The sequence below is a fragment of the Ovis aries genome, chromosome 10 (genome assembly GCF_016772045.2).
Source record: "Ovis aries strain OAR_USU_Benz2616 breed Rambouillet chromosome 10, ARS-UI_Ramb_v3.0, whole genome shotgun sequence".
Taxonomy (NCBI): domain Eukaryota; kingdom Metazoa; phylum Chordata; class Mammalia; order Artiodactyla; family Bovidae; genus Ovis; species Ovis aries.
In genome coordinates this window covers 62680672-62969029 of record NC_056063.1, presented here as the reverse complement: position 1 = coordinate 62969029, position 288358 = coordinate 62680672, and the positions used below count along the sequence as shown (strand labels likewise).

General features: G+C 37.1%; 1 protein-coding gene and 1 long non-coding RNA gene across 4 annotated transcripts; one reads left to right on the top strand and one right to left on the bottom strand.

The window, feature by feature from the left end:
• Window positions 1–75755: 75755 nt before the first annotated feature.
• SLITRK5 (SLIT and NTRK like family member 5) lies at window positions 75756–91057 on the bottom strand. Of its 2 annotated transcripts, none has more exons than XM_015098234.3 (2): window positions 90215–91057; window positions 75756–86962 (listed from the first exon to the last, which is right to left on the bottom strand). In XM_015098234.3, exon 2 carries the CDS (start codon window positions 86952–86954, stop codon window positions 84057–84059), a length of 2898 nt encoding a protein of 965 aa, XP_014953720.2. In that variant the 5' UTR covers window positions 86955–86962; window positions 90215–91057; the 3' UTR covers window positions 75756–84056. The 2 variants fall into 2 exon arrangements, with proteins under 2 accessions (XP_014953720.2, XP_042110912.1); XM_042254978.2 differs by lacking the exon at window positions 90215–91057 and adding an exon at window positions 89564–89606.
• Window positions 91058–91270: 213 nt separating this feature from the next.
• LOC132657265 (uncharacterized) lies at window positions 91271–273246 on the top strand. 2 transcript variants are annotated; one of them, XR_009595149.1, is made up of 3 exons: window positions 91271–91633; window positions 224845–224999; window positions 265207–273246. It is a non-coding gene; the product is annotated as an uncharacterized LOC132657265 (long non-coding RNA). The 2 variants fall into 2 exon arrangements; XR_009595150.1 differs by lacking the exon at window positions 224845–224999.
• The last annotated feature ends 15112 nt before the right edge of the window (window positions 273247–288358 follow it).

Sequence of the window (288358 nt, the reverse complement as noted above, 5' to 3'; positions counted from 1 at the left end):
AAGGAAGGAAGATATATTCAATAGCACTTTTATTTATTTATTTTATTATTTTTTTACATTTATTTATTAAGCAAATGTTTGATTTGTCAGTTTTTAGGAAAGATGGTATGTTCCCAAAAATCTCAGCCTATAATGAAAATGACTTGATGTGCCGTTGAATATTTATAAAAAGCAAGAGCAAACATTTTTAAATGCTCAGCACAGTTCAGTTACTCAGTCCTGTCCGACTCTTTGCAACCTCATAGACTGCAGTATGCCAGGCTTCCCTGTCCATCATCAACTCCTGAAGTTTGCTCAAACTCATACATCGAGTCAGCAATGCCATCCAATTATCTCATCCTCTGTCGAACTCTTTTCCTCCTGCCTTAAATCTTTCCCAGCATCAGGATCTTTTCAAATGAGTAAGTTCTTCACATCAGGTGGCCAAAGTACTGGAATTTCAGCATCAGCATCAGTCCTTCCAATGAATATTCAGGACTGTTTTCCTTAAGGATTGACTGCTTTGATCTCCTTGCTGTTCAAGGGACTCTCAAGAGTCTTCTCCAACACCACAGTTCAAAAGCATCAGTTCTTCAGCACTCAGCTTTCTTTATAGTCCAACTCTCATATCCATACATGACTACTGGAAAAACCATAGCTCTGACTAGATGAACCTTTGCTGCCAAAGTAATGTCTCTGCTTTTTAATATGCTGTCTAGGTTGGTCATAGCTTTCCTCCAAGGAGCAAGTGTCTTTTAATTTCCTGGCTGTGGTCACCACCTGCAGTGATTTTGGAGCTCCAAAAATAAAACCTCTCACTGTTTCCATTGTTTCCACATCTATTTGCCATGAAATGATTCAAGCGGATGCCATGATCTTAGGTTTCTAAATATTGAGTTTTAAGCCAACATTTTCACTCTCTTCTTTCACTTTCATTAAGAGTCTCTTTAGTTCATTTTTGCCTTCTGCCATAAGGGTGGTGTCATCTGCATATCTGAGGTTATTGATATTTCTCCCAGCAATCTTGATTCCAGCTTATGCTTCCTCCAGCCTAGCGTTTCTCATGATGTACTCTGCATATGAGTTAAATAAACAGAGTGACAATATACAGCCTTGACATACTCCTTTCCCAATTTGGAACCAGTCTGTTGTTCCATGTCCAATTCTTGACCTGCATATAGATTTCAGAAGAGGCAGGTCAGGTGGTCTGGTATTACCATCTCTTGAAGAATTTTCCAGTTTGTTGTGATCTACACAGTCAAAGGGTTTGGCATAGTCAATAAAGCAGAAGTAGATGTTTTTCGGGAACTCTCTTGTTCTTTCGATGATCCAGTGAATGTTGGCAAGTTGATCTCTTGTTCTTCTGCCTTTTCTAAATCCAGCTTGCACATCTGGAAGTTCACAGTTCACATACTATTGAAGCCTGGCTTGGAGAATTTTGAGCATTACTTTGCTAGCATGTGAGATGAGTGCAGTTGTGCAGTAGTTTGAACACTCTTTTGCATTGCCTTTCTTTGGGATTGGAATGAAAACTGACCTTTTCCAGTCCTGTGGCCACTGCTGAGTTTTCCAAATTTGTTGGCATATTGAGTGCAGCACTTTAACTGCATCATATTTTAATATTTGAAATAACTCAACTGGAATTCCATCACCTCCACTACTTTGTTTTTAATGATGCTTCCTAAGTCCCACTTAACTTCACATTCCAGAATGTCTGGCTCTAGGTGAGTGATCACACTATCGTAGTTATCTGTGTCTTGAAGATCTTTTTGGTATAATTCTTCTGGGTATTCTTGCCACCTCTTCTTAATATCTTCTGCTTCTGTTAGGGCCATACCATTTCTGTCCTTTACTGTGTCCATCTTTGCTCACAAAAGAAATATTCTTTCCTTTGCAAAGGAAAGAAATACTCCCTTGTTATCTCTAATTTTCTTGAAGAGATCTCTAGTCTTCCATTCTATTGTTTTCCTCTATTTCTTAGCATTAATCACTGAGGAAGTCTTTCTTATCTCTCCTTGCTATTCTTTGGAACTCTACTAGAAAGCCTCATATTCATATGTATATTGAATCAATATATACTTCTGTGAGTCAAGGTTCCAAGCCTAATGTGCAAAGCTGGTCAAGGCTCAAATGTGTGTTCCATTTGTCTAACAGTCATTTACTCATCCAGAAAAATTAAGTGCCTGATTAATAATGTTGTTTTGGAAGGATAAACCTTGAAATGTTCAAAATTATGTTGTAAACCACATATTACATTAATTATAATATTAAATTGACTCAAGTCTACTAGAATAATACCGGGTAAAAATGTTAGTGATTGGTGGATAGATTCTACTCACCGAATCTTGCTGCAGTGCAAGAGATACAGGAGACTCAGGTTTGATCCCTGGGTCAGGAATATCCCTTGGTTGAGGAAATGACCTCCCACTCCAACATTCTTGTCTGGAAAATTCTGTGGACAGAAGAACCTGGTGGACTACAGTCCATAGGGTCATGAAGGATGGGACATGACTGAGTGAGCACATAGCAGACAGCTAATTATACAATTATATTCTCCTCAGTATTTCAGAATAAGTCCAACTGCTTCTGTTATTGTGGCAATATTAGTACAAAGCTGATCAAAAATGGATGAAACATTTATATTGTGCTTTATGATTTACAGTTTATTTTCAAAACCAGTCATATTCTTGTTAGCTATGATTACCATTCCCATTTTTTAGATATGTAAACTGAGGCTCAGAGAGAGAAATGCCTGCTGAAAGTCACAAGATTTTTAAGGAAGAAAGCTAAGATCTCACCTCTGGAATGAAAATCAAATTTACCAAGCTAATTTGTATGTCTGGAGATGGTATAAAATGGATGATTGCTAAAGACGATATTCTTAGCTGATTTGTATTAGAAAGATGGAAAGAACACTTTTTTAAAAATTTTGTTTTACAATAATGGTGATATATTTATATACTGAAAACAAACAATAGTCAAGGCAATTTATGTTTGTCATCACTATTAGGCACTGCATGAATTTTTATAAGGTAGCTGTTATACCCTTATATTGCAGATGAGATAACTGAAGCCTAGAGAGTTTAAGCAATTTGTGCATATTTATGTTATGCCCACTTTTCAGCTCTGAGATCACAAAATGGTCAGGTATAAAGTCTGTGCTTATATTTGGACATATATATTAAAGTCAAGATGAAGCTTATATAGTGTACTGAAAAGCCTGGGGAAATGTTTTAGTCCTTGTACTTTGTCCTAATTTTTGTTGAATTTAGTGATAATAAAGACTATTATCTGAAATGTCTAAAAAATACAAGAACCAAGTTAGAGGGGAAAAGTGAATGCAAGAATCTTGAAACATAAAAAGAAAATAAAGGAAGGAAAATGAAAGAGGAACGTTTATAGAAAGTGTTGAAAATTGTTGTCGTTCAGTCGCTCAGTCATGTCTGACTCTTTGTGACCCCAAGACTTCTGGTTTCCCTGTCATTCACCATCTCCTGGAGCTTGCTCAAACTCATGTCTATTGAGTCAGTGATGCCATCCAACCATCCGGACCTCTGTCTTCCCCTTCTCCTCCTGCCTTCAATCTTTCTCAGTATCTGAGTCCTTTCTAATGAGTGATCTCTTCTCATCAGATGGCCAAAGTTTTGGAGCTTCAGTTTCAGCATCAGTCCTTCCAATGAATCTTCAGGACTGATTTCCTTTAGGATGGACTGGTTTGATCTGCTTGCAGTCCAAGGAACTCAAGAGTCTTCTCCAAGACCACAGTTCAAAAGCATCAATTCTTCAGCATTCAGCTTTCTTCACAGCCCAACTCTCACATCCATACATGACCACTGGAAAACCCATAGCCTTGACTAGACGGACCTTTGTTGGCAAAGTAATGTCTGCTTTCGAATATGCTATCTAGGTTGGTCATAACTTTCCTTCCAAGGAGTAAGTGTCTTTTAATTTCATGGCTGCAGTCACCATCTACAGTGATTTTGGAGCCCCCAAAATAAAGTCTGACACTGTTTCCACTGTTTCCACATCTATTTCCCATGAAGAGATGGGACCAGATGCCACGATCTTCGTTTTCTGAATGTTGAGCTTTAAGCCGACTTATTCACTCTCCTCTTTCACTTTCATCAAGAGGCTTTTTAGTTCCCCTTCACTTTCTGCCATAAGGGTGATGTCATCTGCCTATCTGAGGTTATTGATATTTCTCCCAGCGATCTTGATTCCAACTTGTGCTTCTTCCAGCCCAGCGTTTCTCATGATGTGCTCTGCATATAAGTTAAAGAATCACATGCTGCTGCTGCTGCTAAGTCACTTCAGTTGTGTCCAACTCTCTGAGACCCCATAGACGGCGGCCCACCAGGCTCACCTGCCCTGGGATTCTCCAGGCAAGAACACTGGAGTGGGTTGCCACCTCCTTCTCCAATGTATGAAAGTGAAAATTGAAAGTGAAGTCGCTCAGTCATGTCTGACTCTTAGTGACCCCATGGACTGCAGCCTTCCAGGCTTCTCCGCCCATGAAGAGAGGCTTAATCTATATCTAGAATTATCACTTATTTTATACTTCACATTTTGTAATCTGCGGTATGTGAGTTTGCGTATTGAATGGGGTGCGGAAAAGCAAAATATCCCAAGTATAATACTTTGAGAGTGATAATGACTCTTGGAAATAATCCTGAGGGGTCAAAGCTAATTGGAAAGTAAGTTGTGCAATAAACACACACAAACATAGTAACTCCCAACATCTCTAGCCCCTTTCCCCAGCTTTCATGCACAAAACATAACAAATCAAAATGCTTTTGATGTTTTTTTATTGTTGGTTAGTTGCTAAGTCATGTCCCACACTTTGCAACCCCATGGCCTTCCAGGCTCCTCTGTCCATGGGATTCTCCAGGTAAGAAGACTGGAGTGGGTTGCCATTTCCTTCTCCAGGAGATCTTACCCACCCAGGGATGGAGCCCACACCTCCTATATTGTAGGTGAATTCCTTACTACTGAGCCATCAGGGAAGCCCCTGTTGCATATTAAATCATCAGTTCAAATTCTTGGTATACAAGTAGATACAACAGAGAATATTAAAAAAAAAAAAGAGAGAGCAACTTTTTTTCATAATAGTGTTAGTCCCTCAGTCATGTCTAATTCTGTGATCCTACAGATTGTAACCCGCCAGGCTCCTCTGCTCATGGGATTCTCCAGGCAAGAATACTGGAGTGGATTGCCATTCCATTCTCCAGAGGATCTTCCTGACCCAGAGATCAAATCTGGGTCTCTTGTGTTGCAGGCAGATTCTTTACCATTTGAGCTACAGTGCTAATTTACTGTCTTCTTGTCAATTAGAGATTCCAAATTCAAAGATCATGACATTATTTTTCATTTATTTCCACAAACGATGGAATGAAATCCAAACTTTATAATGTCATAGGTTGACTAGTGTCCGCACACAACTCATGTGTTGAAGTTAAACTCACCATGTTTCAGAAAATAACCTTACTTGGAATTAGTGAAAGTGTTAGTCTCAGTTGTGTCCAGCTCTTTGCGACCCCATGGAAGAGGCTCCTCTGTCCAAGGGATTCTCCAGGCAAGGTTACTGGGGTGGGTTGCCATTTCCTTCTCCAGGGGATCTTCCTGATCCAGAGATCAAACCTGGATCTCCTCCAGGTGGATTCCTTACCATTTCAGCCATCAGGGAAGCTGGGCCATTGCAAATGTAGTGGGCTAAGTTAACATGTGGTTGTTAGGTTGGCCCGAGTCCAATATAACTAATATCCTTATAAAAATGGGAAAATCTGTCCATAGGCACTTTGGAAGGCACATTTGCATATGAAGACAGCCTCTACAAGTCAAGGAGAGAGACCTTAAACAGATCCTTACCCACAGCCCTCAGCAGGAACCCACCTTGTCAACACCTTGACTTTAGACTTAGGAAATTGAAAATATACATTTCTATTGTTTAAGCACTCATTTTGAGACACTTCCTTAGGGCAAACTAATACGTGTGACACTATGTATATAGGAACTGAAAATCGAAAAAACCCTAATGTCAGTCTAGTTTCATGAGAAGTACACTGAACTAATCCTTAGGAAACTGATCCTAGTTAGAATTAGTCATCACTAATTTGCTATAGACATTTTGAAGTCAAATACCTTGAAATAACTAAACTTTAGTGAAAATATCAAATTCTTTACTCCATGTTTCAGAAAGGATGTTATCATAGGTATAAACATTTAAAAAGTGTGTGCTCAGTCATGTCCAACTCTTTGTGAACCCATGGACTGTAATCTGCCAGGTTCTTCTCTCCATGAAATTTTCCAGGCAAGAGTACTGGAGTGGGTTTCCATTTCCTACTCCAATCACAGATGTATAGTGTTATATAATATTATAAATGAAATTTATCTTATTAAATAGTATAAAAACTTTCCCATAAAGATAATCATTGAAATGGAAAAGGATGCCATTGGAAAACATATTTCAATGAGAAATAGATTTTAAAATTTCTTCCCTCCCTTTGCCTAACCAAATAATCTGATATCAATTTAGAACGTAATGCAGTTTAGCTCTTAGACTTTAGAATGCAAAATATAGTAATTTAAAGGACAATTTTAATTAAAATCAGTTTTTCATAATTTTTTATTAGTGCTCAGTTGTTAAAGATGCTGATTTAGAAAAGCACCTCATTATTCAAAATATTAGGTGGTACAATTGAAATACAGCTTTCAAATGCTTTATTTATGTGAAAGATTTTACCTTCTTATGCAATTTGTTTGCTTAGATATTTTCTCCTTAACTAAACTTAAGCCCCTGAAGAGATAAATGCCCAGGACTGTTCACATTGAATGTGAACTTGAATATGTCTGTTCACATTCAAGAGCCAATGACTGATAAAGGAGAAACAGGAAGGCCTGAAGAATTGGAGAGAGAGGAAAAGGAAGAAAACTGTGGAGGAAAAGCCATATAATTTTTAATGAACTATTTATTCATATATGATTAATTTTCCCCTGTATTATTAAGGATTATAATTCAGTCATCAGTGATTTTCATGGTGACCTACTATATAATTCAAAATACAGTGGGATGCATTTCTTTCTGGAAATGTGGAAGATGTTATAATAACAGTCAGTTGACTTCTGGAAAGCTACATCCACTCTGTGAAACCATATACCATTTATGAAAGGGAGAGAAAAAAAGGAAGAGATGAGAGTGAAAGACAGGTGTAAAATATCTTTAGAGCCTATGCAAAGAATATTTTATTATTCTGATTCAATTCAAGGTAAACCTCTGTGTTATTGTATGACTCCTCTTAGTGGAATTCATCCACTTTTGTGCTCATGGCTTAGAACATGAGACACCATGGAACAAGTTTTATAATGTACTCCTTCAAGAAAAATACAACCACTAATATCTATTCACTATCAGCTGAGATGAAATTTCTAATTAAACAGTTTATAATCATCATGTTTCAAAAATATTGATGCATAATTAAAAATTATTTATTGAAATTTCTAAGTATATTTTCAAAAATCACATTTCTGAATCAATGTTAAAATTTTGGTGTTAATTACTTAATACATCTTTATTCTGCATCTCAAATATAATTCACCGATAAGAAAATACAAGACTTTTATGCTTAAAATGGACTTCCCAGGTAACTCAATGGTAAAGAATCTACCTACCAATGCAGGAGACACAGGAGATGGAGGTTTGATCCCTGGGTCAGAATCATCCCTGGAGTAGGAAATGGTAACCCATTCCAGGAATCTTGCATGGAAAATTCAAGGGACAGAGGAACCTGAAGGCTGAAGACCACTGGGTCCGCAAACAGTTGGACACAACTGAGTATGCATGCGTGCTTAGCATACTGATAGTGAAGGAAGTTTTACTTTTTACTGTCTGTTTAAAATATTGCTTTTGACAAGGCCCAAAATAATGGGTAGGATTACGGTACAGAAGTACTCTGTGCTTCTCTGAAACAGTAGTAGTTATTTTTCAATCCTGATTTAATACTGATATTGTTAATTACTAACCACAGGATACTGGCCACAAAGTTTAATGCATTTCTCTATTTTGAACAAATAATAGTACTTATTCCACAGAGTTGTTTAAGTAGTAAATGAGACAATATTTGTAACATTCTTAGCATAATGTTGCAGGTGCCAAAAAAGAATTAACGATTATAATTCCTTAGAGCTATGTCCATAGGAGCCTACCACCGAAGAAAAAAATGCATATGTTATGCTTCTCCCTATTTTTCTTCTTAAAGATAGAATTATTAAGTTCCACTTTGATCAGATGTTTGAAGTACAAGAAAGGCAAAAACAAATCAGGAGGGTCTTCTCATGGTGGAGAAGTTAGCAGGGAACAATTTCTTTTTACCCTGCTTGACCACGTGGTAACAAACTGACCCTCATTTTTCTAATTAATCCTTGATGCTTATAGAAGAAGCATAGATAAATAAACTCAATATTTAGCTTTTAAGATGTCCTGTCACAGAAATTTGAGTCAGTTGGTAGAAACTTTTAATGCCAAGATAAGAAAATCAAGTTTGTCACTTTTTTTTTTCCCACTGGGTCAAAGAAACAGGTTTTCTACACCTGGTCAGGCACAGTAAGAAGACTAATCCTGTTCAGTGATGCTGAGATGCAGAGCTAGGCAGAAACTGCAAGAACCGCAATGGTGTCCGTAAGTATTAAATATCATCCAAGCTAATTTTGATATTTCTAAGTCCACAAGTATTATCCAAGATCATCTGGATAACTTTCAGTGCTTTCCCCCAGCACAGCTACTGACTGGCAAATACAACTGATGAGCCTCAGAAGTTCTTAGCCTTCGATACAGGATGAAGATCCACACAAGCATCACCAAACCCTTCCCACCAACTCAGCGTAGCCTACCCAGCTTGAGAACTTTCTCTGGTGTCCTTGCAGTCATCTTTACCAGAAGAACAGGGCACCCCTTTCCTTAGAGGGAATGTTGCTCCAGCGAAGGATCTCAGAGTGTAATGATTCAAGGCAACTCCTTGTGTTTGTAAAAGCCCCAGGGCTCCATACATAATTTATTCAAAGCCTTCACAAAGCTGAGACATCAAAATAAGCAAGGCTTGCTAATCTACAAGATTTGTTCCAGGTTACTGTCAGCAAGGCTACTTTTTCAACTGGTCGCCTTTCCTATAAAAAAAAAAAAAGTCTTGTACAGATATTCTGTTCCATAATTAATTGTACAAAGAGATGTGCTGTGATTGAAGTAGGGATGGGTTACTATGGGAGCACCTACAAGGGTGACAATCTGAATGACTATAGTAGGCTGCAGAGGCGGGGGAAGAAAGAGAACAGGAAAAAGGAAAGCTCGCTTCTAAAGCTGGGTTGAGTGATCAATCTTGAAGTAACTGTGATCAGTGGGACAGCAGCTTTCAACCACGAGAATCTGAAAATCATTTATCTTGGCAAGGGCAAAAGGTCAGTGGCTTTAAATGTAGATTTGGATTCAAATTTGGTCTTTACCATATTATATATAAAATTTAGGTCATTTCTTGTCTCCTCTGAACTTTTGTTTCTTTATCTAAAATTTGGCATAATCACAAGTTTCCATTACGAAGATTATATTTATCTTTACTGAAAAACAATGGAGGTCCTGACACAGGCTTCCCTAAGGGGTCTCACAAGTATGCTGGGAAATTGTAAGACCACACAGAGAGATAGGATAAGGGGTGGCTATCACATTGACCCTTGGCTTTCCAGCTTTGATTGCTTCTTCTATCAGTTACAGAACTGACCTCTGACAACTTAGTCTCTCATCTATAAAATGGGAATGTTGGTTGTTTCTGGGTTATGTGGCTGGCTGTGGATTGAATGAGTTATTACCTATGAACATTCAGAAAGGACTTGGGGTGTTTAAACATTCATTTTTAGGATATGTACCTCTGTAATTACTCCTTTTCAGAAACAAAGAGGTTCTGCATTTCAGCTACTTCTGCCTCCTCTTTATCTCGTTAGTTATAGAACTAATCACAATGCTCTTTTCTGTATATCGCTCACTACCTGTTTGCTTTATCTTTTTCATTGGCACTGAAGCAGGCTGGAGTCTTTCTAACCTTAAATGATTAAAAAAACTTTTCTCCTTCAAAATAAATTTCCTACCCATCTAACATCCTGTTTTACCTTTAGAGCCTAGCTTCTTTAAGGAATTTCTTTATCCTTCTCTCATTCTTTACTGCATTCCATCCTGTCTACTGATTTCTCTACTCAGAGAGCTCTTTCTTTCGTGATCACTGATCTTCAAGTCAGTAAGTCCAGATAATATTTTCTAGTTTTCACTTTGCCCAGTATTTCAGAAGCATTTCACACTACTTCTAAATCAACATTAAACTTCAACTTCTAAATAGAATAAGTGCTGCTGCTGCTGCTGCTGTGTCGCTTCAGTTGTGTCCGACTCTTTGCGACCCCATAGCAAGAACACTGGAGTGGGTTACCATTTGCTTCTCCAATGCATGAAGGTGAAAAGTGAAAGTGAAGTCGCTCAGTCATGTCCGACTCTTAGTGACCCCATGGACTGCAGCCTACCACTCGCCTCCGCCCTTGGGATTTTCCAGGCAAGGGTACTGGAGTGGGGTGCCACTGCCTTCTCAGAAAATAAGTGCTACTTTATTATAAAATAATGTTAGTAATATAATAATAAGTGAGGAGGGCATGGCAACCCACTTAATAGTCTTGCCTGCAGAATCCTGTGGACAGAGGAGCCTGGTGGGCTGTAGTCTGTTGGGTCACAAAGAGTCAGACATGACTGTGAGGACTTAGCATGCATGCATACAATAATAATAAATAACAGAATATTGCCTCGGTTCATTTGATATCCCACTCTTCTGACATTATTCTTTCTAGCTCTCCCTTCTCAGTCACTCGGATGGTCTATTTTCTTCTACCCCATCTTTAATTGTTGAATTTCTCGATGCTTTGTCCTAGGTCATATATCCTTTCTCACTCAGTGGCTTTCAGTTAAGTATTCAAACCATATCCATGGCTTCAGTAGTTAGGTACATACTAAATATGTTAACGTCTGCGTTTCTACATCTCAGCTCTTTCTCTTGAATTCTAGCTCCAAATATATACTTGCCTTTCTTATGTCTCCATACTCAATAGTGAACTTACAGAGCCTTTCTCTACTGGCTCCCATCTCTATGAACCATAACAACATCCATCCAGTTGCACAAGTTGGAAACCTGAGAATTCTTCAAGATATTCTCCTCTCTCATCCCTCATCTCAGAAAATCCTGATGCTCTATTGATTTTGCCTCCTAAATGGCTCTCAGACTTTGTACCTCTCAGCGTCTTCTCTGCCAGGTTCCTAATCCAAGCTATTATTATCTGTTCCCTGAATTAAGGCAGCATCCTTCTAAGTGGTCCTATTTCCTTTTTGTCCTGCAAATCCTTTCTCCACAGTATAGGAAAATCAATCACTTACTAATGCAAATACATCTTGTTTGTAACTTTTCAGTGACTTTCCCACTTTCAATATGTACAAACACCATTCACTCTCTAGCTTTATCTTCTAACAGTTTTCTGTGTTTTGTTTTTTTTTTTTCCCTCTCTGAACATCCTTCATTTCTACTAGGGAGCAATACTGCTCCCTGATTCAGACCATCACACACATTGTTCCCTCTGCCCAAACCATTCTTTCTCTTTTCTGTTAGCCAACCACTCATTCTTTTGATCTCAATGAAAAAATAAAACTTTTTTTTTTCCCCAGGGAAATACTAAAGATCATTATCTAGGCTAAGTCAAAGCCTTCATTTATAGCACATTTGCACTTGTCCTTCACAACACTTAACATATTAGTTTCAATAGCTGGTTCTCCCACTAGACTGTACATTTTGATGACAGCAAAATGAGGTCTGTTTTACTGATCATTAAACTCCTAGATTTCTAAAGGGCTGTGAATCCCAAATTCTAGCAACATTTTTGAAAGTAATTTTTTTCTTCTAGTTTTAGAAGCTATCAGTCTGGACTCAACACTATGTATAATTTCACATTAAAGAAAAAAATTCAACAACAAAGACAGAAATGAATTAAACTGCTTAACTTTTAATTCTTGTTCTATACAATCCATGGAATTCTCCAGGCCAAAATACTGGCGTGGGTAGCCTTTCCCTTCTCCAAAGGATCTTCCCAACCTAGGTATCAGGTTGGGATCCCCAGGATTGACCTGGATTGACTTCCTCAATCCAGGTCTCCTGAATTGCAGGCAGATTCTTTACCAGCTGAGCCACAAGGGCAGCCCAAGAATACTGGAATGGGTAGCCTATCCATTTTCCAGCAGATCTTCCCAACCCAGGAATTGAACCAGGGTCCCCTGCATTGCAGGCAAATTATTTACCAACTGAGCTATTAGGGAAGCCCAATTCTTATTATAAAATACCTAAAATACTTTTAGAAATTCAAATCACCCTCATTGATTTTAATTCACCCTGAATTTAAGAAAGTTCAGTTGACTGAGTATTCTTAGGACTTGAGTTTTTATTATTCTATGACATTAAGGGTCATTATACCTGTAGTAAACCAGAGACTAGTATATGTGAGAAAGTTTTAGAAAAATATACTAATATATTTAAGGAAAAGATCTAATTATTTTTTATGTTAATAAACTTTCCTAGTGGGAGAAGGAAATAGCAACCCACTCCAATGTTCTTGCCTGGAGAATCCCCTGGACGGGGGAGGCTGGTGGCCTGCCATCTGTGGGATCGCAGAGTTGGACACGACTGAAGTGACTTAGCAGCAGCAGCAGCAGTATTAAAATCAAAACCCCTTAGTGAGTATTCCTCTCAAGCCCTCCAGTGGTGAAATCTCTAATTAGATTTTAATTTTATTTCTTTGGAAAACAAAGGTCCAGATCTCTCAAATAGTTTTGGGACAGCTACAGATAGAAAGAGGAAGTGAGATCCCAGTAAGTTCCAGAATCTTCTAGGTTCAGTTTTGGGTCTCTAGCACCATCCTGTCTGTGGGTGCACGTAAAGAGATGACTGGTTAAGGATACCAAATTGGTATGGACAAGTAAAAATAAGATCTGGAATCACCTTGTTAAAGTAATAATCTTACAGTGACCACTTATAACAAATCAAAACTAAATAAACCCCAATAGGCCAAAAAGAAGAGAGCAGAAAAATATAGGTTGGTGTAGGAATGTGAGATAGACAGGAAAGAAGGAGAGAAGAAAAGAATGAAGGGAGGGAGGAAGGCACCAACTATATGTTCTATAAAATCACTAGCTCATATTATATTTTTATTACTCTCTCAGAAAAAAAGTGAAAGTGTTAGTTACTCAGTCTTGTCCAACTCTTTGTGACCCCATGGATTATAGCCCACCAGGTTCTTCTGTCCATGGAATTCTCCAGGCAAGAATACTGGACTGGTTGCCTTTTCCTTCTCCAGGGAATCTTCGCAACCCAGGAATTGAAACCAGGTCCCCTGTGTTGCAGGCAAACTATTTTACTGACTGAGCTACCAGGGAAGGCCTAGGCTGTGTCCTATTTTATTTGGCCTTTTATAAAATATGTTTCCTTTATTTCCTGAATATACATTAATTCTTTGATTGAGCCAACTTTTATTGTATTTATTTTCTATATATCTTGAGTAAATAGTATATCATGCATAATGTAAAAACTGATAAAATAACCATTATCTCAGTAGATTCAACAAAGCTATAAGGGATGCTTCAGTACAGAAGGGGGTTTCAGGACTACAGAAATGGACTTCTTTTGTGATGTTGAGCCTGTGTAGATATTGTTTGTAGCCACATAAAACTCGGGGCAAAAAAACAGTCTTTGGCACTTAGGTTTGAGACAAACATGTAAATTCTCTAAGCTTATTTTCTAATTTATGTTCCTTCATCCAGGAAAGTTAGATCAGGTTCCACATCATGCCACACCCACTTAGACATTAGATTCATGCTCTTATGTGTATTAGAGATTTTGACTCTTTATGAGTTTTTTTCCGGGCTTCCCAGGTGGTACTAGTGGCAAAGAACCTGCCTGCCAATGCAGGAGGCACAAGAGACATAGGCTCAATCCCTGGGTGGGGGAAGATCTCCTGGAGGAGGGGCATGGCAACCCACTCCAGTATTCTTGCCTGGGAAATGCTATGGACAGAGGAACCTGGCAGGCCACACTCCATAGGGTCGCACAGAGTCAGACGCCACTGAAGTGACTTACCACGCATGCACGCACATGAGTTTATCCAAGCACAACTAAGATAAGTTAATTTTGGCATGGGGTAAAAGTTTATTTATTATATATGAGATAACTTCATTGTTAACAAGATGAAACGTGGACTTCCCTAAAAGGATTTGTACTTTAATTAAAAAAAAAAAAAAGTTCAGTTTTCCTTCCTGGGGGTTGGAGGGGAAAGAAATTGAAACTATCTTGCAATGACTTGCAAATATGTAAAAAACAAGGGTGTGTGTGTATGGGGGGAGGATTTCCAAAAACTCACAAAGTAAATAGCATGATTTCTTCTAGATCTCATGTCAGCATAAAAGCCAAGTGGTATAACTGAATATGTTTCTTCCCTTTTAAAGTAATTTTATTTTATAATTTCCCAGCTGATTTCAGGTTACTACAATATGTAAGGCATATATACAAATGAAAATATAGTCATAATTCCTTCAAGTTTTCTACTTTAAAGGTGGATTAGACATTTTAATACATAATTTTAGAGAAAAGTGTTTTATAGGAAAGTCTACATGCTAGAATCCCTGCAGTGACCTTAATAGATTGATATTTGGTGAGGAAAGCCTCTGTTCATTCTGGAGAAATTACTGCTATTATAATGCAAATAAAATTATGATCCCATTTATTGGTGCATGCATGCTGCTGCTGCTGCTGCTAAGCTGCCTCAGTCGTGTCTCACTCGGTGCGACCCCATAGACGGCAGCCCACCAGGCTCCCCCGTCCCTGGGATTCACAAAGCAAGAACACTGGAGTGGGTTGCCATTTCCTCCTCTAGGGTATCTTCCCCACCCAGGGATCAAATTCATATCTCCTGTGTTGGCAGGTGGGTTTTTTACCGCTGAGCCACCTGGGAAGCCCTACACTGGTCTTCGCAGGTCTCATATCTTTTGTATTTTGTAGTGATTTTGAAGTTATATGTTTTACCTACCCTTATACTCAACCCATCTTGGGCCTGAAATTGTTGATCAATTCATCAAATCAGAATAGCATTTTGTTCCTAGATTCATAGCAATGTTTACAATCATCAGGGGAAAATTTCCTTTACTTTCAAAGTCCATGGACAGAGCTGGTGGGCTACAGTCCATGGGGTCACAAGAGTCGGACAGGATTTAGCGACTAAACCACCACCACCATAAACTTCTTGGGCTTCCCTTGTGGTTCAGCTGGTAAAGAATCCACCTGCAATGCGGGAGACCTGGGTTCAATCCCTGGGTTGGGAAGATCCCCTGGAGAAGGGAATAGCTGCCCACTCCAGTACTTTGGCCTGGAGAATTCCATGGTCTGTATAGTCTATGGGGTTGCAAAGAGTCGGACATGACTGAGTGATTTTCACTTTCACTTTCAAAGTCTTATAGGACATTTAACTCAGCCTCCTGACACAATTTCCAAGGCCTACTGAATCTGAGGGATCCATGATTTTCTCCCTGAAATTATAACGGCATTAACTCCTGAAATCCTTATGTTCTCATAGAATTTACAACCCCCTTCTGCATATTTTATCATCTATCTATCTATACATTCATTTAGCTTTCTATCTCCTATCAGAACTGGCTAAGTCTTCCTATACTAGATGAAATAAATTGTATTTATAATAGGATGCAAATATTCTCATGTGATCTTAGCCTCCTGATCAGACCACAGCCTCTCAAACAGTTTTATATAGATATGTCCACTAGGCAACAGTTATTACAGATTGGTCTTTCTAAAAATATATCCAGCTTATGCCCATTAATGGACTTAGTAAGAAGACTAGCTCTAAATTCTTGCTGTCACTATCACCACCACCAAATCAAAGTCTAGGTTTGTGGTACTCCCCTGTGACAAGCAAGGCATCTTTCACCAGGTCATTTTCACTTGGCAAGGCCCTCTGTAGACCTATACCCCATGTGCCTTTTCTCCTCAGCACTTAATTACGATCATCATACTACTGGCAGTTATTATTGCATGAAGGTTAAAAGTTTCATCAGATGTTAATGAGGCCAAGCAAAAGTGCAGCTATTGTCTCTTTCATTAATTTCCTTATTAACTGCTCCTTTTCTCTCCATGGCTGATTGTTACTGAAAGGACACGAATTTAGTATATTACACATCTCAAGTCCAGGTTTATTTTCCCACTGAGGAAGAGGTGCTTCATCAAGTCAGACCAGCAATTATTTTCCTTAAAAGCCTTTAACATATGGCTAGTTATTTTCTAGTCTCCCTGTGATTTCTGGCTAAAAAAGTATTAACCAGAGATCATGAAAACTCTCAATTAACAAATGGCTCTCTATTCTTGAAAGTGTTTGTATAAGGGGACAAGCTTTCTGATGGAACTCTTCGTGTTCTCTGCCTAACTTCAGTGTGACTTAACATTGTACTGAGATTTTTCCTTCAATGGTATGGAGTGGAACCTATTTTTAATTCAAGAGAATAAAGTACATTGGCTAGGATCCACATTTGTGGGTATTTTCAAGTTATTAAATTAAAGTCTTGCTAACTGTTTAGGCTCATTGTACTCATTCATAAGCCTCTCGGCATTGTTAGATTTTAATTTTGCAATACTACATCAATACAGAGTTTAAAAAGAAGATATTTTTACCTTATTTCCTTTAAATTGCAATTAACCTACTTGTATTTACCACTGATTTGAAGATTTCTTGTATTAGTTAGCTTTGCTCTGGTTTAAAAAGAAAAAAGTCCACCTCTCTGGTGTCTCTTGCATTGGCACGTGGATTTTTTAACACAGCACCACCTGAGAAGCTTATTTTTTCATAAATGGGTCTTCCTAACATCCTTCTCCTGTCAGCATCAACAAGGTAGTAAGAGTTATATCATAGTGATTTCACTGACAAAAATACATGCTATTTACATAAATCATGTGCATTGATACCCACTGAGAGGAATAATTTAATACAAAATGCAAACTCTATTGTTACAGGGACCACACATTCAATTTGCCCAGGTCAGTGCTGGTTTATGTTTATTGTTTTACGAGTGTACCAGTTTGGAAAACAAAGTATGTGGTTACCCTACTTATTGTGGATATAATATCTAATACAAAGCTGGACTTATCCTTGACTTCTCTTTTGTACATGTCTTCTTAATACTTCCCTTTAAAGGTAAATTCACACACTGTCCAAGTATTGAATGTGCCAGTTTTATTTCCCCTTACCTTCACACACAAACTGTATCATTCTGCAATATACTGAAGAGAACCTGGGAAATGTTTCTGTTGACTTAAATTTTCCACATCGGCACAAACATATTATGTAGTTGCTTCACCCATTTGGAAGAGGTTCCTCAACTGTTTCCATTATCGATTTATATTTCAACTTCCAGAAATTGCTGTAACCATCTGGATGAGTCAGTTCACTCTTTTGAATCTTCCCCGAACTTAATATCAAGCTTACAGGTTACAATTAAATGAATGTCTCCTTCCAGTCCCATATGTAAAGAACTAGACTATGCCAAAGCCTTTGACTGTGTGGCTCACAATAAACTGTGGAAAATTCTTCAAGAGATGGGAATACTGGACCACCTGACCTGCCTCTTGAGAAATCTGTATGCAGGTCAGGAAGCAACAGTTAGAACTGGACATGGAACAACAGACTGGTTCGAAGTAGGAAAAGGAGTACATCAAGGCTGTATATTGTCACCCTGCTTATTTAACTTATATGCAGAGTACATCATGAGAAATGCTGGTCTGGAAGAAACACAAGCTGGAATCAAGATTGCTGGGAGAAATATCAATAACCTCAGATATGCAGATGACACTACCCTTATGGCAGAAAGTGAAGAGGAACTAAAAAGCCTCTTGATGAAAGGGAAAGAGGAGAGTGAAAAAGTTGGCTTAAAGCTGAACATTCAGAAAACGAAGATCATGGCATCCAGTCCCATTACTTCATGGGAAATAGATGGGGAAAGAGTGGAAACAGTGTCAGACTTTATTTTATTGGGCTCCAAAATCACTGCAGATGGTGACTGCAGCCATGAAATTAAAAGATGCTTACTCCTTGGAAGAAAAGTTATGACCAACCTAGATAGCATATTCAAAAGCAGAGACATTACTTTGCCGACTAAGGTCCGTCTTGTCAAGGCTATGGTTTGTCCTGTGGTCACGTATGGATGTGAGAGTTGGACTGTGAAGAAGGCTGAGCGCTGAAGAATTGATGCTTTTGAACTGTGGTGTTGGAGAAGACTCTTGAGAGTCCCTGGGACTGCAAGGAGATCCAACCAGTCCATTTTGAAGGAGATCAACCCTGGGATTTCTTTGGAAGGAATGATGCTAAAGCTGAAGCTCCAGTACTTTGGCCACCTCATGGGAAGAGTTGACTCATTGGAAAAGACTTTGATGCTGGGAGGGATTGGGGGCAGGAGGAGAAGGGGACGACTGAGGATGAGATGGCTGGATGGCATCACCGACTCAATGGACGTGAGTCTGAGTGAACTCCTGCAGATGGTGATGGACAGGGAGGCCTGGTGTACTGCGATTCATGGGGTCGCAAAGAGTAGGACACGACTGAGCGACTGAACTGAACTGGGACCATCTTTTGTTGCTGTTTTTCCCTTGGGGTATCTCTCAGTTTCCTTGGTGCTGGTTTAGTTGCTAAGTCATGTCCGAATCTTTTGTGATCCCATGGACCGTAGCCTGCCAGACTCCTCTGTCCATGGGATTCTCCAGGCAAGAATACTGGAGTGGGTGGTCATTTCCTCCTTCAGGGGATTTTCCTGACCCAAGGATGGAACCTGGATCTCTTGCATTGTGGATGGAATCTTTACCCTTGATCCACCAGGATTTTTCCTTATATAAAAATTCACTGATTAATAAGGTTCATAGCAACAACCATAATCTGGGTTTCTAAGATCTACTGTTATAATTGGCACTTACTTAAAAAGCAAGGCTCAGCCTAGTTGTGTTCACTTGGCAAAGGAGACAGGATACCTCAGAGAGGTTTCCGGAAAGCCAGATGAATTCTTAGAGGCTATTCCAACCATGGTTCTTGTTTTGAGTCAGGAGTCCATCCAACAGCAAGGAAAAGAGTAACCAAAGTTGAATGGGCAATATAGGTCCAGCTTCCTAGACCCCAAACCCGAAGCCAAAACCCCAGTACCTTCTAAGACTTATGTGCAAGAGCCTAAATAAAATTTCCAAACCTTATAGATGTATTTACTGCCTCAGAATATTGTGTGACCATTGCACAGGCCTCATCTGATTTATATGAAAGTAATGGATGCTTTTGAACTGTGGTGTTGGAGAAGACTCTTGAGAGTCCCTTGGACTGCAAGGAGATCCAACCAGCCCACTCTGAAGGAGATCAGCCCTGGGATTTCTTCGGAAGGAATGATGCTAAAGCTGAAACTCCAGTACTTTGGCCACCTCATGCGAAGAGTTGACTCATTGGCAAAGACTCTGATGCTGGGAGGGATCTGGGGCAGGGGGAGAAGGGCACAACAGAGGATGAGATGGCTGGATGGTATCACTGACTCGATGGATGCGAGTCTGAGTGAACTCCGGGAGCTGGTGATGGACAGGGAGGCCTGGCGTGCTGCGATTCATGGGGTTGCAAAAAGTCGGACACGACTGAGCAACTGAACTGAACTGAACTGAATGGAGCAAAGTAAACTCTGCTGCTTAGTCACTCATTTGTGTCTGACTCTTTGTGACACCATAAACTGTAGCCTGCCAGGCTCCTCTGTCCATGGGGATTCTTCAGGCAAGAATACTGCAGTGGGCTGCCATGCCCTCCTCCAGGGGACCTGCCCAACCCAGGGACTGAACCCAGGTTTCCAGCATTTCAGGTGGATTCTTTACCATCTGAGCCACTAGGGAAGTAGGCTCTATCTGCTTTTTATGAGAAAAAAAAAAATACCCAACTTAAAACAACTGATTAAAGTCTGGTTCCATTTGAATGACCACAGTTCTCCCAACTTGCCCCCCCCAACTCCCACCATTCCCCTGGCTCTGTTCTGTAGTTCCATGACCTTGGTAACATTCTTGATGGTCAAGGGATGTCATGGATTGATTCAGTTGCATCAGTATGCAAGATTTAATAAACAGTTAACTATCCATGACATATTATTCAAAAAGAAAGCATTACCTTGAGTATGTTCACAGCTTTGATGCACGCCAAATATTACCCAGTATAGCATACTACCAAACTAATGAGCTGTCAGAGTGTATGTAGTCACTGGATCTGTAGCAGTTTTGCTTTAATTTTAGCTATTTTAATTCCTTTTATACTAATATTAAAACTTTAATGATACAAAGCACAAGAGAATATGAGACCTATAGTTTTATTTATAGTCCCATTTGTTTAAGGAATTTATTTTAAAAGAAACAACAAAAAATTAGAGTCAAACTAGTTCATAATTGAAACAATATGAAATCCAAACTACAGAATTTTAATGAAGTAAAACAGAGAGATGTTATTCTGTTTACCTAAATCAAAAGGGCAAAGATAAACATTTTGCTTGCAATGGAAAAAGGATACTTTGATTCAAAAGCAATTTGTTTTGTCAGTTTCAAAGCAATAATTGGATTATCCTCTTGGGAATGTTCTTCACTCTTATTAGCTAATTCCTATTTTTCTTTCTGGTCTCACTTGGGAAGTTGCCCATTCAGAGATTCCCTCTTCAGATTAGGTCATGCTAGTAGGAGGATTTGTAGAATAGGTAAAAAGAACTTGGATTTTATCAATTCTCCTAGTTGGTAATATCATTTTTAGAATACTTCACCCTTTTATCCTTTTATTCCTGAAAGGTGATTTAGATATTTCTTCACCAGACTGATTGAAATCATCATCAATCTACTTGAGAAATTTATCTCAATGAATAATATACCTATTATTTTTTTAGTTCTTTCTTCTCAGTAACTTGACTTAAAAAATTTAAAAAAAAAAACAGCCTTCAGTTTGCTAAATTTACTTTTAATATATTTCTTCTCAAATAATGCATACAACATTAATAAAACTAAGATCATGGCATCCAGTCCTATCACTTCATAGCAAATAGAAGGGGAAAAAGTGGGAGTAGTTGCAGATTTTATTTTCTTCAGTTCCAAAATCACTGTGGATGGTGGAGACTGCAGCAAAGAAATTAAAAGAGGCTTGCTCTTTGGAAGGAAACCTATGACAAACCTAGACAACATGTTAAAAAGCAAAGACATCATTTGTCTGAAAAATGTCTGTGTGGTCAAAACTATAGTTTTTCCAGTAGTCATGTATGAATGTGAGAGCTAGACCATAAAGAAGGCTGATAGCCAAAGTACTGATGCTTTTGAACTATGGTGTTGGGAAAGACTCTTGAGAGTCCCTTAGACTGCAAAGCGATCAAACCAGTCAATCCTAAAGGAAATCAGTCCTGAATATTCAATGGAAGGACTGATGCTGAAGCTGAAACTCCAGTACTTTGGCCACCTGATATGAAGAGCCAACTCTTTGGAAAAGACCCTCATGCTGGGAAAGATTGAAGGCAAAAGAAGAAGAGGGTGGCAGAGGATGAAATGGTTAGATAGTATCACCAACTCAATGGATGTGAATCTGAGCTAAATCTAAGAGATAGTGGAGGACAGGGAAGCCTGGTGGGCTATAGTCCATGGGGTTGCACAGAGTCTGACATGACTTAGCGACTGAACAACAACAAATACTTAATTGATAGAAATCCAATGAACAGATTTTTGTATGTAAGGTATTAATGGAGTCATTAGTCAGTTCAGTCACTCAGTTGTGTCCAACTCTTCATAACCCCATGGACCACAACACTCCAGGCCTCCCTGTCCATCACCAACTCCTGGAGCTTACTCAAACTCATCTCCATTGAGTCAGTGATGCCTTCCAACCATCTCATTCTCTATCATCCCCTTCTCCCCTTTCCTTTAATCTTTCCCAGCATCAGGGTCTTTTCAAATGAGTCAGCTCTCCAAATCAGGTGGCCAAAGTATTGGAATTTCACCTTCAACATCAGTCCTTCCAATGAACACCCAGGACTGATCTTCTTTAGGATGGACTGGTTGGATCTCCTTGCAGTCCAGGGGATTCTCAAGAGTCTTCTCCAACACCACAGTTCAAAAGCATCAATTCTCCTGCACTCAGCTTTCTTTAAGTCCAACTGTCACATCCGTACATGATTACTGGGAAAACCATAACCTTGACTAGATGGACCTTTGTTGGCAAAGTAATGTCTCTGCTCTTTAATATGCTGTCCAGTTTGGTTCCAAAGAGGAAAAGGAGAACGTCAAGGCTGTATACTGTCACCCTGCTTATTTAACTTATATGCAGAGTACATCATGAGAAACACAGGGCTGGAAGAAGCACAAGCTGGAATCAAGATTGCCAAGAGAAATATCAATAACCTCAGATATGCAGATGACACCACCGTATGGCAGAAAGTGAAGAGGAGCTAAAAAGCCTCTTAATGAAAGTGAAAGAGAGTGAAAAGATTGGCTTAAAGCTCAACATTCAGAAAACTAAGATCATGGCATCTGCTCCCATCACTTCATGATAAATAGATGAGGAAACAGTTGAAACAGTGTCAGGCTTTACTTTTCTGGGCTCCAAAATCACTGCAGATGGTGACTGCAGCCATGAAATTAAAAGACGCTTACTCCTTGGAAGAAAAGTTATGACCAACCTAGATAACATATTGAAAAGCATAGATATTACTTTGCCAACAAAGGTCCGTTTTGTCAAGGCTATGGTTTTTCCTGTGGTCATGTATGGATGTGAGAGTTGGACTGTGAAGAAAGCTGAGCACCAAAGAATTGATGCTTTTGAACTGTGGTGTTGGAGAAGACTCTTGAGAGTCCCTTGGACTGCAAGGAGATCCAACCAGTCCATTTTGAAGGAGATCAACCCTGGGATTTCTTTGGAAGGAATATGCTGAAACTCCAGTACTTTGGCCACCTCATGCGAAGAGTTGACTCATTGGAAAAGACTCTGATGCTGGGAGGGATTGGGGGCAGGAGGAAAAGGGGATGACAGAGGATGAGATGGCTGGATGGTATCACTGACTCGATGGATGTGAGTCTGAGTGAACTCCGGGAGTTGGTGATGGACAGGGAGGCCTGGCGTGCTGCAATTCATGGGGTTGCAAAGGGTCGAACCTGACTGAGCGAATGAACTGAACTGAACTGAACTGAGGTTGGTCATAACTTTCCTTCCAAGGAGTAAGCATATTTTTAATTTCATGGCTGCCGTCACCATCTGTGGTGATTTTGGAGCCCCCAAAATAAAGTCAGCCACTGTTTCCACTGTTTCCCCATCCATTTGCCATGAAGTGATGGACAAGATGTCATGATCTTAGTTTTCTGAATGTTGAGTTTTAAGCCAACTTTTTCACTCTCCTCTTTCACTTTCATCAAGAAGCTCTTGAATTCTTCACTTTCTGTCATAAGGGTAGTGTCATCTGCATATCTGAGGTTATTGATATTTCTCCCAGCAATCTTGAATCCAGCTTGTGCTTCATCCAGCCCAGCATTTCTCATGATGTACTCTGCATATAAGTTAAATAAGCAGGGTGAATACATACAGCCTTGAAATACTCCTTTCTCGATTTGAAACCAGTCTGTTGTTCCATGCCCAGTTCTAACTGTTGCTTCCTGACCTGCATACAGATTTCTCAAGAGGCAGGTCAGGTGGTCTGGTATTCCCATTTCTTGAATAATTTTCCACAGTTTATTGTGATCCACACAGTCAAAGGCATTGGCATATTCAATAAAGCAGAAATACATGTTTTTCTGGAACTCTTTTGATGATCAGGGGATGCTGGCAATTTGATCTCTGGTTCCTCTGCCTTTTCTAAAACCAGCTTGAGCATCTGGAAGTTCATGGTTCACATTTTATTGAAGGCTGGCTTGGAGAATCTTGAGTATTGCTTCACTAGTGTGTGAAATGGCTGCAATTGTGCGGTAGTTTGAGCATTCTTTGGCATTGCCTTTCTTTGGGATTGGAATGAAAACTGACTTTTTCCAGTCCTGTGGCCACTGCTGAGTTTTCAAATTTGCTGGCATATTGAGTCATAAAGTAATCCAAAAGCAGAGCATCCAACATGCAAATTGATTGGTGCCCTTATAACAGAAGGAAAGAATAGTCTGGCACAGGCCTTGTGAGGACATAGCAGAAGGCAGATAAGAAGAGAGGCTTCTTGAGAAACTAAATGTGCTAGCACTTTGCTCTGGGACATCTAGCTTCCAGAACTGTGCAGAAATAAATTTCTGTTGTTCAAGTCACCCAGTTTATGCTATATGATTATGGAAGCTCTAGCAAATTAATACACTCAGTATTCACTTGTTGCTAGTTGCTAAGTCACACCCAACTCTTTTGCTACCCCATAGACTATAGTCTGCCTAGGTCCTCTGTCCTTGGAATTTCCCAAGCAAATATGCTAGAGAAGGTTTCCATTTCCTTTCCAGGGTATCTTCTTGACCCAAGTCTCTTCCATTGGTAGGTGGATTCTTTACCACTGAGCCACTAGGGAAGTCCAGATATTCACTAAAAGCTACCTAGTATCTGAAGATATTGACATTTTTAATATTTAAGTTAATCTTTGTGCTGCTGCTGCTAAATTGCTTCAGTCGTGTCAGACTCTGTGGGACCCCTTAGACAGCAGCCCACCGGGTTCCACCGTTCTTGGGATTCTCCAGGCAAGAACACTGGAGTGGACTGCCATTTCCTTCTCCAGTGCACCAGGACTTTCCTGGTGGCTCAGATGGTAAAGCGTCTGCCTACAATGCCGGAGACCCAGGTTCAGTCCTTGGGTTGGGAAGATCCTCTGGAGAAGGAAACGGCAACCCACTCCAGTACTCTTGCCTGGAAAATCCCATGGACAGAGGAGCCTGGTAGGCTACAGTCCATGGGGTCACAAAGAGTCAGACACGACTAAGCAACTTCACTTCTCCAATACATGAAAGTGAAAAGTGAAAGTGAAGTCGTTCAGTCCTATCCGACTCTTAGCGACCCCATGGGCTGCAGCCTACCGGGCTCCTCCATCTGTGGGATTTTCCAGGCAAGAGTACTGGAGTGGGTTGCCATTGCCTTCTCCGAAATCTTTGTGCTAGCTGCTTCTAATGAAATCAATACAGTTTAATCCAGTATATATCTGAACCATTAGTCCACAACTCAAAGCAGCATTTCATTTACAACTTTATCAGTCACTATAGTCGAGTCTGTTAAAGTTTAAAGAATTACAGGAAGGATTTAATACTTAGGAAATGTATATATTGTGTTTATTCTCCCTCTGCTCAAGTGTTGCCTTTGGATTTCCATATCATCAGGGATTTAATACAATTTGATTCAGTAACCCAATTTCACCAGCAGAAAATTTGGTGTTCTTCAAATTTTATAGCTTCTGATCTTTCTCTCTCTCTCTTTTAAATTCCCACATGACTCCTTAATTCTTTTAGATCTACCTAGGGAATTTAATCACTTCCCCAACCCATTCAGCACCCACAACACTGAAGCCTACAGCATAATTCTAGCCAAATTCAGTCACCAGGTATGTCATTATATTTGTAGTGTTATTGAATATTTTTTCAGGATCATAATACGGTGAGTGTTTAGGAGACCTCAGACAAAATGGAGGTTGAGAATGTGATGATTTACATTATATTGCTCACGCTAAGGGCCCCTCCACTAGTGGTAAAGGAACTGCCTGCAATGCAGGAAACATAAGAAACTTCCTTCTCTGGGTCAGGAAGATCACTGGGAGGATGGCAGGGCAACCCACTCCAGTATCCTTGTTTGGAGAATCTCATGGACAGAGGAGCCTGGTTGGCCACAGTCCACAGCAATGCAGAGTTGGACACAACTGAAGCGATTTGGCACACTGACCCTAGGGAATACTACTTACTCTTCTGGAATCTCTTACTTGACCTCTCAACATTGTTCAAGCTCCAGGAAGATGGTTCTTTCTGATCAGCATAACCCTTATTTTCCTTTTTATTTCTTCAGTGTTTTAAGCTATTATCTCTTGGAGGATTTTCCCAGTAAGCCAGTTTGTCATTCTCACTCTTAACTCTTAATTTACCACCAATTTTAATGTGCTTGTACAGGTAATATTTTAAAAACAGAATCTTGATTTATATGTTTTATTAATTTTATCTTCTCTTTGTTAACTGGAATTATGTTGTAAGCATTTCCTAAGATCATTAATTATATTCTAAAATATTTTCACTGATTTAAATATATTATTTGAATGCTCCATAGTTTATTAACTATTGTCCTGCAATTGAACATATTACTGGATCCCATTTTTTTATGCAATTAAAAATAACACTGATATGAGCAACTTTGAACATAAATCTTTTAGTGAATTTTTGACTATTTTCTTATAATTGATATCTAAAAGAGGACTGCTAGTTCAAAGTTATAAAATATATTATTGCTTTTTTAATAATTATAAAAGTCAATCACTTCCATATATATTGTAATGCATTATTTTAACTATAGCTATCACTATAGTCCAGTAGAAAAATAATATTATACAATGTGCAATGACTAGCAACTTATATTTTATAAATTCTATCTTAGAAAAATTGCCTATATGTGTATATACAGGCAAACATCTACAAATAGAATGTACATATATCATATATTTATATATAAATGTATATCTGTAGATATCAATACTTTTTAATTTATGTGAGTAATATGCATTTCATTTTTAAAGCAGCTGTATGTACTTCAATTTATGGAGATAAAAATTAATCAATTTTGTATTGATGAAAATTTAATATATTTCATTATATTATTACAAATCTTGCTGCAGTTAATACACTTCTACATATAACCCTTTGTAGATTGCTCTTTATAGCATTTCCTAGAACTTAATTTGCTGGCCAGAGCATATTCACATTTTAAAATTTAATGAATTTGAACAAATAGCTTTCCAAAATTGCTCAATTTCTTTCTATTCAGCAGTCTAGTTGAATAGATATTCAAGTTTTCTTTTTCTACAAGTCATATCATATATTTTATTAATATTGATACAACAGATGAATTGATGGATAAGAACTTGGTAGAAGATTATGTGTATATCTTAGAATATTCTACTAAAGGAATGCAATATTTCTTAAGTTTAGACACCATTTAATTTCATCTTAAATAAAAACACATATTTAATAGTTAGGGTATAGTTATATTATAAAATTTAGGATCACATCAGCCATCTTCATGTCATAGATCAATTTATGTAGCCTAGAAATTGCCTGTCTTTTGAAAATTGTAAGAACTTGCCTTAAAAAAAATTGTCTAGGGACTTCTCTGGTTTTCTGGTGGTGAAGACTTTGCACTTCCAATGGAAGGGGCACTGGTTCAATCCCTGATAAGGGAACTAATATCTCACATGCCACATGGCATGGCCAAGAAAAAAATTTCCAGCCTTAGAGCCTTTGCAGATATTTTTATTTTAATTTTTGTATTTCTTCCCTAGACCATTCTTATTTGCTTGCTTTCTTAGGATATCAATAGCTGAAAAACTCATATTACTTTTCCGGTTTATATAAACAAAGCTCATGAATTTCTACTTCCCTATAGTTTTTGGCATTACTCAGTTATCTAGTCTGGTAGTTTGCTTATTATTTCAGCATGATAGAAGTTAGCATCCTTTTCATTAATATACTGTAATTAAGAATTTCAATGTATGAGAAATATTTAACAGATGCCAACTCTCTGAAAGTGTGTAAATAGACTCAGATTCAGGTGGATTTAAGATAACAATACTAGACCTGAGAGAAATCCTTCATTCTATTGTCTGATACATATTGTTGGATTAAAATTTGGATGGTCAATGCAAGCAATGTCTCCTACTTATTTATTGTGTTCCAATAGAAAAATGCTGAACTACTGACCTTTATATTTTGAGAAAATTCACCCTCTGCCAAGTAAAGTGTGTATATTGAAATCATTACCATTTTCTGTATCAGTGTCCCTTTTCTTTGAGAATGAGGATGTGAATTGTGTGGGCAGAGAGAATGTGTATATTTTGCAGATGAAGGTGCCTCTAAATAGTTTAGAAAGGGGTAGGAAAAAAGTGTTCACACTTTAATAAACCTCAGTGAAGTTGTACTTACAATTAGTGTCACACTGTGAGTTCTAAGACAAAAGGTAACATGGAGACATATTGGTTACTTTATCTAAAGTATCATTATTTTGCAACCATGTGTATGGGGCTTTCCTGATAGCTTAGTGGGGAAAGTGGGGAAAGAATCTGTCTGCAATGCAGGAGACACAGAAGATGTGGGTTTGATCCATCAGTTCGGAAGATCCCCTGGAGAAGGAAATGGCAACCAACTACAGTATTCTTGCCTGAAAAATCCATGGACAGAGGAGCCTGCTGGGCTACAGTCTAAAGGATGGCAAAAAAAGTCAGCAAGTAAACATGTCTATCACAGTATGCATATATTTTTTCACTGGAGTATCAATAACGGGATTTTCAATTACATTATTTTAATGTAGTTTGATATGTCAGTAATAATGATAATGTTTCAGCATCATTACTGTGCTGAGACACACCATTAATATTTGGTGATTATTTTCCATTGAATACTTATTTCTTCTATTTATTTATAAATAGTAATGTTTCTACTTCCAACAATTATATTTTTTTCATGGAAACATACAGTGACAGTTAAAAAATTCATTAAATAAAACTGTTTGTCACAATAAAAGTTTCCTGGAAACATCATACCCATTATATCCATTATAAGGTGTCATAGTAGAGGCTCAGTGTGGGTCTCTGTTGCTGGCAATTCCCTTTTTCAGCAACACCAGTAGATAATCCTTGGTTTGATGGGGTCCATGCTATTTGTCCCTTACCTCTCCCCTGTGCTGCTGCTGCTGCTAAGTCGCTTCAGTCATGTCCGACTCTGTGCGACCACGTAGATGGCAGCCCAGCAGGCTCCTCCATGCCTGGGACTCTCCAGGCAAGAATACTGGAGTGGGTTGCCATTTCCTTCTCCAATGCATGAAAGTGAAAAGTGAAAGTGAAGCCGCTCAGTCCTGTCCAACTCCTAACGGCACCATGGACCGCAGCCTACCAGGCTCCTCCATCCGTGGAACTTTCCAGGCAAGAGTACTAGAGTGGGTTGCCATTGCCTTCTCTGCTGTAATACTAATCATTATAATTCCAGTGCGTAAGCACTGGATGGGTGGCCTAAGACAGAGACCCACTGAAATCTACCCACCTGTTGTCTACTTGCTCATGTTCCCAGTCCTTAGGTCCATCTACATAGTTCTTTACCAGGTCTCCTTGTCATCAATATTTCAATATCATTTTTCCCAGTCCCCTGATGAGTAAACTAAGCCAATCTCTGTTGCCATAGGTACGTATATTCTTACTCAGATCTTTTCAAAATAGCCTGCGCCCACTGGGAGAATTTCTTTCACTATTCTCTTCTGTCTTTAAGAAAGTATCCCTTTTGAGAAGAATGTTAGTGCCAAAGCAGCCCATTTTTAGCTTCTAGCCTCACAACATGCTGACCTATCCAGGAAACAAGTTCAAATTCTTTCACCTTTCATCAGCTCCTCAAAGGGTATAGATATCAGCTGCGAGAAGTTTGGTGCAACATTGGTAAGGGTTTTGGGCAGCTGACTTGTGCTGCTCGTACTCCCTGAGTCCTCTGCAGCCCACTTCCACTGTATGCTGAACTGCTCCTGAGCTTACCCATCATTGTGAGGACATGACAGCATCTACTTCATAGCAGAACATTTGGTGACAACATGTGATCATTTGCCATCCCATAGTCAGAGGCCCTTTTCTACTAGGGTCCAGGAGCATGCCAAGAACTGATTTTAAAATGTTGGCTAGGGACGTCCTTGGTGGTCCAGTGCTTAGGATTCTGCACTTCCACTGAATGGGGCGGGGGTTTGAGCCCTGGAAGAACTAAGATCCTACATGCTTCATGCTGGAGCCAAACACACACACACACACACACACACACACACACACACACACACATGAAAAAACTTAATTAAAAAACATGTTGCATAGTTTTCTGCCACAGTTGTAATTGCCTTTCTCCAGAGTCCTAGTGTCTGTCTGCACTTTGACTATTGTACTAAGACCTGTCAGTCTTAGCAAATACCTAGCAAATCTGTATGGCCTTTTTCTACCAGAGAAATATCAAGTACCCTGAGATCTGTAGAGTTATAAGACTAAAATGGCAGGATTTTTTATAACACACTCTAGAATACATGCAAACCTTTTTCTTGTCCTGTCTTATTCAAATCTAGCGCACTTACACACCAATAAATGGGTTGTGGCAGTATTCCACAGCATAGAATACACTGAAATCAAAACCTAAAGATGCCTTCCAAGCTTTATGTTTTTTCTTAGTTGTAGGAGGCACAGGCTGCAATGACTTAACCTATACCTTGGAGTAGAATGTCCTAGTATGCCCCAGATAACTGGACCATAAGGACTTTACCAATACAGCAAGCTCATAAACCTTGGCAGGTTCACCGTGCATCCTCTAGAGTACAGCATGTTACCAAGTCTTTCACAACGCTTGCCATTTCTGGCTCATCAATCACAATTAACATGCTGTCATCAATAGAGTGGACCAATATGATGTTGATAGTGGGGTAAATTTCCAAAACAGAAAATGTAGGAAGAAATGACTAGAACATATGGTTCATAAGGTACATTTTGAGTTTCAGATGCCAGTAAGAATCAGAACTGAAGATGTCAAGACATTCTTCCAAGACTTATGGCAAGGAATCAATTTCTATCAGAATAGTTGTAAACATAGTTCAGTAAAGGTATCAAAGAAAATAAGAGTTGTGTAATAGAAAGTGCCCAAATTTGAGGAATAAAAAGAAAAAAAAACCCTTTACTTTCTGAAAGCTTTTTTTTTTTTAAAAAATCTCTCATTTTCTTTTAAACTTGGCAGAGTCCTCCCTTGCACCATTAAATATAAATCAAAGAACTGAACTCTTAGATAATGTTGCAGTTTGACTAACTTTTAGAAAGAAAAGCATATGAAAGTTGTCTAGAAGATTCATTTATTAGCTAAACTCACCAAGACACTATCATAAAAAATCTGTCATGAGCGAAAAAGTATTTAGAACAATGGCTTTAACCTTTACAGAACAGGTCATTTTATTTTATTTTGAGAAACAAAAAGAAGTATAAGTACTAGACAAAAAGAAAAGTAATTTTTCTAAATGAGATGTAATTTCCAAAACATCTTTTGAGATGATAGGAATAGCAATCTTTAATTATGATTGGGATTTGCACAGAAATACTGATACACTAATTTAATTGAAAGCAGATGTTCTACTTTTACTGCTTTTCTAAAATGAGGGAAGATGACAATAGCAACTTAGTAACACAAATAATAGGAAATATAATATCTTACTAATCATTTTATTCAGATGCAGACCTTGCCAAGGAAAGATCTTCTTTTGTTTAAACTAGGCTTAATTACTAAAATAGTTTGCTAATTCTGCTTTTCTTGAAGTCCTTCCAGTAGGTTAAATTCTTGCAAAATGATGCTACTCATTTTCCATGTTTTCTTCCTTCCCCATCAACAAAGATGTTTTTATACTTTGTTCAAAATATCCCAGATGGATCTATGACAAATATATTAGGTACATATCTCACTCATTAGGTTATCATTAATTCCAGAATTATTAAATAATTGAGCATCAGTTTTCTAGTTTCAAGTTTATATCTTGTTTTTCTTTATTTCTTCTCAGGTTAAATTAACTTCCAGTTAGAGTTCATAAGAATTCATTTGAGTGGCTTTTCTAAACAGCTCTATCATTTACTTCTAAAAGAAACACAGTGCTTAAAGTCCATCTGAATATGTAAAAATATCTGTTTAATGTAATCAGAATCTGTTTATTTTTGTTCTCTTTGGTTTTCTCTTCTTATCCTTGGGATTTATCTTCCTATCTCTTCACTTTTCATTTGCAACAAATGATGAAACAATACATTAATGAAAGCAACTCAAATAAAAACTTTTTTATATAATAACTCAATTGAAGCAATGAGATGTCTTGACTCTATCTCCGTATTTAAAGACATACAAAAACAAAAAAGCTAGTAAGCTGGGTACATTTTCATCCATCATAAAAAAAAAAAACAAAAACAGGCACATAAAACCTTTAGTGTATTTGTCAAGTAATGTAAAAAGCTATAAAAATTTATGTTTTAAGTTTATAAAAGATTAAATTAGAAAAATTTGAATAAATAAGTTAGAGTTCTAATTACAGATAACATCATGTCAGGAATTTTAATAGCTTGATAATAAAAGAGTTGAGGGCATATTGATATTTAATTGTTAAAGCACATTCAGAGATTTATGAGAGATTTTTACTCACACAGAACTTGGGGTATAATAAACAATCGATGCTTTTGATGATGGTCATAGGTAGGGTTGACTAATTTATCATCAACCAGCAAAGCTTTGAAAATTGAACAGGTTTTAAAAATATAATACAACTGTAAACTATTTATGTCAAGTAAATTTATATTTATTAACTTATATGGGATTTTATAAAACTATTACCTAAACTATCTTTTCTTTATATATGTCTAAATTTTGTCTTACTAATGAGCAACCTAACAGGCTATGTTTCCAAAGGTAACGTTTGGTGATATTTCTATGAAAAGGATCACATAAGGAGACAATTGTCCTAGTCTTATAGATAGTTATATCCATAAGATTACCATATTATGCTTATATCAATAATATTAGCATATATCTATATAGTTATATATAGTTATTAATATATAGCTGTATAACTATATATATATATAGTTATATATCCTGGATGAGGGCATGGCAACCCACTCCAGTATTCTTGCCTGTAGAATTCTGTAGACAGAGGAAACTGATGATAGGCTATAGTCCATAGGGTCAGAGTCAGACATGACTGAAAACAACTTAGCATGCATGCATGCATAGTTATATATAGTTATATCTGTAAGATTATATAACTATACTTATAACTAAGTGTTAAACTGAAGCACTGGAAAATACCACTGACGAAGCTAATATTTTCAAAGTGGAGTTCTACCAAGCCCATTTTGACTTACTTTAATGCAACTGTTACTACTACAACAATTAAAAATGGAAACATAAAGGATAATTTCCAAATTATATGGTCCAAACTATTCCAGCATATGTAAAATGGAGATCTCTCTGGCCAAACTTGGATTTGTATGCTCCTAGAAAAGTTATGACCAACCTAGATAGTATATTCAAAAGCAGAGACATTACTTTGCCGACTAAGGTCTGTCTAGTCAAGGCTATGGTTTTTCCTGTGGTCATGTATGGATGTGAGAGTTGGACTGTGAAGAAGGTTGAATGCTGAAGAATTGATGTTTTTGAACTGTGGTGTTGGAGAAGACTCTTGAGAGTCCCTTGGACTGTAAGGAGATCCAACCAGTCCATTCTGAAGGAGATCAACCCTGGGATTTCTTTGGAAGGAATGATGCTAAAGCTGAAACTCCAGTGCTTTGGCCATCTCATGCGAAGAGTTGACTCATTGGAAAAGACTATGATGCTGGGAGGGATTGAGGGCAGGAGGAGAAGGGGACGACCGAGGATGAGATGGCTGGATGGCATCACCAACTCGATGGACATGAGTCTGAGTAAACTCCGGGAGTTGGTGATGGACAGGGAGGCCTGGCGTGCTGCAATTCATGGGGTCGCAAAGAGTCGGACACGACTGAGCGACTGAACTGAGAAGTCAGATAAATAATGAGATATTTACATTACATCAGGATACATAGAGAATAAATTTTATGTTCTCTAACACGAAAAGTTTTATTACAAATCAATGAAGTAATATTGTATCTGAAGTATGATTAATCAAGATAAGTAGGCCAAAAGTACATTAAGAAATAATTTTGAAAGCTTTAGCAGGCACTGTGGTGTTTTTTCTTTTTTCTTTAGATGAACACCTAAGTCACTTTTCCTTTATGATTCATTTAAAGAACTTTTAAAAATATATCCCTATACAAAATTTGACTTCCTTGGTGGCTCAGACGGTAAAGCGTCTGTCTACAATGTGAGAGACCTGGGTTTGATCCCTGGATTGGGAAAATTCCCTGGAGAAGGAAATGGCAACCCACTCCAGCACTCTTGCCTTGAAAACCCATGGACGGAGGAGCTTGGTGCAGGCTACTATCCATGGGGTCGCAAAGAGTCAGGCATGACTGAGCAACTTCACTTTCTTTACACAAAATTTGAGAAATGGAAAATAGATTAAAAATGTATATTGCTAGAACATCTCAACCTTTATTTCATGCTCATGGGAAAAATTGAATTTCAATAAAATAATTTTATAAATGGTAAAATATGATTAATATTCAAAACAGAAGATATTATACTGAAATCACATTACCTCATTTGGATTATTTCAATAAACTTAATAATCTTCTTTAATTATATGTGATTACACTTTAACAGCCACTTCTCTGTTTTTCCCTCCCATTCGTACTCTCAAAGCCAATGTCACTTTTGATAATAAGCTATCAAGGACAGCTAATAACCATAATTATCAATCGCAAGAAACTCATCCTAGCTATATAGCCAGCATATGGTAAACTCATCTTTATTTTCAACATAAGAGTGACAGCATGTGTGTTTCTGCAGTTGTGTGCATGTATTTCCAAGGTGGTAAAGAATCTGCCAGCCAAGGTAGGAGACATAGGTTTGATCCCTGGGTTGGGAGAATCCCCTGGAGAAGATAATGGCAACCCACTCCAGTATTCTTGCCTGGGAAACTCCATAGACAGAACAAGCTGGAGGGTCTTCAGTGTGTATGTCACAAAAGAGTCAGACACAACTTGGAAACTAAACAAGTATTGATTTAATTAGTGTAAATTTTTATGTTAGCTTATTTCCCACATCAATTAATTATTATCAAATACCTAGAGTTTCAAAAATTAAACTCTAAGTGTAATATTCCTCCTGATACACAATTTGAAAAAAAAATTTCCTTGGTACCATTTGATTTAAAAACACCAATTCAATGAAGATTTATCCATATATTCAAAAATTCTTATAAGGATAACCTGCACTAAATACTTCTATTGTTGTTTGGAACTAAATACATTTTGTTCTAAAAGGAAGATATGTTGTGGTAGAAAAACTATGAAACACAGAATTAAGAATCAAAATTAGTACAAGTCTACTAGTCATAAAAAATACTGATAATATTCAGTGTGAGTCATTTTTATGGATAAAAATTATCATAATTTATTATGTCTTTATGTAAAAACATGTAAAGTAAGTTAATAAAGTATTCTATGTAAGGAGAATGAATCTGCAATATCACTTTTAAATTCTCATCATTCTGAAATCCTGTGATTTGTTTAAGAGATTGCTTCAAATTTGTTATAGATATTTGTAACTTTTTGTTACAATAAGTAATATTAAGATAAGAAAGCTTTAGATTTAAGCCTTTGTCCACATTTTATTTATATTTTTACAATATGTTCTTAAAATTGTACATACAAAAGTAGAAACTTCTTTTATTTTTTGCCTATACTGATATTCATGTCACTGTGCCTGTATAAGAACCTGGGCCTTTACCTGAACTGTTCTCAGCATGGTGTGTGTGTGTATGTGTGTGTGTGTGTATACACATATTGTAGTATAATAGAAAAAGAAACGTCTCCACTCTATTTTATTTTTTTCAACACTTAAATTGGAAAATTTGAAATAGTTTTATATATTCTTCCTTCAGTTCAGTTCAGATCAGTTGCTCAGTCGTGTCCAACTCTTTGCAACTCCATGAATCACAGCACTCCAGGCCTCCCTGTCCATCACCAACTCCCGGAGTTCACTCAAACTCACGTCCATCAAGTCAGTGATGCCATCCAGCCATCTCATCCTCTGTCATCCCCTTCTCCTCCTGCCCCCAATCCCTCCCAGCATCAAGGTCTTTTCCAATGAGTCAACTCTTCGCATGGGGTGGCCAAAGTATTGGAGTTTCAGCTTCAGCATCAGTCCCTCCAATGAACACCCAGGACTGATCTCCTTTAGGATGGACTGATTGGATCTCCTTGCAGTCCAAAGGACTCTCAAGAGTCTTCTCCAACACCACAGTTCAAAAGCATCAATTATTCGGCGTTCAGCTTTCTTCACAGTCCAACTCTCACATCCATACACGACTACTGGAAAACCATAGCCTTGACAAAACGGACCTTTGTTGGCAAAATAATGTCTCTGCTTTTCAATATGCTATCTAGGTTGGTCATAACTTTCCTTCCAAGGAGTAAACGTCTTTTGATTTCATGGCTGCAATCACGATCTGCAGTGATTTTGGAGCCCCCAAAAATAAAGTCTGACACTGTTTCCACTGTTTCCCCAACTATTTGCCATGAAGTGATGGGACCAGATGCCATGATCGTCATTTTCTGAATGTTGAGCTTTAAGCCAACTTTTTCACTCTCCTCTTTCACTTTCCTCAAGAGGCTTTTGAGTTCCTCTTCACTTTCTGCCATAAGGGTGGTGTCATCTTCATATCTGAGGTGATTGATATTTCTCCTGGCATTCTTGATTCCAGCTTGTGCTTCTTCCAGCCCAGCGTTTCTCATGATGTACTCCGCATGGAAGTTAAATAAGCAGGGTGACAATATACAGCCTTGATGTACTCCTTTTCCTATTTGGAACCAGTCTGTTGTTCCACGGCCAGTTCTAACTGGAATAGCCTATTCATATAATTTACATACTTTGTTATTAAGATGTTCATTTTTTTGCTAATATGCCAAAATTCTTCATGTATCACAGAAGCACATATTATATAATTTATATGATTAGTGCATGTTGTAATCAAGTATTTTTCCAGCTTTCTCTAAATTTAATTTGCCATTTCTCAGATATGGAATATTTTTAATTTATATGTAGTTTATTTTTTTCATGTTCTTTGGTTTTGGACTCATGCTCAAAAAAATTAGAAAAATATGTATATTTCTGTTATTTTACAATTTTACATTTAAAGTTTAGGCCATTCACCAATTGAAACTTATTTTGCTATATTTATTTCATCCGTTTTACTCAAGTTTAGAGCCATTTCTGAAATTTTTGAGTCTATAAGCTCTGCTAACTTCTGTAAATATAATTGTATTCATTTTTCTATATATCATTTTGTGTATCTTATACTTTAGAAAGTTCACTGTACATTAAGGCTTCCCATATGATGCTAGTGGTAAAGAACCTGTCTATCAATGCAGGAGACCCAAGAGACGCAGTTTTGATCCCTGGATCAGGAAGATCCCCTGAATAGGAAATGGCAACCTGCTCAGGTATTCTTGCCTGGAGAATCCCATCGACAAAGAAGCCTGGACAGCTACAATCCATGGTGTTGCAAAGAGCCAGACAGAACTGACCACACACAATTGCAATATTTCTTCAAAAAAGTTTAAGCCTAGCAGTCCAGTGGTTAAGAATCTGTGTTTCCACTGCAGGGGCCAGAGCCTCCATCCCTGGCTGGGGAACTAGGACACTTGTGTGGTGAGGTAAAAAATAAATAAAATAAAATGGACAAATAGCATCATCTTAAAAAACAAAGCTTTAAGCCACTGATGAGTGTATAGATCCTTCTTCATATTTTTACATAATATCCAATTTACTTGAACTTTACATAATACATGATACAAAAAAAATAGGGAAAGAAAAGGTGAAATTATATCACAGGCACTTCTATGAGATAAACTTAGTCAATGGCTACAAATAGGGAGATACTCATTTCTGTAGAGAAATTTTGTACTCTGGCACCAGGACTTGAGGTTGTCTGAATATATAAATCTATGAGGTATCAGTGTTCATCTCCTGTAGTTAGTCATAATGCTAACCTGGTAATGACTAAATACACTGGAATATTAGCTTTTCAGACCATTATGTAAAGATCCACTTTTGTAGCATGAAGCACCTGTTAAAATAAATGCAAGATTCTGATTTTTAAAAACCAAATTATCATAAAACTTGATTTTAAATAATTTTAAGTATGTATTTATGTTAGAGTCAATATGAAGCTAAATGTATTGTTCTAATTATTGTTAATATAACATTAAATTAATTTATCCTTTAACCTGATTTTCTGTGGAAACATTAAAAAAAAAAATCCCTCAGGCTCATTTCATTTCTGGATGTCTTTTCTCTGTAACTTTACAACATCTGTCAGTGGAGGTTCCCCAGGGAAGACAAGCTGCTTCCCAATACTGAGTCATTCACCTACACAACCGTAGGGTGCAGGTAGGCACCATCCTCCAAATTTGGATTAAGGTTCATTGGCTTTTATAGACTATTCTCCTGCCCCTCCTTCCTCCAAACAAGAGTTTATCAGTCAAATTTGTACTGGCTTGCCTTTGATGATGGCTTGGCCACCTAGCACCTTTCTCCTAGAATCCATGTCCCTCCACCAGGAGCCTGAAGGTCCCTTGTTCTGTTTCAGTCATTCCACGTGCAGAGCTATTTGGAACCAAGATATATAGTTAGAAACAAACATACATAATCAGCACTTAGAACTATCCTCATTCTCAAGGACTCTTGTCTTGATGAATGATGCTCCTGTAGCTGTCAGGTCAAGAGCTTGAGCCTGAGAGATAAACAACTGACCCAGTGTTGGATGGATTTCCCCTGGACCTCACAAAATTATAGGAGGAAGAAGGAAGCAATCCTGTGCTAGCTTTCCTGCATTCAGGGGCACTCATTTGAAATTTCTTTTTATCAGTACAGAAAAGTCTCTTTCCACCATCATCTCTCTTCTGGGATTAAAACCCATCTCAATGTCATGGTTCTCCTTGACCTCTCTTAAGATAAACTTGAAATACTTTATTATATAACCCTCATATTACCACTAAGCAGCTTGCTGAATTCACTTTCACATCTCCTAGGTCTGTTTCCTTTCCCTCCTGCTCTCATCTTTTTCTCAAAATTTGGAGGCAATATGCTGTAATTACTGAGAGTCCTAGATTTTCCAGAGTACTGAAAGAGAGAGGCCTACACATCAGGGAACACACACAACAATGCAACTTAGTTGGTGCATGCATGCCTGCCAAGTCCCTTCAGTCCTGTCTGACTCTGCTATCTTATGGACTGTGGCCTGCCAGGCTCCTTTGTTCATGGGATTCTCCAGGCAAGAATACTGAAGTGGGTTGCCATGCCCTCCTCCAGGGGATCTTCCCAACCCAGGGATCGAACATTCCTCTTTTAGGTCTTCTGTGTTGGCAGGCAGGTTCTTTACCACTAGCTCTGTTTAATTGCTCTTTTCTGTCTGTAAAGATTAAGCCTTGACCCATCATTGTAAAAAATTATTTAGAGAAGCATCTAAAGCAGACTATTAGCCACTTTCTTCTACAGTGCTAACGCTGATTCTCCACAATGATTCTCACAGTTACTGATGTGAGTACTGTAATGTAAACTGAGGGGTCTGGCTCCTGCTTAAAAGCCTATGTGATTTTTCAGGCCCAAGCACAGATAATTACAAAGGCTTTTCCTGTCAGGCTTCACAGAGAAAGGCTGCTGCTCCCACACCAGGCTTGGTGCATGGCTGATGACACTGAGGACAGTTGCCATCAAGGACTTGGGCACTTTGCCAGTCATGCTGGTGGTGTATTTGCCTTTCAGGCCCTTGTGCCTTCATTCCTGGGTCTCTGTCTGAGACCTTGGGCAAAAGCTCTCTTCAAACACCTCCAACTGAGGCCTCCTTATGGGAGGAGGAGGGGCATACTTGAAGCCAGTTTTCCCCACTCTGACTCAGTTCTTTTCCACTCCTCTTGAGAAACCTGTATGCAGGTCAGGAAGTAACAGTTAGAACTGGACATGGAACCACAGACTGGTTCCAAATAGGAAAAAGAGTATGTCAAGGCTGTATACTGTCACCTTGCTTATTTACTGTCACCTTGCTTATTTAACTTATATGCAGAGTACATCATGAGAAATGCTGGTCTGGAAGAAGCACAAGCTGGAATCAAGATTGCAAAGAGAAATATCAATAAACTCAGATATGCAGATGACACCACCCTTATGGCAGAAAGCTAGGAAGAACTAAAGAGCCTCTTGATGAAAGTAAAAGAGAAGAGTGAAAAAGTTGGCTTAAAGCTCAACATTCAGAAAACGAAGATCATGGCATCTGGTCCCATCACTTCATGGCAAATAGTTGGGGAAACAGTGGAAACAGTGTCAGACTTATTTTTGGGGGCTCCAGTATCACTGCAGATGGTGACTGCAGCCATGAAATTAAAAGACGCTTACTCCTTGGAAGAAAAGTTATGACCAATCTAGACAGCATATTCAAAAGCAGAGACATTACTTTGCCAACAAAGGTTCATCTAGTCAAGGCTATGGTTTTTCCTGTAGTCACGTATGGATGTGAGAGTTGGACTGTGAAGAAAGCTGAGCACCGAAGAACTGATGCTTTTGAACTGTGGTGTTGGAGAAGACTCTTGAGAGTCCCTTGGACTGCCAGGAGATCCAACCAGTCCATTCTAAAGGAGATCAGCCCTGGGTGTTCTTTGGAAGGAATGATGCTAAAGCTGAAACTCCAGTAATTTGGCCACCTCATGAGAAGAGTTGACTCATTGGAAAAGACTTTGATGCTGGGAGGGATTGCGGGCAGGAGGAGAAGGGGACGACGGAGAATGAGATGGCTGGATGGCATCACCGACTCGATGGACATGAGTTTGAGTGAACTCCGGGAGTTGGTGATGGACAGGGAGGCCTGGCATGCTGCAATTCATGGGGTCGCAAAGAGTCGGACATGACTGAGCGACTGAACTGAACTGAACTGAGCCTTTCCTCCTGACCTCCCCACTTCCCTTGCCCCAGGGTCCAGAAACCTGCTGGAGCCTTTTGTTTGGGGCTCCCTCAACAGTGGAATGATCCACTGACCCTCAGCCTACATACAATTCCATGGAGTAAAATGTAACTAGGGAAATTAGCAGTCCCTTTGTTTTTAGATTCTCGTTTATACCTTGGCAGTAGTGATTAAAGATTATCTTTCATTTTGACTTGTTGCTTTAATTGGCTATTCCAACACCTGGTAGCACTCTTCTTTCTCACAGATGAGCTGAGCTCCTGATGTGAACATCCATCTTTTTAGGATGAATTAGCAACACTTTAAAATAGGGGAGCAAGAGAAACAATTGACCTTGATGCCAAAGACATTTAGCTCACAAGGACTCAGCATTATGTATCACTAATCCCCATAATTTTCAATATACACCTTAGCCATCTGTCCTATACCAATGGTTATATTATGAAGTGGGAGTGTTCTTATATGACTGAAACCTATCATTTTGCCTTTTCCTTTCCTTTCTTATTTGTATCCTATTTCTTCTTTCCTTGACAAGAAGAAATAAATCATAGCCAATTCCTTTGACAATTGACCTTATGGCAAAAACCATTTAGCTTATATAGAATCAGGTAATGTATGTCATGGAAGCTGAGAGAAGAGTCATGCTATTGCAGAATTAATATAAAAATATTTCTCCAGTAGATTGTGAGCAATTCAAAGGGCAAACCACACTTGTCTAATTACAGACCATGGCTAGTATTGATAGTTTAGTTAAATGCTTCAGAATGTTCTTGACATAAATAGGAATACCATACAGTTTTTTAAAGCATATTTATTTCTATGTCTTATCAAATACTGATTTCTTTCATATAGGAATACAATAAACCATAAAATTAGAATTATGGTATAATGGCAATATTTATGGAAATTATTCACCAGATAAATTTTAATCACATGAAAATTATTTTTGTAATCTCATATTGGAGAAGGCAATGGCACCCCACTCCAGTACTCTTTTGCCTGGAAAATCCCATGGACGGAGGAGCCTGGCAGGCTTTTCAGTCCATGGGGTCACTAAGAGTCCAACACGACTGAGCTACTTCACTTTCACTTTTCACTTTCATTCATTGAAGGAAATGGCAACCCACTCCGGTGTTCTTGCCTGGAGAAACCCAGGGATGGAGGAGCCTGGTGGGCTGCCATCTCATAGAGTCGGACACGACTGAAGCAACTCAGCAGCAGAAGTCTCATATTACCTGTAAAATTAATGACATTAATGTAGATTTATATCATTTTAATAATGTAATCCAATAAAAATGATAAAATCATGAGAAAGTGATTTCCTAGTTTTGAAATAATTTTTGCTTTACTATGTGTGTGTATATATATTTACATTTGTATTTTGATCATGACAACCATTCTAAGAATATTATTTGCAAATAATTTTTATAATAATTCATAAATTGTCACTTGTGGTGATGGCAGCAAAGTTAAATATGAAGTGGTTACAGAGAAAAACAATCAATTCTAAATTCTGGTTGGTCTGCTCTTGTGATTTTGTTTGAAATCTTTTACTTAACTACTCTGTTAATGACTTACAAAAGATATATTTTTTTAAATTAAACATAGTTTATGATAAAATTTTTAAGTCAAGAAAGACAAAAGATATTATAAACTGAAAAAACAATTATTAGAAGAGACAAATGGGAAAAGAATATTTGAAGAAGAAAAGTATATTAGTATATATAATTTTCTTCTAATTAGAGCAGATATATATTACTTATATTTTGGTATTTTAAATTATACTCGTTTTCAGGAAGTATAAGCCATAACAAATGAATATATTACATCCATATATATAAAATTAAGATCTTTGTTCTTCTATAAAATCATAGAAGAAATTTCTCTGCCCTGAATTTTCCTCTTTCTCTCTTTCCTTTTCTCATACGAATTACAGATAGAGTATTATTTTTCAAGAGAATCTTACTTCTTTCTGTTAGTTTCAAAGTTTCAATTTTAGAAGAAAAGAAGAAGAGTTTTGAATTATTAAGACCTGAGTCAATTTCAGGGAGTAAGTAAAGTCTTCATAGAAAGAATAGATTCCATACAGAGAACACAAAAATGAAAATAGGTGGTAAAGGAGAAAATTAGGGAAAAGCAGCTGAGTGCAGAAGAGAACACGGTTAGGTTGATGCTAACCCACCAGGTTATTCTAGGAGAAATTGATATTATTCTAGAAGGTAATCAAGAAGACAAAGTCATCTGTTCATCTAATCAGACAAGTGACAGGTGTGGGAAGAGACAGACAAGTCATGACAGAATATATAAATACTTCATGTAAATTCTAGAGATGCAAAAACCTGGTTAAGAAGGAAAAAAGCACACTGAAGCTATTAAAAATTAAAAAAAAAAACAAAGAAGTTTTAAAGAAAAAAATCACAAATATTGTCTAATAGAGCAGGTAGTAAATTATAAGACGTTTATTTCAGAGTGCTGCAAATCAAACATTCTAGATGAAATCTAAAGGTTTGGAAACCATCAGTATGGTGGTTCTCTAAGAGATGAAGGACAATTTAATGTTTTCTTTTATAATTTACTGATGGTTTAGAGGCACAAATACTGTCTAGCAAGATTTTGAGTTATTTGGATACATGGGACCAAGATATAGTCACATTTCTGTCTTTATGACTGTCTTACACAATGTGAAAACATACTAAGTGATGTACAGGTTATTAAAATCCCTTTAGAGTATAAAGCAATTAAACTGAACATTTAATTTTAAAATCATGAATATTTAACTCACTAAAAATATCTGACTTTTTTTTTTTTTTTACATTTTTAGGCAACTTTAGTGTCTTGAATAAAGTATGCTTATTTAAACAAGTTCAGCTTTTAAGAGTTTTGAAAATATACCAAACTTTCCTTGATATAGATATTTGACATAGGAATTATGCAAATTCTCAAAATTTATATTTCTAACATTTAAAAAATATTAGCAAGGAGTACAGGTTGATATGAAGAAAATGATGATACATGAATAGTGATCCTCTGTACTTGTGTACCCCATGAACTTTATCCTTGATTCGTGGTCAGATAACATTTTCAGTATGCTAAGTATATACATTTTATGATTAATTCAAGTAGAATCAGATTAGGTTAGCTTTGGAAGAAACTATCTCTTAATTATAGTAAATGTTTATACTAAGAATTATTATAGATTAAAGCATGATGTTAATATAATTAGTCTTGAGTTTTATCTCTAGTATAGTTAACTTGCCACTGCTCAATAGCCATAGACAGAATAATTAAACTCAGTTAATATAACCTTCCAACTTATGCCCTTGACCACAAAAAGAATGTTAACCGATGACACAGGAAAGAACAGTATAAATTTATACACAGTTGGGGATTTTGGACAAAACCCTTATTGACAGTTCATTGATTATATTGCCTTCATCAATGTAAGATTGCATTTTAAGCTGCAGAAAGGCACATTTTAACATAAGCATTTGCATAGGCAGGATGATAAAAATATAAAATAAAATTTGATATCACTATAATGAAATGTATAACAGCATTTGGGGCAGGCAGATGTGAGTTTCAGCATTGACTTTGCCAATCAATTTATTTGTGAACTTGAAAAATTATTTACTGTCTCCAAGATGTTTAATGGTAAATGAGAATAATAATAGCTCCTTTTGTTATTGGAGTGTTGCTTATTTAATACTCACAATTGTACAGTGAGTTTAAATGCTTAGTATAGTTTCTGGCACTTGGAAAACACTCAGTAATTATTAACCAAATTAGCATTTATGTTCAAAAATGATTCAAATGTTTTAAAATTTACTTGTGTGCACTTTGATAAAGACACAATGTCATTCAACATAAAAACAAGAAATACAGATATCAACACAATAATTATTATAAGTTGCATTGATAGATTAATAGATTCACTAGACTCACACTCATTTAAAGATCCCCACTAGATTGGAATCCTTTTTGCCTTTTCATACTGTTCTTGGGGTTCTCAAGGCAAGAATACTGAACTGGCTTGCAATTGCCTTCTCCAGTAGACCACATTTTGTCAGAATTCTCCACCATGACCCGTCTGTCTTGGGTGGTCCTACATGGCATGGCTCATAGTTTCATTGAGTTAGACAAGGCTGTGGTCCCTATGATCAGTTTAGTTAGTTTTCTGTGATTGTGGTTTTCATTCTATCTGCCCTCTGATGGAGAAGGAGGGTGGGATGATTTGGGAGAATGACATTCTAACATGTATACTATCATGTGAATTGAATCGCCAGTCTATGTCTGACGCAGGATGCAGCATGCTTGGGGCTGGTGCATGGGGATGACCCAGAAAGTTGTTGTGGGGAGGGAGGTGGGAGGGGGTTCATGTTTGGGAATGCATGTAAGAATTAAAGATTTTAAAATTTAAAAATAAAAAATAAAATTTAAAAAAAAAAGCAGAAAAAAAAAAAAAAAAGAGGCTTATGGAAGTTTCCTGAAAGGAGAGACACTGTGGGGAAAAGATCACCTTCTGGTGGGTCAATAAATCTTTAATCCAATTTTCTGTTGATGGGCGGGGCTGTGTTCCCTTCCTCTTGTTTGGCCTGAGGTCAAACTGTCAGCCTGTGCCTCCACCAGAGACTATCATAGGCAAATCTGACTCTGACTTTCCTGTAGAAGTTCTGTAATCAAGTCCCTCTAGTCTGTTTGCACCTTGGAAGAAAGTAATCAACCTAGACAGCACGTTAAAAAGCAGAGACATTGCTTTGCCAGCAAGTGTCCGTCTAGTCAAAGCTACGGTTTTTTCCAGTGGTCATGTACGGATGTGAGAGCTGAACTATAAACAAAGCTGAATGCCTAAGAATTGATGTTTCTGAACTGTGGTGCTGGAGAAGACTCTTGAGAATCCCTTGGACTGCAAAGAGATCAAACCAGTCCATCCTAGAGGAAATCAGTCCTGAATATTCATTGGAAGGACTGATGCTGAAGTTGAAACTCCAATACTCTGGCCACCTGACACAAAAAACTGACTCACCAAAAAAGCCCCTGATGCTGGGAAAGATTGAAGGCAGGAGGAAAAGGGGACGACAGAGGATGAGATGGTTGGATGGCATCACCGACTCAATGGACATGAGTTTGAGTAGGCTCCAGGAGTTGGTGATGGACAGGGAAGCCTGGTGTGCTGCAGTCAATGGGGTTGTAAAGAGTGGGACATGACTGAGTGACTGAACTGAACTGAGATTGAAATCCTAGGACTAGAAACTATGTGTTTAGTTGTATATTAATTCTTAAATGAAGAAAAGTATTTAATATATTATAGGTTAAATATACATACTTGTTGCATGAATATGTTTTAATCATTCTTAGATTTCTAACTTTTGGAAAATATAGACAATTGTATCTTATTTATAAATGTATGCTCAGTCACGTCCATTTGTGGCCCCATGGACTGTAGCCCACCAGGCTCCTCAGCCCATGGAATTTTTCAGGCAAGAATACTGGAGTGGGGTGCCATTTCCTATTCCAGGGGAGCTTCCCAAATCAGGGATCAAACCTGAATCTCTTGCATTTCCTGAATTGGCAGGTGGATTCTTTACCACTAGTGCCACCTCAGAAGCCCATACTTATACATTTCAAATATTTAAGTCACTAGTTTTCCTCCTAGAAGAGTAAACAAATTCTTCCTTCTGATGTTTCTCATTGTTTTTAGAAATTGTCTAAATACATTTTGTCATGTATAAATATACTTTAAAAATAAAAGTTCAAAAATGCACTACTGCTAAATGCGATTTCGGGAAGACCCCCTGGAGAAGGAAATGGCAACCCACTCCAGTATTCTTGCCTGGAGAATCCCATGGACAGAGGAGCCTGGTGGGCTACAGTCCACGGGGTGGCAAAGAGTAGGATACAACTGAGCGACTTCACTCACTCACTCAACTTATGACAATTCTGCAGTCCATGGGGTTGGTTGCAAAGAGTTGGATGCAACCTGGTGACTGAACTGAAGTTCTAAATTGTTGCTATTGTAATCCATAATAATATTAGCCAATTTCTGACAATTGTTTGGAGAAGGTGTTGAATGGATGAGAAAATTACTAGCAAAACTTTTACCTAATAAGAATCACCCTTCTTGGTTTTGGAGATCATATTTTTAATACAATCCCACAGGAAAATTAAAGATAATTGAAAGGCTTGTCAGAAAGCTCCTTTGGCACCACCTTTTCTAATTTTCTTCCCTTTTCTTTCTTTTTTTTTTTTTTTTTCACTCTTTCAGTTTGAGTTAATTGCCTAAATTTTTAAGAGAATTGATGAAGTATTTTGTCATGTAATCTTTTCAAGAAACAGCTCTTTGTATTAATCTTTTGAATTTATCATACATATAGATCTCAAAGTCAGTTATGATGCAATGTAGAAATATAACTACAAATCACAGAAAATTAAATTAAAAGTTAACAGGGTATTAATTATAAGTAGAAAAATACATATTTGTCATAATAAACACTTGGGCCTCTACTTTTCTGGCCTAATCTGGACATGTATATGCAATAATCACTATTTGCAGATTTGATAACTTTGGTTTAGTTTTAGTGGATCTCTTTGGTACATTTAACCAGTCTACACTTTTTTAAAAAATAATTATTTCATTTTATTTTTGGTTGCACTGTGTCTTCATTGCTTTGCGTGGGCTTTCTCTAGTCGCAGAGAGCAGAGGCTACTCTTTGTTGCAGTGCACAAGTTCCTCGTTGTGGTGGCTTTTCTTATTATGGAGTACAGGCTCTTGATGCCAAAGGCTCAGTTGTTGCTGCGTGCAGACTCCAGGGTGCACAGACTTCAGTAGTCGTAGCACAGGGCTCATTAGTTGTGGCTTGTGGGTTTAATTGCTCCAAGCATACAGAATTTTCCTAAACCAGGGATTGAACCTGTTTTCCCTGCATTGTTAGGCAGATTCTTATCCACCTTAACACCAGGGAAGGCCCAGTCTACTCTTGATTTAAAAAAGTTCTTGAGTCCTTTCCACTTATCAATGGGTTTTATATGTCAGACACTGCTTGATGTTTCTCAAGTTGGTTTTATTAATAACTCAGTTACAGCAAAGAGTTTTAAGTTTATAATATTTCTGACGATTTATGTATTGCCTGATAGCAGAGTAATCCTCTCCGTTTATTTATTTTTTTTACCAATTGCTTTGATGTTTCACTATTCAGCATTTTTCTTCAAATCTGAAAATCCCAGTGTACATCTTTTCTTATAGATACTGTGTAAGTGGTCTCCTCACCACCTCTATGTAAATCTGGCTACTCCATCTTCCTAGCAAGTTATATTTCCATCTTTATTGCAAGCTTTCCACTTAGAAAACAATATAAATGGCTTCCCTGGTGGCCCAGAGGGTAAAGCGTCTGCCTGCAATGCAGGAGACTTAGGTTCAATCCCCAGGTGAGGGAGATCCTCTGGAGAAGGAAATAGCAACCCACTCTAGTAAGGAGGAGCCTGCTAGGCTACAGTCCATGGGATCATGAAGAGTTGCACGTGACTGAGCAACTTCACTTCTCAAAATTTGTACTCCTTTATAAAATGATTTATTCTTAGTGAAATAGCTTTTAGAAACATTGCAAAAAAAGAATTTTGAATTATATTATCATAGACACCAAATGTATACATGAAAATTTATTTTTCCAAAAAATTCTATTATATTAAAAATAATTTATTCTTATAAACCCATGTTGAATTTCTAATAATTTTAATGTTTCTACTCAATTATTTTATATATTGCTTAAGTTTTCCCAGAAAATTTTAAATATTTATTTTGTAGTTACCAGGATTCTTTTTTGATCTTTTCTAATGAATATATATAGTTAAATATCTCAATTAAATCTTCAGTGCACTGGATAACCATATCAATGAGTAGTTTCATATAAGTTACTTACTTCCAAACTTTGGGATTGGTACTTACAGAAGCATAATTAGTCTTTGACAATAGTGTCGATTAAATATAAAACATGTCAAGCTATTTCATACATTTTCATTTAGTTCTCAACCTTTTGTCTACTACAAATTATAACAAAATAATTCGACCTCAAGTTAACTTCTTAAGATTATCCAATATTTAGTATAAAAAAATGACTGGAAACTATTCCCAATAAGTTTTCATTTCCTATAGATGCCATAAACAAGATATTTATTCTCTTATCAAAATAAGTTCTGCATATCAAAAATCTGAAAGGAGTATTGATGGTGAAAATCAAACTGATGGTAGGGCCAATGTTAGGAGGGAGGCAGACGTTGGAGTGCTCTGGTGTACCAAGAAATGTGGTCAATCTCTGGAAAGTGGAAGAGGCAAGAAATGGATTCTCCTGGAATCTCCATTAGGAATTCACCTGCAAGGTCCTAGTTCCAGGGATGTAGAGGTCTTTGGTGTGGTTGGAGGGAACCTCACTCAATTTATCATAGTCAATATTACTTAAACTATAGAGTATGTGAGATATCACTGTCATAAAATATAGTTGCCTAGGATTCTATAAAAATATCTTCCAATTATAATTAATATTGTACTTCTTTATTTGTAGAGTGTGCATTATGTCACAAGATAATCTAAGATACAATAGGGTTTCCCAGAACAAAAATGAGAGTTTATGATATTTACTATAGTTTCAGAGTTATTTCTGATCTATTTAAATCTAAATATTTCTTATTTATGCATAGTTCACTAATTTCACATTAATTAGAAAAGTCAGTTTATTAATTAGGTGTTATATACTATAGTAGAATCATTATAGGGTTTACAGCCAAAAAATTTAGTTTGCATTATAACCTTGATTATCTGGTTGTTTAACTTTCCTATGTCTCAGTTTCCTCTTTTGCAAAATAAGGGTAATAGATAATTTTACAGGTATTTTTATAAGGATAAAATGAAATCATTTTGCAAAGCGTTTGGTTTGGGCATATCAGAAATGCTCAATGCCTGTTAGGTCACTTACCTGTAGGATATGAAAGACTGTATAATGAATTTGCTTAATTTTGCTTATATTATTATGATACTCTTATTCCACTCTGTCATCTGCAAGTAAAACTAGATTAAAGTATCTTTGTCATATAATGTATCTCAGTTTTCAGTAGCTTCATTCAACATTATGCATTGATACATAGAAAATGCTCTAAAATATATATATATTATAAAAATAAATAACTGCATTATTTGCATTGTTAAATTTCAGAATGTCATATGGGAAGAATGAAATGGAATTTATGTTAAACAGCCATGCATAGAAATTGACAAGTGAGTACAGATATATACATGAAATTTTAATCACATGTGACCCAGGTCTTCCAAAACCATTTACCCATAGAGGTAAGACAGCTCATAAGAGATTCAGTCCTTTCACTACTCATGATGGTGACATCTATTTCTTCCATGAAAACCTTAAAATTTGAACTGTTTTAACAATGTATTTCTAGACAAACTAAAAATAAGGATCACTGAAGGGAATTTTAAAGAAATGAATTAAAACAATCTGATCAATGGAGTACTCAATGATAACATACTTATACAATTATCTGGTTTTTCAGTATGGAAATAAGAGTCCAAAAGAGTATCATTGATGTCTCCAAGATTTAAAAAGAAAGAAAGAGAGAAAAAGAAATATTAAGGTCATAGAAAGCACACAATTCTTACAAAATTCCCAAACTACTAATAATTACTATTAATTGAAGATGTAGCTCAGAAGATAGCTACACAAAGTTCCTTTTGTGTTCTTCTATCATTTTCCTACCATCAGTAGACTAGTTTTCCCATATTATCAGCCAAAAAGAAAAAAAAAAGTTTTGCTTATATCTATCATAGAACTATTAGACAAACTTTCTAGGCACTCAAATTGCCATTTTCCCTGTAGCCTGCCAGGATCCTCTGTCCATGGGATTCTCCAGGCAAGAATACTGGAGGGGTTTGCCATTTCCTTCTCTAGGGGATCTTCCTGACCCAGGGATAGAACCCACATATCTTATGTCTCCTGCATTGGCAGGTGGGTTCTTTACCATTAAAGCCACCTGGGAAGGCTGTTTTCCCCAATTTCTAATAAACTGCTTAATGCATTGTATGAACCAAATAATGTTCTTTGAAGACAGGGGTATAGGCATGAATGCATAAGCAATCCTTAAAACATGACATCTCGATTTTACCACTAAAATAAATACTTGCTATTAAGTGAATGTTGTAGCTTGAAATCACTAAAAAAAATAAATAAATAAATAACTTGCAGATATGCTCATGCTATTGTGAATATTATTATTATTAACATGTTGATAATATCAATGTCATAATTCTGTTTTTAGACTAATGATACACTAGCATGATTTTTTGGAAATATTTCAAGTATAAAGGAGGTAGTCTAAGGAAGAATGGCATTTTTTGAAGTTTTCATAGGATTTGATAAATGAAGGAAATTGGATTCTTGACTTAAAATCAATAATATTATTTGATTTCATTATTCCAATCAAATTTACAGTGAAGGCAATGGTATGATTATTCTATTTTTCAGTGCTTACTTCATTTTGGAATCAGATTTCAAGTATAATGATAAGTTGTACGTTCTATACAGTCCTTGACCCAAATAGAAAAGAATATACTTTTTATCAGCTAACAAAGATATAGAAGGAGATGATATTCTTAGAGATAATCATGTAAAGTTTCATAGTCACAAATTAAAACTAATGTGAGCATACTATAAAAAATCTGAAATTAGGTAGATAATTATTTCAGTCCTCAGTATAAACAAAGTCACATAAAATATCTTCTATTTCAATAAATGAGAAAAAATGTAATCTGAACTGAGGCATTGTGCTTAGTTTATGAGAAAAATACTTGGTATAGGGTATTTATCCAACATAATTATAGCTTGAGATAAGTACAGGATTATATCACATGAAAAACATACTTTCTCACTCATAGTATTTTTTTCTTTTATGATTTCAATCTTACTATGTGCATTATCATAGGGAATAGGCTCACACACTGGCTCAAACCCAAATGGGTGGTGAGTACCCAAGTGACAGTATGTCCTTTGTTCCAGGTTCTCTCAAGGCTGAGTCAGGATTTTTTTTTTCCTATAATCATAATTACATTCTCTTACAGATAATACATCTATGGCTGCTGCTGACCAACTGCTGCTGAGAGTGAGTTTTGTTTCCTAATAAGGAGGTTGTCATACCTCTTTTAAAATGATATTCTTGCTTGGCATTTAGCCCAGAAAGGAATACTTTATTTTCCTAGATATTCCTGACATGATGTCCAAAGTCAGATGACCCTTTTCAAAGCTTCCTTGACCCCAAATATATATCCATTTTCTTGCCTTTATCCAGATTCCTCACTCACAGACACCGAGCTGGCTCTTAAATGCTCTTTAGTCTGAACCTCTGCCCTTCCTAAGAAATACCAGCCTTGCCAATTTTCCTCTATTATCTTCCTTTCTAACCCGTTTCACCCCAGCTCATCTCAAAAATGACATACTCCTCAAGATTCCACTTTAATCAGCCACATATTTAATATTAAGCCTAACATGCTTAGGTATAGGGGGTACAAAGATAAGCAAAACATAGTCTTTTCCCAAGGGAAGCTCATGGTGCAGCAGTGCAAAAGTGACAGACAAACATTATTAATACATAATAACTTATGAGACCATGGTAAAAAATAGGTATCTGGCTTAATGGTGCACGTGAAATGGACCCTGTTTTACTTACAGAACTTAGACAGTGGTGAGTTATAAGGAAGGACTTTCCGCCTAAAGTATGAACTGGAAGACAACAGAGGTGATATTCTGGAGAAAGGGGCAGTATTACCAAATACAGAGAGATAATAGACAAATATCACATATTAATGGTATGTGAGTGTATACGGCTGAATGAGACAAGGTTTTAGAAGTGAATATCTTATTTATTATCTTAAATACGTTAGCCTTCTTCCTATAAGAAGAGTCCATCAGAGAATTTTTAATCATGGGAATAGCGTGAGTAGATTTAAAATTTTTAAAAATTACTCTGATAAAAATGTGGATGAAAGAATGGAAGTAGACAATATATACTATACTATATTTAGTGTCTGTAATACATGCATTATACTATATTGGGCTTCTCAGTTAACATTAGTGGTAAAGAACCCAGCTATCAATTTTGGAGACATCAGAGACATGGGTTTGATCCCTGGGTTGGGAAGATCCCTTAGAGGAGGGCATGACAACCCACTCCAGTATTCTTGCTGAGAGAATTCCATGGACAGAGGAGCCTGGTGGGCTACAGTCCATAGGGTCCCAAAGAGTCAGACATGACTGAAGCAACTTAGCACACACACATCATACTATGTTATATATGTTTATATCAAAATGTTAAAAAACAACTGAAGTTGGACCTTATCCTATGCCATATACAAAAAAATAACTTAAAATAGATAACAGATTTAAAAGTAAGAGCTAAAACTATAAAACTCTTAGAAGAGAACCTAGGAGGAAATCTTCATGACATTCAATGTAGTGATTATTTCTTGGCTATGGCACTGCAAGCACAGGAAACAAAGAAAAAAAAAAAAGTAAATTGAACTATATCGAAGTTTAAAACTTTGGTGCCTCACAGGACAGTATCAACAGGGTTAAAAGAAAACTCATGGAATGTGAGAAAATATTTGCAAAGCATATGTCTAGTAAGAGAGTAGTATTTAGAATACATAAAGAACTTATACAACTCAACAATAAAAAAAATAAAAATTGGCAAAGAATGTTAGTAGTCATTTCTTCAAATAAAATATAAATATAACCAATGAGTGTATCAAAACATATTCAACAGCAGTTATCACAAGTCAAAATTACAATGACATACCATTTCATACCCATTAATACTGCTGCTACAAAATAATAATAATAATAATAACATGGACACCAAGAGAGAAAGAAAAGAAAAAAACATTTCTACTACTACCAAAAGCAAAAAAAAAAAAACAGGAAAAAAAATGTTGCTGAAAATGTAGAGAAATTAGAACTCTTGTGCATCGTTGGTGGGAATGTAAAATAGTATAGTGAAAGTGAAGTTGCTCAGTCGTGTCTGACACTTTGCAACCCCATGGACTGTAGCCCACCAGGCTCCTCCTTCCATGGGATTCTCCAGGCAAGAGTACTGGAGTGGGTTGCCATTTCCTTCTCAGGGGATCTTCCTGACCCAGGGGTTGAACTGTCGCTTCATGCCTTGGCAGCCTAAGGTTTTACTGCTGAGCTACCAGGGAAGCCCATAGTGGAATGTTATTTATACTTAAATAAGGGGGAAATCCTGAAACATGTTCCAGCCTGGATAAACTTTGAAGACTTTATGCTAAGTGAAGCAAACCACTCACAAAAGGTCAAAATAGCATTTGATTCCCCTTTGATGAGGTACTTAAGAGTAGTCAGAGATAGAAAGTAGAATGGCGGTTTTCAGAGGCTGTGAGAAAGGGGAACTAGAGAGTTAAAGCTTAACTATAATATAGTTTAGCTTAACTATAGTTACAGTTCAACTATAGTTTAATGCATAGAGTTTACGTATGGGAAGATAAAAGATATTCTAGAGGTGGATGGTGGTGATGGTTTCATAACAATGTGACTATACTTAATTTCACCAAAATATATACTTAAAAGAGGTTAAATGGTAAATTTTATGTTATATATCCCTTTAGTCGTGTCCAACTCTTTCAACCCTATGGACTGTAGCCCTCGGGGCTGCTAAGTCCATGGGATTCTCCAGGCAAGAATACTGGAGAGGATTACCATACCCTCCTCCAGGGGCTCTTCCCAACCCGGGGATTGAATGGGGTCTCCTGTGTCTCCTGCATTGCAGGTGGATTTTTTACCCGCTGAAACATCTGGGAAGCCCCCAGGTTATGTATATTTCACCACAAATTTTAAAAAAAAAAATGATGGCTTAAATTTGAACAGTATTATCCAGATAAAACGCATGTGAGAAAAGAGAAGGCTAAATGCAATGATCAGTATCCTAAAGTACTGACTACTCTAAGTACTTTACCTGACTCCTTGTACAGTTCCAGCAGTAGTGGTCTAGCATACTAGACCTGGTATGGACGGTTCTCTTTCACATGGCTGGAGCTTCAAATCCCATGAGCCAGAATGACAGAGATGGGGTAAGGGGGTGCGGGTCTCCAAAGCAGCTCATGTTTTTAATAAGTTCCCTAGATGACTCAAAACTTTAGAACTAGAGACAAAAGAAAGATTAGGAAAATAAATAGAAACATCTGGGGAACACCAGTATTAAGAGGAGAAAGATACATGATCTTTAATAGAAGAAATGATCACAGATGCAATATAGATCATAGAGAGTGGGAAACTAACCTCACATGATCATAAAATATGGGAGCAATTAACTGAGTCAAACACAGCAAGTAAGCCCACTATTAAACACCATCTTTTCTGTGTTAAAAAATATATATGAAACAAACCAAAAAGCTGGTTCTTTGAAAGGATAAATAAAATTGACAAACCATTAGCCAGACTCATCAAGAAACAAAAGGGGAAAAATCAAATCAATAAAATTAGAAATGAAAATGGAGAGATCACAACAGACAACACAGAAATACAAAGGATCATAAGAGACTACTATCAGTAATTATATGCCAATAAAATGGACGTGGAAGAAATGGACAAATTCTTAGATAAGTACAACTTTCCAAAACTGAACCAGGAAGAAATAGAAAATCTTAACAGACCCATCACAAGCATGGAAATTGAAACTGTAATAAGAAATCTTCCAGCAAACAAAAGCCCAGGTCCAGATGGCTTCACAGCTGAATTCTACCAAAACTTTAGAGAAGAGCTAACACCTAACCTACTCAAACTCTTCCAGAAAATTGCAGAGGAAGGTAAACTTCCAAACTCATTCTATGAGGCCACCATCACCCTAATAACAAAACCTGACAAAGATGCCACAAGAAAAGAAAACTACAGGCTTATTTCACTGATGAACATAGATGCAAAAATCCTTAACAAAATTCTAGCAATCAGAATCCAGCAACACACTAAAAAGATCATACACCATGACCAAGTGGGCTTTATCCCAGGGATGCAAGGATTCTTCAATATCTGCAAATCAATCAATGTAATTCACCACATTAACAAATTGAAAAATAAAAGCCATATGATTATCTCAATAGATGCAGAGAAAGCCTTTGACAAAATTCAACATTCATTTATGATAAAAACTCAACATAAAAAAAGCTACATATGACAAACCCACAGCAAACATTATCCTCATTGGTAAAAATTGAAAGCATTTTCCCTAAAGTCAGGAACAAGACAAGGGTGCCCACTTTCACCGCTACTATTCAACATAGTTCTGGAAGTTTTGGCCACAGAAATTAGAGCAGAAAAAGAAATAAAAGGAATCCAAATTGGAAAAGAAGAAGTAAAACTCTCACTGTTTGCAGATGACATGATCCTCTACATAGAAAACCCTAAAGACTCCACCAGAAAATTATTAGAGCTAATCAATGAATATAGTAAAGTTGCAGGATATAAAATCAACACACAGAAATCTCTTGCATTCCTATACACTAATAATGAGAAAGTAGAAAAAGAAATTAAGGAAACAAGTCCATTCACCACTGCAAGAAAAAGAATAAAATACTTGGGAATATATCTACTTAAAGAAACTAAAGACCTATATATAGAAAACTATAAAACACTGATGAAAGAAATCAAAGAGGACACTAATAGATGGAGAAATATATCATGTTCATGGATCAGAAGAATCAATATAGTGAAAATGAGTATACGTCCCAAAGCAATCTACAGATTCAATGCAATTCCTACCAAGCTACCAGCGGTATTTTTCACAGAGCTAGAACAAATAATTTCACAATTTGTGTGGAAATACAAAAAACCTTGAATAGCCAAAGCAATCTTGAGAAAGAAGAATGGAACTGGAGGAATCAACCTGCCTGACTTCAGGATCTACTACAAAGCCACAGTCATCAAGACTGTATGGCACTGGCACAAAGACAGAAATATAGATCAATTGAACAAAATAGAAAGCCCAGAGATAAACCCACACACCTATGGACACCTTATCTTCAACAAAGGAGGCAAGAATATACAATGGATTAAAGACAATCTCTTTAACAAGTGGTACTGGGAAAACTGGTCAACCACTTGTAAAAGAATGAAACTAGAACACTTTGTAACACCATTCACAAAAATAAACTCAAAATGGGTTAAAGATCTAAATGTAAGACCAGAAACTATAAAACTCCTACAGGAGAACATAGGCAAAACACTCTCCAACATAAATCACAGCAGGATCCTCTATGATCCACCCCCAAGAATACTGGAAATAAAAGCAAAAATAAACAAATGGGATCTAATTAAAATTAAAAGCTTCTGCACAACAAAGCAAACTATAAGCAAGGTGAAAAGACAGCCTTCTGAATGGGAGAAAATAATAGCAAATGAAGCAACTGACAAACAACTAATCTCAAAAATATACAAGCAACTTATGCAGCTCAATTCCAGAAAAATAAACGACCCAATCAAAAAATGGGCCAAAGAACTAAATAGACATTTCTCCAAAGAAGACATATGGATGGCTAACAAACACATGAAAAGATGCTCAACATCACTCATTATCAGAGAAATGCAAATCAAGACCACAATGAGGTACCATTTCACACCAGTCAGAATGGCTGTGATCCAAAAGTCTACAAGCAATAAATGCTGGAGAGGGTGTGGAAAAAAGGGAACCCTCTTACATTGTTGGTAGGAATGCAAACTAGTACAGCTACTATGGAGAACAGTGTGGAGATTCCTTAAAAACTGCAAATAGAACTGCCTTATGACCCAGCAATCCCACCGCTGGGTATACACACCAAAGAAACCATAATTGAAAGAGACGGGTACCCCAATGTTTATCGCAGCACTGTTTATAATAGCCAGGACATGGAAGCCACCTAGATGTCCATCAGCAGATGAATGGATAAGAAAGCTGTGGTACATATACACAATGGAGTATTACTCAGCCATTAAAAAGAATACATTTGAATCAGTTCTAATGAGGTGGATGAAACTGGAGCCGATTATACAAAGTGAAGTAAGCCAGAAAGAAAAACACCAATACAGTATACTAACGCATATATATGGAATTTAGAAAGATGGTAATGATAACCTTGTATGCGAGACAGCAAAAGAGACACAGATGTAAAGAACAGAATTTTGGACTCTGTGGGAGAGGGAGAGGGTGGGATGATTTGGGAGAATGGCATTGAAACATGTATACTATCATGTAAGAAACGAATCGCTAGTCTAGGTTAGATAGAGGATACAGGATGCTTGGGGCTGGTGCACTGGGATGACCCAGAGAGATGATATGGGGAGGGTGGTGGGAGGGGGGTTCAGGATTGGGAACTCATGTACACCTGTGGTGGATTCATGTCAATGTATGGCAAAACCAATACAGTACTGTAAAGTAAAAACAAAATAAAAGAAAAAAAATATGACACAGCAAAATGTAGTTGCAGAATCATATATGCAATCAACATGGGTTGCTAATAGCTAGGAAGTGAATGGCAGATTATGGTTTAGAAATAAAGTTTAGTTAGAAGAGAGAGAAGAGACACAATAGCTAGAGGAATCATTGTGCAGTGTAGTGTGACTTGCTCAGTCGTGTCTGACTCTTTGCAACCTGATGGACTATAGCCCACCAGGCTCCTCTGTCCATGGAATTCTCCAGGCAAGAATACTGGAGTGGGTTGCCATGCCCTCCTCCAGGGGATCTTCCCAACCCAGGGATCAAACCCCCCTCTCTTGCATGGTAGGCAAATTCTTTACCATCTGAGACACCAAAGATAAAAAATTCATGTAAATGGGATGTGAGCACATTTATAGACTGAAAGCACAAATCCAGTAGAAAGTATAAAAAGACACCCAGAAGCAAAAGAAGAGAGATGATGAAACATTTGGATGACAGCTGAGGAACAAGGCAGGCTTGATGACCCTGAGTTGGAGGTGTCTGGTTAAACAAACATCTCTCCTGGCTTTCCAAGTCTTGCTCAGTCTATGTACCAAATCACAGATTTCTTCAGTTAAAAGTAAAAACCTTTCACCTCCTAAATATTTTCTTTCCCAAGAAACTATGATAACACATACACTCTGCTTCAAATTTTAGCTAGATGTTTTAAAAATTCAGTAATGAAATATTTCTAATCATCCCGTAGTTTGCTGTCTTTCCTGCCTCTGTTTGAGGCCCAGGAGCCTGGGAAAATTTATATTCCATTTTTAATTTTGCTTCCTCGCTCAGAATGAGTGCCTAGGGGCACATCCATACATGCACTTAGAAAGGAAATTTGCATATGTGGATCTACTCCAAGTGAAGAGTTAAAATGGGGCCAGCTGGCCAGAGCACAGCTATTATACCAATACCTCCTACAAGAAATCATAAGGTCTTTGCTGAGATAGCCTCATTTTCGGGTGCTGAATCCTGATCGTACTCTCATTTTATTTGTACCACATGAGTTGCACAAGAGATTAAGGAATGCTTCAGGGGTAATCGAAATGGGAAAGAATACCCTGCAAGAAAAATCTCACCTCCAGCACCAGGAACAAACTATGCTGCTGCATGTCTATTTCCTTTTCAGGAAAAGGGACAGTTGAAGTAAGAACTCATCTACTTTGACTATAAAATATGCTCTAGGAAGTTAGTTTTTGAAAATTTATTCTGAAACTATTTTGAAAATATAATAAAGTCTATTATATTACTAAAAAGCATGGATTATCTTACCTAAACTATTCTGTGGAATGAAATCATTAAATTCCTAAGTCCCAAAAGAATACTGGAAGAATCTTACTAACTCAAGTTTGTGTGTTAACACGTTTGATACCCTTAGAGAAATTCAGAAACAATCTCTCCCATGTGAAAAATGAGAATCCTGCTCTTGTTAACACAACTGGTAGACTGGAAGATTCAAGTAATTAAGTTTATCACTGTGAATAGGAAAACAAAACATACAGTTTTTATAAGGAAATATACATGCATACACAAAACCAAGAGTGGTTTATCAAAGTGGCCCTTATATTAAACATGTTTAGTGTGTATTTTCCATTCCTTGGAAAATACTTATTTTCATTCTGCTTTTCTCCATTTTAGGAAAGCACATGTAAGATCAGTTATGTGTCTTTACCAGTGGTTAAAACTACAAGCATATCCAAGCTGTATTTTTAAAACCCACTGTTCCAATAAGCAAGCCACAATAATGAAATAGTTCAGTTCATAGTTAGGTAAATGCTACAAAAATACCACATAAAAATATTTACCACTGTTCATTATCTATCTTTGGTAGAGTTAGACACACCCAGAATGATTCAACCACAGTTTTAAAAACTAATCAGCTAATAGAGTAATGAGAGGAATATGATTGACATCAAAATTTGTAATCATAAAAATGTTTAAAAAATATCTCACCCCCTTATGTCAAAATTGTTTTCCATGTTCACTTATAATTTACTAGTGTTTCTCCCTTACTCTTTATATCTATCAATTAAAAAATATTTCCTGATTGCCTACTCTTTCTTGTCCTATTTTCATTTGAGTGCTAGAGATAAGAGAGACAAAAAAACACTCATGTTCTTTGAGTGTGTTGCTTAAAGCTGACAGTGCTTTCTATGCACTATCGTTGTTAAATGTTTCTCCATTTCCTTTTCCACTGTCTCTTTTTTCTCTTTCATACTTGGGTTACTGAAATGCCTACCCAAGCAGTGTTCCTTTCTCCAGTGTGTCTCCTTTTAGAGCCAATCTGCCTTCTTCTCCAACAGTTATTTTTCTAAAAGAAAATTTTACTTTTGTCAGAACCCTGCTCAAAAACTTTGAATTGTTCAGGATTGTATGGAAATTCAATATTGCTTTCAGGCTTGTCATTTTTGAAAAAAAAAAAATGATTTTCCAGAATATTCTGTAGTAAGATTAAACTGAACTAACACTGAGATTAAACAGAACTGCTTCCTGTTCTTGGGTCTGTCCTGGGGATTTACGGCCTCCATGTCATGGCTGCTCCTGCACATCAAGTTTTCACATTGTCTCCTCTAAAAACCTGAACTCATTTTGGAAGTACTGGAAGATACTACATCTTTCATGATGCTTTCCCTGAACCCCAGTGTAATGTATTTTTGCCCCATTTGTATTCTCACAGACTCCATTTCCATTTTTATAAGCGATTTCACAGTTATATTTTTGTGTATCTATTTTCTACATATCTTAAGCTTTCAGTATTTATAGGATAAGAACAGTAATTTGGAGGCAGAGGGGTTCACCCTTTAGCCTGATATCACAATTTACTTTCAGTGTTCTTAATGACTGCTGGGTATTAACATAAAACCTGAAGATTTCAAGTACAAATCTACATTTGGAACCCATATGATTCTGGGTTAAAAAACAAAAACCTAGATATGTCTTCTGGTTTCCCGTTCCTATAAAGGGACATATTATATTAATCCATGAAAAATAAGTAAGCTATATCATATTGCATTCATTATATGTTGACTTAAACCTATGCAGCATATTTTATTACTGCTGTACTATAATCTTTTTTCTCATTGCTGACTTTCCAAAAATGAGTTTCAATGAAAGCGTTAAGGCTTTATTACTATAGGTAAATTTCCTATTAAAAGAATCTTATTTTTCAGGGACCAGCAATCCTGCAATTTAGATGTAGAAATTAACTTTATGACACATTTTCTTTTATCTCATAAAAAGAAATTGTCCAAATCCAAAGGAAATAAGGCTTTGAGTATAGATGAATGTTAATAAATATAAAAATTCAAGTTACTGCAATATCACTTTATGTTACTCTACTGATTTTCACTGCCAACAAGTGCATTAATGTGTAGTATTTTCAGGGAGAGTTAAAAGAGTGAACATTTTTTTGGCAGAAGGTAGTAAAGTGTTCTAATTATATCTATAAGAATATTGTAGTCTGCATTTGCTATAAACATACACAAGTTTAGATACAAACTATCATAAAAGATAAATCATTTAGCACAGTTCCTGGTACCTCGTGATTCTCAAAAAACATGTTAAGGATTTGGTCAAAATTGCAGTATTGAATATCTTACATATGAAATTTATCACTCTCTAGATTACCAAACAAACACATGGAAGACAATTCTCAAATTCTTTCAAATGTGTTAAATGCATTTTGAACTGCTCATCTTCTGTTATAAAATAAATTCTCATGATTACTTGAATTTTTACCATTATAAATTCAGTTATAGATTTGCATTTAATTAACAGAAACTTATAAAACTGAAATCTGAAGTTTGAACTTTTTTTCAGGTTTAGAAGAAATGGACAATTTTCTAATATCCCAATTCATTGAATTGAATAGTATAATCATACTTGACCAACCAAATACTTTTTGGTAAGTTTTGTTTTAAAAAATGTACCTGCTATATGTAAGTAGCTTGAGTCAGACACATATCTGAAATTACAAACAAACATTCCAAAGAACCAGAATAACTTTAGTCTGAATAGTTTAGCTACAGTAGTAAATGTTAGTAAATTAGTTTTTATTAAATCTGATACATCAATTATAGTCTTACCTGGTTGCAAACTGTTTGTAGAACTGGAAATAACTAATTATTTGCATCCACTTAATGGAAAAAGGAAAAAGAAAGAGAGGAATGAGCACTTTTACTGTAGTGTCTTCCAAAAACTAATTTCTTTCACATAGAACATTAGTTGATTCCCAGATAGTACTTAAATTAGCAATGAGGTTTGGGTCACAATTTCTGTGATTATTTCTGTTTCTAGTAATCACATTTGAGTACCCAGACATGTCACATTCCAAAGCAATTGAATTCCTTGTGTGCAAAATAAAGAAAATTAAAATGTGCACAAGAACCATGATTCCTATGCAATGTATTGAAATAAATAAATACAAACTATTTTCTTTAATGGCTTCAGTAGTAGAATCAATCAAGGTAGTGAAATTTTTAGCAAAGATGAATTCATGTATCGGATGGCAAGAAAATTCAGAAACATAGATATTTAGTATGGTTTCAATACAGTGTGCTGATATAAATATGATGAACAAAAATCATTAAAAATAAACTGACCAATCTTCAATATTTGATTAATATTTTAAAAGTAATCTTTTGACCAAATTTCCAAATTAACATGATAATAAAAAGTTACAAATTTATATCCTGGTATATTGAAATCATCCCATCTCTATATGTTTCTCTGTCCAGATAGCTAGTATATTAAAAGTGATAACTAGTTCTATTGATATTTCAGCATTTTTTAATAATCAATACCTCTAGAAAGTCTCCTTGAGGGTCCATGAATGAGTACCTAATAAGATAAGACCTATTCATTAATTTTCTTATTAAAAAAAAGAATATGAAATCTGGTCATTATATTAAAGGTCAATCAAAACTGATCAATTTCTAACAAGGACTCTGGTCAGTTGTCAAGAAGTCACAAATGTAATGTCCCTGGATACTTTACCAGGCTTAGTTTCCAGCTGAATTTGAAGACCTGCATACATTTAACAATAAGAGAAAATGTTAAACATTAAACATAACATACCTTAGAGATGCATTATTTTGCTGCTTCTTCTGAAAGTGGTCAGAATGACAGTCACCTCGTCACACATATGTTATATTGCTTTACAGGGTTTACTGCTATTTGGTGGCTGTGTTCTCATTTTCAGAAGGCATTTCACTATCTGCCACTTTTTCTCATTGCCTTGTGGTCCTTATACAGTGATTTTTCACAAATGCAGCTATTCTTTCTTGTCAGCAAAATCTGTCTGCCGCTGTCATTTCACAGTCATAAATATTCTGCTTTAAATCAGGCTGAAAAACGTCCATACAGAAATTCTCTGACTCATTCACATGATCAAAATAATATAATTTCATGGTGTAATTAAATAATTAGTTAGAAAACCATTCACAAGCCAGCTCAGTTATCAAGGCAAGTTGCTTTATTCATGACTTGGCTGTCTTTAGATAGTAAGGAGTCCAAGTGAAGTTAATGTTCCCTAACTGGAACTGTCCAAGGCCATCATGGTTTCTTCAGAACTGATGAGGTAGAGGCTTGTTTTAATGAATGCTTAATAATCTAGCCTTCATTTTAAAATGAAATCAGTATTTTAAAAAACCATTTTCAGAGACACAGTATTCTTTAGATTTAAATGTATTAGTCTGAACAGAAAATAAAATTCACACATATTTCTTGTAGTGTGCTTTTTTAAGATATCTATTACAAGTGTCCTAATCACTCTATTGGACTCTACATATAACTGCATAAAGTGCTGTGGCCAAGCTCTTTTACAATGACAGAGTATCTTCAAGGATGTGCATTCTTATATATATCACTTACTTTACCTGGTCACCAATGATTTTTTTCAAAAACCTTAGCATTTCAAATACTAAAAGTATTATCAATTTTAATTCTACATATTCTTATACATTTTTGTCGGTAATAAATAAACTTTTATTAAATTAAAATTTATAAATTGATTAAGACATACACAAAGATGAATTTACAAATGGGTTATTTTAAAATATTATCATCTACAGTCCCCTTTTGACTTTTTCTGATATAAATCAAACTGTAAAATCATACTTTTATAATTCTCAACAAAATGATCTAATCAATAATACTTGTGGAGTATTTATTACACAGTGTGGATATTACAGAGAACCATATGTGACAATATTAAAAATAATTCAACAATCTAAGTTACCAGGCACTTATTTCCAATCAAAGGACCGATTATTACCCTTTGACTTCTCCAAATGTAAAGGCACCAGGATCTTCACCAGTTCTGAAAAGGAATTATGCCTTTCAAGGCCTTCAGAAGGACTGCAGGTAGGTAAGACTCAGTGATACTGAAGCGAGGAGATGAATGCCCTGGAGGTCACCACTCGGCTCAGAGACAAGAGTTAGACCACAGCTCCAAGTAGCAGAGAATAAAATGAGACTCCTGAAGACAACACATCATAGGCCAACTTAGAGTTACCCCAACCTTTTCTTTGTGCTAATGCTTTCCCATGCCACTACTCATAATTCTTCTAACTGGGATTTCTTTCCTTCCTATCCACCAAATTACAGAGTAGAGCAACAAGTACCCAAAACAAATGCACAGTCTCTTTATCCGTCTATCTTCTTAGCCATCTATTGTTACTGTTAAGAAAGCAGAAGTAGGGTTAAACATTTATCTTTTTCCTTCACCTGGCTCTTTTTGTATGTAATCACAGATGGGGAGTAGTGAAAACAAACAACACACACACAAACTCACACATACTAATGCATGGACTACAAACAGACAGAAACAGACAAATGAAAACCTTCTATGTGTCAGAAGGAAAGATCAAGGAAATATCACAGAAATAGGGCCAGAGCTTTGCACTTACAGTGGGAGCACTTGTTGGGAAGTGTGAGTGAAGAAATGGAGCCAGCCTTGGAAAGCTCTGGGCAGCAACTGTCCTGGGGCTGCTGAAAACAGTGGTAAGAAGAGCTCCCTTCTCTGACTCTTTCTTTTTACTCTCCTTTTATTTTTTTTCTTTTAAGTCCATTTACCATCAGTGGCTCCAGCTTGCACCAACCCAGGGAGTTTGTGATTGGGTAAGAGGTGAAAGAAGAATCCTAGACAGCATTCTCCAGAATGGAGAGTGAGGAAGGCAGGAAATTTCAAATGCAGGAGCAGGAAAATGATTGGGGCAAGAAACATTGAACGCTGATGACTTTTCTTAGGTGGCTGTTCTAAAGGAAGATCCTTGTGTGTGTGTGTGTGTGTGTGTGTGTGTGTGTGTGTGTGTGTGCACGTGCACATGCACACACTCCGTTGTGTCCAACTCTTTGCGACCCCATTGTAGCCCACCAGGCTCCTCTGTCCATGGAATTTTCCAAGCAAGAAATACTGGAGTGGGTTGTCATTTCCTTCTCCAGGGGACCTTCTGGACACAGAGATCAAACCCAGATCTCCTGCACTGTAGGAGTCTTCTGCACTGCAGGTGCATTCTTTACCAGCTGACCACCAGGAAGCCCACCTTCACTGATACATGATACCTTCAGGGAAATAATAGAAAAGGTATCATATCAGTGGGCTTCCTGGTGGCTTAGTTGGTAAAGAATGCGAAGAATTGATGGTTTAGAACTGTGGTGTGGGAGAAGACTTTTGAGAGCCCCTTGGACTGCAAGGAGATGAAACCAGTCCATCCTAAAGGAAATCAGTCCTGAATATTCATTGGAAGGACTGATAATGAAGCTGAAACTCCAATACTTTGGTCACCTGAGGCAAATAACTGACTAATAGGAAAACCCCCTGATGCTGGGAAAGATTGAAGGCAGAAGGGGACTATAGAGGATGAAATGGTTGGATGGCATCACCAGCTCAATGGACATGAGTCTGTGTAAACTCGAGGAGTTGGTGATAGACAGGGAAGCCTGGTGTGCTGCAGTCCATGGGGTCACAAAGAGTCAGACACGACTGAGCAACTGAACTGAACTGAATTATTTTGTTAAGCTTAAAGAGTACTCAAAGCAACAAAATTAAATGAAGAATAAACGTTTTCCATTTTCACAGTTTAGTTTTACACACACACACGCACAAATAAGAAAAGTACAATTTTTTAAAACAAAATCACTCCAAAAAATGACTTTTCCATTTTTTAACTTAGCAAGGATTTTCAGAATGTTATGTAAATCTTATGATAAAAATGAACTCTACATTAAGCAACATATCAAGGAAAAGGAAAACTAAAATAGTACATAGCAAGCAGGGCAATGGAAGGCAAAACAAGGAAAAAAGACCTATATTTTATACACTGAATCATTATCCACAATAGTATAATAGGCATAAAGTAAAACAAATGATCTGGAATTCTACAATGAGGAATATTTTTTGATACTTCAGTAATTCAAATGTGTTTTAGATTAGTAGAGAAAATGAGAAATATGCAAATAAATAACCATTTCAAGAAAGATTGCCAATAATAATCCCTGCTGTGACACACTACATGTATATTATATCAAACGAAGCAAAGCAAGCAGAAAAGGGAGACTAATACACAGTAAGAGTTAGCATTTCACTTTGCTCTTTTGTTTCATCTGAATCCATGACATCCAGTTTGACATTTAGTGTAAAAAGGATAAAAATGAAAAGGTTTTAAAATATCTCTGTTTAAGGCATATGTGCACTGATTATATTTACTCACTCAAAATTTTCTTAAATTTTTTTCTGGACCAAAACTATCTTTTGAAATATTGCTATTTTTAACAATGAAATTTGAAGATGAGTGGCTACTGCTAACATCTAGTTTACCATACCTGGAATCAGATTACAAACATGTATGCAATTAACAAGACCTATAAGTTAGGCTAACTACACATTACTAACTAAGCTCCACTCTGTCCCAAGAACTGACCAGTGGATAGTGTAGCCCACAAGCCCTCTTGGTGTCACTTCCTGCTGGCGATTGATGGCACACAGGGATTGCTAAGATTGTGCTATCCCTTCCTTCAAATCTTCAACAGGCTTTTGTTTATGAAGTTTATAATATAAATGTTCATGACGGCTTGCAAAATATAAAAAAAGGAACAAAAACTCATGAAACAAGCAACCCCTCCTATAAACCTCGCCTGACACAAGCATGCATATGCATTTCATAACCTTAAAAAATGTTAAAAAAAACCAACATCATTTGTTCTTAAGTTCTCCTATGTTTGCAGATACAAAAGATAAGCTTATGACACCATTTTAAAATTGCTTAGGTCAAGATGCTAATGATCTTGAGATGATGAAAATATAGGGAGTATTTTATTTTATAGTGAAGTACTTTTATTTTATGGTATTTTATTTTATAATTATTTAATCATACTAATTAGGTTACCTCATAGGAAAGATATTTAATGCCCTGGGGTTGGGTTTTCTTTTTAAGAAATCCAAATTGTAAGACTAAAAGAATTTTTGTAGTCTGGACTACACTGAAAAAGGATAAGCACAAGAATCATATTACTATTGTTTTTACTTAAGAAGCTATTTAGAATTAGAACAAAACTTTTAAAGGAAAGAAGTACTTGTTTATTTGAACATAGATTTGATGAAATTGCATTATTTGTGGAAGAAGAAAAAAAGATCTCATTGTAGTAGTAAATAAATTATACCTGAATAGCATAATCTTAACCTATAATTGCCCCCAATCTTGTAGTTTATTAAGTAAATATACCTAATCACTGTATTAGCCAGTTAACGCAAAGAAAAAAAAAAACTAGTACATTTTCTTTGATAATTTTTAAAACTAACATCAGAATAAATTCAGTTGGATCAATGGAAAAACTAGGCTTCTCTGGTGGCTCAGTAGTAAAGAATTCACCTGCCAAGCAGAAGATGTGGGTTCAGTTCCTGGGTCTGGAAGATCCCTTGGAGAAAGAAACTGCAATCTACTTCAGTTTTCCTGCCTGGGAAATCCCATGGACAAAGGAGCCTGGTAGGCTACAGGCCATGGGGAACCAAAAGAGTTGGACATGATTTAGTGATTAAACAACATGGAAAAACTAGTAACTATTGTAAATGAAGATTAAAGCAGTATATTAAAAAACAGAGACATTACTTTGCTGAACAAGGTCCGTATAGGCATAGTTATGGTTTTTCCAGTAGTTATGTATGGCTGTGAGAGCTGGACCATAAAGCAAGCTGAGCACCAAAGAAGTGATGCTTTTGAGCTGTGGTTTGGAGAAGACTCTTGAGAGTCCCCTGGACTGCAAGGAGATCAAACCTGTTAATCGTAAAGGAAGTCAGTCTTGAATATTCACTGGAAGGACTGATGCTGAATCTTTAATATTTTGGCCAGCTGATGTGAAGAGCTGACTCATTAAAAAAGACCTTGATTTAAAGATTGAAGGCAGAAGTAGGAGGGGATGAGAGAGGATGAGGTGGTTGAATGGCATCACTGACTCGACAGACATGAGTTTGAGCAAGCTTTGAGAGTTGGTGATGGACAGGGAAGCCTGGCGTGCTGCTGTCCATGGGGTTGCAAAGAGTGGGACATGGCTGAGCGACTGAACTGAACTGATTGTAAATGTACTACATCTTTTCCATTTATATCCTATATGAAAACTGTGGCAAATGCAGTTTATAACAAAGTTTTCTTAAATGGCATTGACATGTAATACTAAGAAATAGATTTGATTATTAAAATTTTTTTCTTGATTAAATTTTATCTGTAACACACACTCAACCTTTCTGTTTTTTTTGTTTTGTTTTGTTTTGTTTTTACCCAATATGGAAAATATAAATCACAAAAGGCAGTTGAGTTATTCTTTTAGGTGGCTACACCTATATGATTGGCAGGCTTGGCCCCCATAGGATGATTGGACTAATAGCTCCTGTCTTTGGTGCTGAGATTCATTTCTTGTCCGACACCTCCTACTATAATTGTCACAGAGCCTTGGTTTCTGTAGACAGAGGTATGTTCAAGAGCCTTGAAATCCTCTTTGAATTAAGGCATGTTCATTATATCACTCTCGTGAAACATAATGCCATGAACAAACTAACACTTCAGAAAAGATAAATTGGAGGCAACATGATCGTAATTTTCTTAGTGAACTGCAGGTTAAAAGGAAAGCTGAAAACAGAACGAGTCTGAAAGAGTGGTATAATTTATCTACTTCACAGTTCTCCCAGGTTAAGTTTAAGCAGATTGAGCGAATTCCTAAAGTTATGAATAATTAGAACAATGAAAAATTTTTCAAAACTCTAAGTAATATAAATCAACTCTTCAAAGAATAATTAATGATACTACATTTCACTGAATTGAACATTGTAAACATGCAAAAAAATAAATAATCACTTTAAAATACCTTTGATTTTCCTATATAGACAGATACCATATCCTTGCCCTCTATCCTTGCCCTCTATTTGATATAGTTACCAACTCTAGCTGGCTCATTGTAGTACAAAAAATTTTGACAACAAAATGTTCTTTTATACACTGTGCATGAAATAAATAGGGCAATCATGACACAGGGATAAATAATTTAAAGATCCATGAAGCACATTCAATTTAAATAATAAAAACCATAATAAGATATCATGAAACATAATCTAATAATAATGTAAAAGCACAAATATGTCTTGTGTGAATAAGTATATAGTAACTTTTGCATCAAGATTCTATACCCATTGGGAAATTAAAACATTAAAGAGGAAAATATGAGACCCCAAATCCCAAATTCTAGTTAATAGAGGTGCTCAGTCATTTAGTCAGGTCAGACTCTTTGCTAAAACTGTGGTACTGCCCAATTATAAGACTACCTGTACATATATATATATATAAATTTAGAGTTCATGACTACATAAGTCTTTGGTATATGAAATGATTTTATTTTATGAAGATTTTATTCTTGGCACCCATGTATTCAGTGCATGAGTTCCAGATGATAGACCTATGTAGGATTTCAAGTATAGAAGGATTCTAAGGGGAAAACAGCAGCAGCAATGACAGTATGATTCTTTTAAAGAAAATTACATTCAATAGAATTTAATCTAGAATCTTTAATATTTTTATATGAATCTAATAGAAATATTGCAACAGATTATGGTGTAATGGAATTAAGCTTACAAGTATTTATCCAAAATTCTTCTGATTATCATATTTATGTATGTATTTATTTACTACCTGATAGATATAAATTCAGGACTTTTAAAACCTAAGATTTATTTTCTAAAAATTTTCTTCATTTTATTATAATGGCATTTTTATTTTATTTTGCTTCATTGCCAGAGAGGGCAATGGCACCCCACTCCAGTACTCTTGCTTGAAAAATCCCATGGACGGAAGAGCCTGGTAGGCTACAGTCCATGGGGTCGACGAAGAGTTGGACTCGGCTGAGCGACTTCACTTTCACTTCTCACTTTCATGCATTGGAGAAGGAAATGGCAACCCACTCCAGCATTCTTGCCTGGAGAATCCCAGGGATGGGGGAGCCTGGTGGGCTGCTGTCTATGGGGTTGCACAGAGTTGGACATGACTGAAGCGACTTAGCAGCAGCAGCAGCAGCAGCAGCAGTACCATTCCAGCTGCATAAGCAATTTTTTGTTTCACATAATCATTTTCAAATAGAAAGGAATCATTACTAGTAGTAAGTAAAATAAGTTGGGGCAAAATTATTAATAAATCAAACACTGTTCCATTGTGATATTTACAGGTTTGTCATAACTGTGGTGCAGCGTATGCATAAATAATCGTCTCATATCTTATTTGCAATTTTGAAATAATGTTTTTAAAGAGGTTATCTTTAGCATGTATGTCAGACATTGTAATTAATTAAAATAAATGAATACAAAGTATGTGAAAAGACATACTACTAATTGAAGCACCATGCAAAATACCTGGAGATCAGACTTAGGTTACTGCTTAATTTGCCACATAAACATATTTGTTCCAATTATTTTTGAAAATGCTTTTCTTCATTCTTTGGCACTGAAAATACTTTGCTTTTAGTATTATTCACTGCACATTTATATACTAAGTTTTAATGTAATTTTATTTTTAAAATATTTGCAAATAGAAATTTACCATATAAAATTTGAATAAAAATCTACATTGTTTAACTTTAATACACATATTCAACTTCTGCAAGTAAGTATGATTTGCATTTTTAAGGTTATTTACAAAAATGTACATGTGATATATCATGATATCAGTTCAGTATGAAGACCTTAAATTTTCTTACTTAGTTGTCTAGATGTTACTTTTTATCCAGTTCAACAAACGAAAATGTAATTCAAACTATTAGACAGCATTTATATCATGCCTATAAATACCAATATTCAATAGGTAAACAGAAATCTGCACCTCAGTATTGTTTGTAGAATCAGTTCATATTTACAAAAAGATTCAAATTATTGAATATCTTTCATTTTTCTGTTCTAAAGTATTTAATGTGTTCTAGCATATGATAGGAGAAGGCGATGGCACCCCACTCCATTACTCTTGCCTGGAAAACCCCATGGAAGGAGGAGCCTGGTAGGCTGTAGTCCACGGGGTCGCTAAGAGTCAGACACCACTGAGCGACTTCACTTTCACTTTAATTTTCATGCATTGGAGAAGGAAATGGCAACCCACTCCAGTGGTCTAGCCTGGAGAATCTCAGGGACAGCAGGGCCTGGTGGGCTGCAGTCTATGGGGTCGCACCGAGTTGGACACGACTGAAGCGACTTTGCAGCAGCGGTAGCATATGATAAAATGGCTTTAATATCCAAGGCATATAATAGGTTTTAATGAAACTCATTTCAAAAACAACTGACCTTAATTAATTTAGCAAAATCATTTGAAACAAATAACAAACAAATGAAGTGAAGTGTAAGTTGCTCAGTCATGTCTATTTGCCACCCCATGGACTATACAGTCCATGGAATTCTCTAGGCCAGAATACTGAAGTGGGTAGCCTTTTCCTTTTCCAGGGGATCTTTCCAACCCAGGGATCGAACCAGGTCTCCCTCATTGCAGACGTATTCTTTACTAGCTGAGCCACCAGGGAAGCCCAACAAACAAACAGCGATATAAAATTTAATTATGAATTAGGTCAGCCTATTACTTTTATTTTAAATAACAATTATAATTTTATTTTAAAATCATAAATAGTATCTAAAATTAAACAATTGTAATGAATATTGACAACAGGAAATTGATTTGAGTGTAAGAAACAAAAAAAAGAAAATAGCAGGAGGAAAAGATCTCCCCCATCCCCTGCCAAAATCTAACTTTGATTATATTAGATATTTATAAAAAGTGCTTTCTCATGTGTTATTCCTCATTATTCCATATTAGGTTGGTATTCTTAAAATGAAGTGCATTTTTCCTATTTATCATCAGATTGTCATTGAAATGTTTTGATAGTTGGTATGTCTTTTGAATCAAATATTTACTTACTATAGTTGTTGGCTATGAAAATGCATCTTTTACAAACAAAAGCATAATATCAACATATATTGATGTATTAATATTATACATTTAATACCTAATTGGTTCTTAATTTAGAAAGAAAATTGTTTGTTAAAGAAAACTTTGCTTAGTATTTAAAATCCACCAAGTTATGTAATTGTATTCCAATATTCTTTAATGAGTAAAAGTAGTGACTGAACACAATTTTGAAATATATGAATACTACATTTAATGATGAAGAATTATACATGTGGCTATAAAGTCAAACAGCTTCACATTCTCAAGGCATGATTGCTCCAAAATGTTCTAAGAGACCACGAGAAGTAGATACTTCATCATCCAAACGTTCGTCAAGGTTAAAATGCAGTTTATTTGGAGAGAAATAATTTATGTTTTGGAATCAAAAGAGCTTAAAGACTTATGAAATTGTGCTGTTTGGGGTCCAGAAGGGCAATTCTAAAGCCATTTCATTTCAAACCTTTTGCTGTCTCTAACTTTAACAAAATATGTAAAGTATATATTAATAATGATCTATTTTATTATACTTCAAATATGAAAATAAGTCAATTTTTAAGATTACACATTTCCTGAATTATAATTGATGTATAAAAGAGCTTAGGAAAATGTCTATATATGTTGCAAAAATACTGTATCCTACCGTCGTGGTGCCTTATGACTAAATGCAATGGTATTTAAAATATTAAAAATCTCCCACTGAAATATACATGCAGTCAGCTCCAGAGAAAAGCATGTCCCTGTGTCAGAAACAGCCCTGAGGAATGTATTATTCCTTCTGGATTACTTTTTCCCTGGAGGAAACATTCTCATTAAAAGGATGAACTGATTTTCTCACACCCAGGGGAAAGCACATAGTGCCCAGAAAAGGTTTCTAAATAGATAAACACCTCATCAGGCTTAAAACACCAGAAGCATATCTGTGACATGCCTGAAAATTTCATCAGTATCTCCATTAAGGCAGACTCTGAACAGTAATGTAAGAGCAAAACAGCAATCACTACTTTCCTTAATTATTTAATAAAAATTAATCAAGTATACCAGCAAAGCAAAACTGATAATTAAAAATTGGTATTTTTATGTCTTAGTGCTCAAGTTTCATTTTACTGTTTCTGTAACCATCTGAAACTTTTTTAGGAAAGTGAACAAAAAGTGGAGCCATTTGGAAAATTATTTCCCTTGTTTATTATAAATATATTTAAAATTCACTAGTAACATCCCCAGTGGCTCAGTGGTAAAGAATCTGCCTGTAGTGCAAGAAATGCGGATTCAATCTCTGGGTCAAGAAGATCCCCTGGAGAAGGAAATGGCAATTTACTCCAGTATTCTTGCCTGAGAAATCCCATGGACTGAGGAGCCTATAGGACTGTAGTCTACGGGGTCACAAAAGAGTCAGACACAATTTAGCAACTAAGCAACAACGAAGTAACATTCCAAGTGGTTCTCTATTATAAATTTGCATGCCAAGTTACTAAATGATCACATAATATCCTAATTGGTATTTAGCCATTCCTGAAGTTTATGGCTAGGCACATGGTACTGTGACAGGCAACTGTAGAATCTTAATAGTTTTCACATAATTCACTTTAGTCTGTAGACATCTATAAATATGTGAATTCATTTGAGGAGTGCCTACCAATTCCATGGTATTTTCCTAGGATCTGGTAATAGATATAGTCACTATCATAAATATCTCTTTTTCGTACTCTCCCTTTTTTTAGATGAATTTCAGCAAGTTAATTAGGGGGAAAAATAATGGATTAATTATGGATTAATAAATTATTTGTTGCACTGAATATAATATTTGTATAGAATATAAATATTGCAAGACGACATTAGTACGATCTTTTTATTAGATACGAATGTCAGCTTTCTATATTTCCAATATCTTTCAGAATATTATTTTAATGTGCTTGAGTTTCCATTCTCTTCTTATTAGAGAAGGCAATGGTTTATAATTATGTTTATTGTTGATTTGTCATTGTTACCATTTTAATTCTAGCCATTAGAGCTGTTTATGACAATCTATAAAGATTGCTTTAAGCATCTGAAGAGGAACACACATTGTCACTGAAACTAGTAAATAGTTACTGTAATGATATTTGAAAATATTGAGAAAGTAATTTTATTAATGAATTAACAAATAAATGTATACCAGAACAGATAAAAGGAATTCAATACTATGTATACTACTAATCATTATATAGGAGAGTAGCTGCTGTATGTAAATGCTATATTAAAATGATGAATGATATGTCATATATTTATTCTACCTTTTGTAGTTAACTCTGCAAAAAACTTAAGTGAAGGAGCCTTAAATATTATATATGTTACAGATAGTTGATATAGCTTTGACATTTATTGTGGAATCTTATCTAATAAAAAAGTATTCCCAAGAATGTTTGAATTAAAAAAATAATGGAACTATCTCACGCATTGAATATATGTTAAATGGAAACAAAACAAGCAAACATAATAAAATTATAAACAACATTCAATTTTTTGAGAGATAAATACTGATCATATATTTTTGAAATACACTGAAAGTTCAATAGTCTATGAGTAAGGATATGTAATAAAGTCAATAAGACTACATTAAGTTCTTTACTTTTCAGAGAAGTTGTACCTTTAAATTTACTGTAAAGTATCTACAAGTGACTTGATTTTGTAAACTGTTATGGAGAAATTGAAAAACACTTTCCAAACTAATATATATACATACCTACATATAAAGAGAGAGAGAAAACAGTTTACATACATGCAGCAGAAAAAGAAGAAATCTAAATTTTTTGAGCTCTTCATAAACCAAGTGCATTGTATTACTTTTCACAAATTGAAAATGAGCAGACTCAAAGAAAGTTACAAAAGGACATACTATCTTTAATAGGAAATGGAACATAAATTTAGAATTTTAATATCATCCTCTGCTTCCTTGCCAATGATTACCATTTGGTATAAAATAGCAGCAAATAATATGCACCTATCATTTTGTTATTTCAGGCACAGTTCGTTAGCTTTCAATAAAGGAAAATGTTAAGTTTACATGATCAATAAACCAAATCAAAAGTAAAAATAAAAATCCAACTGACAGTGTATTTGTATAGTAAATCTAATTCACATTTTGTTAGAAAAATAATTTTAAAAGATGAAATCCAAATTTTCTTTACAAAATATGTCAGTTTAGTCTTAAAAAGTGAACATAAATCTTGAAAGAAAACAAACATTTGGAGAGCTTGGGAATCTTGTTATATTATCGTTTACTTCCTCTAGATATATACACCAATTCACAGAAAATTTATCAGTAGCACAGTCATGTAATACCAAAAATATCTTTCCTCTACTCATTATTTTGCCCTAGTACATTGAAAACATAGCCTTGGAAATTCTTTCTCCCTCTTTTTTTGGTCCTAAATCTGTTGGATCAGATTTTCCAAGTTGTATTTTCCTTCCTGGAAGTGATTCTCATAATATTTGATGTTGACATATTTTTACTGAATTGACCTTTTACAGTGTTTTCAAGTACATGAGCAGTTAGTTATTTGGAAAAATCTTTTGTTTTGAGCTGCAATTACAATATTCCCTCTGTAAGAATATACTTTTAAAGTTACTACTGCTCTCCTTCAAAAGTCCAGGGATAGTTTACAAAAATAGCTTTTGGAGACTCCAAGTCACTGTAAATCTTTAACACATTTACATTTTTAATAGAGCATTCATGTACAGTAAACTGGCTCCATCTGGTTGTAAATTTATTCACTCTTATTTTTCCTTTATTTAATCTAGATTTCTTTATAAGCCTACAAAGAATCTGCTACTTCATATATTATATATAAAGAATTAACAGCTTAGAGCTCCTAGAGAACAAAGCCTAAAAATCTTTGATACATAAATTTTAACACTGAAGAAACAAAGTTAATTTAAACATGGCTGAAAGTTGAAATGCTCTTGCATCTCAGCAGATACTACTAAATTATATGAAGTTGCTAAGCAAAGGTAATATAGAGGGTGCTTTCTTGCCTAAATGCATTCAAATTCAAATTTATTTTTTCTAAATGGAAATAAAGTTGCTTTGATCAAATAAAACTGATTTTTCAGGCTTTGACCTGTATGCTTTAGTGTTACTAAGTACACAATAGTGGCATCTTGGTTACATTCAAAGATGTTTTCACTTTTATATATAGATGCTGTATATTTAAGATTATTAATGAGCAACAGTTCCATAATGACAATTTAAATCCACAATTTCACACTCACTTTTTATGTTTACACAACACTTAGATTGCTTATTTGGAATGATTTTTGATAATCATTAATTGGACTTCAAAATTCATGTTAAGTTAGCAAATAGAAATATATCAACTTCTTTTCAATTTTTCTTTTGGGGAAGAATGAAATGATTTGAGTTGCAAGAATTAAACATAATAATAGAGACTTTTCAGTACCTTTGAAAATGGGCACAGAGTTTTTAAATAAAGGTGTAGGTCAAAGCCATACGGGACAATAAGATCACATCCTATACAAAAGAAAAGAAAAAAACTTTCAATGAGATAAACTCTTAAATAAAGACAGGGTTCATTGTAGAAAGTCAAAATTTTTCAAAGCATGTGAAATAAGAAATTTAATAAAATATATACTTTTACATAAACACACAATAATGGTTTATTGTATGTACAATTTTGTTAGCTTAGGAGAAGATATCCCAATACTCAGTATTTATCTTTTACATTTTTTTTTCTGTTAACATTTCTAATGAGATACTAAATTTTCATCTAAGACTTAGGGCTTTTAAATCTTAACTGGGTAAAAAAATATCATTGTTCTGATTAAATAAGTTTAAATGGCAGTATGGTGAATGATTTTAAATATTCTCTGTACATGAGTAATTTCTGAATCAAAATGTTCAAATCAAAATCAAAATCAAAATTTGGAGCCACTTATGTAAATATACTATTCACTAGCTGTAAAAATGTGAGGATAATTGTAAAATTCAGGACACAGTTTGGATGAAACCAAATTTAATTTATAATTTAACAAGTGTTAGTTCGTAAATATGTGGCTCAGACAGTAGAGTCTGCCTCCTATGCAGTAGACCTGGGTTCAATCCCTTGGTTGGGAAGATCCCCTGGAGAAGAGAATGGCAACCCACTTCAGTAGTCTTTTGGAGAATTCCATGGACAGAGGTGCCTGGCAGGCTACAGTCCATGGGGTTGCAAACAGTCTGATACCACTGTGCAACACACACTTCTACTTTCATTTTCACTTTCAAATGTTAATCAAAAAGCAAAGACATACATTATCAGCATTTACATATCTTTAGGGAACTTTTGAGAAGGCAGAGTTCAGTAACAAAGAAAAACAAGCAGTATAAACTTTATTCTGGGGATTGGAGATTTAAAGTCAGTATTAAAACTCAGGATTTAGATAAATTTGATAGCTGTAACTTTCCCATTATTAGGATTTTCAGAAGTGAAATATTCCTTTTGATTTTGGACTTAAACATAGCAAAAATATTATAATGGTAAAAGACACGATTTTATACGGATAATTTAAATAGATTATCATACAGGCAAATATATTTGTTAGCCAGGTATTCTTTACATATCAATTTTTACACTTGCTATTTGAAATTTTAGTCTACAACAGCTTGATGAACCTCTCGTGGATAAAACATGCTGGTAAAGTCTCTGTAATAGTACCTGACAAATAATTTTTTTAATCAATTAACATGGGATCAAGAAAAATAAAGGTGAAAGCATTCATGACTGAAAAAAATTAACATGGGGTTACTGCCACCCTTCATGTTTTATTTAAATGGATATGCATTTAATTACAAATTGAAAATATGGTTATTTTACTTTCAATATTAAATTGTTTTTAATGAACTATACAATCAGATTCTTAAAAATATGTTAGCTGGAAACATTAGAAATTATTACTGGTGGTAGATATCAATTTGTAAGAAAATCTAAAATATGCATATTCCAGAATGCTAAAATGTAACCAAAATCTACCACTAGCACATATATGATTCAGTACTAAAATATCAAAAATTTGAATTGAATTTACACCATGATATATTGGAAATATGTCTTAGAATGTAATGATCTTCAAATAAGTTTGCTGAAGTTCAGCCTCGATGCTGTGAGCTTTCCATTTGAAAAAAGCCATGATTCCATTACTATATATGTTAACCTAAAAAAATTCACTCATGAAAACATTGTTTCATATTTTCCACTTTTAGAAACATATGTAATTTTGAAGAATGAATGTTTATTTATTTAATGGCAGAAATATACAATTTCCTTCATGTTCACTGATAAGATACCGAATTTAAAAAAACTCATTGGAAGACTTCCATTCAAAATATCTTTATGGATATTACTTTTCTTCTATAAATGGCTTTCTTAGTATCTAATAAAAATGAACCTAATATGCTTAGTATTATGCAATATATCATTATATTTTTATTTTGACAGTAGATAGTGAAAAAGTCAAATTATTTCATATTTGCATTACATCAGTTCTCTCTGAAGTATTTATGTTTCCATCTCCAAAAGTTCTTTTTATAAGAAATAATCTAAATCACTCAAACTTAAGTTTAAATGTTGCTCTTAAAAAAAAATACTCATTTTGTGATACTGGCATAACGCTAGAAATGTTTGACCCCTGCCACAGAGGAAGAAAAGAGTATATTATTATCACACTCAAATTATATTGCATATATTTTTTCCCCATCAAACATGCCTAAAGTGTAAAACACAAAAGTATAATTTGAAATAATTAAAATATTGAAATAAAAATTGGGTATGGAATGCTTTCTTTGATAATACATTTTTTGTCTGCTATATACATGCTACATATACGAACAGAAATACAGATATAGATAGTCATTAAATTGAATTAAAGTCTAACGGTCAGTTGTCAAATGCAATATTAACTGACATAAAGTTCTTTGGATTTAGATGTTAGATGATTATTTTTAAGAACATGACTAATGTTCAACTATTTTAATTTTATTCTCATATATTTGTATTTGTAAAATAGTAGAGAACTTCAATGGGTATGAAGAGCATTATGCATAAACAGCTGATTTAATATCAGTTAAAATTATTACTTTCACATTTTATTTCCTTTGAAAATTAATACATTAAATGCTCCTACATTCCAGAGTTTAAATTGCCGCCTTTGTTGTTTTTAGTTCTTCTTTCTCAGTGTAAAATTTATTCTTAAAATGAGTTATAAGAAATATTTTGCCACTTTTGCAAATATCTTAATTTGGGGCCATCTGAAAGTGCAACAGAAGTATTTTTCCAAATGAATTGGAAGCATATTTGTGTTCTGCTTTACTTTCATTAATTTGGAATTATGTGAATTTGGGAACAGCCTATTAACTTCTTGAAATTAAGTAGCCAGTTTTTGTCATTTCAAACAAAGACTGAATTATTCTTACTGTTCCCTTGCCCTATTGAAAAATGAGGAAAGGATAAGGAGAGAGAAGGATGGAGGGAAGGGTGAGACATAAGGAAAAAAAAATGTAAGAGAGCCCAGAAAAAAATATATATATATACATATATGTAATTTGAATACTTTGCTGAGTCATGAGAATAGGATTAATGATACAGGGCAAGAAACTGACATCTTAGATTAAGTTCTTAAATTCTAAACTTTTTCTTAAATTCTGACCTTTTTCACATTTTGTGTGGGTTCTTCATTACATACTAGCTTGCTTCTCCTATCAAGGTTGAGGGAACAGTGGTGAGGGGCAGAGATGGATATCCAGGACATTTATCAAAAATTTCCACTCCACATACATAGAGGTGATAATGTTGCCTAAACAAAAGACATGTTCTGAGTATGATGCTAAAATTGTTATGAATTGATTCATAACTGCAATCATTAGTTTAGCTGCAAAGCATTTTGAATATTAGCATACAAATTATCTACACTTACATGAAATATATTTCTCTGAGATAATTTAAGTATCTACACTATAATCATATATATATAGATAAAAGTAAGATTTTGTAATTTCTACCGGGAGATATATTTGTATGAGATTATGCAACATGTCAAATTGAACAAGCACAAAGAGTGAGCTTAGTTTGCATTCAAATTTTAATTGATGTCTGAAACATTACATATGTTCTCCAAAATTCTATAGAAAGAATTTCCTGGGCTCCTTAATCCAATCATATACCACCGATATACCCAATTTAATTATTTACTCAGTATACCTGAAAACCCAAAATTCAGATATTCAAAACCACACAAATTATGTTCTGTTGTATATGTCAATGTTTTGGCAGGAAATCATGTGGAAGGAGAAAATAATTCATTTTTAAATTCTATACAGTTTCATGATTTTCTATGTTAAAATTTCAAGTTTATTAGGGCAAGGATAAGTTTCCTTTTGTCCTCTTCATACACATGGGAAGAGTATAATTTAAAAATTAGAAATAACTTCTTTCTATAAATTATATAATTTTTTTTTGAGATTAAAAAAATGCTGGATACCTTACGAAGAGTAGAGGTAGAAATGAACCACCTACAGCGACAAGATTGTATGAAATAGTGCTGGTTTGAAAACAATAATATTCTTTGTAAATCTTTGAGAAATACATCCACAAACTTTCTGGAAGCTACTTCTATTGTCCAGACCTACATTTTTTTACTTCATGTAACTGTTGCCTCTTAGTTTTTGTACATCAATTAAGAAATAAAACTTAGTTACATGGAGGATTCTACTTTGCCTTAATATTTTATAATTTGTACAACACTGCCATATCTACATACGATAATATTGTGAAAGCAATTTTAAAGAAAAATATCTCCCTCTGTGAAGACAAAGTTAATAGCAACCCCAATTGTGAAGGCAAATACTAATATATTTATCTTCTAATCCTGGATCTAACATGGAGGAGGTAGATGGAGAGTAAGAGATACATTGTTTCCGTGGTAATAGCATGACATTGTTTATTACTTCCCCTCTGAAAAAAAAATTTTGGAAGGGAAAACTTGCACAGAACTGGGATAGTTTACTTCTCTTGGTCAAAGTAGTATTACTATTTATTTTTTTAACTCCTTAGGGAAACTGTTACCACCTGTTCAATCTGAATTCAAGTAGTTACTGTCAATTTACTCATGGGTGAATGCTGCCTCTTTGTGGCAGAATGCCACAGAAAATGTTCCTTAAACAAAGTTCATGAACAGCCCTTGACATTGTACACATTGCAGATGAGATTATGCTGACATGTACCAAACACCAATGAAGCATGTGGCTCTTTAAGGTTCAGATTAATCCAAATATTCCCTACCCTTGAATATAATCTAATTCACTTGCAAACCTTACTCAGACATGAACAGTTTATACTCACCAACATTTTGACATTTAGGATATAGATCAACTGGAGATAAAAGTACCCATCACAGTTGTTGCAGGTAGCTTTACACAGGGTAAACTATGCAAAATTGTAGACCAAATAAATAATACTGGTATGACAAAATACAAAATCAATATGCAGTACATTACTTACCATGCTCCGCATGTTAGATGGATACTTCAGTAAGGAAAAGGAATAAAGTTGAAATTTCATGAATGAGCACATTAAATTACACATTTAGATAACCATACTTCCCTGAACCAACAAAGGTGCAGTTATATAAATTTGATCATTAGGGGACAGGGGAACATTTTAGGAATAGAAGTTTGCTACTGTCTTAAATTAATAATGGCGATTCATTAAATCACACAGCTATTTCTTTGCACTTAAGTAATCATTACTTCAGTCCCTCATATTTGACATAGTTATCAAGTGTTTATTCAGAAACTATTTAAAAAATTACATGTGCTGGGATACATGAGACTGTAACAACAGTAGCCCCATCTTACAGAGATCCTGTTTGTGGTTATCATCATTGCTTGCTGCCCAGAGGGATAAAGACATTGTATAGAGATTTGTACAGTCCATCATTTGGTCTTCTGAGGTGCCAGCACACGTGGATCTGTACAAATGCAACTGGGTTTGGTTAAACAATCAAAAATCGGCTACAATAGTAGTCAAATCAATACATCAATTTGGTTGACTAATAAAAATACTTTTAAATCTTCTCTACTAAAACCAGAAACTTGCACATGATTCTCACTGGAATGGCCCAATTAATTGCCCTAAATATTTTTCTTTTATACATTGGATACGATTTTTTTTTTTATTACAGATCCAATTGGGTGGGTTCCATTGACTTTTAAGATGTAAGTTCATATTTTTAATAAGGTTTTAAATGCCTTCCTGATATCACTTCAGTTTGAGAAATATAGCTCCTGATCTAGTGCGACACCTCTGTGAAAATCATAGGCTAAATAGTGAAGGAAAGAGAAATGCTAAATGTGCATATAAAAATAGGTGCTACAATAAAATATTCGTATATTTCATCAATAAGTTATTTTGACTAATCAATTATGGATCATATAGCTCTGTAATTTTAATGATTTGTCCACATCTATGGTGATCTTTTCAAGATCACAATACTTTTGATCTTTTAATTCAAATGTCCAGAATGCATACAAACACATCCTTTAAAACGAAAGGAAAGGAATGAGGAGGAGGGAGGCAGGGAGGCAGAGAAAAGAGAGGAAGCAGAGAAGAAAGAGAGAGAGAATGGGGACGGGAAAAAGAGAGAGAAAGAAAAAACAAACTTTCTATTAAAGTTGGGGGGTGTGCTAATCTCTCCACAAAAGCCATCTAGACCCACCCGTGGCTCAAAGGGGGAGAAGGGGAAGGGGCAAAGAGTAAAAGAGGAAGAGGAGAATCTATGCGCTGTCACCTTCCACCATTCTCAACACTTCCAACCACTACGAAAATGACTATGACCTTTAAGAAGTCACCCGCGAAGCAAACTGCCCTCCATAAAGCCCTTCTCCTCGCCTCCCCCACACGCAAGAAGAGAAAGTGATGTGCCCAGTGTACACAAACGTTTCCCCGCGTGTGATATTAAAAGGAAATTGCACACCCTTTCAGTATCTTCCGCCGTAGCTGAGAATCTCGTGCCAAGGCACTTCACCCTAAACGTTGAAACAACGCAATGAATCTAATGCGGTTCACGGTGTGTGTGTCTGCTCGCTTGTTTGTTTGAAATGCAAGAGCTCCAAGGGAGTTTCTTTGCCTTTTAGAACTGGCTAAAGGTGGTCTGTTTTTCCAGCACTTCGAGGTAGTCCGGCTCAACGTTTAGTTTAGCTTTTAGCTCCAGATACTCGTTCCGGTTGGGTTCTACAAAGACAGCACTGGGGGGGCTGTAGAGCACCGGTTCCCTCAGCCTGCTGTCCCCCGCCCCCGGGTGCAAATACTGATGGGGGCGTCTCAGGTCATAGTTGGGGGAGAAGGTGTAAGCAGCGGGGCTGCACGGGAATTTGGGGTATTCCGGGAGGCTGTTGCCAGCGGGGGTGGTGGCGCAGTGTTTGTCCGGTTCTAAAATGCCCCTGTAAAAGCGATCGGCGTCCTGCACCGGCGAGAGCAGGTCCTCCCGGGGCTCGATGGTGCTGACGCTATAGGCGGGGCTCCGTAAGTGGTGGCTTTCCCGCCTCTCGTCCTCCCCCGCCGGCTGCAGCTGCACCGGGGGCGGGGGCTGCGGCTGCGGCGGCGGCGGCGGCTGCTGCAGGTGGTGGTTGCTGCTGCTGTAGGTGACCTTGAGCTCGTGCAGGTCTTTGTAATCCTCCACGGAGTTGCCCTCCCGCGAGCGGTAGATGGGGTTTTTGCACATGTGGCCCAAGGGGTGGGGGATGTACTCGTACACGTGGCCCGCGGGCGTCTTCACCTTGGGCAGCGCCGGCGCGCGGTGCTGCGCGTGCGCGTGCGGGTGGACCCCCGCGCCGCCGCCGCCGCCGCCGCCGCCGCCGCCTCCGCCGCCGCCGCCGTACACGCTGTACTGCATGTTGAAGGAGCTCACGTCGGAGTTGTGGGTGCTGGCGTGGTCGCTCTGGTGCTTCTTCCGGCGCTTCACGACGAGCACGAAGAGCCCCGCAGCCACGAAGACGGACATGATGAAAACCAGCAGCAGGCTGAGGATCAGCACCGACAAGGGCACCGACGACGCGGCGCCGCCGCCCGCGCCCAAGCCCGCGGGCGCCCCGGTGCCGTTCAGACGCACGGCAGGGGTCACCGCGCTGGTCCTCGCGGGGACCTGGATGGACGAGGGCGCGGGCGTGGACACCACCACGTCCGAGTAGTCAGGGCACAGCAGCTCCGACTTAATGGAGCGCATATCCGTCTCGGCGAACTTCTTGGGCGACTTGCAGATGACCTCGTCCACCAGGACGCCCGCTTTGAGCTGCTCCACCCACAGCTTCATGCCCACCACATCGCAGGTACAATCCCAAGGGTTGTCGTGCAGGTCGATTTGGATGAGTGACGTCAGCTGGTCCAGGACTCCGCTCACCGGCAAGGAGGTGAAGTGGTTACTCCTGAGATTGAGCCTCAGGAGAGTCAGGCCTGAGAAGACGCCTGAGGGCAAGGTCTGCAGGAGGTTGTTGTTCAGGAATAGCAGCTGGAGGTTTGGGACTGGGTCGAAAGTCCCAGGTTGAATCTCGCGGATGAGGTTGTATTGGAGGAAGAGATACTGCAGACTCTGCAGGCCGTAGAACAGCTCCGGGCTCAGCCGCTCGATCCTGTTGCCATTTAGGTAGAGGCGCCTCAGGTTGGTGAGGTCCCCGAAGGCGCGGTCCTGGATCGTGGAGATGCGGTTGTTGCCCAAGTGGAGGAGGTCCAACCCCGTGGCCTCCAGGAAGTCACTCCTGCGCACCAGGGCGATGTAGTTCTCCGTCAGATACATTTTCTTGGGGTTGTAGGGCTTGGGCTGCAGCTCTGCGATGCTCTCGATCTTGCGCTCCTGGCAGTTGACGTTGAGGCCCAGATCGGAGATTTGCAGGTTGCAAGTGCACGCGGTGGGACACTCCAAAGGCACCGGAGATTTGGTCTGGTAGGCGATGCTGGGTCCATAGTTGCCATAGCCCAGGTCCTTGGAGGGCTGCCGAGAGGTGGGGCGCACCCTGGGCTTATTGGGTTGGCGAGTCCCCTTAGGGGGCTTCAAGGGGGGTTTGTAAACAGCAGAGGAAGAAGTGGCCACGGAATTCACCGAAGCCGGGGTGGTATGTAAGTACCCCGTGGTGCTCAGAGGCGTCTGCGGCCTCATCTCGTAGTCCGAAATAAGTTTCCTTGGGCAGAGTTCCTGCTTGGACACTTCGTCCAAGTCCCGGCCGTGTAAGCGGAAGGGGGTCTCACAAACCACATCCCCCACCAGGGCGGAGTAGGAGATGCTGTCTAACCAATCCTTCAGGGAGATCAGCTCACAGGAGCAATTCCAGGGGTTTTCCTCCAGTTGTAACTCCACGACTTTATCCATATGCTGCAAGAGCCCCACGTAGGGCAGAAGTTTCAGCCGGTTGCCCCGCAGGTCCAAGTGCGTTAACGGCACAAAACGGAAAAGGTTGTTGGGTAAACTGGACAAGAGATTGTCATTGAGGATAAGCACCTGCAACAGATGCAGTTTCCCAAAAGCGTTGGGTTCAATGACACTGATGTAATTGTAATCGACCTGTAGGTACTCCAGGCTCTCCAAGCCAAGGAAGGTATCATCACGCAGAAGTTCCAGTTTATTATTGTTCAGATGCAATCTCCTTAAACCCCGCAGCCCGTGGAAAGCCCCGGTCTCAATGTCCTGGATTACATTGCTCCCCAGATGCAAAATCGAAGCCCCAGTGTAATTGACAAACTCATTGGGATAGAGACGACTCAAAAGGTTTCCAGACAACAAGAGGTGGTAGATTGGGAAACGGGGAGGGCTGATTTCTGAAAGGCTGATGATCCCCCGATTTTCACAGCTCACAGTTAAAATGCCGTCCTTTTCCTCACAAGGACATGCATTGTCACAGATTTCCCCATAATAATCGATGGTTTCTGCACATGAAAGGACGAGAGATGTTAGAGCAAACGCTAGAGTCTGCAGCATCCAGCTCTGCATTTTTCTGTGAAGATCCTGTTCCAAAGTTACTGGGGGGCAGCACGTGTGCATTTTATCTCCTGCAAGGGAGAGAGGGGAAAAAAAAAAAAAAGGAAACAACAGAATATGACAAAAACTTAAGGGATCAATCAGAAAGTCTCTTTCCTTCCTAATACTGTTTTTCTGACATCCAGAAGAAGGGGAGAGTAATGACACCCCACACCCCGAGGTACATGGACATTCTCTAGACTTTATTAAAATCTGATATTCACTTTGATTTAAAAGTTGATTTCATTTTCTAATGACAACAGGAACATGCTGCTCCTTACAAGACAAGGGCAGGTTAGACAAAGTACCGTTTTAGTGTTCTTGCCTGCCCCCCCCCCCTTTCAAAACCAATCCATAAATATACATAAAATGGCTGTCAGTTCAGATTCACGATTTAAATTTTAGAGAAAAGAAGTACCATTTTTATCAGGTTGCCCCCTCACCTATACCCAGTCCCTCTGCTTTTCTTTCAAAACCTCTTCAGTTAACAGTTCACCGTGAAGGTCTCCCATTTTCACAGTTTTGCCCAGGAGCCACAATACTTGGGCTATTTTAAAACCACCGCTGGAAATGCCAGGGTGGGAACCTAAAGAATACTTTTCACAGAGGCAAAAAGCATGCGAGATAAGGCATCAAAAGGACCCAGAAGAAGCTCTTAAGACCAATTGTCTTCAGGAGCTTTGAGCATGAAGAAAAAGGAGAGCGCTTTCGCTTTGATGGTGGACTTCACTATCACGCTATTAAGCACATCAGCGTCCTAATTGCATGCACGGTGCCACTTAGCAGCGCCTCCCCGAGAGCGCCCTGCGTCCACTTCTCATTGATCATGTCAGCGACGCTACTAAACCGCATTTTTAAGCCACTGAAATAGTTCTTCACGATGGATTACAAAGAACTCTGCGAAGGCATCCGCAATCCCGGAACAAGCTCCGGGTACCTGGAGTTTAAAGAAGGCGTTCCCACCGCTTACCCGGAATCAGCTAAAAGTAAACCCAGGACCAGCGCCAAAGCCTCCCTCACCTCGGTCTCCGCGTCTCTGCCACGGTATGCAAAACCAACCCTACCAAATTAGCAAGATTGGGACTGAGCTACCACCTCACCAACATCCCCACCACTGGAGTTGCTTATTGTATTTAATTATTAAGGCTTTACTCCCCTTCACCCCCCACCTTCTTCCCTCAGAAAGGGGACGTGGGCTGATGAAGAGGCAAAATAGAAGGGAGAAAAGAAGGGAGGACAGCAAGTGATACAAGTCAGTGCTTTAATTAATATCCGAATTTCATCTCCCCAAAGAATCAATCTGACCCTCCTCTCCCTTTTCTTTCTGGCTTTCTTTTTGTCCCTTTAAAGGCTTCCTTCGACTTCCTACTTCGAGTCGACAGCAGCGCTCAGAAGGAAAGGACATAAATGGAGCGAGTGTGTGCGAGTGTGTGTTGCGTTGGTTGGGGGAAGGAGGGGGAGAGGGAACATTCGGTAGAAATGCTGGGCTCGTGGAACCAATGCCTTTTTTTCTCTGTCCAGCCTTGCTTGGCGCTGCCTCACCACCCCTGAAGTCTGATGTCGAATCGCAACCCCTAACTAAAGCCAAGACGGTTCTGAAGCACGGGTTCAAGCCTGAAGACCATGATCTGGATCCCCGAGTCGACTCCAGCCCGCGTTATGAAGAGCCCCTGCATTCGCACGCACGTGTGCAAGTGTGCCTGCGAATCATTCACGTGTGGTCACCCAGACGTGTCGAGACGAATGGGAACCCACAGTGTCTAAACCTTGCAAGTATCCTCGACCTCCCAACGCAGCGACAAAACACTTCCTGGCTTAACAGCGGCACAGACACCCTCTATGAAAGCAAAACGTTTACCTTGAAATCGCCGTTCACCGCTGGATCAAATCGGCACAGCCATTCAGCGGGGGCTGGGTCCCCTCCCCCTCCTGCCCGGCGCTTGCTCGCCCCCATTCACCTCCCACCCGCTCTGACAGCCCATCGCCAAACGTGTCCAGCCAATATTAAACTTGAGCGTTTACAACTTTAATTCAGTTCTGGCTCACCAGGGTCGAAGAGCTTCCCTCTCACCCCACTCCCGATTCCCTCCTCCCTGCTATCAAAGGAGCCCGAAAATTTGAGCAAATAAAGTTGAATGAGCCGGGCAAGGCTGACATTTCTGACTGGGAAACGCACCTCCGATGTAAATTCGCGGGGAGGCTGCACATTCAGAGTCTCAGATTTTTTCTTTTCTTTTTTTTTTTTTTTCTTTTTTGGAGAGCGGGGGCGGGGAAGCTGTATCTGTTTCCCCCCTCCTGCCCACAAAGAATTAAACCCTGGATCGTCGTCCTAAGCATCTCAGCATGAAGCAGCGTGGGGCTGGGTGGGCTGAAGTCCGGCACCCAGGCCGGACCCGCGGCTCCGGGGCGTAGGTGCTCCCACCACGGCCGCCAGGCAGGAGCCCCCGGAGTTCCAGAACGCGAGGCTCCCCCTCCCCCACCCCGCCCCAAAGCGAAGGCCGGGAAAGAGGAGGAAGGAGGGGCGGGAGGAGAGGGGAAGACAGCCACCCGGCCGCCACACAAACAGACACACACACAGAGACACACACACACACACGCTGGAGCCTCTTCGGCAAAGTAAACGGGCGACTTACCCCGTCTCACATCTCCAAGGCCCACTCATCATAGCCACCCTTGCAAAAAAAAAAAAAAAAAAAACCCAAAACCTCTTTGGAGTATGCACTAGGGCTCTGGAGTCCAGGCGGCGCGAGCACCGCGATCCCGGCGGCTGCGAGGAAAGAGGCGCCCGGACGCCGCCAGCCCCGGGCCGCCGCCGCCGTGGCGACCGAGGGTTCCGGGGCTCCCCGAAAGGCTCTCCCCGGAGCTCTCCGTGGTAGTTGGAGCGGGCAGCGCGGTGTGGGGGGAGAGTCGGGGCGGGTGGTGGTGGGGGGAAACGATCGGGAGCGGCGGGCTGGGAAGGGAGGGGGAGGGGGCGGCGGAGGACCGGCGGTCTAGGCGCCGCGCTGTAGGGGCCGGGAGCCGGGCGGGGCGGGGAGAGAGCTACTGGGCGGCGGGGGGTGGGGGCGGGGGGGAGGAGGCTCGGAGCCCGAGGAGGGGGACGCCGAGCGGGCTTGCCTGCCTGGCCCCGGGCGGCCCAGCCAACGTGACGGTCAGCCTCGCCGAGCGCTCGCATCCGCTCACACTCAGGCTCACTAGCACACTCGCTCCCCGCGCCACAGCGCGATCCTGGGGTCCCCGGCATCGTCCGCTGCACCGGTCCCCCCGCCCCCCAGGCGGGTACTTACTGTTGCCATCTGCCTAGGGGCCAACTTTCTCCGAGCCAACAGCGGCCGCCGCCCCCTCCAGCCGCCTCCGGCCCCTGGCACCCGCCGGCCTGGGTTCGCGCGGGCCGGCCCTCCCCTCCCCCCTGGGCTGTCCTCGCCGTCTTCACCACATTCCCCCCTGGTCAGTGGCGCACGCCCGGGGACGAGCCAGAGGGAGCGGGGCGCAGGGGTGTGCATGCATCGCCCGCCTTCTTCTTGCAGCGCACACTGTACATGGTAGAGAGGGGGCGAGCGAAGGTGGCACCGGCCCCTCGGCTGCTCCCGCGGCGGCTGCGGCTCCCGCGCCGTCCTCCGCCCCACCTGCGCCGCGGCGACCACCGCACTGGGATCCCGCCGCCGGTGTCCCCGCGCCGAGCCCGCCGCCGCCGCGGCCCCTGATCAGTGGGTGGAAGGCTCCCGCATCCTCTTGGCCATTTCGTCGCTCCGGGTGTTTGCAGGGGCTTTTCCTCTATTCCTTCTCTGGATGCGGCGCACGATCTTCATTATTTGGGATTCTCTATCTCCGACATCCTTGAGGGACCGGGAGGGCAGGAACAGCGTTGTTCAAAGCCTGTGGCGTGTCCCAGCCGCCCGGCGGCTCTTAAACAACAACAACAAAAAAACCCCCAAAACTCAGAGAAAAGTCGCGTCTTCCCTCCCGGGCGGCGAGGAGGTGGCCACGCGGTAAGCTTCGCGGGGGTCTCTGAGGCAGCTGCTCCGGCGTGGGCGCAGGGCCCCGTCCGGTGCACTTGTTTATTGTCGCGCGGCTGGTGCGAGCCAAGCTGCAGCAGACATGATGGGCCCGGGGCGAAGCGGGCGCTCTGCGGCCGATAGATGGCAGCCGAGGGCGAAGGCGTCCCCGGGCTCCGGCGGCGCAACCCGAGCCTCCCCACTACCCGCCCCCCCCCCGCCCGCCCCCCACCGCCCCGACTGCCACCTTCGTGGGAGACAGAGGAGTCTTGGACCATGTGCGTAACACGAGCGTGGGACTGAGGCAACCTTCCGATTGAAAAAGGGAGGAGTGGAAATAACCCCGACAGTTTCAGGCTGCTCGGTGGTCAGGAACAGATGATTTCAACTCTGGGCTGATGGTCTGCCTTCCACTTCGCGTTTATTAGACTCACACAGCCCGTGCTGCTGTCTCTTGTCCTGTAAAGGACCCTGGAAGAGGGAGTGGTCCACCTTAGCTGCAAACAAGGGCGCTTTTTTATTTTTTGTTTTAAGAATTACGTTTGATAAGTATGCCTAGGCGATACAAGGGATGTGAACGACTTTCAGAGAGATTGTGAATATTATTTGGTGTATACTAAAAAGCTGGAAATCCCTACATAAATGCAGTAAGGATAGAAAGCAAGTTTCTTGAAGAGTCACCTGCTAAACTCTACTAGCGTCTTCTCTACAGTAAGTATTCCTGGTTCTTTTCATGAAACCAAACAGCTCCCTCCCCAAAAGGGAGTCTTTACCTTCATAAGGCACATTTCCACAGTTGCTAATATTAGAGCTGTAGTCCATCCCAGGCATAGAAGAAGAGTTGATCGTTCTAAGTGGCTTCAGTGTAGGCTGTTAAACATGTGTCTGTTCTTCTGATAACTGGGTAGTTTTATCACTTAAATATATTTTACCCACTTAATTTTGGAATTAATTATGTAGTATCTTTTATAGTTGTCTTAAACATAACTGATATCGTGTCCTTTTTGGTAATATTTGGGGTAAAATTGTGGTTATAATACCCTGATTACATATACAATTAATATTAATTCTGAAAAATATGTATACACACGTTGCCAGTATCATATCTTTCTACATCCTCTCTGTAGAATTAGAAAGAGTTTTCTAGAGGTGGTGAGTATGATAGTCTTCTGAGGTTTTGCAATATTTCTTGAAATTTCTTCTGAGTCTATTTTGCAATTTCTTTTTCTTTTTTTGACTAAAACCATTCAAACTTGGTTTGGAAAGATTTTGTTAGTTTTGCTTAAATTGGGGGTAGGTACCAGGGAGGGAAAAAAGAAGAAATCTATAGTATAAGATAATTAAAAGTAAAGTATTATAGTAATAGAACTTCCTAGTAAATTTAAAACCATTTGGCCTAGGAATGATAGTCACTTGCTACAGGTACATTATATAAACAAGCAACTTAAACTTCACCCAAAACAGGCTTGTTGCTGTGTTGTTTATTTAGTCATTATCTTCTAACATGATATAAACATTGTAGAAATTGTTTTAAAGTATAAAATTGCTTTTATATTTGCAAAGTGAAAGTATTTGTCATAATTTTCAAATTACATGTTAATTACAGATAGAAACTTGAAATATAAATGTTAAGTTCTATCACAGAGACATATTTTTCAATGTTGATAATCTCTATAGAAGTTCTCAGTGGGTATGAAGTGGCTTATGTAATTATTAGACTTCTCAAAGTAACTGAAGCATAGTTATTTTAGTTCATTCTTCTGTTCCTTTCCTAAATCTTCACAATTGCATTTAATATCAAAGTTTAGTTTAATTTTTGGTTTTGTGTTATTTTTACTTTATTTTCCTAGTTAAAATACAGCCTGTTAAGCAGCATTAACATGTTTGCAATTGACTTAGGTTATAATTTTGTTAGAAACACTGATACTAAAAGTATTCTAATTTACCTCTTGTGGTTGGATAAGTTAATGACAACTTTCTGTCATTAACTCAGTATTGAAGATGGCCTGAGACGCCATCATGAATTTACCACTAGGTGTCTCTGTAAGCTTCCCTGCAGGGGAAAGTGAATTTTGAGAAAATACTGTGACATGAAGAGACAAGAACAGAAGAATGGAGAAAGAAAACATCATAAAAACAAGAAAAGTCCCCGTTTTTTAGTGTGTAGACTTTTGTTTGCTTTGACTGTTGACTACTGCCTAGAAAAGATATAAATGAATCATGTAGATGATCTAATTTGAGCAAGCTTTTTATCTAGAGGAACAAACATGTTTTAGTCTGTATTCAACAATATATAGTCATGTGATATGTATACATGCTACAACTCAACACTCAAATGTAATCATATGATTACATAACACTTAGGAACTAGAAAATTAAGTGACTGATCAAATACATCTCTCCAGATTTTAGGTCATTGATACTAAATTGGACATTTTTTGATTGAGATGGATGTGAAAAGCTGAGAATCTTTGTCCAGCTGTTTATGAATATATTTATGCATATTATAATTAGCTCATGCTCTCATGTCATTATGAATACATTTCCTATGTGGTAATAGATTTGTCAATAATGGGCCTAATTTAATACCTGCATATTAAAATTTAAGTTCAAACTACAATTAGCATATTTGGCACTTAAAATTGACCATATAATTTTGTGAATTCATATTTATTATTACCTGGAATTATTGTTTTAGTGTCTTATGAACCCTGGAAAAGTTCTTGTATTGAAAGCATTTCTTAAGATATCTCATCAAATACTTTTATGTATCATTCTGTGGTTTATTTAGAATAGTAAAGAGCTTAGTGAAGAATTATAGTCCATCATGCAGGAGTCTAACAGAGATTATAAAAAAAGGAAATTCTTTGGTGATAACTATGAGATTTTACAACTATAAATCAAAATCATTGAAATCAAAACCAGTAGAGCTTGTATTTTCTGTTGTTGTTGTTAGCCCGACTAGTGAATTAGGATTTTAGAAATCTAATGCTAGATTCCAGACTCCTCCCAAATTAACTTGGATAAATTACTTTTGTGACAATAATAGCTAAGAAGACTATAAACTACCCTATCTAATAAATGAAAAATGTTTCAGATTTAAATTATGTTTTTAATGTCTTTGAAATTAAAATTATATATCCCACGTACCCCTGAAAGGAGAAACGTTTTTCTTGGAGGTGAAAACATGAGTCATCATTTATGATTGTTTCTCTGTGCAGTTGCTAAACTAAATAATGATATAGCATATTGTTTTGATCAATTTCCTACATTTCAAGTTATAATAATTAAATGTATCATGTAGTGATATTTATCAAATCTGAAATGGCCGGCTAAACTGACTTAATTTTCCAAGATTATTTATTCACCTACAGACTTAATTAGTTATTTGCAATCTTAGAAATATGCTCTCAGAGGCATCGAAGAAAAGATGTATAAAATAGACTGTTTTCTTCCTGTTTCATATAGTTCCTTGTTCAGCTCAGTTCAGTTGCTCAGTTGTGTCCGACTCTGCGGCCCCATGAACCGCAGCATGCCAGGCCTCCCTTTCCATCACCAGCCCCCGGAGTCAACCCAAACCCATGTTCATCGAGTTGGTGATACCATCCAACCATCTCATCCTCTGTTGTCCCCTTCTCCTCCTGCCCTCAATCTTTCCCAGCATCAAGGTCTTTTCAAATGAGTCATATTTTTTTTGTTGTTATTGCCAGTTTTAGGTATTAAAACATCCTCTTTGGAGGACCACTTGAAAATAACTACCCAAAGTTAAAATGGATATCTGTTTTGAACAATCATATTTTCAGAAAGTAACCTAAGAGGTGTTACCAAAATAAAGTATAGGACGTGATATGTAAGAAGATATTCATTTTAACAGACTCATGCATTTGTATATGGTTTAGAACAGCCTACATGTCTGACTAAACAAGAAGTGATACATATCAACCTATAATTTGGGAGACCTTTCTTCTTGTAATAACAGTGTATATAGGAATCTAGATCTGTCGTTATTAATAGTGTATGTAGCATCACCTATGAACCCTATTGAAACAGAGAGAGAAACAAAGAGAGAAAGATAGTAAGAAAGGGAGAAAAGAAAAATTTTTAGGAAAGATACACAATTTCTGCAGCAGTGACTGCCTCTTGGAGAACTGGGAAATCTTGAGTAGAATGGAGATTTATTTTTCACCACACACACACACACACACACACACACACACACACACACACACACAGAGTGAGTGAGTGCTCAGTGGTATCTGATTCTTTTGCAACCCTATAGACTGTAGTCTGCCATATTCCTCTGTCCATGGGATTTCCCAGGCAAGAATACTGGAGTGGGTTGCCATTTTCTTCTCCAAGGGATCTTCCCAACACAGGGGTTGAACTTGTGTCTCCTGCATTGGCAGGAGGGTTCTTTACCACTGAGTTACCATTGAAGCCACCAGGAAGAATGTATATATATACATATCTATATATATATTTACATGCACATTATATATAAACATTTCAATTTACATGCACATTCCCTATAAAAACACTATGTACTTGAGAAATAAGGATAATATTTGGTAGAATGATAGGAAAGGTGATGAAGAAGATGATTTTACCAGATTACAATCTGTCTTAAAGTTCTCAAAACTATTTTTTTATGATGCACTGTTACCTATGGTGGTACCGAATATCTTTCTAAAAATATGAGTATAAACTAGTTAGTTAAAATTATTTCTCTCCATAGCCCTTAAATGTCACTCAATTCTAGCTGCCAATATTAATTAATAGAAGCTAGCATCCCTTTATCTTCACTATACAGAGCCATACTGTGTACTGGCAATATTAGCTTTATTTGATATGATGAGTGAAGGGAATGATCAAAATGATTCTCTAGAGAGAATAAGTGATTTTACTTGAAATGGTCAGCAGCAGATCTTCACTGCTATCTGCAGGAAGACGAGTGAGTGTGTAATTGTGACATATTCTAAATATACAAACTAATATCAGGCCCTGTTAGAACAAAGTCTGCTGCCATCTGGCTTAGACTTGCTTCCATTGAAATATCCACATTCCTGTGGACAAGAGGCAGTTTCATTATAGAGCCAGATAAGCCTTTAACTGTATCTTCCTCCTGGAGCTATGATTTGTCTCTTGGAATTCATCAGTTCTTGGTTCTCAAATATCTCTAGTCATTTCTAGGAAACAAATCCAAACAAGCATTTTGTTATGCCTATATTTTCTTTTTTTTAATTTTTATTTTTACTTTATTTTACTTTACAATACTGTGTTGGTTTCGCCATACATTGACATGAATCCACCACGGGTGTACATGCGATCCCAAACATGAACCCCCTTCCCACCTCCCGCCCCACAACGTCCCTCTGGGTCATCCCCATGCACCAGCCCCAAGCATGCTGTAAGAATCGAATCACCCATCTATGTCCGATGCCTATATTTTCTGTATCCTTTCTGGTTTTGCAGAGAAAAACAACCATTCTAAAACACAGTGTCCTCACAATATTTAAAAAATGACTGCTGCTTGCATAAGAATGTCTACATTGACCATAGTTTATTCAACTTTTATCAACTGGAATCCTTCATTCAACAGGAGACTCCCATAATCTTTTTATCCCTTCAAAATAAATTTACTTTTCCCCCAACTCCAGTCCTTTGCTTTCTGCTGCCCTTTTAAGCAACTGGCATTTCACTTTTATCTATTGTTCTTGAAAATTCACTGTAAATAGCTTTCTTCATCAAAACAGTCTTCCCTGCCTCCTCTAACCAATGTTAAAGATTTAATTATCTAAACATTACCTTACATTATCCAGCACAGTGTTCTAGTCACTGCATAAAGTTTTCTTTCAGTCTGGACTAGACTATCATGTTTTATTGAGAACAGAAGTTTATTGTGTTTATTACCCCGTTAGCAGTGAGAAAAATGAGTTCCCAATAATTATTTGTAGTTGTGTCTGACTCTGCGACCCTATGAACTGCAGCCCACCAGGTCCCTGTAGCCGTGGGATTCTTCAGGCAAGAATACTGGATTGGGTTGCCATTTCCTCTCCCAGACCCAGGGACTGAACCTGGGTCTCCTGAGTCTCCTGCATTGGCAGGCACTTTCTTTACCACTGAGCCACCTGGGAAGCCCCTGTGTTTATACAAGAAAGAGTTATCCACTTATGAGTTTATTCATTCAACAAATTTTTTTAGTACCCATATTGTGTTAAGCCCTATTATGTTTGATATAAAATAATAAGTTGATTCCTATCAGGATGGTTGGGTGATTTCAGAGATATTTTGACTGTCTGATAAACCACCTACGTTCTGTAGTCAAAATAAATGGCATAAAGTATAAAAATACTGTTGCATAAATTGTGCACTTGAATAATATTTCTTGTAGCTTACATTTGTCAAGCCTCTACAAGCGTTCTCCAATAGAACTTTCTGTGAAGGGACTAATCTATACCTGTTTTGTCTAACATGATAGCCATTGACTACAAATGATTACTGATTAATTGAAATAAATGCAGCTGGTGTTACAGGAAATAAAGTTTTGATTTTTTAAATTTTAATTAAATAACCACATGTGACGAGTGGCTACCATATTGGTCGTGCAGTTTGAGAGTATAAATCCCTGAAAGACTGATATAGTGTTTCTTGTGCAATATCTGGGATACCTTGGAAATTCAATCAGTATGAACAGCTGCACTCATAACTAATGATGGTGATTATGACACTCTCAATAAACAAGGACAGTTATGATTCATATTTGGCAAGAGGCCTGATTTCCATTCTGTTGAGGGTCTCTATTCAATCCTACTAAATTGCATTGAGTTGAGGGTTTCTGCCATTCTTTTAAAGGTTCCAAGGCATTTTAGAGGCGTTTAAAAATTCCTTTTTACATCCTCATTACACCCCCATCAAGAAGGAAAGGTAGATTATATCAATAGAATTTTATTAGAAGATAAGTGCCTTTTTATGCATGATGAAGTACCCTCTAAAGTGTTTTTATCCAGATCACACAATGGAATGTTAGTAGAACTGGAAAAGAAAGTCCTAAAAGGGTAATTTGCTTTAGGAGTTTTCTAGAATAGGCTCTTTGTGTAGAGAAGCCTGTCAGTCACTTGGGAAAAAAAAAAAAAAAGTGCACTTGAACACTCTCTCGCATTCCATCTATTTGAATGTAAAAGCTCTATTTTGAAGCTGAGTGGTGTTTTGCACAATTAAAGTAAACAGAGTTTGGACAGCAAATTGTAATTAATGAATTTATTGAATGCAAAAAGGGTTTCCCTGGTAGCTCAGCCATAAAGAATCAACCTGCATTGTAGGAGACACAGGAAACACAGTTCGATCCCTGGGTCTGAAAGATCCTCTGGAGAAGGAAATAGCTCCAGTATTCTTGCCTGGGAAATCCCATGAACAGAGGAGCCTGGCAGGCTACAGCCTTAAGGATCGCAAAAGAGTCAAACATGACTGTGTAACTAAACCACTACCACCATTGAATGCAAATATGGCCTCTAATATCCATGAAGATCTGAGTAAATCTCAGTTCATATGAAATCAGATTTATATATTTGAAACAAAAATGTAACAGCTTCATAATCAGTTCCAATTATAACATATTATTAGAAATTTTGAGATTGTTTTGTTTTTAATCAATCTAAAATGTTGGTAATAAAATTAACCTATACTTCCACTATGGGACAAATCAATGCAGCTTCATAAAGGGGCATTAATGGCTTCAGAGCTCAAGTCCCAAGTAGGTAGGAAGCCACGTGGTCCAGAGCAGTGGACTGGCTCTCAGAAGTCTCAGCCGCATTCTTGACGCTGGCTTTGCATCCATTGTGCACGTGCATTTATGAAGACACCTCCTGGGTAGGTCATGTATTTATATATAAGGAATTTACTGTGCTTTCTCTTCAGTGGACCTTAAGACTACCACACTGGTTCATCAAAGGATAAGTATTAAAATGTATTCTCCTTGGAAGAAAAATAACATAATCATTGCTCTTAGATGATAGATTTAAAATTTTTCGCATTATCCTAAAACATAAAGTAAACTTCATGTAAATAAATATTGGCAATCCAGTGCTCATTTGTGAATGGTATACTTTCTGTGAAAGACAGATCAGAGGCAGTTCAGTGTTTTTTGAATCTAACATGATGCATTTTTTATCCCATGATCAAAGACATTCCATCAATCTCATGAAGCTTTTATAGTAACACTAGATTCATAGTTATTGTCATATGACATATCTTAATGTTTGCTGTAATTTTAATTGATTGTTACATATCCCAATGAACAAAAAACTAATTTGGATTTGAATCACCAGTATAAGATGCAGAGTTCTTTGTACAATCAATCTACATCCTTAATTGCTATATTATATGAGTAGTGACTGCTATGCAGGTTGACTTTGATCAATGACTACACTGCCACTTACTCATATGAAGATAGTCATGAATTTATTTCTAGGTACTTTTAAATTTAAAAGTATTTCATTATAGTATTGAGAGGGTAGCCCATTTATAGTATACTTTTTCCTAAAGTAAAGAAGTTTCTAATGGTAGTGTTCCCTTATTTTTGAGTTTTTCTACCAATTGTTGTTTTATATTTAGTAAAACCATAGTTAGAGCAAGCTTTGTATGCCTTCTAAAAAAATCAGTAATTAAATACTAAAATGATTCCTAGTATATGGAGAGTGTGTATGTGTGTGTGTGTGTGTGTGTGTGTGTGTGTGTGTGTGTGTGTGCTCAGTCATGTCTGATTGTTTATGACCCTGTGGCTATAGCCTGACAGGCTCCTTTGTCCATGGGATTTTCCAAGCAAGAATACTGCAGTGGTTGGCCATTCACTTTTCCAGGGGATCTTCCCGACCCAGGGATCAAACCTGAATCTCCCGCACTCTGGATTCTTTACTGCCACCGGAGAATCCCATATAGAGAAAAGGAGCCTGGATTGATTTCTCAGAAAAAAATAAGAATCTATTTGACTTGTTTTTCAATTTGTTATGTGGTTTATCAATCACAGCTAACATAAGCATCAACAGATAATTTATACATCATTTATAATCTAAAATCAGGCAAATAAAATGTATGTATATATATATACAACATACCTATACTCATTCACTGTTTGGTATCTATTTCACATAGATTTGTCTCATTCGTCTATGTGATTATTACAGAAACTTCATGAAGTATTGTCTTTCTTTACAGATAAGAAAACTGAGTTTCAAGGTAGTTGGTGATGCTCTGTAATTCATACAGACAGTACATAGCAGATTCACACTGTGATAGAATTGCAAGGACTCTCAGTATTCATTTTTTCAACTTCACTGTGTCAATTCAAATGCATTCTTTTGAACTTTTACCTCAGTTTAAAGGAAAAGTGAAAACAGCTTATCAATACTTAGGAATTAGGTTCAGTAAAGACACCTTCTAAGTGATTCATCATTTCTATAATATCAAATAGATTCTAAATCAAAATAGAAATATATTCCAAATTATTAATATATAATACTACTCTTTAAGATACCATCATAATAAAATATATCTTAAACTGGTCATGAAATACATTTATAAATACGCCATCCTTATATTAGTCTACCTTAAGAATATCAAAGACATTATTAACTACCAGAAGATATTGTACAGTAACCCACAATTAGTTTTGAATATTTATATTATGTGCTGTGTTGTGCTCAGTTACTCAGTCATGTTTGACCCTTGCAACTGCCTGGACTGTAGCTCCCCAGGTTCTGCTGTCTGTGGAATTCTCCAGGCAAGAATACTGTTGTGGTGCCATTTCCGGTTCCAGGATTCTTCCCAACTAAGGAAGCAAACCCACATCTCCTTCATTGGCAGGTGGATTCTTTAACACTGAATCACCTGGGAAGCCCATTTGTAGTGTTAAATAAAATTGTTTTGTAAAGAAGTCTCTAATATTTTTCCCTTATTTTTGAGTTTTTGACTAATGATTATTTTACATTTAGTAAAGCAGGAGTTAGAGCAAGCATTATAAAATCAATCATTATAAAACCACCGAAAAATCATTAATAACATACTAAAATGATACCTTTGAGGAGTATTCATATGAATACTTTCATGCATAAGTTTAGAGAGAGAACTCCATAATCTTTTGTGATATCAATTTATTATAAAAATAATTGAAACTTGGCATGACATATTTTCTAAATTTTTTCAAAATAATACATACAGTGAGATACCTATGATTTAACTAATTTTGTTAGTAATTGAAAAATCATTTTAGTTAATGAAAATATTAATCACAAATAGCTAACATTTACTTACAAAGAACTACAAATAAATATTTTATCATTCTTGAACACCTGACTTTAACCATATCAACCCTCTTGGTCAAACAGTCTTATTTCATTTTGAATACAACATGCAAAACTTCATAAAACTCAAAATATTTGGGTACTTGTGTATGTTAGTCTTTCCTCAATGTCAATAAAATTATAATGGGATGGATTGCCATAATTATGAATCTCCAAATATGGAACATTCATAAATATTAGAATCATCATTGGCTATCACACTTCATCTATTTATGACCATGCTGAAATATGTAAGTGTGTAAAAACAAAGTATCTGTCAACTTTAGCGGTTCATGACGTTCCTGACCACCTTCTCCTAATATGCGCTAAGAGAGCAGGCAGCAGTGCTCGAGAATGCATCTTGGAGTTCTTCCAGGAACTGAGTCAAAGAGCAATGTCTGCATTCACAAAGAAGCATTCACAGCTGTCAGAAGTTAAATGTCCATGAGACTCACGATACAGCTGCAGTCCTTCCAGTACACTGACAGTATCTGTGGAAACTAGAATTTGATAACTAATTTTCTTCCATGGGAAAAAAATAACCACAGCAGAATGATGACTCTTTGCCTGACCAGTAATAGATAATTATGCATTCACAACACATGAAGCATCCTTGTCCTACATTACTTACCCTGCTCTGCTTTTACAGCTAATTTTCACTACCACAGAAAGTACGCTTATTGCGGTAAACTGTCAATGAACTTCTTGTAGGCAAACACCTGCAGATACCTGCTAGCAGTGACTGCATGAGATTTAGGATGGTAAAAATTGTAGCATGAATTGTAGCAGAACCTGCAAAGCAATATTAGGTAGAAATGAATGTGTGAGAGCAGGTATGAGGGAAGAAAGGCACACATAAACAGGTATTTTGGGTTCCCATTTATACTTGATCAAGTGCATAGAATGCATTTTTTTTGGGTCAAATGCTTAATATAGTTGAGTAGAATAATATAAAAACGAGCTATATTTGCAAATAAGGTTTTCAGTCTGAAATAATCTATCCCAATTCATTATCAGGTGTTTTTGGGGCAAATGATTAATTATTATGTGCTCAGTCATGTCTGACTCTTTGCCACCCCATGGGCTATAGTCCACCAGGCTCCTCTGTCCATGGAATTTCCCAGGCAAGAATACTGGAGTGGGTGCCATTTCTTTCTCCAAGGACAAATGATTACTCTGCTGGAGATATTCAGCCTTATATTCCCTATATCCATATGGAGATAACAGTCACTGAGACTTTGATTTCTTAAAAAAATATACTTTTTGAAAATGTCTTAAAATTTTAAGTGAGACTATAAATCTCTGTTTCTGTAATAGTTTAGGTGAGGTCCAAATGGAAGTAAATGGATTAGCTTACCTTCAGGTAACTATACAACTGTATGGTTGAATAAAAACAACCCATTTGAAAATGTATCCATTTTTAATTGTTGAGTCACTTAGTTGATCAATAGTTTCTAAACATTATAATATTATAAATATCTGGTTCCTAAAACCAAATGAATTATTAAAGATTTTCTATCCCATCTAAAATTAAAAACAATTATAAGCCTTTAAAAATATTGGTTTTTGGAGTTGTGGGTATGAGAAATAATGAAGAAAACTGGAAAACTAGTTATAGTTAATCTTTAAATTGTCAAGGCACTTAGAGAATGTGGAGTACTGCAACCTAATTTAAAAGACTCAGACAATGTAAATGTTTTAACCAACTTTTGACCAATTTTCTCCTGATTTTCTAACCTCTTAGCGTGCTTAAGACTAAAACAAAGATGTATAGCTGAGTTAACTTAATAACTTATCCTGAAAAATACAAAATAAGACACTAACAGCCACAGATTCCAAGCTACTTTGGCAGCATTCCATGTCATTTGAATAAGACCTTCATATATTGGGTGGATTATAAAAAAGTCAGCTTGGTTTATTGAAAAATTTCATTATACAAGTGATCAATAGGTAACACGTAAATTGTTGTTTTGCCATGTGTTCATTGACAGAAAAAAGAAAATCAAGCCAATAGTTTACCTTTATGGGAATAAATAAAATTGGCCTGTGATTAAAATGTCTTGCAATTATGGTCATGTACACTAATTTATGCATGTTAGATCATGCTTAATATACTGTCATTCTTGTTAAGGGTTTCATATCTGTTGGTATCTGTTATCAGCTAACGCACTGTAAATACATTATATTTTGGATTCTTATTTTTCTGTATGTGAATTTGATAACTTTTTTTGCATTTTTTACCTTTATTTTTTTATTGAAGGATAATTGCTTACAGAACTTCATTTAGGTGTTAGAAAACTTCGTTTTCTGTCAAACCTCAACATTTTAAATGGAATTAAAATACAGAATGTTTCTCCACATGGCTTTTGAAATACATACTCTATATAGGAGATTGAGCAAATATCTGAAGCATATAGATTTTTCCTCAAAACATTGTTAGGAAAAAACAGGCTTAAACTAAGTCACCTTTATTGTATTTTTAATCCCATACTGATTTATTAAAACGTATGCATTTAATGTCTTCAAACACAAAACATTTTTATTACATTATTGCTTTCTACTGTGTGTGATGGACTTTTTCAAAGATAGTGAAGGGATTAAAAACAGATATTTGGGTAAACATTTCCTAGGATTCCAGTCCCATCTCTACATTTTAGTGATTTCTTGAAATATTGGTTAATTTATTTAAATCAGTGCTTCTGTTTCATCATCTATAGGATGTGTATAATGATGTAACCTGCATTAATTGTGAGGATTATATGAGGTAACTCATTAACACCTTAGCATACTTCCCAGCACATTTTAAGCACTATGTTAAGTGTTAACTATTAGAATCCACCGGGAACGCAGGAGATGCAGGTTCCATCCCTGGGTTGGGAAGAAACCCTGGAGGAGGAAATGTCAACCCACCCCAGTATTCTTGCCTGGGAAACCCCATGGACAGATGAGCCTGGTGGGCTACAGTCCATGGGGCCACACAAGAGTTGGACATGACTTAACTAAACAACAACCATTATTTTTGTTTAATAGTTTCCCAGATGGTGCTAGTGGTAAAGAACCCACTTGCCAATGCACAAGATGTTAAGAGAGAGATGCAGGTTTGATCTCTGGGTTGGGAATATCCCCTGGAAGAGGGCATGACAACCCACTCCAGTATTCTTGCCTGAGAAGTCCCATGGACAGAGGAGCCTGGCCGGCAACAGTCCACAGTGTCAAAAAGAATCAGACATGACTGAAGTGACAACACAAATTGTTATATTAGTCAAACCAACATAATTTGAATCTACATTGTAGAGCATAGAATTTGAGGAGGCTACATAGGATTGCGGCAGAGATTATTTTCCCCCCAGAACAGACATTTTTCAAGACTTGCCTTCATTATCAGCTGACCCTGATTAATTATGGATTTATAGTACAAGGGCCTGCCCTAAATGAAGTGGTTGCTGGCTTGCAAATTTCACCGGCTATTTTGGCGACTGGAATAAGAAAATGGAAGTGCTTGCCAGATAGCACTTCCTAGTAATGAATTTTATAAAATTCCTGCATGAACATTGTTCCAAAAGATCTGGAGGACAAAATAGAGGAGAAACCACAGTTTTGTATCTTAGATGTACAACATCATAAATAATGAAATACTGTAATGAAATTGTATGGGAAACTGTCAGGTGTGAATGTGAAATATTTTGATATGCTAAAGGCAAAAAGCAATTCTTACAACTATCTTTAGAATGAATATATAATTTGGATATATTTAAAATAAGTCTGGAGTTAATATTTAGATATTAAACTGAAGGTTAATTTTTATAGACATACAGTCAACTTATATTATGAGATAGTAAACTCTGGTATAAATTATTTAGTTTATCATGAAGCTAGAACATTATATATGCACAGCACTGATTCAAATTATTGCTTTGCTGTATCTTCTATTAATTTTTGTCATGTGTATGTAGTTAGAAATGTTATTGTTTCATTGCTACTTTAAAAATACATGTACATATATACATACAAATATATACTCCAAATATATATACACACATATATATTTGCTTATATATTGTGAATGATTTCTGCCATCCCTGGACTTTTACTACTTTAAGCATCCTTTCATGCTAAGTTTGAATTCCATTATTAAAATTTTTTTTCTAAATGCCCTTATTAAAGAAATACTTTGTTAAAGTGCAATTTAATTCAAAGCCCAAGATTATGACCTTGAAAGTCATATAGAAGGAAAAAAACCTACTGCTTCTTGAAGAAAATATTTTGAGTATGGATATTTTAAGTCCACGAAGATTAATTTTAGTGCATTTGACTTACAGATACTTCTTTTCACATGACAGAAAGTGGTATATTAACTTTGGTATCGTATTTGAAGATGGATGGTCCTAGTTTATTACACATGAGCACACATACAAATACACATACATACACACGTGCATATGAACAGAGAGGAAGTGAAAATAATAAATATACACATTATGTATTTTCAAATATCAGAGCATAATAAAATGCACTCACCATGAATGTCATCCTGAAAACCGATTTTTTTGGTTACCAAGTTCAGAAGACACTTACCATATATATGCAAATGAATCCTGTATGTGTTCTCACTAATCTATAATTTCCCTGATGATAGGTAGCAACTAGCTTGTACTACTATTTATATCTCCCAGGAACAAGGCTACTTGTTGACTAATGTTCGCATGAAGAATATAATCTACTACATATGCCCATTATTTCACATGACATTTATTATTATATCCAAATGTTAGTTAATAGACTTTTTTTTGTTTTGTTTTGCTGGAAGAAAATCCAGTGATTAGGATTTTACTGCATTTGGAAGTTTAGATGTTTATAAAATATTTTATTAAACATGTCACTTTGATTATATACACCAAGGCTGTCTATTCTGATAGCATGCTAAGACATGGTCCCTAAGCTTGCTTTTTCTAATGTTTGTTATTTTCCAAAATCTGAATGGATGGATTTGTGTAATTGTCTGCTGTTGAAAATTTTACTCCTTACACCCCCAGTCATATTCTAGCAAAATGCAGAATAACCCAGGGTTCAGACCGTGAGCATATTGATAAGGAGGAGCCTGGGCCCACAGTAGCTGGACTCAATCATCCAGAGAGTTCCTGCTGGAGAAACCTTTCAGAAATACAGTATACGGCCATGTGAATCCTGGGTGTTTGAGGCAGGTTGTAGCTGACCATCAAAGCTGTTCTGTGCTAGCTTAAGAGACCGGAAACCTTTTGGCAGTTGTTAGAGCAATTATTTCTAGAAGCCTTCCTAGTCTGCTAAGAGCAATAGGTGATTCTAAAGTGTTCTGCCCTCCGGGGTTCCTGAGTTCCCAGTGTGAAGTGTTAGGAAGGTCTGATAAATGTTTTCACGAAACGAAACACTCTGAAATGGGTTTTGGTTTGTTGACTTGTTTGTTTGTTTGAAAACTCTTCTCATTGTGTGATACAAAATAAGAGCTGGATGTCTGCCAACACATGCAGACTATATAAAGAAATTTATTCTTTAAATGGAAGCATAGTCAGTAGGCTGATGTATTATTAATATTTTAAAGCAATCTATTGCACTCATATTAGCAACAGAGAATGAAATTTAACAGCAAAAAAAATGGTTATACATGAAGTAAATTTAGGTAAGTTCACTGGTTAAATGAAAGAAATGCTCAAAATTAGTTGCTTTAGGGATGATGGATCTTTAATCATTCTAACCTGATTTTCCTGAAGTACTGGATGCATCCTGCCTAATTTAGAAGAGATTGTACTGTAGAAATTTTTACTTTTTGTCTCATCTGACTTTAATATGAACCTTTTCCTTAAAACCTCCTGTCCCTGCATGCTCAGTCGCTAAGTCCTGTCTGACTCTTTGCTACCCCATGGATTGTAGCCCACCAAGCTCCTCTGTCCATGGGATTTCCCAAGCAAGGATACTGGAGTGGATTGACATTTCTTTCTCCAGGGGATCATCCTGAGCCAGGAATCAAACCCACATCTCATGCATTGGTACACAGGTTCTTTACCACTGAGCCACCAGGGAAACCCTAAAAACCTCACAGTTAACCCTTAATCATTTCTTATATTTGCTTTTTAGGGTAAATTATACAAAAACGTTTTTTAGCATCTGATGACACTTATAGATCTTTTACTTCCCAAATATAAATACTTCACTATTGCATGTATAATTACTTAACTTCTCAGTAAAAATATTAAATGGTTAGAGTACTTCCTTTAAATTGTTTAAACAATCCTTTAAACAATCTTTTAAATTGTTATATGAATAGTATAAGTAGGTTTTATTTATAATTGTTCATAGGACAAATCTCCCCAAAGAATGGTTCATGTGCTATTTTTTGTAATTCCTGTCTTATTCCACTTTTTTTCTGTAGTTACCTAAACTTTATGGAAGTTTAAAATTTTAATATCTCTGCATTTGATTACTACTTGCATCTGAGTCAGATATCTTTAGATATCTATATTAGGTGACTTGATTAGACGGATACCATTAACATGTGTTTTATTTGTGAAATGAGAAAAAACCTTAATTCTCAGTTTAAATTATGAGCTTTCAGTCTAGTATGTTCTTTATCAGTTGCATCCGTAACATTGCTTATGTGTATTTATATGTTCAAAAATTAAATTATAAATTTAATTATTTAATTAAATAATATAGTTACATATTGAAACATCATTTTCCATTTCCTTAACAAGTGTAAGGTCCTTTGTCAGTTTTCAGAAACAAATAACTCACAAAGGATCAAACTTTCAGTTCACAGTCTACTGGAGAAACACAAAAACAAATATTTAAAGTGTAGTGAATTATATTGAGAGTTCAACTAATATGAAACGCAAGTATGCAGAATGCTGTGGGTTAAAAGTAAATTTTGATTAGACTTCTCCTTCCAATAATTTATTAATCAGTAGAAGAACAGACTAGTGTATGTTAGGCTTGATTCTACTAAAACTTTAGTACAGAATAAATTCCAGGGTTGTTATTTTCAGGAACGCAACACCTTTGCTTTGAACAGGTTTGGATGCATCTAGAATATGATACGGAGTGTTGACCAGGGGATGTGTCAATTGCTGATTATAGATATACTTATAAATAAATCATTCTGGAAGAAGTTTAGCTTGCATTTTAAATTAATTTGTAATTTATTTCATTAGGAAGCATGAACTTTGTTGTGGTTGTTCAGTTGCTCAACCATGTCCGACTCTGCAGCACGCCAGGCTTCCCTGTCCTTCACTATCTCCTGGAGCTTGCTCAAATTTATGTTCATTGAGTCTGTGATGCCATCTAACCATCTTGCCCTCGGTCATCCCCTTCTCCTGCCTTCAATCTTTCGCAGCATCATGGCCTTTTCTAATAATTTGGCTCTTCCCATCAGGTGGCCGAAGTGTTGGAGCTTCAGCTTCAGCATCAGTCCTTCCAATGAATATTCAGGACTGATTTCCTTTAGAATGGACTGGTTTGATCTCCTTGCAGTCTAAGGGAATCTCAAGAGTCTTCTCCAACACCACAGTTCAAAAGCATCAATTCTTCAGCACTCAGCCTTCTTTATGGTCCAACTCTCATATCCATTAGAAAAGGAAATAGCAACCCACTCCAGTATTCTTGCTTGGAGAATTCCATGGATGGAAGAGCCTGGCAGGCTTCAGTCCATGGGCTGCATTAAGTCAGACACGACTGAGGGACTAAATGGCTCATATCCATATGTGACTATTGGAAAAACCATAGCTCTAACTAGATGGACATTTGTTGGCAAAGTGATGTCTTTCCTTTTTAATACAATGTCTAGGTTTGTCATAGCTTTTCTTCCAAGGAGCAAGTATTCTTTGTTTCATGGCCGCAGTCACCATCTGAAGTGACTGTGGAGCCCAAGAAAATAAAGTCTGTTATTGTTTCCACTGTTTCCGCATCTATTCGCCATGAAGTGATAGTCAAGGCTGATTTTTCCAGTAGTCACGTATGGATGTGAGAGTTGGACTGTGAAGAAGGCTGAGCGCCGAAGAATTGATGCTTTTGAACTGTGGTGTTGGAGAAGACTCTTGAGAGTCCCTTGGACTGCAAGGAGATCCAACCAGTCCATTCTGAAGGAGATCAGTCCTGGGATTTCTTTGGAAGGAATGATGCTAAAGCTGAAACTGTAGTACTTTGGCCACCTCATGCGAAGAGTTGACTCATTGGAAAAGACTCTGATGCTGGGAGGGATCGGGGGCAGGAGGAGAAGGGGACGACAGAGGATGAGATGGCTGGATGGCATCACTGACTCGATGGCCGTGAATCTGAGTGAACTCCGGGAGTTGCTGATGGATAGGGAGGCCTGGTGTGCTGCGATTCATGGGGTCACAAAGTAACACATGTTACTGTCCATCGTACATGGACATTTAAGTCAAATCCATGCTTGTCAACATGCATATCCCGTCCACTAGATCACGAGCTTAATGACCATGCCCCGTGAAACCAGCAACACGACTGAGCGACTGAACTGAACTAATGGGACCAGATGCCATGATCTTAGTATTTTGGACTTTGAGTTTTAAGCCAGCTTTTTCACTCTCCTCTTTCACCTTCATCAAGAGGTTCTTTAGTTCCTCTTCGCTTTCTGTCATCTACATATCTGAGGTTATTGATGTTTTTCCAGGAAATCTTGATTCCAGCTTATGCTTTGTCCAGTCCAACATTTCATATGATTTACTTTGCATATAAGTTAAATAAGCAGACTGCCAATATACAGCCTTGACCTACTAGTTTCCCAATTTTGAACCAGTCTGTTGTTCCATGTCTGTTTCTATCTGAGGCTTCTTGACCTGCATACAGGTTTTGCAGAAGGCAGGTAAGGTGGTCTGTTATTCCCATCTCTTTAAGAATTTTCCACAGTTTGTTGAGGGTACACTAAGGTCTTCTTCATAAGTAATTCAGGGAAAGTAGCAGGGAAGTTCATCAGGTGTTAATGATGAACCTAATTATGAATGTGAATCTAATGATCCACAGATAAGTAGCTGAAAAGTAAATCAGTGTAAATAGGAACAAGAGGTGTGGGGAGAGGTGAAATGGTGATGGGGATTAAGAAGTAAAAATTACAAGTTATAGAATAAACAAGTCACAGGGATGTGATTTACAGCACAAGGAATATAGTCAATATTTTAGAGTAACTTTGATTTGTGTGTACTCTATAAAAATATCAAACTACCATGTTGAACACCTGAAACTGAAATAATATTGTAAGTCAACTATGCCTCGCTTTTAAAAATGTAAGAGATGTACAGAAAAGAATTTATAGAAATCCACAGTGAAAGAGCAGATGTCTCTTCTTCTCTTCCTCTGTCCCACCATCCCTTCCTCCTCCCTCTCCCTCTTCTGTCTCCATCTTCATCTCCATCTCTATATTTTTCTCTGTATTTCACCAAATCCACAATATATTGATCTTGGCTCTTGCTTCCTCTTAATAAGAGACATCAGTGAAAGTTTTTACATAACTTTCTAACAATTGTTAGGCTTCCCTGGTGGCTCAGATGGTAAAGAATCCATCTACAATGCAGGAGACATAAGAGACACGGGTTTGATCCCTGGGTGGGGGAGGGACCCTTGGAGAAGGGAATGGCAACCCATCCCAGTATTCTTGTCTAGAGAATTCCATGGCCAGAGGAGCCTGGAGGGCTATTGTCCATGAGGTCCCAAAGAATGACATGACTGAGCAACTAACATTAAGAATTATCTGGTTGATGATGATTATAAGGCATCATTGGCTATAAAATGCACCATTTTTTTCCATGAAGTAAAACTGTGGGAAAAACAGTTGTCTTAGCATTAATGAAAAGCTTAAATGGCATAATAGGAATTACTATCCAAGCTCTAAAGTAAATGCTTTCATGTCTGTTTACATACTTTCTGCTTTGTCTGTACCTTTCCTCCATATTTTTATCTAGTTAACTCTTTTGCTCAAATACCTTTCAAAGAATCAGTGTTTCTAAGAAGACTTTCCCCAACCCTTTCATAAAATTTACGTGTTTTTCTTTTGCTTTAGAGAAAATGTGCATATCTCTGTGATTGCACTTATCACACCATGAAAGTGAAAGTGAAACTAAAGTGGCTCAGTTGTGTCCGACTCTTTGCGACCCCGTGGACTGTAGCCCACCACGCTCCACTTGTCCATGGGATTTTCCAGGCAAGAGTACTGGAGTGGATTGCCATTTCCTTCTCCATCACACCATGACATGGTGATTTATTTGTCTTAGGGACTTTTTCTAAAGTAAACTTTGAACTTTAAAATATAATGAAAATTATGTCTCTAAGATCAAGTATCATATATAAGCAGCTTATGATAAAGGATCAATAAATGTTTGTTGGATGAAAATTCAAGAAAGCAGTTGACAAGCCATGAATGTTAAACATTTTTATTGCCATTTCAAAAAGGAGAAAACTGGAGATTCAAGGAGACTGAATGATTTGCCCAATCATGGTGCCAGGACTCAAACATTTAGTCCCAAAGCTCTCTCCATTGTTCAAGCTCAATGTAGTATTTTCCATTTGCTAGTTAGGTGACATCAAGTGATCACACACTAGATATTGGCTTAGGAAGAAATCATGATGGAGAAGAAATCATTTTGAGAATTAATTTTTTGGCAAATTAAGTTGTGTGTGAATGTTGAACAATTATGTCCACAGTAGCCATGGCAATGAACTTGGGTGTTGTTTGGTACTAAATGGATTTTCAGAGGTTACACTATGTGGATTCTGTCGTGTGAGGTTTATTTTAGAATACATTTTGGGCCAAAAAATCAGGCATTGGCATAAATTCATAGGTATATTTTGGACTTCTTTTATGTAATAAACATTAATAATCTTGGAACAATTCTAAATATCTTTTATGACTTGGTATATCTTCCAAACTTTAGCTTGGGACTTATTTAAAGTGTCTTTAGAGTAAAAACTTATGTAAAATTGTACAGATTTATAAGCAACAGTCCTCTCAGTTTCTCTCCGTGTTTTTAGTTAAAATTCTTAGCTCAGAGTTTATGTCAATAACATGAAAATCTTATGATTAATATTGTATTCTTGAGCAAGCAGCAAAACCTCTTTGAAAACGCTTAGGGTTTTCCAACTGCATAAAAAACACATGTAAATTACTAGAGAAAAAAGTGAATGACTTTGCTTTCATGTAAGTTTCATATAAATTATAAACATCTTCCGTCATAATAACAGGTGCAATTCATGGGAATGTTGCAACATGAGGCCAGCTTGTCTTTTAAAAATTAATATACCTGGGTCAATAATATATTTGGCAGCTTGAATATAATCAATTCTTACCAATATTATTTTAAAAAATAATGTTAACATAAAATCATAGAATAGCATTTTTCATTCATATTTCATTCATCTATATTCAGAAAAATATAGATTATTATAATTTATAATTTTGCAGTTTCTGTATCTAATATACTATTTTTAAAAAATTGAAATAGCAATCTTTCTGCAAAATTTGAAAATACATTATTGTCACAGAAAATGTATCATTACCAAAATAAGTAATTGATATCAATGGCATATTTTTAATCAATATTGTTATATATAGACACATTTTTTCAGTTTATTTCCAAGAAATACCAAATGAAATGTGTAAATAAAACAATACATTTTATCAGAAAAAAATATTTTAGGTGGATTTTTTTATAAAGTGAAGCTTCACTAATTGTTACTGTTGTTGTTTTGGTGTGAAGTCATGCCTGACTTTTGCAACCCCATGGACTGCAGCATGCCAGGTTCCCTTGTTCTCCATGTCTCCCAGAGTCTGCTTAAATCCATGTCCATTGAGTTAGTGATGCTAACTATCTCATCCCCTATCACTCCCTTCTCCTTTTGCTTTCAATTTTTCCCAGCATTAGGGTCTTTTCTAATGAATCAGCTTTTTGCATCAGGTGGCCGAAGTATTGGAAATTCAGCTCCAGCATCAGTTTTTCCAAAGAATAGTCAGGGTTTGTTTCCTTTAGGATTGGCAGGTTTGATCTCCTTTCAGTCCAAGGTACTCTCAAGAATCTTCTCTAGCACTACAATTTAAAAGCATCAATTCTTCAGCACTCAGCTATCTTTTATGGTCCAACTTTCACATCTGGACATGACTCCTGGAAAAACCAAAGGTCTGACTATATGAACCTTTGTTGACAAAGTGATGACTTTTCTTTTTAATAGGCTGTCTATGTTTATCATGACATTGTACAGGAGACAGGGATCAAGACCATCCCCATGGAAAAGAAATGCAAAAAAGCAAAATGGCTGTCTGGGGAGGCCTTACAAATAGCTGTGAAAAGAAGAGAGGTGAAAAGCAAAGGAGAAAAGGGAAGATAAAAGCATCTGAATGCAGAGTTCCAAAGAATAGCAAGAAGAGATAAGACTGCCTTCTTCAGCGATCAAAGCAAAGAAACAGAGGAAAACAACAGAATGGGAAAGACTAGAGATCTCTTCAAGAAAATTAGAGATACCAAGGGAACATTTCATGCAAAGATGGGCTTGATAAAGGACAGAAATGGTCTGGACCTAACAGAAGCAGAAGATATTAAGAAGAGATGGCAAGAATACATGGAAGAACTGTACAAAAAAGATCTTCACGACCAAGATGATCATGATGATGTGATCACTGTCTAGAGCCAGACATCTTGGAAAGTGAAGTCAAGTGGGCCTTAGAAAGCATCACTACGAACAAAGCTAGTGGAGGTGATGGAATTCCAGTTGAGCTGTTTCAAATCCTGAAAGCTGATGCTGTGAAAGTGCTGCACTCAATATGCCAGCAAATTCGGAAAACTCAGCAGTAGCCACAGGACAGGAAAAGGTCAGTTTTCATTCCAATTCCAAAGAAAGGCAATGCCAAAGAATGCTCAAACTACCGCACAATTGCACTCATCTCACATGCTAGTAAAGTAATGTTCAAAATTCTCCAAGCCAAGATTCAGCAACATGTGAACCGTGAACTCCCTGATGTTCAAGCTTGTTTTAGAAAAGGCAGAGGAACTAGAGATCAAATTGCCAACATCCCCTAGATCATGGAAAAAGCAAGAGAGTTCTAAAAAAAAAAACATCTGTTTCTGGTTTATTGACTATGCCAAAGCCTTTGACCGTGTGGATCACAATAAACTGTGGAAAATTCTTCAAGAAATGGGAATACCAGACCACCTGACCTGCCTCTTGAGAAATCTGTATGCAGGTCAGGAAGCAACAGTTAGAACTGGACATGGAACAACAGACTGGTTCCAAATAGGAAAAGGAGTACATCAAGGCTGTATATTGTCACCCTGCTTATTTAACTTATATGCAGAGTACATCATGAGAAATGCTGGGTTGGAAGAAACACAAGCTGGAATCAAGATTGCTGAGAGAAATATCAATAACCTCAGATATGCAGATGACACCACCCTTATGGCAGAAAGTGAAGAGGAACTAAAAAGCCTCTTGATGAAAGTGATAGTGGAGAGTAAAAAAGTTGGCTTAAAGCTCAACATTCAGAAAATGAAGATCATGGCATCTGGTCCCATCACTTCATGGGAAATAGATGGGAAACAGTGGAAACAATGTCAGACTTTATTTTTGGGGGCTCCAAAATCACTGCAGATGGTGACTACAGCCATGAAATTAAAAGTCGCTTACTCATTGAAAGGAAAGTTATAACCAATCTAGATAGTATATTCAAAAGCAGAGACGTTACTTTGCTGACTAAGGTCCCTCTAGTCAAGGCTATGGTTTTGCCAGCGGTCATGTATGGATGTGAGAGTTGGACTGTGAAGAAGGATGAGCGCTGAAGAATTGATGCTTTTGAACTGTGGTGTTGGAGAAGACTCTTGAGAGTCCCTTGGACTGCAAGGAGATCCAACCAGTCCATTCTGAAGGAGATCAGCCCTGGGATTTCTTTGGAGGGAATGTTGCTAAAGCTGAAGCTCCAGTACTTTGGCCACCTCATGAGAAGAGTTGACTCACTGGAAAAGACCTTGATGCTGGGAGGGATTGGGGGCAGGAGGAGAAGGGGACGACAGAGGATGAGATGGCTGGATGGCATCACGGACTCGATGGACATGAGTCTGAGTGAACTCCGGGAGTTGGTGATGGACAGGGAGGCCTTGTGTGCTGTGATTCATAGGGTCACAAAGAGTCAGACACGACTGAGCGACTGAACTGAACTGAACTGAACTATGTTTATCATATATTTTCTTCCAAGGAGCAAGCATCTTTCATTTTCATGCCTGCAAGTCACTGTCCACAGTGATTTTGGAGCCCAGGAAAATAAAATCTGTCACAGCTTCCACTTTTTCCCCTTCTATTTGCCATGAAGTGATAAGACCAGATGCCATGGTCTTAATTTTTTGAATGCTGAATTTCAAGCCAGCTTTTTCACTTTCCTCTTTCACTTTTATCAAGAGGAGCCTCTTTAGTTCCTCTTCACATTCTATTAGAGTGGTATCATCTGTATATCTGTGGTTGTTGATATTTCTCCCAGCAATCTTGATTTCAGTTTGTGATTCATCCAGCAAGGTATTTCACATGATATACTTTGCACTTAAGTTAAATAAGCAGGGTGATAATATACAGCCTTGTACTCCTTTCCCAATTTTGAACCAGTCTGTTGTTCCATGTCAAGTTTTAACTGTTGCTTCTTGACTTGCATACAGGTTTCTCAGAAGAAAGATGAAGTGTTCTGGTAGTCCCATCTCTTTAAGAACTTTCCACAGTTTTTTTTGTGATCCACACAGTCAAAGGCTTTCCCATAGTCAATGAAGCAGAAGTAGATATTTTTCTGGAACTGTCTTGCTTTTTTACTATCCAACGGATGTTGGCAATTTGATCCCTGGTTCCGGCTCAGACAGTAAAGCGTCTGCCTACAATGTGGGAGACCCGGGTTCAATCCCTTGGTCAGGAAGATCTCCTAGAGAAGGAAATGGCAACCCAATCCAGTATTCTTGCCTGGAAAATCCCATGGATGGAGGAAGCTGGTAGGCTACAGTCCATGGGCTTGCAAAGAGTCAGACACCACTGAGCAACTTCACTTTTCTTTCTTTCTTTCCTCTGCCTTTTCTAAATCTGGCTTATCCATCTGGAAGTTCTCAATTCAAGTACTGCTGAAGCCTAGCTTGAAGGATTTTGAGCATAATCTTGCTAGTATGTGAAATGAGCACAAGTGTATAGTAGTTTGAAAAGTCTTTGGCATTGCTCTTTGGAGTTGGAATGAAAACTGACCTTTTCCAATCCCGTGGCCACCTCTGACTTTTCCAAATTTGCTGGCATATTGAGTGTAGCACTTTCACAGCATGATTTTTAAGGATTTTAAATAGCTCAGTTGGAATTCCATCACTTCTACTAGCTTTGGTCATAGTAATGTTTCCTAAGACCCACTTTACTTCACACTCAGGATGTCTGGCTCTGGGTGAGTGACCAAAGCATCATGGATATCTTGATCATTAAGATCTCTTTTGTATAGTTCTTCTGTATATTCTTGCCACATTTTATTAACCTCTTCTGCTCCTGTTAGTTCCTTACTGTTTCTGTCCTTAATTTTGCCCATCCTCGCATGAAATATTCCTTTGATATCTCCAGTTTCCTTGAAGAGATTTCCAATCTGTCCCATTCTATTGTTTTTCTCTGTTTCTTTGCATTGTTCATTGAAGAAGAGTTTCTTCTGTCTTTTTGCTATTCTCTGGAACTCTGCATTCAGTTGGGTAAATCTTTTCCTTGTTACTTTCCCTTTCACTTCTCTTCATTTCTCAGCTATTTGTAAGGCCCCCTCAGGCAATCCTTTTGCCTTCTTGCATTTTTTTTTTTCTTGGGGATGGTTTTGGTCACCTTTGCCTGTACAGAGTTATGAACTTCCGTCCACAGTTCTTAAGGCAGTCTGTTTACCATATCTAATTTCTTGAATCTATTTGTCACTTCCACTTTATAATAATAAGGGATTTGATTTGGGTCATACCTGAATGGCTTAGTGGTTTTCCCTACTCTCTTCAATTTAAGTCTGAATTTTGCAATAAGGAGCTGACGATCTGAGCCACAGTCAGTTCCAGGTTATGTTTTTGCTGACTGTATAGAGCTTCTCCATCTTCACTGCAAAAAATATAATCAATCTCATTTTGGTATTGACCATTTGGTGATGTCCATGTGTACAGACATCTCCTATCTTGTTGGAAGAGGGTGTCTGCAATTACCAGTGCATTCTCTTGATAAAACTATGTTAGCCTTTACAGCCCTGCTTCAATTCATACTCCAAGGCCAAACTTGCCTGCTACACCAGCCACCTCTTGACTTCCTACTTTTGCATTCCAATCCCTGTAGATGAAAAAGACATTTTTTTAGTGTTCTAGAAGGTGTTGTAGATCTTCATAGAACCGTTCAATTCAACTTTTTCAGCATCAGTGATTGCGGCATAGATTTCAATTACTGTGATGTTGAATGGTTTGCCCTGGAAATGAACTGAGATCATTCTGTCATTTTTGATATTGCACCCATGTACTGCATTTCAGAATCTTTTTTTTGACTGTGAGGGCTACTCTATTTCTTCTAAGTTATTCTTGCTCACAGTAGTGTATATAGCAGTCACCTAAATTAAATTCTCCCATTCCCCTGTCTTTTAGTTCACTGTCTCCTAAGATGTTGATGCTCATTCTTGCCATCTCCTGCTTGACAACATCCCATTTACATTTATTCATGGGCCTAATATTCCAGGTTCCTATTCAACATTGTTCTTTACAATATCAAACTTTACTTTCACCATCAGACACATCCACAGCTGAGCATCATTTCTGCTTTGGTCCAGCCTCTATCTTGTTTCTGGAGCTATTTCTTAATTCTACCCCAGTAGCATATTGGACACCTTCAAACCTGTGGGCTCATCTTCTGGTGACATATCTTTTGCCTTTTCATATTGTTCATGGCGTTCTCAGTGCAGGAATACTGAAGTGGTTTGCCATTGCTTCCTCCAGTGAACCACGCTTTGTCAGAACTCTCCACTATGATCGGTGTGTCTTGGGTGCCCCTGCCCACCATGACTCATAGCTTCATTGAGTTACATCAGCCCCCTATGCCATGATAAGTCTGTGACCCATGAAGAGGCTTTACTACTAATTATTTGTAAATAAAGTTTTTATTCTCCCCTGAAGAATATTTCTGAAAACTGTGCCAGAATTAAGTAGTAAAATGAAACCCAATTTGCATTTTTATACTAGCAAATATGTAGGCCTCCTAGGGAGCTGGGTATTTTATTGAATGAATGTGAGTGAAAGGATGTAGCCTTTTCTTGTTTTGGTGAAATACACATCTGTGATTATAATTTATATCTTGTAGTGATGGTAGCAAAAATTCTCTGGTTATATTCTAACCACAGTAAAGGATCCTTTGCCCTTTTCAGAGGAGGAATAAATTAAGAATAAACAGATTAATAAGGCGAGAAATGAATAGGACATGTAAAAAGACATGTTCAGTATATAATCAGTGAAATCTGAGGCACTCAGAATGATGACTAGTTTTATGAACACTTTGTGCCAAAGTACCTTGTCTTTCAAGCTCTCAAGTTCAGTATATATAAATCAGATCCATCATTTTTTAAACAAGATTGAAATTATGTTTAGGGTAAGAATTCTATATATTATTTTTATCAACAGTATTTACTTTTAATTATGTAAGCACATTTAAAAATTTATTATTGTAAAAAATTAACATATACCCATAACTCATGGCTTATCATGAGTTTTGTAACTTTCATAATACATTTGACCCATAGCACTTCTGTGCTCTCATTTTATTCTGAGATAAAAATCACACAATATTTTATTTTCCCCACAAATGTTTCAACTGCATCTCTAACATAAAGATGCATTTTTAAAAAGCATAACAACAAAATCATTTCACACTTAAAAATTAATGATAATTTCTTAATTTCCAGTAATCAGAGTTCAAATTTTCTGATTTTTTCACAAATTTTTAATTTTCTTTTTCAAATTAATATTTTATTACTGTTTATATGTAACAATTTGTTGATACTCTTTTAAAATCTATATTTTCCTTATCCTAGCACCAGATCAATCTCTTTCTCTCTTTTCTTCTTTCTCTCTATGTTTTTTCCTTGCTAAAACCTGCTGGAGAATTTATATCATTCTCCTTATCTGGATTGTACTTGCATGCCTTCTGTGGTGTCATTTTAATTGGTTCCCTGTTTCCCGCACTTTCATAGACTGATAATTTCACTGAAAGGCTGATATGAGAGTCTTAAAAATCCACTAATATAATGAAGAAAAAGAAGGAGAAGTACTGGTGCAGATTTAAGTATTTTTCAGATGAAAATGAGATGCATAGTTCAATTAACATAGATTATAGATGATGGCCAACATCTGCTGGATCATGGGAAAAGCAAGAGAGTTCCAGAAAAACATCTATTTCTGCTTTATTGACTATGCCAAAGCCTTTGACTGTGTGGATCACAATAAACTGTGGAAAATTCTGAAAGAGATGGAAATACCAGACCACCTAATCTGCTTCTTGAGAAATCTGTATGCAGGTCAGGAAGCAACAGTTAGAACTGGACATGGAACAACAGACTGGTTCCAAATAGGAAAAGGAGTACATCAAGGCTGTATATTGTCACCCTGCTTATTTAACTTATATGCAGAGTACATCATGAGAAATGCTGGGTTGGAAGAAGCACAAGCTGGAATCAAGATTGCTGAGAGAAATGTCAATAACCTCAGATATGCAGATGACACCACCCTTATGGCAGAAAGTGAAGAGGAACTAAAAGCCTCTTGATGAAAGTGAAAGAGGAGAGTGAAAAAGTTGGTTTAAAGCTCAACATTCAGAAAATGAAGATCATGGCATCCGGTCCCATCAGTTTATGGGAAATGATGTGGAAACAGTGTCAGACTTTATTTTTCTGGGCTCCAAAATCACTGCAGATGGTGATTGCAGCCATGAAATTAAAAGACACTCCTTGGAAGAAAAGTTATGACCAACTTAGATAGCATATTAAAAAGCAGAGACATTACTTTGCCGACTAAGGTCCATCTAGTCAAGGCTATGGTTTTTCCTGTGGTCAAGTATGGATGTGAGAGTTGGACTGTGAAGAAGGCTGAGCGCCAAAGAATTGATGCTTTTGAACTGTGGTGTTGGAGAAGACTCTTGAGAGTCCCTTGGACTGCAAGGAGATCCAACCAGTCCATCCTGAAGGAGATCAACCCTGAGATTTCTTTGGAAGGAATGATGCTAAAGCTGAAACTCCAGTACTTTGGCCACCTCATGTGATGAGTTGACTCATTGGAAAAGACTTTGACGCTGGGAGGGATTGGGGGCAGGAGGAAAGGGGACGACCGAGGATGAGATGGCTGGATGGCATCACAGACTCGATGGACATGAGTCTGAGTGAACTCCGGGAGTTGGTGATGGACGGGGAGGCCTTGTGTGCTGCGATTCATGGGGTCGCAAAGAGTAGAACACAACTGAGTGACTGAACTGAACTGAAGTGATAGATGATGAAAATGAGATCCAAATATTCGTCAAAAGTCATAAAACTTGTAGGTGGCACAATCTCTGATAGAATTCTAGAATAAAGCAGAGAGAAGTAGCAATTTCAGGACACAGGAAGTGCCCTGCACCTCACAAGGAGCAAGAATATATATTAGTAAGTAAGTAGCAGTTCCACCTGGAGAAGGCAATGGCACCACGCTCCAGTACTCTTGCCTGGAAAATCCTATGGATGGAGGAGCCTGGTAGGCTGCAGTCCATAGGGCCACTAAGAGTCAGACACGACTGAGCAACTTCACTTTCACTTTTCACTTTCATGCATTGAAGAAGGAAATGGCAACCCCACTCCAGTGTTCTTGCCTGGGGAATCCCAGGGACGGGGGAGCCTGGTGGGCTGCCGTCTCTGGGGTGACACAGAGTCGGACTCGACTGAAGAAAGTTAGCAGCAGCAGTTCCAATCTTAAGATATAAGCCTTTCTTACTATAAACCGATCACGTAACATGAGCCAAGTTGTTGATTTTCGGAACCCAAGCCAGATATCAGAATGATTATGACTGTTTTTTTCCCCCCATAGGAAAAACAAAGAGATATAAATATTTAGTCAAATAGCATTTAGTTGGCTGTCAGGGGATACAGTGAGGTCATCTGGCCTACCAGGTGCCTGGGTGGAATTTAGTCATTGTCATTCAGATGCCCAGCTTCAGGGGTGTCCCAAACTAGCAGAAGCCGGAGGACTGCAGTGGGTTTTTTAAGCAGCCAGAGAGTCCGCAATGGTTCGGTTTTGAGGTGTACAATGGGGAAGGCTGCTAGCCACCGTACCAGCTGCAGGTTTTATTTCTGTCACTCTGCTCTTACTAAATGTATTTATACCAGGAAAACACCTGTGCTAAATGGCAAAAACTGTCACTTAAGGCTGATAGAATTTCTCCTTTGAGAAACTGAATGAACTTTCCTAGCTGGAAACTGGATGAACTTTCTTAGTTGAATAGTCATTCAGAAAGTTGGCCATTTCAAGACATATTCATTGCATGAAGCTGCCCCATGGAAACTCACTTTCCTCTTTTATTACTGAGGAAGGCATGCAAACTGAAAACACGGTGTGGCCTGTGGTTACGACACCTCTGCTTTCTCAACAAAAGAAGAATATGCCAGTGTCACTGATCGCAAAATAAATAAGCCAGGGAGCCTTGCTGTAAAGGTGAACCCTGGAATTTAAAAGGTCAAAAAGCCCATTGCCTCCAGATGTTTAGCCCAGCATCTTTAGGTAGTAAGACCAATAAATTCAATAATTTATGTTAAGTTCTTGCTTCCAGAAAACCAGTTAAAATATAAATATTTGCCTAGAGCTCCTTGCCACCACATATCACAATAATAGAACAGGGCCATTCAGATTTATTAGATATTATAGATTTATCTCTGAAAAGCCAGGAAGACCAACATGACTGAAAAACTAGATGCCCTTACAACATGAGTTCTTCTTGTTTACAGGACAGTCAGGTAATTAGATGGCACAGGACACCTCTGTGTTGGATGGATTAGATAGGGTTGCCAAAAGTTTTAAAGGCAAGATAAGGGGTAATTTTCATCAACCTTTTTTACTTTCTGTAACATTTTAATTTAAATCCCAGCTTTACCTTTCTAGGATCCCTTGAGTTAATCAGAGCTGACTTCATGGACAGCTTGCTCTGGTTAATTACCACAGTATTTTTTAACTGAATGCCCTAAGGGATTGGTGCAGTCAACTACCACTTCAAGCCTCAGAACACTAGAAATCTTGACAGGACTCTGAAGACAAGTTTATTAATATCTCATGTATTTATTATTTTTCAAAACGGCACAAAGTCTATAGATACATGGGTAATGATGCTAGAGTGTTAAGCAATATGATGACCTGCAGATTTCTTCAAGACTGTAAATTGTTTTCATGCTAATTCTAATACTTTGAACAACTATTAACATATGCATTTTATAAGATAACACTTAAGGGAATATTTTTCACAGTCCTTAGAATTTCAACATAAAATGTCGTACTTTATTTTTAACAGGTCCCTGGGGCACTTAATTGGGAAACGTAATTCTTAGAACATGCAAGATGCATCCTTGTCTTGGGCTCCAGGACACACAAACTCGGTTTCAAGTCAGCCACTGACGATCGGTGTGATTTTGGAGACAGGGCTTGATTCCTGTGAGAAGTTTTTTAGCCCCTGCCTAAGCAAGCAGTTTTCTATCCTGCTTGTGTATACAGGTCTGCCTCCCCCGTCGCCACCTGCCACTTGTCAGACTCTAGGCCGTAGCACTTCAGTCTCACAGCAGGATTTGCTGTTGTCTGATGTTTTGCTTTTAGGCCTTTGTACCTTTTATCAAGAGAAGCTTCTTTTTTTTTCTTTTTTCAATTAATTTTTATTGAAGAATGGTTGACTTACAATGTTGTGTGAGATTCTGCTGTGTCTGTGTGCTGTGTGCTAAGTCGCTTAGGTCGTGTCTGACTCTTTGCAACCCCATGGAGTGTAGCCCTATAGTCTTTGTCCATCGGATTCTCCAGGCAAGAATACTGGAGTGGGTTGACTTTTCCTGCTGTACGGTAAAGTGAATCAGTTATATGTATATCCACTTTTTAAAAAGATTCTTTTCCATTTAGATCATTACAGAACATGGAGTCTCTACTTAATGCTTCCCTAAGCTATGTAGAAAGTGAAAGTGAAGTCACTCAGTCGTGTTGACTCTTTGGGACCCCATGGACTGTAGCCTATCAGGCTTCTCTGTCCATGGAATTCGCCAGGCAAGAATACTGGAGTGGGTTACCATTTCCTTCTCCAGGGATCTTCCTGACCCAGGGATCGAACTTGGTCTCCCGCATTGGAGGCAGATGCTTTAACCTCTGAGCCACCAGGGAAGCCCATAGGAGGTCCTTATTAGTTATCCAGTGGACACTGGTGGCTCAGATGGTAAAGCGTCTGCCTCCAAGGCCGGAGACCTGGGTTCAATCCCTGTGTTGGGAAGATCTCCTGGAGAAGGAAATGGCAACCCACTCCAGTATTCTTGCCTGGAAAATCCCATGGATGGAGGAGCCTGGTAGGCTACAGTCCATGGGATCGCAAAGAGTCGGACACAACTGAGTGACTTCACTTTCTTTGTTTCTTTATTAGTTATCTCTTTTATATATACAAGGGAAGGTTTGAAGCAAGATACTGGGACCCTCATTCCCTTCTCCTATTCACTGTTTCCCTTATTAAATGTCGGTACATCTTTTTGAGCAGTGCAGATGTTACTTCCTTCCTGAAACTTTTCCTGACTCCCCTCTCAGTTATAGGTGGGTGATCATGTATGCACCCCCATCACCAGGGTGTGCATAAATCCTCTATATTCAAATTTTGTCTTAGTTTATATCTCTCTTCTTAGCTGTATTATAAAGAATGATGTCTTTCACTCTCAAGCATCCCAGTTTGCATAGCAAATTATGTAGGTGTACTACATAGCGTCTCTGTTTATTCCCATCCTTCCATTTGTATCTTTCAATTGTTATTGCCAATTTATGTATTTTCTCCAGAAGAATGTAAGAATTGTAGCATCAGGTGAACTGTGTCTTGTTTATCTCAGTATCACCAGAACTCTTAGTAAGTGTCTAGCTATTAAGTCTAAGTACCTAAGTATTCAGGGGCTTCCTGGGTGAGGCTGCTGCTGCTGCTGCTAAGTCGCTTTAGTTGTGTCCAACTCTGTGGGACCCCATAGATGGGCAGCCCACAAAGCTCCCCCGTCCCTGGGATTCTCCAGGAAAGAACACTGGAGTGGGTTGCCATTTCCTTCTCTGGGTGGGGCTAGTGGTTAAGAAATCATCTGCTAATGCAGGAAATGCAGGAGATGCAGGTTCAATTCCTGGGTTGGGAAGATTCCCTGGAGGAGCCCATGACAATCCACTCCAGTTTGCTTGCTTGGAGAGTCTCATGGACAGAGGAGCCTGGCAGGCTACAGTCCATAGGGTTGCAAAGAGTCAGACACAACTAAACTACTTAGCACGCATGCAAGTATGTATGCAGTCATATTAAAGATCACCCTTTGGAGACAGAAAAATCTCAAAGTTTTTGTTAATGGGAATTGAACAATTTTTTTAAACTCCTTAGTTATGCTGGAAACCAAGGTCATAAGTGTCATTGATTAATTACACCTCATCAATACAAATAATTTACATAGAATATTATATAATTAATTATTTGCATTTTATATGCAAACTATCATCTAATAAACTATTATGAACATTACAAAATATATTTGTAAGATAAATTCAAAAACATCAAAGTAAATATACACAGTGGTTCTGTTTTTTCCTATACCTCAATGATTCATAGTATGCTCTTCTTACAGTGTGACCATTGGACAAATGACCAAAGGAAATAGATACAAAAATCCTCTTTTTGGTAGAAAACTATTCTGAATAAAGGATTTGTCACAATGATTATGCTTATTATTCATAGAAGTTTTCATTTTTCTCCAACTACAATATAAAAAAAGGAGAATAAGAACACTAGACATATCAGCATTTTTTCCATAAATAAACTGAAAATAATGAATCTAGAAATAGTTCTGTCCATATTATAGAAATTTCATCTACATAGTCCAGTGACTTTCTATGTTAGCTCTTGAAATTTTTTTGTTTCTAAGCCCCAAGAAATTATATTATTTGGAAATAAAAGTGTCAATGTGAAATAGAATTACAACTATGTCTGTGTAAGTAACAATTCCTTCCATTTACATGGTGACTAAGAGGTAACTAAAACTCTGACATATATTGTCTCATCTATTTTTTCACAATGAAGACAGAGGAGATGTTATTATTTCTCTTTTGTTTTGTGATGAAATTGATTTTTGTGACATTGAGAGAGGCTCCTCATTCAATATCCAGTAGTCTTCATATATTAATATACTATTATATGATATTAATATAATTATATTTTATTAATCTATTAACATAGTTCTGGTGAAAAATAAAAGCTTATTTAAGATAAAAGCTTCTTGTTCTTCACAATTAAATTGTAGTAATATAGTAACTATTAGCTACAATCTTTTATCTCAATTCTTTTATACCAAGGGCATTTGTAATGTGACTGAGAACTCTTACTCTAGCTATAGTGTTGAAAAGATATAAGGAAGCCCCTTAATTAAGACCTTCAGAGACTACAGTTACAGAAATAATAGAAAACATTTTTTTTTCTCTTTTGACCATCTTCTCCATCTTTTTAGATCCAGATCACCATAGACAATGAATAGCACTTCCAAGCTAAGAATGTCTTACTGGGTTGGGAGAGGGAGACATGGAGTAACTTGTATTTCTCTTCTCTTGCAAAGTTTCCTAAAGTTTATTTCAGTCTATTTTCTCATGAGGAAATTTTAAAAGTTTATTTTTATATATGCTTAATAAAGTCTTACTTTATTGGTACTTTTTTTTGCACGGGAGTAGGAACATTTGTCTGTATTCTAAGAAACTGTATCTGATTTGGCTGAGTCAGAGATGAATATCAAAAATTGAAGGGATTCATACCAATTTTACAGTTTAGTTAATTAAGCTTAAATAAATGTGATTCTAGTCATTCTTAGTCGATTTGTTTTTAGCAATCAGAGATTTCAAGAGATCAAAATAAAGTCTAATTTAAGTATAAGCTAATGAACTATTATGTTGTGATTTTCAGACCATAGACTCATAGAAGAACTGTATTAAATGTTGACTGTGTTCTAAGGAAAAAAAAATAACTGTATCACAGTTAAACTTGAATTCTGAAATAACCAAAACCTCACTGAAAGATAACTTGTAAATTAATGTTGATGTGCATGCTCAGTTACTTCTGACTCTGCGATCCAACCCTATGAACTGTCGTCCGCCAATCTTCCCGGTCCATAGCATTCTCTAGCCAAGAATACTGGAGAGGGTTGCCATGCCTTCCTCCAGGGGATCTTCCTGACCCAGGGATCGAACCTGCATCTGCTGCACTGCAGATGGATTCTTCACCCGTTGAGCCTCCTCAATTTTCTAGTTCTCTAGTCATGTTTTAGCCAAATGTTCAATAAGAGAGGTTTTGTCTGAACCACCTTATCTAAGAAATTCACTATATTCTCCTCAAATCAAGCCCCAACATTTCCCAACTTTTGTAGGCTTCATAACTTAAATTATCCTATTTCCATATTTATCAAATATATTAATAGTATTGTATTTTTTCCCATATTAGAATACAAACCAAACTACATTATGGACACAATTTCTATCCAGGCTTTTATCCCAGTATCCCTATAGCAATCCGGTTCTCAGCCAAATTGAAACATTGCTTGATTCTTAAATAGATACATGTTCTCTTTCACCTCTCCCATGCTGTCCTCTCCACCTGTTTCATCATTCACTATAATTATTTAATTTCCAATGCTCTTATCAGCTTTGTGGCCTTCTTTACTCATTTTTGATTATTCAGCTGCATGTAACTTCTTTGTCTTTTGAATAATCACTGCATTTGAATTTCTTTTGGAATGTATTCCCTGCACATTATATTAGGACTTTTGTATACCTGCCAAGTAATTATGAACTTATAAGGTACTTGATATCAAATATTATGCTTCCTTTGTATTTTCTGAAATTTACATTGATCGTAATTGCTCAAAAATGTTTCTCAAGTTAAGTGGCACCTTCACTTGACTACTAACAAGTTCAAAGTGGTAATTTCTCTTTTTTTCTTCTCTTTTTGTAAATATGCTACTGCTGCTGCTGCTAAGTTGCTTCAGTCGTGTCCAACTCTGTGACCCCATAGACGGCAGCCCACCAGGCTCCCCCGTCCCTGGGATTCTCCAGGCAAAAACACTGGAGTGGGGTTGCCATTTCCTTCTCCAATGCATGAAAGTGAAAAGTGAATATAGATATAGATAAATAGATGGATAGAGTTCAGTTCAGTTCAGTTCAGTCACTCAGTTATGTCCAACTCTTTGCGACCCCATGGACTGCAGCCCTCCAGGCCCCCCTGTTCATCACCAACTCCCGTATACTCAAACTCATGTCCATCCAGGCGGTGATGCCATCTAACCATATCATCCTCTGTCATCCCCTTCTTCTCTTGCCTTCAATCTTTCCCAGCATCAGGGTCTTTTCAAATCAGTCAGTTCTTCGCATCAGGTGGCCAAATTATAGTAGTTTCAACTTAAGCATCAGTCCTTCCAATGAATATTCAATACTGATTTCCTTTAGGATGGACTGGTTGGATCTCCTTGCAGTCCAAGGGATAGAGAGATAGATAAAATTTCCCTTCCTGAAAGAGATGACAGTAAAAACTTTGGAGTTCGCTATAAGAACTTTGAGAAGAAAAAGACACAATCAAAGAGTTTATATATCTTTTTTTCCTTCCTAACCAGAAAAAAATTGAATGCACACATATAGCCTTATAATAACATATCTATAATTATTATTAAATTAATATCCAGTATCCAGATATATTCCCAGTATATATATATATATATTAAAAATATATATATATTAATATCCAGATGTATTCCCAGTATCTAATCTTAATAAAATATAGAGAAATGTCATTTTTGGAAAGCTTTCAGTTTTTCTGTATGGTAATTTATACCACCGAATGTTCATTTTTACTTGGTTTAATTGTCTATGTTAATATACATCAGGAAAATTGACTAGAAAAAGTTCTAGTGGATCATATTTTGGAGACTTAAAATTATGAAGTGATCAACATTAAAATGATTCAGCTAGTAAGAGTCTATTATTTGAAAATTTATCAAACACTAGCAACTTTGATTTCTATTAATATATTTCCTATTGATTTTGTGGTTTTTTGGACCAAAGTATTCATTATAGTATTGACGTGCAATAAGAGTGAGTTTTTTTAAGAAGAAAAAAATCTTTAAGATATTCTTCTATAGTTTCGTGAAAATCCAAAGGTATTCAAAACTGAAAACTCTTATCATGGGTTGGCACTGAACTCAACAGGAAGAGAACTGTGAATAAGAAACACTTGACTTCCTTATTCATGTAAAAGATAAATAAAAACTCAGTGTTAACAATCATCATTATTGTCATGAATTTACCATCATCACCAACTTTTAACAATTTGTAAAGCTTTGTTAACAATTTTAATATATTCAGAAGAACCCAAATTCCTTAAAAACCGTTTTGAAGATGTTTTTCTTGTTAGCGTCTTCATTTTATAAATAAACATTTTAGTCACAACATTTCCTTCGATGATAAGTACAAACATCATAAAACACAAATTTAAATTTTTAGTTTCTGAAAAAATTCTTAGACCAAACTGTGTTGAACAGAAAACTTGGAAGAAATGGGCCTGACTGGTTACTTCTAAAAAATAGCTTTTACATATAATGGGAAATGTCACTTTGTTGTTGTTGTTTAGTCACTAAGCTGTGTCCAACACTTGGCAACCCTTTGGACTGTAGCCTGTTAGGCTTCTCTGTCCATGGAATTTCCCAGGCAAGAATACTGGAATAGGTTGTCATTTCCTCCCCCAGGGGATCTTCCTGACTAAAGGATCGAACCTGCGTCTCTTGCATTGCAAGTGGTTTCTTTACTTCCTGAGCCAAATTTCATTTTACTTATATGTTAATATTAGTTTCCCAAATAATTCAGAATATATGATATAATTTAATGACCATATACAACCACTTAAGAAATATATTGTTCTCTAAACATACATATCCTAATTCTTTAGAGTACACTGAAGCAAAAAAACAAGTTACATTTTGTACAAGTCCACTAAGATATTTTGCAGATCTTTTATATAGAATCTTATGAAAAGAATCGGAATTGACAGCAACCATAAAGAAAATAAATCTCCATATAATAGGCATTCATAATATTTAAATATTTTAAATATTTAATATTTAAATACTGAATCCAAGAAATTTGAAAAAAATGCATTGTCCTTTCATAGCTTCATTGTTTTTCTATCCACCTTCTACTTCCTTCTACTACAGAGGCTTCTCTTGTGGCTCAGTTGGTAAAGAATCCTCCTGCAATGTGAGAGACCTGGGTTCGATCTCTGGGTTGGGAAGATCCCTTGGAGAAGGGAAAGGCTACCCACTCCAGTATTCTGGCCTGGAGAATTCCATGGACTATATAGTCCACGGGATTGTAAAGAGTCAGACGCAACTGAGCGACTTTCATTTCTACTACAGAAGCAGAAGTCTGAACAACAATTAATTTGCTACTTTTCTACTTCACCATATAGTCTTCATTGAATAAGTGAAAAATGCTTTCCAGCTTTGAACTGCCAGATGAATCCAGTATGACATTTCACTAGAGAAATGTTAAATAAAATTTCAGGAATTATATATTACTTATCAATGTGAATTTCCTCTAAGTAATTATAATATGAAAACGTTTCATTATTATACTTAGATTATATTTAGAGTTATAAAATATTTCCAATATTTGAAATATTTGCTTGTATAGAAATGATAGAGATAGTAACATAAACAGATTGACATACGGTTTGTATATCAACATGTATACTTTTCCTTAGTCCTTTATTACCTGCTCAGAACCTTCCTCAGATTATTGTCTCTTCATTTAGTTCTTTCTATGTGCTCTTACTCCTTGGAAGGAAAGTTATGACCAACTAACTTAGACAGCATATTGAAAAGCAGAGACATTACTTTGTCAACAAAGGTCTGTCTAGTCAAGGCTATGGTTTTTCCAGTGGTCATGTATGGATGTGAAAGTTGGACTATAAAGAAAGCTGAGTGCCGAAGAATTGATGCTTTTGAACTGTGGTGTTGGAGAAGACTCTTAAGTTCCTTGGACTGCAAGGAGATCCAACCAGTCTATCCTAAAGGAGATCAGTCCTGTGTGTTCACTTGAAGGACTGATGTTGAGGCTGAAACTCCAATACTTTGGCTACCTGATACTAAGAGCTGACTCATTTGAAAAGATCCTGGAAGGTCGGAGGGAAAGATGGCGGAGGAATAGGACGGGAAGATCACATTCTCCCTCACAAATTCCTCAAAAGAACATTTCAACGCCGAGCAAACTCCACAAAACAACTTCTGTAGGCTGGCAGAGGACATCAGGCAACCAGAAAAGCAGACCATTGTCTTCAAAACAGATTTTTAATCTTTGTTGTCAATTTTGTACATTTAAAAACCCAAACTTCACTACCCAAGTTTACCTGAGAGCGAGATTACTGGCTTGTCCACTCTCTCCTCCTCTGGCCTCTCCTTTTTCTCCACCAGGTGGCCTCTGTATCTTTTCTCCCCATCTCTTCTCTATCCAACTCTGTGAATCTCTGTGTGATCCAGACGGTAGAGAACACCTAAGGAACTGGTTACTGGCAGGATTTGTCTCTCCTACTCATTCCTCTCTCTTATCCTCCTGGTCACCTCTGTCTACTTCCTCCCTCTCCTCTTCCCCGTATAACTCTGTAAATACCTCTGAGCAGTCCAGACTATAGAGCGCACATAAGGAAGTGACTACTGGCTAGCTTGCTCTCTCCTCTTGATCTCACCGCATCTCATTCCAGTTACCTCTAACTACCTCCATCTTCTCTTCTCCTTGTAACTCAGTGAACCTCTGAGTATCCCTCAAGGTGGAGAAACTTTTCATCTTTAACCTAGATGTTTTATCATCGGTGCTGTATAGATGGAGAAGTCTAGAGGCTACTGTAAAAATAAAACTGAAAACCAGAAGCAGGAAGCTTAAACCCAAAGCCTGAAAACATTAGAGAACTCTTGAATTCAGGAACATTAAGCAATAGGAGCTCATCAAATGCCTTCATACCTACACTGAAACCAAGCTCCACCCAAGGGCCAACAAGTTCCAAAACAAGACATACCACGCAAATTCTCCAGCAACACGGGAACACTCCCTGAGACTCAATATACAGACAGCTCAAAATTATCCCAAAACCTTTGATGTCTCATAACCCATTACGGGTCACTCCACTGCACTCAGAGAAGAAACCCAGCTCCACCCACCAAAACTCCAACACAAGCCTCCCTAACCAGGAAACCTTGACAAGCCACTGATAGAACCCCACCCAAAGTGAGGCTCCATAATAAAGAGAACTCCACAAATTATCAGAATATAAAAAGGCCACCGCAAACGCAGCAATATAACCAAGATGAAGAGACAGAGGAATACTCAGCAGGTAAAGGAACAGGAGAGTTGCCCACCAAACCAAACAAAAGAGGAAGAAGTAGGGAATCTACCAGAAGGAATTCCGAATATTGATAGTGAAAATGATCCAAAATCTTGAAATCAAAATGGAAAGACAGATAAATAGCCTAGAGACAAGGATTGAGAAGATGCAAGAAAGGTTTAACAAGGACCTAGAAGAAATAAAAAGAGTCAAAATATAATGAATAACACAATAAATGAGATCAGAAACACTCTGGAGGCAACAAATAGTAGAATAACGGAGGCAGAAGATAGGATTAGTGAAATAGAAGATAGAATGGTAGAAATAAATGAATCAGAGAGGAAACAAGAAAAACGAATTAAAAGAAACGAGGACAATCTCAGAGACCTCCAGGACAATATGAAACGCTCCAATATTCGAATTATAGGAGTCCCAGAAGAAGAAGACAGAAAGAAAGATCATGAGAAAATCCTTGAGGAGATAATAGTTGAAAACTTCCTAAAATGGGGAAGGAAATAATCACCCAAGTCCAAGAAACACAGAGAGTCCCAAATAGGATAAACCCAAGGCGAAACACCCCAAGACACATATTAATCAAATTAACAAAGATCAAACACAAAGAACAAATATTAAAAGCAGCAAGGAAAACAACAAATAACACACAAGGGGATTCCCATAAGGATAACAGCTGATCTGTCAATAGAAACTCTTCAGGCCAGGAGGGAATGGCAAGACATACTTAAAGTGATGAAAGACAATAACCTACAGCCCAGATTACTGTACCCAGCAAGGATCTCATTCAAATACGAAGGAGAAATCAAAAGCTTTACAGACAAGCAAAAGCTGAGAGAATTCAGCACCACCAAACCAGCTCTCCAACAAATTCTAAAGGACATCCTCTAGACAGGAAACACGAAAGGGTGTATAAACCCGAACCCAAAACAATAAAGTAAATGGCAACGGGATCATACTTATCAATAATTACCTTAAACGTAAATGGGTTGAACACCCCAACCAAAAGACAAAGACTGGCCGAATGGATACAAAACAAGACCCTCTATATGCTGCTTACAAGAGACCCACCTCAAAACAAGGGACACATACAGACTGAAAGTGAAGGGCTGGAAAAAGATATACCACGCGAATAGAGACCAAAAGAAAGCAGGAGTGGCAATACTCATATCCGATAAAATAGACTTTAAAACAAAGGCTGTGAAAAGAGACAAAGAAGGCCACTACATAATGATCAAAGGAACAATCCAAGAAGAAGATATAACAATTATAAATATATATGCACCCAATATAGGAGCACCACAATATGTAAGACAAATGCTAACAAGTATGAAAGGGGAAATCAACAATAACACAATAATAGTGGGAGACTTTAATACCCCACTCACACCTATGGACAGATCAACTAAACAGAAAATTAACAAAGAAACGCAAACTTTAAATGATACATTAGATCAGTTAGACCTAATTGATATCTATAGGACATTTCACCCCAAAACAACGAATTACACCTTTTTTCAAGTGCTCATGGAACCTTCTCCAGGATAGATCACATCCTGGGCCATAAATCTAAACTTAATAAATTCAAAAAATCGAAATCATTCCAAGCATCTTTTCTGACCATAATGCATTAAGATTAGATCTCAATTACAGGAGAAAAACTATTAAAAATTCCAACATATGGAGGTTGAACAACACACTTCTGAATAACCAACAAATCACAGAAGAAATCAAAAAGAAATCAAAATATGCATAGAAACTAATGAAATGAAAACACAACAACCCAAAACCTGTGGGACACTATAAAAGCAGTGCTAAGAGGAAAGTTCATAGCAATACAGGCATACCTCAAGAAGCAAGAAAAAGTCAAATAAACAACCTAACTCTACAACTAAAGCAACTAGAAAAGGAAGAGTTGGAGAACCCCAGAGTTAGTAGAAGGAAAGAAATCTTAAAAATTAGGGCAGAAATAAATGCAAAAGAAACAAAAGAGACCATAGCAAAAATCAACAAAGCCAAAAGCTGGTTCTTTGAAAGGATAAATAAAATTGACAAACCATTAGCCAGACTCATCAAGAAGCAAGAGAAAAATCAAATCAATAAAATTAGAAATGAAAATGGAGAGATCACAACAGACAACACAGAAATACAAAGGATCATAAGAGACTACTATCAGCAGCTGTATGCCAATAAAATGGACAACGTGGAAGAAATGGACAAATTCTTAGAAAGTACAATTTTCCAAAACTGAACCAGGAAGAAATAGAAAATCTTAACAGACCCATCACAAGCACGGAAATTGATACTGTAATCAGAAATCTTCCAGCAAATAAAAGCCCAGGTCCAGATGGCTTCACAGCTGAATTCTACCAAAATTTCGAGAAGAGCTAACACCTATCCTACTCAAACTCTTCCAGAAAATTGCAGAGGAAGGTAAACTTCCAAACTCATTCTATGAGGCCACCATCACCCTAATACCAAAACCTGACAAAGATGTCACAAAAAAGAAAACTACAGGCCAATATCTCTGATGAACATAGATGCACAAATCCTCAACAAAATTCTAGCAATCAGAATCCAACAACACATTAAAAGATCATACACCATGACCAAGTGGGCTTTATCCCAGGGATGCAAGGATTCTTCAATATCCGCAAATCAATCAATGTAATTCACCACATTAACACATTGAAAATAAAAACCATATGATTATCTCAATAGATGCAGAAGGCCTTTGACAAAATTCAACATCCATTTATGATAAAAACTCTCCAGAAAGCAGGAATAGAAGGAACATACCTCAACATAATAAAAGCTATCTATGACAAACCCACAGCAAACATTATCCTCAATGGTGAAAAATTGAAAGCATTTCCCTAAAGTCAGGAACAAGACAAGGTTGTCCACTTTCACCGCTACTATTCAACATAGTTCTGGAAGTTTTGGCCACAGCAATCAGAGCAGAAAAGAAATAAAAGGAATCCAAATTGGAAAGAAGAAGTAAAACTCTCACTGTTTGCAGATGACATGATCCTCTACATGGAAAACCCTAAAGACTCCACCAGAAAATTACTAGAGCTAATCAATGAATATAGTAAAGTTGCAGGATATAAAATCAACACACAGAAATCCCTTGCATTCCTATACACGAATAATGAGAAAGTAGAAAAGAAATTAGAAACAATTCCATTCACCATTGCAACGAAAAGAATAAAATACTTAGGAATATATCTACCTAAAGAAACTAAAGACCTATATAGAAAACTATAAAACACTGATGAAAGAAATCAAAGAGGACACTAATAGATGGAGAAATATACCATGTTCATGGATTGGAAGAATCAATATAGTGAAAATGAGTATACTACCCAAAGCAATTTACAAATTCAATGCAATCCCTATCAAGCTACCAGCCACATTTTTCACAGAACTAGAACAAATAATTTCAAGATTTGTATGGAAATACAAAAACCTCGAATAGCCAAAGCAATCTTGAGAAAGAAGAATGGAACTGGAGGAATCAACTTGCCTGACTTCAGGCTCTACTACAAAGCCACAGTCATCAAGACAGTATGGTACTGGCACAAAGACAGACATACAGATCAATGGAACAAAATAGAAAGCCCAGAGATAAATCCACACATATGGACACCTTATCTTTGACAAAGGAGGCAAGAATATACAATGGAGTAAAGACAATCTCTTTAACAAGTGGTGCTGGGAAAACTGGTCAACCACTTGTAAAAGAATGAAACTAGATCACTTTCTAACACCGCACACAAAATAAACTCAAAATGGATTAAAGATCTAAATGTAAGATCAGAAACTATAAAACTCCTAGAGGAGAACATAGGCAAAACACTCTCAGACATAAATCACAGCAGGATCCTCTATGATCCACCTCCCAGAATGCTGGAAATAAAGCAAAAATAAACAAATGGGATCTAATTAAAATTAAAAGCTTCTGCACAACCAAGGAAAATATAAGCAAGGTGAAAAGACAGCCTTCTGAATGGGAGAAAATCATAGCAAATGAAGCAACTGACAAACAACTAATCTCAAAATATACAAACAACTTCTGCAGCTCAACTCCAGAAAAATAAACGACCCTATCAAAAATGGGCCAAAGAACTAAATAGACATTTCTCCAAAGAAGACATAAGGATGGCTAACAAACACATGAAAAGATGCTCAACATCACTCATTATTAGAGAAATGCAAATCAAAACCACAATGAGGTACCACTTCACACCAGTCAGAATGGCTGCGACCCAAAAATCTGCAAGCAATAAATGCTGGAGAGGGTGTGGAGAAAAAGGGAACCCTCCTACACTGTTGGTGGGAATGCAAACTAGTACAGCCACTATGGAGAACAGTGGGAGATTCCTTAAAAAATTGCAAATAGAACTACCTTATGACCCAGCAATCCCACTTCTGGGCATACACACCGAGGAAACCAGAATTGAAAGAGACACATGTACCCCAATGTTCATCGCAGCACTGTTTATAATAGCCAGGACATGGAAACAACCTAGATGTCCATCAGCAGATGAATGGATAAGAAAGCTGTGGTACATATACACAATGGAGTATTACTCAGCTGTTAAAAGAATTCATTTGAATCAGTTCTGATGAGATGGATGAATCTGGAGCCGATTATACAGAGTGAAGTAAGCCAGAAAAACACCAATACAGTATATTAACACATATATATGGAATTTAGGAAGATGGCAATGACGACCCTGTATGCAAGACAGGGAAAGAGACACAGATGTGTATAACGGACTTTTGGACTCAGAGGGAGAGGGAGAGGGTGGGATGATTTGGGAGAATGACATTCTAACATGTATACTATCATGTGAATTGAATTGCCAGTCTATGTCTGACGCAGGATGCAGCATGCTTGGGGCTGGTGCATGGGGATGACCCAGAAGGATGTTATGGGGAGGGAGGTGGGAGGGGGTTCATGTTTGGGAATGCATGTAAGAATTAAAGTTTTTAAAATTTAAAAAAAAAAAAAAAAAAAAGAAAAGATCCTGATGCTGGGAAAGATTGAAGGCGAGAGGAGAAGGGGACGACAGAGGATGAAATGGTTGGATGGTATCACCAACTCAATGGACATGGGTTTAGGTGGACTCTGGGAGTTGGTAATGGGCAGGGAGGCCTGGTGTGCTGCAATTCATGGGGTCGCAAAGAGTCAGACTTGACTGAGTGACTGAACTGAACTGATGTGCCTGAAAAATGTGGCATGAACAGTGTAAAGAATAGAGCCTCCAAAACTTGGAAAGTTAAAATCAGATTCTGATATTTATGATCTCTTTAGCCCTGAACCATTACCTTTAGTGTGAAAAAGCCTTATCTATTTTTCCTTATCTTTAAAACTTATCATGTAAAAGTTGCTATTAACATAATGAAATCCCTGGATAGATTTTTACTTTATTAAGGAAGGAAGGAGGAGGAAAAAGAAGGAAGAGAGATAGGAAGGAAGAAGCCAAGAAAAAAACCAGGAACATAAGAAAATGTGCAAAACAAAGTTGGAAATAATTATCTCTCTTCAGATGTCTATATTAACAAAAAAGTAGGCATTTTTATTTTATAACTGAGATAACAAATATTCTCTACCAATGTTTCAAAATAAGTGAATCTCTTTGAGCTTGCCTCAATTAATAAAAAAATTCAGTTCACTTTTAAGTACATTTTTAATACCTCCATTGACTGATTTTCATACCTATTAGATTTGTTACTTTTCTGATTTTTAATGGCATTGAAACATGTATACTATCATGTAAGAAACAAATCGCTAGTCTAGGTTCGATACAGGATATAGGATGCTTGGGGCTGGTGCACTGGGATGACCCAGAGAGATGATATGGGGAAGGTGGTGGGAGGGGGGTTCAGGGTTGGAAACTCATGTACACTTGTGGTGGATTCATGTCAATGTATGGCAAAACCAATACAGTATTGTAAAATAAAAAAATAAAATTTAAATTAAAAATAAATAAATAAACTGAGCTCTCTTCCTCAATTCACTGTCATAGTAATTATTAAATGATTTTAATAAATATTATTATTTATTTCAAACTTATATCATTATAAGATTTTCAGCAAGAGGGTAACTTCAGCATCTGATATGCTCTTGATTTGTTTAAAAATATATTCAGTCAAGAGGCTCTGTCATTACACCATTTATCCTTTAAAGGTATCCATTTTAAATTTATGTGAGCCCTTCATTTTAATTTTTGTTTTATTCTAGATATTGTCAAAAAAACAATAAAAATTTAATGAAAATGTAAACCAGAATTTTTCCTTTCAATTTCTACATTGTTTGCAAAAAATAAGTTTATATTTATATACCCTTTTCATTTAAAAAATTTTTAATAAGGATATTTCAGATTTTATTAGTATTAGATGCTGGTCTAGATTAAATAAGGAACTCACATTCTAATAGAGAGATAAAGTGATTAAAAATAATAATTCAATGTAAAGTAGAGATGCATTGCAAAATTTTATTTAGCCTGGATGGCATGATCAGGTTTGATTATTAAGTGTATTACTTGTTGTAGCAATGTCTGAAATAGATCAGATTTAAAGGGCAATAAAGATAACTATTTCAGAGTGTATTATAGCAATTTCTATCAACATTGTCATTGGCCTGAACTAAAACAGATCAGGAATGCTTTGGATTGAATTGATTAGGGAGCTGTTAAGAAGATAAAGTCAATAGAATTTGGTAGAATATTTGAATATGAAGGTCATAAATGTGGAAGATACGCTGAAGAAAAAATAAATGGAATTGAGCAGGGGGCATGCTCAGTACCCTGCTTTTGATTCTAACACCCTGCTTTTGCTCCAGGCTCTTCAGAAGTGGCAGTTGGGTTTTGGTCTCTTTGTATCTTTTGTCCAGGATTTGCCCTAATTGCACATACTCACAGTTATTTTTAGTCTCATATTTTCTCTTTGTATTTTGTTGCTAGAGGAGAGGTTTATCCAGGTGCAAACACTGCAGCACTGTAGCAAAGGGTCCCAGGTCCCAGCCTGTCTCATCGCCCACTGAGAGACTCTACACCTATATTCTTAAGGGGTAAGGGGCTGAGGGACTCTTCTGAAACTTATTCCTGCTGGGCAAGGACCACAGACCCTAGTCTACCCTAGAACTGTAGAAACACCTCACTGACTGTTCCAAGGACCTATAGGGACCAAGGTCAACCTCCATTGGAATGGTTGGATTCCTTGAGCCAGGGGCGGAGCAAACCACCTAAGCCCCTCCTCCAGCTCCACCCTGCAAGTGAGCAAAGGAACTGTTACTTATTCTTGCTCCCCCTGCTGCAACAGGAGCCCCAATAAAAGGCTTGCCTGAGAAAAAGAAAAAAGGAAAATATATGGAGCTATGTCAACGTACGAAAGTAGATCTATTAAAAAATCTAGGAATTTCTGATCCAGTCACATTTAAATTTGTGTTTTGTCTAATATATAGTACTTCACCATGGTTCAGTTGGCTTATTTATATTCTAGCAACCTGATGGACAGATAATATTAATTTTATTAATACAATTAAAGTGCTTAAAAATTCTGGCACTGCATGTGCCAATGAATGTTAGCTGAAATAAACAACAAAAAACTGTGATGCCTTTATTTACACATCATCGGAAATGAAACTTTAACTAAGTTGTTCTAGAACCAGATGGTTTTAAAGAATGTGTGTAGCAGCCTGTAAGGAGGAGATTAAGAAATTATCATAAATTTAGGTGTCTTGCAAGAAGGCCAAATCCTGGACTCAACTGATGGGCAAGATTTACACAGTAATGAATGTCTATAATTTGTTCACAATCATTCAGTGAGTATAGTACATTTGATTCAAAGCCTATCTTACCATACGTTGTAGAAAATTTTGATTATTTATTATTTTAACCATCAAAATCTCATGAACCAGGAGGTTTATCAAATCTAAATATTCTTGGCCTTTATTCTATTACATTGACCTTTATCCCCTGGAGAAATAAATGACAATCCACTTCAGTATTCTTGATTGGAAAATTTCATGGACAGAGGAGCCTAGCAGGCTGTGGTTTATGAGGTCACAAAGAGTTGGACATGACTTATTGACTGAGCACAACAACACACATATGTAAATCCCACATTGTCTTGATTATGTAGCTTTAAAACTACTTGGTTTTCATTTTCTAAAAGATACAACAACAACAAAAAAGGAAGGACGTTATATGTACTCCACCAAATTGGTTATATGTAAAAATTATACGCATAGAAGAACCTAATTCATCATTTCCTTAAATGACACAAATTTGTTGTTGACTTTTGCAATGTATAGAATTATGTGGCTATAATGGATAATTTTGGAATATCCCTATCTTACTAAGTCTGATAACATATTAATGTCACCAGGTGACAGAAAAAGTTGACAAGTGAGAAACAAAATATGAATTATGTTTGCCATTCAACCAGTCTTCCTTTCACACATATTTTTAGCACTTAATACACGTGGCACATTGCTTTGGTGAATCTGAAGAGAACAGGAAGAAAATGCCTTTGACTCATGAAGGTTAAAATTTAGTAGTAGAGATAGATATTAAACACATGAATTAATGTAGTTAATTTAATAAGTGCTATAAAGAAATAAAATTAGACACTGTAAAAGGGAGGAAATGTGAGGGAAACAAATTTAACTAAAATGAGGTTTTTTGAAGTGGCATTTAAGCTGAGCAATGAGAAGAATCACACAAATCAGGGTAAGAGTATTCCAAAAAAAGGAGACAAATACCATGAGTTGGAAGAATAGTGGACTGATTTGAAGACCTAAAGAAAACTCTTAACACCTGAAAAACAGTGAGAGATGGTAAATTTGGAAACAAGTGCTGTCAGATATGGTCAGAGATCCAGTAAAGAAGGATTTATTAGGCTCTGGTAGGTAATCTGGACTTGTAGGGTTTTTTTTTTACCCCGATTCATTGTGAAAGTTTTAAGGGTTAAATGTGAGGAAATTATTATTAGTGGTCTGTTCTTTAACAGACCACTTCAAATGTGTTGGCATAAAACCACATGTGTTCTTTGGATCACCAATCTACAATCTGGTGAAAGGAAGGCTGGTCTTAATTCTACATGATATCACTGGGGTCCTCCTGGGACCTGGAGGATTCACTTTAAAAATGGGTCTCTTCTGTGGCTGTGTGTTAATGCTGGCAGCTGACTTGGAAGCTCAGCCGGTGCTGACGGCCAGGGGCCTCTATTTCTCTCCATGAGAATTTCTCCAGACATGCCTCTTCATCTGGTGCTTGGGCTTCTTCATGGTCTGATAGCTGAGTATAAGTGAAGGACTCAAGAGACAGGAAGTGGAAACGATCAGTTTCTTTAGCCTCTTTCTGGAAATCGGCACAGTATCAATTCCATACACTCTTGGTTATGTGTGCAGAGCCCAGATTTTGGGAAGAGACATAACTTTCAATGTTTGGAGTAACATAGAATTTCTCAGTAGCATAGAATTTGGGGGGCACATTCTCCCTTTTGGCAACTGATTATTTCCATTCTTCCTATGTGCAGTACATACCTTATCCAAGAACCCCCAGACGTTTTATCCTGTTACTGCATCAGGAACAAGATCAAGGACTAAGATTCAGCATCTAAATCATGTATAGGCTCTTAAATGCTGTTCCTTGGTTAACTGCCTCCTCAAATACAGTTCTTGACACAAATCCCTAGGAAATAAAGAGGCACCTTCTCTGCCTCCTACACACTTTAACATGTAAGGCTGGATAACTGTGGGATAACTACAGAAGTTATTGAAGAGGGTGAAGTGAGTAGGAGACTCAGAGGAGTCACTTGTCTATAATAATCTTTCAACACAGCTGGGAAAACAAACAAACAAAACACATTTGTTCACTGACTGGATCACAATGGTACTTTCCAGGAATGAGTCTTTGTGGTTTGTGGCTTCTCTCTTTGGGATCTTGAGTCTGCTTTCTGAAACATCCTTCAAACGTATTTCATGTTTGCAGCTGAGCAGTTCTCTCAAGCCTACCTCCTGCCTATCAAAGTTCAAAAGTCCAAAGACTTGCCTTTATGTTGTACTCTTTCTGTTCCTTTCAGTTCAGCTTGGTGGTACTTCTACCAGGACAACTCTGTAGGCTTTCTATGAATTTTATTTGTGTTTACTTTATTATGTAGAAGCCACAACCACAAATGGCACTGAGATAAGCTTTGCTTGAGTTCCTCAAGAGGCTACTATGAAGGGTTTTCTCAGGGAATTGCAGTCAGATGTGACTGGAGCTGAAACAGCAGGTGGACTGCTGAGGACTGGCCATGTCTCTTCTTGTATATTCAGTGCCTCCTCAGTGTTATCTTTCCATGTGGGCTGGTTTGAGTTTGCTGTAGTATGGTGGCTGGGTTATAAGAATAAATATTCTGAAAGAACTATGTAGAATTTTATGACCTAGCCTTGGAACTCATAGTGTTGTTTCTGTCTAGATGTAAGGTTTCTAGGATTCAAGAGAAAAGAGTATAGACCCTGCCTTTTGATAGGATTGTCAAAGTCTCACCATAAGAAAAGCAAGTGGACTAAGGCATAGTACATTCCTTGTGGGGGGCGGGGAATAATCTATTTTTGTGAAAATACAGGCTGTCACACTTAGAAGTCACACTTAACTGCTATCATGAAGAAACCAAAAAGGTAACAATTTTTTAAATGTTAGAGTTTTTCATTTCTTTGTAACTATCTGGAAATAAGAGGGTCTGGTCTGGTACTGTGTGCATACTCAGTCACTAAGTCATGTCTGACTTTCTGTGACCCAGTGAACTGTAGCCCGCCAGGTTCCTCTGTCCATGGAATTTTGTAGGCCAGAATACTGGAATGGGTTGCCATTTCCTCCTCCAGGGGATCTTCTTGACCCAGGGATCAAACCTGAGTTCTCTTGCATCTCCTGCATTGGCAGGCAGATTTTTTACCACTGTCCTACCTGGGAAGCAGTCTGGTGCTAGTACCCTGGAATTCTCAAAAGGTGGCTTCCATTTCTGGTTTCTTTAGAAGACACTACCTCCATGCCAGGGGAGTGTAAGTCCCTTTCCTTATGAGTGCACAAATTTGAAGTAGCACATGTCCCTACAGCTCCCCTCCTGCTGGACAACATTTAGTCATATGTCACACTAAGGTACAAGAAAAGATGGAATGCCTCATCCTTCCCTGGGCAGCCAGGTGTCTAATTTGAACTTAGGGATTCTACTATAAACAAAGGTAAGAAAGGATGTTGTTAGATAATTTGTCATTTTTTCCCGCAAACAGTATAGTCCAATTCTTGTTTCCAGTTGTTTAAGTCTAGTACTTCTGGAAGAGTCGACTAGACAGCAATGGTTTGTGTACAAGAAGATGCCCAGTGTCAGGAGGCAATTGCAAAAGCCCAGGATACATTTGCTGGTGGTTTGGGCAAGATGATAACTCTCGAGCCCAGGCTTAAATTTTCTAATTAAGTAACTAGATTTTCTTGTAGGATGAAATTGAAATTGAGATTTTATTTTCTTTCATATTAATATTCTGATGATTCTTTGGCATTTGAGTGAAAATTGCCAATTGAGAGTTGGTTACATTGATCAGCACTCATAGGAAAAATCCTGAACAAGATTTTTTAATTTGGGATCATTAGTATGTTAATGATTTTAGTTGAAATATCAAAAACTACTAACTTGCCTTGGGAAACTCAGGGTATCAGAAAATCACTGAAAAGGAAAATGATGTAGAAAAGTGAGGAACAGCAAAGTGGCTTAGAGTTTAAATATAGGAAGCCATCTGGGAGGCAGAAACTCCAAAAGGATGAAGAGGAAAAGCAGACAGATAGTAGGTAAAGCCTTTTTCCTTTTCTCTTACTAGAGTATTGAGTGTTCATTCGGGTGACTAATGCAAAGGTATTATTTAGTTGAAGTACTAGAAGGTTTTTGATTAAACTTATTCTCTGTTTTATGCTTCCGCTTCCCTTTTTCCCTTCCCACTCTAGTTTTCTATATAAATATCTTTCTGTCAAATATTGTTACATGTAAATATATTTTCTGTTAAAATAGAGAGGATTACACCAAATAGGGTAAATTTTTTTCCCACAGAATCTGTTTTATAAAATTTACTACAATTTAAAATTTTTCTAATTTGCATATCTAATTTGCAAAATGTCTGTCCTACTTAGAATGTAAGTTTTGTGCTTTAAACAAAATTGAAACTCTTCAGAAATTTGAATCATGACCCTTAACTGTGATTTTTTAGGGTTTCATCTAAGTGAACTTCTCTCTCAGACCACACTGCTGGCTGCAATAATAATAATAATACACCCAGGAAGGGGCTCTGCCCAGGAAGGTTGAGAACCTGTGCTTCAGTCTGAGGCTCTAAGCCTTAGGGTTGCATTGACTTTTTTCCTTTGGTTTTAGGTGAATTTTTCTGCAGAATAGCTTCCTTTGTTGTCTCTTCACCATTAAGAGTCATAGCATTTGAAGAACCATGATGAGAGAAAAGGACTTTGGAAAAAGGGCCAAAAACCCATTAGTCTAGCTTTTAGTGTTATTCTTAAGTTTGCCAGTCATTTAATGGTAATAAAATTGACCCACAGAAAGCCAATTTCAACTTCACTCAAAAGGAGTTCTGAAAGTTTTATAAGGACTAACTCAGCTCCTGGAGCCACTAGGTCTTGGCCCAAAGCCATTGCTAGGAATACAATTCATGTATTACCTGCCTGTGTCTTCTGGCCATCTCCTTTTTTATTCTATTCCTCTAGAAACTAGGTGGTCGAGGATTCAGACATTCTGTGTAGAAACTGAATATAGTTTCAGTTGTGAAATCATGTTCAAATGTGGAAATTTCAGCAAACCTAAAGAATTAGAATGATTAACCAAAACATCTAGATATCTTGTGTGTGTGGAGGTGTTATTTGCTCAGTCATGTCCAACTCCTTCTGACCCTTTGGACTGTAGCCTACCAGGCTCCTCAGTCCATGGAATTTTCTAGGCAAGAATGCTGGAATACTAGAATTTTAGATACATACATGAGGTCACAAAATTATTAAGTAGAAGAATGGAAATTAAGATTCCCACTCTGTTGGGATACAGTAAAACGTGGTCTCTAAATTATATTAATATTAATTTCCCTATGTGGCAAGTAATGGTAGCATCCGTAACAGAGAGCCTGGTTTTTGACTCCAAGTGTTTCACAGTTTTACTGGATTTGAGAGAGAGGAGAAAATCCTGAGGAATCAGATCTGTGAGAGATATTTGTCTGTGACTGATAGGATTTAGATAGGAGCAGGAGAGTCACTCTGTCATAAGTACAATAACCACATGCCCTGAAATCATCTAAGACTCATTTCTTTTGCGCTCATGTTTTAATAATGTTGTAAAAAGTATGAATTTTAATAATTAATAAACAACATGAACTCAACTTGTTTCATAGTCTGGCTTGACATAGACTGATGAAACTGTTTCAGTCCTTTTTTTTTTCCTTCCCCCTCTGAGGAAATTATAATAATTACTTACAATAAATGTCTTGAGATTTCATTTCAGGACATGCCACAATCCATTTCTCACAAAATTAAAGAGATACACACGCAGATGATAATGAAATAAGACCGGATGCTGGGAGACAATTTTTTAAAGCCATTTATTTCATTTTCAGATTTCATTGAGATTTACGTGCTTTTCTCTCCTGAAGTGAACTCTCTGTCTCTCTTCACAAATCAAGTATGTAAAGAATGAGATTTCCTGAAACTTGCCTAAAGTATAATAAAATTGACCAAAAGAAAGCCAAAAATTCACTTTTGCAAAATATGAATAATGTTACAAGGAGAATAACATTCATCCTGGCTCTCCTTATTACAAATGATCCTGAGAGAACTTATTACTCAAGTGAATGACTAGTCTAGTGGGATGTGGTCTTCTAGGCTAAGATGTAAAATATCCAAAGAACATTTATTACTGCTTGACTATACCTGAACCTTTTTCAAAGGCTAGGTCTGCAAATCAGAGGTATTGTGTTGGAAAAAATTCTTTCCATTATGGAGGATGATATATTAAAAAGATGAACCGATTTGGATTACCATTTATATTTTATCTGATCCATTTCATATGCACTGAGAATATAGGGGTAGAATCTAGCTAAATATACACCAACAATAGCATTAAACTGAGAATGATATTCATTTGGTTATGCTGTTTTGGTTTTCTCTTAAAAATGCTGTTTAATGATGACTCTTCCCAGAAAGCTTTTTGACAGTACTACAAATCTTTTCAGATACAATTCCAAAATAAATAGGCTTAGATTATTATTTATTCACTGTTCGTAGCTCTCAAAGAAAAGAGCAAATCTGCATGAGTCACATATTTAAAATATTTACCCTAAATGTAGGAGCTGTTCCTAACTTAGCTCAATCATTGTTTCCACTTTTCATTTCAGTTTATCCATATATTTATAGACATCACATTGCATATGTGAAAATATATGTATAATGTTAGCATTTGACATATTGTGAATGCCAGTGAGGAAGACATTTATTAAATAAAGTGAAAGTGAAAGTTGCTCAGTTGTGCCCAGCTCTTTGCTACCCCATGGACCATTGTGTTAAAGGCCAGATTACTGAAGTGGTTAGCCTTTCCCTTCTCCAGGGGATCTTCCCAACTCAGGGATCAAACCCAGGTCTCCTGCTTTGCAGGTGAATTCTTTACCAGCTGAGCCATAAGGGAAGCCCAAGAGTACTGGAGTAGGTAGCCTATCCCTTCTTCAGCAGATCTTCCCAACTCAGGAATCGAACCAGAGTCTCCTGCATTGCCGATGGATCCTTTACCAACTGAGCTATCAGGGAAGCCTTATTAAATATATAAAGATATATTTAAATAAGATATGTCATGTTGCATCTATCCAAGTAGTTGTAAAAATTACAGCTTCACTCAATAAAACATGATTGAAATATTGAGAGAGAAATTGTATCTATTTTGTAGGTTATAATTAGCTGTTTGGTTGAGTGCACTTTCATTTAAAAAATAGGCATTTATAATACTTTAAAGCCAAAAGATTCGATAGCAGTAAACTTAATTAATCCCCTTAATTAAGATATACAAAAACTGAAGCCAAGTTTGACTTACAGTATGTATAGCATTTTTTTAAAAACTCATTTAAAGAAAAATAGGTTGCTTTGTAATCAGGTTTTTTAGAATAGTTGCATTGACTAAATATATTATTAATCACAATTTGTTCATCTGCACCTTTTCCATTTTTGTTACAGAAAGATAAAATCATGAAACAAATGAAAAAGGATTAGGAGATTAATACAACTTGATTATGTTTCAAAGTTGCTGTAAAATAAATATTAAAAATCTACAAATATATATGCAGTTATAAAATTATATTTTGAACTAAAAAATCCAGGAAATTTAACCTGAATTTGAGTTGCATCCACAAAGTAAATCTTTTCCTACATTTTCTTTTCACATGAATTACCCAAAGTTAATTTTCATTATGTTTTTCTATTTAAACATAGATTTTAGGTGAACAACTCCTATTTCTTGAAAATGTTTTTTATTTTCTTCCCAATTCACTATAGAGACCAGTAACTATTTTTAACCCATAATTCACAGAGAAATTTCATAATATTAATCTGTGCATAACAACTCTGAATGTATAAGAATCTGATGGATGTCCATATAGAGGCTGTGTTTAAGACAGGAAAAGACAATTTTGAAAAAAAGACAGGTACATATACAATAAAAGGGCCTTTAAAACAATGATATATGTTTCTACCTATCAGATTAGCCTTTAAAAAAAAACACCCATTATTTGAAAGGTGCATATGAACTTTCCAAGCATTGTTGGTAGAAAGATCTATATCTTGATAGAAAGAATTAACATAGAAAGATGAATTTAATTTATTTTCTCTATACACGTAGCAACTTGAGTCTCAGTTTTTCAGTCTGTTAAGTTAGTATAATAATATCTACTCAAATGCATGGAGTAAGAAAATCAACTATGTAATGTTCTCTGCATCATGCTACATTTCAGACATTACCTGAATTGTTACCATTCTGATTATGGTAGTTTACAATCAAGTCTATTCTCTAGAAATGAGTTTGGTAATCTTAATTGCAAGCCTTCAAACTGTTCAGATCTTTGGTCCACTAATTCTATTTGCAGGAATTTATCCTAAGGAAAATCAAAATTTCTCTCACTTTCTTTTGTATGCATACTTATACCATCTATTTTATAAAAATATAGTAAATGTAAAAAGTATCTACCAATAAAATAGTATAACATGTATCATGGGGTTTTGTTAATGCTAAATTTTTATATTGTTAATATATATCTCTAGGCTAAAATATTTTGATATAAATTTTAGGGAAAAAGTAAAAGAAAGTGAATGTCACTCAGCCATGTCCAGCTATTTGCAACCCCATGGACTACACAGTCAATGGAATTCTCCAGGCCAGAATACTGGAGTGGGTAGCCATTCCCCTCTCCAGGGGATCTTTCTAACACAGGGATCAAGTTGGATGCTAAAGTGGCTCAGTGGCAAACAATCTGCCTGCCAATGCAGGAGATAAGTGTTCGATCCTGGGTTGGGAAGATCTCTTGGAGTAGGAAATGGCAACCGACTCCAGTATTCTTGCTTGGAAAACTTCATAGACAGAGGAGCTAGGCAGGCTGAAGTTTATGGGGTCACAGAGTCTGACACAACCCTACCTAGACACTGAGAACACATGGACGCAACCCATAGGAACATGTTGAGTTTGGCTCCTGGGCTAGCCAATCTTCCTACAGTACTTTTGAATGAGGAAGTGCTTGAAGAGCTCTTGATCTCATATTTTAGGTTAGAGATTGCAGTTCTCCCTCCCTTACTCTCAAATTTCACATTTGTCAAGAAAATATTTAAATCTCTTTCTGTTCTGGTATGGGCTTCTGAGCTGGGTGTATAGCTCCTTTATTTTTCTTTATCTAAATATTTTCTCTCTCTTTTACTTTTTAGAAGCATAACCATATTTACATATTCAGAAAAGTATAAAGACAAGTATAAGGAGCAATCAAATATCCAAAGTCTGATTTCAATAAGTGTTGCTAATTTCTAAATTTGCATCACTACTGATATTTCTTTCTTTGCATTTCAAATAAATTATAGATACCTTGACACTTCCTTCCTAAATACCCCAAACATGCCTCTTCTGCTTCCCAAATTGCATTTTACCATAATTTCATATCATATCAACAAGATCGAGACAAATTACTTAATGTTACTCAATTCTAATCCTATATTTGTGAATATTTTATGTATTCCATAAGTATCTTTTGTAGCTAATCTATTCATCCCTGGATCAATCAAAGACTACACATTATTGCATTTCCTGGTTTTGACTCTTAATCTAGAAGAGACTCTACTTTTTTTTAAACTTTATGACATGGAAAGTCTAACACTGGGAATGATATATGATCAAATTTATAACTTAGAATTCATATCCTTTTCTTTTCTGAAGTGTATTATGATTTTACATTGAAGTGTCCTTAATTCAGTCAATAAATATATATTGAATGTGCTGTGTGCTTAGTCCTCAGTCATGTCTGACTCTTTGTGACCTCATGGATTGTAGCCCACCAGACTCCTCTGTTCATGGGGATTCTTCAGGCAAGATTACTGGAGTGGTTTGCCATACCCTCCTCCAGAGTATCTTCGCAACCCAGGGATTGAACCCAGGTCTTCTGCATTGCAGGCAGATTCTTTACCATCTGAGCTACCAGGAAAGTCTACATATTGAATATGTTTTAGTCATTGGGAACATCATGGTTATGACAGTGAAAATAATAGCAGATCCTTCACTCTTCTTCCTTTAAATATTTTTTTTTCTTCCTTTTAGAATGTTGTTTACTCATTTAAGCGTAGAACTTTTAAGGACTATAAATTTATAAATTATGTTGATTTTTTTCTTCCTTATCCTAAGAAATAGTATGTCAATAAATGCTGAAAAAACACAATAGATATATTTCTAAAAAAAAATGTATCCCAAACACCTCGAGTTCTGTTACCCCAAAATACCTTGAGTGAGGTTTAGACATCAAAGTCTAAGGCCATCAACCAAGGATGGGTTAAAGCTCCTTAGCTACTTAATGGGCAAAGAGTGGGAATGTTTGTGTCTACTTGTCACCTGTAAACAAGGAAGGCATCTACAAGTCTTACTATGTCGTATGAAGAAGGGTGAACCATTTCCTGGAAAACAAAAATGTGGGTGTACTTTTTAGCTTTCATTGTTTTTCAGAAGCTCAGGATTTGGTAAAATTCAACATTGTCAGGGACAGACATGGTGATAAAATAACTTACACAAGCAAAGGCTGTATTTAGAAGAAGAAGTGATATCTGTATAAAGTTATTCTTTTGCCCTGAAAATATCATACCTTCAAGGGGAAGCAACAGCAGAGTCCAGAAGCTACAGTTCTGCTCAGAAGCTACAATGTAAATAGAGTATGCAATACCTCAGGGACTAATTTCTTGAACATATTTGGGAACTCATGGAAAAGTATCCTGAATAAAATCACACCAACCATACCCCACCCCAGAGAAAACTCCTCAAACAAACAAAAACAGGCCGGAGACTTGGCAAACTTTATGCAGAGCTTCTGGAACAAAAGCCAGGTGTTTTTTTTTTTTTTTAATTATTATTACAAATGTGACTTTATTTTGCAAAATAGTTTGGCAAATGACCTGTGGAATTCTGTGACCTATGAAGTATCAATTCAGTTCAGTTCAGTCGCTCAGTTGTGTCCGACTCTTTGTGACCCCATGAATCGCAGCACGCCAGGCCTCCCTGTCCATCACCAGCTCCTGGAGTTCACTCATACTCACGTCCATCGAGTCAGTGATGCCATCCAGCCATCTTATCCTCTGTCGTGCCCTTCTCCCCCTGCCCACAGTCCCTCCCAGCATCAGAGTCTTTTCCAATGAGTCAACTCTTCGCATGAGGTGGCCAAAGTACTGGAGTTTCAGCTTTAGCATCATTCCTTCCAAATACCCTAGGTTACAGTTATTTTTACCATTTATAGTTAACAGTTATTACAGTGCCTTTGCTAAAGTAATACATAGAAATACCCCATCCTTTTACCTAAACACATTGAAATTTGATCAGAGAAAAAGAGACTAAAATATTCCATCTTGGCATGACTTGAGGTATAGTGGTAAGCTTGAGATAATACAATCAATAGATGGTGTGCCATATGTGTGTGCAAAGTCGCACAGTTGTGTCTGACTCTTTGCTATCATATGGACTGTAGCCTGCTAGGCTCCTCGGTATATGGGGTTGTCCAGGAAAGAATACTGGTGTGGGTTGCCATTCTCTACTCCAGAGAATCTTCCCGACCCAGGGATCAAGCAGATTCTTTACAACTGGAGAAGGCATCAATAGAAGGTAGAATTCTATTAATTTAAAGTAAGATTTTCTATATTATCTGACATTTTTACAATAAACATGATTTACTCTTGATATTAGGGATCAAAGCCATTATATAAAAAGGAGTATTTGAGATGTGTAAAACAATGTATTTTCCTTATATATTTGAGGAAATGATTAGGCAAAAACATGGTGTGCACTATTTCTCTTTTTTGGATTAGAACTCAGTAATAGATTATAATCTTCAGGTTAGTGCTAGGGATTTGTTATCATTAAGGAAAAATGAGAGAATTAAGTTTCTGAATAAATTAGTGAAAGTGAAAGTCTTAGTCTCCCAATCAAGTCCAATTCTTTCCAACTCCAAGGACTGTAGCCTGCCAGGCTCCTCTGTCCATGGAATTTTCCAGGCAAGAATACTGGAGTGGATTGCCATTCCTTTCTCCAGGGGATCTTTCTGACCCAGTGAATGCACCCAGGCCTCCTGCATTGCAGGCAGTTCCTTTATTTTCTGAGTCAGGAGGGAGCCCCTCTGAGTAAATGAGGAGTAATCAAGAACTAGTAAGATAAAATTTATTTAAAGTCCCATCTATAACCAGAGGCCCTTTTAGAATTTCCACAGAAGTTCAAAACCGCCTACTTCCATAATTAAATCTACTTTTCATTCAGCATGTACAATCAACATTAATTTTAAAATACTCAATCAAATATTACTCTTGAGTTTTTGTGTAATTTCGCTCAGTCGTGCCCGACTCTTTGCAACCCCATGGATAGTAGCCTGCACCAAGCTCTTCCGTCCATGAGATTTTCAAGGCAAGAGTACTGGAGTGGGTTGCCATTTCTTTCTCCAAGGAATCTTCCTAACCCAGGGATTGAACCCAGGTCTCTCACATTGTAGACAGACGCTTTACCATCTGAGCCACCAGGGAAGTCCTATTATTTCAATTATTGTAAATGAATTTATATAATGTATATTCAATACTGAAAATAGTGACTTTTCTGAAGTAATTGCTATCATCTTTATTACAAATGCAGAGTTTTCAGCTGAAATTATGGAGTAAATTAAATTGTTCTGCAAAGGTTTGGGTCCAAAAATACAATTTTACCATTCTCTTCTGGAAAAAAATGTGGATTCAGATTTCTGTTAATGAACTTATAAATGTTCCCATAAATTTAATCAAATGAAAATGGTTGCTAACAACTAAAATGGTTCTTAATACCATTTGTATGACATTCATGTTTGTATGAAAAATGGTATTTTCTCCCTATGTTTACTACAAAGTATTTCTCAGACTCACTACTACAGACAGGGTTCTGTGGACATATATATAAATATATACATATACATTTTTTTAGGTTCCCCAAGTTCTCTACTAGAATTTTTATCTTGATTTTATGTTTTTATTTCATTTAAATTTTATATTATTTTTATTTAATTTTTCTTTAATTTAATTATAACCTTATATAAGCATATTCTGTATCATTTATATGACCAAGTACAGGTCAATTATCTCATGTCATGATTGCCTTTTGAGTTTATGATTTCATTGGCTCCGAGTAGTACTTTAATGATGACAAGTTAACTAACAAAATGAAATAGAAAAGTCATTTATACTATATGTCACATGTGAAGTCTGAATTACATCCAGAAGACACTATAGAAATAAAGGTTTGGTAACACCTTACTGTGAGAAAAAAGAGAAAATGAATCATTGCATGACTCAGGGTTGAATCAGCTTTGGAAACTAAAGAGAAATTTTTACCATAGAAATCATAACATATTCAAACTGATGTTGGAAATCTACTGTTAGCAATATAGCATGATTCATGACTTTAAATTTATGTAGTTAACATGAGTTTGAGCAAACTCTGGAAGATAGTGAAGGATAGGCAAGCCTGGTGTGCTGCAGTCCATGGTATAGCAAAGAGTTGGACATGACTTAGCAACTGAACAACAATAATTTTAAATTTATAGGTTTTATATGTATGCTTATACTTAATGTACAAACTCCCTTTTGTTTTATGGTTAAAAATTCCAAGAAAAATATGAAGTTTATCCCAAGATTTATGTTTTCAAGTTCTTAACACCATAAAGTAATTTAGATTGATACACACAACACTGAGAATATTTTAATGTAAAAAGGGATCTGTATTTTGTTCAAGTTAGAGAAACTGTTCATTGAATCATGTATCATTTTTCATATTTGCAGAATAAAAGAGGAAAAGAGAAAATTCACTAAATTAGAAAAATTCTTTTTTAAGTATAGGTTTGAATTAGTTGTTCACACTATTTTCTTCATATAGCACATCTTTATAAACTATTGTTAGCCCAACATTTGCCACTCAGGGTATTTATTGTAACTTGGCCAGAAAAACAAAAACAAAACCACATATACTCATATATACATTAAGGAAAGAAAAGAAAAATGTTCATTTTTAGTCAAACATGTTAGTGCCCAAAAAAGGTAAGTAATAAGCTGTCGAACAGGAATTATGTATCACTCCTGGAAAAATATTTTAATTAAGACATAGGCAGAGAAAAATAAGTTTACAAGTATTTTAATTTGTTGCCATGACAACAAGGTACACTGTTTCACTTTCCTCCTTATTAGTCTTTTAATATGTGATCTTTATTCATCATGCAATGATTATTGAAGCAAACATTTTGCCCCATGCTGGAGGTACAAAATGGAACAAATCATGGCTTATCCTTTTGGATTTTGCAGTTTGGGTGATGAGGAGGATCTTACAATAAGTATTAGGACTTGAATCGATTATTTCAAATGTTCTGATGATTGGTTAAATGTTAAATTTCTGTTCATTATTTCAGTCAACTTTATGGTATTTCAGAAAGGTATACATATAAAGATATCTTCTCTTGACTATCCCATATTCATTTTAAGATCTAGTCAAGAGACAAAAAATACCACTAAACAATAAGCAACCAGGTTTTCTGAACTGAGAATCAACCATATATCTCTTTAAGATCAAAGATGTTTGACCAAAAATAATGCCTCTAAGACTATAATAAAAAATAGATGATAAACTGTAAGTTCCCAACCACCCTCATTCTCCCTGGCTCTGGGCAAAAGGGAGGAAAAAGCTGTGAAGGAAAATGTATTGTCTTCAACGACTCCTATGTATTCCCATCTAATTTTTGATAATAAACTGCCATGTACAGGATTCCCAAACCCCACAGCCCCCTTTTCTCTTGGTAAACTTCCCTGTTTTAAAAGAGTATCTTATTTGAGCTTATTCTTCTAGAACAGAAGCTAGTTCCCTGAAAAACTATTTTTACAGTCAAAGCTACTTGAACTTTCTCCTGTTTCTACAATTTCCTAGATACTTGATTGAAAGCCATCTTACTTAGGAGATGATTCTATGTGATTTTCCTTCCCGAGGTATAAATGGTCAAACCATCTTAAATGTTGGAATTTTAGGTTGGGCATTGAGTGGATAATACTCCCAAATAAGTTATCACCCTTGTATAACCTCATTATAAGGATTGTCTTCTATGTTTTATTACCTTTTTTTTTTTTGCCAAGAATATACATTGTAATGAAACGTTTGTAAGCCTAACATCTTGTTACTAATATTAGTCCTCAATAGAATTTCACAAATCGAGTGTATTGTGATATATTTATAACTATGCCTCACTCTTTAATTGCTCTAGTTAGAATCTCAAAACAAATTTTAAGTGCAGTTTATTGCATCTTTATTCCTTTATTCAGTAATTAAAAAAATAATAACTCTTTCCTGCTTTACCTTAGTTTAGGATGGCTGTTTCCCCTTCATTTGACTTCTTTTAATTTACATCTATATAGTTAGTACATGTTTATAAACTGAAATTTATCAAATAAGGAGTATAAGATTTAATAAATAGATGCAATAGCAAAACATTTTCTTCAATATTTCAGATAAATTTTGCTTCATTAAAATCCATTATTCTGTTGAATTGTGCATCCAAAAATTGTAATATTTAAAAGATTATTACTATGGTAAGTGAAATTCCTTTTTATCCTCTGAGTTTAGAGTTTCAGAATAGGAGAAAAACTATAATGTTCAAAGTTATTTCCCAAATTGACAGAATGTGTTATTCTAATCAATAAAAATACCAATTTATATGTCTTCCTCTAAATGTAAGAGCTACTTTGAACTACAATCACTCTGTGAAAGTATATACACGAATAAAATATGTAAGCGATATAAAAAGCCACCTTTCATGTTGCCTAGTTCCCAAATAGGTCTAAACATCAATAGAAATAAAAAAGAACACTATTGAAAATTTTAAGGCTATAAAGTCAGTTCTTTTTGGTAAAGTATTAACTCTAAAGAATCAGATTAACATGTTGACTAAAATGAACAAGATTAGGAATTCAAGGTATTTTCCTCATAATATATTGAGCTATGATAGTCCCTATCAGTTTAAAGTTTCCAAGTTACATGGCAAGCCCTAGAAACTTCACAGATATAAATTACAGAAGTTATCCTTTACATTGACTTATACTTCAGACATCTTTCCAGGTAGCGTTATACAGTGAACAATACTTAAATGTGCAGACAAATAAAAACTAGCAGCCCCCATTTACTGAGCACCCACCTTTTGCTTGACAATGTGTTAAAGATAAATCATATAGTATTTCTTCCACTCTCACAAGCAACCCATATAAATTCTGTCGGCCCCATTGAAATTGCTTATAAGCAAGTTAAGCTTAAACGATGCTAAAGTGGTGAAGGTCGCACAATTAGGGGCTGACAGGGATTCAAACCCAGGCTTGGAAACTAGTCTTTCCACCATTGGAAATTCCTTACAAAACAAACAAAAACCAAAAACAATTGGGCCATTCAGTGCCTACCTTTCAGTGGTCATAGCCTTTTGATCTGGTCTCACACACTCTATATTCACAATTTTCAAACGAGGAATAATACTTTTTTGATTCACAAGATTAATGTGGATATACTTCTGAAAAGACTTTCATGTGCTGTCATTCTTCAAAAGTATTTTGTGTTCATTATTTATAATTTGTGTTGAAATTAAGCCTGTATATTAGCAGTTTTCAAAATTTAGTATGAAGCACCTTAAAAGACCTAAAAAGGGTCTCAGAGGCCTTCCTTTTTTGCCAATTTGTGCTGTGCTCAGTTTTGTCCAACTCTGTGACTCTATGGACTGTAACCTGCCAGGCTCCTCTGCTCCATAGAATTTTTCAGGCAAGAATACTGGAGTAGGTTTCCATTTCCTCCTCCAGGGTATCATCCTGACCCCGGGATCGAACCCATGTCTCCTGTGGCTCCTGCATTGCAGGAAGATTCTTTAACCCTGAGCTGTTGGGAAAACCCTTTTTGGATGTTCATATACTTCAAACAAAACAACATATCGCAAGAGACTGAATAAGAAGCAGTGGAAATGCAACTGTCTTCTCTTAAGCCCAATATTAAAGAGATTCACCAATATGTGAAACAATACAATTCTTCTCACTAAACTAAATTTTTCTTTGGAGAGTATTTTCATTGAAAGATGCTATTTTGTTTACATTCATATGCATTATTTTTAACTTGTTAGTAAATATTTTCAATTCTCAGTTTTAATTTCTAACATGACTATATCAATAAATATAACCCACAATATGAAAAGTCTTTGAGATATTCAATAAAGTTAAGAGAGTATAAGTTTCTGATAAAGAAGTTTGAAGCTCACTACTAATCATATCTATGACGCTTTTAAAATTTTCAAATTATTTATATAACTATTAAATATTTAAGGTATAAACATATTAAAAATGAAAATAATGCTGTTTCTTCTATCTTTCATTGTATATAATGTTATAATTTGCACATCATTGGCACTTATAATAATTTGTAGATTTTTGATTGGTAAAGGATGGTTAATTTATCTTTATCATTATACAGATAGTTAAACCCAGAGCAGAAATTTAAACCCAAATTTACAGTGTTATTAGCAGTCACAGTGAGAAAATCAATCTGTCTTCAAAATTGAAGGATTTCATAATTTAGCATTAGAAAATTATTTCCCTTTGTTAGAATATGCCAACTTCCTTCTGGTTAGTGTCTCTCTCTCTCTCTCTCTCTCTTTTTTTTTTTTTGCAGTCCAAAACCAGAGCATAAAATTATGTTTCCCTAAACAAGAACAATTTTCTTCATTTTAAAGTTGAAATTTCTTTTCCTAACCTGAGTTTTTAAATATGCACACTTAGGAGTCTACAAAAAAAAATGATACAAATGAACAAATGAACTTACTTACAAAACAGAAAGAGACTCAGGGACTTAGAGAACAAACTTATGGTTGCCAGGGGGAAGACGGGGGGAAAGGGATAGTTAGGGAGTTTGGATCAACATGCATACATTGCTTTTCTCAAAATGGATAACCAACAAGGATCTACTGTTTAGCACACAGTACTCTGCTCAATGTTATGTGCAGCCTGGATGGGAGGGGAGTTTGAGGCAGAATGAATACATGTATATGTATGGCTGAGTCCCTTTGCTGTCACCTGAAGCTGTCACATTGTTAATTGGCTATACCCCAATACAGACACACAGTTACAAAAAAAAAAAAAAAACATAACAAAAAAACACCCTATAATAGTCATGGTCCTTACATCAAAAAATAAATAAATATACACACTTACATACTAGTGGAAAGAAACCAATTAAGTGTGTTGTATATATAAAGGTAAATGAAATAAAATTTAATCATAGAAAATATATTTAGGTTTTTCAATGACTAGAAAGCCAACTTTGTCTTTCTCTTAGGGTACTGGATTCCTGCCTTTCTCTGTGTGTCTGTATTTCCAGCTCATTTCTGCAAGGGGGTCCCCAATATCAACATGTGGCAAATCAGAGCATCCCCCAGATGGCACTCTCAGGGACACATAGTGAAAGTTGCTCAGTCATGTCCAACTTTTTGCGACCCTATGGACTATACAGTCCATGGAATTCTCTAGGACAGAACACTGGAGTGGGTAACCTTTCCGTTCTCCAGGGCATCTTCCCAACTCAGAGATCAAACCCAGGTCTCCTCATTGCAGGCAGATTCTTTACCAGCTGAGCCAGGGAATGAGGGACACATAGGATGCATACAAGCTTTCTAGGGAAATCATGCATCTCTAGGGGACTCACCATTGCTTTATCTCCATTCCAGACTCCCTGGAGAAACCAGTTGTCTTATCCACTCTTGATACTACTATCTGAGTTTGTGGTGGTAGAATATTTGGATTGAGAATAGGGATATTGTTTCACAGGGAATGTAAGATCAACTTTGTATCCTTTATGAAGGAAAGGAAAGGGGCTAATATATGGGAAAGGTCCTAGCTTTAGGACTCCAAATAATAAAATCCTTCAAAAGATGTTAGATCTTTGGATAAAGTGATGGAAAAATCCCTCCTGATTTATTAAAAATCCATTTCAAAATTATATAAAATTTTGCTTCAATAGTTTTAATATTAGTTGTCATGAGTGTTCTGAGAGTTTTGATCAAAAGTAAAAATGTTATTAGAGCTGCAGTAGCAAGTCATATATAATGCCTAAATGGCAGTTTTAGTTGGCTGCCCTCAAAAATAACATTGCTATTTCGCATAGATAAGTTTATTTGTTTCAGAATGAGATAAATAGACCTAGGTTTGCAGCATTTTAAAGTATAACTGCATACTTACATACTGAAACTTTTCAAGATGTGTTTTCTTATGAATTTAAAATGCTCTATTTAAAATGAAAAATGTATTAAAATGCTGACTTTTATATAATGTATAATGTGGCAAAAATTATTTAATTTTAAAGTAAGCTCTTAGTACCATTATAATATGCTTTAATAGAAAAGACATTATCCAGAAAATATAGGGACTTGCAGTCAGCCCTTGGTCAACAACAAAGCCTGATTTGTTTTCCCATAAGTCTCATGTCCCGAAGTTACATAATAAACAACTAAAAAGGAATTTAGAGGAAGACACTAAAACAAATGATTCTACTGGTACAGATCGTCACTGCAGTCTTCCCCAAGAGTTCCTAATTCTGCATGCGTGCTAAGTCGCTTCAGTCGTGTCTGACTCTTTGCGATCCCATGGACTGTAGTCCGTCAAGCTACTCTGTCCATGGGATTCTCCAGGCAAGAATACTGGAATGGATTGCTGTTTCCTCCTCCAAGGGCTCTTCCAGAGATCGAACCCACATCTCTTGCCTCTCCTGCATTGGCAGGCAGGTTCTTCATTGCTTCCCTGGTGGCTGAGACCGTAAAGAATTCACCTGCAATGCAGGAGACCTGGATTCGATCCCTGTATCAGGAAGATCCTCTGGAGGAGGGCATGGCAACCCACTCCAGTATTCTTGCCCAGAGGATGTACTTAGCACTGGGTTAGATAATTCTAAGGAATTTAAACATCTGAGTTATTTTTTAACAATTCCAATTTCATTACCTAAAACAGTTTTAGTGTTTCTGAAATAAGGAAAAATATACATTTTCAAAATCAATCACTAAAGAGCAGAAGAAAAAAACTATGTCTGAGGGAGACTGAGAATCAAGCTGTGATAGGAAAGGGAGGGAGGTTAGTGGGTGGTGCTGATTAAACTTTACTTGGGGGAGAGCCTAGGAAAGATTTTTTTCCAAGTATGTGATGTTTCATCTAAGATCTGAAAATATGATCAGTTTTACTTACCAAAGTAGGATGAGCAAGGTGAAGACTGCTTTGTAAAACCACTTATGGTGACCCAGGATGAATAAAAGATTTTTCTCTCATTTCCTTTGAAATTTTCATGCATGGTCCTGGGTTCCCTGTATTTTCTAATTTTGGATATCAATCCTTATATAAATTAAAATGAAGCTTCACCTCTGTGAAAAAAAAAAAAAGACCTGAAAATTATAATGACTGAAATAAGTGAAATCTATTTCTGTCTAATACAGCAATCCTGCTGGTGAAGGCTATTAGGTAGCTTTGCTCCACAGTTTTAACCAGCATGTCGAGTGAGAGTCTAGGATTTGTAGATAAGAGTTTTTAATATCACTGGGCTTTTAAATTCAAGAGCACTACTTCATTTGGTGACCAATTGGATGCAAATTGACACCCAAGTGAGCAACCTGAGGGCCCCTAACCCACTCCTAAAACTGTCTCTATGGAACCGGTACACCTGTCTTAGGCAACGAAGCATCCGCTCTCATTTCTAATAAAAAACTATTCTTAGCAAACTTTCAGAAAACAGAAATTGTATCTTCTAGCTACATTCATGTGCAGGAACAAGCAAGCTTAACCACAAGAAACCAGTATAAACAAACATAGCTGTCAATTTTATAAATGTCTTTTGGAGCATGTATTATGAGGTGGATGAACCTAGAGCCTGTTATACAGAATGAAGTAAGTCAGAAAGAGAAAAACAAATTTCATATATTAACACACATATATATAGAATCTAGAAAAATGATACTGATAAACCTATTTGCAGGGCAGGAGACATAGACATAGAGAATAGACTTCAGACACAATGGGGGAAGGAGATGGTGAGATGAATTGAGAGTGTGGCATTGACATATATATATATACCGTCATGTGTGAAATAAGTAGCCAGTGGAAAGCTGCTGTATGGGCACAGGGAACTCAATCTATCATCTGTGACAACGTAGAGGGGTGGAGGGTGGGGGAGGTTCAGGAGGGAGGGGACATATGTGTATTTGTGGCTGATTCACCTTGTCGTATGGCAGAAGTCAACACAATATTGTAAAGCAATCATCCTTCAATTAAAAATTTAAAAAACATACATGCCACACACACATAAGACTTATGTTGCTAGGTCTTAGAGTACATATACACTTAACTTCAGTAGACGATATTCTTTTTCAAAGTGTCGTATATTTTATCATGATTTCAATTTATATTTTCATATTTCCTAAGTATTCATTTTTTCTTATATTTATTAAGATTTTGGATACCAGTATTATGACATGTGTATTCAGCCATCTTGGCTCAGTTTCTATAATTTTTCTATTTCTCATTGCATTATAGGAGTTCTTTATATTTTCATGATTGGAACCCTTTGGCAAATATGTGGAATGCAATATTTCTCCTGTTTATTTAGGTTTTCTTTAATATCTCTAAATGTTTTTTATAATTTTCCATATAGAGGGTTTCACACATAGTGTTATATTTTGATAGCTATTTATTTTATTAAACAACCTACTTGAAAATGTTCTTTTAAAGTCTTCTAAATATTGAATTTTTGATAAACACCCAATTAAATTTTAAGAAGGAAAATGATGTAATTCAGATTTTGCTTTTTTTTTTTTTTAAGGAAAACCATGGCTACATTGTAAAGAACAGGTGGACAGTAATGGAGGAGAATCACAGTAGAAGCCCTTTACAACAACCTAAGGGGCATGTAGTCTGGGCTCAACCTAGGGAGATGGGGATGAATATGTGATGCATATGAAAGAAATATAAGATTGAATGTATATGAATTGGCATTATTTGGTTGTAAAGAGTGATTGGGTAGGATGAAAGGAGGAAAGTCACTTGCTCAGCCAAAAAAAAAAATCTTACCTCTTTTTGGAAGAATGGGATGAAATGTTAGCTTGAGTAGGAGTCAAGGAAGTGTAGGAATTCAAATGTTCTAGTAGCCTCTTTCCACATTCTTTTCTTACATGTTCACTAGATAGTAGATTAAACACAATATTTTTTAAAAAGCGTACTTTGTGCCCCATTTCCATCCTTCATGAAAAATACTGGGCTTCCCCAACGGCTCAGCAGTAAAGAATCCGTCTGCAATTCAGAAGACACAGGAGATGGGGATTCGATCCCATGGCCTGGAAGATCCCTGGAGGAAGAAATGGCTACCCACTCCAGTTATTTTTCCCTGGAGAATTCCATGGACAGAGGAGCCTGGTGGGCTACAGCCGATGCAACGGCAGAGAGTTAGACACGACTGAACAACTGATCATGCACGTACCATTGCTACACAAGAAGGAGAAGCACTCAGTGAGGGTTTCAGTGATAAAATAGGAGCTGAAGAATTCGTGGCGTCTTCTGTTAAAGGCTTCCCTGGTGGCTTAGAGGTTAAAGCGTCTGCCTGCAATGCGGGAGACCTGGGTTTGATCCCTGGGTCAGGAAGATTCCCCTGGAGAAGGAAATGGCAGCCCACTCCCTTATTCAAAAGTTGATGTCATATCTGAACAGCGCTGGAGATTCTAGATGGCAACCTTGTAAGAGCTTCTCTGGAGTTTAGATTCTTACCAAGAGACCTGGCGCAGGGAGATCCCAGGCAAGGTGACAGGTGATGCCTTGCTCTCCAAAAGGGCATTAGCTTCTACAACTGAGTTGGAAGTGAGTTAGGAAAGGGGTTCACCATGAAGAACTTTCAAAGAAGAGGAGAAATCAACCAGCAGTGCTTTTAATGACACCTGTGTGGATGGGCCAGCCAGATACTGAAAAGAGTCCTGAAATTGAAATAAATCATTTGCACTAGTAATTATTCTTTCTTCTACCATGTAATTTCCCCCCGTAGATTTCTGTCTTAATCCCTTCTTTTTCCAAGCTAATATATTTCAGTCAACCAGGGATTTCTTTGTTTTATTTCTGAGTGTGGCTGTTATGTTCAAGGAACTTACATGGTTCCAAAGGCTTGGGGATAAGGGATGGGGTGAAGTAGCACAGCCCATTGTCACCTAGAGCACAAGAATTGCTTTTACATCAGCCTTGATCTCTGGACACTGATAGTTTGGCTTTTGAAACTTTAAAGGCAAAGTCTTATAGATACATTTAATATCTCCCTGTCATCTCCAGACCTGAGACTGAAAGAAATCATTTCACATTTCAAAAGCACTATTCTCTGATGTGTGTTTTAACAACTAGTGAGAGCAAGTAATCATCCCTCATTGCACTTATTTTTCAAAATAATTTTGACATTTCCACCTGCTTCTTCCAGTTGATCTTTAGAATAATATTATACAAATCCATTGCGACTGTTCTCTTAGCTGGGTCTTGTGAGCTACAAGGAATTTTTTTTTTCCTAAGCCACACAATAATATGATGTGAATCTGGCTAAAGGAGACTTTTAGGGTACAGCAAAATGTTTTGCAAATTTTTGCCATTTCTTACTCTTACTAGATTTGGAGAAGTTTCTGGCTTTTCCCAAACTGCAGAGTTGGGCTGACTTTCTGTGTGTGCTGGCGAACTGTCTGTAAAGGCTTGTTTTCATTGACCAGGGAAGTGAGTACGAGGAGCTGATGGGTGAGGGGGTGCCGAAGGCCAGAAGGGGGAGGCTTGCAGCAACCTGTCCTGAGCTGAGTCTGTGCTAATTACAGGATAGAGTTCAATCAACGGTTAGTACGATCCATGATCTTTGATGAAGTATGAATTCTGACTGCTCCCAGCCTCTTCCAATCTTTCAGCCATGCTCATCCGTTATTATTTTGTGTTGTCCTCATGAGCAGTGCCCACCACAGCTAAAGAAGTCAGACATTCCCTCTGCTATCACTTTCCTCCCCAGGAGGAAAGGTGGCCTGAGTAGGTCTTTTTAAGCATGGAGGTCTTCTGCCATGTAGAAGTGTGAAATAGTAAAGTGAAATCTGACTCAGATTTGATGCTCCAGTGGTGTGCTCCATCTTCTCCACCGGACTCCCTGATTCCCACAAAGGTATTCTTGCTCATGGATGACTGACAAAATTAATGTTCTATGTATGTGGGAGGGAAGAGATGATGGTAGCAAACTGTTCTTCCATCCTGCTGATATCTGGCCATGAATCTATTTTTGATTTGAAATTACTCAACTGCACATAAAATTATTAATATTTCAAATTAGAATTTGACATTCACGATTGTGCTTTTAGTATGGATTTTAATATTTATCATCCCAAATATTCTGTCCAGTGTATTTTTTCCTCCACTTTGTATCTTAGGGCAGGTGTTGTCTGAACACAGCCAGCAACTAAATCCACTTGAGTCAGTCTAGACACTTTCCCTTGCTTTTGTAGTCCATGCCAGTTTTCTCTCCTACATAGTTGTGAAGTTCAGTCTCTTTTTTCCTATCCTGCGCTTGTTGTCTGATATAGGTTCTCATGTCTTTCCCAGCCTGCAGATTCAACACTCTGACTGATTCTTTCTCTTTCCTCATGTCTCCACGACATCAAACTTATCTGATTGACTGTGTCCAGGCTGTTTCAATTGAACAGAATGCTTAATCGTTAAGACGTACTTTTTAAAACTTGTTGAGAACACTGTCTTCCTCCTTTTACCATGTTTCATGAAGTGATTACAGGTATGTTTAGATGATTGTGACCTCCCCTCTCAGGGTCATAGCAAGGGGCCTGTGACTCCTGCAGGGCCCCAAGCCAGAAGCAGCTGCCTGCTTACCTTAGTTCATCCTACAGGCATGCTCATTTTCTATAGATCACTGAATACATCAATGTGGAGATCACTAAGCCAGAAAACTGAAAGTCCTTTCAATGACATACAGGACCTTCCATGCACAGCTGCACTATATTAGCTCTTGTACAAATTTTAAAAGAGCATATCACAATAGCTGATTTTAAAAAGTTACCCCACACAGCCAGTAGTCCGACCTGATAGTACCTTTCCTGTGCTGTACTTAGTCAGTCAGTCATGGCTGACTCTTTGCGACTCCATGGACTGCAGCCCGCCAGGTGCCTCTGTCCATGGAATTCTCCAGGCAAGAATACTGGAGTGGGTAGCCATGCCCTCCTCCAGGGGATCTTCCTGATCCAGGGATCGAACACAGGTGTCCAATATTGCAGATGGATTTTTTACCATCTGAGTCACCTGGGAAGACCAAGAATACTGGAGTGGGTAGCCTGTCCCTTCTTTGTGCTTTAAAAAAATCATTCCTATGAGGCAGATGCAACCATGAGTCAGAATGCAGGAAATGGGCCAGTTTCACAAACTGAATAACCAAGACTTATTTTTTGAGACATTTATCATGTTGATTCACAAACGATGACTTTACGTTTCATGTCATTACCAATTTGGAAAACCCTCCCTACTCTCTTTCCTTTAATACTGTTTGCTTACCCATATGCTTTCAACTAAAGTGTTGCCTTGAACCTGTATCTTTGCTTCCATCGAATTTATTATCTTAGCCATTATTGAACCATTTTCTGTATGTAGTGTTTGCTTTCTCCAGTGGGCTAAAACTCTATAAAGTTTGATTACTTCTCAGCCCAGAAATTGACTCCAAGGTATTTGTTAAGCAAAAATAGATACACTCAAAGACTTGCATGCAATGTTCCCAATTTTCTCTTTTTATTTTTCTTTAATGAGGTATATTTGATGTACAATGTTATACAGATTTCAGGTGTACGACTTAGTGATTCACAATTTTTAAATGCTATACTCTATTTATAGAATATTGGGTATATTTCCTGTGCTGTACAATATATCCTTGTAGCTTATTTACTTTATACATAGCGAATTGTACCTCTTAATCCCTACTCCTATCTTGCTATTTTTCCCTTCCCTCTCTCTTAATTTGTTCTTTATATCTGTGCTTCTATTCCTTTTTTATATTCAGTCATTTGTTGCATATTAGATTCCACACATAAAATGATATCATGCAGTGTTTGTCTTCTGTCTTATTTCACTTAGCATAATGCCCTCCAAGTTCATTTATGTTGTTGCAAATGGGAAAAATTCATTCTTTTTATGACCGAGTAGTATTCCATTCTGTATGTATAACACTTCATCTTTATCTGTTCATCTGTTGACGGACACTTAGGTTGCTGGTAGATCCTGGCTATTGTAAATAGTGTCACTATAAAGACTGGCATGCTTGCATCTTTTTGAATTAGTGCTTTCATTTTTTTTCCTGATATATATCTGGGAGTGAAATTGCTGGCTCATGTAGTATTTCTAGTTTTAGTTTTTTGAGAAAACTCTATACTGTTTTCAACAGTAGCTGAACCAATTTAAATTTCCACCAACAGTGTGTCAAGATTTCCTTTTCTCCACTTGTCCTTCTTATTGATATTACTCATATACGTCAGGGGCTTCCCTGAGAGCTCAGTTGGTAAAGAATCGGCCTGCAATGCAGGAGACCCTGGTTTGATTTCTGGGTTGCGAAGATCTGCTGGAGAAGGGATAGGCTACCCACTCCAGTATTTTAGCCTGGAGAATTCCATGGATGGTATAGTCCATGAGGTCGAAAAGAGTAGGACACGACTGAGTGACTTTCACTTTCATTTTCACATATAAATCAGAGAGTGACTATTATGACTAGTATCTAGTCATCAGCCTGTTGAATGGATAAACATAATGTGTTGTAACCATACAATGGAATATTATTTGACTGCAAGAGAACTTACCTTGGATACATGTTATCATGAGATGAACATTACACATAATGAAAGAAGCCAAACATAAGAAATTACACACTGTATTATTCTACTTATTCTAAAAATCTAGAAAGGGCAAATCTTTAGTGATAGAAAGTAGATTGGTGATTGTTGGATTGAAAGAGAGGGAGGTCAACAGTAAATATGCATAAAGGATTGCTGGACTGCCAAAAATCTTCTGAATCTAATTTAAGGAGATGTTTACATAAGTTGATAAATTTGCTGAAATATCATTGAATTATACACTTGAAATCCATTATTACACAATATGTAAAATATCCCTCAATAAAGTTATTTTTAGAAATGTAGGTTACTTCTTTATTCATTTTTATAAATATAGTTTTAACTACCAACCCGAGGTCTGGCCCACAAAATTTTTTTCACGCCTTTAGTTCTATCAAGTATTTGGCTTTCCCCCCAAGTTTTTCTAGTTATTACTTTTTCACTTACACTTAGAATATGAAATCTTATCTCCAGTTGTACATTTTGATTGGTATCCATAGAGTCAACTTTGATTCTAGTATAGTGGTATAAAATATTTTAGTTATTCATTACACACTTTGCATTTTCTCATATTATTTTATGCTGAAAGCAAGTTATCTGAGATTGTTCTTGAAACAAAAAGTTCTATCATAAAATCGAAGTTTGCAAAACGGTGTGACATTGCTCTCTTTAATCATCATAATAAAGACTAGCAATTGTATAGTTTTAGGAATCTTGAGATTAGAATCTTAAGTTTGTGTTGGTTGGCTATTGCTATGATAATGCTACACTTTTTTAAAAGCCCAAATTAGTGGTTTTCAAAATAAATGTACTTTTCACTCACAGAACTGAGGGTCAGCTAGACATAGGTATAGTTGCTTCAGGTATCATTCTTTCTGGAACTTGGGTGAAGGAGAAAAATTTATTCCAAGCAGACTCCTTTCATGGTGAATGACAGGAGACAAAAGGCTTTGTTAACCACACAAGCACTCATGAAACGTCTGCTTGGATGTGGGATATACTGTGTCCACAAATTGGAACTCAAAATTAATGGTGTGTTGAAATACATGATTTATATTGAAGTCATAGCTAAGGAAGTAATGGAAGAAAGACCCATGACCTTGGTAAGCAGAATTTTCTTAATTTATAGATGGAATTCACTCTCCCTATTTTTTTACAATAAATTTAGAATCTCAGTGTCATGAATCATGTTTTCAGAAACAATGGTAATATGCAATTATAATTTCAACTGTGATTACATGTTAAAATCATATATGATGATTTTAGAAAATATAGATGTCTAAGCTTAACAACCTCAGATATGTAGATGATACCACTCTAATGGGTCATCTGAATTAAATTCACCCATTCTTATCCATCTTAGTTCACTAATTCCTAAAGTGTTGATGTTCACTCTTGCCATCTCCTGGTTGACCATGTCCAGGAGGAGCTAAAGAGCCTCAGGATGAGGGTGATAGTGGACAGTGGCTTGAAAAAATAAAGCTGGCTTGAAACTCAACATTTAAAAAAAATTAAGATCATAGCATCCAGTCCTATCACTTCATTGCAAAGAAAGGGGGAAAAGTGGAAGCAGTGACAGGTTTTATTTTCTTGGGCTCCAAAATCACTGCAGACAGTGACTGTAGCCATAAACTTAAAAGATGCTTGCTCCTTGAAGGGAAATCTGTGACAAACCTAGACAGCATATTAAAAGGCAGAGACATCACTTTGCCAACAAAGGTCCATATAATGAAAGCTATGGTTTTTCTAGTAGCCATGTATGGATGTAAGAGTTGGACCACAAAGACAGCTGAGCACTTAAGAATTGATCCTTTTGAATTGTGGTGCTGGAGAAGACTCTTGAGAATCTCTTGGACTGCAAGGAGATCAAATCAGTCAATCCTAAAGGAGATGAATCCTGAACATTCATCGGAAGAGCTGATGCTGAAGCTGAAGCTCCAATATTATAGCCACCTGATGCAAAGAGCCGCCACATTGGAAAAGACCCTGATGATGGGAAAGAATGAAAAAATGAGGAGAATGTGTGGCGGAAGATGAGATGGTTAGATAGCATCACCAACTCAACCACTTGAATTTGAGCAAACTCCAAGAGACAGTGAAGGACAGAGGAGCCTGGCATGCATTCCATGGGGTGGCAAGGAGTTGGACATGACTGAGTGACTGAACAACAACAAAAGCTTAATATAGATGGGTTGAAACCGATATAGGGGTAGGGGATGAGATCTAGGTATTGGTATTTAGAAATTTACTTCATTTGATCCATGCATGTATAAGAAAGGTTGAGCGCTCTTGCTGTAGAGAAATGGACTATGGCAGAAAATTTTTCCTATTCTTTACCTGAACATTTCTAACTACTTCAGTATTTATTTTTATGTCCTTAACCTTAAGTCCACTTTACTTCAGGCATATCTGAGTTTTAGCCTCTTAGTTACGGGGAGTAGTTATTCTTGATCTTTAGAGATGGGCTTTATTTTAGTCTGTGGCCTTATCAGGATTCTGAATTTTAGATTCCTTGAGGTGAGTCTGTAGGGAAGAAAGGATTATAAATCTCTTTGTATGATTTTTAGTGCCCTATTTTTCTCTGATATATTCTTATATGGAACAGAGAATTTATTTTGGGTCACAGATACATTATGATGAACTATTATGTCTCCCAGGAGGTACAGAAAGCACAATACTATCTCAGTGTTCTGTATCTGTATAGTTTTTAAAATGCATAGCCAAGGAATTACAACATTGTTTCAGATATGACACAGGATATTAAATCTTCTTGGCCTCAAACATTTTAGTTGCCCCTATAGGAGACTCCTTTTTCACCACAAAATAAGCATCTGTTATTTGGTTTGAGTTATATTCATTACTTTTAAAGTTAGCTTTCAAATATTTTGAATATAAAACACCGTTTAATAACCTATATTTAATGAGTTAGTAACATTCCATTTATATTATCATTTTATTCCCATGTATGACTTGAAATTTTTGACTTCTAATATGTAACATGGCAATTCAAGGTGTGGGATAAAGTACAAATAAGAAATCTAAATCATATCAAAGCATATTAGCAATAAAAAAGCAAGAATCAATGCAGAAGAAAACGGTAGTACATAAAGCAGGATAAAGGAATCAATAACAGTGGATTATAGTATACAATTGTGGATGACTACAGGAGAATCCACTTGAGTTATACAGTGATACTGAATAGATCCAACAAATAACTACTGCACATGTGATTAGGATAAAGGATAAAGGAAATTACAAACAATAATGGCAAAATTTAAAAGAAGAGTATTTTCTTGGGCTCCAAAATCACTGCAGACAGTAACTGTAGCCATGAACTTAAAAGACGCAGACAAAGAAAAGAATATCAAAATGATAACACTTTCTGAAGCATTTCAGAAAATATTTTTTTTTGGAAAATTTCAGGCCACCAAAAATGAAACGAAACTGTGTGGGTTCTAAACCACATAAATTAGATTTACTAATTAGGTATTAATTATTTTATATGAACTTAATATTGTTGTTGCTGTTGTTCAGTCTCTTAGTTGTGTCTGACTCTTTGAACCCCATGGACTGCAGCATGCCAGGCTTCATTGTCTTTCACCATCTTCCAGAGCTTGCTCAAATTCATGTCCATTGAATCAGTGAAGCCATCTAGCCACCCTCATCCTCTGTTGTCCCCTTCTCCTCCTGCCTTCAATCTTTGCCAGCATCAAGGTCTTTCTAATGAGTCAGCTCTTCGCATCAGGTGGCCAAAGTCAGCTTCAGCATCAGTCCTTCCAATGAATATTCAGGGTTGAATACCTTTAGGGTTAACTGATTTGATCTCCTTGATTAAACTTTCAAGAGTGTTCTCCAACACCACTGTTCAAAAGCATCAATTCTTTGGTGCTCAGCCTTCTTTCTGGTCCAACTCTCAAATCCATACATGACTACTGGAAAAACCATAGCTTTGATTATATGGACCTTAATATAAATTGTTCCAGTTATTTATTTCTGCATTTAAAAACTCACCACAAAATTAGAGGATTAAAACAACAGTAATTATTTCACTCTTCTCTATAGTCCTGGTGGGAGCTGACTTGTTTGCAGTTGGATGCTTTTTATTTAGTTTTGCTTGTGGTGCCAGTCAGATGGTTACTCAGTCTGGAATGATCCCAAAGGCTTCCTTTCGTACGTGTGTCCACATGAGCTGGGCTTCCTTACACCAGGGTGGCTGAGTTTCCAAAATAAGCTTCCCAAAGAGGATCAGGGTGTACGCCCTATATGGACCTAGCTTCAGAAGTCATATGATATTCCTTTCCACTGTAGTACAGAAATTCACAAGAGGACATGTAGAGCCCATGTCTCAAATGGAAAGAGTGTCATTTAAAAGATGACCATTATAAAAGCAAATTGGATGAAAAATTTGGTTGCCGCCATCTTGGACATACCATCTACCTCATGGATCATAAATTTCCTTATGATTTAAACTTTGTTGCATGTAATAAAATATCTACCCAGGCTTATGTAATGAAAACATCAGCATTTACCTCAAAGAGTTTTAATATAGAGCCTGAAGTTTTGCATGCTAACAGGTTATGAATTGGAGTAGCTGGATGTTATGAATTTGCCTAGATATTTAAGGTATGAGAAAGAAGCTGTTTAAGGTATGAGCTGTCTATATCAGACCTGAACACATATTACTCTCCCTCTCATTCATTGCAATTCAACTGGGGTCTTTCAGTTCCTCTGAACGTTCAAGATGGTCACCACATCATGGTCCCTATATTGGTTCATTCATCCCTGCAATCTTGCATAGGTAGTTCCTTCTCATATTTTGTTTTCTGCTCATATATCAACACTCACATGGCAATCCAAGATTCCACCTCTGCCCCAGGTAGTTTTTACTTGTTGTATTACCTTCTTTTCCTGATATTATCTATACCTACCGCCACCTTTGCATTAGATTGAAATCTCAATGAAGGTAGTTTATCACATTCATGCTAGAACATTGCCTGCACAGAGAAAGCTTCAGAAAACCATTTGAGGAGGAGTAAATGAATCAACCAATGGCTAAATTGACTCATATATGAATACCTTGGGCAGCTTTAATTTGGGGGGAGGGGGGCATCTTTTTTTTTTTTTTTCTTGGGCTTTCCTGATGGCTCAGAGAGTAAAGAATCTGTCTGTAGTGCAGGAGAACAAGGATCAATCCCTGGATTGGGAAGATCCCCTGGAGAAGGAAATGGCTACCCACTCCCGTATTCTTGCCTGGAGAATTCCAAGGACAGAAGTCTGTGGGATCACAAAAGTTCAGACAGGCTGAGCGACTAACACTTTTTGTCATTCTTAAATGATCATAAATCAGAAAACCTTCAACTTCCAGATGTGAGTGTTTCCATTCTGCTATTCTGAGGTCACACAGAAAGCAATGAATTCTTTCTCATGTTAGACTGTACCTCAAAATTTTGAAAACAGTGTCCTGTCTCATTTAAATCTTCACTTTAAATATTGTGTATGGTTTTAAATACTTTTAATGTGACAGGTTTCTAATTCTCTTGTCATCTTTGACACATATCTCTGAAAGTTTTCAGTTTCAAATGACAAATTTAAAGTGTCTGCTCCCAGTAGAACATAATATTTTAGGTAATGGCTCACCAGCTGAGGCTATAATAACACAGCACTTCCCTTATTAGGGGTTCTATATTTTTACTGATGTAGAATCAAATATTTTGCCTTTTCTGAGGAACCATGTTTCACAAAGAACCAAGAATATATTCCCTTTTTTATTTATTTATTTTGCCAAAGTGAAAATCAGATTCCCTCACTTAATTGTCAAGTATCAAGAATTTTAGGGGCTTTTACAACTAACATTTAGGAACCAAGAAAACAAAAAGTTATTCTAAATAGGTTGCAGTTCTAAAATAAATACAGAGGATTGACACAAAATGAGATCATGCTGTTTTCACATCTGAGATCAAAAGAAGCTTCCAAATAATTCATAAGGCTTCTGATTTAATGCCATATGGCTGGTATCTCTGAAATAACCAGCTTGAACTTCCTGTTTAAAAATGATAAAGACCTTCAAAGACAGACATGAAAGCAACTAAACCTAAAATTGATTAAAAACCAATTGGTAGAATTAGTTAAATCTGTAATAATTATTTGGCTCAACTATGTGGGTTAGGTCTCTCTTTTCTCATAGCTCTACCCATATTTTGACTCAAAATTCTGTAATTTCTAGAACTTTTGATAAGAGTACCAGCCCAATGGTCAGACTGTCTGGATTAAAATAATAGGTTTACCACTTATTACATTACTGATTTTGAGGCAAGTTATATAGCATCTTCATGCCTTGGTTTCCTCTTTGTAAGAGACGAGTATTAATAGAATCAAACTCATACAAAGTGTTGAAAATAAGAGGCAGATGACTCCACCATAAAGCAAGAGCTCATTAAAAGTGGGCTAATAAGAATCATGTTATTATAGAACACAAGTTTTTAATTTGCTTAAAAATATCTTCAGTGTCTTTCCACTTGGCTAAGAAACTCACATTTTCAGCACCAGAATATTAGAGTTCTGTTGCTACAGTAAAAAGAAGTTACCTACTTACTCCAGTGTTCTTGCCTGCAGAATCCCCTGGACAGAGGAGCCTGGAGGGCTACAGACCATGGGGGTCACAGAGTTGTATACGTGAAGTTGCTCAGTCCTGTCCGACTCTTTGCAACCCCATGGACTTTAGCCTACCAGGTTCCTCCATCCGTGGGATTTTCCAGGCAAGAGTACTGCAGTGGGTTGCCATTTCCTTCTCCAGGGGATCTTCCGGACCCAGGGATCAAACTCGGGTCTCCAGGATTGCAGGCAGACGCTTTACCCTCTAAGCCACCAGGGAAGCCCAGAGTTGTATAGGACTGAGCAACTAACACTTTCACTTTCACTATGGAGGTATCTGGATTACTGCCTCCACTATCATCACCACCACTACTATCATGTTTCAAACCTCTGATCTCCTGCAGATTCTCACTAGTATTAAGATGAATGTCACTGGAAGCTAGTTACAAATTTAAAATATTAGCCCCATCCAAGATCTATTAATTCAGAATCAGCCTTTTATTAAGACCTCAAGTTTATTCCTGTGCTTATCAATACATCAGAAACTGTGATGCATTAATCCCAGCCAAAGACTGGTTGAAAGAAATAGATCTGCAAATATGAAACAGTAACATTTTTGTCCACTAGGAAAGCCAGATGTGTAGGTTTGGAGCCAAAAGTAAGTGGTGCACTCTATTGTTGTTGTTCAGTTGCTCAGTCATGTCTGCCTATTTGTACCCATGGATTGCAGCATGACAGGCATCCCTGTTCCTCACTATCTCCCGGAGTTTGCCCAAGTTCATGTCCATTGAGTCAGTGATGCTACCATTCTAGTTGGTGTATGTGTGCGTGCATGCTAAGTCACTTTAGTCATGCCCGACATTTTGTGATCCTATGGACTGTAGCCTGCCAGGCTTCCCTGTCTTTCACCATTTCCTGGAGCACTCTGAGATTAAAGTTTCTCCTTTATTTTATTTGTCCATTCCTTTTGGAATGCAAGAGGGATTGTTTAAGGCTAGAAACATCATTTGACCTCTAGTTCCATATATTGAAAGGGGATTTGAGTTGCAACCAGTTAGATAGTAATTAGAAGGAAAAGATATAGAAGAGTTGTTGTTTAGTTGCTAAGCTGTGTCCATCTCTTTGTGATTCTATGGACCGTAACCCACCAGCCTCCTCTATCCATGGGATTTCCCAGGCAAAGATACTGGACTGAGCTGCCAAAATCTCCAAGGGATTTTCCCAGCCCAGGGATTGAATCTGCGTCTCCTGCATTGGCAGGCAAGTTCTTTGCCACTGAGCTACCTAGGAAGCCCATATTGAAAAGTATGTTGAAAAGTACTGTCTGTATGTTTTTATAAATGCCTGGTGGTTCATGAGGTTGCAAAGAGTCGAACACGACTGAGAGACTGAACTGAACTGAACTGAACTGGATAAATTTTTCACAACAGATGCAACACTTAAAAAATTAATAACTGGAAGAGAGCCTGGAACACAGGAGACACCAAATAAATATATGTTGAAATCAACTAAAAAGTGAAAATAGAAAAATACAAAGAACGAGACAGTCTTGTGGACTTTAGGAAGCTCTATTTGGTGGCAAGAACAGATAATTATAACAGAATGCCATAAGTACAGGAAAGATCATGGGCATATGAGAACTCTTATGGGTAGCTCATCCAACTTGGTCCATATGGGTGTGAAAGGGATGTTTGTAAATGAGAACATTTCACTTGAGTTTAAAAGGTATGATTATTGTTTATAGGGATGGGAGAGAAAGTAATAATATTTCAGTAAAATCAATGTAAACTTTCCTATAAGTCATGTATGAAGAGGGAGCAGCAGGAGACATCTTTAGAGAAATATCAGAGTCCATAGCATGGAGCTTCCTACATGATATCTCAAAGAACTTGTGTGTAACGGGGTGGTAGTATAAGTCATTTTAGAGGAGGCCCTGCAGTTTGTCAATGAGAAAAATGCAATGGTTAGTTTTTTGGTTATGTATAGTAATATAATAATAACACCAAATTGTAGTATGTACTGGCCATGTGGGCTTCCCAGGTGACTCAGTGGGAAGGAATCTGCCTGCAATGCAGGAGACATGGGTTACATCCCTGGGTCAGAAGATCTGCTGGAGAAGGAAATGTCAACCCAGTCTAGTATTCTTGCCTGGGAAATCCCCTGGACATGGCTACAGTCCATGGGTTTGAAAAGAGTTGGACATGACTGAGCAGCTCAGCACACACGCACTGTCAATGGATCAGGTATGAGATTTACCTGACATCCTTTTCCATCAGAGTATTTTAGATATCACTATATTACTCCATTGCTTTCTTATTTCTAGAGTTGCTGTTGAGAAATCTCAAACATTCTGATTTGATCCTTCTATGTGACCTTAATTTTTTCCCTAGAAGCATCTTAAATATTCTCATTATGAAGAGTGCTCTGATATTCCATAATCATGTGCTTTTTGCAACAGAACTTGGTGTTGGTTTATTTTCATCAGTTGTAGAAATCACTCAAGTGATAGCTTTCAATCTGAAGATATGGTTCTGGAAAGTCGTCTCTGATTTTATCCCTTATATTTTCTCTCTAATCTCCTTTTGGAAGTGCTAAGCCCTGTATGCAGGATTTTCTGAGCTGATCTTCTAATATAATTATTTTAATCTCATATTCTCCATCTCTTTTTGCTTGATTTTCCTTAATATTTCAATGTTTTTATTAATTTTCTATTGAGTTTTCATTTCTATTATCATGTGCTTAATCCCGGGGCTCTTTTTAATTTTTGAAGAATGTTTCACACTATGATATCAGAGTTGCAGTACTTTTTCTTATGTTTCTGAAGATATTAGCAACAACATTTTATTCCTTGTATTTTACATACTGCTTCTGGTCTGTTTACTTTTATTTTATTTTTGGGTTAGAGACTTTCCTTAGATGTCTGATAATTCTTGATTGTCAGCTTATATTTAACAGTAAATATATTTTTAACAACCTGACATCAAATTCTGAACACACAGTGATGCTTGATAACCCTGGCATTTGCTGTAGGCTGATATGTGTAGGGTTTTAGAGGGTGATTTTTCATCTCAGAGTATTTGGGTCGTTCTTCTTGACTGATCAATTTTTGCATAGAAGAGATGCAAACTTGTTTGCTTCAAACTCTGGTTCAGAGAGTTAAGTATAGTTTCCAGAATTCTGAAAGAGCAGAGAGATGTTATAGCAGGAATGTGAGGTTTCAACTTTTCATACTAGTGTTTTGTTTTATTTTGTTTCAGTTTAATAATACTACATATTCAATTATTCCAGAAATCTTTCAAATTCAAAACATTGTTTACGCCTTCAAGTGGCATAGAGTGAAAGAAGGTTTCTAAATGCTTCTCAGACTTTTTTTGCATCTATCTCTCCTTATTTTAGTCACATCTCTTTACCATCAGATGAGACTAGGATGTCTCATATCCCTTACTAGAACTAGATGTCCCCATGCCAAGTCTATTATCATTAATAAAAATAATAATAGATTTTCTTAAGACTGACTTTAATGCAAAAATTATGCTTGGTTACCAGCAATCTATTTATAAGTATGCATGTGTATTTGAGTTTGTAAAACTTTCCGTTATACTGCCTAATTCCTCTTCTTTAATTTAGAGCAATTTATAATGAGAACCTAAGCTGTAGAAAATTAACATACAAAAGGCAGTATATTTATAAAGCTATACCAGCAGGTAATAGCAATTTACAGACATATTGAGTACCTTGTGAATTAATGCAGTTAGAATTATTGTAGACTAAGACAAAAGCATATGAAGAATATTGATTAAATGTGAAAAGCAACTTTTGTTAATAAAATCATGAGAGTGAGCGGTATAAATTTGTATTTTAAGTGTAAGTAGGCTAAGATATCAATATTGTTGTGTAAATTAAATTGTATAAATTGCATAGAACATTTGCATTTTATGGAGGTTTTAATTCAGAAACAAAACTATACATAAAATTGTGTATGGGGAATTTTAAGGAAATACAAAAAAAGTATTTTATACTGAGTTTTAAGTGACAGGATGCTGATAAAACAGAAGACACTAAAAGTAATTATTGGAGGTGGCAAAAAATGTTCTGGTTTAAGCAATAGTTGTAATGCTGCGCAAAGGGGCAGATGACTAGGGAGTGAAATTAAATGCAATTGCACATCTCTCTCTCTGTTTCGGAGAGATAGGCATTTACAACTGGATCATGAAATGGATTGGGAACTAAAAGGAAATCTGAGATAAATGAGAAGGCAAGCATGAGACGTAGTGTAATATGAATTCTTACAAAAGGCTCCTGCAGAATTTATAAAATGAGAAGCTGGGATTTGCTCATGTTACTTCAAAGCAAACAAAATGTGAGTTTAAAGTCAAAGTCAAGGGGAAAAAAAAAGGAGCCCTTTTGGAGTAAACAGTGGCCATGGGTGTGTTTATGGATGCAAAATGTGTGGAGATGAGCTAAGTTCTCCAAATGAAAATAATCAGGAAAAGTTGATGGATGATCAAAAAGATGTAAATGAGCATAGATACCTGAGCCTGAAAGTGTTCCAGATCAAGAAGAGGCTTTGATTTTGAAGTATCTACACTGTATATAAAATCATTTAAATGAGCTCTTGGGTCATCCCCAAGTTCACAGGGAATATGGAGTCAATTAAAGATGACTTATCACAATTAATTTATACATTTCAGAATCTTTCTAGACACACACATTATCACTACACGAGCTTCTGTGAAATAAGCAACAGCATTAAAACCATAAAATTTCCCTACTCTCCACAGAGTTAGAGATTTGGGGGATATAATTGCCAGAAGCACAAATTAAATTGTAGTAAGTGAAAAAAAAAAAGTGAATGTACCATTCAGTTAAGCAGTTTGAAAAGAGGTTTAATTGGACTATGGCAAAGTTCTGTTGTTTTTGTGGCTCAGTCATGTCCGATTCTTCTGTGACCACAGGGACTGCAGCCCACCAGGCTCTTCTGTCCAAGGGATTTCCCAGGCAAGAATACTGGAGTAGGTAGCCATTTCCTTCTCCAAGGGATCTTCCCAACCTAGGGATCAAAGTTGCATATCCTGCATTCAAGGTGAATTCTTTACCACTGAGCCACCAGGAAAGCCCCATCCATAACTTAAAGAATTTTATTAAAGATATGTACCTTTCTCTTTCAGCCCTGAACTTATTCCAGTCTTTGAATTAACTTCTGTTCAGTTCAGTTCAGTCACTCAGTCGTGTCTGAATCTTTGCAACCCCATGAATTGCAGCACGCCAGGCCTCCATGTCCATCACCAATACCTGGAGTTCACACAAACTCAGGTACATCAAGTTGGTGATTCCATTCAGCCATCTCATTCTATGTGATCCCCTTCTCCTCCTGTCCCCAATCCCTCCCAGCATCAGAGTATTTTCTAATGAGTCAACTCTTTGCATGAGGTGGCCAAAGTATTGGAGTTTCAGCTTTAGCATCAGCCCTTCCAAAGAACACCCAGGGCTGATCTCCTTTAGAATGGACTGGTTGGATCCCCTTGCAGTCCATGGGACTCTCAAGAGTCTTCGCCAATACCACAATTCAAAAGCATCAATTCTTTGGCACTCAGCTTTCTTCACAGTCCAACTCTCACATCCATGCATGACCACAGGAAAAACCATAGCCTTGACTAGACGGATGCTTTGTTGCTAAAAAATGGCTGACCTATTTGTGACAATGCAGGGTTACCACAAACCTTCAGTTTTTTAATTAAAAAAAAATTATATCTGTGAAGCACAATAAAATAAAGTGTGCCTCTACTTTTTACTACTGTAGAGTTGGGGAATAGTGGAATGACTTTCTACAAACAGAATAGACTACTATCCATTAAGAGTTTAAAGACTACAATGCAACCAATATTTAGGGGACACTAAGCATGGGCCAAGTACTCTGGTAGAGGTGCATTGGTGAAAAAAAACACAAAGACTTCTATTCTCATGGAGCCAAGGAAATCAGTTAAAGAAATCAGAATATAACAATCATCAAAAAGACATACATTATGTATGTAGAAGGTGATAGATACTTTGCAAAGAAGTGATATAGAGTTATGTTGAAGAAAAGGGCTTCAGAGTACAGGGATTTGCAATATGGGGGGGCTGGCACTTTAAATATAGTGCCTAGGGCAGGACTTGCTGAGACGGGTTTGCCAGGCAAGACTTGCATGGAAGTGGGAGGTGGCCACTGGGATATCTAGAGTAGCATTCCTTTCAGGCCTAAGAGAGGAACCTCTCTGATGTGGCAGGGGAATAGCATGAGGGCTAGTGTGGTTAGAATGGGAGAGTGAGGAGATGTCAGAAGTTGCAACTCATGTCTGACTTTGACTTTATTCTGAGTGACACGTGGAAGCTTAAGAAGGTTTTGAGTAGAGGAATGACATAATCCAAATTGTGTTTTTAAAAGATCTACTCTGGCTGCTCTATCAAGACTAAATTGCACATGGACAGAGAAGCAGGGAGATCTGTTATTAGGAAACTGAGTAATCTGAAAGAAAACTGATGATGTCTTGGACCAAGATACATCCAGAGTATTCTGATTCTTGAAGAGATACTGAGTAAGCACAGAACACATACGTACTGTAACAGTCTGGATTACAACTTCTGTTTAATTTGACTGATACTTCATGGAGAGAAAAATGTAGCATTTTATCCTGAACAATTATAAGACTTTATTATAATGTACCTAGTTATTCAAAACATAGCTGATCATGGCTTTACTAATAACATTCTATGCAATTATACAGGGCTTTCTTCTCTCATTTTTTATACAAATTGATATTCTTCCATTATTCTGTGAAATAAGGAACCCAGGCATTACCAACACTTTTCTATAAGTAGAGAAGTGGATGAACACCATAATTAAGTGCCTCGCTCAACACAAGAGATTTTCAAGAATTCTAAATGTCAAGCAGCACTGAAAAGGCATCCATTTCATCCTGTTGTTTTCTCTAATGTAGCTTTTTTCTTTTCAACATGTCATTTTTATGAAGTCATGTAGTTGTTATCCATTTTCTTACACTCACTCCTTTTAACACCTACAAGTTCAACTCTTTTGAATGCTCTTCTAAGAACAATCCTCTTGCTTGGCAATTGTGCAGCCCTTCTCTCTTTGCCCTCTGATGCAATTTAGAAGATTTGATGGAGAACTTTTTTCTCTCCCTTTTTGTCCTAAACTCTCTCTCCCTTTGCTTTGCATCTTGGTTCCAACTATCTAATCTGAGGTGCTACAGAGCTATCTAGATTTTCAATTGTAAACCAGTGTAGTACATTCATCTAATTTTAACCACAACATCTGCAACAGCCAAGTTCAGCTCACTTCCATGCATACAATTCCCTGGAGAAGGAAATCACAACCCACTCCAATATTCTTGCCTGGAGAATCCCATGGACAGAGGAGCCTGGTGGGCTATGGTCCATAGGGTTGCAAACAGTTGGACATAACCAAAGCTACTTAGCACTAACCTTAGGTGATGTGAACTTGAATGCTTCACTACTACCTTAGGAATATTAACAATGATTTTGTAAGTGCTCTTAAAATTCACTTTTCCCATTTCTGGGGTCTGACTTTTGACATTAATGGTCTCCCAGTTGTTTGTGATTTCAAATGTTGGATTATATTTGATTCTAGCTGGTCGTTCAATCACTTTACTGACTTTGACTTTTAAACTACTCTGAGTCAAACATTCTCCTTTATTTTCATTTCCATCAGACTGGACCCGGTACTCATTAGCTCATACCTGATTTATTTTGACAATATCACTGATGATTTCCTGACTTCAAGACAGTGTGTAGTACTGTCCTTCATACTGCATCCAGAAACCCTGTAGTGACATTTCCCCCTACAGCAGCAAACTTAAATAGCTCTGGTTCTCAATTGCATAACTAATTTGATATCAGTTTACTTCTAAAAAATTGTTTTACCAATCCCATGGACTTGACCAGAGAAAGGCAGCAGGGAACTAAAGTTCGTTGCTGCTGTTGTTCAGGTGCTCAGTAGTGTCCGACTTTCTTCAACTCCATGGACTGCAGCATACCAAGCTTCCCTGTCCTTCACCATCTCCAGGAGTCTGCTCAAACTAATGTCATGGAATCCATGATGCTATCCAAACATACCATCCTCTGTTGCCTCCTGCCCTCAATTTTTTTCAGCATCAGGGTCTTTTCCAATGAGGCAGCTCTTCACATCAGATGGCCAAAGCATTGGAGTTTCAAAATTGGTTTTACCAATGAGTATTCAGTGTTGATATCCTTTAGGATTGTCTGGTTTGATCTCCTTGGAGTTCAAGGGACTCTCAAGAGTCTTCTCCAGTACTACAGTTCAAAAGCATTAATTCTTCAGCGCTTTGCCTTCCTTATGGTCCAACTCTAGCATCTGTACATGACTACTGGAAAAACCATAGGTCTGACTATATGGAACTCTGTGAGCAAAGTGATGTCTCTCTGCTTTTTAATACACTGTCTAGGTTTGTCATAGCTTTCCCTTTAAGGAGCAAGCTGCAGTTGAATTTTAATTAAATGGCTGTTCAATTTTAATTTTGTGGCTGCAGTCACTTTCAGCAGTGATTTTGGAGCCTAAGAAAATAAAATGTTTGTGAAATGCCAACTGCCTGCTGGTCATATAAGACAAGGAAGATCATAAGAAAGGGACTTTTAAAAGAATGTATAATACATGGTATAGTCACTTCACAGAGAAGTTGTTGAAGTTGATATGGTGATGTGCCATGCATTAGAGAAAACAGAAATAGCTTTTCCAAAAAGTGAAATCAGATGACAAATGCTAGCACAATTAGTTCATTTTGTTCTGCTTCTGGCAATGTGGAAGGATGAGTTGGAAACATACATAAACAGTAAAGGAACATTCTCTCCTGTTAGGCCTTCAGATCTTCAAAGTTGTAAATTGAAACAAAATTCACAAGCTTATAACCTTGGTCTGAGCTAATGCTGAAAATGGGGCAACATAAGGGGACTCTCAGCAGTTCTAAGATCAGTGTGTTAGTTAGGTTTAGAAGAATTATTGGGCTTCCCTAGTAGCTCAAATGGTAAAGCATCCACCTGCAATGCAGGAGAGCAGTGTTCGATCACTGGATCAGGAAGATCCTCTGGAAAGGGAAATGGCAACCCACTCCAGTATTCTTGCCTAGAGAATTTCATGGACAGAGGAGCCTGGTGGGCTATGGTCCATGGGGTCGCAAAGAGTCAGACACGACTGAGCGACTCACACAGGCACACGCAGAGGAATTATTAGAAGTTCAACATGGAAGCAGGTTCATTTCAAGGAGCTAATGAGTTTAATGTGGACAATAATCAGGTTTTTCATACTCACTCTAGAAAAAAAGAAAAATATCTCAGTAGGGTTTCGAAAAAATATATCTGATATCCTAGGTCTTTTCACAATTATTACTCCATATTTGGCATATGCTGCCTATTATTTCTTTTAAAATTCATTTCCTAATAAAATTTTGTAACAAATGTGTGTTGTGTATGTGTGTGAAGGAGAGAAAAACAGAAACACATAAAAATGGCAGGGAGACATTGAAAAAAATTCTACTTCCCACAAAAATGTTTTGTAGGGAGATTGAAGATAAGTGTACACATGATAAATCTGTAACAACATAACTTATGTCAAAGATGCTGAAACATTCAGTTCAGTTTAGTCGCTCAGTAGCTACCCCGTGGACTGCAGCATGCCAGGCTTCCCTGTTCATCACCAACTCCTGGGGTTTTCTCAAACTCATGTCCATTGAGTCAGTGATGCTGTCCAACCTTCTCATCCTTTGTCATCCCCTTCTCAATCTTTCCCAGCATCAAGGTCTTTTCCAATGAGTCACTTCTTCACATCAGGTGGCCAAAGTATTGGAATTTCAGTTTTAGCATCAGTCCTTCCAGTGAATATTCAGAACTAATTCCCTTTAGGACTGACTGTCTCTTTGTAGTCCAACGGACTCACTTGAAATATTAATTAACTTGATCTCAGGTGACCTGGAATGCAGTGGCAAGGTCAAACCTTTGAAGCAAGGTTTTAGTTCACAGCCAGAGACTGAGGTAGGGTTACAGCAGTGGTCAGCAACAAGGGCCCTGACCCTTTGGCTTTGCAGAAAAAGAATTCCCACAAAGACAGAGAGTAATGAAACAAGTAAAGTTTATTAGAGGGCAAAGAGTACAGTACATGTGGATAGACACATAGGTGAACCCAGAGAGAGAGTCATGCCCTCATGATAGTTTAAATCAGTTATAGAGGGGCATTTCTTTCAGGTTTCCTTTGTAATCATTTTGATTGACCTGACTCTGAGTCTGTATTTGGGATTTCTCGGGATCCTTCCATGTGTGTGGGCACATGTTGAAGCCTAAATGGGTTCTACCAAAGAGGCCTATGGGTAGGCTTGACATTACTCTCCTTTTGAACACCAAGGAGCTTTCTACTTGGGAAGTCAAGCTTTCTTTGACTTCAAGAATGAGAGATTGTTCTGCTGTAAAAGGAGCCACTCACCAGTGTACAATGCAGTCAGGTGTCTATTGTGTACTGTGAGGAAACATCACCTATTTTCTCACTTTATTACCATGAGATAAAGTGAAAGTGAAAGTCACTCAGTCGTGCCTGACTCTTTGTGACCCCATGGACTATAAAGTCCCTGGAATTCTCCAGCCCAGAATACTCGAGTGGGTAGCCTTTCCCTTCTCCAGGGGATCTAGCCAACCCAGAGACTGAACCCAGGTCTCCTGTATTGCAGGCAAATTTCTTACCAGCTGAGCCACCAGGGAAGCCCAAGAATACTGGAATGGGTAGTCTATCCCTTCTCCAGTGGATCTTCCCCACCCAGGAATTGAACTGCACAAATCAACCTAGAAGAATATTGAACAGAGGTTTCCTGCATTGCAGATGGATTCTTTACCAGTTGAGAGACTAAGAAGAGCACTATTCCTGACAGCCAACCTGGCAAGAGAATTTCAGAATTCTGTTGTCCATTAAAGAGATTAGGGATATTTAAAATTAAAATAAATAAATAAAAAGTGGTAAACAGACCAGCTAAATATGCATCCTTTAGGAAAGAGAAAAGGTGATAATTTTCTGTAAAGCTTCCTGGGTGAAAGAAGTGTAACTGGGTGGAAATATGGACTTGAGTATATTCTAACAATTTGTGCTTACTATTTTTATAGCTATCAATTCTATGTATGGTAGCCACATATTTTGGAATAGACTGGAGGCACCTTAAGAGTAGAGACTAATTTCTTATTTTTGTTTATTTTTTTATGTCTGTTATATCCTTGGTATCTAGCACATGCCTGGTGTATACTAGGTTCTTATTAGAAATACTTATTTTATGAATACTTATCATTAAATGCATAATTACATTTTATGAATACTTATCATTAAATGCATGATTACATAATTCCATATCATGTTTTCTGGTCCCACTGGTATTAGTTCAGACATCTACTGGAAGACTATTTTTCTCTTTGTCCATGACTACTTCCCAGTCTATTACACACAGGCTGAGTTAAATTCCTATAGTAACACTGATAAAACAACTCTCCAGAGTGTCACTTTGGGGTTACCCTTCAAAGCAATCAGTTCCAGATGTATTTGTCTCTTCAGGCTGCCATGACAAAATGTACCAAACTGGATGGTTTAGAACAACAAAAGTGTGTGTTCTTACAGGTCTGGAGGCTAGAAGCTTGAAATTAAGATGTCAGCCATACTCGCCCTGAAGGCTGTAGCAGAGAATACTTCCTTGCCTCCTCCAGGTTCTGTTGTCTCCAGGCATTCCTCGGCTATGGCACCCTTACTCTAGCTTCTGCCGCCATCTTTACTCTGTAAACTTCTGTGCTCTCTGCTACTTGTAAGGAGACAAATTATAGGATTTAGGCTCACCTTAAATCCAGCAATCATTTAATCTTGAGATTGTTTACTAACTCCATGTACAAACACCTTATTTCAAAAAAAGATTACAATCTGAAGTTCTGTGCGGACATGAATTTTGGGAGAATGCTATTCAACTCACTAGGATTGTCAAAGAACTAACTAGAAATTGTCTCTGTTGAAGGGTTGTGTTAGCACCATGCATTCTCAGTTGTTCAGTCGTGTCTGACTCTTTGTGACTCCATGTACTGTAGCCCATCAGGCTCCTCTGTCCATGGGATTTTCCAAGTAAGAATACTGGAATGGGTTGCCATTTCCAGCTCCAAGTACCATGACAAATATGCAATAGACAGCTTTGTAAAACCAGAAAACTTCTATTTTGAGTCATGAACTAAATGTGCTGCATTTTGAGAGCCAATAAAAATACAGAAAAGCATACCTAATAGCTTTTGTCTTATTATTTCTGCAATTCTTTATTTTACTTCAGGGAAAAAAAATTAGAATTTTTGTTAAAAATTATCATTGAATATTGTATATGCAGATGCAAATGTTATTTCTGTATATAAGAACTTCATACAGGCAGATTTAGATTCATCCTTAGGACTTATAATTCAACTTCAGCGGTAAAATATCTTTTTTACTTTGCAAGGAAAGCATATTCTTATTTGAGGGAAGTATCTTTAAAACACACTCTGTGCTGTGCTTAGTCACTCAGTTGTGTCCAACTCTTTGCGACCCCATAGACTGTAACCCCCCAGGCTACTCTGTCCATGGAATTCTCCAGGCAAGAATACTGAAGTGGGTTGCTATGCTCTCCTCCAGCGAATCTTCCCAACTCAGGGATTGAACCCAGGTCTCCTGCATTTCAGGCAGATTCTTTTACCTTCTGAGCCATAAGGAAAGCCCAAGCATACTGGACTCAGTAGCCTATCACTATGCCAGGGGAACTTTCCAACCCAGGAATTGAACTGGGGTCTCCTGCATCACAGGAAGATTCTTTACGAGCTGAGCAAACAGGGAAGTCCAAAACAAACTCCGGAACTCACAATTCTGGAATTTTCAGGTTTGTCAATTATGTTCATTATAATAGTAAAAATGTATGCTTCATCATTAAGGATTTTAGAACGTAGTGAAATGTCTTGTATTGGGCTACTTCAAGATGGAAGAAAGAGCCTGGAGTCAGAAACAGAACACCAATGGTTTAATGGGTAGAGGGATTTTACTTGTCTGAAGCAACATTCTGGAATGCCACCCCACCATGTGTAGAGATGGAAGGCTTTGCTCCTGGGGAGTAGGGCAGGTTACCAGTTAGTGAGGGAATTACATTAAGTCAGCTCATTGGTTATTAGGGAAATAATAATCAGTAGAGGGACACACTCCTCACTGCCCCTTTGATAAGCTATCATAGTAGAGATGCTCAGATTTAAAGCTACAATGATAATTATCTGGGGTCTGGGGCAGGTATAGAGGAAGGTCAGTCAGGTGAACAGGGTATAGTCGAAGTGGGGGGGTGTACAGAGAACAAGAGATCAGCCATCTTGGGTAGCTTCACCATACAATTAGAAAGTAAAATTATGAATAGTGTACAAAGACTCACTGTTTTTTATCTTGTAAACACATCTGTGAATTAGGTATAGCTATTCATTTAAGAAACAGATTCTACTTAATTGATTGCACAAAGTTTGTGCTGTAATTCAAAACTGGAGACTTCTTAGGTCAATAAATTTGCTTTTATTTATTTCATTTATTCTAGAGCATCTGTAAACAAAAAGAGGATAATGACTCTGAAATGGTATAGACATTTCACAACTGATCTTATGAAAATATTGGTAAAATCAAATTGTATTATTCAGTTCAGTTCAGTTCAGTTCAGTCACTCAGTCATGTCCGACTCTTTGTGACCCCATGAATCGCAGCACGCCAGGCCTCCCTGTCCACCATCAGCTCCTGGAGTTCACTCAAACTCACATCCATCAAGTCAGTGATGCCATCCAGTCATCTCATCCTCTGTCGTCCCCTTCTCCTCCTGCCCCCAATCCCTCCCCAGCATCAGAGTCTTTTCCAGTGAATCAACTCTTCGCATGAGGTGTTCAAAGTACTGGAGTTTCAGCTTTAGCATCAGTCCTTCCAATGAACATCCAGGGCTGATCTCCTTCGGAATGGACCGGCTGGATCTCCTTGCGGTCCAAGGCACTCTCAAGAGTCTTCTCCAACACCACAGTTGTATTAATATCCTGTGTAAATATGGGTATTTGGGTTGTTAAATATTGTGTGAGTGGCTTTTATGATACAGGCATAATTTTTTTGTGTGAGCTTCACAAATGTATATATACATATATTTTTTTTCTTTTTTTTTTTTTTTTTACAAACCGAAAGTTTGTGGCAATCCTGTCTTGAGCAAGTCTATTAGTGCCATTTTTTTCCAACAGCATTTGCTCACGTTGTGTCTCTGTGTCACATTTTGGTAACTGTCACAATATCTCAAAGCCTCAACCAGCAAAAAGATTATGATTTGTTGAAGGCTCAGATGATGGCTTGCATTTTTTTAGCAATAAATATTTTAAAATTAAGGTATGTACTGTTTTTATAGATATAATGCTATTGCATACTTAAAAACCTACAGTATGGTATAAGCATAACTTTTCTATGCACTGGGAAACCAACAAATCCGTCTGACTTGCCTAATTGTAATATTTGCTTTATGGAGTAATCTTTAACTAGACCCACAATATAGCTGAGGTATGCCTGTATCATCAACATCGAATCATGCATCATCATCATTGTAACAGTAGAATATTAAGATACACTTATGAAAAATAATAGTATACTAATATTAAGCATATTTAAAGTCATTTTTTTGATGTATAGCTTCAGAATATAACAGTTATGTTCAAACTTCAGTTGAGTATACTGCATTTGTACAGATATATATGGGAAGACTCCCTGGAGGAGGACATGCCAACCCAGTCTAGTTTTCTTCTCTGGAGAATCACCATGGACAGAAAAGTCTGGCATCCTACCGTCCATGGGATCACAAAGAATAGAACATGACTGAGCGACTAAGCAAAGCACAGCAAATATTAAATATATATCTTGTAAATATATGATTTTAAGTTAAGTTTGCTCTTAATGTTTAATAAGTAGAAAAAATTACTGATAGATTATAAAGCAAAGGCAATATCTTTAATGTTTACCTAGGAGTATTCTGATTAGGAAGAACGAGGAATTTTGTTTCTAACTCTTATAGCCTAAAGCTTGTTATAAACATGTAGGCAGTATTTATTTAGAGAAACTAACAAAATCAAATGGTGACTGTGGAAAGTCAAGCACATTGTGAAAATTGTATAGCTTACAATTTGTAAAGTAGAATAGGACATACTTGCCCTGTAGCTCAAAATAATTCATAAATGCTGAATAATAGCTTTATTAATAATCAGAAGAGATAAGTAGCACGTATAACTTAAAATGTTACAATTTTTGAAAAGCAAATAATAAACATAGGGAAGGCAGAGAATCATATCAGAAAAAATAAAGGTGCGCGATAGTAGAAATACAAGATAAAATTGAACTTTAATAAAAAATGTAGAATGAAACAAATCGCAAGATATATGGTTATTGCCAATTTCAAGTCAACAAGAAAATCAATCCTTAGAATCTCATAAAGTTTATTTAAATCATAGAAGAAGCAATTAATTAAGGACATCTTTTTCTTCCTTTAAAAATTCAATCTTTTTTCTCCTTTTATGGGCTTATTTCCTTTTTTATCCGTCTCTCCTCTTCACATATATTCCTATTTCAGTCTGTCTTTAGGATTGAACTTAGAATCTATTTTCCTACTTCCATTTTTTCCCCCAAATACTTTTTGTCTTATTTTTTAATCCTAATTTTATATACATTCTCCAAAGTAAAAATTGCCCAATAAGATTATGAAAGAATCTAATAGAAGGAATGTCCACTGGCCTCTTACAAAAGTCAAGCAGAATCAACATAAGTCAAGCAGAATCAGCATGAGTGCATGCCACATACTCGCATTCATTTAGTATAAGTTACAGTTTGTTTCAAAATGGCACATGGAGAAATTCTAATTGGAGCACCTGTACTATACATATGTCCATTATTCTTTCTATTTTTAAGGTTTCAAAGTCCAAAAAGTTTAAATGTTATTTAAATTTAATTATGGGTTTCCCTGGTGGCTCAGTGGTAAAGAATCCATCTACCAGTGTGGGAGATGCTGATTTAATCTTTGGTCTGGGAAGATCTCCTGGAGAAGGAAATGGCAACCTGCTGCAGTAATCTTGTAGGAAGAGCCCTTTGGACAGAGGAGCCTGGCAGGCTACAGTCGGTGGGGTTGCAAAGATTCGGACACTACTTAGCGACTGAACAACAAATTTAATTTAATTAGGTTTAAATGTCATTTTAATTAGTCCAAGACATTTAAAAGTCATATTTATCTGTATACACATGTGAATATACACATATATAAATACACTATATATATTTTCAACAAATGCATGGTAATTAATAGTTTCTGCTTCTCCGTGGGATGGAGCAGTTTGGATCAAGCCAGAATTCCAACCAAAGAAAACTAGAAAACCCAGATAAGACAGAGAAATTGTCTCCTTGAAGGTATCAGAGATCTGCTGTGACAACGCTATCTACAGAGGCTAAAGCTCCAGAGAGGAAAGACCTTCAGAGAGCTGAGCAGAGATCTGCAGCCACTTTTACTCTGGGGGACTTCGCTATTTCTAATTCTGTACAGATGTCTAAGAATTGGACCTTTGTGTTGGCAGAAGATTATTGGCAGTGGACAGAGAGCTTTTGGTGGGAAGGTATGCTCAAGCATCTTGAACCTGTTCCAGTCTGGGATTTTATAGGAATGGAACCTAAAAATCTAAGCCACATTATAAAATCAGGCAGAATTCTCTAAATTGTGAGAAAAGTTTAGTCAGGTATTGATTGGGGTTGGGAGGGTTTCTAAACACTAAATCGGTAGTTTAAATATTCTAGGTGATCGAGTGCACATCAAGTGTAGGCATCTTCCCTGGGGTCTTGTCTGTGTGGACTGAGTGCAGTCATATTTGTTTAAGATGATCAGCCTCTGCTCTCTCTACCTGGCAACATGATAAGTCACTTCATTCTGTCCAGCTCCTGATGACCCCATGGACCATAGCCCACCAGGCTCCTCTGTCCATGTTATTTCTCAGGCAAGAATACTGGTTGCCACTTCCTTTTCCAGGGGATCTTCCAGACCTAGGGATCAAGCCCCTGTCTCTTATGTCTCCTGCACTGGCAGGCGAGTTCTTTATGACTAGCACCACCTGGGAAGCCCAGAATTACCTGGCAGAGGGAAAACTTAATCACTACTCACAGAAGTTAACACCATCTGGAGACTTTAAAAAACACAGTATCTATCATTAAAACAAAATTACTAAGCACACCAAACCCCATGACCAAAATGAAGAGAACACTGGCATCTGGTGAAATTCCCCATTTTTTTTCCTTTATTTTCTGTAATATATTTATCAAAACTATTTTAAAGTCCTTGTCAATTAACTCCAATGTGTGGATCACTGAAGATCTGAGTTTACTGTATTTCTTTTCAACTTTTGAATATTATGAATATTTTGAGCTCTGTTGAATATTTTGTATACATCTTTCATTTAATGTATGTTAAATAGATACCAAGGGGTGGAATTTCTGGATCAGGCTGCACCTGTATATTCTGCTTTGTAAGATACTACCAAGTAGTTTTTAAGTGATTGCAGCAATTTATGCCAGTTGTCTCACATGTTTAACAATACTTGCTATTTTCTGACATTCTCTTCCTATTCATTATGGTGGGTGGATAGTGGTAGCATCTTGTGATTTTTACATACATTTCTGTGATGAAAATAATGTTGACAGGTTTCTGTATGCTTATTGGTCATTTCAAAACCCTCTTTTATGACGTGTCCAAGAATTTTGTCAGTTTTTCTGTAAGACTATCTGCTTTATTCTAATCAATTCTTTTTCATAGAAACAACACAAAATACCTTTTTTCTGTAGAATTGATACAGTATGTAATAATAGTATGCTATCAAGCAATAAAATTAAATGAATAAAGACTACACAAATCAACATAAAAAGATATCTCAAAAATAATGTGAAGCAAAGTAAGCCAGTTCCAAAAGAGTGTATAATTTAGATTCCATTTACATTAAGTTAAAATAAAGGTAAAATTGATCTAAAATGTTCAACCTCAGGATAGAGATTTTATGACTGGAATGGAGCATAAGGAACAATTTGGAAACATTAATAATATTGTGTTTCTAGATTTGGTGTTAATTATGCAGTTATGTTAACTTTATGAAGATTTACTCAATTGTGTGCTTATAATTTATGCTCATTTCTTTTGTTATACTATAATAGTATCATAAAAAATAAAAATAATGACATATAAAATCCTGAAAAATTTTAATCAACACAAGAGACTTTATTCTACCAGAGACTTGTTGACCTTTATAATAGTCACAGTCAGACTTTACACTGTTTATTTCTATTGATGAAACTAACACTATACAATCTATTGATGTATTTTTGGAATTGTTTAATTTTTTTGCACAAATTATTTTTGAAAAATTGTATCTTCATAATAATTGTACACAGAATACTGTATTTTCAGCTCTTTCACTAATATTCAATGCGTTAAAAATAAAACATAGTCAGTGGCAAGGAGCTTTATATTACAACCAGTGATAAGATAAAACCGATTGTTCTAGAAAAGTAGAGACTTAGAAAAATTGTTTAAAAAACTGGTGACTTGTTGGCTTTCTAGGTGTAGCACTGAAATATTTATAAATCTAAAACAAAAGGAATTCAGATTATTAGAATTGTGTTCCCAAGGAAAAGTGAAATGAAACAAGGGACTTTACTTATGTGATTTGTTCAAAAGCCTTGGTATGACTATCTTGTTGATAAAAGTGTAACCTAGTTCATAAGTGAAAGTGAAGTCGCTCAGTCATGTCCGACTCTTTGCGACCCCATGGACTGTAGCCTACCAGGCTCCTCTGTCCATGGGATTTTCCAGGCAATAGTACTGGAGTGGATTGCCATTTCCTTCTCCAATGCATGCATGCATGCTACGTCGCTTCAGTCATGTCCAACTCTGCGACCCCATGGACAGCAGCCCACCAGGCTCCTCTGTCCACAGGATTCTCTAGGTAAGATATGACCATATAGGTGCCATAAATATGATGTTCTCGAAAGTTTTTCTTTATAACTTAAGTCAGCATGTGAGATTTCAGCCAAATATAACCTCCAAATATACAAGGAATAACCGCACTTTTTAAAGCCATATCTATTGAAAAATTATATTTAAAGGAGAGCATATAGAAATAGAGAGATTGTGAAAGCATATATCTTCTGTAACTGACTGAAGGATACATTTCTGATATCATTGTTAAAGTTATGACTGCTACATTCAACATTAAAGAACACATATAAAGCCCTAAAATATCTGATCTGTTGGTCTCTCGCTGTTCTTTCAGTTTTCATCACAGGTGCACTTGTTTTAATCTGTTCATTAAATATGGACAACATGAATTTTGCCTATTAGTTTTAGTTTCCGTTTTCTCATTATCTGCCCTGTTGCTTTAGAATTGTCCATTTAGATATTAAGGTAGGTTGCAACTTGATGTGAATTTCTCCAACAGTCCAGTGATCAGGAGACTGATGCTCTCCAGTGGGAAAACTCCATTACTTGTAGGATTTTATTTATTTATTTTTTGCCCTCTTTGGTTTTTGGGGAAGCTGCTGTCCTGGAGTAAATTCTTCATTTGCAGCCCCTTCTACGAATCCCTTTACATCTCATTTGGGCTTACATTTTGATGTTGCTGACCAATGAATGAGAAAGAAGGTAGTTGTGCAGTTGGGGTTGTGTTTTTCCTTCTAGCTCAGCCAATCAAATATTTTGATCCACAGCAACAAAAGGAGTTTTGTGTTGTGTGTTCACACTTGGGTCCTATTTCCAATACTCACTTCTGTGATTTTTTTTCACCAAGAGAAGTGTTTGGTGCTTGCCTCCTTCAGTCTGCTAGGATCAGTGTTTGGTGATGTAATTTGTTATGCTGACACTTTCCTCTGTTTTCCCAACTAAAGGAAAGTTCCATTTGCTATTTTCAGTACACTTAGGGTCAGGGTACACTATCTAAACGCCTTGAGATAAATAAGTTTAAAAAGCTAAATATACAATACGATAATACAACATCGAATTGCAATAAAACACTGACTTTGAAACAGAGGATCTCAGTTCAAGTTCTGGCCCTGTCACTTCCTAATTATAAACTTGGACAAGGTACATCAGTCCCTGTAAAATATAATAATAATAGTATCCATTTCTTAGTTTTGTTGCAGAGACTAAAAGTTAATTAATGTACAGCAATCAGAAGAGTGCCTGGAAAGTATTACACACAACATTAAGATTAGTCGTTCTTATTATTACAAGTATTCTTAACCAATTCTTCTAGTATATGACTTGCTACTTCGGAATTTCAAATTGTACCGTTGCTTGTATTCAGTCACTAAGTCATCTCTGACTCTTAGTGACCCCATGGACTGCAGCATGCCAGGCTTCCCTGCCCTTCGTTGTCTCCTGGAGTTTGCTCAGACTCATGTGGATTGAGTCAGTGATGCTATCCCATCATATTGTCCTCTACTGACCCTTTCTCCTCCTGTACTCAATCTTTCCCAGCATCAAAGTCTTTTCCAGTGAGGTTGGTGCAAAGTCATTGGGACTTTGGACCTTGAATTTTAAATAATTGTAGCTAGGCTCAAGTACATTTTTGTTAATTAATCAACATATTTTTGCCAGTGGGAAATAAGTTTGTTTATTTCTGTAGTGTAAAAATCTGTGCTTCAGGATTCAATGAACTCTTGGAAAGCATTTTCAGCCACTTGCTGGTTGTAGAAGCATTTTTCCTGCAAAAAAAATTGTCAAGATTTGAAGAAGTGATATTCGGTTGACAATAGGTCAGATGAATATGGTGAATGAGGCAAAGCTTCATAGCTCAATTTGTTCAACTTTTGAAGCATTGGTTGTGCAACATGTGGTGGTCTGGCATTGTTGTGGAGAAGAATTGGGCCCTTTCTATTGACCAGTGCCAGCTGTAGTCATTGCAGTTTTTGGTGCATCTCATTGATCTGCTGCTAAGTGTACTTTTCAGATGTAATGATTTTGCCCAGATTCAGAAAGCTGTAGTGGATCAAACCAGCAGCAGACCATCAAACCGTGACCATGACCATTTTGGGGGGTATATTTGTCTTTGGGAAGTGCTTTGGAGCTTCTTCTCAATCCAGCCACTGAGCTGGTCATTGCCAGTTGTCATATACAACCTACTTTTCATCATACGTCACAATCCAATCGAGAAATGATTCGTTATTGTTGTGTAGAATGAGAGAAGACAACATTCCAAACAATGGTAGTTTTGATTTTTGATCAGCTCATGAAGCATCCACTTAGTGAGGTTTTTCACCTTTCCAATTTGCTTCAAATGATGAATGACCATAGAAGGGTCAACATTGAATTTTTGGGCAACTTCTCATGTAGTTCTAAGATGATCAGCTTTGATGAGGCTCTCAATTTGTCAATTTCCAATGGCCAGCCACTACATTCTTCATTTTCAAGACTCTTGTCTCCTTTGCAAAACTTCTTGAATCACCACTGCTAACTGCAACATTAGTTAGCAGTTCCTGGGCCAAATGTGGTGTTGATATTTCGGGTTGTCTCCACTGCTTTATGATCCATTTTGAACTTGAGTAAGAAAATCACTCAAATTTGCTTTTTGTCTAACATCATCTCCATAGTCTCTAATGAATATAAAATAAACAGCAAGTAATAAGTCATTAGCAAAACATATAAAGTGAGAAATGCACATTAAAATTATGTATAACATAACCACAGTTATTTAGAATGTATTCCAATATCAAATGACAAATTTCAACAATGCAAAAACCAAAATTATGTTTATACCAACCTAATATTAAACATGGTTTTATTGATAATCTATATGATTCAATCCTGAGTAACATAACTTGTTTATAATAAAATTATGATGCAGGTAAAGAAAATTAATACATTTGATTGTAGTAGCTAATCATTATTTTCACTAATCATTCAATTGTTGAGTACTTAATTCATACCAGGAGAGTTACAAAAATGTAAGATATAACCTTGGTCTTTAGGGTCCTTGAAGTCTAATAGTGTTTACGTTCGAGAAAAGAGAGGGAGCAGTGCTACGTCCTTTGACTAGTCACTCAGTTGTATCTGACTCTTTGTGACTCCATGGACTGTAGCCCACCAGACTCTTCTGCCATGGGGATTCATTAGGCCAGAATACTGGGGTGGGTTGCCATGTCCTTCTCCAGGGCATCTTCCCAAACGAGGGATAGAACCCAGACTCTTGCATTGTCTTGCAAGGAAGATTGCATTGCAGGAAGATTCTTTACAGTCTGAGCCAGCAGGGAAGTCCATCTAGTCAAAGCTGTGTTTTTTTCCAGTAGTCATGTATGGATGTGAGAGTTGGACCATAAAGAAGCCTGAGTGCTAAAAAATTGATGCTTTTGAACTATGGAGTTGGAGAAGACTTTTGAGAGTCCCTTGGACTGCAAGGAGATCAAACCAATCAATCCTAGAGGAAATCGACCCTGAATATTCATTGGAAGGACTGATGCTGAAGCTGAAGCTCTAATACTTTGGCTGCTTGATGCAAATAGCTGACTCACTGGAAAAGACCCTGATGCTGGAAAAGATTGAAGGTGGGAGAAAGGGATGACAGAGGATGAGATGGTTGGATGGCATCACCAACTCAGTGGACATGAGTTTGAGCAAGCTCCAGGAGATGGTGAAAGACAGGACAGCCTGCAGACCATGGGGTCACAAGGAGTCAGACAAGACTTAGCAACTGAACAACAACAAAGAGAGAGAGAGTGACAGAGACAGAGAGATAGGAAGGGAGAGAGAATGAGTATGAATGAGAGTTCCTGAAACTGTCACATGTAGTTAAAGAACTGTGGCTCTGGTACATAATTCCATTAAATTAAATTCATTTATGTATTTATTTACTTATTTAGTGCCTTGATCCTTCATTCATTACTTTAGAGATTTAAATGGTATTAACTAAGTTTCCCAACATATTTTTACAATAGATATATATTATTTTCCAGAAAAATAAAATATAAATATGCCATATACCTCTAAGGGTAGGATTTTTCTTGGCTTTAAGTAAAATTTCTAGATTTCCTGGGATATGGAAGGAAAACATTTGTTCCAAACAGTGCATTTCCAAAAACTAATATATGTAGAGAATATGTTATTTATATTGTCAAAGAAAATCTGCACCAGGAAAAGTTAAACAGACAAAGAAGACTTTTTAAGTAAGACTATTACAATAGGGGTTAAAAGTACTGCAAAACGGGAGAGGGACCGAACTCAACTCCACTCAAGCAACAGGAAGGAGAGTTTTAAGCAATGGATGAACTATTGGAAAGGTACTTGGGGAGGTTGGTCTATGTGATTAGGTCATTTGTGTTTCCTAATAAGCACTCAAGGGTCTTCTCTGGTGGCTCAAACAGTAAATAATCTATCTGCCAGTGCAGAAGATCTGGGCTCAATCCCTGGGTCGCAAAGATACCCTGAAGGAGAGAATGGCAACCCACTCTAGTATTCTTGCCTGGAGAATTCCATGGACAGAGGAGCCTGGTGGGCCAAAGTCCATGGACTCGCAAACAGTCAGACACAGCACACAGCACAACACACAGCAACTAACATACACACAACAAGCGCTTATGGGTGTTAGGCTCCTCCCTTTCCACAAAGATGGGGAGATATGGATGCTGTCTTTCTTGATGATTACATTCAAAAAGATAGTTCTCGGATCCACGAGAAAGACATTTTTGGTGTATAAAACTGGCTAGAGGCTAGGAGAAGATCTATCTATCAAAGGGAAAGAGAAAGACTATAATTGAAAGTTGTCTAAATTAAGTGCTCTAGGAAAGGGGATGGCAGGGACCTATAGTCAGAAAGAATCTGACTAAGGGCTAATCAAACTGAGGGGAAGAGTAAGGATGTCTTGGTCAATGTCTTCCTTCAAAATACATATTTGCAGCTAAGTTTTAGACTAGAAAATAAAATGGAAGTGAAAAATGAAAAAACTTTTCAAAAATAAAGATTTCCACAGTAAATACCTGGCCAAACAGGTGAGATGAAATTTCCAATATATGACCATGTTGCTAATTCAGTCTTGCTATTTAATATTTATCAAGACTCACAAACAATGATAATGAGATGTCACAGAAGACCAAGATAGATAAGCATTTAACATAAAGACGCTTACTCCTTGGAAGAAAAGTTATGACCAACCCAGATAGCATATTGAAAAGCAGAGACATTACTTTGCCAACAAAGGTCCATCTAGTCAAGGCTGTGGTTTTCCCAGTGGTCGTGTATGGATGTGAGAGTTGGACTGTGAAGAAAGCTGAGCACCGAAGAATTGATGCTTTTGAACTGTGGTGTTGGAGAAGACTCTTGAGAGTCCCTTGGACTGCAAAGAGATCCAACCAGTCCATACTGAAGGAGATCAGCCCTGGGATTTCTTTGGAAGGAATGTTACTAAAGCTGAAACTCCAGTACTTTGGCCACCTCATGCGAAGAGTTGACTCACTGGAAAAGACTCTGATGCTGGGAGGGATTGGGAGCAGGAGAAGAAGGGGGCGACAGAGGATGAGATGGCTGGATGGCATCACTGACTCGATGGACGTGAATCTAAGTGAACTCCAGGGGTTGGTGATGGACAGGGAGGCCTGGTGTGCTGTGATTCATGGGGTCACAAAGAGTCGGACACAACTGAGCACCTGAGCTGAACTGAACTGAGTGTCTAATGGTTATAATGAAAACTGCATACACAGGACTGTTTTTGGATCTTGAACTTAAACCCATTGCTATATTAATGTGTAACATAATGATTCAAAGCCTGCCCCTATTTGCCAGATTAAATTTCATTCAATATGAACAGATGTTCTCTCATTTAGATAAATTGTACCTCTAAACAAAAGGTTCAATTCCCTGCTTTATAGATGATACATATTCTGCCAACTATTTTTCTAAGTAAGCATATTAGATAAATAAGAAAAACAACTGAAATGATGGTTAAATTACTCCTCTGCACTGGAGGTTTCCTGCAGACCACATTTTCATTTCTAGTTTTGTCAGTCAGAATATATTTTGAATTCTGTTCCATAGACGAAACATATTTTTAATGCCAGTGACATTGACATTTCAAATTTTAAATGATTACTGCTGAGTTACTGAGAGTTGCAATTAAATTATAAAATGGGATCAGAGAACTATGTAAAAACTGTACTCATTAACTTCCTAAATAGCTCTAAAACACTTAAAAATACAATTCTCTTTAATTTTTGAACAATTGCTGCTAATTATTTAGCGAAGGTGAAGGATAGGAAGGACAAGATTCTCTCACAAGGGAGAAAATGAGATCTTGATGTAGATTATATGTTGTTTTTCAATTTAAACAAGAAAAACTACCATCTCAATATGTGAACAATTATATAATCATAGTCATCACATTACTATCGCTGTCACCATCATCATAATCACCATCAGTATCATATCACCATCATCATATATGAGCCTTGGAGGGGAAAACAAAAACTAAAAACATTTCCCTTTTTAGCTCCAAATACTCCTCCAACTATTAAATTGTTTTTCTGCTTCTCTTGATCAGTTTAAGAGCTTCCTGTCTCTGCTTCTTCTCTGTCCATCAGCCTTTGCTGAAAATCTCCGCATAAACTGCTCTTGTTAAAAGTATGAAACATATCTTTGTGTACTGCTGAAACCAGGGTTTGTTATTTTCCCAGCAAATTGGTATCATCATCTTTAAGGATTATCACCTGTAATATTGTCACTTGTCCTAATCTCTGTTGTTGCTGTTGTTGTCCAACTCTTTGTGATCCTATGGACTGCAGAATGCCTTTGTAAATGAGACCAAATCTACCCAGTTGCCCAAGCTGCAAGACTGAGATTATACTTGGCTCTAGGTTCTCCATTCCTGTATGCACAGTCTCCAAGACAGATGACATATATGTCATTTATAGCAGTTTTATCTCCAACTGCCACTAATCTTGCTTAAGTCACCCAATATCATCTCCGTTACTGCACTTTTGCCCTAACTTGTCACGCTTTATCTCTTGTACCCTTTCCATCCATTTTCTACAGAGTATGCAAAATTACTGTAAAAAAAGAGGATCAAAGTACTCCAGTTAAAATTTTCCAATGACTTACCTGCCAGTGAATTTTCATTTAAAATTAAACCTCATTGGACTGGTCCCTTCTTTTAGTACTCCTGCATGCTGCTGTGTGCTGTCACTTCACTGACTCTGTGCGACCCCATGGGCTGTAACCCGCCAGGCTCCTCTGTCCATGGGATTCTCAAGGCAAGAATACTGGAGTGGATTGCCATCACCTGCTCCAAGGGATCTTCCTGACCCAGGGATCAAATCCCACATTGGCACATGGGTTCTTTACCACTAGCGCCACTTCCTACTTATCTACAAAATCTAAACTGTCATAATTTTTCTTCTTGCATATTTATTTTTTTTTTACTTTTAGATTAAAAAAACTTTTTATTTTATATTGGAGTATAGATGATTAACAATGTGATTGTCTCAGGTGGACTGCAAACGGACTCAGTCATAAATAGGCATCTGTGTGCTTGCTAAGTCCTTCAGTTTTGTCCTACTCTTTGTGACTCTATGGACTGTAGCGCCTGCCAGGCTCTTCTGTCCATGAGATTCTCCAGGTAAGAATACTGGAGTGGGTTGCCATGTACTCCTCCAGGGGATCTATCCAGCCCAATGATCAAACTCACATCTCTTATGCCTCCTGCATTGGCCGAGTTTCCCCGGTGGTTCAAACGGTAAAAGAATCTGCCTGGAATGCGGGAGACCTGGGTTCGATCCCTGGGTTGGGAAAATCCCCTGGAGAAGGAAAGGGTAACCCACTCCAGTATTCTTACCCAGAGAGTCCCATGGACAGAGGAGCCTGATGGAATACAGTTCATGGGGTTGCAAAGAGTCTGACAGGACTGAGCAACCAATACTTGTTACCGCTAGTGCTGCCTGGGAAGCCCCAGCCATACATATACATGTATCCTTTCTCCCGGAAACTCCCCTTCTATCTATCCAGACTGCTACATATCATTAAGCAGAGTTCCCTGTTCTATACAGTAGGACCCTGTAGGTTATCTATTTTAAATATAGCTGTTTGTACATGTTGATTTAGTTCTAGCTGGTCTGGCTTCTTTCCATTTTCTTAAACATAGCCACTGCTTTCCTGTGTTAAGGCCATCACACATGAGGCTGTACCTTTCTGGTAAATTCTTTTCCCAAATTTTTCCATGGCTGTTTTCTGTCCTTGTGTGTACATATGTCCAAACTCATTAAACTGTATATATTAAATATGTACAGTTTATTGCATATCATTTATATGTTAATAAAGCTCTTAAAAGACTTTGTCTTAAAGTTCAAAGTGAAGTGAAAGTTGCTCAGTCATGTCCAACTCTTTGTGACCTCATGTACTCCACAGTCCATGGAATTCTCTAGGCCAGAATACTGGAGTGGGTAGCATTCCCTTCTCCAGGGAATCTTCCAAACCCAAGGATTGAACCCAGGTCTCCCACATTGCAGGTGAATTCTTACCAGTTGAGCTATCAGGCACCAGTCTTAAAGTTATCTGTCTAGAAATACTTTGTCTCATTTCTCAGTGTTAATTTTACTTCAATTTTTTTCTGTTTACCTATTTATTTTGCGCATATCCTATCATCTTTGTAATTGGTCTGCTTGCTTACATTTTTATTGAAATCATGGTGAAATAAACTATTAGTTATGAGTATTTCCTTTAGGACACATTTTTAATTAGATTTGTGAGTCAAAATATTTTAAGGCAGACTTCAGCACAGATTTCAAAGGCAAAGTATCATGTACGTACTATTTCATCATAGTGTATAGCTTTCCAGTGTATAGCACAATATTTGGCACTTAAGGCCAAATATTATATATGTTATAATTTATATATATATAAGTGTATTTTGAATCAATTAATGGAGTTAAGATAAAGACTTACTCTTTCTCCATACAGAAACTTTTATAAATTCTCATCACTTTATTAACCATAATATAGGAAATAACCATAGTATAGGAGATTTTTAAAATATTTTTCTTCTGTCAATACAGGAAAATATTTTAAATCAAAGACTACATTTCATTATGTCACATAAAATAAAAACCCAAATGTAAAAATCTATATCAACTCCTATTATATAAAACACTATTTTTTGATGGTGACATTCTCTTGACAAACATGTTTCTTGGTAGAATAGATTGTTAGCCAAATGTACCAAGGAGAAAATTTAAATCACAAAAATAAAATGAAAGGCTCCCATGCATTATATCTTAGGCTTTTGCCTTGATATCATATATACTAAGTGTTCCTACTGGTATAGAAGGAACATGGTGCAACTGAAGCTCACTGATATAGATTTCTGAATTTAACCAGTTGGAGGTTATCAAGAGAAAAGTAATTTTATATCAATTGTACATTTCTTCCTTTCCTTTGAGACACAGAATAACAAGTAAATAAAAGGAGGCTCAATAAAGGACAGAAATGGTATGGACCTAACAGAAGCAGAAGATATTAAGAAGAGGTGACAAGAATACAAAGAAGAACTGTACAAAAAAGATATTCATGACCAAGATAATCATGATGGTGTGATCACTCACCTAGGGCCAGACATCATGGAATGTGAAGTCAAGTGGGCCTTAGGAAGCATCACTACGAACAAAGCTAGTGGAGGTGATGGAATTCCAGTTGAGCTATTTCAAATCCTGAAAGATGATGCTGTGAAAGTGCTGCACTCAACATGCCAGCAAATTTGGAAAACTCAACAGTGGCCGCAGGACTGGAAAAGGTCCATTTTCATTCCAATCCCAAAGAAAGTCAATGCCAAAGAATGCTCAATCTACCACACAATTGCACTCATCTCACACGCTAGTAAAATAATGCTCAAATTTCTCCAAGGCAGGCTTCAACAATACGTGAACTGTGAAATTCCAGATGTTCAAGCTGGTTTTAGAAAAGGCAGAAGAACCAGAGATCAAATTGCCAGCATCTGCTGGATCATCAAAAAAGCAGGAGAGTTCCAGAAAAACATCGACTTCTGCTTTATTGACTATGCCAAAGCCTTTGACTGTGTAGATCACAATAAATTGTGGAAAATTCTGAAAGAGATGGGAATTCCAGACCACCTGACCTGCCTCTTGAGAAACCTGTATGCAGGTCAGGAATCAACAGTTAGAACTGGACATGGAACCACAGACTGGTTCCAAATAGGAAAAAGAGTACATCAAGGCTGTATACTGTTACCCTGTTTATTTTACTTATATGCAGAGTACATCATGAGAAATGCTGGGCTGGAAGAAGCACAAGCTGGAATCAAGATTGCTGGGAGAAATATCAATAACCTCAGATATGCGGATGATACCAACCTTATGGCAGAAAGGGAAGAAGAACTAAAGAGCCTCTTGATGAAAGTGAAACAGAAGAGTGAAACAGTTGGCCTAAGGCTCAACTTTCAGAAAACTAGGATTATGGCATCTGGTCCCATCACTTCATGGCAAATAGATGGCTGACTTTATTTTTTTGGGCTCCAAAATCACTGCAGATGGTGATTGCAGTCATGTAATTAAAAGACGCTTACTCCTTGGAAGGAAAGTTAAGGCCAACTTAGAGAGCATATTAAAAAGCAGACGCATCACTTTGTCAAGAAAGGTCTGGTAGTCAAGGCTATGGTTTTTCCAGTGGTCATGTATGGATGTGAGAGTTGGACTATAAAGAAAGCTGAGTGCTGAAGAATTGATGCCTCTGAGCTGTGGTGTTGGAGAAGACTCTTGAGAGTCCCTTGGAATGCAAGGAGATCCAACTAGTCCATTCTAAAGGAGATCAGTCCTGGGTGTTCACTGGAAGGACTGATGTCGAAACTGAAACTCCAATACTTTGGCCATCTGATGCTAAGAGCTGACTCATTTGAAAAGACCCTGATGCTGGGAAAGATTGAGGGCAGGAGGAGAAGGGGACGGCAGAGGATGAAATGATTGGATGGCATCACCGACTCAATGGACGTGGGTTTGGGTGGACTCTGGGTGTTGTTGATGGACAGGGAGGCCCAGCGTGCTGCGCTTCATGGGGTCGCAAAGAGTCGGACACGACTGAGCGACTAAACTGAACTGAACTGAACTGAAAAGATCACGATTGAATGAAGAGGAATATCTTCCATACTACTTGTGGACAGCTGGAAACCTTAATGAATAAGAACATTGAGTTCTCCTTCAAACAAGGTTAATTTAGAACTTTTCTGCCTTCAGAATTATCCATAAGTTAATTTCTAGAACTTACAACATTTTTATTAGATCTTTCAGGAGAAAATTTGATGTAATGTGCATAAAAATCCTATGATCTTACACATCCTGCTTAAGAAGTGAGATGAAATACCAATCAGAAATATTTCTGTGCTATAGCGTATGCTTATCAATTAGCAGTCTTATGAAAGGACATGAGTTTTAGAAATGAATAAAAAACTAAATTGTATGATTAGAAATTTATTTTCTGCTCTGATCACTTTTTCATTATGTCTTCTAGTGCATATTTTAAATAAAAGGTTATTTTCTGGATTATCAATTTTGCTATAATCCATTGTGAATTACTTGTCAAGAGACCTATTTTTTCCACCCCCTGTTTTTTAGTGCCTGATTGTATGAACTTTATCACTTATTTAACCATTTTCCCTAAATTAACCAGGTTTCCTAAGCAACAAAATGAGTTTTGGCCTAAAAGTAATTAGTGACAGACCATCTATCATTAATAAATGATGATTGACCTACTTCATTATTAAATGACATATGACTAGCTTTTTTCAACCTAATCATATTATACAGAGATATTTTTCCAAAAAGGTATTCCTTTTATGGAACTGGTTTAAAATATATTCCAAAGATTTTAATTTACATGTTCTTCATTATTTTTAAATTGGGCAGCTTTTGCTATATTCACAGGACTTTTGTGCTTTCTCTTCTGGAAAACATTTGGAAGGGTTTGCTTACATTTATACTTTCCTCTTTCTCTTTTTTCTTAACAGTTTTATAGGAATTTTTCTTATATTTCAGATTATAATCCTTTGGCAAATAATTGTACTGAAATAATATTTCCTAATTTGTGCTTTCTTTTACCATCTCATACTTTTAAATCTATAGTTTTAGGAGCAAACTTCTTAAATGTAATATAGTTCCATTTATCAATTTTTTCTTTTATAGTATATTAAGTTTTATCAAAATTTGTTTTCCTTACAGAGAAACAGGTACATTTACAGAGTATTTTGTATTATTCACTAATTAATATTCTAAAGGATACTTCAAATTATGTATGATATTGCATATTATTTAACAAATCATATTCATTAATTCATATTATTTTAGCTGCATTATTTCACTTCAAAGTCTAATTCATTTGAGTATGATGTGTGATAGAATTTTATTTCATTTTGTTTTCATAGGAAAAGCTAGTATTGCCAGAATCAATTAATAAATAATCTATCCTTTCATCCCCCGGACCTAGTCAGTCCACTCTGCCTTATATTCCGTTTCCCTGTGTAAACTTATTTCTGGCTCTCTAATCTGTCCTGTCACAGGACACCTTTCTCCTCACTTCTGGACTCTGACCTCCCATACCAGGCAGTTCTTATCTTACTGGGCCTCTGACAGGAGACACCGCACCATCTGCCCATGTGTAGAGATCTCGTCGTTCTGCCTGGGATCTGACAGCACACAACTCTCTGCATGACCCCCTCAAGCTATTCTAGCTCCAGCATCTCTTGCCAAACTCTACGGGAGCTTACCTGATTTCTGTCACTTTCACTGAGCCTTTCCTCAACTGCATCCATCCTCACCCTATCAGGCCCTGGCGCTGAAGTCAGGTTGGCCCCCCGTGTGACTGGCATCCTCACCTTGCCTAAGCTCTGCTCCCTGAGCTGGGACATTTCCCTTCCTCATTGTGTTCCTTATAGTCTCTTCAGGATCAAAATAACAGAGTTAAACTCTCCCTGAGGTCAGATGATAACATTCAAAGAACAAAGTGAAAACAGCAGGGTCCAAAAGGGTCCTGCTGTCCCTCAGCAAATATTGTATTAAGAAATATCTTCCCAATTTATAAGCAGAGGAAAAAACAAATTATGTACATAAGTGGACTTTGCTGTGCCTATATACATGGGTATTCCAGGTGGCTCAGTGGTGAAGAATCTCTGCCAGTGGAAGAGACTCAAGAGACTCAGGTTTGATCTCTGGGTTGGGAGGATCCCCTGGAGGAAGAAATGGCAAACCACTCCAGTATTTTTGCTCACAGACTCTCAGGACAGAGAATCCTGGTGGGCTACAGTTCATAGAGTCACAAAGAGTGGGACATGACTGAATTGGCATAGCACACATATATATATATGCAGATGAAATAATGCTACATGATTTTTTGTGAATAAATATTTTAATAAATAATTAAGTGAATAAATAGATGATTATATAAGATATCTAAAGTATTAGAAAAAATCATAATTGTAGCTACTATAAAGCTGGGTAAAACCTCATGGATTTCCATAAGGGTAAATTAACTTGTAATTTAATGATTTCACTTGGAATTTCTAACAAATAGGTAAGTTTTGATGTACATATTTACCTTTCAGCTTTTCTACTCTTCTGTTAGGGAACAGATAAAAGAAGTCAAAGTCTTAATAGAAAATATGAACCTAAGAAGGGCAGGAAAGTTATTCAGATAAATACAGAAGAACATTTAAGCAGTATTTGTAATGTAGGGGATAAAAGGAAAAAAAAATTGTTAAAGATGGGCTTCAGTAAGAAAAATAGAAGACACAAAAAGTAATGAAAAAATTCAGCATATTCCAGAAAGTGGTCTAATTCTACCTTTTGCTCAAACTGATAAAATAATAGAGCTTATTCATATTGCTACACTATTAAACAGAAATAGCCTGATATCATGAAAATAAAATTGTATGATTCCAACAAGACCCTCAAAATAGACATAAAAGCATAAAAATATTCAAGAAACTAATTATCATTATATTCCATTATAGACTATTAAGTCTCCAGAGTTCCATTAGAAATGCACTTATTTCACTTGCTAATTTTATTTTTGTGCCTCTAAAATCTCATTTTGAACTTTAAAATCACATTAAACAGATATCTCAGGATAGTTTACTTTTGCCCCAGTGGGTAGAATTTGTAGAGTGAGAAGATCCAAAAAAGAAAAAAGAAAACTAATTTTACCACATTCCAATTTGATAATATTCTTGAGTAATTGTGAGCAGTATGATACAATTACAATCATAACTCATATATGGTTATTTGTCAATTTTTTCTATTTTTGTGCCACTATAATATACCATCAACATCTTGTGCATAGGTACTTAAATTTTTCTCCTAGTTTGTTTATGTGATATTTGTTCTGATTTAGTCTATCCTGCATTCTTTTATTGTACTGTCTCCTTGCTCAACTGAATATTTCCTACTTCATAGCAAATCAAGTACACACTATTCCTTAGGATTTTTAAACCTTCCAAATGCTGTGGCCATTCTAACTCTGTATTTTTATTATTTCTTAACCAAAATTATCTTCAAAGAGTTGTTGGATTTTTATAGTTTTCTGTTTTGGAAAACAAGGCATCTTAACAGGTATAAGCCAATACTTATGTAAAGAATAGGCTATAGATGTACATGCGAGCCTTTGGATAATGTGGGTCCCTCGTGTCCATTGTCTTTGGCACAGCTTATTCAGAAAGGCCAGAAGATTAATTCCTTTGCAACATAACCTAGTTCAAATTTAAATTATCTTTATTATTATTAGAAATGTAAATGGCAAGACTTAACAGCTTATTGTTTCATAAATACCTTGTTCTCTGTTCAACAAACCCATGAAGCGGCAAGTTGGTTTGATGTGAACCAAATATACATTTTTAACAGGTACTAAGTTTACGATTTTATCTTATATTTCAGTTTGCCTTCTTGTGATGAATTGGTGACTAATCCTCTTACCCCAGCTTCCTCTGCTCTGCCTTCATTTCTTCAATTATATATTTAATACTGTTGTATTGTGTGCATTTTTGTAAGATGCCTCAAATCCCTTCTGAATGACATCCATGTATAAATAAATAAATAAATAAATAAATAAAGTTATGACAGCTAATTATATAAAAAAAGAATAGGCTATTTCTGTAATTCAATCAACAGGAAGAGAGTATGGTCACAAAAAATGGTATTACTGAAATATAATTAAAATTTAAATTCCAAAATAATTATAATCCATCTTGAAAATGAGTGTACCAACAAAAGACAGGAAACCTGCTATTTTATGATATTACTGAGTGGTAGTATTTTATAATTACTACTATGGCAGTAGCAGATATACTATAATGGACTACTCAAACTGGAAGACATGGATATTTATTCACTAAAGAAGAATAAAATGTTTTCATTTAAAAGAAGACGGGTCAATTTTAGGTACCCAATCAATTATAAGCTTTCATAATGAGAAGTAGAGAAGTATATCTTTGGTTATAATCATATCACTAAGGAATATCTTTATCTATCTACTTGTTACCTCACTTATTTGGTCTATGATTTCAAGCACGTTATATAACTGTGTATAACTTTCCTTATTTATAATGTTGAATAATAATTGGAACTTCCTCATAGGGTTAATATGAAGATTAATTTAAATCATACAATATTTCTAGAGTAACATAGCAAACTAAGAGCATGGCATCTGGTCCCATCACTTCATGGGAAATAGATGGAGAAACAGAGACTGACTTTATTTTGGGGGCTCCAAAATCACTGCAGATGGTGATTGCAGCCATGAAATTAAGAGACACTTACTCCTCTGAAGGAAAGTTATGACCAATCTAGACAGCATATTAAAAAGCAGAGACATTACTTTATCAACAAATGTCCATTTAGTCAAGGCTACGGTTTTTCCAGTGGTCATGTATGGATGTGAGAGTTGGACTGTGAAGAAAACTGAGTGCCGAAGAATTGATGCTTTTGAACTGTGGTGTTGGAGAAGACTCTTGAGAGTCCCTTGGACTGCAAGGAGATCCAACCAGTCCATCCTAAAGTAGATCAGTTCTGGGTGTTCATTGGAAGGACTGATGTTGAAGCAGAAACTCCAATACTTTGGCCACCTGATGCCAACAGCTGACTCATTTGAAAAGACCCTGATGCTGGGAAAGATTGAGGGCAGGAGAAGGGGATGACAGAGGATGAGATGGTTGGATGGCATCACTGACACAGTGGTCATGAATTTGGGTAAACTTTGGGAGTTGGTGATGGACAGGGAGGCTTGGCGTGCTGTGGTTCATGGGGTCACAAAGAGTCGGACACGACTGAGTGACTGAACTGAACTGAACTGATAGCAACTGGCCATACTATCATTATCAGTGTATTCGTCAGACTCTCCCAAAGCCTTAACATTATCAATTTGAATTTTTATGAAAATTTTGTAGAAGTATAACAAAAACACAAAGTATAAAAAAGGTAAAATGTAGAGTGTTTGTCACTCAGTCTTGTTTGACTCTTTGCCTCCCCATGGACTGTAGCTTGCCAGGCTCTTCTGTCCATGGGATTCTCCAGGCAAGAATGCTGGAATAGGTTGCCATTTCCTACTCCAGGGGATCTCCCTGACCCAGGGAAGCTCCCCCAACTCCAGAAAGAAAACCCATGAAAATGCCTAACTTACTAGTAGACATACCCATGAATGTTCTGAAAGTGGGCAAACCTATGAAACCACACAGCCTAAGAAAGAAATTTTTCATTACACCCAATGGTCATAAAATAAATTTGGGGGAGGAGGTTGTGTTCATGGCTTTATAACTAGAAGAGTGTGATGTTATTAACAAGGGTTGTTTTTCTGATTAGTAGAAAGTAAGATACATTTAATTTTAGATTCATATACCAGTCACTAGTGATTTTATTAAAATATATTCATTTAAAAGAAGCTTGGTTAGCTGAGGATCATTTGGATAACACGAGAGAGTGAACAAATTATTCTCATTTCCCCTTAGACCAAATAGGAAAAGAATATTTTTGGGGTAAATTCAAACAAGGGCAAATGCAAACACAAGTAAAAACAACAAAAATTATGCATAAAACAAAAGTCAAAGCAATTATTAATAATTAGTGCATGTATTCATCTAGGGTTGAGATAAGCTTTCACATAGCTATAAAGGAGGAAAAAAATTAATACACTTCTTAACACTTCCTTTCAACCACATATTAGTCATTGAAATGGGCTGAATATAGTATTAATATTCAGTATAAACAAACTGAATATAGTATTAATATATTAGGGCTTCCCTGGTGTCTCTGGAGACCCAGGTTTGATCCCTGGGTTGGGAAGATCCCCTGGAGAAGGAAATGGCTGCCCACTTCAGTATTTTTGCCTGGAGACATGAACAGAAGGGCCTAGTGGGCTACAGTCCACGGGATCACAAAAAATCGGATACAACTGAGAGAATTTCACTTTCGGCTTTCCAAAATCTAGATGCAAAACACACTATTTAATTATTCCTATGTGTAATTTAACTCCAGATCTACTGGAGCATAATATTTGCTGTCTATTTCGACTACCACTGGTCTCTAGTGGTTCAGATGGTACTGTGTCTGCCTGCAATGTGGGAAGCCTGGGTTCAATCCCTGGGTCGGGAAGATCCCCTGGAGAAGGAAATGGCAACCCAATCCAGTACCTTTGCCTGGAAAATCCCATGGATGGAAGAGCCTGGTAGGCTACAGTCCATGGGGTCGCATGTCGGACTCTTTTCGACCCCATGGACTGTAGCCCACCAGGCTCCTCTGTTCATGGAATTCTCCAGGCCACAATACTGGAGTGGCTAGCTTATCCCTTCTCCAGTGGATCATCCTGACCCAGGAATTGAACCAGGGTCTTCTGCATTGCAGGCGGATTCTTTACCAGTTGAGCTAACAGGGAAGCCCCACGAGTCTCTAAACTTTACATTAATTAGAGGTTATAGAAGTCTTTTATCAGAGAGACTTCTGGTCAAAGATCTAGTTATAAAGGGAAGAGTACAGATGTTAAAGCTGAGTTTTCAACAAAGTTACACAGTTTTATCTTAGAATGTGTGCTTCAGATCAGCAAAAAAAAAAAAAAAAAGCATTAATGTTTCAGAAGATACTGCTATTCATACTATATACAAGAATGAGAAAGTATCAGTGCTGCATTAAAACAAACAAACAACAAAAACATGGTATGGTGGATGGAATGGGTGTTAAAGCCTTCCAAGCTACCGTTGGTGCTAACACTACTGCATTCAGTGCAGAGGAATCCACCATCCTGACGGGATCGCTTCTTCTCAAGTTCCTCTATCAAACAGGATGTCCCAATTCAGTGCTGCCACCTGATGAGCCTTAATTAAAATTATAATTTAGAGAACAAGTTTATCTGAGACACCATGTTAATATGTTTTAGGTATGTGACCTAAATACAACCAATGTAAAATTTATTTAGGAGTGAGAATACTGTGCTGATGGATAATTTTGTATGAAGTATATTAGGATTTATTTCCATGAGAAATAAAATAGATAATTTCTATTAAGATAATTTTTTTGCAGATGGAAGCTATAGCAGTATTTAATATTTCCAAAAGTGAACTCCATAAGCCAGTTCTAAAAATAATTGTCTCACAGTCTCCGTCTGTTACATTGCTCTGTTAAATTGTAAGACCCATACTTTTGTATCATAAATAAGGTATGGTAAGTTCATATTCTGATATAACTGTACTGGATTCCAAACACTTAAGCCATCAATTTTCATATAATCATAATGATATAACTTTCTTAGATGAAATCAACAATGCTTAATTTTGAATGACCAGTAAATTCATCCATTAAAATTATAACAATAATACATTTTTTTCTGTCACAGTATATTCTTTAAAGGAAATGTTATGTCTACAGAAATGTGTCTATTTAGGGGACTTCCCAGGTGGCTCAGTGGGTAAAGAATCTGCCTGTAACACAGGAGACCTGGGTTTGGTCACTAGGTTGGGAAGCAACTGGAGGAGGGCACGGCATCCCACTCCAGTATTCTGGCCTGGGAAATCCCATTTACAGAGGAGCCTGGCAGGCTGCAGTGCATAGGGTCTTATAGAGTCAGACACGACTGAAGCGACTTTGCACATATGCATGCATATGTACATGTGATGTTGCATAGTAAATTATTTCTTGTAAGAGGTTATTTTTAATCTTTTATCAGATTGAAGAAACCACTATATTTCACGAAAGTCTCTTTTCTTATAGAATTTCAAGAAAAGTGTTGAACATTTGCCAAATATAGAGTTGCTTTCATTATCAGGGCCTACTTAAGCATCTGTTAAATGTCCACAACAGAAGCTTAAAATAATTTCACTGAAGTTTGTCCATATGATTAATGAATTATGTGATTAAGATGTATGCAAGTGGAAATGGCTTATGATTAAAAATACTGCAAAAATGGAATAAAGCTTTTTATTTATTATATGAATTTGTGTTTATTGCTATTAGTTATAGTATGAATTTAAAAATTTGTTTATATTCTGCTGTCTCATAAAGATCTCAGTGTACTGTCTTTTGGAATACAGACAACTTAAACCAATTAGCCAGTCATTTGTCACTAATGGACTGTTAACCAAATGTAGGAGTTAATCAGTTTAACTCAAATATCTAGTCATGATTTGTCAATTATTATTATCAATTATTATAAATCATTTTAAATTTGCGAGGAAGAATGACATCAATCTTTATCATATAATCTAGCGATCATACAATGTTTTATTTATTGGCACGTATCAAATTGTATGGCTTTCCTGGTGGCTCAGTGGTAAAGAATCCACCTCAATGCAGGAGATGTGGGTTCAATCCCTGGTCAGGAAGATCCCCTGGAAAAGAAAATGGCAATCCATTCTGGTATTCTTGCCTTAGAAATCCCAAACTCCACACTCACAAAGATACTAATCCGTTAAACAGTCCAAAGTATTGCCATTTTCTAAATACTAGTCATTAATGTTTTGGTATGAGAGAACCTAAAAAGTTTGTATATAAAGGAAATAAATATGAAAAAAAAAGAGTTTTATCCAAACAATTTGTTACAAGGTAACACAGTCAATGGAATAACTGAAACCGTTAACATCATTTACTTTTCTACATGATAATTGCACTGGATAAGCAAGAGCTAAAACATAAGTCTATTGTACCCATTCATTCACTATATATAAAATAATTTAAAAGATACTTTTTATATTTCAAGATGTATATCTATATAGATATCCATGAGTCTATCTATAAATGAAAGCATATAAGTTAGAATTACATTTTGCTTCATATAAAAGAAAAACCTGACAAAAATGGCTTAACTAAGTCTATGAGTCAAGGGTTTATTTGTTTTATGAATCAAGATGTTTTCAGTCAGCAGTTCAGGTTGATAGAAACATTGAGAGGTCAGCTAAGACCTAGACTCCTTTGCTTTCTAGTCATTTACAGCTTTTATCCTCATTGTGCAAAACAACAGTAATGGTAGATGTTGTAACAAGCTCTAATATTAGTTTCTTTAATTTGATGTGATTTAATTTCTTATTCACCCAAAGTCTCATGAACTACATTACTATTTGGCAAAACTTGATTAGATTCTCAGTATTAGATTTGAGTTCCTTAACAGAAAGAACTGTGCCTCATTTATCTCTATAGATCCTTATTTAGCATGGTGTTTAAAAATATTCATCTTCTCAAGAATGGGTGTTGGACTAAGTTAATGTGTCTCCAGTAATTGTGACATACCTCTTCTAAGTGGTAATATCACTGATTGCCCACAGACAGCAAGAAGCATACTTCTACATGAAACCATTTTGTGACCTATTTATACTTCTGGAATCTTTGACCTACCTCTTGTATCTTTAATAGAAATGGATTTAGCAAAATGATAGAAAGAGAAGGAGAGAGAAACTAAGTTATTAATTTTCCAGTCTTGACAAATTCAGATTAATTCCCATTAACTGTTGAATTAAATCTCACAAAATTCAAGCATAAATAACGGCTGAGATGTAAAAGTGTATTTATAAAATGAGAAATTATTAGAATAAAACAAATACTAATTAAATATTCTTCAAGAGATTAATAAAACACATGTATTTTGTATGTGTGTGTGTGTGTGTGTGCGCACAGGTATGTGAATAATTATACAGTTCCTCTTGCAGTTGGTATGGAATCACAGCTGGGGTTACTAGTGGAGATACCTGGTTTTATTTCTCCACATTTAAAGTAGAAACTACATGGAACCATAGAAATTACTTGTTTGCTCTGATAAATTATTAGATATTAATATGGCAGGATAACTTTTTTTAGTTTTTTTATTTTTTAAATTTTAAAATCTTTAATAACTTAAAGTACATAAATATTGTAGTCTTTCTGTTCTAAGATGTAAAAATTATATAACTGTTCTTTTAAAAAAAATCATGCATGTTTATATAGGGATTGATAAATAACAAATTCTTATCCTTTTCCAGTGTTCTCAACTAGCTCCAGCTTTACTTTATGAGACAATTAAACAATGTTAATAAATATACTTTTTCTTTGTGGAAATTAAAATTCCAAAGTATTTCTATTAAATATTTAGATGAATAACAGTAACAGAGTTCTGTGTACATCATTTGTGAATTATTAGAAATAGAGGTATATTTCTCAAATTTTTATTTATATGAAGAAATAATTGTCATATGATTTCACTTGGACCACAAATGTGTAGTATACATATTTGAATATGAGAAAGAATACATATAATATATTTTTCAAAGCTGGCTTTTCACCACTAAAGCTACACTTTGTGTCCTTTATTTAATGTTGGAAAAAATTGCTCATGTTTAGTAGTTTATTAATTTAAATAGAAATCTAAAGCATATTTTCATGAAAATGTTTATTTTCAGGGGAATCGTTTGGTGTGACATATTATATTAGTACATTTAAAAATGATCACAAACTCAGATATTACTTCAGGGCTTGCATACTTATCATTAATCTTACTTTCTATATATATATATATATATAATGCCATATAGTTCTCTAGAACAGATAACATGACTCAATATTTTTTTCATTTGCAACACCTAAAAATAAACAGAAAAACAAGAATTCAAGGCTTTCAGAAACAAATCTTTAATCATTTGGATTGGAAACAAAATTATTATATATCAAGGCAAACACAAGCTATACATGAATGTACTGCAAAAGAAATCTCATTCCTTGAGCAAATAAATACATTTAAAAACATAACAAATTCAAAACTTTAGTTAATCTAAATTGAAAATTAATGAAACTCAAAACTTTTCACCATTATGTTACTGGTTATATTTTGAAAGGAATGAGTGATTCTTACAAACTTTAATCCAATAAACAATTATAAAATAAATACAAATAATATGCATGACTATATTAGTGTACATTACATATACATATGTGTATCATGCTTGATCAGTCACTCAGTTGTGTCCAACTCTTTGCAACCCTATGGACTGTAGCCCATCAGGCTCCTCTGTCCATGGGATTTTCCAGGCAAGAATACTGGAGTGGGTTGCCATTTCCTCCTCCAGGGGATCTCCTGAACCCAGAGATCAAACTAGTGTCTTCTGCATCTCCTGAGTCTCTTGCATTTGTAGGCAGAATTCTTATTACTGAACCACCTGGGAAGCCCACATATATGTATATACATTCATAGAGTCATATTCATATACATTTATAAATGAATAAATGGAATGGTCAGCTGTAATTTAATTAAAAATATTGAATCATATTTGTCTTCTAAACGCTGTTTATGCAACTGCAGGAAATCTTTCCACCAGCTTGAGAATCAGATTAATACTTCTCTTTACAACCAGAACATTTATTTTCATTTAATGTTCACAATTTTGCTAAGTATATTCACTCTTGATTGGTCTTCCCTGGTGGCTCAGATGGTAAAGAATCTGCCTGTAATGCAAGAGACCTGTGTTCTATCCCTGGGCTGGGAAGACACCCTGAAGGATCGCGTGGCAACCCACTCCAGTATTCTTGCCTGGAGAATCCCCATGGACAAAGGAGCCTGGCAGGTTACAGTCTATGGGGTTGCACAGAGTTGGACATGACTGAATGACTAAGCACACACATTTCTGATTAGCCCATTTTCTCAATTCAACATTCAAGTATTTCATAATTTTTTTAAGCTCACTTAAAAGCATATATTGCTTTGCATTAAATTGGTACACTAATCTCAGTTTTCAAAAAGCTGAACTTTGACATGGGGTCATGAGTTAGTACAAAGATTTTGTAACAATATGCATTTATTTGTATAGAAATGACCATGGGCTTATTGAACATACAAATATTGAGGATATTCATTTCCACTATTTAGTCATTCTGCCTTTTTAGGAAGTAGGGAAATTTTTTTGTTAGGCATTCCTTACTGACACCCATTGATTGTAAAGTTCCCAAATGAACTGTTATTAGAATTTTTTTCCTTTTTTTTAATTGAGGAAAATTGTTGATTTCTGTCATACAACAATGCAGTCATAATTATACATATATCACCTTCCTCTCTCCCCCAGTTTCACTCTTCTAGGTCATCACAGAGTCCCAAACAAGTAGAAATCAACTATGGAAGGTCAAAATTGCCTAACGGATACTAACAATGAAGAGCCGGGCCTTTAGGGTCTATAGACTTGAGTCTGAGTCTGAATGTGACACCTGTGTTTGATACAGGCTTATGGACAAAGAAATTTACTGTTGTCAATCTCAGCTTCCTCATTTTTGAAGGGGAGGGTGTGAGTATAGTAGTTAATATTATTCTGTGTCTATTATCTCTGCATTATGATACTAAAAAACCTTACAATAGCCTAAGGGTTTTGCACTATTAGTTTCCCCAATTTATAGGAAATTCCAAAGATGGAAGAGGAAATATATAGTTTGACCTTAGAATTATCCAAGTTGCAAAGGGAAGACAACTAAAACAATTCTAAATAGTCCGATTCTAGAGCCCAAACATATAACTGACACATTACATTTTTGTAAGACTCATGAAGATTAAACGAGAATATACAGGTAAACTGCAGAGCTGTTAGTTGTGGTATGTGAACTCTTAGGTGCGGTATATGGGATCTAGTTCCCTGACCAGGGATAGAGCTCAGTCTTGCTGCTTTGGGAGTCTAGAATCCTAGTCACTGGACCACGAGGGAAGTTCCAGATTCCCCTTTTTGATATGATAGCTTGTTCACTTGAAATTAATTTTGTGATAATAACAAAACTCTTTAAAATCAGAGTCAAACTATTGGGAGAAACTCCCTACCATAAATCCTTATTATAAAAATAAGTGTAATTATTCACTAAAATACTGTAGATATAAATCCATACTTTATATATTTTTATTTAGTACTTATGTTCTTCTGTTCCAAAAAAATTTTATTTTAAAATATCATGTAAATATAGAACATATATCTTTAAAAACAAAAGAGCTTGAGTATATCCAAAAATTGGTCTTGTGAATCAGGACATGTTATTTCATTTTTTAAACTGTAAAGTGTTTGTAAGCAGTAAATAGTAAGCATGAAAAAGTAAGCAAACAACAATAACAATAAAAAAAAATGTGTGCTGTGTGTTTGGCTTCAGACTCTTTATGGCTCTATGGACTATAGCCCACCTCACTCCTCTGTCTGTGGACTTCTCCAGGCAAGAATACTGGAGTGGGTTGCCATTTCCAGGGAATCTTCCCAATCCAGCTTGGAATGCACATCTCTTAAGTCTCCTGCATTGACAGGTGGGTTATTATCACTAGCACTACTTGGGGAGCTGCCTTTACCAAATGTCTTTGCAATTTAGTTTAAAATCCATTGCTCTGGATGAAAATACTCTGAATTCTAAGGCTGCCCAGATGACTCAGCCATAAAGAATCCACCTGCAGAACATGAGACTCAGAGATGTAGGTTCCATCTCTGGGAGGGGAAGAGCCCCTGGAGAGGAAATGGTTACCCGCTGCAGTAATCTTGCCTGGAAAATCCCATGGACAGAGGGGGCCTGGAGGGCTATAGTCCATGGGGTTGCAAAAGGAGTCAGACATGACTGAGTGACTAAACAACAATGGCAACAAACTCTGAAAACTACAGTCAGACCCACGAATTGCAGCTTGGTGTGTCCCACTGCTATCAGCTCAAGGGGGCCAAATGGCCCGCAGGTCTGCCTTCACCACACGTGAAGCTGTCTCCTCAGATTTGTTTTTTATTTTTCTTAATTTGGTGTTTATTTGACTTTTAAAAAATTTTACAAAGATATAATTGACACACAGCTTCGTATCAGTTAAAGGTGTACCACATAATGACATCTCCCTCATAGCTCAGTCAGTAGAGAATCTGTCTGCAATGCAGGTGACCCGGGGCTCAATTCCTGGGTCGGGAAGATCCCCTGGAGAGGGAAATGACAACCCACTCTAGTATTCTTGCCTGAAGAATCCCACAGACAGAGGAGCCTGGCAGGTTACAGTCCATGGGGTTGTAAGTGTTGGACATGACTTAGTGACTAAACCACCAACCCCATACACATACTGCAAATGATTATCCCATTAAGTTTAATTAAACTTAGGTGCAGCTCAAGGACTTCCCTATAATTCAAATGTCCAAATGGTAAAGAATCTGCCTGCAATGCAGGAGACCTCGTTTCGGTGCCAGGATCGGAAAGATCCTCTGGAGAAGGAATAGCAACCCACTCTAGTATTCTTGCCTGGAGAATTCCATGGACAGAGGAGCCTGGTGGGCTATAGTCCATGGGGTTGCCAAGAGTCAGATACAACTGAGCAACTAACACTACTTCTTCTAGATTCAGCCCAAACAAAGCAGCCGGAAATTGTCCTGAGTGCCTGATCAGAAATGTGTCCAGCAGTTTTTACTTTTTGGAGAACTACCATTTTCATGCACACATGTTTGAAAGTCGTTCAGTCATGTCTGATTCTTTGTGACCCCATGGACTGTAGCCTGCTAGGTACCTTTGTCCATGGGATTCTCCAACAAGAATACTGGAGTGGGTTGCCATTCACTTCCCCAAAGGATCTTTCCAACCCAGAAATTGAACCCAGATCTCCCAGTTTGCAGGCAGATTCTTTACCCTCTGAGCCACCAGGGAAGTTTACTAGGTGTATAATTTACGCAGTAGTTTGCTTCATAGCAAGCATGGTGAGAATGTAGGCTCAACACTTATTTCCATTTTAAAAAATGCTAATATTTTCATTGTCATCTTTGTCAGGAATTTGAACTTAACAAGTGACAGGAGGCAACACAACTTCACAAGACCTAACAGTGACCTGGGTTCCAGGAGGTCGATATTCTCCACCCTCTAACCTTATGTCCACAAGCATAAAAGGGAGCTCTGGGCTCGAATCCTTTGGCAAAACCACTACCCCATCCCTGAAACCTCGAGAACTAGCTCCATAGAAGTCATTCATTCTTATATCATCACCTTTTCACCCCAAATGCTTGAGATTCATAAATCATCTTTCACAGGTGGGCTCAAATGAAATATCCTCTGCTCAAAAGATTTCAAGTTTTGCCCCAGATGCCACACACGTCCTATCTTTCCCCCACTTTGCTTTTTTTCCTCTTTATTATTCAATTACATCTTGTATAAACTATATCTTAGATATTTTTTTCTGTCACTTGTCTTCCTGATCTGGATTGTAAGCTCCAAGAGAGAAAGGAATTTTGTTTATTTTGTGTTCTTCTCTGTCCCCAATACACTGACCAATGCCTTCTAGTGCTTATTTGATAATAAAGTTGTTGAATAGATGAATAAATGATTACATGGGGTGTTCTCAAATAGGATTGCTATGCTTATTGGTTTTCTTCAGCATCTCGAATTCAGTATTATGACCAAGTAGATGCTGTCTCATTCCATCAGACATGCTCATTATTTATAAACACTCCATTATCTTCTTCTGTTTCCAAAGAATGATGAGAAAGTTACTGTAACAAGGAAGTGGAAGACTGTCCCTGTCTTCAGTTCCTCTTCCATCTCATATATAATTAGTAAATTTCTAAAAATTTTCTGAAAAGGATACTTCTCCTAAAAAGATTTGCAGTCCTTTATAGTCATAGCTCTTTCATCATTGGCAAGTTATTCTTTTGATACAGTTATTAAAAACTCTAGATTTTCTCTTCCTCCTCCTCCCCCGCTATCTCTAGGTATTTATTCTCTAGGCTGAGGCAGTATGTATGTTTAATTTTACATAAAGATATAAAACTAAGGTCTATTGTATTTACACTAGGAACTATGCAGATAAATTCAGATTAATAGTCTAAAAACCTTTAATGTACCTCATTCCTACTAGTGTTTTAGAATTGATTTCCCGAGAAATTGTAAAGATTGATATAATCAATACCATCAATATCATCATTGAGGTACATTGAAGGTTTTTAGACTATTAATCTGAATTTATCTGCATAGTTTCTCTATATTTTCTCTATATGTACATGTTCTTTCAAATGCTGTGCTAATTCAATTGCACAACTAAATAAATAATTTCAAAGTGATGCCAAGTAGTGACCTTTCTCTCTTTTCTAGATGCAAGGGAGAGAAGGTACACCACAGACTACATATTAATTACCAACGCAAACTCATTATGCCAAGTGCTTGCTCACAAGCAAAAGTTATCTGCCATCCTATCTTCTTTTTGTGTTCATCTATCTTTTCTTATCTGTGTTCTTTTTTTCTCTCACCGTTTGGTGGCATGTTCATTTTTCAATCACTTTACCGTGGCATCACTAACCAACCTTACTCTTTTTTCACCCACATTCAGGCTGTTCATTCAACACATTTCAAAATTCTGTTATTTCTTCCTGATCCTGTCCTTAAAAGCTGTCACTTCCTCTCTGTTTCTGAAGCCAAAATCCTCATCCTAACATCTTTATCTGCAGCACCATGTTCTCCTATCAAACTCAAAATTTATTCTGTGGTTAAACCCCATAAGCATCCTTTTCAGAAAAATTGCCATATAAAGTTCCTGTTTTCCATTTGAGGTGATTACATATTGTACATCAAGTTGCTAGCAGATAACTTCTGATGCAATTGAAGTTCAGTTCCTTCAGAGTCATCCTGGGCTTCCCTTTCAGATTGTCCAATAGTATCTCCTTCTACCCACTTTGCTTCTCCACATCGCTTTCAATGCCAGATACAATTTGTTTGTAGCTGTTGCCATGCTTGTGAAATAAAAACATTTTATCTCACGACACATTAGGATACGCTGTGGTAGGAAATAGTCCCTGAATCTCAGTGGCTCATAACAACAGAGGACACTTTCTCTCAATGCCCATCTCAGATTGACAACTGCCTAAGCAGTACATGCATGGCATTTTCAATTTAGGTCCAAGTCTGATAGGATAGCCTCTGGATAGTGCATGACTGGCAGAGGGACATAGGAACAATGTGCTCAAACTAACAAAAGCCCACTTCTGCTCACATATGACAAGTCATATGACAATGCCTGAGTTCATTGCCATAGATCCCCAATGGATGCTTGAAACCCTGCTGAGAGGTATATATATCGTGTGTGCACACATGTTCAGTCTTGTCTGATTCTTTACAACCCCAAGGACTCTAGCCCGCCAGGCTCTTCTGTCCATGGGATTTCCCAGGCAAGAATATTGGAGTGGGTTGCCACTTCCTTCTCCAGGGGATCTTCTTGCCCCAGGGATCAAACTTATGTTTCCTACATCTCCTGCCTTGGCAGGCAGGTTCTTTAACACTTGCGCCACCTGGGAAGCCCTATAAATACATAAATGCTTATAATTAAGTTTAGTTTATAAATTAGGCATGATAAGAGACTATCTGAATTTACAGCACTGTTACTCTACAGCATGGGGTCATTATTAAGTAAAATAAGTGTTCCTTGAACAAAAGGACTACTTCTTGAAAGTGAAAGAGGAGAGTGAAAAAAAACTGGCTTAAAACTCAACATTCAAAAAACTAAGATCATGGCATCCAGTCCCATAACTTCGTGGCAAATAGTTGGGGAAACAATGGAAACAGTGGACAAACTTTATTTTGGGGGCTCCAAAATCACTGCAGATGATGATTGCAGCCATGAAATTAAAAGATGCTTACTCCTTGGAAGGAAAGTTATGACCAACCTGGAAAGCATATTAAAAAGTGAGACATTACTTTTCCAACAAAGGTCCATCTAGTCAAGGCTATGGTTTTTCCAGTGGTCATGTATGGATGTGAGAGTTGGACTATGAAGAAAGCTGAGCGCCAAAGAATTGATGGTTTTGAATTGTGATGTTGGAGAAAACTCTTGAGAGTCCCTTGGACTGCAAGGAGATCAAACCGATCAATCCTAAAGGAAATCAGTCCTAAATATTCATTGGAAGGACTGGTGCTGAAGCTGAAACTCCAGTGTACTTTGGCCACTTGATGCAAAGAACTGACTATTTGGAAAAGCCCCTGATGCTGGGGAAGATTGAAGACCGAAGGGGATGACAGAGGAAGAGATGGCTGGATGACATCACCAGCTCAAAAGACATGAACCTGAGCAGGCTCTGGGAGTTGGTGATGGACAGGAAAGGTGCTGTGCTGCAGTCCATGGGGTCGCAAAGAGTCGGACACGACTGAGCGACTGAACTGACTGACTGAACACAAGCACTGCAGTACCTTGACAGACTTCCAACTGAGCGTGGCTATTAAGTGTCTAGTGGATGAGATAGCTAAACAAAGGGAGGATTCATGTCCTGGGCAGCAGGAGCCAGCAGCACAAGATTTTATCATGTGACTCAGAACAATGTGCAAGGTAACAGTTACAAATTGTTTATTTCTGGAATTTTCCATTTAATATTTTCAGACTGCAATTGACTGGGTAACTGAAACCTGGTAAAGCGAAACCACGGATAAATAGGAAACTACTGTTGTTTCCTGTACATTCACTGAGGCTAGGGCACCAAGTTATCTTACCAAATGTAATGTAACCTACTCCTCCCACAAATTACTACAACTCCCACCAATAATTCTGTGTGTATTTCAATGAGGAAAATTCAGTTGATCTGGAAATATATATAAGGCATGAACTATCATCATTCCTCGGAAATAAGGATGTTGATTTGAAAGAAGTCTGTGTCAGACGGTAAGTGTGATGGCAGAGGCAGGGTGAAATATATCTTGGAAATAACGAACTCCCGAAGGACAGAGAAAAATGACGACATGAGGCCACTGTAGCTTCTTGAGTATGGTTGCCTACATGAGAATTGTTGTCAGGTATTATTCAAATGAAAGAGGCCGTGATAGAGTGTGTGCATGTCACCAGATTAAAAGAACCAATGAGCAAATGTATTAGGCAGGACACCACTGTGGGAGAAATAGTTGACTAAGGTCAGGACCCTTGACTGAAAGGCAAGAGAGAGAATTGGCAGGAGATTCAAAGATTTGCAGTTCACTGCTGGATTTGAATACTACCAAGGTGGTATGATAATTTAGCTAAATTATATTTTATCTAAACATATAATTACAGTTGGATTGACAAATTGATTTTCAGTCTTGTGAGGTCTTTTCAATTCTAGACAATTAAGCAACACAATATTTTAAATTTAGAATATAGTCTACAAAATATTCAGTTCATTGAACACATCAGTTAGTTGATTTTAATTTTAAAAATTAAATGAATTACAATAATTCTATTTTGTTTGGCATTAGGTAATGTGTGTGTATTCAGTTGGTCAGTCGTGTCTGACTCTTTGTGATCCTTATGGACTGTAGCCTACCTGGCTCTTCCGTCCATGGAATTTTCCAGGCCAGAATACTGGAGTGGGTTGCCGTTTTCTCCTTCAGATGATCTTCGCAACCCAGGGATCAAACCCGCGTCTCCCATATCTCCTGCACTGTGGGCAGATTCTTTACCACTGAGCCACCAGGCAAGCCCCTGGTATTAGATAATGACATCAAATAATGATAAAGTCTTTATAGGTGATTTTAGATGATTTAATTTAGTTGGCAACCAATCCTTGTTGCTTCAGCCTAAACTGGTGACTACTCTTTCTCTGCTTCAGTCTCTGTTAGGGAGCTTGCTATATATCACTTGTGAACATATTGTATTGTTCTATACAATTGGAAAAGTCCAAATGAATGTTTTGGTTAACCCAATATTATAAAGGTTTTACTTTTCAGAATGGGCTTCCCTTCTGGGTCAGCTGGTACAAAATCTGCCTGCAATGCAGGAGACCTAGGTTTGATCCCTGGGTTGGAAAGATCCTTTGGAGAAGGGAAAGGCTACCCACACCAGTATTCTGGCCTGGAGAAGTCCATGGACTATACAGTCCATGGGATGGCAGAGTCAGATGCTGCTGAGCGACTTTCACTTTCATTTTTCATTTTCTTCTTTCATGTTTACCTGAAGTGTATTTTTGTGAAATTTGTCTGTTATCACAGTTCTGCCCACTTGGAAAAGATTAAAACAGATTTATTCCTTTTATATGAAATAACTTCACATATTTGCAAACTGCTATGGATTCTTTCTTACTCTTTTCTTACTCTTTGCTAAATAAAGGACTTACTATCTCTGAGGTTTTATGATATGGAAAAATGCAAAGATCCTTTAACAATCTGTTTAAATTCCCTAGGACTCTTTTATTCACTGAAGAAATATTTATTGCCTGTGTGCTCTGAGTTATCAAAAACTGTGCTGGTAAAATGATGACAGCTCAAATGAAATCCTTTCTCTTATGAAACTTACAGTCTGGTTTGTGGACAGGAAAAGAGTCGGACACGACTGAGTGACTGAACTGAACTGAACTGAACTATCATCAAATAAGTTTATACAATATTACATGGCAGAATACATGATATTAAGGGGGATTGTACCATGCTTCCGTAACACATCACATGGAACACAGTGACCTGTACTAAATGTTTCACCAATGTCCAGTTTGGCTTGTACTTCAAATTTTGTCTATCACATCCTAAATTGTGTTAGCTTTGTTTGCAGCAGCATTAAAGTAGTGACACATTACTGGTCAATGATATATGATTTCGGTTCTTTAAATACTTTCATATACAGAACTTTCAATGCACTTATTAATTCTATCTCCCAATTTATATTTTGCAATATTGTTGCTTATAAAAAAATCCATAAAGAAACAAAATGAACAAAGAACAATGACAAAAACCTCTAGCAGATCTGTGATAACATGGATGAAACTTGAGGGTATTTTGCTTAAGTAAAATAAGTCATGAAAAGACAAATACTGTATGATCTTACTCATATGTGGAATATAAAAAACAAACAAGAAACAAAATAACTAAACAAGCCAAACAAAAATAAGCACTAAGATACAGAGAACAGAGTAGTGGGTGACAGAGGGGAAGAGGCAGTGGTGGGGAGGGCAAATTAGGTAAAGTTGGATCCACTGTACTATGAGGGATGGAAGCTAGAGTTTTGGTGGTTTTGATCATGTTATAAGGAATACAGAAGTAGAAATATAACGTTGTACATATACAACTTGTATAATGTTATAAACCTTTTTTTTGTTTGTTTGTTTTGGTTTTTAAGTATTTGGAGCTTCCCAGGTGGTCCTGGTGGTAAAGAATCTGCCTGCAAATGTAGGAGACTTAGAGATGTCTTCCCTGGGTCAGGAAGATCCCCTGGAAGAGGAAATAGCAACCCGCTCCAGTATTCTTGCCTGGGAAATCCCGTGAACAAAGGAGGTTGGTGACCTACAGTCCATGGGGCTTCAGAGAGTCAGACATGACTGAGTGACTGATCACATTTAGAGCGAAGCAAAGTAAAATTTCAGGCTTAGTCACAATGGAATATGGAAAGGAGACGAGGTGCTGTTTCTGTGGACCCTGGAAATCTCTGGCAGGTGTCAGTTTGGATCAGTAGAGACAACAGCTGTTTGTACCTCTTTGCTGAAAATTGACAAGGAGCCAGATTGTGAAGACTTACTGTTTTCTTCCAGTCAAGAAAAAAGTAAAAGTCTCTTTTTATTTTATTTTATTTTATTTACAATGTGGTAATCATAGAATGCTTAGGAAAAGTCTAAGGTAGGAAATGTATTGAACTGCATAGAACTCAGCAATTTAGGAAAAACTGTTCTTGTCCTGTAAAAATGAAAGAGATGATTGAAACTTAAGACATTAAGAGGTAAAAGAAGTTGAATTCTTAAGATTAATTTTTTTAAGGATCCAAGGAGTTAGCTCTGTTTTTTTCTCTTTGTTGAAGATAAGTTGTAGCTGTAACTTGCTAGAAGAAAATGAAATCTTCAAATTCCATTTCATAAGGGGAATAGACAAGGTCAACTTGAGACAGTTTCTTACAATTTGTCACTGATAAAGACTGCAAAGGAAAGACTAGTGTTTTCTAGGTTAACACCATTTCAGATTATGGATATTATGAGTCTAATCCAAATGGCATATTTTATGAAGGAAACACTATGATATTAATCAATGTTTACTAGTAGAATATTAGTGTGATTTGACCAATCTTTTAAAAATCTGAAATCCTTTATTAATAGGTAAAATATTAAAGTGTACAAGTCATAAAATGAAAAGTTGATGCATTTTCTTGTCTAGAATAAATACAGGGACAATGACAACGTGAATTTCCTGGTAAGAAAGATGGTCAGGAAAAACAGTGGCTATCTGTGTAAAGTCACCATTTCACTCACACCTGAGCTTTGTCCCGAAGCCCAGTGATCTGAAGAAACGTGCTTTCCCTCGAATGTGTCCGTTTCGCAAGTAAACAGAGGAGTCAGTGGATCATCAGCCTCAGCCTGTGTGCCGCTAAAGTGGCCCACAGTTGGCTTAAAAGTCGATTTTTAAAACACCTGCTGCTTTGCCTTCCTCAACAGTCTTTTTGCTCAGAATGTTCCATGCTCTCTGGGCCCATCATGTAATTGATCCTGGATTTGAAACTGACAGCTGTGAACTAGGAGGGAAATCATGTGGCAAGAGTTGCCATGCCTTGAAAAAATTCAAAGAAAGTCTGTGTGAGCAGGTTGTAATTCATGACTCGTTCATAGATAAGAACACATTTTCTTTTCCTCTGAGTCCCTTCAGGCCACATGGATTTTGCATTACAGTTTAAATAATTATTTAGATGTATATATATTTAATATTATACAAATATCTACAATATAAAAATAGAATGTACTTATATTATTTAGATTAATTATAACTTTATATATTTTATTATTTATTAAATTATTTATATTTATCTTTAAGTTTTCATTTATATAGTACAAAAAAGAGATACTGCATTACACATATCAAATGTTATGTAACATTCCAAATACATTCTGAGACAGTACCCCATAATCAAGCACATTAATATTTCTGTGCCCAAAGGTAAACTCATCACAATTTAAATAAATCACAATTAGAAACATGTTGTGGTCACTCATGTCCTATTTGCAGATGAAGCAACTATTTTTAAATATTGGGTTTTTAGTGCTTTTAATATTTTCTTATTATAGATGTTATTATTAATATTAGACTATATTCACAAATCCTTGACTGTAAATCTAATATGTTCCAGGTAGCCTGTTAGGCATGGAAAAGAATGTCAAGGAGCGAAAAAGATGAACCTAGATTTTCAGTTTCATATGAGATAAAAGAAATCTGAAGTTCTAATTTATTTACAAGGAAGGATTGCCTTTGAGTATCTCCTTGTGAGAGGATGCTCTGACCAGATCAGAAACAGTCATCTTTTCCTCCACTGCCAACCATGGCATTTTAGAGGCTCTGATTGACAGTTACATCACATCATAAATATTCTTATTCTTGCCCTTTCTCTTACTACAGTGTGAAATCTTTGGAAGTAGGGGACATATCTCAATCATACTTATATGCCCTGTACCCAAAACATTGCCTGAACTATCAGTTCAGTTCAGTTCCATTGATCAGCCATGTCCGACTCTTTGCAACCCCATGGACTGCACCACACCAGGCTTCCCTTGTTCATCACCAACTCTCAGAGCCCACTCAAACTCATGTCCATTGTCTCGGTGATGCCATCCAACCATCTCTCCTCTGTCGCCGCTTTCTCCTCCTGCCTTCAATCTTTCCCAGCATCAGGGTCTTTTCCAATGAGTCAGTTCTTTGCATCAGGTGGCCAGAGCATTGGAGTTTCAGTTTCAACATCAGTCATGCCAATGAATATTCAGGACTGATTTCCTTTAGGATGGACTGGATGGATCTTGTTGCAGTCCAAGGGACTCTCAAGAGTCTTCTCCAACATCAAGATTCAAAAGCATCAATTCTTCGGCAATTCGCTTTATTTATAGTCCAACTCTCACATACATACATGACTACTGGAAAAATCATAGATTTGACTAGACCGACCTTTGTTGGTAAAGTAATGTCTCTGCTTTTTGATATGCTGTCTAGGTTGGTCATAGCATTTCTTCCAGGGAGCAAGCATCTTTTACTTTCATGACTAAAGTCACGATTTGCAGTGATTTTGGAGCCCCCCAAAATAAAATCTGACACTGTTTCTATTGCTTCCCCATCTATTTGCCATGAAGTGATGGGACTGGATGCCATGATCTTAGTTTTCTGAATGTTAAGTTTTAAGCCAACATTTGCACTCTCCTCTTTCTCTTTCATCAATAGGCTCTTTAGTTCTTCACTTTCTGCCATAAGGGTGGTGTCATCTGCATATCTGAGGTTATTGATTTCTCCCAGCAAACTTGATTCCAGCTTGTGCTTCATCCAGCCCAGCATTTCGCAGGATATATTCTCCATGTAAGTTAAATAAGCAGGATGACAATATACAGCCTTGATGTACTCCTTTCCCAGTTTGGAACCAGTCTGTTGTTCTATGTCCAGTTCTAACTGCTGCTTCTTGACCTGCATACAGATTTCTCAGGAGTCAGGTCAAGTGATCTGTTATTCCCATCTCTTTCAGAATTTTCCACAGTTTGTTGTGATCCACACAGTTAAAGGCTTTAGCATAGTCAATAAAACAAAAGTAGATTTTTTTTGGAATTCTTGCTTTTCAATGATCCAGTGGATATTGGCAATTTGATCTATGACGCCTCTGCCTTTTCCAAACCCAGCTTGAACATCAGCAAGTTCATGGTTCACATACTGTTGAAGCCTGGTTTGGAGAATTTTGAGCATTGTTTTGCTAGCATGTGAGATGAATGCAATTGTGCAGTAGTTTGAACATTCTTTGGCATTGCCTTTCTTTGGGATTGGAATGAAAACTGACCTTTTCCAGTCCTGTGGCCATAGTCAGCTCCCAGTTTTGTTTTTGGTGACTGTATAGAACCTCTCTATCTTTGGCTCCAAAGAGCACTAACTATGTATTCAATAAATAAGCACAATACATTTTTGGCCAAATTAGGAGGATATATTCACAACACTTAATTATTTTTAATTCTATATACCAGATTATATTTATTTACTTATTTTTTTTTACACAGTTTGTATGCTTTTTTTTTTATTTTTTTAATTTTTTTTAGTTTTTTATTTTTTAAATTTTACAATCTTTAATTCTTACATGCATTCCCAAACATGAACCCCCTCCCACCTCCCTCCCCATAACATCTTTCTGGGTCATCCCCATGCACCAGCCCCAAGCATGCTGCATCCTGCGTCAGACATAGACTGGCGATTCAATTCACATGATAGTATACATGTTGGAATGTCATTCTCCCAAATCATCCCACCCTCTCCCTCTCCCTCTGAGTCCAAAAGTCCGTTATACACATCTGTGTCTCTTTCCCTGTCTTGCATACAGGGTCGTCATTGCCATCTTCCTAAATTCCATATATATGTGTTAGTATACTGTATTGGTGTTTTTCTTTCTGGCTTACTTCACTCTGTATAATCGGCTCCAGTTTCATCCATCTCATCAGAACTGATTCAAATGAATTCTTTTAACGGCTGAGTAATACTCCATTGTGTATATGTACCACAGCTTTCTTATCCATTCATCTGCTGATGGACATCTAGGTTGTTTCCATGTCCTGGCTATTATAAACAGTGCTGCGATGAACATTGGGGTACATGTGTCTCTTTCAATTCTGGTTTCCTCGGTGTGTATGCCCAGAAGTGGGATTGCTGGGTCATAAGGTAGTTCTATTTGCAATTTTTAAGGAATCTCCACACTGTTTTCCATAGTGGCTGTACTAGTTTGCATTCCCACCAACAGTGTAGGAGGGTTCCCTTTTCTCCACACCCTCTCCAGCATTTATTGCTTGCAGATTTTGGATCGCAGCCATTCTGACTGGTGTGAAGTGGTACCTCAAAAAATGGGCCAAAGAACTAAATAGACATTTCTCCAAAGAAGACATACGGATGGCTAACAAACACATGAAAAGATGCTCAACATCACTCATTATTAGAGAAATGCAAATCAGATTATATTTAAATTACTCTTCAGCCCATCAAAGTATGTTCACAAATACATGCAGGTGTGGGAAGTAAATACAAGTCCTGATCCTGGTTTCTAGTACTTGATAAGTCTCTATTGAGAATATAAAATGAATACAAGTGAATAAATGATAGTAAAGAACAGTATACTTGTCATATATACAGTCATCAACAATATATTATAAATTTTAATTTGAATGACTGAACATTTGTTGAAGAAATGGCATTTATTAATCCTAGTATATATTTTCATCTGTGTGATAAAAGCAAAATACCAGTCTCTATACAATTAATTTGTAAAATTATTTGAAAAGCAAAATTCTGTAATGCAGATATTATTTAATATAGGAGCTCAAAAAAGGGAAAGAAACTAATGGGTTGGAGGGAATAAAAAGAAAAAAGATGCTTTGGCATATGTTGGGAGATTGAAAACAGCATTACGGAAAGAGGAAAAACCTTTTTAAAGATGCACATTAGTGTTGTCTAAAAGAGGTACAGTGATAATTAAATATACATAGATAGGTTTGGGAAGCCTAAACTGTGAAAAGTTTTGACAAGATGAAAGCCCTGTGCTAATGTCTAGGCATGAGTATTAAGGAAGTAGTACAATTAAAAATTAGATCTATTAGTTGTGTTGCATTCTGATTTAATTGATAGAATTTAATAAGGTGGTCATTTTCTTTAACCAAGTGAAATATGTTTTTAAAGCTGATATCCATAATTATATTGAGAACATACAAAATTTCACCACAGACTATGCTACCAATATGAATTACTGCACATTTATAGATTTGAACCATAAAAGTTATTTTGCAAGTGCTTTAGGAAAATATTTTAGGTAAGACCAGTCACCATGATGCTCTATGATTTAAAGAATCAAAGGAAAATGTCAGGGCTAACACTGGCATAGGACTTTTAGAGTCAGAAGCAAGAAGAGAAATATGGGCATGTCTAAAAAAAATGTCTGGAAGAAAAGAGAATTTTCTTTTATTTCTCATGTTGAAATCTGATGGGTTCATTTGTAGTATTCTTTGAATGACATGCTCTTTCATGTTATTTAAAAATTTTAATTGAAGTATAATTACAATATTGTGTTGGTTTCTGCTATACAACAATGTGAATCAGCCATAAGTATACATATAACTCCTTTTAAGCTTACCTCCCACCACCTTCACCCCATCCCACCACCTTCACCCCATCCCACCCCTCTATGTTGTCACAGAGCACCAGTTGAGCTCCATGTGTTATATATAATCTTCCCACTAGCTATCTGTTTTATATATGGTAATGTATATGTTTCAAGCAACTCTCAATTCATCCCACCCCCTGCTTCTACTATGTTGTGGGATTAGTTCTTTGCATTAAAGTCCATACTTCTCCCCCAGGTCTTCCTTGCTCTATCTCTAAGTTTCCAACTGAAAAATTTTTCAGTCAAGTTGTAGGCATCATTTTCTTCCATATGTATGGGTTATTTCTGTTCTAATAATTTTAGTTTTTTCTTTAAACTAGAGCTTTAGAACACTTCTCACTTTTTCTTAACCACTAAGAAGGAGAACTGATATTTAACAATGTAAACAGTTTGGAGCCACAGAGATCTAAAGCATATGTGGTGCTATAAATTACCTAAGATGTTTTTTTCTAATAGATATAAAAATACAAATTGTAGACAACTATCAAAAAAAAATACAGACATCAACAAGAAACATAGATGGGAAATTTACAAGAGTAGGAAGACTTATTTACTTTATTTCCATGAAGGCAAATTATTTGCCTGAATTATTATCATGGAAAGAACTGACCTGGGAAGAAAGGAAGTATTAAGAACAAATGGCAAAAAAAAAATCTCATCAGACTTGAATGCCATGAAAGGTGACTTAATAGAGTAAGGTAACTTTTACAAAATATTCTCATTATTTAGCTAAATAAAACTTTCTGAAATCATCTTTTACTCCCTCCCACCTCCATCATTGCTTGTACCATCACCACTGAGCTCCCCAAACCATAAAGTCACTTTATAATTTTTTTTTCAAATCTGTTTTATTATTATGTTTTAGGCCGGGAAGGAAGTAAATCACTGGGAGGCTTTATAAAAGTTACATGATAGTCATATTTGTTCAACTGTTTAAATAGAAATGAGGGGTAACTCAGAGAAATTAGGTGAATTTGCTTCTATCACCATTCTATTTGTCCCTTTATTCCTTTCTCTTATTTATTAGTAATTTTTTTACCCTCAGTAATTAACAATCTGAACTTCAGCTGCCTTTCAGCTGACTGTAAGTCCCTATTGTGCTTCAAGTAGGGCGGTTGGAAACCAAAGTGCCTCACATTGTAACATTTTCTTTCTGAGATTCTGTGCGGCTAAATCCGATCATTTCTTGAGTGGATATTAAGAAAACGAGGGTGGATTAGAGTGTGCTTTTTTAGTGCCTATTTTGTGCTAGATGTTTAAGTAGTGATGACCTCATTTTCAGTCAGTTCAGTTCAGTCACTCAGTCTGACTCTTTGCGATCCCATGAATCGCAGCACGCCAGGCCTCCCTGTCCATCACCAGCTCCTGGAGTTCACTCAAACATCATGAGTCGGTGATGCCATCCAGCCATCTCATCCTCTGTCATCTGCTTTTCCTCCTGCCCCCAATTCCTCCCAGCATCAGAGTCTTTTCCAATGAGTCAACTGCTCGCATGAGGTGGCCAAAGTACTGGAGTTTCAGCTTTAGCATCATTCCTTCCAAAGAAATCCCCGGGCTGATCTCCTTTAGGATGGACTGGTTGGTTCTCTTTGCAGTCCAAGGGACTCTCAAGAGTCTTCTCCAACATTACAGTTCAGAAGTATCAATTATGTCATAAATCTTATTGAATGTTCAGTTTTTCCATACTTGCAAAGTCATCTATTACACTCATTATATATAATTTACTTTAGTTTTATTAAATATTTCACCCATCCATCTGGTAAGTGTTCACCAAAAAAAAAAAAAAAAGGAAGATAAAGGGAAAAATAGTATGAGTACTTGTATTAATGGCTGTTATCAGGTCTTTTGCTCTTGATAAAGATTCCTAAGTACTCAAACCAAATAAATTCAGTAACTATTTAATACCTAAATTATAGAAGACACTGTATAGTGAAGAATTTCTTAAAATAGGAGATGTGTTTTTCAAAAGAGTTTAAATCTGCAAGAGAGGAAAATACAAACACATAAAAATACAGAGCCTGAAGGTATAAAGAAACAAAATTCCTCCCCAATCATCACTGATGTTTATCTAATTAAGAAACTTTAGCTGAGACTCTCAGGAGAAATGGAGAGTACTGGTTTTCTCCAAAAGATAATGCCTCAAAGTATCCTTGGACTATTAAAATATTATTTAAACAACTAGGAGGGAGGGTTATTGATTACATCATGGCATAGGCACTGGAAAAGAAAAAGAGGAACTGTCTATGCTACTGATAATTGCATATGGAATGAGGTATGCAAAGGAATGGTAAAAAACACAAATTTTAACAGTTTTCTAAAAACAATTCAGACAACATCTAGGTTTCAGTTCAAAACAATAGGAAACTAAAAAGAGTACTGTTGACATCTTGACAACTAAGCAACAGCTGAACAAACTGAAAATTGAGTATTTCCTGAAAATAATAGAGAACTGAAGTGAGACCACAGTCGAGTAATCAGAAACCTGGGCCAGAGATTTGCTTACCTGGGGCTGAGCCCTCATGACTCCCTAAACTAGTGTGAAGATACAGCTTAAAAATGTTAGATAGTTAAAGGCTGGCTGGCATAACAATGCAAAGCCGCTTTAAGCCAAAGAGTGAAGAGAGCATTCTCTCATCAGGGACTCACAAATAAGATAAGAGTGAAACACACAAAGCTTTCTTTGTGGTGCTGACTAGAGGAGGGCAAGGGGAGCCACAGCCAAACTCCACACCATCAAGTCTTCTACCCTCTCAGGGAACCAGAACCTTCATTCACAAAGATAAGACAGCAAAGACTCTCCCTTCAGAGCAGTGGTAGGAAACCATGGCAGTTGGTGGAAATGAACTATTCCAGGGAATTGCTGTTTGCGCTCAATCGTGTCTGACTCTCTGCAACTTTATGGACCGTAGCCTGCCAGTCTCCTCCTGCCCATGAGATACTCCAGGCAAGAATACTGGAGTGGGTTGCCATGCCCTCCTCCAGGGGATCTTCCCGAGCCAGGGCTCAAAACTCCATTTTTTGCGTCTCTTGCACTGGCAGGCTCTGGGAGAGGGACAAATAAACTAATTGTGAGTAGGGAGACTTGGTGGTCATCTCTAAATGGTCTCTAGATACTAGGTTATAATGAGAAGTTGAAATTAGAGTAATATAAAATGTTACATATGATAGTGGGCAGGATTATTTAGATAGGCATAAATTTGAATATTCATAATAGGTAAAAATAGAACAGAATGGGCAGAGGCATGCAAGCAGGCAAATCAGGCTTATGATTTAGTTATTATCTGTTAGAATTTTAATAATGTTGTAGCAGAGGGCACTTGGTGAGAAATAGTGATAGATGGGGACCCTGAGAGCAACAACAGTGAAAATTCTGGCACTCTGGGATAGATTGGATCAGATTATGTTTGAATAATGGCCAATGAACATTTTGGGAAATGCAACAGCTGAACAAGTTGGAGCTGATATTTAGCTCCCAGTTATGAGAGTGGAACAAGTAATGAGATTGAATCTTAATTACCTCTAGATCCATTGAGAAATATATGTTGGTGGAGAATCTCATGATGCAGATAGAATCTAGCTGCATCATTCAGCTCCAGAGACAGTGGTGCTACAAAGATAAATACTCAGCCTACTAGGCGAGACTTCCTTGTGGGAAATCATACAGTGTCTCAAACACAGTTTTCAAATTACAAAAGAGGTCTGGGAACTATGAAAATACAAAAAAAAAAAATAATAATAAGTGAAAGGAAAGATTTATTGCATAGGTAGGGAGACAGTCATTTTCTTCTCCATTAAACTATTTTGGATACAAATGCTTCACAAGAAGTAAAGTTCAGAGAAGGATGAGTGTTATTGCATGACACTGTATTAATTTCCTGGCAAAGTCATAACAAAGTTCCACAAATTGAATGACTTAAGACAGCAAAAACTTAGTTTCTCAGTGTTCTGGAGATTAGAAATTTGAAATCAAATTGTTGGCAGAGTTTTATTCCCTCTGAAGCTTCTCAGGAAGGACATTTGCTTTCCTCTTTTAACTTCTGGTTATGCTACTCCAAGATGGTGAAGTAGAAAGACGTGCCCTCATCTTCTCCTGTGAGAACTCCAAAATTACAACTCGCTGCTGACCAACCATTCACAGGAGAATGTTGGATCCCACGAAAAAAAGATATCCCATATCCAAGGGCAAAGGAGAAGCCCCAGAAAGATGGTGAAAGCCCCAGAAAGATGGTGAAAGCTCAGTCATGTCTGACTCTTTGCAGCCCCATGGACTGTAGCCCTCCAGGCTCCTCTGTCCATAGGATTCTCCAGGCAAGAATACTGGAGTGGGTTGCCATTTCCTTCTCCAGGGGATCTTCCCAACCCAGGGATCGAACACAGGTCTCCCCCGTTGCAGGCAGATGCTTCAACCTCTGAGCCACCAGGGAAGCCCTAACGAAAAGCTGGTAAGAGGGGTGAAATCGGATTTAGAATCAAACCCCACACCCACCAAAGACACTTGGAGGGTTCAAACAAATCTTGTGCACACCAGGACCCAGAGACCCCATAGAGACAGAGACAGAGCTATGTTTGAGTGTCTCCTATGGAGGTATGGGTCAGCAGGGGCAGGGGCTCTGGGTTCAGTAGACCTGGGTATGGCATAAACCCTCTTAGAAGAGGTTGCCATTAACCCCACCATAAAGCCACCAGAACTTACACAGGACTGGAGAAACAGACTCTTAGAGGACACAAACAAAATCTTGTGTGCACCAGGACCCAGGGGAAAGGAGCAGTGACCCCAACAAAAGACTGACCCAGACTTGCCTATAAGTGTCCAGGAGTCTCCAGTGGAGGCATGGGTCAGTGCTGGCCTGCTGCAGGGTTGGGTGCCATTAACTTCATTATCTCCACCATAGTTTGGTCTCAGGTCAAACAACAGGGAGGGAACACAGCTCCATCCATTAATGGAAAATTGGATTAAAGATTTACTGAGCATGGCCCCGCCCATCAGAACCAGACCCAGTTTCTCTCTGTCAGTCTCTCCCATCAGGAAGCTTCCATAAGTCTCTTTTCCTTCTCCATCAGAGGGCAGACAAAGTGAAAAACACAGAGAAAACTAACCAATTTGATTACATGGACCACAACCTTGTCTAACTCAATGAAACAATGAGCCATGCCAATAGGACCACCCAAGATGGACAGGTCTTGGTGGGAAAGTGAAAAAAAGTGAAAGTGAAGTCACTTAGTCATGTCTGACTCTTTTCAGCCCCATGGACTGTAGACTACCATGCCCCTCTGTCTGAGGGATTTTCTAGGCAAGAGTACAGGAGCAGGTTGCCATTTTTTTCTCCAGAGGATCTTTCCAACCCAGGGATCGAACCCAGGTCTCCCTCATTGTAGACAGACGCTTTACTGTCTTAGCCACCAAGGAAATCATTGTGTGGAGTTCTGACAAAACGTGATCTACTGGAGAAGGGAATGGCAAATCACTTCAGTATTCTTACCTTGAGAACTCCATGAACAGTATTAAAAGGCACAAAGACAGGATACTGAAAGATGAACTCCCCAGGTCGGTAGGTGTCCAATATGCTCCTGGAGATCAGTGGAGAAATAACTCCAGAAAGAATGAAGAGATGGAGTGAAAACAAAAACAACATCCAGTTGTGGATGTGACTGGTGATGGAAGTACAGTCCAATGCTGTAAAGAGCAATATTGCATAGGAACCTGGAATGGTAAGTCCATGAATCAAGGCAAATTGGAAGTGGTCAAACAGGAGATGACAAGAGTGAACATTGAAATTTTAGGAGTAGGTGACAAGACCTTTTCGAACTAACACCCAAAAAAGATGTCCTTTTCATTATAGGGGACTGGAATGCAAAAGTAGGAAGTCAAGAAACACCTGGAATAATAGGTAAATTTAGCCTTGGAGTACGGAATGAAGCAGGGCAAAGGCTAATAGAGTTTTGCCAAGAGAACGCACTGGTCATAACAAACACTCTCTTCCAACAACACAAGAGAAGACTCTACACATGGACATCACTTGATGGTCAACATCGAAATTAGATTGATTATATTCTTTGTAGCCAAAGATGGAGAAGCTCTATACAGTCAGCAAAAACAAGACTGGGAGCTGACTGTGATTCAGATCAAGAACTCCTTATTGCCAAATTCAGACTTAAATCGAAGAAAGTAGGGAAAACCAATAGACCATTCAGGTATGACCTAAATCAAATCCCTTACAGTGGAAGTGAGAAATAGATTTAAGGAACTAGATCTGATAGGCAGAATGCCTGATGAACTATGGATGGAGGTTCGTGACATTGTACCGGAGACAGGGATCAAGACCATCCCCATGGAAAAGAAATGCAAAAAAGCCAAATGGCTGTCTGAGGAGGCCTTACAAATAGCTGCGAAAAGAAGAGAAGTGAAAAGCAAAGGAGAAAAGGAAAGATATAAGCATCTGAATGCAGAGTTCCAAAGAATAGCAAGAAGAGATAAGAAAGCCTTCCTCAGTGATCACTGCAAAGAAATAGAGGAAAAGAACAGAATGGGAAAGACTAGAGATCTCTTCAAGAAAATCAAAGATACCAAGGAAGCATTTCATGCAAAGATGGGCACAATAAAGGACAGAAATGGTATGGACCTAAAGAAGCAGAAGATATTAAGAAGAGGTGGCAAAAGTACAGAGAAGAACTAAACAAAAACGATCTTCATGACCCAGATAACCATGATTGTGGGATTATTCACCTAAAGCCAGACATCCTGGAATGCAAAATCAAGTGGGCCTTAGGAAGCATCACTATGAACAAAGCTAGTGGAGGTGATGGAATTCCAGTTGAGCTATTTCAAATCCTAAAAGACGATGCTGTGAAAGTACTGCATTAATTAAGCCAACAAATCTGGAAAACTCAGCAGTGGCCACAGGACTGGAAAAGTTCAGTTTTCATTCCAATCCCAAAGAAAGGCAAAGCCACAGAATGTTCAAACTACTGCACAATTGCACTCATCTCACACACTATGAAATTAATGCTCAAAATTCTCCAAGCCAGGTTTCACCAATACATGAAAGTGAACTTCCAGATGTATAAGCTGAATTTAGAAAAGGAAGAGGAACCAGAGATCAAATTGCCAATATGTTTGGGGTCATCAAAAAATAATAGAGTTCCAGAAATACACCTGCTTTATTGATTACGCCAAAGCCATTAACTGTGTGGATCACAACAAACTGTGGAAACTTCTTAAAGTGGTGGGAATACCAGACCATCTGACCTGCCTCCTGAGAAATTTGTATGCAGGTCAAGAAGCAGCAATTAGAACTGGACATGGAACAGACTGGTTCCAAACTGGGAAAGGAGTATGTCAAGGGTGTATATTGTCACCCTGCTTATTTAACTTATATGCAGAATACATCAGGCAAAATGTCCGACTAATGAAGCTGGGATCAAGATTGCCGAGAGAAATATCAATAACCTCAGACATGCAGATGACATCACCCTTGTGGCAGAAAGTGAAGAAGCATAGAGCCTCTTGATGAAATTGAAAGAGGAGAGTGAATAAGTTGGCTTAAAACTCAACATTCAGAAAACTAAGATTATGGCATCCAATCCCATCACTTCATGGCAAATAGATGGGGAAACAATGGAAATAGTGAGAGACTATTTTGGGGGGGCTCCAAAATTACTTCAGATTGTGACTGCAGTCATGAAATTAAAAGATGCTTGCTCCGTGGAAGAAAAGCTATGACTAACCTAGACAGCATATTAAAAAGTAGAGACATTACTTTACCAACAAAGATCTGTTTAGTTAAAGCTATGATTTTTCCCCTAGTTATGAGTGGATGTGAAATTTGGACTGTAAGGAAAGTTGAGCCCCAAAGAATTGGTGCTTTTGAACTGTGGTGTTGGAGAAGACTCTTGAGAATCCCTTGGATTGCAAGGAGATCCAACCAGTCTATCCTAAAGGAAATCAGTCCTGAGTATTCATTGGAAGGAGTGATGCTGAAGCTGAAACTCCAATACTCTGACAACCTGATGTGAAAAACCGACTTTTGGAAAAGACCCTGATGCTGGGAAAGATTGAAGGTGGGAGAAGGGGATGACAGAGGATGAGATGGTTGGATGGCATCAACAACTCAATGGACATGAGTTTGAGTAGGCCCTGGGAGTTGGTGATGGACAGGGAAGCCTGGCATGCTGCCGTCCATGGGGTCGCAAGGAGTCAGACAAAACTGAGCATCTGAACTGAACTGAACTTTAACTTCTAGTGTGTGCATGTGTGCCAAGCCACTTCAGTTGTGTCTGACTCTGGGACACTATGGACTATAGCTTGTCAGGCTCTCCTCCTTGCATTGGATTCTCCAGGCAATGTTACTAGAGTGGGTTGCCATTTCCTATCTAGGGCATCTTCCCATCCAAGGATCTAACCCACATCTCTCAAGTCTCCTGCACTGGCTGGCAGGTTCTTTACCACTAGTGCTACCTGAGAAGCTCCTAACTCTTAGTAGCACTAGGTGTTTCTTGGTCATGTTAATATCGCTATTGTCTCTGCCTCTATTTTCACATGGCAGTCTTCTTTCTGCATCTGTGTTTATCTTTGTCTTCATGAGGCATTCTCTCTGCGATGTGTCCAAATTTCCATTTTTGAATAAGAACACCAATAATATTGGAATTAAGCCCAAGAAAATGACTTTAATTTGATTAAATATGCAAAACTCTATTTCCATTTAAGATCACATTCACAGATTTCAAGTTAGGATTTTGGCATATCTTTTATGAAAGGGGCACCATTCAAACCATAACAGCTACAAACTCTAAAGTAAATTAAAAATGTTCATATTATTGAGAGAAAGAATAATAATAAAAGGTAAAGTTATACTGGTTAACTTTTCTTTAGTCTTTTATGTGTTTTAACTGCTGTCTTGAGCAATCTGGAAGAGTATGAACTTAATTACTTCTTCTAGAAACCCTTCAAAGTAAGTACTATTTTTTGACCCAAGACCACAGAGTTGACAAATGGTTGAACCCATATTATCACCTAGGCTGTGTTATGTTCTTAGGGACAGCAAATTATTTAGTTATATGAAATTATGGAAAATAATCCATAAGTAGACCTTTAGCATTAGTATTATCAGAAATAATTAGAAACTAAGAACGGACAGAGTAGCATACATGTGCAACTTTTGCTTAGAGTGTAGAGTCAAAAAAATGCTTTTGTATTTGGGTGAACCACTCAGACATCTATGGCAAAACACCCAGGGACACTGAGGAGAAAGAACAGACTCATTCCTCTCACAATGTTGAAAGAGAATTCATGAACTAGAGAAACTAGTTTTTCAGAGATCTCAAGCTTATGGGATTAGCTTAAAGAGTATTTGGAAGATTTTGTTTATTCTTCAGTTCAATTTAGTTCAGTCGCTCAGTCGTGTCCGACTCTTTGCGACCCCGTGAATCGCAGCACGCCAGGCCTCCTTGTCCATCACCATCTCCCGGAGTTCACTCAGACTCGCGTCCATCGAGTCCGTGATGCCATCCAGCCATCTCATCCTCGGTTGTCCCCTTCTTCTCCTGCCCCCAATCCCTCCCAGCATCAAAGTCTTTTCCAATGAGTCAACTCTTCGCATGAGGTGGCCAAAGTACTGGAGTTTCAGCTTTAGCATCATTCCTTCCAAAGAAATCCCATATCTTAATGCCAGCATGATGGTGTCAGGGAAATCACTGTTATAAATTACTATATTATGTGTTCAAAAGAAATGGAAGGAAAATAAAGGGGGGAAAAACTGGGAAAGAACACAGAGAAGTAGAATTCAGAAGAATATACTGTTCTTACAAAACAAAACACTCTCGTAGCTTATGATCCAGCAATCACACTCCTTGGTATTTACCTGAGGTAGTTATCTTATACCTAAACAATAGCCTGCACGTGGATGTTTATAGTAGCTTTGTTTATACTTATCAAAACTTGTAAACATCCAAGATGTCTTTCAGTGGATGAATTGGTAACGAAATGATGATACATCCAAACAATGAAATATTATTTAGCACTAAAAATATAACCTTCAAGTCATGAAAAGACATGGAGGAAACTTAAGTGCATATTGCTAAGTGGAAGTAACCAATGTGTAAAGCAAATATACTATACCATTCCAACCACATGACATTGTAGAAAAGGCAGAATTTCAGATGTGGCAAGGAGATCAGTAGTTTCAGGGGTTTGAGGGGGGGAAGCAGAGATGAATAGAATGAGCACAGAGCATTTTTTAGGACAAGGAAACGATGCTGTATGATACAGTAATAGTGACTACATGTCATTATACATTTTTCCAAACTCACAGAATGCAGAACACCAAGAGAAAACTAATACAAACTATGGACTTTGGATTGTGATGATACCTCAATATGGTTCATCAGATGCAGTAAACGCACCACTCTTGTGAGGAATGTTAATAAGCAAGGAGGCTATTCATGCCTGTGGGCATTGTGTGTGGAATATCTCTGTAATTTCCCATCAATTTTGCTATTAAGCTAAAACTTCTATAAAAAAGTATTTAAAATGTCACAAAAATGTTAATAGGTGATCGGGACAGTATCATGTCATAGAAAAAGTCAAGTTAAAGAGTATACAAAAGTGTGTAAAAAGAATAAAAGAATGAAGTCAGAAGATTTATTAAAATTTTGTTGTTAAGCTTTAAAAGATATTTTGTGTCAAAGTCAAAGATATAGATGCAGAATTGAAAAAATTGTGCATTGTATGGATATGGAAGCTCCAAAGAATGTTGATAGTGAAGAGAAAGAGAATGAGCTTCATGACATAATACTTAGGAGGAAAGTTTGCATTTGTGTGTGTGTGTGTGTGTGTGCTTTAATACCAATGATAAGTGTTAAGTAATTACTGCTATGCGTATGTGTATTCAGTTCCTCAGTCATGTCTGACTCTTTGTGGCCCTATGGACTGTAGCCCTCCAGGCTCCTCTGTCCATGGAAATTTTGAGGCAAGAATAATGGAGCAGGTTGCCAGTTCCTCCTCCTGGGGATGTTCCTGACCCAAGGATCAAACCCCTTGGTCTCCTGCATTGAATTGGTCTTCTCAGCAGTACCATCTGGGAAGCCCACTGCTATGAATAAAGCCCTGTAATTATTTTTCTCCCTTGCCAACTTAAGCGTATTTGAAAAGATTCAGTGATTAAATAGGAGAGGTTGAAAGCTTATTAAATAGAGTCCTTTTCCATTATAAATTTCCATTATATATTGAAGATGTGCTTCATCCTTACTGCTTAGTAGCTACTTGTAATCACACAAACTTTAGATATATGGATGTCAAGCCATCAACTAGAGGTTAACTCTTAATTTCTTGAGTAAGCAATCTATATTTTTAAAACATATTTGTTTTCCTGGATAATCTGATGAACAGTCTGAGTAAAAGTAACTTGGCTTGAAATTCAAAATGTGCATTAAACAAATAAGCAAAGAAAATCATATAGTTTCACTAAATTTAGTTATAGGCTGAGTTTAAAACAACCAAGAACTTAAAAACTAACTGCTTCTTTTCATAATTAATTTAGTTTTCAAAGCAATTATTTTCATATGACACAAAATTAATTATTTAATGTTATATGTACATTTATTAATGTTTAGCATTATAAACTACAGATAAGTACCAAAGGCCAAGATGGGATCCAGCTTCTTTACAGCCATGCCTAACAATTTATAATAGAACTCGGGAGAAAACCAGACATGATTTAATTTCCCATGACCCCACTCCCCACCCCCAATTCGTGTGCTGTCCACTGTCCTGGGAGAAATGTAATTCACCTTGGTTATTCAGATAATCTACCTTTGGTTGGAAGTTTACAAAGTAATATGACACCATATGGCCAAGGGTCCTTTGTATTAGTAATTCATCAAATATCATATTTCCACCAGAGCTTTTTCTTGTTTTCATTCTTAGAACCTACACTTACTTTTCAGAATATTCTCTTATTTTCTAATTCAACTGAAGTAACATTTCAAGCACAGCATCAAGAGTTGTGTTGTTCGTTACATGTTACACTGTATTCTTCTAGGAATTCGATTTTATTCTTGAACATAAAGGAAAGAGAAAGCAATTTTATCTGTTTTTTTCCCCTCCCACATGTATCTTTTACCCAAGAAATGAATTTCAATATATTTCTGTGAAAACACAGGTTTTAATTATTTTCTCGGGGACTGACAATGCCAATGTCCCAGATGATAAATTAAACGTGTAATGCTCGATTATATGTCACACTTCATTATACACAACTGGATAATATCCATGTGAAAGTTATTCCCTAGAAACAGACCATTAATCTACCACTTAGTACACTGCTGATTTCAGACACAAAATGGTACTTCAGCCTCTAGAAATAGTTAACAAAATATCAGAAATTATGTAATTGGCTGTCTTGAAATACTTTAATAATGCCAAATTCTTTATAGTTTGCAAAGCAATTGTAAAAGTGTTATTTTGTACCCATACTAAACCCCAGAGATAACTATTGCTGTCTCCATTTCACAAATAAAGATATTACAGCTCCAAAAGATTTTCTGCTACTAAAATATCCTTGGTTATTAAGTGACAGGGCTGGATATTTTACATCCAGACCTTCTGACAGTAAATCTTGTGATGGTTCTTGTAAGGCAGTGTCCTCTAGTTTCATGTATATGAGGGCATTTAAATCCGCTTCTGAGAGAAGAAAAGATTCTCAGTATAAAACATTAAACCAGCAGCTTCTAGTGTATCATTTGGAAAATGCCAAGAAAAAATACCTTGAGGTGTTTGAAACTCACATTTGAAAATGTGATAGTGATTGAATGAAAATAAAATACATGTGGTCAAATAAGATATAAATTGTATTTTTCTTTGTCTAGGGCTTCTGAAAAAATATGATTGCTGGTTAGCAGAACAAGTATTTCTCCAGCAGTACAGCAGACGTTTTCTTTCCAGTGACATGTGAGAGTGGGCGGCGAGTATTTCAGATCAGAACATTGAGTTCTTGTGAACAAAGAATGTATAATGTCTGGATTTACTTTTCTCCCCCTTCTCTTAGATTAGCCATCATACAGCTTTTTAGAAGTAAACTTCAGCCCCTCTTCAAAAATAAAGAAAAACAGTACTAGATGAACTTTGGCTATAGATAACCTCAATACATATTCATTTCTTTGTAATTTGTTTTCTTTGGAGAATAATTCCAAAAAGCTTAATCAGACAAGTATTACATTATGGATTCTCCTTTCTGAGGATAAGATAAAATTAAATTGTAGTCTTTTTGTTATTTGTTTAGTTGCTCAGTCCTGTTCGACTCTTTTGTGATCCCATGGACTGTAGCCCATCAGACTCTTCAGTCCCTGGGATTTCCGAGGAAAGAATACGGGAGTGAGTTGCTATTTCATTCTCCAGGGCATCTTCCCAACCCAGGGCTTTAATCCACATCTCCTGTGTTGACAGGTGGATTCTTTACCACTGAGCCACCTGAGTCTTGATTATCATTAAGTACATTTTTCCAACCTAAAATAATTTCTTCTCTTGGATTGTTCATAGGCGAAATCACATGTGAGACTAAAGAAAGGGTATCTATAAAATCATGAACAGTTTTTCATCCTCACAGAAGACTAGATTCAATATATAAGTGAAAAAAAAAGGTAATTTTTGTATGAGTAACTACACAATAAAACAAGAATTCATTTTGACAACACATGAATTTTAAATCAGTAAAAATGTGCCTTTAAAAAACAACAGCAACAAAAATACATGGCCTTCATATTCCAGAGAAGTGATGGTAATGTTTCAACTAAAAGGGAAAAAAGTGTCAGTCACTCAGTTGTGTCTGACTCTTTGCAACTCCTGGACTGTAGCCCACCAGGCTGCTCTGTCTATGAAATTTTCCAGGCAAGGAATACTGGAGTGGGTTGCCATGCCTGTCTCCAGGGGATCTTCCCTGCCCAAAGATATATCAACTCAAGTTTATAGAATTCTGAGTCATCTTGTCAGAAAAACCGAGGAGTCTGGTTTCATCCTTGCTTACTAGGTATTAGGTGTGTAAATATGCGCAAGTTACTCCCATTTCTTGTATGTCATTTTCCTCTTCTGAAAATCAGGAAAAATAAATTGTAGAGTTAATTTTAGGATTAAGTGATAATACTAAGAGGCTTATAGAATGGCTATTTCTGATAACTGAGCCTCCAAACTGAGACGATAGGTGCTAAGAGATGAACGTTGTTTTTAAAAAAGGAAAGTTTTTACAAAGGTGTTAGAAAAAATATACAATATTTACCAAAAGATATCCAAAAACAAGACTTGCTATCCTTAGGTTACCACTCACTTCTGCATTTATATGGAGAGGACTAAAGACTCAACAGATAGAGACATGGATGCTTGTGACTTTAAAAAGACTTTTCAGAGGCTTCTGTATTTTACCTTCCTTTGCCATCTATGAAGGTGGCGATTTTTCCTTTTTTAAGACTAGCTGAGGGAGCCTCAGGAGATTTGAAGGGACAGCGAGGGGCGGTTACAAGGAAACAAGACAGACATATCCGGCTCCAGCCAGATGCTTTCTTAGCTGATAAATCCGGACTCTTCTGAGTTGCTATAGAAGAGAGATGTGCTGAGAGGTGTTTTGGGAGCATATGATCTGTCCCTCTGAAGTGTTTAATCATGGTAAACACAGACTCATGTCTTTTTTTTTTTTTTCTGAAATATTCTCCAAAAATGAGACTTTGGCTTGATTGGACTCACCTGTGAGTCAGAGCAGAGGGAGGGGCTGGGGAGGCCACTATACTGGGTGTCTGTGCTCTAGAGAAGAAATTAGATAAGAGGTCATAGGTTGATACTAATCTTAGCTGGACTTAGCAAATATATACTTGAAAAATGAGTTGTCTAATACATGGAAGCAACCAAGAGTGATTTTGCATATAAGTATACTACTCTAGGGACTTCCCTGGGGGTCCAGTGGTTAAGAATCTGCCTTGTAATGCAGGAAACATAGGTTTGGGTGGGGAACTAAGATCCCATATGCTGTGGAACAACTAAGACTGCAGCCACAACTGCTGAGCCCATTTGCTACAAGTAGCAAACCTCATGCACTGCCAGCTAGGGAAGCCTGCATGCAGCAATGAACACCCCGCACAGCCAATAAACACACAACTAACCGAAGATGCAAGAAAGCGAGATCTGACAGAATAAGTTAAAGGGAGGGGTGAGAAAGGAATAAGCTTTTCATACACTACACACCGCTGAACTCAGCTTTGTAAAACTGTGAGTTCTGTCTTACCAATTTTATGTTTAAGAAATTATTCAAATATTTTCATCTTCAACTGTTGACATCATCTCAGTCCAAATCAACCATTGGTCTCACTTAAATAACTGCACCAGCTTCCTCTTTGTTCACCCTATTCTTTCTCTGCCCCTATTCAATCTTCAGAGAATACTCAGGTTCTCTGAATACTTAAATACTCTCTGATTTACTCAGAACACAATTTAAGTCATGTTTAACTCCCTTGCTTAAACATTTGAATGGGCTTGCATTGCATTATTACAAAATCTGAGTTTCTTTGCCTCCTCCTCCATGATCTCTCCTCTGCCCATTTCTCACTGTTCCAGCTGAGCTACTTCTCTTTTTCTTACTCTGCTCCTGGCTCTCTAATCTCCTAATTTCATCTCCTGGCTCATGACATGCTTTTTCCTACATACAGTTCCCAGTGCCAGCAAAACCTTTCTCTTCCTTTCATCCCTTCAGATAGCCAAGTCATCTCCTTCCCTTTTCTTCTTCATAGACTTCCTTGACCTCCATAGCTAAATAAAGTTTTCTGTGCATCCCTCCATCTTAACTATTTTCTCCTTCATAGCACTGATTTGCAGCTCATTATAACATTTACTAAAATTCCACTTGCATGCTTTTTAGTGCTAATTTCTTCTTGCAAAAAAATAATGCACTCCCACACACCAAACAGTGCCTATACATGATACTCGTGTGTGTGTGTGGTGGCTCAGTCATGTCCAACTCTTTGTGACCCCAAGGACTGCGGCCCACCAGGCTCCTCTGTCCATGGAATTTCCCAGGCAAGAATAATGCAGTGGGTTGCCATTTCCTCCTCCAAAGGATCTTTCCAACCCAGCGATCAAACCCTTATCTCTTGCTTGGCAGATAGATTCTTTACCACTGAGTCATCTGGGATGTTTGTGAAAATGGATTATTGTGTTATTATTATTGTTGTTTTTATATTTATCATACAAAAGGCTTAAATGAGCTCTGAAGTTTTAATAGAAGCAAATATGGAAAACTATTTACTTATAGCCATTATGAACAAGCTTTTTTTTTATTAACAAGACCTAGGTTTAAAATGCTTGGCATGACTTGGGACAGATTTAATTAACATAATCCTTGGCTTTTTCATTTGTTAAAAGGGAATATAACAATGCTTGACCAAGTAATTACTGAGTATTAAAGAAAAGATTTAAAGAGCCTAGGGTTTAAGTCCATATGGTACTCTGAGATTATGCTTAAAATTCCTCTTTCTCCAAACACACAGAAATTGAAAACTGGAAATGAATGTAGATTATATACCTATGATACAAATTTATGACTAAAGAGCTCTGGTTACCAGGAAAAGTACTGAAATGCAATCCAGGGTGTAATCTAAAGTCGTGGAAGTACTGGTTGGTGGGACAGGAAGAGGGTAGGTAGCTTGGAGGTTACTGCTGCAAGAAAATAGACATAAAAAATCCCCCAGCGATTGTGAAAGGGAACAAAACCACTCTCACTGTCAGAAAGTTGCTGCTGGAAAACTAGGTTTCTCATGTGTAGGAGGGAGGCTGAGTAAAGATGAGACGTAAAGTCTATGCCTGGTCCACAGCTTTCATCTGGGGTAGTTGCAAGAAGCAGCAAAAGCAGGAGATTCGCTACTGACTATTGGTTCCATCAGTGATTAAGTGTGCAAGTATCTCCCATGTCATTGTCTTTTCACAGCTCTGTTAGAGTCTAGATTGTAGATAGCACAAAGATGACCCTAATGCATGAACACAGACAGGAAATAATTTTTTAGAAGACCCTAGCCTTCAAGCTGGATCCAAAAAAATGTGTCCAAAGTCCAAGTTGAAAACTAACAGTGGAAAATGAAATCAAGGTATGAAGCAGTGAGCACAAACCCAGTGCTCTGTGACAACCTAGACAGGTGGGATGGGGTGAGAGGTGGGAGGGATGTTCAAAAGGGAGGGGACATACGTATACCTATTGCTGATTCATGTTGATGTATGGCAGAAACCAACATCACATTGTAAAGCAATTATCCTCCAATTAAAAATAAATTTAAAAAATTAAGTAAAGACAATATCATTAAGAAATGAATTCATTTCTGATAAAAGCAAATTAGAACAATATTAAGATGACTTCAATATGAACATGTCTATGAAATTCGAAGTCCAATATAAGAATTACTGAGAGATTTTGTTAATATGTAAAATTGGAGCTAGTAAATCTAGTTCAGGGCCTGGGATTATGTATTTCTTACAAGCTCCCTGGTGATACTGACTCTGATAATTAGAGAATCATACTTTCCATAGCAAATCCTCTGAATATACCAACAGATAAATGTAAGAAGAAACAAATTAGAAATTCTGGAAATCAAAATAAAAGACAGTGATAATGAGTAATTCAAAAAACGGGAAGCTCCAGACTAGACGAAGACAAAATTTGTACTGAAGCATTCAGAGGAGATTCAGCCCATGACAAGTGTTAGAAGAAAAAAGAAAAGAGAAGAATTAACAGATATGCTTGCCTGCTAAGTCTCTTCAGCTGTGTGCAGATTTTTGTGAACCTATGGATTACAAACTACCAGACTCCTCTGTCCATGAGATTCTCCAGGCAAGAATACTGGAGTTGGTTGCCATGCCCTTCTCCAGGGGATCTTCCTGACTCAGCGATTGGACACACATCTCTTACAACTTCTGCATTGGCAGGTGGGTTCTTTCCACTAGCGCCACCTTGGAACCCCAACAGACATGAAGGACGTATTAAGGACACTCTTATCTAGATTATCTGGAGAAGGCAATGGCACCCCACTCCAGTACTCTTGCCTGGAAAATCCCATGGGCGGAGGAGCCTGGTAGGCTGCAGTCCCTGGGGTCGCTAAGAGTCAGATATGACTGAGGGACTTCACTTTCACTTTTCACTTTCATGCATTGGAGAAGGAAATGGGAACCCACGCCAGTGTTCTTGCCTGGAGACTCCCAGGGACAGGGGAGCCTGGTGGGCTGCCGTCTATGGGGTTGCACAGTCGGACACGACTGAAGTGACTTAACAGTAGCAGCAGTACCTAGATTATCATTGAGAAATGTCAGAGTGAGAAAGGCAAGGAGAAAATCCTTCATGAGGAGGAAAAAGGGATCACCTCTAAAACTAGCAGACTTAACATCATCAAGAGGTGCCAGAAGGAGGGAAGGGGACTGACTCCAAAGCACTGAGCTGCAAAGGAAACATATTCTGACAATTCTGTGATAAGATAAATTTCACTCACCTATGAAAATCTTGGAGAAGGAAACGGCAACCCACTCTAGTATTCTCACCTGGTAAATCCCAGGGACAGAGGAGCCTGGCAGGCTACAGTCCATGGGGTCACAGAGTCAGACATAACTGAAGCGACTAAGCATGCAAGCATGAAAATCAAAGACTTTTAAAGGTATAAAATCTAAGGAAGATAGTAATGCCTATGGATCCATCCACAATGACATAATTACATAAGGACTTACTTCAGGAAGAGAAGAAAAAGAAGACAGAATGAAGGAGTCACAAAAAGGAAGACAAGAATCAAGGAAGTGGTGAAATTCAACAGTAAGTGAATCTGTCTCTCCAACTATTATGGTCAGTTCTATGTGTCAACTTGAATGGGCCACAGGATACTCACATATTTGTTATTGTTGTTTAGCTGCTAAGTCATGTTTGACCCTTTGTGATCCATGGACTGTAGCTTGCCAGGCTTCTCTGTCCACGGGATTTCCTAGGCAAGAATACTGGAGTGAGTTGCCATTTCCTTCTCCAGGGGGGATCTTCCTGACCCAGGGATCAAACCCTTGTCTCATGTCTCCTGCAGTGAAAGGTGAGTTCTTTACCACTGAGCCACCAAGGACATCCTACTCAGATATTTGGTTAAACATTATGCTAGGTGTGCCTGTGAGTGTGTTTCTGGATGAGATTAATATTTGAATCTGTAGACTGAATAAAGCAGATTGCCTTCTGCAGTGTGAGTAGGCCGCATCCAATCTATTGAAGGCCAAAATAGAACAAAAAGGGGATTAAGAGAGAATTCACTCTCTCTGCCTATCTTTTTGCATGGATGTCAGTTCTCCAGGCTTAGGCCTTGGAGTCTGCCTGGAACTACAAGGTCAGTTCTCCTGGTTCTCATGCTTCTGAACTCAGACTGTAAGAGTACCATGTGCTCTGCTGGGGAGCCAGGTTGCTGATTGCAGATCTTAGAATTCTTGGCTTCCACAATAGTGTGAGTCAATTCTTTAAAATAAATCTACTTATATTTATATTATTGATTCTGTTTCTCCAGAGAACCCTAATCATTTGTCTACCATTAGCTATCATCTAGCTAATGACTTACTGTTATATCAGTTTATTTATAAGAATGAAAACTGAACAAAATAAATGTCATAGTTTAAGGGAATCATAACAAGTGAGATGGAAAGTACAATTCTGTGTTTAGTGAAATCTTTACAGGTGTGGGTTTGATTTATGGTTAAATATAACCTTTAAACCATATTTAAAGGTTAAATATATGCCAATTAATATAAAAAACTTATACTTTAAATATGTCTATTAGGCTCAAAATTAGCAAAAGAAAAATTAAAGACATATTCATCATTTCAATAAGAAAAAGGAAAGGAGAAAATTAAAATGACATAATAAATAGAAACCCACAGAGAGCAGACATAAATCCAAATCTTATCATTATCATGAAAATGGAATGTGATTATCTTACTAACAAAGACCATCAGATTTTATTTTAAAATACTGTCTACTATTTGGAGAGACATAAAATGTAGGAGCATAAAGCTGAATATATAGATATGTCAGAGAAAGAAATAAGATAAAGATTGAAACACAGAGAACATTAATCTAAAAATATTAATCATAATCAAAATGGAATGACATTATCCTAAGGATGTTATATAAATAGCATAACTACAACCTCAACAATACACCAAAGATAGATGACATCATTAATACATAAGAATATAACAACATAGTTTTAAAATATTTAAAGCAAAATACTACAAAAACTAAAAATAAAATTTTAACCTATCCAATCTAATAGGTAGATGTTGATCCTTACACACATAATAAGGACATAAATTCTTTTCAAGGACATATGAAGTGAAATGAAGTGAAAGTTGCTCAGTCATGTTTGATTCTTTGTGACCACATGGACTATAAAATCCATGGAATTTTCTAGGCCAGAATACTGGAGTGGGTAGCCTTTCTCTTCTCCAGGGGATCTTCTCAACCAAGGGATAGAACTCAGGTTTCCTGAATTGCAGGCAGATTCTTTACCAGCTGAGCCACAAGGGAAGTCCAAGGATACTGGAGTGGGTAGCCTATCCCTTCTCCAGCGGGTCTTCCCAACTCAAGAATTGAACCTGGGTCTCCTGCATTGCTGGTGGATTCTTTACCAACTGAGCTATCAAGGAAGCCATATAGAATATATTTAAAGTTGATAATAATGTATTGAAGTTTTAAAAATAAAAAATCTGATATCATGGAAATCACAGTGCAATTCAATCTAAACATTAAAAACAAACAAACAAACCCAGAAAACAACAAACATCCACCTGAAAAGTATAAAGCACACTTGTAAGTGGTAAGAGGTAAAGAGGACATTGGGCTTCCCAAGTGGTGCTAGTAGTAAAGAACCTACCTGCCAATGCAGGAGGTGTAAGAGATGAGGGTTTCATCCCTGGGTCAGGAAGATCCCCTGGAAGAGGAAATGGCTACATACTTCAGTATTCTTGCTTGGAGAACCCCAGAAACAAAAGAGCCTGGTGGGTTACAGTCCATAGGGTTGCAGAGAGTCAGACATGACTGAAGCGACTTAGCATGCAGGCATGCAAACAGGAAATCACATGAAAAATTGCATGCTATTTAGAGCAGAATAGATATGAAAGTAATAGATATAACAACTTGTCAGATGTGGTCAAAGTGATGATTAGCGGCAAATTATAATGGAGGGTGTATGAATTAAACAATAAGAAAGGATGGAATTACATTAATTAAAGTTTTTCACTCAAGAAAATAGGAAAAGTGTACAGAAAAGTAGGAGAAAGAAATTCTTAAGACTCAGACATGAATAAAACAACTATTAAGTCATGGGGAAATGCACTAAATAGATAATAAAACAAAAAACTGATTCTTTAAGAGTAAAAATACAAGACTATCTATTAGGACAATCTAGGGAATTAAGAAAAGGGAAAAAAGCACAGAGAAGGTATATTAATATTAAAATAGAAAAGATAAATTAGTTTAAGCTGCTTAAAAATTTTCAGACTTGTGAAAACTCTAATGACAATATATTTGAAAAAGAGTAATATAGATAATATTTTAGAAACAAATATTTTACACTAATATTTCAGTTCAGTTCAGTTCAGTCGCTGAATCGTGTCTGACTCTGAGACCCCATGAATCGCAGCATGACAGGCCTCCCTGTCCATCACCAACACCCAGAGTTCACTCAGACTCAGGTCCATCGAGTCCGTGATGCCATCCAGCCATCTCATCCTCGGTCGTCCCCTTCTCCTCCTGACCCAAATCCCTCCCAGCATCAGAGTCTTTTCCAATGAGTCAACTCTTCCCATGAGGTGGCCAAAGTATTGGAATTTCAGCTTTAGCGTCATTCCTTCCAAAGAAATCCCAGGGCTGATCTCCTTCAGAATGGACTGTTTGGATCTCCTTGCAGTCCAAGGGACTCTTAAGAGTCTTCTCCAACACCACAGTTCAAAGCATCAATTCTTCGGCGCTCAGCCTTCTTCACAGTCCAACTCTCACATCCATACATGACCACGGGAAAAACCATAGCCTTGACTAGACGGACCTTAGTCAGCAAAGTAACGTCTCTGCTTTTGAATATACTATCTAGGTTGGTCATAACTTTTCTTCCAAGGAGTAAGCGTCTTTTAATTTCATGGCTACAGTCACCATCTGCAGTGATTTTGGAGCCCCCCAAAATAAAGTCTGACACTGTTTCCACTGTTTCCCCATCTATTTCCCATGAAGTGATGGGAACAGATGCCATGATCTTTGTTTTCTGAATGTTGAGTTTTAAGCCAACTTTTTCACTCTCCTCTTTCACTTTCATCAAGAGGCTTTATAGTTCCTCTTCACTTTTGCCATAAGGGTGATGTCAACTGCATATCTGAGATTATTGATATTTCTCCCGGCAATCTTGATTCCAGCTTGTGTTTCTTCCAGTCCAGCATGTCTCATGATGTACTCTGAATGTAAGTTAAATAAGCAGGGTGACAATATACAGCCTTGAGGTTCTCCTTTTCCTATTTGGAACCAGTCTGTTGTTCCATGTCCAGTTCTAACTGTTGCTTCCTGACCTGCATACAGGTTTCTCAAGAGGCAGATCAGGTGGTCTGGTATTTCCATCTCTTTCAGAATTTTCCACAGTTTATTGTGATCCACACAGTCAAAGGCTTTGGCATAGTCAATAAAGCAGAAATAGATGTTTTTCTGGAACTCTCTTGCTTTTTCCATGATCCAGCAGATATTGGCAATTTGATCTCTGGTTCCTCTGCCTTTTCTAAAACCAGCTTGAACATCAGAAAGTTCATGGTTCACATATTGTTTAAGCCTGGCTTGGAGAATTTTGAGCATTACTTTACTAGCGTGTGAGATGAGTGCAATTGTGTGGTAGTTTGAGCATTCTTTGGCATTGCCTTTCTTTGGGATTGGAATGAAAACTGACTTTTTCCAGTCCTGTGGCCACTGCTGAGTTTTCCAAATTTGCTGGCATATTGAGTGCGACACTTTCACAGCTTCATCTTTCAGGATTTGAAACAGCTCAATTGGAATTCCATCACCTCCACTAGCTTTGTTTGTAGTGATGCTTTCTAAGGCCCACTTGACTTCACATTCCAGGATGTCTGGCTCTAGATGAGTGTTCACACCATCGTTATTATCCAGGTCATGAAGATCTTTTTTTGTACAGTTCTTCAGTGTATTCTTGCCACCTCTTCTTAATATCTTCTGCTTCTGTTAGATCCATACCATTTCTGTCCTTTATCAAGTCCATCTTTGCATGAAATGTTCCCTTGGTGTCTAATTTTCTTGAAGAGATCTCTAGTCTTTCCCATTCTGTTCTTTTCCTCTATTTCTTTGCATTGATCGCTGAAGAAGGCTTTCTTATCTCTTCTTGCTATTCTTTGGAATTCTGCATTCAGATGCTTATATCTTTCCTTTTCTCCTTTGCTCTTCGTTTCTCTTCTTTTCACAGCTATTATAAAGGCCTCCCCAGACAACCATCTTGCTTTTTTGCATTTCTTTTCCATGAGGATGGTCTTGATCCCTTTCTCCTGTACAAGGTCACGAACCTCATTCCATAGTTCATCAAGCAATCTATCTATCAGATCTAGGCCCTTAAATCTATTTCTTGCTTCCACTGTATAATCATAAGGAATTTGATTTAGGTGAAGAAGGCTGAGCACCAAAGAATTGACGCTTTTGAACCGTGGTGGTGGAGGAGACTCTTGAGAGTCCCTTGGACTGCAAGGAGATCCAACCAGTCCATTCTGAAGCATATCAACCCTGGGATTTCCTTGTAAGCAATGTTGTTAAAGCTGAAACTCCAGTAATTTGGCCACCTCATGCGAAGAGTTGACTCGTTGGAATAGACTCTGATGCTGGGAGGGATTTGGGTCAGGAGAAGAAGGGGACGACCGAGGATGAGATGGCTGGATGGCATCACTGACTCAATGGACGTGAATCTGAGTGAACTCCAAGAGTTGATGATGGACAGGGAGGCCTGGAATGCTGCAATTCATGGAGTTGCGAAGAGTCGGACACGACTGAGCAACTGAACTGAACTGAACTGAATGGTCTCGCGGTTTTCCCCACTTTCTTCAATTTAAATCTGAATTTGGCAATAAGGAGTTCATGATCTGAGCCACAGTCAGCTCCCGGTCTTGTTTTTGCTGAATGTATAGAGCTTCTCCATCTTTGGCTGCAAAAAATATCATCAATCTGATTTTGGTGTTGACCATCTGGTGATGTCCATGTGTAGAGTCTTCTCTTGTGTTGTTGGAAGGGGGTGTTTTCTATGACCAGTGCATTTTCTTGGCAAAACTCTATTAGTCTTTACCCTGCTTCATTCTGCATTCCAAGGCCAAATTTGCCTGTTACTCCAGGTGTTTCTTGACTTCCTATTTTTGCATTCCAGTCCCCTATACTGAAAAGGACATCTGCTTTGGGTGTTAGTTCTGCAAGGTCTTTCAGGTCTTCATAGAACCATTCAACTTCAGCTTCTTCAGCATTACTGGTTAGGGCATAGACTTGGATCATGGTGATATTGAATGGTTTGCCTTGGAAACGAACAGAGATCATTTTGTCGCTTTTGAGATTGCATCCAAGTACTGCATTTTGGACTCTTTTGTTGACCATGATGGCTACTCCATTTCTTCTGAGGCATTCCTGCCCGCACTAGTAGACATAATGGTCATCTGAGTTAAATTCACCCATTCCAGTCCATTGTAGTTTGCTGATTCCTAGAATGTCAACATTCACCCTTGCCATCTCTTGTTTGATCACTTCCATTTTGCCTTGATTCATGGAGCTGACCTTCCAGGTTCCTATGCAATATTGCTCATTACAGCATCGGACTTTGTTTCTATCACCAGTCACATCCACAGCTGGGTATTGTTTTTGCTTTGGCTCCATCCCTTCATTCTTTCTGGTGTTATTTCTCCACTGATCTCCAGTAGCATATTGGGCAACTACTGACCTGGGGAGTTCCTCTCTCAGCATCCTATTATTTTGCCTTTTCAAACTGTTCATGGGGTTCTCAAGGCAAGAATACTGAAGTGGCTTGCCATTCCCTTCTCCAGTGGATCATGTTCTGTCATACCTCCTCACCATGACCCGCCCGTCTTGGGTTGCCCCGCAGGCATGGCTTAGTTTCATTGAGTTAGACAAGGCGGTGGTCCTAGTGTGATTAGATTGACTACTTTTCTATAAGTATGGTTTCAGTGTGTCTGCCCTCTGTTGCCCTCTTGCTACACCTACCGTCTTACTTGGGTTTCTCTTAACTTGGGTGTGGGGTATCTCTTCACGGCTGTTCCAGCAAAGCACAGCCGCTGTTCCTTACCTTAGGAAGGGTATCTCCTCACCACCGCCCTTCCTGACCTTCAACCTGTGATAGCTCCGTTAGGCCCTCCTGTGCCAACGCAGCCACCACTCCTTGGATGTGGATTGATCTTCCTGGCAGCCGCCCCTGGCTTCAGATGCAGGGTGGCTCCTCCAGACTGTTGCCCATGACCTCGGACGTGGGGTGGCTCCTCTCAGCTGTTCCTGTGCTGTCACAGCCTGGCACTCTTGGCTGCTGCCCCTGACCTCGGACGTGGGGTAGCTCTTCTCGGTGGTGCTGAGTGCGCTGCTGGCGCTGAGTGCGCCGGCTGTAAATATATAATCATTAACATAAAATTGTGAATCAGTGGCCAGAAGAAACTTTCTATAAAACGTTTTATGAATGGCAAAGCCAATACAGTATTGTAAAGTAAAATAAAGTAAAAATAAAAATTAAAAAAAAAAAGAATGAAAGAGGAAAAGATTGTGAGACAATACATACAAAAAAAAAAAAGTTTTAGTAAAGAAGGCTCAAATAGGTTTGGACTGAGTAACTAACATTTAACACACTTATGTTTGGAGAAGACTTAACAAGCCTTTCAAGAAAGAAATCATCCTTATCTTACAAAAGATTGTCAGAGAATTAAAAAAAAATAAAAAAGAACTCCCAACATATTTTACCAGTTCTGTGACCTCAATTATAAAACTGCACAAGAAAAATACAAAAAATAAAACTGTAGAAGAAACTCACTTATACATGTAAGTGCAGAAAGCATGAATACAGTGTTTTGAAACCTGCAATGTATGTATAAAAACTATATCACATTTAAATTTGTTTTGTTCCAGCAATAGAAAAAGGGTTTTAGTATCAGAAAGTAAAAAATGTGTATACATATTAACAAATAAGTTGATCTTAGTTTTTGCATTGAAATGTTTGATAAAAATTTGGCACTCATTCATGAAATAAAAGTTATTTTACCTGATAAAAAAGGATATTTGTTAAAAACTTGATCAAATATTACAATATTATTATTGATGAAAAAATAAGAATTTAATTCATGAAAGCTATAGCCTCCTCTATATCCATAGCTCTTCTTTTTGAGCTATATTTCAGTCCTTAATAAGAAGTCCATCAATTACTGTGTCAATATTCTTTCAAACTTATTTTAAAAATTGTGTGTGTGTGCTTAGTCGCTCAGTTATGTCTGACTCTTTACGACTCCATGGACTGTAGCCCAACAGGCTCCTCTGGCCATGGAGATTCTCTAGGCAAGAATACTGGAGTGGGTTCCTAAGCCTTCTTTCAGGGGATCTTCCCAATCCAGGGACTGAACCCAGTTCTCCCACATTGCAGGTGGATTCTTTACTGTCTGAGCTACCAGGGAAGCCCCAAATTTTACACTCATGCTGATAATTTCTTAGGTGTAGATTTCTATTTGTATTTATCTAAAATTTCATAGAATTTCCATGAAAGTTCAAGGTTTCTCATTTATAAATGAGAAACTTATTACTCTTGAAATAAGACATCATTTGGGAGGAATATTGTAAAATAACCTCTTATGTTCACAATCATGATATAACTGTTTTGTGAACAAATCAAAACCATTTTTAAAATGTAAGAATGCATTGTAATTGTCATATTTACTTGACTATGACCTTGTGAAACTAGAACTCTCTCTTGCACCCGACATCAAGGAGTAGGATTCAGTTTCTCCCAATGTCTTCATAGTCATTCCAGTGTTAAAGATATTTGTTAAATATGTTATATTTCACACATTCAATCACATTTCAGAATATTCAAAAGCTTTTGAAATTGTCAAATATATATGGCCAAAATTGTGAGATTCTCTGTAATTCATGGTAGTGAGACAGCCTTCTAGAAATCACATTTTTATATTAGAAAAAATAACTGACACTTCTGTTCAATTATTGAAGCCTATTATACAGAAATCATGTGATGGAAATTATTAATAATTGTACATTGCACTTGTATAATGTATTGATGTTTTACAAGTTCTTTTTAAAATTTAAGTATAGTTGACATAAAATCCTAAGTACTTTTTATATATGATCTTATTTTTAGCTCCTTTTAGTAAATTAAAATATCAATCAATTTAAGTATTTCTCAGTCATTTCTTGCTAGGATATAATAAACACACTCATTTAGCTTATGAATAAATTATACTGGAATGTTTTCTTTTATTCAATGCAGCAATGGTTTTAAAAATTTCATGTTATGTGTCAATTTCAGTTCATGTTAAAATCTTCCTGTAGCACCAGTCTTTAGATGACAGTGTCCTTTTCTTCTACTTGTTTGCTCTTATCTACTGTGAAGAAATTCTTTTATGTTTACTTCTTTAAAGTTTGTTTTATATCTCTTTGTCAAATATGTCATCCATTTATTTGCCCCATATAAATTTGAAAGAAACAATAAAAACAATTCTTGCCTTTAGTGGTTTGAATCAAAGTGACAAGTTTTCCTAATTTTACCCTTAGATTTAGTCTGATAGTCTTTTAAAATTAACCTCACTGTCTTACATTTAATGTAAAAATGCTTTTTAGAGAAATCTTTATAAAGATAACTATTCTTTTTGAAAAATATATGAAGATTTTTGGATAAAAATGTATTTTTAAGTTATTGGTATATACTGGACCTATATTCTTATGTTATACTCAAATATTGCACTAAATCATTACCAAATATTGACAATTAATATTAAAATATTAAAAAGGGGAGGACAAAATTTATTTATATGAGAATGTTGGTTAAAAATTTAGAAAAAAATGATAGAAATAGAAAAAATCAGCAGTTAACCACTACAATAGTAGTGATTGATTAGGCAAAAAGTCGAAAGTTAATGAGAAATCTTTATATTATAAATGTTAGGATATAACCGTCTAAAATTGTTTTTCACAGATCACTAATTAATGAAAAAAGAAGCAGAAACTTAATTTTACAGTGGAAATAACAGTCAAATACTACCTTAAGTAAATGAACAAACAATATCACCAATTATGGAACTATTAAATAACTACTAATATTATTTGTTCTTCTTAAACATAATGTTTTTATTGCAATAAAGATTTGTGGATTTTTTCTCTAAATGATTAATTTTCATGAATTTTTACCCAAACACATACAAGACATAAAATGATGTCAAACAGTGCCTGTTTCTAATGCAATGGAGTATTTTTCTTCAACAGTAAAGCATAGTTTTTTAAAAATGAACAGCAAATAAGCTTTTTTTTTTTTTGTATAATGATTTATTTCATATTCTGATAGAGAAAATTGCAAGTTATGGTCACAAATACTAATAATAAGCTTTTATACTTTATAACATTGTGGGAAAAGTAATATTTTCTAAGATCAACTATGGAACTTATAGATATTTACCAAATAGATAAAGAGATGTTGAAAATGCATCTGGCTAAACCTGTGAAAATCTCTGATTTTTTTTATACTAAAACACTCTGTTGGGCTTTAATTCTCAGTGCTGTGGGGTTGATGTGTCTCTAAACAATCACTGTTTAGTCTCTACATCCTCTTTGTGACCTCATGAACTGTGTAGTCTGCCAATATTCTCCGTGGGTTTTCCAGGCAAGAATACTGGAATAGGTTGCTGTTTCCTTCTCCAGGGAATCTGCCTAAGTAGGGATCTAACCCACATCTCCTGTGTTGGCAGGCAGATTCTCTACCACTGAGTCACCTGGGAAGCTCAAACAAACATTATTGCAATTAAAATTTAATTAACAAATTTAAAAATAATTACTTGACTTGTAGAAAACAGTGTGCTGGAAACTTTCTTCCTATTTTAAAGCTTCATAATCTAGTAGATTGATTAAGACAAACTTGCCAGTTTTACATATGTGATCAGGGTTAATAAAGAAAAAGCTGATTTCCCCTCCAGATCTATTGATTCATAATATCTATTGTCATTAGAGTATCCAAAATTTGTATAGAAAGATGTGCTGTGCTGTGCTTAGTTGCTCAGTTGTGTATGACCTTTTATGAACCCATTGACTGCTGCCCACCAGGATCTTCTGTCCATGAGGATGCTCCAGATAAGAATACTGGAGTGGGTTGCCATGGCCTCTTCCAGAGGATCTTCCCAATCCAGGGATTGAACCCAAGTCTGCCACACTGCAGGCAGATTCTTTACTGACTGAGCCAGCAAGCCCAAGAATACTGGAGTGGGTAACCTATTTCTTCTCCAGGGGATCTTCCCTACTCAGGAACCAAACCAGAGCCTCCTACAATGCAGATGGATTCCTTACCAGCTAAGCTACCAGAGATGCCCCATGGAAAGATGGTACTTGATCTCACATTTTGGTTTGACCCAGAAGGACATGAAATGGTTAATTTGAAAATCCCAACTTTTTGTTACCAACTGATGGGTTAAAAAAAAATGAGTTCAGAGCACCTGTGCCTAGTGATATAGCCTGGAAAGATTAATAAACAAAGAGAAAGAGAACTTTGACATTTAATTGCATTTTAATAATAAATTGCATCATATTCCCATAGCAGGAGCTACATATAGATAAAAATATATTTCTCTCTTACTGTTACTTATATGATGGTGCATCTGAAGTCAGGTATTTGTGCTCTAATGTTTGTATGTGTATGGTTATTTGACCTAATTGTTTAATCTCCAAAAATGTCATAAAGCACCTGAGCTATCTTGCAGAGTAGTCTTTAAAAAGATAGGACTTGGAATGCCCTCCCCCATCCTGAAAGGCTCTGTGCTTCTTTAAGAGCCCAGTCCTGGCTAGTGCTACTGTATCTCAATTGTATAATATGTTATTCTTAGACATATATTTCAGATTTTGTGAATCAGGGGACCAGGACTAGGGTAAGAGAAAGCCATGTTGGATTAGGGATAGATTTCTCCTTAAAGGAGAACCATAATAAATAGCCATTTCTTTGAAAAAGGATGCAGTCAGATGAGAAGGAGAGGACTCTTGTCAACATGGTGGCTGAACTAATGGAGGTGGGTCCCCACATTGAAAAATATGTAAATTCTAGTTGCATATAATTAAGCTTAAAGGACTTCTCAGTGGCTCAGTGGTAGAGTCCTCCTGCCAATGCAGGAGACCCAGGAGACCCAGGTTCAATCCCTGGATTGGAAAGATCCCCTGGAGAAGGAAACGGCAACCCACTCCAGTATTCTAGGATGGGAAATCCCAAGAACAGAGGAGTCTGGTGGGCTACAGTCCGTAGGGTCACAAAGTGTCAGACACCACAAATTAAGTTCAAGAAATGTAAAGAAAATAAATTCTAACTTACAAGTTAAAAGAAGATAAAGTAAAACTGCAACTAGGCGGTAAAGTTAACCATTCCAAGCGACATCAAAAGGTGATACACAAGTTAAGTTCCAGTAAGAAAATGGCCATGCCATAGACCATCACATTCAGCTACTGGGAAATGAAACCAATCATTTTGCATTAAATCAACACTGAAGAAATACTGCCTCATCTTTGACGAGATCCTATAGGTTTCTATTGCAATGTCTTAAATATGAAGCAAGGAAGCAAGATGCCTATAAATCATCAACGAGAATTAGAAGTTCCATGTTAAAAATTAATTTTTAAAGAATTTTGAATTTACGTAACCCATATAATTACAAAGCATAAATAGAATTTTTATAGAAAGTCTTCATTCCAGGGCTATTAAACCAAAAGCAATTTTCACAATACCTATGAAATCATTGGCAAAGAACTAAAGATAGTAGTGGACTATGAAAGAGCATGTCTATACTGTTCCAAGTGAGAAATGGACTAGAAACTGTGAGAATAAATGATATTATATAAAAATAGCAGGCAAACAAAATACTAGAAATCTTGTAAATGAAAATGTAGTCCTTGAATTAAACAAAAAAGCTAACAAATAGACAAATGAAACCAATGATGAGACATCACCTAGGTGAGAATAAATAAACTGGAGGTAAAATATAGATATAGAAGAAAGAAAAACAAGTCTCGAAACTGGGGTTTCACAACACAATCATTGTTCAAATTTTAGTGTATTTGCATTTTTCATGAACTACAGTGCAATTTAGAACAGTATTATTAATTGTTTTTCTCTTATGATTGAATTTTCCTGCAGTGTTCTCTCCACTTCAGAAATTGTACATATCAATTTCTAACATCCATAACATACATGCAGTACTTAACACTGTATAAGTTATTGTGGACATGTATTGTAACATAAAATAAATTGAGTCCAGCCCCTAGAAAATCCCATGGACAGAGGAGCCTAGTAGGCTGCAGTCCATGGGGTTGCTAAGAGTCAAACACGACTGAGCGACTTCACTTTCACTTTTCACTTTCATGCATTGGAGAAGGAAATGGCAACCCACTCCAGTGTTCTTGCCTGGAGAATCCCAGGGATGGGGGAGCCTGGTGGGCTGCTGTCTCTGGGGTTGCACAGAGTCGGACATGACTGAAGTGACTTAGCAGCAGCAACAGCAGCACTTTGAAATCTCCACTGATGTCTTTTTAGACATGTTGAGAGCGTTCTGAATGTATTTATTCTGAACGGACCTCGCTTACCATGGAGACAAACGTTGGGAAGATGCGAGACAGCAAAAGAGACACAGATGTATAGAACAGTATTTTGGACTCTGTGGGAGAGGGAGAGGGTGGGATGATTTGGGAGAATGGCATTGAAACATGTATAATATCATATAAGAAACGAATTGCCAGTCCAGGTTCGATGCAGGATACAGGATGCTTGGGACTGGCGCACTGGGATGACCCAGAGGGATGGTATGGGGAGGGAGGTGGGAGAGGGGCTCAGGATTGGGAACATGTGTACACCTGTGGTGGATTAATGTTGATGTATGGCAAAACCAATACAATATTTTAAAGTAATTAGCCTCCAATTAAAATAAATAAATTTAAATTTAAAAAAAGAAGTGCATGAAATTCAAAATAGCAAAAGCCTGAAGTGATGTCAAATAAATCCTAGTATTCCACAGTAGGCTTTATGGAAAAGTGTTAGTCACTCAGTCATATCTCACTCTTTTGCAGGCCCATGGAACTGTAGCCCACCAGACCTCTCTGTCCATGGAATTTGCCAGGCAAGAGGATCAGAGTGAGTAGCCATTCCCTTCTCCAGGGCATCTTCCTAGCTCAGGGACTAAACCCAGGTCTCCTGCATTTGCAGGCAGATTCTTTATCGTCTGAGCCACCAGGGAAACTTTATGGGAAGATGATCTTAAAAGATGACTAAGGAAAAGAACTTTGGTTGAAGAATGAGTTCCATAAAAAGATGTAGAGCTGCATTGCAGCTTAACAGATAAAATCTTCATATAATACTGAGTTCTTACAAGTATTTTATTCTTAGCATTTGATGTGAAAGTTGAAGAATGTGTTGAATGTTGACAAAAAGAGAAAGCAAACAAACAAGATTTTATGCAAAATAAAGAAGGACATATCATGAGCAAAGGCAAGCTTGAACTAGAAAAGACTGCACATGTTCTTTAAATAAATAGATGTGCACATGTCCAATAAATAGATGAATGGACATTTAATGTGGAGATATAATCAGATAGTTAGAAATAATAAGTAGAACTTGGAAGGGAAATTTAAGAACTACAGAGGGGCTTTACTGGTGGCTCAGCTGGTAAAGAATCTGCCTGCAGTGGAGGAGACCTGGGTTTGATCCCAGGGTTGGGAAGATTCCCTGGAGAAAGGAAAGGCTACCCACTCCAGTATTCTGGCCTAGAGAATTCCATGGACTGTATAGTCCATAGGGTTGCAAAGAGTTGGACACAACTGAGTGACTTTCACTTTCACCTTTTATAAAACATAGATTAAGAAAAGTAGGCAGTTAAGGAGACACAGAGCTTGCTAAAATGAAGGCAAGATATCATGAAAAAGAGATGAGTTAGAGAATTGAATCTTGCTTCCCTGGTGGCTCAGTTTGTCAAGACTCTGCTTGCAATATGGGAGACCTGGATTCAATCCATGTGTTGGGAAGATCCCCTAAGAAGGGCATGGCAACCCACTCCAGTATTCTTGCCTGGAGAATCCCCATGAGCAGAGAAACTTGGTGGGCTACAGTCTATGGGGTTGCAAAGAGTTGGACATGACTGAGCGACTAGGCATAGCACAGCAAAAGAATACTCAAGCTGGGAGTATTGTTGTCCAGTACTGAGCTATTGTAAGAAACCTGTGGTGGATTCATGTCGATGTATGGCAAAACCAATACAGTATTGTAAAGTAAAATAAAGTAAAAATAAAATTAAAAAAAATAAAAATTAAGAAATTAAAACAACAACAAAAAGAAAAAAAAGAAAGAAGAATGAAATAAGGGAAGAATGGGGGAAGGTATTTAAGTAAGGCATAACATGTAATCGAATTATTAGATGACCTTTATTGGTGCATTTTAGCATGATAGTGGCATTTCAGTTTTTAAAGTGCTGTGCTACTTATCCCAAAATACATTCCCCAAGTTATCCTGGCTGCACCTAGCTTCTGTGAAACTACAAAATATAGTTATTCCACTTGAGGACTTCTTGATACTGCAGCCTAAACTTCAATTAAGATAAAGCAGAAATTATAACATAAACTTAAATTATGTGATGTTGATTACTGGTCAGGTGGGATGGACCCATGAAGTTGGAAAGTTGGTGACCCTTGTAATGTCATCATAGTTGGTAAAGTCATCTTTGAAAACTTGTAAAGCAGAACACATGGTTCTTGAGCCTGTATCTTTGGGGGAAATAGTTGTAAATAGCCATAATATGAATTCTGATCCTTACTGGTTTTTATGCAATTTATTAAAATAAAGTAGTAACTCCAAGTAATATTTTACTTACTCTCAAAACAAGATTTTACTTACTTCCTGGGCACATTTTCTGGGCTGCACACCTATGAACTACTTTTCTCATCCTCACACTTTTAGCCAGGTATGGCTCTGCAGGTAAGCTCTCACCAATGAAATATGAACAGAAGTAAAGGGTGCTTGTTTAAAAGGAGACTTCTTATCCTTGTCTTCCTTTCTTCCCTTTTGCAGGTTGAAATGTCCAGTGTGGTGGAAGAACATCAAACCGTGCTGATGAAGCCAATAGCTATGGAAATAATGGAGCATGAAATAAGAAAACAAATCCCTTGAGGAGAGGGGTGGAATCACAGAACAAAGCTGTTGCATGTACCTAGGCTCTTTGGGCTTTTAAGTGGTTCTGTGTATATGAAATAACTTTCAATCTAATTTAAGTTCTTGCTTAATTTAAGCCTTCGCCAACAAAGGTCCCTCTAGTCAAAGCTATGGTTTTTCAAGTAGTCATGTATGGATGTGAGAGTTGGACTGTGAAGAAAGCTGTGAGGTGAGGTGAGGTGAATTCGCTCAGTCGTGTCTGACTCTTTGCGACCCAGTGGACTGTAGCCTACCAGGCTCCTCCATCCATGGGATTCTCCAGGCAAGAATACTGGAGTGGGTTTCCATTTCCTTCTCCAGGGGATCTTCCCGACTCAGGGATCGAACCCAGGTCTTCCGCATCGGAGGCAGACACTTTAACCTGAGCCACCAGGGAAGCGGCTAAAGAAAGCTGAGTGCCAAAGAATTGATGCATTTGAACTGTGGTGTTGGAGAAGGCTCTTGAGAGTCCCTTGGACTGCAAGGAGATCCAACCAGTCTATTCTAAAGGAAATCAGTCCTGAATACTCATTGGAAGGACTGATGCTGAAGCTGAAGCTTCAGTACTTTGGCCACCTGATGCAAAGAACTGAGTCCCTAGAAAAGACCCTGATGATGGGAAAAATTGAAGGCGGGAGGAGAAGGGGATGACAAAGGATGAGATGGTTGGATGGCATCAATGACTTGATGGACATGAGTTTGTGTAAGCTCCGGGAGTTGGTGATGGACAGGGAAGCCTGGTGTGCTGCAGTCCATGGGTCACAGAGAGTTGGACACAACTTAGTGACTGAACTGAACTGAACCAAAGCCCCTTGCATTTTATCAGCAGTGTACCCTGTATCTTAATAAAGCTTTAGAAGAATATGGGATGATTTCTACTTACTTAAAGGGGATGGGTAAATTGAGTTTTTATGATTAAAAAATTGACTCATTTATAGAGTGGATAAGGGACAGATGGATTGTTAGAAATAACTAACTTAATATCTTGCCATAGTTCCTTACATGCTTAGGAAGTAAAATAGTAATCAAAATTTTAAGAAGAGGAACATTTACAGTCATGAAACTTTATCATAGATATCTTCTCCAACTGTCAGAAAAATATGTATATAATATGTATATGGACAATGCTATATGGACTTTCCAGGTGGCTCAGTGGGTATAGAATCCAACCACAATGGAGGAGAGGCAGGAGATACAGGTTTAATCCCTGAGTCAGGAAGGTCCCCTGGAGGAGGGCATGGCAACCCACTCCAATATTCTTGCCTGAAGAATCCCATGGACAGAGGACCCTGGAGAGCTACAGTCCATAAGTTTGCAGAGTTGGATAGGACTGAGCATGCACACACACACACACACACACACACACACACACACACACACATTTATAGTATATACAGTAAAACACTAGACAGAAAAGTATTACATATTACTCTCTATGTATTCATAAGTATTTCCTGTATATCCATATATTATTCTCCACACATTTACAGAGTACATGTTTTCTGAATTAATAGAGGATTGAATTTCCACAATTCACAGAAGGACAGAACTTTCTAGGTGTTCTATAATTAGGTAGAAAATAGTTACTTATAAGAAAACATCCAGAAATGTATCATTAACTCTCTGAATGTGTGAATGAATCTGACATTTCCCAGGAGCTAATGAGATACATGCTTGCTAACTTGTCAAGCATTCTTTTTTGGAAATCTTAAAAAGAACAGTCTTCTAAATCTGAGTCATTAAGGTGATACCAAGTCAAAATACACCAAAAAATGAGAATTAGATTTCGTTCTCTAATAGCGTTTCATGTGAAAAAGCAAGGTCTCTACTGAATTGGATAGATTTGACTTAGAATCCTGATCCTGTGGATGACTCGTTATCATCTTAACAAATTTGTTCCATTTCTTAGAGTCCTGTGTATGGTGAAAACTTAGAACACCCAAGACTTAGTCCCTGCTATTGCCAATGTTGTGACTGCTTTTGCTTCCCTTCCTTTTTTTTTGCATTCTCTCCAGTTTATTTTGTAACAATTTTTTTAGAATGCAAAATCCAGTGTCCTAATTATCAGCTCAGATTTTGACCACTTTTATCTCCTAATGCTTGACAAAGTGTTTTAGTCCCACACAACTAATTATAGGCAGTGGAGAGCTGCTGGATTCACATTCATCTTGGATCTATCCCTTTAAGTAAGTATTTTGATGTGCATGCAGATAATTAAACTGTTTGCACTTGTAAAAATAAGCCTAAAAATTTCATTCATTATTTTCACTTTTATGAACTATTCAATTATTTTTCCCATTTATCAATCATATTACTCTTCATTTTTGTTTTTAAGATAGCATCTTGTCTCTAAAAATAATCATTTATCAATTATGTTGTGAATATTTTCTCCCAGATTATAATTTGCCCTTTAATTTTTTAAGAATGCACTTAATAAATACTTATTCTTTAGTGCATTTGTATTTATACAAACTTTTCTTCTAAGATTAGCACTGTGTCTTGTTTAAGACATTCTTTTCTTTTCCCAAGATAATAAAATGCTTCCCTAAACATTATTCTGAAATTATTAAGACTTGATCTGCCACATGTAAACCTTTAATCTTTTGAGGTTTGAGCTTTGCCCCTGATACAAGGAAGTATTTAATCGTACCTAATGATTCTCCTCTATGAGATAATAATAACTTTAGGTCTCTCAATTTGTTTAATTTGTGACTGTCATTTTATTTTATTTTTTATTTTTTGGCATTTAGTATTTTACTGATTGTTTTTCTTTTTCCTTTGTGTCTTATTTATTGCATTAATTGGTCAATACTGACCAGCCCTTCATAAGCTTACTCTTTATTAGACTCTGTATAACTAGTCATTCATCATTTCTTTTTTTTTTCCTTTTTTTAAATTAAATTTTTATTTTTACTTTATTTTACTTTTACAATACTGTATTGGTTTTGCCATACATTGACATGAATCCACTACGGGTGTACATGCGTTCCCAAACATGAACCCCCCTCCCACTTCCCTCCCCAAAACATCTCTCTGGGTCATCCCGTGCACCAGCCCCAAGCATGCTGTATCCTGCATCAGACATAGACTAGTGATTCGATTCTTACATGATAGTATACATGTTTCAATGCCATTCTCCCAAATCATCCCACCCTCTCCCTCTCCCTCTGAGTCCAAAAGTCTGCTCTACACATCTGTGTCTCTTTTGCTGTCTTGCATACAGGGTCATCATTGCCATCTTTCTAAATTCCATATATATGTGTTAGTATACTGTATTGGTGTTTTTCTTTCTGGCTTACTTCACTCTGTATAATTGGCTCCAGTTTCATTCATCTCATCAGAACTGATTCAAATGTATTCTTTTTAATGGCTGAGTAATACTCCATTGTGTATATGTACCACAGCTTTCTTATCCATTCATCTGCTGATGGACTTCTAGGTTGTTTCCATGTCCTGGCTATTATAAACAGTGCTGTGATGAACATTGGGGTACACGTGTCTCTTTCAATTCTGGTTTCCTTGGTGTGTATGCCCAGCAGTGGGATTGCTGGATCATAAGGCAGTTCTATTTGCAATTTTTTAAGGAATCTCTACACTGTTCTCCATACTGGCTGTACTAGTTTGCATTCCCACCAACAGAGTAGGAGGGTTCCCTTTTCTCCACACCCTCTCCAGCATTTATTGCTTGCAGATTTTTGGATCGCAGCCATTCTGACTGGTGTGAAGTGGTACCTCATTGTGGTTTTGATTTGCATTTCTCTAATAATGAGTGATGTTGAGCATCTTTTCATGTGTTTGTTAGCCATCCGTATGTCTTCTTTGGAGAAATGTCTATTTAGTTCTTTGGCCCATTTTTTGATTCGGTGGTTTATTTTTCTGGAATTGAGCTGCATAAGTTGCTTGTATATTTTTGAGATTAGTTGTTTGTCAGTTGCTTCATTTGCTATTATTTTCTCCCATTCTGAAGGCTGTCTTTTCACCTTGCTTATATTTTCCTTTGTTGTCATTTTAAATATCATCATTTTAAATTAAATTTATAGGAATAAACACAATTTAATCATATATTGTTCCAGAGCTAGTGGCTTTTTATTTGCTAAGGTTCCATTTAAGATGTTTTCATCTGTATTTATTTCAGACTGGTCTCTATCATTTCCATGTCTTTTTAAGCTCATATTACTGGGTTAAATATTTTCTAAAAGTTCACAAATTATGAATATACAGCTCAGTGAATTTTCCAAATTAAACATACTCATGTATCTTGGATAAAGAAATAGAATATTATAAACATCCCCAAAGCTTTCCTTGTGACTCTTTGAAATCATCATCTTGTATTCAGAGTTCTGAATACCTTTAATCACAAATTTAAATAAATTGTAATTAAAATTAAAGCATTGATATATATAACAATTTTTATAAACTTGAGAAACTATACTATATAATATATATTATATATACTGTATAAACTTGAGAAATTATATATATTATAAAAAGCCAATCTCAGAAGATACATACTACATGATCTCCTTTATTTAACATTCATGAAATAACATATTTATAGGGATGGAGAACAGATTACCATGTTAGTTGTTGCCAGATTAGAGATTTGAAGGAGAGCATGCAAGTCTACTTAAAACAATGCATGTGCTAAAGGTGATTAAATCTACACATGCACACTCACACACACACACACAGATATGAGTGCATTTCTAACTAGTGTAATCTGAATAATTCATGTTGGTTTTAGCAATGTCAGTTTCCTGGTTATAATGCTATACTATAGCTATGTAAGATGTTAATAGAGGGGAAGCTAAGTGAAGAGTGGAAAATAAATGTCTACATTTCTTTGCAATATTCTGTGGATATATAATTATTTTAAAATAAAACAAAAATGTTTTAAAAAGCACAATTTTGAGTGCTTTATTTTATTTGTTTAAACAGCACACATAGATAAGAAAAACATTGTCTACAGTTTCCTAAATATGTCCTCGTGCTCAGTTGCTAAATTGTGTCTGACTCTGTGTGCATGGACTGTAGCCCACAAGACTCTTCTGTCCATGGGATTTCCCAGGCAAGAATAGTAAAGTGGGTTGCCATTTCCTCCTCCAGGGTATCTTCCCAATTCAGGGATCCAACCTGTGTCTTCTGCAAGTCTCCTACATTGCAGGTGGATTCTTCAGCACTGAGTCACCAGGGAAACCCGTTCTTAAATACATTTACTGTTAAAAATAGTTAGTCCCTGGCTAATGTGCATGTTAGGAAAAATGAAAAATGATATTTCATCAAAGGTTAATAAGAATGTGGAGGAAAGGGAAACTTTGTATACTGTTGGTGGGAATGGACACGGGTTTAGCCATTACAGAAAACATTATGGAGGTTTCTCAAAAAATTAAAAATAGAGCCAACATATGATCCATCATTTATTTTATGATTACCTATCCAAAGGAAATTAAATCACTATCTTAGGACATCTGTACTCCTATGTTCATTGCAGCATAATTCACAATAGACAAGATATTGAATCAACCTAATTGTCCAAAGATGGATGAACAGATAAAGAAAATGTGGTATATATGTACAGTGGAATACTATTCAGCCTTAAAAAAGAAGGGGATTCTGTCATTTGGGATAAAATGGATGAACCTGGAGGACACTATGCAAAGTGAAATAAGCCAGACACAAAAAGAGAAAAACTGCATGATATCATTTGTATGTGGAATGTAAAAAAGTGACTCATGAAAGCAGAGAGTAGAATGGTGATGCCCTGGGCTGGTGGGTGAAGGAAATGTGGAGATGTTGGTCAAAGATACAAAAACTCACTAACGCAGGATGCATAAGCTATGGAGCTATAATGTACAATATGGTGACAGTATCTAAAATTGAAAATGTATTCTTGTCCCAACTGAAGAAGCATGTCTAATGCAAAACCCATACAAGAAATAAGCCCCTTATGGTCTAAATGATGAGAAGAAAAAACTGACAGATAAATTTATAGTTAATCAGTCTTTTTATCTTCTTAGATTTTGATGATCTGAATGTAATTTAAAAATCACATGAAATATTGAGGCACTTGAAGAGAATGCCACAGAAGAATGATGAAATCTTGCTATCTATTTAATAAATCTTAGCTTATTATCTTTCATTATACTCATATATTTTTCCCTTTAACTTTCTATGATTTTTCTTTAACAGAAATGTTCCCATTAATTATATTTTTGTTTTTTCTTACCTGATTCACATCATGACTAGAAAGCAAACAATGTATTTCAATGAAGAAATCAATAAATATATACATATTATTGACTAAGAATACTAATTCAAAAATGAGCAAAGGAAAATAATGTTTAAAGCAAACATAAAGCAGAAGTTTTCATAAATTTGGTATCATTGTTATTTTAAAAATTACTGCTACATTGTGAGATTGTGATGAGATGGTCTTCAGATGAGCAAAGAGATTTTTTATATTTGAAACACAATTTTCTATATATGAGTTTGAAGATACTATACCATATGTGTACATTTATTGGGAGGCATAGTTAAATAATATATTTAGAATATTTTTAATAACTGTAAAAACATTTGTACTAGTTATTGTGCTTTATGCAATACCTTTATAATACTAATCCTCAGAATAACCTGAGATATAATTAGTACAGTTCAAAATTAATCATGTCATCTATTTAATATTCAAAAACTATGCAATCAAATATTTTGGCATCAAAATTCATTTCAGAAATAAAATTAAAAATGTGCATTTGAAGCTCCCATTTTCCTAGACTGATAATATCCTTCTTTCTCTCTCTGTCCAAATTTGCTTTAAAATATTCCTGTAACTTTTAAAAAATTTACTCTGTATGTTCTATTCATAGCCTAACTGTGTTTTACACTTTGTACTTTATATAAATCCTACTTAGGTATTTGTCAGTCTATTTTTGAAATTTTACATTGATTAAATTCAATCCTGATTAAAACTTTGAAATACATAGCTTCAGTATACCCAGTTTCATTGTGGATTACTGATCCATTATGTTGCTATCCATAAGTTATTTGGATATTAGGCTTCTAATCCATTCTTACTTTGTGTAAGGGTTTTCTCTTAGATGTGTGTACTCAGTTGTGTCCAACTCTTTGTGATCCCATGGACTGTAGCCCACCAGGCTCCTTTGTCCTTGAGATTCTCCATGCAAGAATACAGGAGCGGGTTGCCATTTCCTCCTCCAGAGAATCTTCCAGACCCAGGGATCAAACCCATGTCTCTTCAATCTCCTGCTTGACAGGAGGATTCTTTGCCACTGAGCCACCTGGAAGGCCTTAGATTATATACAAAAGTGAATTGATTGTTTTTTCTTATTATTTGTGGACCCTCCCTATGTTTGTTTGATGAATAATAATCTAGTTTATGCCTTGAAAATATCTTCTTCTAGATTAAAACATTTTTTGAAATAAAGAAAATTAAAATATTGATGTCGTAAAATTTATCAATCCATGTTTTATTGCTTTTATGTCATGCTTATCTTCATAATCTCCAAAACATAAAAATACTGCCTAGCAATTTCCCCTGTAGAAGTTTTTAAAAGTATAAATATCTTCTGGGCTTTATCCTTCAGTCTGTATCAGTAGTATTTGTACTATCATTCGGTTTTAAGCGTTTTTCATTAATATGGATATATTATACATTAAGATTTATTCCTCCTGTATTATTTTGAATTTCCATATTATTTTATTATTTTCTTTTCTGTGTTACATAAAATATGTATTTGTTACCTGTTTATCTTAACATTTTGGAAGTTATGCACTCTACCTCTACCTTTAAAGCAGCTATTATTGAAATTATAATGCCTGTTTAATTAAAAAATTTGAAGTGAATAAATTTTTTCATTATCTTTTAAAATAATAAATGATCTTGCAATGCTGCATCTAAAATTTTCTCTCTTCTGTTTCTTACAAACATATATTATTGTCTCCTCTTCTGATTATATCTTATAGTTATCACCAGTGGGAGTATTTTGGTTTTGCCATTTCAACATTTGTTTAGATTTACCCATACACTTACAGATTTTTCTTGGCTCCAGTCACACATCTTCACTCTTTCTTGTAGGGTCATTTTCTTTCTTTCTGAATAACTTATCTATTATATTAGAAAGAATTAATGGATAGCACAGTCACTATGTTTTAGTGGGTATTTTAAAAAAAATTCTCTTATTGTCATTCTGGAGTGACAGTAAAGATAATTAGTTTTTTTTTGCTTTCAATCTAGATTGAATTCTGTTCCTACAATGCTTTAAATTTATATAAAGTTAATTCAGCATTATAAACTTATAGTCCTTTCATATCTAATATTAATATCACTTGAAAACTAATTTTTTTTAATTTAGTTAAGAAAAGAAAAGAACCGTGCATTTTACAGTGGCTTACTTAATGGCTCCTAATGTTGTAGAGAATTGTTTGATAAACAAAGTGCAGAAAACTGAATACATGGTCTGCAAAGACTATTACAGTTCTATTGAAACACTTGTCAGCTGCACTGCAGGCTATTAGTATTAAGAATGCAAATGAGAAGCATAGAACTGAAGGATGTATGAAGGATCCAGCGTGGTTCTTGACATTATAAACTTCAACAGTACCAGTTTCTACTTTTCCAGTTTGTTCTAGAAATTGAGCAGGTAATTGCCCCACTACAGAAATTGTTTTGAACAACCAATTACGTTGGTTTTAAAGTGTTCATAAGTTAAGAATAAAAATATGCACTTTCAAAAATGTTTCTTAGGAAATATTAAAGGGGTTCTGAATCTTGGCATTATGAAGCCCCAGGTTACACACTCAGTAGTCATGAACTTTATTTGAACATTTGGGGAGTCAAATGACATAACCTGATAGAGGCAAAATATTTATTTCTTTGTTTAATAGATGAGATTGCATGTTTAATTTAGTTCATTAAAAAATAATATTTCAGATAATAGTTCTACTTCAATATTTTTCTTAATCAAATCTTTATAATTCATTTAAACAATGCTAAAATACTGTTTTGGTAATCATAATAAATTCTCTTAAAGTAAGCTTAGCTTTTGATATATAAATATATATGTGTATATCACTAGTGGATTTATTCCCAAACTTTACCTCCAAACATTATTGGACACACCAGGAAGTAATTTAAAGACTTGAACTTCAACTTGACTTTAACTCGCTGAGAACCAATTCTCTCATTACTAGCAGTAAAATGCCACTTTTAAAATGTAAATCACTTCGGTAAGCCTATACGGAGAGTAGGGCACATAATAGCTCAATACATCACATTTGTCCACATTCCCCTGGCTTAGTAGTCACTAATTGACAAAGGCTTGACTTATTATTTTACCTGCGAGTCTATAGTCCTAGAATCCCAACAAATATCTAGGGTGTCTTGTGGCAGGTGGTTTTCTGCCTAGGATAATATTTGTGAGAAGAATTAGCTAATTAGTAAAAGCTCAAAAGACTTTTGATGATTTAATCAAACCTTAAATGGTGGTGACCTTCTTTGAGATAAAAAACACTTACTGAACTCAAGTATCCTGCAACGCAGAGAACACGCAGATGAGTGCTCTACATACTGTGTTACCAGAGTAACAAAATCTGGTAAAATGTCCAGGCAGACCCGATGACAAGGCTCTGAGAAAAGCATGGGTGCCTCCAGAAGAGGCTTTCCAGATACACTGCATTATAGAAAACCAGGATATTAGGTTTATAATTGCTTCTGTGGTTGATGTTGAGTAGAAATTGACAATGGCGATTCAGCAATACGGTTAGGATATATAGCTTCTTCTATTACTCATTTGTTCCAATAAGTTAGCATATAATTTGATGTGATAGCAAGCATATTTGCTACATAATATTTTATTGCATGATAGCTTATTATGCAAAAAGATAAATCAATAAATAAATTCCCAATCTTGCTTTTCTTCGGTCAAGAAATGGATATGTGTGAACAGGGACAGAGTTTTGAGCCTTCCATTTTCTCTCCTATTTCCCTAGGCTTGGACAAAGTAATGAGAACAATGTCACCCTAAGGTCCCATCTTTGAGTAAGGCTTAATGTTATTGAGAAAAACAGTCTTGTTAGAGAAGAGAAAAAAAAATCATACTTTGAATGGAAAGTGTGAATCAATAATGACAGCCAGAGTATCTAGAGAGACAGGATGAGCAAAGAATGTGAGAAACTGGCTAAAGGAAAGGGCACGAAAAGAAGAATCTGGAGCCCTGGGTGGCAGTTTTATGCAATGTGAAATTGTGCTGGCCCTTAATTCAGTATCTAGGGGAAGATAACAAAACCTCCTAAAGTGTGTTTTAAGGCTCATATATTCCAGGAATAGCAAAGGAAGAGAGGCTGGGAGATAAAACTTTATGAGTCTAGCTTCACAATATGTAAGCTAAAGCTGGAGACAGTGTTGCTTTAGCTTCGCTATCATCTTCATCTTTCCTCCTCCTCCTCTATTTTCTTCCACTCTTCCCTCCCCTTTTTCTTCTTATTTTAAAATATAATCACAGAAAAATAAAGCTCTGAAAGGACCCTGTGCCAAACACACAGAGCTAAAAAGTACATAATAACCTTTTGAATACACTTGAAGCGTCAAATTTAAAGCGAGAGATTCTTCAGAAAAGAAAAAGTACATTAATCATCTTTCTTGGATAAACAATAGCTAAATATCAGATCACACTGAGAGAACCACATCCTATACTTGACAGTCTCATAAAGTGTTAAACACATCAAGAGGAGGATTTTGATCTGGTTTGAAAGAAGTATCCACATTTTTTAATGTTTACATTTTGAAAACGTTATGCTCCTTCAGGTAATTCAGTAAAATACAAATAGAAATTCCTCCAAGAAAAGTAAATACAGCTTCTTTTATTAGGTGCCAATTTTTTTGTTTAATGATAAGCAAAATGAAAGACATCTATCTTAAAACCGTTGGAACAGGAAAAAAAAATCCTTTCTCTTTTGAATTAGAACTCATTCACCTATAACTAGGAGTCAATTGTTAGTAAATTATAATAAAATGGATATTCAAGAATAAATTAGGTAATTAATGTGTTCAAACATCTTATATAGAACAGACACTAATTCTAGAGCTGGAGATACCAGAGGGAATAAGACAGAAGCTATTTCTTTCTTTCATTGGAACTTCTAATTTGGCTGGAATGGAGACAAATAATAGTCAACTAAACCAATAAGCGAATAAGACACTTCCAAGTTAATGTATGTTATGAGAAAATTAAAATTAACTGAGATAGAGGAATTTAGGACAAACTATGGGTTTGCAGGGGGAAAGGTATGGTTTTTTTCTTCTCTGAGTCCTTCAGTTACTTCAGTTCTGGATGGGTATAGAATCATTTGGCAATCACTTAAGAGTGGAAAAAGATATGTCAGTCTGAAAGTCAATGAAACAATTAGAAAACATTTGGGAATTTGTCATTGCCAGGGAATACATTGAGAAACTAGTATTTTTTTAAATGATAACTTTAAAGCAAACTGGTCATGTAACTTCAAATGTTGAGATACAAGCAGGAAAAATGCAAGTGGATTGTTTTGTTAATAATATAAGACTATTTTGTGGAGTTTGTAATTTTTCATTAAAATGATGGACTTATTCTAAACAAGGTGCTGAGAAATAGAAGAAAGGTGGTGAACTGTAGTAGTAAAAACAAAAATACAAGGATTTTATATCTTGCTGCTGCTGCTGCCACTGCTTCTAAGTTGCTTCAGTCGTGTCCAACTCTGTGCGACCCCATAGACAGTAGCCCACCAGGCTCCCCCGTCCCTGGGATTCTCCAGTCAAGAACACTGGAGTGGGTTGCCATTTCCTTTTCCAATGCATGAAAGTGAAAAGTGAAAGTGAAATCACTCAGTGGTGTCTGACTCTTAGCGACCCCATGGACTGCAGCCTTCCAGGCTTCTCCATCCATGGGATTTTCCAGGCAAGAGTACTGGAGTGGGGTGCCATTGCCTTCTCCCTTTTATATCTTGGGCAGGTTTAAATCAATTATTGATATATAATCCCTTATCTAAAACCCTTGGGACCAGATGTTCTTATAATTTAGCACGCTTCAGAATTACACAAGTTAATATGCTAAGTAACACATAAGTTAACCTTGTGTAACATTTCCAACTGAGATTGGAGAAGGACTCATTGATCAAAGAAAATTATTTTCCTTCATCTAAATATATGCAGAGTCACATAAAGTGAGAGAACCAATGACTATAATGTGAGACAAAGAAAGTCAATCGGGTCAAGTTAACTACAAACTGAGTTTTAGCACAAAGTTATTTAAAAAAAGCATCATTTTCAGCATTTGAAATTGCAGCTAAGAGATTTTGAAACTGCATTACTTAAATGTGTAAGAAATGTAGGCATGAGTTTTAAGTTGTGGAATACTCCAACTGGCTATTTCACAAATGGTGCTAATATGATAAATGGTGTGAAAGTATGGTCAATAAGGTTGGGTGTTGAGCCCAGGCTTCATTGTGCTCAGTCATGTTTCTTTGCAACTCCATGGATTGTCAGGCTCCTCTGTCCTTGGAATTCTCTAGGCAAGAATATTGGGGTGGTTTGCCATTTCCTCCTCCAGAGGATCTTCATAACCCAGGGATCAAAACCCGTGCCTCTTGGATTGGCAGTGGTAGGCAGATTCTTAACCACTGAGGCTACCTGGGAAGTCCAAGTAGAAAATAAGCAATGATTTATTTGCTGAGCAAAATAAATTTAGAGGCCAGAATGTTGAGCAATTTGTATATATGGACACCGATGCCATGAGGAGTATAACTGTAGAGGAATTGTGTAAACTAAAATTCAAAATCTCACAAACAGGAAAAGTGACTTGTACATTGGTTGATGATAGCAATTAGAAAAAAATATTCTATTTTTGGTTAAATATTTTTTTGATATGTGCTTCCCAGGTGGCTCAGTGGTAATGAATCTGCTTGCCAAGGCAAGAGACACAGGAGATGTGGGTTTAATCCCTGGACCAAGAAGATTTCCGGGAGTAGGAAATGGCAACCCACTCCAGTATTCTTGACTGGAGAATTCTATGGACTCAGGAACCTGGTAGGCTATCGTCCATGGAGCTGCAAAGAGTCAGACATCACTGAGCATGCACATGGCATAACTTTCTTTTGATATAACTCTTTTGCTCTTTTTTAAAAAGTTTATTCTTATATTGTCTTTTAGTCCTTGAGAAAATGACCCATTCTCACATCACAAATCAAAACATGGAATAGAAAATAGACAGTAAATTATATGTTTGTTTAGTGAATCAAACAAGAATTGTCTTAAAATCCATTTCCCCTATTCTAAGCAAACAAAAAAGTCACAAACTTCAGAAACCAGAGGTCACTATTTGGTCTTAGAGTCTGGAGTGGTAACTTGCATGCTTTCCTATAGCAATGGTAGTTTCTCTTTCCTCCTTCTTAGAGAAGAAAACTAGGCAAAAAACAGACATTCTCCATTTAAAGCTTTGCAATTCAGGTAGAGTGTATAATGCCTTTCAAGAAATTATACATTGAGATAACATGAGATTTCAGATCATCAAATCACTACAAGAATCTGAGAATTACACGCTGTCAAGCTTTAATCATAATTTCAAAGATGTAAGCAGTCACACGAGGCACCAAGTGAAGCAGCAATATGCCTAGATTATAGACTAGTTTCCCATTTTCATAACTCATTAGAAAATACTGAGATTCAGACATAATATTTGAGTTTTCTAAATGCTATGTGCCATCCGTGATTACATAAAAGGTATCTAGTATCATAATGTAATGTATCCTTTTTATATATCAATAACTTGCCTGACATTTTCCAGGTAGATATGCATCCTTGACATCAATAGGATGTTGGTTGTTCTATAAGCAATCCTAGTGAAATAAAGCATATTCTGCTGGTAAATACCATCAGTGACTTTAACAAATGTCATTAGCATGTTTTCAAAGGGATTTGACCAGAATGGACTGTAAGATCACTGGGTAATTTTCTTCTCAATGTACTCTCTTATTTCCATTAATATGTCTTTGAGATGTATGTCTCAGTTATCTTTGTGTAATTTGCTTTAAAACAGTTTCTGCAATATTTCATTTAAAGAAAGCCTTTTAATATCCCAATGACCATCTTGATTTTGAAACATATTGATGGGTTTCCCTGGTGGCTCAGACAGTAAAGAGTCTGCCCACAATATGAGAGACCTGGGTTTGATCCCTGGGGCAGGAAGATACCTTGAGAAGGAAATGCCAACCCACTCCAGTATTCTTGCCTGGAGAATTTCATGGACAGAGGAGCCTGGCAGGCTACAGTCCATGGAGTCACAAAGAGTAGGACAGGACTGAGCAACTTTCACATACAAAAATGTTGATAGGAGCTGTATTCCTTCTGAGACCTTTTAAAAGTAAACTTCAAGATCAGATATCTTGCTTTTTATTGTTTTTTTTATACATAGTTATTTGAACACGTGTAAGATTGTAATAGAGTATGTAATCTTTCTAAAGCCACTTAATTTTCTTTTTCTGGCCAGTAATTCTCCATGAAATTGAAGGTGTTAGCTGCTTAGATGTGTTGGACTCTTAGCAACCCCCTGGACTGTGCCTGCCAGGCTCCTCTGTCCATGGAATTCTCCAGGTAAAAATACTGGTGTGGGTTGCCATTTCCTTCTCCGGGTGTATGCTCCCGACCCTGGGATTGAACCCTGGTTTCCTGCACTGCAGGCAGATTCTTTACTGTCTGAGCCACCAGGGAAGCCAATTGCTCTATTAAAAGGTCAAATTCTCTTTTTAATCTGCATTGCCCATGGCATCTGAGAATAAAGGTAAAGAAAACATAGGGATGTTCTGCCTTAGATTTATACAGTGTTCCCATAAATGACCACTACTGTTCCCCACTTAGCAATTTTGACCTTTAAAGTAATTTTGTTCCCACACTGTTTAGAATGTCAATCGTCCTTCTGGGTGAGGGTTTCTAAGCACACTGCTGGTATTGTTGATGGGTCTGATGTTCTATTACAGTAAAATAATTAGTCCCTTTTCTCAAACAAAATAGTTGTGCATAACATTTGCCCCGAGTTTTAGAAGGCTAATTGACCTAAATCTTTGCATCTAGCCTAAGAGCTTTCATTAGAAATTGGAAGAACACATTTTTGACCTCTTGGTCAAATCTTAGTCAAATACCACTATTTTAATTGGAGGAAAATTCAGCCTCTGTTCAAGTGTTTCTGTCCTAAATCATAATCTTCTTAATTTCTCTCTAAATTAGGATAGGTAGAAAACATTTTCTTGGTGTTTTAACATATAGGGTCATGTGACTCCTCCATCTTATTGATGACATAGTCAACTTTCAAGTCATCAGTAGAAATCCTGTCAATTGATTTTTATTTATTCCATCTTGTTCTTCAAATGATATGACTCTTGTTTCTATCAATCAGCCCCATGGTAACAACTGAGTTGTCAGATTAGTCACTAATTTTTTTTTTTTTTTAATTCCTATAACAAAACACAGAAGACTCTCAGACTGGGCAGTCCTTATCACAGCATGACAGCATTTGTCATGCATGCTAAGTTGCTTCAGTTGTGTCCTATTCTTTGTGGCCTAGTGAACTGTAGCCTTCCAGGCTCTTCTGTCCATAGGATTCTTGAGGCAAGAGTACTGGAGTGGGTTGCCCATTCCCTCCTCCAGGGGATCTTCCTGACCAAGGGATTGAATCATGTATCTTGCATCTCCTACATTGGTAGGTGGATTCTTTACCACTAGCGCTACTAGTGTTAACCTTTCTTATTTTTTAATTCATGTCTTATCTTTAAATTCTTAGCACCATGCCATAAAAAATATCATGGGCCAGAAAAAATTTGGTTAACAGTCTAGCATTCTGCTTAGTACACTTGTCCTTAGATTAATGTGTGTGTGTGTGTGTGTGTGTGTGTGTGTCTGTGTGTTAGTCACTCAGTTCAGCCCAGTCATATCCTATTCTTTGCGACCCCATGAATTGCAGCACCCCAGGCCTCCCTGATCATCACCAACTCCTGGAATTCACTCAAACTCATGTCCATCGAGTCGGTGATGCCATCAGTCATATCCAACTCTTTGCAACCACATGGACTGTAGCCCACCAGGTGCCTGGGGGCCAGCCCCGGTGGATCCAGGGAATTCGAAGGGTGGACGGCGTTGGCGTGAGAAAAACTTATTTATTGATTGATATAATATTAGATTAGGAAGAAATAGTGTAATAGGAGAATTAAGTGGAGGAAGAGGGCTGAATAGCTTGGATTACGCGGAAGACCAATAAAATGCTACGTTGGGCCACCGGCGCTCGCTTGAATATCTAAGGGTGCCTCGCCTTAGGCTCCCTTTTGCGTGAGTCTTATTCAGCCTGAAATTAAAGTAAAGAGCAGAGGGAGGGAAAGGGAGAGAAGAAGAGACACACACACACACACACACACACACACACACACACACACACACACACACACACACACACACACACACACACACACACACGGAAAACCAGTCCAGCAACTAGCTCTGGCTCCTATTGTTTAGAAGGCCTTATATACCTTTGATAAAACATGGAGATCAATGGGTAATACAAAATTATGTAGCGTTAGCAGCCCAGACTCTTTCTGTATATCTTTTTGTATACAAAAGGTCTCAGGTGATTTACATTATCTTCTGGCCAAGAGGCTTGTTAACACTTTTTGGCTCTCTTCCTTAATGAATGTTAATTTTGTTTCCCCTGAAGTGTTTTTCTTTAATCTGCATCTCCTTAAAGCGTTACAGTTACATCTCTATAGAGCAAAGGTGCAGTGGGTTATAACAAAGAAGGTACTTAACTCAAAGATCTAATGTTGCTAATACCAGGTCTACTACTTCTTTTTCTATATACCAACTATATCTAAAAATAAAGGATATGAAAATTTGGCAGCAAGTATTGGCTCAACAAATGAAACTTTTAATCAGTCCTATTCTAAAGATTTTGACTCTTCGGAAGCCCCTACATTCCTAGGATGTTTTCAGCTTCCTGTGCCTCCTGCGTTCAGGAGGCCTGAAACAATCACATATGCAGAAAAGCCATCAGAGGGGTTTTTGGATTGAAACAGTCTTTCAAATGCAGAAGACTAAAGCCCTGAATTGACTTTTTCCAGAGAATATCAGAAAAGTGGAAAAGCAGACCGCAAAACCCGGCAGATTTTTGTTTGGGTACATGCTTAGGAATTTCCAGAGGGGCCCCTGAAGTCTGAGCACGCCTTGCGTATGTCAGCTTCCTTCCTCATGACCTTGTCATGAGCGGGATTCCTCACACTGGCTCCTGGCAACCAGGCTCTTCTGTCCATGGGACTTCCCAGGCAAGAATACTGGAGTGGGTTGTCATTTCCTCTTTCGCTGGATTTTCTGAACCTACATCTCCTGCTTGACAGACAGATTCTCTATCAATGAACCACCTGGAAAGTCCAAATAATCCATAAATTTTCATAATTATATAGAAAATGGAATTTCATAGTATATGTGATTTGAACTTTTAAAATAAGAATAGCAATTAATATAACATTAGTCCTGAAACTGATTTGACACTGGAAGAATCACCCTAATAATGGAATATTGTATAATCAGGAAGATATAAGGGTGTATCATGTAGTCTTAATTCTGTGACATGTTCAATTCATTTGAAACCTTCACTCAAAATTATATGTACGTGAAGAATGCACAATCTACATTTTTTTCCCCTCCAGCCATGTGAGGGGAAACTTCTTAAAACTAAGGAGTGATAAGGATGCCACATAGCATTCAGAAATCTATTTTCTAAAGAAAGTGTCAAATTAATCTGTAGGATCAATTTTCTGCTAATTGATGATTACAGGTCCTTCTGTTTTGAAAATTCCTAGGACTGGCATAGCCTAACATCAGTGAAAAAGGAATATATATCTCTTATGCTTGGAAAGAGTCATTTATGGATCTTTTGTTGGTATATGGATCAAACACCCAGCAGGGAGAGTCACAAATCCACATAATGTCCCTCTGTGTACAATTTTGCATTTGATGTTCAGATTTAACTGACAGATGTGTAAAATCACACATAATTGAATGACTCCCTATTGACTTCACAGCTGTACTGTAGAAACTGGAGCCTGCAAATTATTACAGGGATGGTCAGCAAGAAGCCATACAACATCATCCATATCCATGAGTTAAGGGACTCATTTATAAATAGGAGCTTGGATTTATGTGTAACTTTTTTTATGAAATGTAATTTCTAAGATATAACCTTTAGTTTAGGAACTGCTCATAAAATTTTTAGTGGTTATACAATGGCTATTATAGAATTGAACTAACAGCATCAAATTAACAGAAATATGCTTTTTCATTGTTTTCTGATTTTATTTCCTTAATTGCTTATAATTCTTTTTTTGGTAATATTCCACATATTCATTTTGAAATTAAGTGATGCATGACGTTTGTTTGAATTACATTAAGAATTCATTCTGTGTGTACTTTAAAAACCCTGTTTATTCAAAACTGTAAATCACCAATGAAAACTGAAATTAATCCAGAATTAAATTTGGGTGACAACCTTCAAATGTCTGCTCTGTATCTTAAATGAACTTCAGAAATTTTGCATATCTGTTACTCTTCCTATTCTTTGGGTTGAATCTGAAAATTGCAAATAGATCTGTTCTGAACTGTGATTATCATTCAGGGAGAAAAAGCAGAGAAAGTGGCATTGTTCCTCTTACTATTTCATGAGACAAGCTGTAGAGTCAGTCTATTTCTTGCTTTAAAAACATTTTGTAGACATTAATTAAACATGATTCAAAGAATATCACAGGTATCAATTAGGTTAGCTATTCCATTAAAAGGGATGGAAAGCAGTTAGAAAGACAAGAGCAGACTCTTACCCCTAGACCCTACCTTTAGAGCTTTTACCTTTAGAGCTCAAGATCACCAAATTGTGGTTCCTACCTACTTTCCCCTGTTTGCTCTATGTGGTAAGGTTATCTTTAAAATGAATCTTATCTTCCTTAATTAGGACCTCCCAAATTTAAAGAGGGCAAATGGCTATGTATTGTAAAGACAAGATCCTCCAGCCTTCCTCTCTGTGAAAGTGTGGCCAAATGGCCAAGCTCTAGGCAATGAGATGAATGGAAGTATTCCGTGCTCATTGGTTATAGCACATGGCCCACTGCTCTAGTTCCTTCTTCCACCTGATTTCTTGGTACACAAATGAAATAATAGAATCCCCAGCAGCCATCCTAGACCACGATGATGAAGTTCACACTCAGGGATGTCAGGATGATGAACTAGAAGGAAACTGTTCTGAGCACTAGAGAGATACGGTCTCATCTTTTTCTGCTAGTGTCTGACCCTCTATATACATGTAAGGGAATAGGCTTCTCTTTCATAAAAATTTCTTTTAGACTTTATTACTTCCTGCATCCAAGTTTAATTCTGAGTCAGTGTCTAAACTTACAGGCAATTTTTGGGAAAGAAACTTGTGAACAGAGTTCTCACCTTCATAAAGTTTTTTCCTGTGACCAAAAAAAAAAAAAAATCCTTGAGATTAGTATATAGACTTCATTTACCCTGAAAATGTTCTGAAAATTGTCACGATAGGATCAACTTTAAACAAAGAACACACAGCTATATCAGAAGGGAGTGTAAAGTGACCTACATGAACCACATCAAGTATCCTGAGAAAATGCAAGCATCATAAAAATATGAACAATTTGAATACAGATTATTACTTTAAATTTCACCAAAATTATATCCACCATGTTCATGGATAGGAACAGTTGATATCATTAAGATATATATTCTCCTGACATTAACCTATTTTCAATTTATTCCAAAAAATATATGTGCTGCCACAAACCAAAAATAAAAAGACACAACTGAAGAATTATATTCTATAACATACCCTAATAAATATGAGTGTATATCACAATTGCAACTTATAAAAGAGATTAATTTGGGCAGTATGAAATCATTCCAGAATGCAACTTATCAATGTGAACGGACAGAAACATACACATGTATATGACATTAGATGAGCTATTGGATAGTGATGCTGGCTCAATTATTTTATTTTTATAGGAAAATAAATATCTTTATCTTATCTCATACAAACATATCAGTTCTCCATGGATTAATAATCTATGGATTAAAGGGAATTTATGTCTGTTATTTAGGGATGGTAGGGAACTCCAGGAGTTGGTGATGGACAGGGAGGCCTGAGGTGCTGCAATTCATGGGGTCACAAACAGTTGGACACGACTGAGCGACTGAACTGAACTGAGGGAACCAGAGGACTTCCCAGGTGTTGTGAAGTGGTAAAGAACCCACCTGCCAATGCAGGAGATATAAGAGAGGTCCTGGGTCAGGAAGATCCCCTGGAGGAGGGCATGGCTACCCACTCCAGTATTTTTCCCCGAAGAATCCCATGGATGGAGGAGCCTAAGGGGCTATAAACCATGGCATTGGAAAGAGTTAGATAAAACTGAGGCGACTTAGCACGCACACAGGAAACCAGAACCAGTGTGTGTGATATGGAAATAAAGGGGATTATTTTAAAGATAAGACCTTACTTATTTTGTCCAAAGTTAAGAAAGTAAAGGCTGAAAAGAAAACTACTAGAAGATAAAAGATAAATGCCTTTAACCAGGGTCCACACATTGGTGCTGCTGAAAAGATCTGTGAAAGGTCTTTACCTTCATTTCCAGTGCAGGGCTTGGAGTCAAACTATGACTACAGCTGACAGTCAAGGAAGAAAGATGATTTTGGTCTCCATGCTAGCAGAATCAGCATTCCAGGAGGGTTTGCTATAAAATAGATGTCTGTGTTCCAGCCTCAGCCTTTCTGATTCAGTAGTTTGGTGGCAGTAAAATTTGCATCTCCACCAAGTCCCAGGTGATGCTGATCCTGATGACCTGGGAACCAGTCTTTGAGAACACCAAGACCAACAGAGCCAGCAGTGTGAGCAGTACTAGGAGCTTATTAGAAATGCAGAGTCCCAGGCTCCAAACCACATGTACTGAATCAGAAGCCACTTTTTTTAAGTGTTACTTATGTTTCTAAAGATATCTTCCTCTTTTAGAATAGTTCTAGGCTCACAGAAAAATTTTGCAGATAGTACAAAGAGTTCCCATATATCCCACATCCAGCTTCTCATATCATTAACATCTCCAGCCTCCTCTGTTTATGGGACTTCCCAGGCAAGAATACTGGAGTGGGTTTCAATTTCCTCCTCCAGGGGATCTTGCCAACTCAGGGATCAAACCCGAGTCTTCTGTGTCTCACGCATTGGCAGGTTGAGTCTTTGCCACTGAGCCACCTGGGAAGCTAATGAACCGATATTGATACGTTATTAACTAAAATCCTTACCTGATTGAGATTTCCTTAGATTGTCCCATTGTTCTTTTCCTGTCCTAGAGGCCTGTCTAGGATTCATATTATATTGAGGCATCGACATGATATGAGGAGAATGTTTGTTCTTCTCTGTGGTTTTCCTCTTCAAAACCAGTATGTCCAGTTTACTCATGAAATAAACGTCATGAAGGGACACACTACAAAGTACCTAACCAGTACTACTCAACACTGGCAGGTCATCAAAAAGGAGAGACTGAGTAACTGTCACAGCCAAGAGGAACCGAAGAAGACATGGATGATATATACCATTGACGTGACTTATCACTGTTGATGTTTACCTTGATCACTGGTTTGAGATTGTTGTTGTTGCTGTTCAGTCACTCAGTCGTGTCTGACTCTTTGTGACCCCACGGACTACAGCACGCCAGGCTTCCCTGTCCTTCACTATCTCCCAGAGTTTGCTCAAACTCATGTCCATTGAGTCAGTGATGCCATCCAACCACCTCATCCTCTGTTGTCACTTTCTTCTCCTGCCTTCAGTCTTTCCCAGTGTCAGGTTCTTTTCAATGAGTCAGCTCTTCGCATTAGGTGGCCAAAGTATTGGAGCTTCAGCTTCAGCATCAGCCCTTTCAATGAACACCCAGGACTGATCTCCTTTAGGATGGACTGGTTTGACCTCCTTGCAGTCCAAATGACTTTCAGGAGTCTTATTTAGCACCACATTTCGAAAACATGAATTCTTTGGTGCTCAGCCTACTTTATGGTCCGACTCACATATGTACATAACTACTGGAAAAACCATAGCTTGGACTAGATTGACCTTTGCCAACAAAGTAATATCTCTGCTTTTTAATATGCTGTCTACATTTGTGATAGTATTTATCAGATTTCTCACTCTTTTCCCCATACTTTCCATACTTTTCTCTTTAGCATGAAGTCACTCTGTGTAGCCCACACTTTATAAGTGGGAATTTAACATTTTACTTTCTTGGGGGCAGAAAGTCTACATGGAATTTTTGTAATTCTTTGCTTTCAGAGTTTGGAATTGCAGTGTTTATCTTGGTGTAAGACTAGGGAAAGGTAGATGGATGATATTATTTCTGCCTAGTGGTCCCCATAAATCTAATTACCAATGGCTCTGAGATTCGTGCACAACTGGAATGTGTGAGTGCATGCTTATGAACATGTGGAATCCAGCTGTATTTGAAAGAGAAATCATAGATTGAACAGCCACCTGTTTTGAAGCGAATCTTAATTGGAAGTTAATGATGCCTCCCAATAATTTACTACTTTAGCTGAACGTACAGTGTCAGCTGCAGCCCAGATAAAAAGAGCTACAACTCATACAGTTCAAAATGATCTGCCAAGGCCCACCTGGACTGCACCTGCAGAACCAGCTGTGGTTTGTTTGCTCTCACAATTCGTGTCAAGATTTCCATGCCAACGCATCATTAGGTCTGAGTTTTATGGAGCTTCTGTCTCACTCCTCCACTGATGGGAAATAATTAAGTGGGGTTTAAAGTAGTGGGACTATTCAGTTTTGTGGAGAATAGGACAGGATCTTTTGATTCAGACAGTAAAGAATCTGCCTCCAATGCAGGAGACCTTAGTTGGACCCATGGGTTGGAAAGATCACTTGGAGAAGGGAATGGCAACCCACTTCAG

Coding starts and splice junctions, on each gene's coding strand:
- SLITRK5 (XM_015098234.3), bottom strand. CDS start 86,954: ATGCACACGTGCTGCCCCCCAGTAACTTTGGAACAGGATCTTCACAGA.